A 285,636-nucleotide genomic window follows, 5' to 3' on the forward strand; every position below is an offset into this window, starting at 1 on the left:
CGCTGTGCAGAGAAAGCTGGGATAATTTGAGAGTCCTTCTGTGTTTCGGTGGGGTCTCCTGAAACATCCATAGACAGCGAGGCCCGTGCAAAGAAACAGGGAGCGATTCTTGAGAGAAGTTTCAGAGCTCTTTCTTCTCCAGCCACATGGGCGGGGCACTGCCAAAGAACTGAGCAATCACAGCACAACCAGGGCCCTCCTCGCAAAGGGCAACACAAAATAAGCAGTGCTGAACAGGATTAGGGCACATGTGAGCAGGGAGCAGGGAGACCCCGTGCCCAGGCCATGCCTCTACCCCAGGGTCCCCTCTCCCATGACCTCATGGCAGGGGGGAGGAACCCCAACACTTCCGTAGGTGTAGTCTCTCTCCTCCTCCTTGCAGCTGGCTCATGGGCCCACATTCAGGGCCCCCACCTCGGGAGAAAATTCTCCCAATGTGCTCTGATGTTGAAAGAGTCAAGAAGAGAAGAAGGGAAAAAAAACCCCCGAAGTCCCAGGAAAACAAAGTTCAACTCTCCATCTCCCCCCAGAGAAAAGGAGCTGAAAACTGGCTAAAAAGAAACAAAGTTGCTTCCCTCTGCTCTTGCTGCAAGCAGGATGCAGAGGAGTGTGTATGTGTGTCCTTGAACAAACGCTCTGAGAAGTTTGTCCGGTTTTTTTTCCTCTCCCCCCTCTCAGGCTCAGTTGAAAGGCACAGAAATGCACAAAGTTCACTTCTGGGCATAGAGCAGCAATAGGGGATACACATGATAAAGTCACCCCAAGACACAGGGACAGAGAATTCAGTGGAAAGACTCCGAGAATTCTGCTCCCAGAGATCATTCCTGCTCACACTGACCCTTGTAGAAAGGGGACATCGTTCCAGGCAGCCTGTACTGAGCATGTGGCTCCTGAGTGGGGTTTGTTGTTTAGGAAACCTGCTCCGGCTTTTCCATTCTTTCCTTGCAAACAGGAAAACTTCTCCTGGGGCTGTGTGCAGGCAGAGCCCTGAGGAGAGCAGGTGGCACATGGTGCGCTGGGCTGGGACAGCCAGCTGCAGAGCTCAAGGGAAGAAGCCCAAAGTGTCACAATGGCTCCTTGCCTTCCCATGCAACACCTGGGTCACAATGGTCTCCTTGATTCCATGAGGCCCCACTGTGTCACAATGGCTCCTTGGTTCCATCAGGTTCCGCAGTGTCACCATGGTCTCCTTTGATCCGCACTGTCATCATGGACAATTGGTTCCATGAGGCCCCGCAGTGTCACAATGGTCCCTTGCTTCCATAGCTTTTACGTTGTAACAATGGACTCCTTGCTTCTATGAGCTAGCCTGCTTTTTGCAGAGGTGTCTTTGGTTCCAACAAGGCCCCACTGTGTCTCAGTGCACCCTGGCTTCCATGTGGATCTGGAGTATCACAAAGGCTCCTTGGTTCCACCAGGTCCTGCTGTGTCACAATGGGTCCTGTGGTCCCTGAGGCCCTCCAAAGTCATCATGGATGCTTGCTTCCATGAGGTTCCATTATGTGCCAGTGGTCATCTTGGTTCCAGGAGTTTCCTTAGTGTCACAATGCTCTCCATGTTTCCATTAGGCCCTGCTTTGCCACAATGGTCCCCTTGTTTCCATGCGGCCTTGCTGTGTCACAATGGACGTACGGTTCCATGATGTTGCGTGGTGTCACCGTGCTCTTCTTGAATCCGCCATGTAACCATGGACCATTGGTTCCATGCAGCCGTGTCACAATGGGCTCCTTGATTCCATGATTCCCCACGGTGTCACAATGGAGCCTTGTTTCTAGGAGGTTCTGTACTGTCACAATTGCCTCATTGATGCCATCAGCCCCTGCAGTGTCACAATGGCTCCTTGGTTCCATGAGGAACACAAGAGCTTGGCATAAGCATTGAGCAACAGCTGCTGAACACACCTGGCAACATCTGCTTGCATCAAAAGAGGGCTTCAAGCTGACAATGGCACCAGCAGCTTCCATCTGCAACAGACACCCAGGAAAGGACAGGCTGTGCCGGTTTGGACAAATGTGGAGGAAAATATCCTCTTATAGAAGGCAGGTTACACCCAGCCCTCCCCCACCAGGTTTTTGGAAAAAAGAACTTTCCTGGGAAGAAAGTGAAAGAGATAAAACCTATTTTTTTAACAAACACACAGGAAAAGGATAACAATGCTAAATATTAAAACCTCTCGCTGTGCAGAGAAAGCTGGGATAATTTGAGAGTCCTTCTGTGTTTCGGTGGGGTCTCCTGAAACATCCATAGACAGCGAGGCCCGTGCAAAGAAACAGGGAGCGATTCTTGAGAGAAGTTTCAGAGCTCTTTCTTCTCCAGCCACATGGGCGGGGCACTGCCAAAGAACTGAGCAATCACAGCACAACCAGGGCCCTCCTCGCAAAGGGCAACACAAAATAAGCAGTGCTGAACAGGATTAGGGCACATGTGAGCAGGGAGCAGGGAGACCCCGTGCCCAGGCCATGCCTCTACCCCAGGGTCCCCTCTCCCATGACCTCATGGCAGGGGGGAGGAACCCCAACACTTCCGTAGGTGCAGTCTCTCTCCTCCTCCTTGCAGCTGGCTCATGGGCCCACATTCAGGGCCCCCACCTCGGGAGAAAATTCTCCCAATGTGCTCTGATGTTGAAAGAGTCAAGAAGAGAAGAAGGGAAAAAAAACCCCCGAAGTCCCAGGAAAACAAAGTTCAACTCTCCATCTCCCCCCAGAGAAAAGGAGCTGAAAACTGGCTAAAAAGAAACAAAGTTGCTTCCCTCTGCTCTTGCTGCAAGCAGGATGCAGAGGAGTGTGTATGTGTGTCCTTGAACAAACGCTCTGAGAAGTTTGTCCGGTTTTTTTTCCTCTCCCCCCTCTCAGGCTCAGTTGAAAGGCACAGAAATGCACAAAGTTCACTTCTGGGCATAGAGCAGCAATAGGGGATACACATGATAAAGTCACCCCAAGACACAGGGACAGAGAATTCAGTGGAAAGACTCCGAGAATTCTGCTCCCAGAGATCATTCCTGCTCACACTGACCCTTGTAGAAAGGGGACATCGTTCCAGGCAGCCTGTACTGAGCATGTGGCTCCTGAGTGGGGTTTGTTGTTTAGGAAACCTGCTCCGGCTTTTCCATTCTTTCCTTGCAAACAGGAAAACTTCTCCTGGGGCTGTGTGCAGGCAGAGCCCTGAGGAGAGCAGGTGGCACATGGTGCGCTGGGCTGGGACAGCCAGCTGCAGAGCTCAAGGGAAGAAGCCCAAAGTGTCACAATGGCTCCTTGCCTTCCCATGCAACACCTGGGTCACAATGGTCTCCTTGATTCCATGAGGCCCCACTGTGTCACAATGGCTCCTTGGTTCCATCAGGTTCCGCAGTGTCACCATGGTCTCCTTTGATCCGCACTGTCATCATGGACAATTGGTTCCATGAGGCCCCGCAGTGTCACAATGGTCCCTTGGTTGCATAGCTTTTACGTTGTAACAATGGACTCCTTGCTTCTATGAGCTAGCCTGCTTTTTGCAGAGGTGTCTTTGGTTCCAACAAGGCCCCACTGTGTCTCAGTGCACCCTGGCTTCCATGTGGATCTGGAGTATCACAAAGGCTCCTTGGTTCCACCAGGTCCTGCTGTGTCACAATGGGTCCTGTGGTCCCTGAGGCCCTCCAAAACCATCGTGGAGGCTTGCTTCCATGAGGTTCCATTATGTGCCAGTGGTCATCTTGGTTCCAGGAGTTTCCTTAGTGTCACAATGCTCTCCATGCTTCCATTAGGCCCTGCTTTGCCACAATGGTCCCCTTGTTTCCATGAGGCCCCGCTGTGTCACAATGGAACTATGGTTCCGTGATGTTGCGTGGTGTCACCGTGCTCTTCTTGAATCCACCGTGTAACCATGGACCATTGGTTCCGTGCAGCCGTGTCACAATGGGCTCCTTGATTCCATGATTCCCCACGGTGTCACAATGGAGCCTTGTTTCTAGGAGGTTCTTTACTGTCACAATTGCCTCATTGATGCCATCAGCCCCTGCAGTGTCACAATGGCTCCTTGGTTCCATGAGGAGCACAATAGCTTGGCATAAGCATTGAGCAACAGCTGCTGAACACACCTGGCAACATCTGCTTGCATCAAAAGAGGGCTTCAAGCTGACAATGGCACCAGCAGCTTCCATCTGCAACAGAGACCCAGGAAAGGACAGGCTGTGCCGGTTTGGACAAATGTGGAGGAAAATATCCTCTGATAGAAGGCAGGTTACACCCAGCCCTCCCCCACCAGGTTTTTGGAAAAAACAACTTTCCTGGGAAGAAAGTGAAAGAGATAAAACCTATTTTTTTAACAAACACACAGGAAAAGGATAACAATGCTAAATATTAAAACCTCTCGCTGTGCAGAGAAAGCTGGGATAATTTGAGAGTCCTTCTGTGTTTCGGTGGGGTCTCCTGAAACATCCATAGACAGCGAGGCCCGTGCAAAGAAACAGGGAGCGATTCTTGAGAGAAGTTTCAGAGCTCTTTCTTCTCCAGCCACATGGGCGGGGCACTGCCAAAGAACTGAGCAATCACAGCACAACCAGGGCCCTCCTCGCAAAGGGCAACACAAAATAAGCAGTGCTGAACAGGATTAGGGCACATGTGAGCAGGGAGCAGGGAGACCCCGTGCCCAGGCCATGCCTCTACCCCAGGGTCCCCTCTCCCATGACCTCATGGCAGGGGGGAGGAACCCCAACACTTCCGTAGGTGTAGTCTCTCTCCTCCTCCTTGCAGCTGGCTCATGGGCCCACATTCAGGGCCCCCACCTCGGGAGAAAATTCTCCCAATGTGCTCTGATGTTGAAAGAGTCAAGAAGAGAAGAAGGGAAAAAAAACCCCAAAGTCCCAGGAAAACAAAGTTCAACTCTCCATCTCCCCCCAGAGAAAAGGAGCTGAAAACTGGCTAAAAAGAAACAAAGTTGCTTCCCTCTGCTCTTGCTGCAAGCAGGATGCAGAGGAGTGTGTATGTGTGTCCTTGAACAAACGCTCTGAGAAGTTTGTCCGGTTTTTTTCCTCTCCCCCCTCTCAGGCTCAGTTGAAAGGCACAGAAATGCACAAAGTTCACTTCTGGGCATAGAGCAGCAATAGGGGATACACATGATAAAGTCACCCCAAGACACAGGGACAGAGAATTCAGTGGAAAGACTCCGAGAATTCTGCTCCCAGAGATCATTCATTCCTGCTCACACTGACCCTTGTAGAAAGGGGACATCGTTCCAGGCAGCCTGTACTGAGCATGTGGCTCCTGAGTGGGGTTTGTTGTTTAGGAAACCTGCTCCGGCTTTTCCATTCTTTCCTTGCAAACAGGAAAACTTCTCCTGGGGCTGTGTGCAGGCAGAGCCCTGAGGAGAGCAGGTGGCACATGGTGCGCTGGGCTGGGACAGCCAGCTGCAGAGCTCAAGGGAAGAAGCCCAAAGTGTCACAATGGCTCCTTGCCTTCCCATGCAACACCTGGGTCACAATGGTCTCCTTGATTCCATGAGGCCCCACTGTGTCACAATGGCTCCTTGGTTCCATCAGGTTCCGCAGTGTCACCATGGTCTCCTTTGATCCGCACTGTCATCATGGACAATTGGTTCCATGAGGCCCCGCAGTGTCACAATGGTCCCTTGCTTCCATAGCTTTGATGTTGTAACAATGGACTCCTTGCTTCTATGAGCTAGCCTGCTTTTTGCAGAGGTGTCTTTGGTTCCAACAAGGCCCCGCTGTGTCTCAGTGCACCCTGGCTTCCATGTGGATCTGGAGTATCACAAAGGCTCCTTGGTTCCACCAGGTCCTGCTGTGTCACAATGGGTCCTGTGGTCCCTGAGGCCCTCCAAAACCATCGTGGAGGCTTGCTTCCATGAGGTTCCACTATGTGCCAGTGGTCATCTTGGTTCCAGGAGTTTCCTTAGTGTCACAATGCCCTCCATGCTTCCATTAGGCCCTGCTTTGCCACAATGGTCCCCTTGTTTCCATGAGGCCCCGCTGTGTCACAATGGACCTATGGTTCCGTGATGTTGCGTGGTGTCACCGTGCTCTTCTTGAATCCGCCGTGTAACCATGGACCATTGGTTCCATGCAGCCGTGTCACAATGGGCTCCTTGATTCCATGATTCCCCACGGTGTCACAATGGAGCCTTGTTTCTAGGAGGTTCTGTACTGTCACAATTGCCTCCTTGATGCCATCAGCCCCTGCAGTGTCACAATGGCTCCTTGGTTCCATGAGGAACACAAGAGCTTGGCATAAGCATTGAGCAACAGCTGCTGAACACACCTGGCAACATCTGCTTGCATCAAAAGAGGGCTTCAAGCTGACAATGGCACCAGCAGCTTCCATCTGCAACAGACACCCAGGAAAGGACAGGCTGTGCCGGTTTGGACAAATGTGGAGGAAAATATCCTCTTATAGAAGGCAGGTTACACCCAGCCCTCCCCCACCAGGTTTTTGGAAAAAAGAACTTTCCTGGGAAGAAAGTGAAAGAGATAAAACCTATTTTTTTAACAAACACACAGGAAAAGGATAACAATGCTAAATATTAAAACCTCTCGCTGTGCAGAGAAAGCTGGGATAATTTGAGAGTCCTTCTGTGTTTCGGTGGGGTCTCCTGAAACATCCATAGACAGCGAGGCCCGTGCAAAGAAACAGGGAGCGATTCTTGAGAGAAGTTTCAGAGCTCTTTCTTCTCCAGCCACATGGGCGGGGCACTGCCAAAGAACTGAGCAATCACAGCACAACCAGGGCCCTCCTCGCAAAGGGCAACACAAAATAAGCAGTGCTGAACAGGATTAGGGCACATGTGAGCAGGGAGCAGGGAGACCCCGTGCCCAGGCCATGCCTCTACCCCAGGGTCCCCTCTCCCATGACCTCATGGCAGGGGGGAGGAACCCCAACACTTCCGTAGGTGTAGTCTCTCTCCTCCTCCTTGCAGCTGGCTCATGGGCCCACATTCAGGGCCCCCACCTCGGGAGAAAATTCTCCCAATGTGCTCTGATGTTGAAAGAGTCAAGAAGAGAAGAAGGGAAAAAAAACCCCCGAAGTCCCAGGAAAACAAAGTTCAACTCTCCATCTCCCCCCAGAGAAAAGGAGCTGAAAACTGGCTAAAAAGAAACAAAGTTGCTTCCCTCTGCTCTTGCTGCAAGCAGGATGCAGAGGAGTGTGTATGTGTGTCCTTGAACAAACGCTCTGAGAAGTTTGTCCGGTTTTTTTTCCTCTCCCCCCTCTCAGGCTCAGTTGAAAGGCACAGAAATGCACAAAGTTCACTTCTGGGCATAGAGCAGCAATAGGGGATACACATGATAAAGTCACCCCAAGACACAGGGACAGAGAATTCAGTGGAAAGACTCCGAGAATTCTGCTCCCAGAGATCATTCCTGCTCACACTGACCCTTGTAGAAAGGGGACATCGTTCCAGGCAGCCTGTACTGAGCATGTGGCTCCTGAGTGGGGTTTGTTGTTTAGGAAACCTGCTCCGGCTTTTCCATTCTTTCCTTGCAAACAGGAAAACTTCTCCTGGGGCTGTGTGCAGGCAGAGCCCTGAGGAGAGCAGGTGGCACATGGTGCGCTGGGCTGGGACAGCCAGCTGCAGAGCTCAAGGGAAGAAGCCCAAAGTGTCACAATGGCTCCTTGCCTTCCCATGCAACACCTGGGTCACAATGGTCTCCTTGATTCCATGAGGCCCCACTGTGTCACAATGGCTCCTTGGTTCCATCAGGTTCCGCAGTGTCACCATGGTCTCCTTTGATCCGCACTGTCATCATGGACAATTGGTTCCATGAGGCCCCGCAGTGTCACAATGGTCCCTTGCTTCCATAGCTTTTACGTTGTAACAATGGACTCCTTGCTTCTATGAGCTAGCCTGCTTTTTGCAGAGGTGTCTTTGGTTCCAACAAGGCCCCACTGTGTCTCAGTGCACCCTGGCTTCCATGTGGATCTGGAGTATCACAAAGGCTCCTTGGTTCCACCAGGTCCTGCTGTGTCACAATGGGTCCTGTGGTCCCTGAGGCCCTCCAAAGTCATCATGGATGCTTGCTTCCATGAGGTTCCATTATGTGCCAGTGGTCATCTTGGTTCCAGGAGTTTCCTTAGTGTCACAATGCTCTCCATGCTTCCATTAAGCCCTGCTTTGCCACAATGGTCCCCTTGTTTCCATGCGGCCTTGCTGTGTCACAATGGAACTATGGTTCCGTGATGTTGCGTGGTGTCACCGTGCTCTTCTTGAATCCGCCGTGTAACCATGGACCATTGGTTCCGTGCAGCCGTGTCACAATGGGCTCCTTGATTCCATGATTCCCCACGGTGTCACAATGGAGCCTTGTTTCTAGGAGGTTCTGTACTGTCACAATTGCCTCCTTGATGCCATCAGCCCCTGCAGTGTCACAATGGCTCCTTGGTTCCATGAGGAACACAATAGCTTGGCATAAGCATTGAGCAACAGCTGCTGAACACACCTGGCAACATCTGCTTGCATCAAAAGAGGGCTTCAAGCTGACAATGGCACCAGCAGCTTCCATCTGCAACAGACACCCAGGAAAGGACAGGCTGTGCCGGTTTGGACAAATGTGGAGGAAAATATCCTCTGATAGAAGGCAGGTTACACCCAGCCCTCCCCCACCAGGTTTTTGGAAAAAAGAACTTTCCTGGGAAGAAAGTGAAAGAGATAAAACCTATTTTTTTAACAAACACACAGGAAAAGGATAACAATGCTAAATATTAAAACCTCTCGCTGTGCAGAGAAAGCTGGGATAATTTGAGAGTCCTTCTGTGTTTCGGTGGGGTCTCCTGAAACATCCATAGACAGCGAGGCCCGTGCAAAGAAACAGGGAGCGATTCTTGAGAGAAGTTTCAGAGCTCTTTCTTCTCCAGCCACATGGGCGGGGCACTGCCAAAGAACTGAGCAGTCACGGCACAACCAGGGCCCTCCTCGCACAGGGCAACACAAAATAAGCAGTGCTGAACAGGATTAGGGCACATGTGAGCAGGGAGCAGGGAGACCCCGTGCCCAGGCCATGCCTCTACCCCAGGGTCCCCTCTCCCATGACCTCATGGCAGGGGGGAGGAACCCCAACACTTCCGTAGGTGTAGTCTCTCTCCTCCTCCTTGCAGCTGGCTCATGGGCCCACATTCAGGGCCCCCACCTCGGGAGAAAATTCTCCCAATGTGCTCTGATGTTGAAAGAGTCAAGAAGAGAAGAAGGGAAAAAAAACCCCCGAAGTCCCAGGAAAACAAAGTTCAACTCTCCATCTCCCCCCAGAGAAAAGGAGCTGAAAACTGGCTAAAAAGAAACAAAGTTGCTTCCCTCTGCTCTTGCTGCAAGCAGGATGCAGAGGAGTGTGTATGTGTGTCCTTGAACAAACGCTCTGAGAAGTTTGTCCGGTTTTTTTTCCTCTCCCCCCTCTCAGGCTCAGTTGAAAGGCACAGAAATGCACAAAGTTCACTTCTGGGCATAGAGCAGCAATAGGGGATACACATGATAAAGTCACCCCAAGACACAGGGACAGAGAATTCAGTGGAAAGACTCCGAGAATTCTGCTCCCAGAGATCATTCATTCCTGCTCACACTGACCCTTGTAGAAAGGGGACATCGTTCCAGGCAGCCTGTACTGAGCATGTGGCTCCTGAGTGGGGTTTGTTGTTTAGGAAACCTGCTCCGGCTTTTCCATTCTTTCCTTGCAAACAGGAAAACTTCTCCTGGGGCTGTGTGCAGGCAGAGCCCTGAGGAGAGCAGGTGGCACATGGTGCGCTGGGCTGGGACAGCCAGCTGCAGAGCTCAAGGGAAGAAGCCCAAAGTGTCACAATGGCTCCTTGCCTTCCCATGCAACACCTGGGTCACAATGGTCTCCTTGATTCCATGAGGCCCCACTGTGTCACAATGGCTCCTTGGTTCCATCAGGTTCCGCAGTGTCACCATGGTCTCCTTTGATCCGCACTGTCATCATGGACAATTGGTTCCATGAGGCCCCGCAGTGTCACAATGGTCCCTTGCTTCCATAGCTTTTACGTTGTAACAATGGACTCCTTGCTTCTATGAGCTAGCCTGCTTTTTGCAGAGGTGTCTTTGGTTCCAACAAGGCCCCACTGTGTCTCAGTGCACCCTGGCTTCCATGTGGATCTGGAGTATCACAAAGGCTCCTTGGTTCCACCAGGTCCTGCTGTGTCACAATGGGTCCTGTGGTCCCTGAGGCCCTCCAAAGTCATCATGGATGCTTGCTTCCATGAGGTTCCATTATGTGCCAGTGGTCATCTTGGTTCCAGGAGTTTCCTTAGTGTCACAATGCTCTCCATGCTTCCATTAGGCCCTGCTTTGCCACAATGGTCCCCTTGTTTCCATGAGGCCCCGCTGTGTCACAATGGAACTATGGTTCCGTGATGTTGCGTGGTGTCACCGTGCTCTTCTTGAATCCGCCGTGTAACCATGGACCATTGGTTCCATGCAGCCGTGTCACAATGGGCTCCTTGATTCCATGATTCCCCACGGTGTCACAATGGAGCCTTGTTTCTAGGAGGTTCTGTACTGTCACAATTGCCTCCTTGATGCCATCAGCCCCTGCAGTGTCACAATGGCTCCTTGGTTCCATGAGGAACACAATAGCTTGGCATAAGCATTGAGCAACAGCTGCTGAACACACCTGGCAACATCTGCTTGCATCAAAAGAGGGCTTCAAGCTGACAATGGCACCAGCAGCTTCCATCTGCAACAGACACCCAGGAAAGGACAGGCTGTGCCGGTTTGGACAAATGTGGAGGAAAATATCCTCTGATAGAAGGCAGGTTACACCCAGCCCTCCCCCACCAGGTTTTTGGAAAAAAGAACTTTCCTGGGAAGAAAGTGAAAGAGATAAAACCTATTTTTTTAACAAACACACAGGAAAAGGATAACAATGCTAAATATTAAAACCTCTCGCTGTGCAGAGAAAGCTGGGATAATTTGAGAGTCCTTCTGTGTTTCGGTGGGGTCTCCTGAAACATCCATAGACAGCGAGGCCCGTGCAAAGAAACAGGGAGCGATTCTTGAGAGAAGTTTCAGAGCTCTTTCTTCTCCAGCCACATGGGCGGGGCACTGCCAAAGAACTGAGCAATCACAGCACAACCAGGGCCCTCCTCGCAAAGGGCAACACAAAATAAGCAGTGCTGAACAGGATTAGGGCACATGTGAGCAGGGAGCAGGGAGACCCCGTGCCCAGGCCATGCCTCTACCCCAGGGTCCCCTCTCCCATGACCTCATGGCAGGGGGGAGGAACCCCAACACTTCCGTAGGTGCAGTCTCTCTCCTCCTCCTTGCAGCTGGCTCATGGGCCCACATTCAGGGCCCCCACCTCGGGAGAAAATTCTCCCAATGTGCTCTGATGTTGAAAGAGTCAAGAAGAGGAGAAGGGAAAAAAAACCCCCGAAGTCCCAGGAAAACAAAGTTCAACTCTCCATCTCCCCCCAGAGAAAAGGAGCTGAAAACTGGCTAAAAAGAAACAAAGTTGCTTCCCTCTGCTCTTGCTGCAAGCAGGATGCAGAGGAGTGTGTATGTGTGTCCTTGAACAAACGCTCTGAGAAGTTTGTCCGGTTTTTTTTCCTCTCCCCCCTCTCAGGCTCAGTTGAAAGGCACAGAAATGCACAAAGTTCACTTCTGGGCATAGAGCAGCAATAGGGGATACACATGATAAAGTCACCCCAAGACACAGGGACAGAGAATTCAGTGGAAAGACTCCGAGAATTCTGCTCCCAGAGATCATTCATTCCTGCTCACACTGACCCTTGTAGAAAGGGGACATCGTTCCAGGCAGCCTGTACTGAGCATGTGGCTCCTGAGTGGGGTTTGTTGTTTAGGAAACCTGCTCCGGCTTTTCCATTCTTTCCTTGCAAACAGGAAAACTTCTCCTGGGGCTGTGTGCAGGCAGAGCCCTGAGGAGAGCAGGTGGCACATGGTGCGCTGGGCTGGGACAGCCAGCTGCAGAGCTCAAGGGAAGAAGCCCAAAGTGTCACAATGGCTCCTTGCCTTCCCATGCAACACCTGGGTCACAATGGTCTCCTTGATTCCATGAGGCCCCACTGTGTCACAATGGCTCCTTGGTTCCATCAGGTTCCGCAGTGTCACCATGGTCTCCTTTGATCCGCACTGTCATCATGGACAATTGGTTCCATGAGGCCCCGCAGTGTCACAATGGTCCCTTGGTTGCATAGCTTTTACGTTGTAACAATGGACTCCTTGCTTCTATGAGCTAGCCTGCTTTTTGCAGAGGTGTCTTTGGTTCCAACAAGGCCCCACTGTGTCTCAGTGCACCCTGGCTTCCATGTGGATGTGGAGTATCACAAAGGCTCCTTGGTTCCACCAGGTCCTGCTGTGTCACAATGGGTCCTGTGGTCCCTGAGGCCCTCCAAAGTCATCATGGATGCTTGCTTCCATGAGGTTCCATTATGTGCCAGTGGTCATCTTGGTTCCAGGAGTTTCCTTAGTGTCACAATGCTCTCCATGTTTCCATTAGGCCCTGCTTTGCCACAATGGTCCCCTTGTTTCCATGCGGCCTTGCTGTGTCACAATGGACGTACGGTTCCATGATGTTGCGTGGTGTCACCGTGCTCTTCTTGAATCCGCCATGTAACCATGGACCATTGGTTCCATGCAGCCGTGTCACAATGGGCTCCTTGATTCCATGATTCCCCACGGTGTCACAATGGAGCCTTGTTTCTAGGAGGTTCTGTACTGTCACAATTGCCTCATTGATGCCATCAGCCCCTGCAGTGTCACAATGGCTCCTTGGTTCCATGAGGAACACAATAGCTTGGCATAAGCATTGAGCAACAGCTGCTGAACACACCTGGCAACATCTGCTTGCATCAAAAGAGGGCTTCAAGCTGACAATGGCACCAGCAGCTTCCATCTGCAACAGACACCCAGGAAAGGACAGGCTGTGCCGGTTTGGACAAATGTGGAGGAAAATATCCTCTTATAGAAGGCAGGTTACACCCAGCCCTCCCCCACCAGGTTTTTGGAAAAAAGAACTTTCCTGGGAAGAAAGTGAAAGAGATAAAACCTATTTTTTTAACAAACACACAGGAAAAGGATAACAATGCTAAATATTAAAACCTCTCGCTGTGCAGAGAAAGCTGGGATAATTTGAGAGTCCTTCTGTGTTTCGGTGGGGTCTCCTGAAACATCCATAGACAGCGAGGCCCGTGCAAAGAAACAGGGAGCGATTCTTGAGAGAAGTTTCAGAGCTCTTTCTTCTCCAGCCACATGGGCGGGGCACTGCCAAAGAACTGAGCAATCACAGCACAACCAGGGCCCTCCTCGCAAAGGGCAACACAAAATAAGCAGTGCTGAACAGGATTAGGGCACATGTGAGCAGGGAGCAGGGAGACCCCGTGCCCAGGCCATGCCTCTACCCCAGGGTCCCCTCTCCCATGACCTCATGGCAGGGGGGAGGAACCCCAACACTTCCGTAGGTGCAGTCTCTCTCCTCCTCCTTGCAGCTGGCTCATGGGCCCACATTCAGGGCCCCCACCTCGGGAGAAAATTCTCCCAATGTGCTCTGATGTTGAAAGAGTCAAGAAGAGAAGAAGGGAAAAAAAACCCCCGAAGTCCCAGGAAAACAAAGTTCAACTCTCCATCTCCCCCCAGAGAAAAGGAGCTGAAAACTGGCTAAAAAGAAACAAAGTTGCTTCCCTCTGCTCTTGCTGCAAGCAGGATGCAGAGGAGTGTGTATGTGTGTCCTTGAACAAACGCTCTGAGAAGTTTGTCCGGTTTTTTTTCCTCTCCCCCCTCTCAGGCTCAGTTGAAAGGCACAGAAATGCACAAAGTTCACTTCTGGGCATAGAGCAGCAATAGGGGATACACATGATAAAGTCACCCCAAGACACAGGGACAGAGAATTCAGTGGAAAGACTCCGAGAATTCTGCTCCCAGAGATCATTCCTGCTCACACTGACCCTTGTAGAAAGGGGACATCGTTCCAGGCAGCCTGTACTGAGCATGTGGCTCCTGAGTGGGGTTTGTTGTTTAGGAAACCTGCTCCGGCTTTTCCATTCTTTCCTTGCAAACAGGAAAACTTCTCCTGGGGCTGTGTGCAGGCAGAGCCCTGAGGAGAGCAGGTGGCACATGGTGCGCTGGGCTGGGACAGCCAGCTGCAGAGCTCAAGGGAAGAAGCCCAAAGTGTCACAATGGCTCCTTGCCTTCCCATGCAACACCTGGGTCACAATGGTCTCCTTGATTCCATGAGGCCCCACTGTGTCACAATGGCTCCTTGGTTCCATCAGGTTCCGCAGTGTCACCATGGTCTCCTTTGATCCGCACTGTCATCATGGACAATTGGTTCCATGAGGCCCCGCAGTGTCACAATGGTCCTTTGCTTCCATAGGTTTGATGTTGTAACAAAGGACTCCTTGCTTCTATGAGCTAGCCTGCTTTTTGCAGAGGTGTCTTTGGTTCCAACAAGGCCCCGCTGTGTCTCAGTGCACCCTGGCTTCCATGTGGATGTGGAGTATCACAAAGGCTCCTTGGTTCCACCAGGTCCTGCTGTGTCACAATGGGTCCTGTGGTCCCTGAGGCCCTCCAAAACCATCGTGGAGGCTTGCTTCCATGAGGTTCCATTATGTGCCAGTGGTCATCTTGGTTCCAGGAGTTTCCTTAGTGTCACAATGCTCTCCATGCTTCCATTAGGCCCTGCTTTGCCACAATGGTCCCCTTGTTTCCATGAGGCCCCGCTGTGTCACAATGGACCTATGGTTCCGTGATGTTGCGTGGTGTCACCGTGCTCTTCTTGAATCCGCCGTGTAACCATGGACCATTGGTTCCGTGCAGCCGTGTCACAATGGGCTCCTTGATTCCATGATTCCCCACGGTGTCACAATGGAGCCTTGTTTCTAGGAGGTTCTGTACTGTCACAATTGCCTCATTGATGCCATCAGCCCCTGCAGTGTCACAATGGCTCCTTGGTTCCATGAGGAACACAATAGCTTGGCATAAGCATTGAGCAACAGCTGCTGAACACACCTGGCAACATCTGCTTGCATCAAAAGAGTGCTTCAAGCTGACAATGGCACCAGCAGCTTCCATCTGCAACAGACACCCAGGAAAGGACAGGCTGTGCCGGTTTGGACAAATGTGGAGGAAAATATCCTCTGATAGAAGGCAGGTTACACCCAGCCCTCCCCCACCAGGTTTTTGGAAAAAAGAACTTTCCTGGGAAGAAAGTGAAAGAGATAAAACCTATTTTTTTAACAAACACACAGGAAAAGGATAACAATGCTAAATATTAAAACCTCTCGCTGTGCAGAGAAAGCTGGGATAATTTGAGAGTCCTTCTGTGTTTCGGTGGGGTCTCCTGAAACATCCATAGACAGCGAGGCCCGTGCAAAGAAACAGGGAGCGATTCTTGAGAGAAGTTTCAGAGCTCTTTCTTCTCCAGCCACATGGGCGGGGCACTGCCAAAGAACTGAGCAATCACAGCACAACCAGGGCCCTCCTCGCAAAGGGCAACACAAAATAAGCAGTGCTGAACAGGATTAGGGCACATGTGAGCAGGGAGCAGGGAGACCCCGTGCCCAGGCCATGCCTCTACCCCAGGGTCCCCTCTCCCATGACCTCATGGCAGGGGGGAGGAACCCCAACACTTCCGTAGGTGTAGTCTCTCTCCTCCTCCTTGCAGCTGGCTCATGGGCCCACATTCAGGGCCCCCACCTCGGGAGAAAATTCTCCCAATGTGCTCTGATGTTGAAAGAGTCAAGAAGAGAAGAAGGGAAAAAAAACCCCAAAGTCCCAGGAAAACAAAGTTCAACTCTCCATCTCCCCCCAGAGAAAAGGAGCTGAAAACTGGCTAAAAAGAAACAAAGTTGCTTCCCTCTGCTCTTGCTGCAAGCAGGATGCAGAGGAGTGTGTATGTGTGTCCTTGAACAAACGCTCTGAGAAGTTTGTCCGGTTTTTTTTCCTCTCCCCCCTCTCAGGCTCAGTTGAAAGGCACAGAAATGCACAAAGTTCACTTCTGGGCATAGAGCAGCAATAGGGGATACACATGATAAAGTCACCCCAAGACACAGGGACAGAGAATTCAGTGGAAAGACTCCGAGAATTCTGCTCCCAGAGATCATTCATTCCTGCTCACACTGACCCTTGTAGAAAGGGGACATCGTTCCAGGCAGCCTGTACTGAGCATGTGGCTCCTGAGTGGGGTTTGTTGTTTAGGAAACCTGCTCCGGCTTTTCCATTCTTTCCTTGCAAACAGGAAAACTTCTCCTGGGGCTGTGTGCAGGCAGAGCCCTGAGGAGAGCAGGTGGCACATGGTGCGCTGGGCTGGGACAGCCAGCTGCAGGGCTCAAGGGAAGAAGCCCAAAGTGTCACAATGGCTCCTTGCCTTCCCATGCAACACCTGGGTCACAATGGTCTCCTTGATTCCATGAGGCCCCACTGTGTCACAATGGCTCCTTGGTTCCATCAGGTTCCGCAGTGTCACCATGGTCTCCTTTGATCCGCACTGTCATCATGGACAATTGGTTCCATGAGGCCCCGCAGTGTCACAATGGTCCCTTGCTTCCATAGCTTTGATGTTGTAACAATGGACTCCTTGCTTCTATGAGCTAGCCTGCTTTTTGCAGAGGTGTCTTTGGTTCCAACAAGGCCCCGCTGTGTCTCAGTGCACCCTGGCTTCCATGTGGATCTGGAGTATCACAAAGGCTCCTTGGTTCCACCAGGTCCTGCTGTGTCACAATGGGTCCTGTGGTCCCTGAGGCCCTCCAAAACCATCGTGGAGGCTTGCTTCCATGAGGTTCCATTATGTGCCAGTGGTCATCTTGGTTCCAGGAGTTTCCTTAGTGTCACAATGCTCTCCATGCTTCCATTAGGCCCTGCTTTGCCACAATGGTCCCCTTGTTTCCATGAGGCCCCGCTGTGTCACAATGGACCTATGGTTCCGTGATGTTGCGTGGTGTCACCGTGCTCTTCTTGAATCCGCCGTGTAACCATGGACCATTGGTTCCGTGCAGCCGTGTCACAATGGGCTCCTTGATTCCATGATTCCCCACGGTGTCACAATGGAGCCTTGTTTCTAGGAGGTTCTGTACTGTCACAATTGCCTCATTGATGCCATCAGCCCCTGCAGTGTCACAATGGCTCCTTGGTTCCATGAGGAACACAATAGCTTGGCATAAGCATTGAGCAACAGCTGCTGAACACACCTGGCAACATCTGCTTGCATCAAAAGAGTGCTTCAAGCTGACAATGGCACCAGCAGCTTCCATCTGCAACAGACACCCAGGAAAGGACAGGCTGTGCCGGTTTGGACAAATGTGGAGGAAAATATCCTCTGATAGAAGGCAGGTTACACCCAGCCCTCCCCCACCAGGTTTTTGGAAAAAAGAACTTTCCTGGGAAGAAAGTGAAAGAGATAAAACCTATTTTTTTAACAAACACACAGGAAAAGGATAACAATGCTAAATATTAAAACCTCTCGCTGTGCAGAGAAAGCTGGGATAATTTGAGAGTCCTTCTGTGTTTCGGTGGGGTCTCCTGAAACATCCATAGACAGCGAGGCCCGTGCAAAGAAACAGGGAGCGATTCTTGAGAGAAGTTTCAGAGCTCTTTCTTCTCCAGCCACATGGGCGGGGCACTGCCAAAGAACTGAGCAATCACAGCACAACCAGGGCCCTCCTCGCAAAGGGCAACACAAAATAAGCAGTGCTGAACAGGATTAGGGCACATGTGAGCAGGGAGCAGGGAGACCCCGTGCCCAGGCCATGCCTCTACCCCAGGGTCCCCTCTCCCATGACCTCATGGCAGGGGGGAGGAACCCCAACACTTCCGTAGGTGTAGTCTCTCTCCTCCTCCTTGCAGCTGGCTCATGGGCCCACATTCAGGGCCCCCACCTCGGGAGAAAATTCTCCCAATGTGCTCTGATGTTGAAAGAGTCAAGAAGAGAAGAAGGGAAAAAAAACCCCAAAGTCCCAGGAAAACAAAGTTCAACTCTCCATCTCCCCCCAGAGAAAAGGAGCTGAAAACTGGCTAAAAAGAAACAAAGTTGCTTCCCTCTGCTCTTGCTGCAAGCAGGATGCAGAGGAGTGTGTATGTGTGTCCTTGAACAAACGCTCTGAGAAGTTTGTCCGGTTTTTTTTCCTCTCCCCCCTCTCAGGCTCAGTTGAAAGGCACAGAAATGCACAAAGTTCACTTCTGGGCATAGAGCAGCAATAGGGGATACACATGATAAAGTCACCCCAAGACACAGGGACAGAGAATTCAGTGGAAAGACTCCGAGAATTCTGCTCCCAGAGATCATTCATTCCTGCTCACACTGACCCTTGTAGAAAGGGGACATCGTTCCAGGCAGCCTGTACTGAGCATGTGGCTCCTGAGTGGGGTTTGTTGTTTAGGAAACCTGCTCCGGCTTTTCCATTCTTTCCTTGCAAACAGGAAAACTTCTCCTGGGGCTGTGTGCAGGCAGAGCCCTGAGGAGAGCAGGTGGCACATGGTGCGCTGGGCTGGGACAGCCAGCTGCAGAGCTCAAGGGAAGAAGCCCAAAGTGTCACAATGGCTCCTTGCCTTCCCATGCAACACCTGGGTCACAATGGTCTCCTTGATTCCATGAGGCCCCACTGTGTCACAATGGCTCCTTGGTTCCATCAGGTTCCGCAGTGTCACCATGGTCTCCTTTGATCCGCACTGTCATCATGGACAATTGGTTCCATGAGGCCCCGCAGTGTCACAATGGTCCCTTGCTTCCATAGCTTTGATGTTGTAACAATGGACTCCTTGCTTCTATGAGCTAGCCTGCTTTTTGCAGAGGTGTCTTTGGTTCCAACAAGGCCCCGCTGTGTCTCAGTGCACCCTGGCTTCCATGTGGATCTGGAGTATCACAAAGGCTCCTTGGTTCCACCAGGTCCTGCTGTGTCACAATGGGTCCTGTGGTCCCTGAGGCCCTCCAAAACCATCGTGGAGGCTTGCTTCCATGAGGTTCCACTATGTGCCAGTGGTCATCTTGGTTCCAGGAGTTTCCTTAGTGTCACAATGCCCTCCATGCTTCCATTAGGCCCTGCTTTGCCACAATGGTCCCCTTGTTTCCATGAGGCCCCGCTGTGTCACAATGGACCTATGGTTCCGTGATGTTGCGTGGTGTCACCGTGCTCTTCTTGAATCCGCCATGTAACCATGGACCATTGGTTCCATGCAGCCGTGTCACAATGGGCTCCTTGATTCCATGATTCCCCACGGTGTCACAATGGAGCCTTGTTTCTAGGAGGTTCTGTACTGTCACAATTGCCTCATTGATGCCATCAGCCCCTGCAGTGTCACAATGGCTCCTTGGTTCCATGAGGAACACAAGAGCTTGGCATAAGCATTGAGCAACAGCTGCTGAACACACCTGGCAACATCTGCTTGCATCAAAAGAGGGCTTCAAGCTGACAATGGCACCAGCAGCTTCCATCTGCAACAGACACCCAGGAAAGGACAGGCTGTGCCGGTTTGGACAAATGTGGAGGAAAATATCCTCTTATAGAAGGCAGGTTACACCCAGCCCTCCCCCACCAGGTTTTTGGAAAAAAGAACTTTCCTGGGAAGAAAGTGAAAGAGATAAAACCTATTTTTTTAACAAACACACAGGAAAAGGATAACAATGCTAAATATTAAAACCTCTCGCTGTGCAGAGAAAGCTGGGATAATTTGAGAGTCCTTCTGTGTTTCGGTGGGGTCTCCTGAAACATCCATAGACAGCGAGGCCCGTGCAAAGAAACAGGGAGCGATTCTTGAGAGAAGTTTCAGAGCTCTTTCTTCTCCAGCCACATGGGCGGGGCACTGCCAAAGAACTGAGCAATCACAGCACAACCAGGGCCCTCCTCGCAAAGGGCAACACAAAATAAGCAGTGCTGAACAGGATTAGGGCACATGTGAGCAGGGAGCAGGGAGACCCCGTGCCCAGGCCATGCCTCTACCCCAGGGTCCCCTCTCCCATGACCTCATGGCAGGGGGGAGGAACCCCAACACTTCCGTAGGTGTAGTCTCTCTCCTCCTCCTTGCAGCTGGCTCATGGGCCCACATTCAGGGCCCCCACCTCGGGAGAAAATTCTCCCAATGTGCTCTGATGTTGAAAGAGTCAAGAAGAGAAGAAGGGAAAAAAAACCCCAAAGTCCCAGGAAAACAAAGTTCAACTCTCCATCTCCCCCCAGAGAAAAGGAGCTGAAAACTGGCTAAAAAGAAACAAAGTTGCTTCCCTCTGCTCTTGCTGCAAGCAGGATGCAGAGGAGTGTGTATGTGTGTCCTTGAACAAACGCTCTGAGAAGTTTGTCCGGTTTTTTTTCCTCTCCCCCCTCTCAGGCTCAGTTGAAAGGCACAGAAATGCACAAAGTTCACTTCTGGGCATAGAGCAGCAATAGGGGATACACATGATAAAGTCACCCCAAGACACAGGGACAGAGAATTCAGTGGAAAGACTCCGAGAATTCTGCTCCCAGAGATCATTCATTCCTGCTCACACTGACCCTTGTAGAAAGGGGACATCGTTCCAGGCAGCCTGTACTGAGCATGTGGCTCCTGAGTGGGGTTTGTTGTTTAGGAAACCTGCTCCGGCTTTTCCATTCTTTCCTTGCAAACAGGAAAACTTCTCCTGGGGCTGTGTGCAGGCAGAGCCCTGAGGAGAGCAGGTGGCACATGGTGCGCTGGGCTGGGACAGCCAGCTGCAGAGCTCAAGGGAAGAAGCCCAAAGTGTCACAATGGCTCCTTGCCTTCCCATGCAACACCTGGGTCACAATGGTCTCCTTGATTCCATGAGGCCCCACTGTGTCACAATGGCTCCTTGGTTCCATCAGGTTCCGCAGTGTCACCATGGTCTCCTTTGATCCGCACTGTCATCATGGACAATTGGTTCCATGAGGCCCCGCAGTGTCACAATGGTCCCTTGCTTCCATAGCTTTGATGTTGTAACAATGGACTCCTTGCTTCTATGAGCTAGCCTGCTTTTTGCAGAGGTGTCTTTGGTTCCAACAAGGCCCCGCTGTGTCTCAGTGCACCCTGGCTTCCATGTGGATCTGGAGTATCACAAAGGCTCCTTGGTTCCACCAGGTCCTGCTGTGTCACAATGGGTCCTGTGGTCCCTGAGGCCCTCCAAAACCATCGTGGAGGCTTGCTTCCATGAGGTTCCACTATGTGCCAGTGGTCATCTTGGTTCCAGGAGTTTCCTTAGTGTCACAATGCCCTCCATGCTTCCATTAGGCCCTGCTTTGCCACAATGGTCCCCTTGTTTCCATGAGGCCCCGCTGTGTCACAATGGACCTATGGTTCCGTGATGTTGCGTGGTGTCACCGTGCTCTTCTTGAATCCGCCATGTAACCATGGACCATTGGTTCCATGCAGCCGTGTCACAATGGGCTCCTTGATTCCATGATTCCCCACGGTGTCACAATGGAGCCTTGTTTCTAGGAGGTTCTGTACTGTCACAATTGCCTCATTGATGCCATCAGCCCCTGCAGTGTCACAATGGCTCCTTGGTTCCATGAGGAACACAAGAGCTTGGCATAAGCATTGAGCAACAGCTGCTGAACACACCTGGCAACATCTGCTTGCATCAAAAGAGGGCTTCAAGCTGACAATGGCACCAGCAGCTTCCATCTGCAACAGACACCCAGGAAAGGACAGGCTGTGCCGGTTTGGACAAATGTGGAGGAAAATATCCTCTTATAGAAGGCAGGTTACACCCAGCCCTCCCCCACCAGGTTTTTGGAAAAAAGAACTTTCCTGGGAAGAAAGTGAAAGAGATAAAACCTATTTTTTTAACAAACACACAGGAAAAGGATAACAATGCTAAATATTAAAACCTCTCGCTGTGCAGAGAAAGCTGGGATAATTTGAGAGTCCTTCTGTGTTTCGGTGGGGTCTCCTGAAACATCCATAGACAGCGAGGCCCGTGCAAAGAAACAGGGAGCGATTCTTGAGAGAAGTTTCAGAGCTCTTTCTTCTCCAGCCACATGGGCGGGGCACTGCCAAAGAACTGAGCAATCACAGCACAACCAGGGCCCTCCTCGCAAAGGGCAACACAAAATAAGCAGTGCTGAACAGGATTAGGGCACATGTGAGCAGGGAGCAGGGAGACCCCGTGCCCAGGCCATGCCTCTACCCCAGGGTCCCCTCTCCCATGACCTCATGGCAGGGGGGAGGAACCCCAACACTTCCGTAGGTGCAGTCTCTCTCCTCCTCCTTGCAGCTGGCTCATGGGCCCACATTCAGGGCCCCCACCTCGGGAGAAAATTCTCCCAATGTGCTCTGATGTTGAAAGAGTCAAGAAGAGAAGAAGGGAAAAAAAACCCCCGAAGTCCCAGGAAAACAAAGTTCAACTCTCCATCTCCCCCCAGAGAAAAGGAGCTGAAAACTGGCTAAAAAGAAACAAAGTTGCTTCCCTCTGCTCTTGCTGCAAGCAGGATGCAGAGGAGTGTGTATGTGTGTCCTTGAACAAACGCTCTGAGAAGTTTGTCCGGTTTTTTTTCCTCTCCCCCCTCTCAGGCTCAGTTGAAAGGCACAGAAATGCACAAAGTTCACTTCTGGGCATAGAGCAGCAATAGGGGATACACATGATAAAGTCACCCCAAGACACAGGGACAGAGAATTCAGTGGAAAGACTCCGAGAATTCTGCTCCCAGAGATCATTCCTGCTCACACTGACCCTTGTAGAAAGGGGACATCGTTCCAGGCAGCCTGTACTGAGCATGTGGCTCCTGAGTGGGGTTTGTTGTTTAGGAAACCTGCTCCGGCTTTTCCATTCTTTCCTTGCAAACAGGAAAACTTCTCCTGGGGCTGTGTGCAGGCAGAGCCCTGAGGAGAGCAGGTGGCACATGGTGCGCTGGGCTGGGACAGCCAGCTGCAGAGCTCAAGGGAAGAAGCCCAAAGTGTCACAATGGCTCCTTGCCTTCCCATGCAACACCTGGGTCACAATGGTCTCCTTGATTCCATGAGGCCCCACTGTGTCACAATGGCTCCTTGGTTCCATCAGGTTCCGCAGTGTCACCATGGTCTCCTTTGATCCGCACTGTCATCATGGACAATTGGTTCCATGAGGCCCCGCAGTGTCACAATGGTCCCTTGCTTCCATAGCTTTTACGTTGTAACAATGGACTCCTTGCTTCTATGAGCTAGCCTGCTTTTTGCAGAGGTGTCTTTGGTTCCAACAAGGCCCCACTGTGTCTCAGTGCACCCTGGCTTCCATGTGGATCTGGAGTATCACAAAGGCTCCTTGGTTCCACCAGGTCCTGCTGTGTCACAATGGGTCCTGTGGTCCCTGAGGCCCTCCAAAACCATCGTGGAGGCTTGCTTCCATGAGGTTCCATTATGTGCCAGTGGTCATCTTGGTTCCAGGAGTTTCCTTAGTGTCACAATGCCCTCCATGCTTCCATTAGGCCCTGCTTTGCCACAATGGTCCCCTTGTTTCCATGAGGCCCCGCTGTGTCACAATGGACCTATGGTTCCGTGATGTTGCGTGGTGTCACCGTGCTCTTCTTGAATCCGCCGTGTAACCATGGACCATTGGTTCCGTGCAGCCGTGTCACAATGGGCTCCTTGATTCCATGATTCCCCACGGTGTCACAATGGAGCCTTGTTTCTAGGAGGTTCTGTACTGTCACAATTGCCTCATTGATGCCATCAGCCCCTGCAGTGTCACAATGGCTCCTTGGTTCCATGAGGAACACAAGAGCTTGGCATAAGCATTGAGCAACAGCTGCTGAACACACCTGGCAACATCTGCTTGCATCAAAAGAGTGCTTCAAGCTGACAATGGCACCAGCAGCTTCCATCTGCAACAGACACCCAGGAAAGGACAGGCTGTGCCGGTTTGGACAAATGTGGAGGAAAATATCCTCTGATAGAAGGCAGGTTACACCCAGCCCTCCCCCACCAGGTTTTTGGAAAAAACAACTTTCCTGGGAAGAAAGTGAAAGAGATAAAACCTATTTTTTTAACAAACACACAGGAAAAGGATAACAATGCTAAATATTAAAACCTCTCGCTGTGCAGAGAAAGCTGGGATAATTTGAGAGTCCTTCTGTGTTTCGGTGGGGTCTCCTGAAACATCCATAGACAGCGAGGCCCGTGCAAAGAAACAGGGAGCGATTCTTGAGAGAAGTTTCAGAGCTCTTTCTTCTCCAGCCACATGGGCGGGGCACTGCCAAAGAACTGAGCAATCACAGCACAACCAGGGCCCTCCTCGCAAAGGGCAACACAAAATAAGCAGTGCTGAACAGGATTAGGGCACATGTGAGCAGGGAGCAGGGAGACCCCGTGCCCAGGCCATGCCTCTACCCCAGGGTCCCCTCTCCCATGACCTCATGGCAGGGGGGAGGAACCCCAACACTTCCGTAGGTGTAGTCTCTCTCCTCCTCCTTGCAGCTGGCTCATGGGCCCACATTCAGGGCCCCCACCTCGGGAGAAAATTCTCCCAATGTGCTCTGATGTTGAAAGAGTCAAGAAGAGAAGAAGGGAAAAAAAACCCCAAAGTCCCAGGAAAACAAAGTTCAACTCTCCATCTCCCCCCAGAGAAAAGGAGCTGAAAACTGGCTAAAAAGAAACAAAGTTGCTTCCCTCTGCTCTTGCTGCAAGCAGGATGCAGAGGAGTGTGTATGTGTGTCCTTGAACAAACGCTCTGAGAAGTTTGTCCGGTTTTTTTTCCTCTCCCCCCTCTCAGGCTCAGTTGAAAGGCACAGAAATGCACAAAGTTCACTTCTGGGCATAGAGCAGCAATAGGGGATACACATGATAAAGTCACCCCAAGACACAGGGACAGAGAATTCAGTGGAAAGACTCCGAGAATTCTGCTCCCAGAGATCATTCATTCCTGCTCACACTGACCCTTGTAGAAAGGGGACATCGTTCCAGGCAGCCTGTACTGAGCATGTGGCTCCTGAGTGGGGTTTGTTGTTTAGGAAACCTGCTCCGGCTTTTCCATTCTTTCCTTGCAAACAGGAAAACTTCTCCTGGGGCTGTGTGCAGGCAGAGCCCTGAGGAGAGCAGGTGGCACATGGTGCGCTGGGCTGGGACAGCCAGCTGCAGAGCTCAAGGGAAGAAGCCCAAAGTGTCACAATGGCTCCTTGCCTTCCCATGCAACACCTGGGTCACAATGGTCTCCTTGATTCCATGAGGCCCCACTGTGTCACAATGGCTCCTTGGTTCCATCAGGTTCCGCAGTGTCACCATGGTCTCCTTTGATCCGCACTGTCATCATGGACAATTGGTTCCATGAGGCCCCGCAGTGTCACAATGGTCCCTTGCTTCCATAGCTTTGATGTTGTAACAATGGACTCCTTGCTTCTATGAGCTAGCCTGCTTTTTGCAGAGGTGTCTTTGGTTCCAACAAGGCCCCGCTGTGTCTCAGTGCACCCTGGCTTCCATGTGGATCTGGAGTATCACAAAGGCTCCTTGGTTCCACCAGGTCCTGCTGTGTCACAATGGGTCCTGTGGTCCCTGAGGCCCTCCAAAACCATCGTGGAGGCTTGCTTCCATGAGGTTCCACTATGTGCCAGTGGTCATCTTGGTTCCAGGAGTTTCCTTAGTGTCACAATGCCCTCCATGCTTCCATTAGGCCCTGCTTTGCCACAATGGTCCCCTTGTTTCCATGAGGCCCCGCTGTGTCACAATGGACCTATGGTTCCGTGATGTTGCGTGGTGTCACCGTGCTCTTCTTGAATCCGCCATGTAACCATGGACCATTGGTTCCATGCAGCCGTGTCACAATGGGCTCCTTGATTCCATGATTCCCCACGGTGTCACAATGGAGCCTTGTTTCTAGGAGGTTCTGTACTGTCACAATTGCCTCATTGATGCCATCAGCCCCTGCAGTGTCACAATGGCTCCTTGGTTCCATGAGGAACACAAGAGCTTGGCATAAGCATTGAGCAACAGCTGCTGAACACACCTGGCAACATCTGCTTGCATCAAAAGAGGGCTTCAAGCTGACAATGGCACCAGCAGCTTCCATCTGCAACAGACACCCAGGAAAGGACAGGCTGTGCCGGTTTGGACAAATGTGGAGGAAAATATCCTCTTATAGAAGGCAGGTTACACCCAGCCCTCCCCCACCAGGTTTTTGGAAAAAAGAACTTTCCTGGGAAGAAAGTGAAAGAGATAAAACCTATTTTTTTAACAAACACACAGGAAAAGGATAACAATGCTAAATATTAAAACCTCTCGCTGTGCAGAGAAAGCTGGGATAATTTGAGAGTCCTTCTGTGTTTCGGTGGGGTCTCCTGAAACATCCATAGACAGCGAGGCCCGTGCAAAGAAACAGGGAGCGATTCTTGAGAGAAGTTTCAGAGCTCTTTCTTCTCCAGCCACATGGGCGGGGCACTGCCAAAGAACTGAGCAATCACAGCACAACCAGGGCCCTCCTCGCAAAGGGCAACACAAAATAAGCAGTGCTGAACAGGATTAGGGCACATGTGAGCAGGGAGCAGGGAGACCCCGTGCCCAGGCCATGCCTCTACCCCAGGGTCCCCTCTCCCATGACCTCATGGCAGGGGGGAGGAACCCCAACACTTCCGTAGGTGCAGTCTCTCTCCTCCTCCTTGCAGCTGGCTCATGGGCCCACATTCAGGGCCCCCACCTCGGGAGAAAATTCTCCCAATGTGCTCTGATGTTGAAAGAGTCAAGAAGAGAAGAAGGGAAAAAAAACCCCCGAAGTCCCAGGAAAACAAAGTTCAACTCTCCATCTCCCCCCAGAGAAAAGGAGCTGAAAACTGGCTAAAAAGAAACAAAGTTGCTTCCCTCTGCTCTTGCTGCAAGCAGGATGCAGAGGAGTGTGTATGTGTGTCCTTGAACAAACGCTCTGAGAAGTTTGTCCGGTTTTTTTTCCTCTCCCCCCTCTCAGGCTCAGTTGAAAGGCACAGAAATGCACAAAGTTCACTTCTGGGCATAGAGCAGCAATAGGGGATACACATGATAAAGTCACCCCAAGACACAGGGACAGAGAATTCAGTGGAAAGACTCCGAGAATTCTGCTCCCAGAGATCATTCATTCCTGCTCACACTGACCCTTGTAGAAAGGGGACATCGTTCCAGGCAGCCTGTACTGAGCATGTGGCTCCTGAGTGGGGTTTGTTGTTTAGGAAACCTGCTCCGGCTTTTCCATTCTTTCCTTGCAAACAGGAAAACTTCTCCTGGGGCTGTGTGCAGGCAGAGCCCTGAGGAGAGCAGGTGGCACATGGTGCGCTGGGCTGGGACAGCCAGCTGCAGAGCTCAAGGGAAGAAGCCCAAAGTGTCACAATGGCTCCTTGCCTTCCCATGCAACACCTGGGTCACAATGGTCTCCTTGATTCCATGAGGCCCCACTGTGTCACAATGGCTCCTTGGTTCCATCAGGTTCCGCAGTGTCACCATGGTCTCCTTTGATCCGCACTGTCATCATGGACAATTGGTTCCATGAGGCCCCGCAGTGTCACAATGGTCCCTTGCTTCCATAGCTTTGATGTTGTAACAATGGACTCCTTGCTTCTATGAGCTAGCCTGCTTTTTGCAGAGGTGTCTTTGGTTCCAACAAGGCCCCGCTGTGTCTCAGTGCACCCTGGCTTCCATGTGGATCTGGAGTATCACAAAGGCTCCTTGGTTCCACCAGGTCCTGCTGTGTCACAATGGGTCCTGTGGTCCCTGAGGCCCTCCAAAACCATCGTGGAGGCTTGCTTCCATGAGGTTCCACTATGTGCCAGTGGTCATCTTGGTTCCAGGAGTTTCCTTAGTGTCACAATGCCCTCCATGCTTCCATTAGGCCCTGCTTTGCCACAATGGTCCCCTTGTTTCCATGAGGCCCCGCTGTGTCACAATGGACCTATGGTTCCGTGATGTTGCGTGGTGTCACCGTGCTCTTCTTGAATCCGCCATGTAACCATGGACCATTGGTTCCATGCAGCCGTGTCACAATGGGCTCCTTGATTCCATGATTCCCCACGGTGTCACAATGGAGCCTTGTTTCTAGGAGGTTCTGTACTGTCACAATTGCCTCATTGATGCCATCAGCCCCTGCAGTGTCACAATGGCTCCTTGGTTCCATGAGGAACACAAGAGCTTGGCATAAGCATTGAGCAACAGCTGCTGAACACACCTGGCAACATCTGCTTGCATCAAAAGAGGGCTTCAAGCTGACAATGGCACCAGCAGCTTCCATCTGCAACAGACACCCAGGAAAGGACAGGCTGTGCCGGTTTGGACAAATGTGGAGGAAAATATCCTCTTATAGAAGGCAGGTTACACCCAGCCCTCCCCCACCAGGTTTTTGGAAAAAAGAACTTTCCTGGGAAGAAAGTGAAAGAGATAAAACCTATTTTTTTAACAAACACACAGGAAAAGGATAACAATGCTAAATATTAAAACCTCTCGCTGTGCAGAGAAAGCTGGGATAATTTGAGAGTCCTTCTGTGTTTCGGTGGGGTCTCCTGAAACATCCATAGACAGCGAGGCCCGTGCAAAGAAACAGGGAGCGATTCTTGAGAGAAGTTTCAGAGCTCTTTCTTCTCCAGCCACATGGGCGGGGCACTGCCAAAGAACTGAGCAATCACAGCACAACCAGGGCCCTCCTCGCAAAGGGCAACACAAAATAAGCAGTGCTGAACAGGATTAGGGCACATGTGAGCAGGGAGCAGGGAGACCCCGTGCCCAGGCCATGCCTCTACCCCAGGGTCCCCTCTCCCATGACCTCATGGCAGGGGGGAGGAACCCCAACACTTCCGTAGGTGCAGTCTCTCTCCTCCTCCTTGCAGCTGGCTCATGGGCCCACATTCAGGGCCCCCACCTCGGGAGAAAATTCTCCCAATGTGCTCTGATGTTGAAAGAGTCAAGAAGAGAAGAAGGGAAAAAAAACCCCCGAAGTCCCAGGAAAACAAAGTTCAACTCTCCATCTCCCCCCAGAGAAAAGGAGCTGAAAACTGGCTAAAAAGAAACAAAGTTGCTTCCCTCTGCTCTTGCTGCAAGCAGGATGCAGAGGAGTGTGTATGTGTGTCCTTGAACAAACGCTCTGAGAAGTTTGTCCGGTTTTTTTTCCTCTCCCCCCTCTCAGGCTCAGTTGAAAGGCACAGAAATGCACAAAGTTCACTTCTGGGCATAGAGCAGCAATAGGGGATACACATGATAAAGTCACCCCAAGACACAGGGACAGAGAATTCAGTGGAAAGACTCCGAGAATTCTGCTCCCAGAGATCATTCCTGCTCACACTGACCCTTGTAGAAAGGGGACATCGTTCCAGGCAGCCTGTACTGAGCATGTGGCTCCTGAGTGGGGTTTGTTGTTTAGGAAACCTGCTCCGGCTTTTCCATTCTTTCCTTGCAAACAGGAAAACTTCTCCTGGGGCTGTGTGCAGGCAGAGCCCTGAGGAGAGCAGGTGGCACATGGTGCGCTGGGCTGGGACAGCCAGCTGCAGAGCTCAAGGGAAGAAGCCCAAAGTGTCACAATGGCTCCTTGCCTTCCCATGCAACACCTGGGTCACAATGGTCTCCTTGATTCCATGAGGCCCCACTGTGTCACAATGGCTCCTTGGTTCCATCAGGTTCCGCAGTGTCACCATGGTCTCCTTTGATCCGCACTGTCATCATGGACAATTGGTTCCATGAGGCCCCGCAGTGTCACAATGGTCCCTTGCTTCCATAGCTTTTACGTTGTAACAATGGACTCCTTGCTTCTATGAGCTAGCCTGCTTTTTGCAGAGGTGTCTTTGGTTCCAACAAGGCCCCACTGTGTCTCAGTGCACCCTGGCTTCCATGTGGATCTGGAGTATCACAAAGGCTCCTTGGTTCCACCAGGTCCTGCTGTGTCACAATGGGTCCTGTGGTCCCTGAGGCCCTCCAAAACCATCGTGGAGGCTTGCTTCCATGAGGTTCCATTATGTGCCAGTGGTCATCTTGGTTCCAGGAGTTTCCTTAGTGTCACAATGCCCTCCATGCTTCCATTAGGCCCTGCTTTGCCACAATGGTCCCCTTGTTTCCATGAGGCCCCGCTGTGTCACAATGGACCTATGGTTCCGTGATGTTGCGTGGTGTCACCGTGCTCTTCTTGAATCCGCCGTGTAACCATGGACCATTGGTTCCGTGCAGCCGTGTCACAATGGGCTCCTTGATTCCATGATTCCCCACGGTGTCACAATGGAGCCTTGTTTCTAGGAGGTTCTGTACTGTCACAATTGCCTCATTGATGCCATCAGCCCCTGCAGTGTCACAATGGCTCCTTGGTTCCATGAGGAACACAAGAGCTTGGCATAAGCATTGAGCAACAGCTGCTGAACACACCTGGCAACATCTGCTTGCATCAAAAGAGTGCTTCAAGCTGACAATGGCACCAGCAGCTTCCATCTGCAACAGACACCCAGGAAAGGACAGGCTGTGCCGGTTTGGACAAATGTGGAGGAAAATATCCTCTGATAGAAGGCAGGTTACACCCAGCCCTCCCCCACCAGGTTTTTGGAAAAAAGAACTTTCCTGGGAAGAAAGTGAAAGAGATAAAACCTATTTTTTTAACAAACACACAGGAAAAGGATAACAATGCTAAATATTAAAACCTCTCGCTGTGCAGAGAAAGCTGGGATAATTTGAGAGTCCTTCTGTGTTTCGGTGGGGTCTCCTGAAACATCCATAGACAGCGAGGCCCGTGCAAAGAAACAGGGAGCGATTCTTGAGAGAAGTTTCAGAGCTCTTTCTTCTCCAGCCACATGGGCGGGGCACTGCCAAAGAACTGAGCAATCACAGCACAACCAGGGCCCTCCTCGCAAAGGGCAACACAAAATAAGCAGTGCTGAACAGGATTAGGGCACATGTGAGCAGGGAGCAGGGAGACCCCGTGCCCAGGCCATGCCTCTACCCCAGGGTCCCCTCTCCCATGACCTCATGGCAGGGGGGAGGAACCCCAACACTTCCGTAGGTGCAGTCTCTCTCCTCCTCCTTGCAGCTGGCTCATGGGCCCACATTCAGGGCCCCCACCTCGGGAGAAAATTCTCCCAATGTGCTCTGATGTTGAAAGAGTCAAGAAGAGAAGAAGGGAAAAAAAACCCCCGAAGTCCCAGGAAAACAAAGTTCAACTCTCCATCTCCCCCCAGAGAAAAGGAGCTGAAAACTGGCTAAAAAGAAACAAAGTTGCTTCCCTCTGCTCTTGCTGCAAGCAGGATGCAGAGGAGTGTGTATGTGTGTCCTTGAACAAACGCTCTGAGAAGTTTGTCCGGTTTTTTTTCCTCTCCCCCCTCTCAGGCTCAGTTGAAAGGCACAGAAATGCACAAAGTTCACTTCTGGGCATAGAGCAGCAATAGGGGATACACATGATAAAGTCACCCCAAGACACAGGGACAGAGAATTCAGTGGAAAGACTCCGAGAATTCTGCTCCCAGAGATCATTCCTGCTCACACTGACCCTTGTAGAAAGGGGACATCGTTCCAGGCAGCCTGTACTGAGCATGTGGCTCCTGAGTGGGGTTTGTTGTTTAGGAAACCTGCTCCGGCTTTTCCATTCTTTCCTTGCAAACAGGAAAACTTCTCCTGGGGCTGTGTGCAGGCAGAGCCCTGAGGAGAGCAGGTGGCACATGGTGCGCTGGGCTGGGACAGCCAGCTGCAGAGCTCAAGGGAAGAAGCCCAAAGTGTCACAATGGCTCCTTGCCTTCCCATGCAACACCTGGGTCACAATGGTCTCCTTGATTCCATGAGGCCCCACTGTGTCACAATGGCTCCTTGGTTCCATCAGGTTCCGCAGTGTCACCATGGTCTCCTTTGATCCGCACTGTCATCATGGACAATTGGTTCCATGAGGCCCCGCAGTGTCACAATGGTCCCTTGCTTCCATAGCTTTGACGTTGTAACAATGGACTCCTTGCTTCTATGAGCTAGCCTGCTTTTTGCAGAGGTGTCTTTGGTTCCAACAAGGCCCCGCTGTGTCTCAGTGCACCCTGGCTTCCATGTGGATCTGGAGTATCACAAAGGCTCCTTGGTTCCACCAGGTCCTGCTGTGTCACAATGGGTCCTGTGGTCCCTGAGGCCCTCCAAAGTCATCGTGGATGCTTGCTTCCATGAGGTTCCATTATGTGCCAGTGGTCATCTTGGTTCCAGGAGTTTCCTTAGTGTCACAATGCTCTCCATGCTTCCATTAGGCCCTGCTTTGCCACAATGGTCCCCTTGTTTCCATGCGGCCTTGCTGTGTCACAATGGAACTATGGTTCCGTGATGTTGCGTGGTGTCACCGTGCTCTTCTTGAATCCGCCGTGTAACCATGGACCATTGGTTCCGTGCAGCCGTGTCACAATGGGCTCCTTGATTCCATGATTCCCCACGGTGTCACAATGGAGCCTTGTTTCTAGGAGGTTCTGTACTGTCACAATTGCCTCCTTGATGCCATCAGCCCCTGCAGTGTCACAATGGCTCCTTGGTTCCATGAGGAACACAATAGCTTGGCATAAGCATTGAGCAACAGCTGCTGAACACACCTGGCAACATCTGCTTGCATCAAAAGAGGGCTTCAAGCTGACAATGGCACCAGCAGCTTCCATCTGCAACAGACACCCAGGAAAGGACAGGCTGTGCCGGTTTGGACAAATGTGGAGGAAAATATCCTCTGATAGAAGGCAGGTTACACCCAGCCCTCCCCCACCAGGTTTTTGGAAAAAAGAACTTTCCTGGGAAGAAAGTGAAAGAGATAAAACCTATTTTTTTAACAAACACACAGGAAAAGGATAACAATGCTAAATATTAAAAGCTCTCGCTGTGCAGAGAAAGCTGGGATAATTTGAGAGTCCTTCTGTGTTTCGGTGGGGTCTCCTGAAACATCCATAGACAGCGAGGCCCGTGCAAAGAAACAGGGAGCGATTCTTGAGAGAAGTTTCAGAGCTCTTTCTTCTCCAGCCACATGGGCGGGGCACTGCCAAAGAACTGAGCAATCACAGCACAACCAGGGCCCTCCTCGCACAGGGCAACACAAAATAAGCAGTGCTGAACAGGATTAGGGCACATGTGAGCAGGGAGCAGGGAGACCCCGTGCCCAGGCCATGCCTCTACCCCAGGGTCCCCTCTCCCATGACCTCATGGCAGGGGGGAGGAACCCCAACACTTCCGTAGGTGTAGTCTCTCTCCTCCTCCTTGCAGCTGGCTCATGGGCCCACATTCAGGGCCCCCACCTCGGGAGAAAATTCTCCCAATGTGCTCTGATGTTGAAAGAGTCAAGAAGAGAAGAAGGGAAAAAAAACCCCCGAAGTCCCAGGAAAACAAAGTTCAACTCTCCATCTCCCCCCAGAGAAAAGGAGCTGAAAACTGGCTAAAAAGAAACAAAGTTGCTTCCCTCTGCTCTTGCTGCAAGCAGGATGCAGAGGAGTGTGTATGTGTGTCCTTGAACAAACGCTCTGAGAAGTTTGTCCGGTTTTTTTTCCTCTCCCCCCTCTCAGGCTCAGTTGAAAGGCACAGAAATGCACAAAGTTCACTTCTGGGCATAGAGCAGCAATAGGGGATACACATGATAAAGTCACCCCAAGACACAGGGACAGAGAATTCAGTGGAAAGACTCCGAGAATTCTGCTCCCAGAGATCATTCATTCCTGCTCACACTGACCCTTGTAGAAAGGGGACATCGTTCCAGGCAGCCTGTACTGAGCATGTGGCTCCTGAGTGGGGTTTGTTGTTTAGGAAACCTGCTCCGGCTTTTCCATTCTTTCCTTGCAAACAGGAAAACTTCTCCTGGGGCTGTGTGCAGGCAGAGCCCTGAGGAGAGCAGGTGGCACATGGTGCGCTGGGCTGGGACAGCCAGCTGCAGAGCTCAAGGGAAGAAGCCCAAAGTGTCACAATGGCTCCTTGCCTTCCCATGCAACACCTGGGTCACAATGGTCTCCTTGATTCCATGAGGCCCCACTGTGTCACAATGGCTCCTTGGTTCCATCAGGTTCCGCAGTGTCACCATGGTCTCCTTTGATCCGCACTGTCATCATGGACAATTGGTTCCATGAGGCCCCGCAGTGTCACAATGGTCCCTTGCTTCCATAGCTTTTACGTTGTAACAATGGACTCCTTGCTTCTATGAGCTAGCCTGCTTTTTGCAGAGGTGTCTTTGGTTCCAACAAGGCCCCACTGTGTCTCAGTGCACCCTGGCTTCCATGTGGATCTGGAGTATCACAAAGGCTCCTTGGTTCCACCAGGTCCTGCTGTGTCACAATGGGTCCTGTGGTCCCTGAGGCCCTCCAAAGTCATCATGGATGCTTGCTTCCATGAGGTTCCATTATGTGCCAGTGGTCATCTTGGTTCCAGGAGTTTCCTTAGTGTCACAATGCTCTCCATGCTTCCATTAGGCCCTGCTTTGCCACAATGGTCCCCTTGTTTCCATGAGGCCCCGCTGTGTCACAATGGAACTATGGTTCCGTGATGTTGCGTGGTGTCACCGTGCTCTTCTTGAATCCGCCGTGTAACCATGGACCATTGGTTCCATGCAGCCGTGTCACAATGGGCTCCTTGATTCCATGATTCCCCACGGTGTCACAATGGAGCCTTGTTTCTAGGAGGTTCTGTACTGTCACAATTGCCTCCTTGATGCCATCAGCCCCTGCAGTGTCACAATGGCTCCTTGGTTCCATGAGGAACACAAGAGCTTGGCATAAGCATTGAGCAACAGCTGCTGAACACACCTGGCAACATCTGCTTGCATCAAAAGAGGGCTTCAAGCTGACAATGGCACCAGCAGCTTCCATCTGCAACAGACACCCAGGAAAGGACAGGCTGTGCCGGTTTGGACAAATGTGGAGGAAAATATCCTCTTATAGAAGGCAGGTTACACCCAGCCCTCCCCCACCAGGTTTTTGGAAAAAACAACTTTCCTGGGAAGAAAGTGAAAGAGATAAAACCTATTTTTTTAACAAACACACAGGAAAAGGATAACAATGCTAAATATTAAAAGCTCTCGCTGTGCAGAGAAAGCTGGGATAATTTGAGAGTCCTTCTGTGTTTCGGTGGGGTCTCCTGAAACATCCATAGACAGCGAGGCCCGTGCAAAGAAACAGGGAGCGATTCTTGAGAGAAGTTTCAGAGCTCTTTCTTCTCCAGCCACATGGGCGGGGCACTGCCAAAGAACTGAGCAATCACAGCACAACCAGGGCCCTCCTCGCACAGGGCAACACAAAATAAGCAGTGCTGAACAGGATTAGGGCACATGTGAGCAGGGAGCAGGGAGACCCCGTGCCCAGGCCATGCCTCTACCCCAGGGTCCCCTCTCCCATGACCTCATGGCAGGGGGGAGGAACCCCAACACTTCCGTAGGTGCAGTCTCTCTCCTCCTCCTTGCAGCTGGCTCATGGGCCCACATTCAGGGCCCCCACCTCGGGAGAAAATTCTCCCAATGTGCTCTGATGTTGAAAGAGTCAAGAAGAGGAGAAGGGAAAAAAAAACCCCGAAGTCCCAGGAAAACAAAGTTCAACTCTCCATCTCCCCCCAGAGAAAAGGAGCTGAAAACTGGCTAAAAAGAAACAAAGTTGCTTCCCTCTGCTCTTGCTGCAAGCAGGATGCAGAGGAGTGTGTATGTGTGTCCTTGAACAAACGCTCTGAGAAGTTTGTCCGGTTTTTTTTCCTCTCCCCCCTCTCAGGCTCAGTTGAAAGGCACAGAAATGCACAAAGTTCACTTCTGGGCATAGAGCAGCAATAGGGGATACACATGATAAAGTCACCCCAAGACACAGGGACAGAGAATTCAGTGGAAAGACTCCGAGAATTCTGCTCCCAGAGATCATTCCTGCTCACACTGACCCTTGTAGAAAGGGGACATCGTTCCAGGCAGCCTGTACTGAGCATGTGGCTCCTGAGTGGGGTTTGTTGTTTAGGAAACCTGCTCCGGCTTTTCCATTCTTTCCTTGCAAACAGGAAAACTTCTCCTGGGGCTGTGTGCAGGCAGAGCCCTGAGGAGAGCAGGTGGCACATGGTGCGCTGGGCTGGGACAGCCAGCTGCAGAGCTCAAGGGAAGAAGCCCAAAGTGTCACAATGGCTCCTTGCCTTCCCATGCAACACCTGGGTCACAATGGTCTCCTTGATTCCATGAGGCCCCACTGTGTCACAATGGCTCCTTGGTTCCATCAGGTTCCGCAGTGTCACCATGGTCTCCTTTGATCCGCACTGTCATCATGGACAATTGGTTCCATGAGGCCCCGCAGTGTCACAATGGTCCCTTGCTTCCATAGCTTTTACGTTGTAACAATGGACTCCTTGCTTCTATGAGCTAGCCTGCTTTTTGCAGAGGTGTCTTTGGTTCCAACAAGGCCCCACTGTGTCTCAGTGCACCCTGGCTTCCATGTGGATCTGGAGTATCACAAAGGCTCCTTGGTTCCACCAGGTCCTGCTGTGTCACAATGGGTCCTGTGGTCCCTGAGGCCCTCCAAAGTCATCATGGATGCTTGCTTCCATGAGGTTCCATTATGTGCCAGTGGTCATCTTGGTTCCAGGAGTTTCCTTAGTGTCACAATGCTCTCCATGCTTCCATTAGGCCCTGCTTTGCCACAATGGTCCCCTTGTTTCCATGAGGCCCCGCTGTGTCACAATGGAACTATGGTTCCGTGATGTTGCGTGGTGTCACCGTGCTCTTCTTGAATCCGCCGTGTAACCATGGACCATTGGTTCCATGCAGCCGTGTCACAATGGGCTCCTTGATTCCATGATTCCCCACGGTGTCACAATGGAGCCTTGTTTCTAGGAGGTTCTGTACTGTCACAATTGCCTCCTTGATGCCATCAGCCCCTGCAGTGTCACAATGGCTCCTTGGTTCCATGAGGAACACAAGAGCTTGGCATAAGCATTGAGCAACAGCTGCTGAACACACCTGGCAACATCTGCTTGCATCAAAAGAGGGCTTCAAGCTGACAATGGCACCAGCAGCTTCCATCTGCAACAGACACCCAGGAAAGGACAGGCTGTGCCGGTTTGGACAAATGTGGAGGAAAATATCCTCTTATAGAAGGCAGGTTACACCCAGCCCTCCCCCACCAGGTTTTTGGAAAAAAGAACTTTCCTGGGAAGAAAGTGAAAGAGATAAAACCTATTTTTTTAACAAACACACAGGAAAAGGATAACAATGCTAAATATTAAAACCTCTCGCTGTGCAGAGAAAGCTGGGATAATTTGAGAGTCCTTCTGTGTTTCGGTGGGGTCTCCTGAAACATCCATAGACAGCGAGGCCCGTGCAAAGAAACAGGGAGCGATTCTTGAGAGAAGTTTCAGAGCTCTTTCTTCTCCAGCCACATGGGCGGGGCACTGCCAAAGAACTGAGCAATCACAGCACAACCAGGGCCCTCCTCGCAAAGGGCAACACAAAATAAGCAGTGCTGAACAGGATTAGGGCACATGTGAGCAGGGAGCAGGGAGACCCCGTGCCCAGGCCATGCCTCTACCCCAGGGTCCCCTCTCCCATGACCTCATGGCAGGGGGGAGGAACCCCAACACTTCCGTAGGTGTAGTCTCTCTCCTCCTCCTTGCAGCTGGCTCATGGGCCCACATTCAGGGCCCCCACCTCGGGAGAAAATTCTCCCAATGTGCTCTGATGTTGAAAGAGTCAAGAAGAGAAGAAGGGAAAAAAAACCCCCGAAGTCCCAGGAAAACAAAGTTCAACTCTCCATCTCCCCCCAGAGAAAAGGAGCTGAAAACTGGCTAAAAAGAAACAAAGTTGCTTCCCTCTGCTCTTGCTGCAAGCAGGATGCAGAGGAGTGTGTATGTGTGTCCTTGAACAAACGCTCTGAGAAGTTTGTCCGGTTTTTTTTCCTCTCCCCCCTCTCAGGCTCAGTTGAAAGGCACAGAAATGCACAAAGTTCACTTCTGGGCATAGAGCAGCAATAGGGGATACACATGATAAAGTCACCCCAAGACACAGGGACAGAGAATTCAGTGGAAAGACTCCGAGAATTCTGCTCCCAGAGATCATTCATTCCTGCTCACACTGACCCTTGTAGAAAGGGGACATCGTTCCAGGCAGCCTGTACTGAGCATGTGGCTCCTGAGTGGGGTTTGTTGTTTAGGAAACCTGCTCCGGCTTTTCCATTCTTTCCTTGCAAACAGGAAAACTTCTCCTGGGGCTGTGTGCAGGCAGAGCCCTGAGGAGAGCAGGTGGCACATGGTGCGCTGGGCTGGGACAGCCAGCTGCAGAGCTCAAGGGAAGAAGCCCAAAGTGTCACAATGGCTCCTTGCCTTCCCATGCAACACCTGGGTCACAATGGTCTCCTTGATTCCATGAGGCCCCACTGTGTCACAATGGCTCCTTGGTTCCATCAGGTTCCGCAGTGTCACCATGGTCTCCTTTGATCCGCACTGTCATCATGGACAATTGGTTCCATGAGGCCCCGCAGTGTCACAATGGTCCCTTGCTTCCATAGCTTTTACGTTGTAACAATGGACTCCTTGCTTCTATGAGCTAGCCTGCTTTTTGCAGAGGTGTCTTTGGTTCCAACAAGGCCCCGCTGTGTCTCAGTGCACCCTGGCTTCCATGTGGATCTGGAGTATCACAAAGGCTCCTTGGTTCCACCAGGTCCTGCTGTGTCACAATGGGTCCTGTGGTCCCTGAGGCCCTCCAAAACCATCGTGGAGGCTTGCTTCCATGAGGTTCCACTATGTGCCAGTGGTCATCTTGGTTCCAGGAGTTTCCTTAGTGTCACAATGCCCTCCATGCTTCCATTAGGCCCTGCTTTGCCACAATGGTCCCCTTGTTTCCATGAGGCCCCGCTGTGTCACAATGGACCTATGGTTCCGTGATGTTGCGTGGTGTCACCGTGCTCTTCTTGAATCCGCCATGTAACCATGGACCATTGGTTCCATGCAGCCGTGTCACAATGGGCTCCTTGATTCCATGATTCCCCACGGTGTCACAATGGAGCCTTGTTTCTAGGAGGTTCTGTACTGTCACAATTGCCTCATTGATGCCATCAGCCCCTGCAGTGTCACAATGGCTCCTTGGTTCCATGAGGAACACAAGAGCTTGGCATAAGCATTGAGCAACAGCTGCTGAACACACCTGGCAACATCTGCTTGCATCAAAAGAGGGCTTCAAGCTGACAATGGCACCAGCAGCTTCCATCTGCAACAGACACCCAGGAAAGGACAGGCTGTGCCGGTTTGGACAAATGTGGAGGAAAATATCCTCTTATAGAAGGCAGGTTACACCCAGCCCTCCCCCACCAGGTTTTTGGAAAAAAGAACTTTCCTGGGAAGAAAGTGAAAGAGATAAAACCTATTTTTTTAACAAACACACAGGAAAAGGATAACAATGCTAAATATTAAAACCTCTCGCTGTGCAGAGAAAGCTGGGATAATTTGAGAGTCCTTCTGTGTTTCGGTGGGGTCTCCTGAAACATCCATAGACAGCGAGGCCCGTGCAAAGAAACAGGGAGCGATTCTTGAGAGAAGTTTCAGAGCTCTTTCTTCTCCAGCCACATGGGCGGGGCACTGCCAAAGAACTGAGCAATCACAGCACAACCAGGGCCCTCCTCGCAAAGGGCAACACAAAATAAGCAGTGCTGAACAGGATTAGGGCACATGTGAGCAGGGAGCAGGGAGACCCCGTGCCCAGGCCATGCCTCTACCCCAGGGTCCCCTCTCCCATGACCTCATGGCAGGGGGGAGGAACCCCAACACTTCCGTAGGTGCAGTCTCTCTCCTCCTCCTTGCAGCTGGCTCATGGGCCCACATTCAGGGCCCCCACCTCGGGAGAAAATTCTCCCAATGTGCTCTGATGTTGAAAGAGTCAAGAAGAGGAGAAGGGAAAAAAAAACCCCGAAGTCCCAGGAAAACAAAGTTCAACTCTCCATCTCCCCCCAGAGAAAAGGAGCTGAAAACTGGCTAAAAAGAAACAAAGTTGCTTCCCTCTGCTCTTGCTGCAAGCAGGATGCAGAGGAGTGTGTATGTGTGTCCTTGAACAAACGCTCTGAGAAGTTTGTCCGGTTTTTTTTCCTCTCCCCCCTCTCAGGCTCAGTTGAAAGGCACAGAAATGCACAAAGTTCACTTCTGGGCATAGAGCAGCAATAGGGGATACACATGATAAAGTCACCCCAAGACACAGGGACAGAGAATTCAGTGGAAAGACTCCGAGAATTCTGCTCCCAGAGATCATTCCTGCTCACACTGACCCTTGTAGAAAGGGGACATCGTTCCAGGCAGCCTGTACTGAGCATGTGGCTCCTGAGTGGGGTTTGTTGTTTAGGAAACCTGCTCCGGCTTTTCCATTCTTTCCTTGCAAACAGGAAAACTTCTCCTGGGGCTGTGTGCAGGCAGAGCCCTGAGGAGAGCAGGTGGCACATGGTGCGCTGGGCTGGGACAGCCAGCTGCAGAGCTCAAGGGAAGAAGCCCAAAGTGTCACAATGGCTCCTTGCCTTCCCATGCAACACCTGGGTCACAATGGTCTCCTTGATTCCATGAGGCCCCACTGTGTCACAATGGCTCCTTGGTTCCATCAGGTTCCGCAGTGTCACCATGGTCTCCTTTGATCCGCACTGTCATCATGGACAATTGGTTCCATGAGGCCCCGCAGTGTCACAATGGTCCCTTGCTTCCATAGCTTTTACGTTGTAACAATGGACTCCTTGCTTCTATGAGCTAGCCTGCTTTTTGCAGAGGTGTCTTTGGTTCCAACAAGGCCCCACTGTGTCTCAGTGCACCCTGGCTTCCATGTGGATCTGGAGTATCACAAAGGCTCCTTGGTTCCACCAGGTCCTGCTGTGTCACAATGGGTCCTGTGGTCCCTGAGGCCCTCCAAAGTCATCATGGATGCTTGCTTCCATGAGGTTCCATTATGTGCCAGTGGTCATCTTGGTTCCAGGAGTTTCCTTAGTGTCACAATGCTCTCCATGCTTCCATTAGGCCCTGCTTTGCCACAATGGTCCCCTTGTTTCCATGAGGCCCCGCTGTGTCACAATGGACCTATGGTTCCGTGATGTTGCGTGGTGTCACCGTGCTCTTCTTGAATCCGCCGTGTAACCATGGACCATTGGTTCCATGCAGCCGTGTCACAATGGGCTCCTTGATTCCATGATTCCCCACGGTGTCACAATGGAGCCTTGTTTCTAGGAGGTTCTGTACTGTCACAATTGCCTCCTTGATGCCATCAGCCCCTGCAGTGTCACAATGGCTCCTTGGTTCCATGAGGAACACAAGAGCTTGGCATAAGCATTGAGCAACAGCTGCTGAACACACCTGGCAACATCTGCTTGCATCAAAAGAGGGCTTCAAGCTGACAATGGCACCAGCAGCTTCCATCTGCAACAGACACCCAGGAAAGGACAGGCTGTGCCGGTTTGGACAAATGTGGAGGAAAATATCCTCTTATAGAAGGCAGGTTACACCCAGCCCTCCCCCACCAGGTTTTTGGAAAAAAGAACTTTCCTGGGAAGAAAGTGAAAGAGATAAAACCTATTTTTTTAACAAACACACAGGAAAAGGATAACAATGCTAAATATTAAAACCTCTCGCTGTGCAGAGAAAGCTGGGATAATTTGAGAGTCCTTCTGTGTTTCGGTGGGGTCTCCTGAAACATCCATAGACAGCGAGGCCCGTGCAAAGAAACAGGGAGCGATTCTTGAGAGAAGTTTCAGAGCTCTTTCTTCTCCAGCCACATGGGCGGGGCACTGCCAAAGAACTGAGCAATCACAGCACAACCAGGGCCCTCCTCGCAAAGGGCAACACAAAATAAGCAGTGCTGAACAGGATTAGGGCACATGTGAGCAGGGAGCAGGGAGACCCCGTGCCCAGGCCATGCCTCTACCCCAGGGTCCCCTCTCCCATGACCTCATGGCAGGGGGGAGGAACCCCAACACTTCCGTAGGTGTAGTCTCTCTCCTCCTCCTTGCAGCTGGCTCATGGGCCCACATTCAGGGCCCCCACCTCGGGAGAAAATTCTCCCAATGTGCTCTGATGTTGAAAGAGTCAAGAAGAGAAGAAGGGAAAAAAAACCCCCGAAGTCCCAGGAAAACAAAGTTCAACTCTCCATCTCCCCCCAGAGAAAAGGAGCTGAAAACTGGCTAAAAAGAAACAAAGTTGCTTCCCTCTGCTCTTGCTGCAAGCAGGATGCAGAGGAGTGTGTATGTGTGTCCTTGAACAAACGCTCTGAGAAGTTTGTCCGGTTTTTTTTCCTCTCCCCCCTCTCAGGCTCAGTTGAAAGGCACAGAAATGCACAAAGTTCACTTCTGGGCATAGAGCAGCAATAGGGGATACACATGATAAAGTCACCCCAAGACACAGGGACAGAGAATTCAGTGGAAAGACTCCGAGAATTCTGCTCCCAGAGATCATTCATTCCTGCTCACACTGACCCTTGTAGAAAGGGGACATCGTTCCAGGCAGCCTGTACTGAGCATGTGGCTCCTGAGTGGGGTTTGTTGTTTAGGAAACCTGCTCCGGCTTTTCCATTCTTTCCTTGCAAACAGGAAAACTTCTCCTGGGGCTGTGTGCAGGCAGAGCCCTGAGGAGAGCAGGTGGCACATGGTGCGCTGGGCTGGGACAGCCAGCTGCAGAGCTCAAGGGAAGAAGCCCAAAGTGTCACAATGGCTCCTTGCCTTCCCATGCAACACCTGGGTCACAATGGTCTCCTTGATTCCATGAGGCCCCACTGTGTCACAATGGCTCCTTGGTTCCATCAGGTTCCGCAGTGTCACCATGGTCTCCTTTGATCCGCACTGTCATCATGGACAATTGGTTCCATGAGGCCCCGCAGTGTCACAATGGTCCCTTGCTTCCATAGCTTTTACGTTGTAACAATGGACTCCTTGCTTCTATGAGCTAGCCTGCTTTTTGCAGAGGTGTCTTTGGTTCCAACAAGGCCCCGCTGTGTCTCAGTGCACCCTGGCTTCCATGTGGATCTGGAGTATCACAAAGGCTCCTTGGTTCCACCAGGTCCTGCTGTGTCACAATGGGTCCTGTGGTCCCTGAGGCCCTCCAAAACCATCGTGGAGGCTTGCTTCCATGAGGTTCCACTATGTGCCAGTGGTCATCTTGGTTCCAGGAGTTTCCTTAGTGTCACAATGCCCTCCATGCTTCCATTAGGCCCTGCTTTGCCACAATGGTCCCCTTGTTTCCATGAGGCCCCGCTGTGTCACAATGGACCTATGGTTCCGTGATGTTGCGTGGTGTCACCGTGCTCTTCTTGAATCCGCCATGTAACCATGGACCATTGGTTCCATGCAGCCGTGTCACAATGGGCTCCTTGATTCCATGATTCCCCACGGTGTCACAATGGAGCCTTGTTTCTAGGAGGTTCTGTACTGTCACAATTGCCTCATTGATGCCATCAGCCCCTGCAGTGTCACAATGGCTCCTTGGTTCCATGAGGAACACAAGAGCTTGGCATAAGCATTGAGCAACAGCTGCTGAACACACCTGGCAACATCTGCTTGCATCAAAAGAGGGCTTCAAGCTGACAATGGCACCAGCAGCTTCCATCTGCAACAGACACCCAGGAAAGGACAGGCTGTGCCGGTTTGGACAAATGTGGAGGAAAATATCCTCTTATAGAAGGCAGGTTACACCCAGCCCTCCCCCACCAGGTTTTTGGAAAAAAGAACTTTCCTGGGAAGAAAGTGAAAGAGATAAAACCTATTTTTTTAACAAACACACAGGAAAAGGATAACAATGCTAAATATTAAAACCTCTCGCTGTGCAGAGAAAGCTGGGATAATTTGAGAGTCCTTCTGTGTTTCGGTGGGGTCTCCTGAAACATCCATAGACAGCGAGGCCCGTGCAAAGAAACAGGGAGCGATTCTTGAGAGAAGTTTCAGAGCTCTTTCTTCTCCAGCCACATGGGCGGGGCACTGCCAAAGAACTGAGCAATCACAGCACAACCAGGGCCCTCCTCGCAAAGGGCAACACAAAATAAGCAGTGCTGAACAGGATTAGGGCACATGTGAGCAGGGAGCAGGGAGACCCCGTGCCCAGGCCATGCCTCTACCCCAGGGTCCCCTCTCCCATGACCTCATGGCAGGGGGGAGGAACCCCAACACTTCCGTAGGTGCAGTCTCTCTCCTCCTCCTTGCAGCTGGCTCATGGGCCCACATTCAGGGCCCCCACCTCGGGAGAAAATTCTCCCAATGTGCTCTGATGTTGAAAGAGTCAAGAAGAGGAGAAGGGAAAAAAAAACCCCGAAGTCCCAGGAAAACAAAGTTCAACTCTCCATCTCCCCCCAGAGAAAAGGAGCTGAAAACTGGCTAAAAAGAAACAAAGTTGCTTCCCTCTGCTCTTGCTGCAAGCAGGATGCAGAGGAGTGTGTATGTGTGTCCTTGAACAAACGCTCTGAGAAGTTTGTCCGGTTTTTTTTCCTCTCCCCCCTCTCAGGCTCAGTTGAAAGGCACAGAAATGCACAAAGTTCACTTCTGGGCATAGAGCAGCAATAGGGGATACACATGATAAAGTCACCCCAAGACACAGGGACAGAGAATTCAGTGGAAAGACTCCGAGAATTCTGCTCCCAGAGATCATTCCTGCTCACACTGACCCTTGTAGAAAGGGGACATCGTTCCAGGCAGCCTGTACTGAGCATGTGGCTCCTGAGTGGGGTTTGTTGTTTAGGAAACCTGCTCCGGCTTTTCCATTCTTTCCTTGCAAACAGGAAAACTTCTCCTGGGGCTGTGTGCAGGCAGAGCCCTGAGGAGAGCAGGTGGCACATGGTGCGCTGGGCTGGGACAGCCAGCTGCAGAGCTCAAGGGAAGAAGCCCAAAGTGTCACAATGGCTCCTTGCCTTCCCATGCAACACCTGGGTCACAATGGTCTCCTTGATTCCATGAGGCCCCACTGTGTCACAATGGCTCCTTGGTTCCATCAGGTTCCGCAGTGTCACCATGGTCTCCTTTGATCCGCACTGTCATCATGGACAATTGGTTCCATGAGGCCCCGCAGTGTCACAATGGTCCCTTGCTTCCATAGCTTTTACGTTGTAACAATGGACTCCTTGCTTCTATGAGCTAGCCTGCTTTTTGCAGAGGTGTCTTTGGTTCCAACAAGGCCCCACTGTGTCTCAGTGCACCCTGGCTTCCATGTGGATCTGGAGTATCACAAAGGCTCCTTGGTTCCACCAGGTCCTGCTGTGTCACAATGGGTCCTGTGGTCCCTGAGGCCCTCCAAAGTCATCATGGATGCTTGCTTCCATGAGGTTCCATTATGTGCCAGTGGTCATCTTGGTTCCAGGAGTTTCCTTAGTGTCACAATGCTCTCCATGTTTCCATTAGGCCCTGCTTTGCCACAATGGTCCCCTTGTCTCCATGCGGCCTTGCTGTGTCACAATGGACGTACGGTTCCATGATGTTGCGTGGTGTCACCGTGCTCTTCTTGAATCCGCCATGTAACCATGGACCATTGGTTCCATGCAGCCGTGTCACAATGGGCTCCTTGATTCCATGATTCCCCACAGTGTCACAATGGAGCCTTGTTTCTAGGAGGTTCTGTACTGTCACAATTGCCTCATTGATGCCATCAGCCCCTGCAGTGTCACAATGGCTCCTTGGTTCCATGAGGAACACAATAGCTTGGCATAAGCATTGAGCAACAGCTGCTGAACACACCTGGCAACATCTGCTTGCATCAAAAGAGGGCTTCAAGCTGACAATGGCACCAGCAGCTTCCATCTGCAACAGAGACCCAGGAAAGGACAGGCTGTGCCGGTTTGGACAAATGTGGAGGAAAATATCCTCTTATAGAAGGCAGGTTACACCCAGCCCTCCCCCACCAGGTTTTTGGAAAAAAGAACTTTCCTGGGAAGAAAGTGAAAGAGATAAAACCTATTTTTTTAACAAACACACAGGAAAAGGATAACAATGCTAAATATTAAAACCTCTCGCTGTGCAGAGAAAGCTGGGATAATTTGAGAGTCCTTCTGTGTTTCGGTGGGGTCTCCTGAAACATCCATAGACAGCGAGGCCCGTGCAAAGAAACAGGGAGCGATTCTTGAGAGAAGTTTCAGAGCTCTTTCTTCTCCAGCCACATGGGCGGGGCACTGCCAAAGAACTGAGCAATCACAGCACAACCAGGGCCCTCCTCGCAAAGGGCAACACAAAATAAGCAGTGCTGAACAGGATTAGGGCACATGTGAGCAGGGAGCAGGGAGACCCCGTGCCCAGGCCATGCCTCTACCCCAGGGTCCCCTCTCCCATGACCTCATGGCAGGGGGGAGGAACCCCAACACTTCCGTAGGTGCAGTCTCTCTCCTCCTCCTTGCAGCTGGCTCATGGGCCCACATTCAGGGCCCCCACCTCGGGAGAAAATTCTCCCAATGTGCTCTGATGTTGAAAGAGTCAAGAAGAGAAGAAGGGAAAAAAAACCCCCGAAGTCCCAGGAAAACAAAGTTCAACTCTCCATCTCCCCCCAGAGAAAAGGAGCTGAAAACTGGCTAAAAAGAAACAAAGTTGCTTCCCTCTGCTCTTGCTGCAAGCAGGATGCAGAGGAGTGTGTATGTGTGTCCTTGAACAAACGCTCTGAGAAGTTTGTCCGGTTTTTTTTCCTCTCCCCCCTCTCAGGCTCAGTTGAAAGGCACAGAAATGCACAAAGTTCACTTCTGGGCATAGAGCAGCAATAGGGGATACACATGATAAAGTCACCCCAAGACACAGGGACAGAGAATTCAGTGGAAAGACTCCGAGAATTCTGCTCCCAGAGATCATTCCTGCTCACAGTGACCCTTGTAGAAAGGGGACATCGTTCCAGGCAGCCTGTACTGAGCATGTGGCTCCTGAGTGGGGTTTGTTGTTTAGGAAACCTGCTCCGGCTTTTCCATTCTTTCCTTGCAAACAGGAAAACTTCTCCTGGGGCTGTGTGCAGGCAGAGCCCTGAGGAGAGCAGGTGGCACATGGTGCGCTGGGCTGGGACAGCCAGCTGCAGAGCTCAAGGGAAGAAGCCCAAAGTGTCACAATGGCTCCTTGCCTTCCCATGCAACACCTGGGTCACAATGGTCTCCTTGATTCCATGAGGCCCCACTGTGTCACAATGGCTCCTTGGTTCCATCAGGTTCCGCAGTGTCACCATGGTCTCCTTTGATCCGCACTGTCATCATGGACAATTGGTTCCATGAGGCCCCGCAGTGTCACAATGGTCCCTTGGTTGCATAGCTTTTACGTTGTAACAATGGACTCCTTGCTTCTATGAGCTAGCCTGCTTTTTGCAGAGGTGTCTTTGGTTCCAACAAGGCCCCACTGTGTCTCAGTGCACCCTGGCTTCCATGTGGATCTGGAGTATCACAAAGGCTCCTTGGTTCCACCAGGTCCTGCTGTGTCACAATGGGTCCTGTGGTCCCTGAGGCCCTCCAAAGTCATCATGGATGCTTGCTTCCATGAGGTTCCATTATGTGCCAGTGGTCATCTTGGTTCCAGGAGTTTCCTTAGTGTCACAATGCTCTCCATGTTTCCATTAGGCCCTGCTTTGCCACAATGGTCCCCTTGTTTCCATGAGGCCCCGCTGTGTCACAATGGACCTATGGTTCCGTGATGTTGCGTGGTGTCACCGTGCTCTTCTTGAATCCGCCATGTAACCATGGACCATTGGTTCCATGCAGCCGTGTCACAATGGGCTCCTTGATTCCATGATTCCCCACGGTGTCACAATGGAGCCTTGTTTCTAGGAGGTTCTGTACTGTCACAATTGCCTCATTGATGCCATCAGCCCCTGCAGTGTCACAATGGCTCCTTAGTTCCATGAGGAACACAATAGCTTGGCATAAGCATTGAGCAACAGCTGCTGAACACACCTGGCAACATCTGCTTGCATCAAAAGAGTGCTTCAAGCTGACAATGGCACCAGCAGCTTCCATCTGCAACAGAGACCCAGGAAAGGACAGGCTGTGCCGGTTTGGACAAATGTGGAGGAAAATATCCTCTTATAGAAGGCAGGTTACACCCAGCCCTCCCCCACCAGGTTTTTGGAAAAAAGAACTTTCCTGGGAAGAAAGTGAAAGAGATAAAACCTATTTTTTTAACAAACACACAGGAAAAGGATAACAATGCTAAATATTAAAACCTCTCGCTGTGCAGAGAAAGCTGGGATAATTTGAGAGTCCTTCTGTGTTTCGGTGGGGTCTCCTGAAACATCCATAGACAGCGAGGCCCGTGCAAAGAAACAGGGAGCGATTCTTGAGAGAAGTTGCAGAGCTCTTTCTTCTCCAGCCACATGGGCGGGGCACTGCCAAAGAACTGAGCAATCACAGCACAACCAGGGCCCTCCTGGCACAGGGCAACACAAAATAAGCAGTGCTGAACAGGATTAGGGCACATGTGAGCAGGGAGCAGGGAGACCCCGTGCCCAGGCCATGCCTCTACCCCAGGGTCCCCTCTCCCATGACCTCATGGCAGGGGGGAGGAACCCCAACACTTCCGTAGGTGCAGTCTCTCTCCTCCTCCTTGCAGCTGGCTCATGGGCCCACATTCAGGGCCCCCACCTCGGGAGAAAATTCTCCCAATGTGCTCTGATGTTGAAAGAGTCAAGAAGAGAAGAAGGGAAAAAAAACCCCCGAAGTCCCAGGAAAACAAAGTTCAACTCTCCATCTCCCCCCAGAGAAAAGGAGCTGAAAACTGGCTAAAAAGAAACAAAGTTGCTTCCCTCTGCTCTTGCTGCAAGCAGGATGCAGAGGAGTGTGTATGTGTGTCCTTGAACAAACGCTCTGAGAAGTTTTTCTGGCTTTTTTTTCCTCTCCCCCCTCTCAGGCTCAGTTGAAAGGCACAGAAATGCACAAAGTTCACTTCTGGGCATAGAGCAGCAATAGGGGATACACATGATAAAGTCACCCCAAGACACAGGGACAGAGAATTCAGTGGAAAGACTCCGAGAATTCTGCTCCCAGAGATCATTCCTGCTCACACTGACCCTTGTAGAAAGGGGACATCGTTCCAGGCAGCCTGTACTGAGCATGTGGCTCCTGAGTGGGGTTTGTTGTTTAGGAAACCTTCTCCGGCTTTTCCATTCTTTCCTTGCAAACAGGAAAACTTCTCCTGGGGCTGTGTGCAGGCAGAGCCCTGAGGAGAGCAGGTGGCACATGGTGCGCTGGGCTGGGACAGCCAGCTGCAGAGCTCAAGGGAAGAAGCCCAAAGTGTCACAATGGCTCCTTGCCTTCCCATGCAACACCTGGGTCACAATGGTCTCCTTGATTCCATGAGGCCCCACTGTGTCACAATGGCTCCTTGGTTCCATCAGGTTCCGCAGTGTCACCATGGTCTCCTTTGATCCGCACTGTCATCATGGACAATTGGTTCCATGAGGCCCCGCAGTGTCACAATGGTCCCTTGCTTCCATAGGTTTGATGTTGTAACAAAGGACTCCTTGCTTCTATGAGCTAGCCTGCTTTTTGCAGAGGTGTCTTTGGTTCCAACAAGGCCGCGCTGTGTCTCAGTGCACCCTGGCTTCCATGTGGATCTGGAGTATCACAAAGGCTCCTTGGTTCCACCAGGTCCTGCTGTGTCACAATGGGTCCTGTGGTCCCTGAGGCCCTCCAAAACCATCGTGGAGGCTTGCTTCCATGAGGTTCCATTATGTGCCAGTGGTCATCTTGGTTCCAGGAGTTTCCTTAGTGTCACAATGCTCTCCATGCTTCCATTAGGCCCTGCTTTGCCACAATGGTCCCCTTGTTTCCATGAGGCCCCGCTGTGTCACAATGGACCTATGGTTCCGTGATGTTGCGTGGTGTCACCGTGCTCTTCTTGAATCCGCAGTGTAACCATGGACCATTGGTTCCGTGCAGCCGTGTCACAATGGGCTCCTTGATTCCATGATTCCCCACGGTGTCACAATGGAGCCTTGTTTCGAGGAGGTTCTTTACTGTCACAATTGCCTCATTGATGCCATCAGCCCCTGCAGTGTCACAATGGCTCCTTGGTTCCATGAGGAACACAAGAGCTTGGCATAAGCATTGAGCAACAGCTGCTGAACACACCTGGCAACATCTGCTTGCATCAAAAGAGTGCTTCAAGCTGACAATGGCACCAGCAGCTTCCATCTGCAACAGAGACCCAGGAAAGGACAGGCTGTGCCGGTTTGGACAAATGTGGAGGAAAATATCCTCTGATAGAAGGCAGGTTACACCCAGCCCTCCCCCACCAGGTTTTTGGAAAAAAGAACTTTCCTGGGAAGAAAGTGAAAGAGATAAAACCTATTTTTTTAACAAACACACAGGAAAAGGATAACAATGCTAAATATTAAAAGCTCTCGCTGTGCAGAGAAAGCTGGGATAATTTGAGAGTCCTTCTGTGTTTCGGTGGGGTCTCCTGAAACATCCATAGACAGCGAGGCCCGTGCAAAGAAACAGGGAGCGATTCTTGAGAGAAGTTTCAGAGCTCTTTCTTCTCCAGCCACATGGGCGGGGCACTGCCAAAGAACTGAGCAATCACAGCACAACCAGGGCCCTCCTCGCACAGGGCAACACAAAATAAGCAGTGCTGAACAGGATTAGGGCACATGTGAGCAGGGAGCAGGGAGACCCCGTGCCCAGGCCATGCCTCTACCCCAGGGTCCCCTCTCCCATGACCTCATGGCAGGGGGGAGGAACCCCAACACTTCCGTAGGTGTAGTCTCTCTCCTCCTCCTTGCAGCTGGCTCATGGGCCCACATTCAGGGCCCCCACCTCGGGAGAAAATTCTCCCAATGTGCTCTGATGTTGAAAGAGTCAAGAAGAGAAGAAGGGAAAAAAAACCCCCGAAGTCCCAGGAAAACAAAGTTCAACTCTCCATCTCCCCCCAGAGAAAAGGAGCTGAAAACTGGCTAAAAAGAAACAAAGTTGCTTCCCTCTGCTCTTGCTGCAAGCAGGATGCAGAGGAGTGTGTATGTGTGTCCTTGAACAAACGCTCTGAGAAGTTTGTCCGGTTTTTTTTCCTCTCCCCCCTCTCAGGCTCAGTTGAAAGGCACAGAAATGCACAAAGTTCACTTCTGGGCATAGAGCAGCAATAGGGGGATACACATGATAAAGTCACCCCAAGACACAGGGACAGAGAATTCAGTGGAAAGACTCCGAGAATTCTGCTCCCAGAGATCATTCATTCCTGCTCACACTGACCCTTGTAGAAAGGGGACATCGTTCCAGGCAGCCTGTACTGAGCATGTGGCTCCTGAGTGGGGTTTGTTGTTTAGGAAACCTGCTCCGGCTTTTCCATTCTTTCCTTGCAAACAGGAAAACTTCTCCTGGGGCTGTGTGCAGGCAGAGCCCTGAGGAGAGCAGGTGGCACATGGTGCGCTGGGCTGGGACAGCCAGCTGCAGAGCTCAAGGGAAGAAGCCCAAAGTGTCACAATGGCTCCTTGCCTTCCCATGCAACACCTGGGTCACAATGGTCTCCTTGATTCCATGAGGCCCCACTGTGTCACAATGGCTCCTTGGTTCCATCAGGTTCCGCAGTGTCACCATGGTCTCCTTTGATCCGCACTGTCATCATGGACAATTGGTTCCATGAGGCCCCGCAGTGTCACAATGGTCCCTTGCTTCCATAGCTTTGATGTTGTAACAATGGACTCCTTGCTTCTATGAGCTAGCCTGCTTTTTGCAGAGGTGTCTTTGGTTCCAACAAGGCCCCGCTGTGTCTCAGTGCACCCTGGCTTCCATGTGGATCTGGAGTATCACAAAGGCTCCTTGGTTCCACCAGGTCCTGCTGTGTCACAATGGGTCCTGTGGTCCCTAAGGCCCTCCAAAACCATCGTGGAGGCTTGCTTCCATGAGGTTCCACTATGTGCCAGTGGTCATCTTGGTTCCAGGAGTTTCCTTAGTGTCACAATGCCCTCCATGCTTCCATTAGGCCCTGCTTTGCCACAATGGTCCCCTTGTTTCCATGAGGCCCCGCTGTGTCACAATGGACCTATGGTTCCGTGATGTTGCGTGGTGTCACCGTGCTCTTCTTGAATCCGCCATGTAACCATGGACCATTGGTTCCATGCAGCCGTGTCACAATGGGCTCCTTGATTCCATGATTCCCCACGGTGTCACAATGGAGCCTTGTTTCTAGGAGGTTCTGTACTGTCACAATTGCCTCCTTGATGCCATCAGCCCCTGCAGTGTCACAATGGCTCCTTGGTTCCATGAGGAACACAATAGCTTGGCATAAGCATTGAGCAACAGCTGCTGAACACACCTGGCAACATCTGCTTGCATCAAAAGAGGGCTTCAAGCTGACAATGGCACCAGCAGCTTCCATCTGCAACAGACACCCAGGAAAGGACAGGCTGTGCCGGTTTGGACAAATGTGGAGGAAAATATCCTCTGATAGAAGGCAGGTTACACCCAGCCCTCCCCCACCAGGTTTTTGGAAAAAAGAACTTTCCTGGGAAGAAAGTGAAAGAGATAAAACCTATTTTTTTAACAAACACACAGGAAAAGGATAACAATGCTAAATATTAAAACCTCTCGCTGTGCAGAGAAAGCTGGGATAATTTGAGAGTCCTTCTGTGTTTCGGTGGGGTCTCCTGAAACATCCATAGACAGCGAGGCCCGTGCAAAGAAACAGGGAGCGATTCTTGAGAGAAGTTGCAGAGCTCTTTCTTCTCCAGCCACATGGGCGGGGCACTGCCAAAGAACTGAGCAATCACAGCACAACCAGGGCCCTCCTGGCACAGGGCAACACAAAATAAGCAGTGCTGAACAGGATTAGGGCACATGTGAGCAGGGAGCAGGGAGACCCCGTGCCCAGGCCATGCCTCTACCCCAGGGTCCCCTCTCCCATGACCTCATGGCAGGGGGGAGGAACCCCAACACTTCCGTAGGTGCAGTCTCTCTCCTCCTCCTTGCAGCTGGCTCATGGGCCCACATTCAGGGCCCCCACCTCGGGAGAAAATTCTCCCAATGTGCTCTGATGTTGAAAGAGTCAAGAAGAGAAGAAGGGAAAAAAAACCCCCGAAGTCCCAGGAAAACAAAGTTCAACTCTCCATCTCCCCCCAGAGAAAAGGAGCTGAAAACTGGCTAAAAAGAAACAAAGTTGCTTCCCTCTGCTCTTGCTGCAAGCAGGATGCAGAGGAGTGTGTATGTGTGTCCTTGAACAAACGCTCTGAGAAGTTTGTCCGGTTTTTTTTCCTCTCCCCCCTCTCAGGCTCAGTTGAAAGGCACAGAAATGCACAAAGTTCACTTCTGGGCATAGAGCAGCAATAGGGGATACACATGATAAAGTCACCCCAAGACACAGGGACAGAGAATTCAGTGGAAAGACTCCGAGAATTCTGCTCCCAGAGATCATTCCTGCTCACAGTGACCCTTGTAGAAAGGGGACATCGTTCCAGGCAGCCTGTACTGAGCATGTGGCTCCTGAGTGGGGTTTGTTGTTTAGGAAACCTGCTCCGGCTTTTCCATTCTTTCCTTGCAAACAGGAAAACTTCTCCTGGGGCTGTGTGCAGGCAGAGCCCTGAGGAGAGCAGGTGGCACATGGTGCGCTGGGCTGGGACAGCCAGCTGCAGAGCTCAAGGGAAGAAGCCCAAAGTGTCACAATGGCTCCTTGCCTTCCCATGCAACACCTGGGTCACAATGGTCTCCTTGATTCCATGAGGCCCCACTGTGTCACAATGGCTCCTTGGTTCCATCAGGTTCCGCAGTGTCACCATGGTCTCCTTTGATCCGCACTGTCATCATGGACAATTGGTTCCATGAGGCCCCGCAGTGTCACAATGGTCCCTTGGTTGCATAGCTTTTACGTTGTAACAATGGACTCCTTGCTTCTATGAGCTAGCCTGCTTTTTGCAGAGGTGTCTTTGGTTCCAACAAGGCCCCACTGTGTCTCAGTGCACCCTGGCTTCCATGTGGATCTGGAGTATCACAAAGGCTCCTTGGTTCCACCAGGTCCTGCTGTGTCACAATGGGTCCTGTGGTCCCTGAGGCCCTCCAAAGTCATCATGGATGCTTGCTTCCATGAGGTTCCATTATGTGCCAGTGGTCATCTTGGTTCCAGGAGTTTCCTTAGTGTCACAATGCTCTCCATGTTTCCATTAGGCCCTGCTTTGCCACAATGGTCCCCTTGTTTCCATGAGGCCCCGCTGTGTCACAATGGACCTATGGTTCCGTGATGTTGCGTGGTGTCACCGTGCTCTTCTTGAATCCGCCATGTAACCATGGACCATTGGTTCCATGCAGCCGTGTCACAATGGGCTCCTTGATTCCATGATTCCCCACGGTGTCACAATGGAGCCTTGTTTCTAGGAGGTTCTGTACTGTCACAATTGCCTCATTGATGCCATCAGCCCCTGCAGTGTCACAATGGCTCCTTGGTTCCATGAGGAACACAATAGCTTGGCATAAGCATTGAGCAACAGCTGCTGAACACACCTGGCAACATCTGCTTGCATCAAAAGAGTGCTTCAAGCTGACAATGGCACCAGCAGCTTCCATCTGCAACAGAGACCCAGGAAAGGACAGGCTGTGCCGGTTTGGACAAATGTGGAGGAAAATATCCTCTTATAGAAGGCAGGTTACACCCAGCCCTCCCCCACCAGGTTTTTGGAAAAAAGAACTTTCCTGGGAAGAAAGTGAAAGAGATAAAACCTATTTTTTTAACAAACACACAGGAAAAGGATAACAATGCTAAATATTAAAACCTCTCGCTGTGCAGAGAAAGCTGGGATAATTTGAGAGTCCTTCTGTGTTTCGGTGGGGTCTCCTGAAACATCCATAGACAGCGAGGCCCGTGCAAAGAAACAGGGAGCGATTCTTGAGAGAAGTTGCAGAGCTCTTTCTTCTCCAGCCACATGGGCGGGGCACTGCCAAAGAACTGAGCAATCACAGCACAACCAGGGCCCTCCTGGCACAGGGCAACACAAAATAAGCAGTGCTGAACAGGATTAGGGCACATGTGAGCAGGGAGCAGGGAGACCCCGTGCCCAGGCCATGCCTCTACCCCAGGGTCCCCTCTCCCATGACCTCATGGCAGGGGGGAGGAACCCCAACACTTCCGTAGGTGCAGTCTCTCTCCTCCTCCTTGCAGCTGGCTCATGGGCCCACATTCAGGGCCCCCACCTCGGGAGAAAATTCTCCCAATGTGCTCTGATGTTGAAAGAGTCAAGAAGAGAAGAAGGGAAAAAAAACCCCCGAAGTCCCAGGAAAACAAAGTTCAACTCTCCATCTCCCCCCAGAGAAAAGGAGCTGAAAACTGGCTAAAAAGAAACAAAGTTGCTTCCCTCTGCTCTTGCTGCAAGCAGGATGCAGAGGAGTGTGTATGTGTGTCCTTGAACAAACGCTCTGAGAAGTTTTTCTGGCTTTTTTTTCCTCTCCCCCCTCTCAGGCTCAGTTGAAAGGCACAGAAATGCACAAAGTTCACTTCTGGGCATAGAGCAGCAATAGGGGATACACATGATAAAGTCACCCCAAGACACAGGGACAGAGAATTCAGTGGAAAGACTCCGAGAATTCTGCTCCCAGAGATCATTCCTGCTCACACTGACCCTTGTAGAAAGGGGACATCGTTCCAGGCAGCCTGTACTGAGCATGTGGCTCCTGAGTGGGGTTTGTTGTTTAGGAAACCTTCTCCGGCTTTTCCATTCTTTCCTTGCAAACAGGAAAACTTCTCCTGGGGCTGTGTGCAGGCAGAGCCCTGAGGAGAGCAGGTGGCACATGGTGCGCTGGGCTGGGACAGCCAGCTGCAGAGCTCAAGGGAAGAAGCCCAAAGTGTCACAATGGCTCCTTGCCTTCCCATGCAACACCTGGGTCACAATGGTCTCCTTGATTCCATGAGGCCCCACTGTGTCACAATGGCTCCTTGGTTCCATCAGGTTCCGCAGTGTCACCATGGTCTCCTTTGATCCGCACTGTCATCATGGACAATTGGTTCCATGAGGCCCCGCAGTGTCACAATGGTCCCTTGCTTCCATAGGTTTGATGTTGTAACAAAGGACTCCTTGCTTCTATGAGCTAGCCTGCTTTTTGCAGAGGTGTCTTTGGTTCCAACAAGGCCGCGCTGTGTCTCAGTGCACCCTGGCTTCCATGTGGATCTGGAGTATCACAAAGGCTCCTTGGTTCCACCAGGTCCTGCTGTGTCACAATGGGTCCTGTGGTCCCTGAGGCCCTCCAAAACCATCGTGGAGGCTTGCTTCCATGAGGTTCCATTATGTGCCAGTGGTCATCTTGGTTCCAGGAGTTTCCTTAGTGTCACAATGCTCTCCATGCTTCCATTAGGCCCTGCTTTGCCACAATGGTCCCCTTGTTTCCATGAGGCCCCGCTGTGTCACAATGGACCTATGGTTCCGTGATGTTGCGTGGTGTCACCGTGCTCTTCTTGAATCCGCAGTGTAACCATGGACCATTGGTTCCGTGCAGCCGTGTCACAATGGGCTCCTTGATTCCATGATTCCCCACGGTGTCACAATGGAGCCTTGTTTCGAGGAGGTTCTTTACTGTCACAATTGCCTCATTGATGCCATCAGCCCCTGCAGTGTCACAATGGCTCCTTGGTTCCATGAGGAACACAATAGCTTGGCATAAGCATTGAGCAACAGCTGCTGAACACACCTGGCAACATCTGCTTGCATCAAAAGAGTGCTTCAAGCTGACAATGGCACCAGCAGCTTCCATCTGCAACAGAGACCCAGGAAAGGACAGGCTGTGCCGGTTTGGACAAATGTGGAGGAAAATATCCTCTGATAGAAGGCAGGTTACACCCAGCCCTCCCCCACCAGGTTTTTGGAAAAAAGAACTTTCCTGGGAAGAAAGTGAAAGAGATAAAACCTATTTTTTTAACAAACACACAGGAAAAGGATAACAATGCTAAATATTAAAACCTCTCGCTGTGCAGAGAAAGCTGGGATAATTTGAGAGTCCTTCTGTGTTTCGGTGGGGTCTCCTGAAACATCCATAGACAGCGAGGCCCGTGCAAAGAAACAGGGAGCGATTCTTGAGAGAAGTTTCAGAGCTCTTTCTTCTCCAGCCACATGGGCGGGGCACTGCCAAAGAACTGAGCAATCACAGCACAACCAGGGCCCTCCTCGCAAAGGGCAACACAAAATAAGCAGTGCTGAACAGGATTAGGGCACATGTGAGCAGGGAGCAGGGAGACCCCGTGCCCAGGCCATGCCTCTACCCCAGGGTCCCCTCTCCCATGACCTCATGGCAGGGGGGAGGAACCCCAACACTTCCGTAGGTGTAGTCTCTCTCCTCCTCCTTGCAGCTGGCTCATGGGCCCACATTCAGGGCCCCCACCTCGGGAGAAAATTCTCCCAATGTGCTCTGATGTTGAAAGAGTCAAGAAGAGAAGAAGGGAAAAAAAACCCCCGAAGTCCCAGGAAAACAAAGTTCAACTCTCCATCTCCCCCCAGAGAAAAGGAGCTGAAAACTGGCTAAAAAGAAACAAAGTTGCTTCCCTCTGCTCTTGCTGCAAGCAGGATGCAGAGGAGTGTGTATGTGTGTCCTTGAACAAACGCTCTGAGAAGTTTGTCCGGTTTTTTTTCCTCTCCCCCCTCTCAGGCTCAGTTGAAAGGCACAGAAATGCACAAAGTTCACTTCTGGGCATAGAGCAGCAATAGGGGATACACATGATAAAGTCACCCCAAGACACAGGGACAGAGAATTCAGTGGAAAGACTCCGAGAATTCTGCTCCCAGAGATCATTCATTCCTGCTCACACTGACCCTTGTAGAAAGGGGACATCGTTCCAGGCAGCCTGTACTGAGCATGTGGCTCCTGAGTGGGGTTTGTTGTTTAGGAAACCTGCTCCGACTTTTCCATTCTTTCCTTGCAAACAGGAAAACTTCTCCTGGGGCTGTGTGCAGGCAGAGCCCTGAGGAGAGCAGGTGGCACATGGTGCGCTGGGCTGGGACAGCCAGCTGCAGAGCTCAAGGGAAGAAGCCCAAAGTGTCACAATGGCTCCTTGCCTTTCCATGCAACACCTGGGTCACAATGGTCTCCTTGATTCCATGAGGCCCCACTGTGTCACAATGGCTCCTTGGTTCCATCAGGTTCCGCAGTGTCACCATGGTCTCCTTTGATCCGCACTGTCATCATGGACAATTGGTTCCATGAGGCCCCGCAGTGTCACAATGGTCCCTTGCTTCCATAGCTTTGATGTTGTAACAATGGACTCCTTGCTTCTATGAGCTAGCCTGCTTTTTGCAGAGGTGTCTTTGGTTCCAACAAGGCCCCGCTGTGTCTCAGTGCACCCTGGCTTCCATGTGGATCTGGAGTATCACAAAGGCTCCTTGGTTCCACCAGGTCCTGCTGTGTCACAATGGGTCCTGTGGTCCCTGAGGCCCTCCAAAACCATCGTGGAGGCTTGCTTCCATGAGGTTCCACTATGTGCCAGTGGTCATCTTGGTTCCAGGAGTTTCCTTAGTGTCACAATGCCCTCCATGCTTCCATTAGGCCCTGCTTTGCCACAATGGTCCCCTTGTTTCCATGAGGCCCCGCTGTGTCACAATGGACCTATGGTTCCGTGATGTTGCGTGGTGTCACCGTGCTCTTCTTGAATCCGCCATGTAACCATGGACCATTGGTTCCATGCAGCCGTGTCACAATGGGCTCCTTGATTCCATGATTCCCCACGGTGTCACAATGGAGCCTTGTTTCTAGGAGGTTCTGTACTGTCACAATTGCCTCCTTGATGCCATCAGCCCCTGCAGTGTCACAATGGCTCCTTGGTTCCATGAGGAACACAATAGCTTGGCATAAGCATTGAGCAACAGCTGCTGAACACACCTGGCAACATCTGCTTGCATCAAAAGAGTGCTTCAAGCTGACAATGGCACCAGCAGCTTCCATCTGCAACAGACACCCAGGAAAGGACAGGCTGTGCCGGTTTGGACAAATGTGGAGGAAAATATCCTCTGATAGAAGGCAGGTTACACCCAGCCCTCCCCCACCAGGTTTTTGGAAAAAAGAACTTTCCTGGGAAGAAAGTGAAAGAGATAAAACCTATTTTTTTAACAAACACACAGGAAAAGGATAACAATGCTAAATATTAAAACCTCTCGCTGTGCAGAGAAAGCTGGGATAATTTGAGAGTCCTTCTGTGTTTCGGTGGGGTCTCCTGAAACATCCATAGACAGCGAGGCCCGTGCAAAGAAACAGGGAGCGATTCTTGAGAGAAGTTGCAGAGCTCTTTCTTCTCCAGCCACATGGGCGGGGCACTGCCAAAGAACTGAGCAATCACAGCACAACCAGGGCCCTCCTCGCACAGGGCAACACAAAATAAGCAGTGCTGAACAGGATTAGGGCACATGTGAGCAGGGAGCAGGGAGACCCCGTGCCCAGGCCATGCCTCTACCCCAGGGTCCCCTCTCCCATGACCTCATGGCAGGGGGGAGGAACCCCAACACTTCCGTAGGTGCAGTCTCTCTCCTCCTCCTTGCAGCTGGCTCATGGGCCCACATTCAGGGCCCCCACCTCGGGAGAAAATTCTCCCAATGTGCTCTGATGTTGAAAGAGTCAAGAAGAGAAGAAGGGAAAAAAAACCCCCGAAGTCCCAGGAAAACAAAGTTCAACTCTCCATCTCCCCCCAGAGAAAAGGAGCTGAAAACTGGCTAAAAAGAAACAAAGTTGCTTCCCTCTGCTCTTGCTGCAAGCAGGATGCAGAGGAGTGTGTATGTGTGTCCTTGAACAAACGCTCTGAGAAGTTTGTCCGGTTTTTTTTCCTCTCCCCCCTCTCAGGCTCAGTTGAAAGGCACAGAAATGCACAAAGTTCACTTCTGGGCATAGAGCAGCAATAGGGGATACACATGATAAAGTCACCCCAAGACACAGGGACAGAGAATTCAGTGGAAAGACTCCGAGAATTCTGCTCCCAGAGATCATTCCTGCTCACAGTGACCCTTGTAGAAAGGGGACATCGTTCCAGGCAGCCTGTACTGAGCATGTGGCTCCTGAGTGGGGTTTGTTGTTTAGGAAACCTGCTCCGGCTTTTCCATTCTTTCCTTGCAAACAGGAAAACTTCTCCTGGGGCTGTGTGCAGGCAGAGCCCTGAGGAGAGCAGGTGGCACATGGTGCGCTGGGCTGGGACAGCCAGCTGCAGAGCTCAAGGGAAGAAGCCCAAAGTGTCACAATGGCTCCTTGCCTTCACATGCAACACCTGGGTCACAATGGTCTCCTTGATTCCATGAGGCCCCACTGTGTCACAATGGCTCCTTGGTTCCATCAGGTTCCGCAGTGTCACCATGGTCTCCTTTGATCCGCACTGTCATCATGGACAATTGGTTCCATGAGGCCCCGCAGTGTCACAATGGTCCCTTGGTTGCATAGCTTTTACGTTGTAACAATGGACTCCTTGCTTCTATGAGCTAGCCTGCTTTTTGCAGAGGTGTCTTTGGTTCCAACAAGGCCCCACTGTGTCTCAGTGCACCCTGGCTTCCATGTGGATCTGGAGTATCACAAAGGCTCCTTGGTTCCACCAGGTCCTGCTGTGTCACAATGGGTCCTGTGGTCCCTGAGGCCCTCCAAAGTCATCATGGATGCTTGCTTCCATGAGGTTCCATTATGTGCCAGTGGTCATCTTGGTTCCAGGAGTTTCCTTAGTGTCACAATGCTCTCCATGTTTCCATTAGGCCCTGCTTTGCCACAATGGTCCCCTTGTTTCCATGAGGCCCCGCTGTGTCACAATGGACCTATGGTTCCGTGATGTTGCGTGGTGTCACCGTGCTCTTCTTGAATCCGCCATGTAACCATGGACCATTGGTTCCATGCAGCCGTGTCACAATGGGCTCCTTGATTCCATGATTCCCCACGGTGTCACAATGGAGCCTTGTTTCTAGGAGGTTCTGTACTGTCACAATTGCCTCCTTGATGCCATCAGCCCCTGCAGTGTCACAATGGCTCCTTGGTTCCATGAGGAACACAATAGCTTGGCATAAGCATTGAGCAACAGCTGCTGAACACACCTGGCAACATCTGCTTGCATCAAAAGAGTGCTTCAAGCTGACAATGGCACCAGCAGCTTCCATCTGCAACAGAGACCCAGGAAAGGACAGGCTGTGCCGGTTTGGACAAATGTGGAGGAAAATATCCTCTTATAGAAGGCAGGTTACACCCAGCCCTCCCCCACCAGGTTTTTGGAAAAAAGAACTTTCCTGGGAAGAAAGTGAAAGAGATAAAACCTATTTTTTTAACAAACACACAGGAAAAGGATAACAATGCTAAATATTAAAACCTCTCGCTGTGCAGAGAAAGCTGGGATAATTTGAGAGTCCTTCTGTGTTTCGGTGGGGTCTCCTGAAACATCCATAGACAGCGAGGCCCGTGCAAAGAAACAGGGAGCGATTCTTGAGAGAAGTTTCAGAGCTCTTTCTTCTCCAGCCACATGGGCGGGGCACTGCCAAAGAACTGAGCAATCACAGCACAACCAGGGCCCTCCTGGCACAGGGCAACACAAAATAAGCAGTGCTGAACAGGATTAGGGCACATGTGAGCAGGGAGCAGGGAGACCCCGTGCCCAGGCCATGCCTCTACCCCAGGGTCCCCTCTCCCATGACCTCATGGCAGGGGGGAGGAACCCCAACACTTCCGTAGGTGCAGTCTCTCTCCTCCTCCTTGCAGCTGGCTCATGGGCCCACATTCAGGGCCCCCACCTCGGGAGAAAATTCTCCCAATGTGCTCTGATGTTGAAAGAGTCAAGAAGAGAAGAAGGGAAAAAAAACCCCCGAAGTCCCAGGAAAACAAAGTTCAACTCTCCATCTCCCCCCAGAGAAAAGGAGCTGAAAACTGGCTAAAAAGAAACAAAGTTGCTTCCCTCTGCTCTTGCTGCAAGCAGGATGCAGAGGAGTGTGTATGTGTGTCCTTGAACAAACGCTCTGAGAAGTTTTTCTGGCTTTTTTTTCCTCTCCCCCCTCTCAGGCTCAGTTGAAAGGCACAGAAATGCACAAAGTTCACTTCTGGGCATAGAGCAGCAATAGGGGATACACATGATAAAGTCACCCCAAGACACAGGGACAGAGAATTCAGTGGAAAGACTCCGAGAATTCTGCTCCCAGAGATCATTCCTGCTCACACTGACCCTTGTAGAAAGGGGACATCGTTCCAGGCAGCCTGTACTGAGCATGTGGCTCCTGAGTGGGGTTTGTTGTTTAGGAAACCTTCTCCGGCTTTTCCATTCTTTCCTTGCAAACAGGAAAACTTCTCCTGGGGCTGTGTGCAGGCAGAGCCCTGAGGAGAGCAGGTGGCACATGGTGCGCTGGGCTGGGACAGCCAGCTGCAGAGCTCAAGGGAAGAAGCCCAAAGTGTCACAATGGCTCCTTGCCTTCCCATGCAACACCTGGGTCACAATGGTCTCCTTGATTCCATGAGGCCCCACTGTGTCACAATGGCTCCTTGGTTCCATCAGGTTCCGCAGTGTCACCATGGTCTCCTTTGATCCGCACTGTCATCATGGACAATTGGTTCCATGAGGCCCCGCAGTGTCACAATGGTCCCTTGCTTCCATAGGTTTGATGTTGTAACAAAGGACTCCTTGCTTCTATGAGCTAGCCTGCTTTTTGCAGAGGTGTCTTTGGTTCCAACAAGGATGCGCTGTGTCTCAGTGCACCCTGGCTTCCATGTGGATCTGGAGTATCACAAAGGCTCCTTGGTTCCACCAGGTCCTGCTGTGTCACAATGGGTCCTGTGGTCCCTGAGGCCCTCCAAAACCATCGTGGAGGCTTGCTTCCATGAGGTTCCATTATGTGCCAGTGGTCATCTTGGTTCCAGGAGTTTCCTTAGTGTCACAATGCTCTCCATGCTTCCATTAGGCCCTGCTTTGCCACAATGGTCCCCTTGTTTCCATGAGGCCCCGCTGTGTCACAATGGACCTATGGTTCCGTGATGTTGCGTGGTGTCACCGTGCTCTTCTTGAATCCGCAGTGTAACCATGGACCATTCGTTCCGTGCAGCCGTGTCACAATGGGCTCCTTGATTCCATGATTCCCCACGGTGTCACAATGGAGCCTTGTTTCGAGGAGGTTCTTTACTGTCACAATTGCCTCATTGATGCCATCAGCCCCTGCAGTGTCACAATGGCTCCTTGGTTCCATGAGGAACACAATAGCTTGGCATAAGCATTGAGCAACAGCTGCTGAACACACCTGGCAACATCTGCTTGCATCAAAAGAGTGCTTCAAGCTGACAATGGCACCAGCAGCTTCCATCTGCAACAGAGACCCAGGAAAGGACAGGCTGTGCCGGTTTGGACAAATGTGGAGGAAAATATCCTCTGATAGAAGGCAGGTTACACCCAGCCCTCCCCCACCAGGTTTTTGGAAAAAACAACTTTCCTGGGAAGAAAGTGAAAGAGATAAAACCTATTTTTTTAACAAACACACAGGAAAAGGATAACAATGCTAAATATTAAAACCTCTCGCTGTGCAGAGAAAGCTGGGATAATTTGAGAGTCCTTCTGTGTTTCGGTGGGGTCTCCTGAAACATCCATAGACAGCGAGGCCCGTGCAAAGAAACAGGGAGCGATTCTTGAGAGAAGTTTCAGAGCTCTTTCTTCTCCAGCCACATGGGCGGGGCACTGCCAAAGAACTGAGCAATCACAGCACAACCAGGGCCCTCCTCGCACAGGGCAACACAAAATAAGCAGTGCTGAACAGGATTAGGGCACATGTGAGCAGGGAGCAGGGAGACCCCGTGCCCAGGCCATGCCTCTACCCCAGGGTCCCCTCTCCCATGACCTCATGGCAGGGGGGAGGAACCCCAACACTTCCGGAGGTGTAGTCTCTCTCCTCCTCCTTGCAGCTGGCTCATGGGCCCACATTCAGGGCCCCCACCTCGGGAGAAAATTCTCCCAATGTGCTCTGATGTTGAAAGAGTCAAGAAGAGAAGAAGGGAAAAAAAACCCCCGAAGTCCCAGGAAAACAAAGTTCAACTCTCCATCTCCCCCCAGAGAAAAGGAGCTGAAAACTGGCTAAAAAGAAACAAAGTTGCTTCCCTCTGCTCTTGCTGCAAGCAGGATGCAGAGGAGTGTGTATGTGTGTCCTTGAACAAACGCTCTGAGAAGTTTGTCCGGTTTTTTTTCCTCTCCCCCCTCTCAGGCTCAGTTGAAAGGCACAGAAATGCACAAAGTTCACTTCTGGGCATAGAGCAGCAATAGGGGATACACATGATAAAGTCACCCCAAGACACAGGGACAGAGAATTCAGTGGAAAGACTCCGAGAATTCTGCTCCCAGAGATCATTCATTCCTGCTCACACTGACCCTTGTAGAAAGGGGACATCGTTCCAGGCAGCCTGTACTGAGCATGTGGCTCCTGAGTGGGGTTTGTTGTTTAGGAAACCTGCTCCGGCTTTTCCATTCTTTCCTTGCAAACAGGAAAACTTCTCCTGGGGCTGTGTGCAGGCAGAGCCCTGAGGAGAGCAGGTGGCACATGGTGCGCTGGGCTGGGACAGCCAGCTGCAGAGCTCAAGGGAAGAAGCCCAAAGTGTCACAATGGCTCCTTGCCTTCCCATGCAACACCTGGGTCACAATGGTCTCCTTGATTCCATGAGGCCCCACTGTGTCACAATGGCTCCTTGGTTCCATCAGGTTCCGCAGTGTCACCATGGTCTCCTTTGATCCGCACTGTCATCATGGACAATTGGTTCCATGAGGCCCCGCAGTGTCACAATGGTCCCTTGCTTCCATAGCTTTGATGTTGTAACAAAGGACTCCTTGCTTCTATGAGCTAGCCTGCTTTTTGCAGAGGTGTCTTTGGTTCCAACAAGGCCCCGCTGTGTCTCAGTGCACCCTGGCTTCCATGTGGATCTGGAGTATCACAAAGGCTCCTTGGTTCCACCAGGTCCTGCTGTGTCACAATGGGTCCTGTGGTCCCTAAGGCCCTCCAAAACCATCGTGGAGGCTTGCTTCCATGAGGTTCCACTATGTGCCAGTGGTCATCTTGGTTCCAGGAGTTTCCTTAGTGTCACAATGCCCTCCATGCTTCCATTAGGCCCTGCTTTGCCACAATGGTCCCCTTGTTTCCATGAGGCCCCGCTGTGTCACAATGGACCTATGGTTCCGTGATGTTGCGTGGTGTCACCGTGCTCTTCTTGAATCCGCCATGTAACCATGGACCATTGGTTCCATGCAGCCGTGTCACAATGGGCTCCTTGATTCCATGATTCCCCACGGTGTCACAATGGAGCCTTGTTTCTAGGAGGTTCTGTACTGTCACAATTGCCTCCTTGATGCCATCAGCCCCTGCAGTGTCACAATGGCTCCTTGGTTCCATGAGGAACACAATAGCTTGGCATAAGCATTGAGCAACAGCTGCTGAACACACCTGGCAACATCTGCTTGCATCAAAAGAGGGCTTCAAGCTGACAATGGCACCAGCAGCTTCCATCTGCAACAGACACCCAGGAAAGGACAGGCTGTGCCGGTTTGGACAAATGTGGAGGAAAATATCCTCTGATAGAAGGCAGGTTACACCCAGCCCTCCCCCACCAGGTTTTTGGAAAAAAGAACTTTCCTGGGAAGAAAGTGAAAGAGATAAAACCTATTTTTTTAACAAACACACAGGAAAAGGATAACAATGCTAAATATTAAAACCTCTCGCTGTGCAGAGAAAGCTGGGATAATTTGAGAGTCCTTCTGTGTTTCGGTGGGGTCTCCTGAAACATCCATAGACAGCGAGGCCCGTGCAAAGAAACAGGGAGCGATTCTTGAGAGAAGTTTCAGAGCTCTTTCTTCTCCAGCCACATGGGCGGGGCACTGCCAAAGAACTGAGCAATCACAGCACAACCAGGGCCCTCCTCGCACAGGGCAACACAAAATAAGCAGTGCTGAACAGGATTAGGGCACATGTGAGCAGGGAGCAGGGAGACCCCGTGCCCAGGCCATGCCTCTACCCCAGGGTCCCCTCTCCCATGACCTCATGGCAGGGGGGAGGAACCCCAACACTTCCGTAGGTGTAGTCTCTCTCCTCCTCCTTGCAGCTGGCTCATGGGCCCACATTCAGGGCCCCCACCTCGGGAGAAAATTCTCCCAATGTGCTCTGATGTTGAAAGAGTCAAGAAGAGAAGAAGGGAAAAAAACCCCCGAAGTCCCAGGAAAACAAAGTTCAACTCTCCATCTCCCCCCAGAGAAAAGGAGCTGAAAACTGGCTAAAAAGAAACAAAGTTGCTTCCCTCTGCTCTTGCTGCAAGCAGGATGCAGAGGAGTGTGTATGTGTGTCCTTGAACAAACGCTCTGAGAAGTTTGTCCGGTTTTTTTTCCTCTCCCCCCTCTCAGGCTCAGTTGAAAGGCACAGAAATGCACAAAGTTCACTTCTGGGCATAGAGCAGCAATAGGGGATACACATGATAAAGTCACCCCAAGACACAGGGACAGAGAATTCAGTGGAAAGACTCCGAGAATTCTGCTCCCAGAGATCATTCATTCCTGCTCACACTGACCCTTGTAGAAAGGGGACATCGTTCCAGGCAGCCTGTACTGAGCATGTGGCTCCTGAGTAGGGTTTGTTGTTTAGGAAACCTGCTCCGGCTTTTCCATTCTTTCCTTGCAAACAGGAAAACTTCTCCTGGGGCTGTGTGCAGGCAGAGCCCTGAGGAGAGCAGGTGGCACATGGTGCGCTGGGCTGGGACAGCCAGCTGCAGAGCTCAAGGGAAGAAGCCCAAAGTGTCACAATGGCTCCTTGCCTTCCCATGCAACACCTGGGTCACAATGGTCTCCTTGATTCCATGAGGCCCCACTGTGTCACAATGGCTCCTTGGTTCCATCAGGTTCCGCAGTGTCACCATGGTCTCCTTTGATCCGCACTGTCATCATGGACAATTGGTTCCATGAGGCCCCGCAGTGTCACAATGGTCCCTTGCTTCCATAGCTTTGATGTTGTAACAATGGACTCCTTGCTTCTATGAGCTAGCCTGCTTTTTGCAGAGGTGTCTTTGGTTCCAACAAGGCCCCGCTGTGTCTCAGTGCACCCTGGCTTCCATGTGGATCTGGAGTATCACAAAGGCTCCTTGGTTCCACCAGGTCCTGCTGTGTCACAATGGGTCCTGTGGTCCCTGAGGCCCTCCAAAACCATCGTGGAGGCTTGCTTCCATGAGGTTCCACTATGTGCCAGTGGTCATCTTGGTTCCAGGAGTTTCCTTAGTGTCACAATGCTCTCCATGCTTCCATTAGGCCCTGCTTTGCCACAATGGTCCCCTTGTTTCCATGCGGCCTTGCTGTGTCACAATGGACGTACGGTTCCATGATGTTGCGTGGTGTCACCGTGCTCTTCTTGAATCCGCCATGTAACCATGGACCATTGGTTCCATGCAGCCGTGTCACAATGGGCTCCTTGATTCCATGATTCCCCACAGTGTCACAATGGAGCCTTGTTTCTAGGAGGTTCTGTACTGTCACAATTGCCTCATTGATGCCATCAGCCCCTGCAGTGTCACAATGGCTCCTTGGTTCCATGAGGAACACAATAGCTTGGCATAAGCATTGAGCAACAGCTGCTGAACACACCTGGCAACATCTGCTTGCATCAAAAGAGGGCTTCAAGCTGACAATGGCACCAGCAGCTTCCATCTGCAACAGAGACCCAGGAAAGGACAGGCTGTGCCGGTTTGGACAAATGTGGAGGAAAATATCCTCTGATAGAAGGCAGGTTACACCCAGCCCTCCCCCACCAGGTTTTTGGAAAAAAGAACTTTCCTGGGAAGAAAGTGAAAGAGATAAAACCTATTTTTTTAACAAACACACAGGAAAAGGATAACAATGCTAAATATTAAAACCTCTCGCTGTGCAGAGAAAGCTGGGATAATTTGAGAGTCCTTCTGTGTTTCGGTGGGGTCTCCTGAAACATCCATAGACAGCGAGGCCCGTGCAAAGAAACAGGGAGCGATTCTTGAGAGAAGTTTCAGAGCTCTTTCTTCTCCAGCCACATGGGCGGGGCACTGCCAAAGAACTGAGCAATCACAGCACAACCAGGGCCCTCCTCGCACAGGGCAACACAAAATAAGCAGTGCTGAACAGGATTAGGGCACATGTGAGCAGGGAGCAGGGAGACCCCGTGCCCAGGCCATGCCTCTACCCCAGGGTCCCCTCTCCCATGACCTCATGGCAGGGGGGAGGAACCCCAACACTTCCGTAGGTGTAGTCTCTCTCCTCCTCCTTGCAGCTGGCTCATGGGCCCACATTCAGGGCCCCCACCTCGGGAGAAAATTCTCCCAATGTGCTCTGATGTTGAAAGAGTCAAGAAGAGAAGAAGGGAAAAAAAACCCCCGAAGTCCCAGGAAAACAAAGTTCAACTCTCCATCTCCCCCCAGAGAAAAGGAGCTGAAAACTGGCTAAAAAGAAACAAAGTTGCTTCCCTCTGCTCTTGCTGCAAGCAGGATGCAGAGGAGTGTGTATGTGTGTCCTTGAACAAACGCTCTGAGAAGTTTGTCCGGTTTTTTTTCCTCTCCCCCCTCTCAGGCTCAGTTGAAAGGCACAGAAATGCACAAAGTTCACTTCTGGGCATAGAGCAGCAATAGGGGATACACATGATAAAGTCACCCCAAGACACAGGGACAGAGAATTCAGTGGAAAGACTCCGAGAATTCTGCTCCCAGAGATCATTCATTCCTGCTCACACTGACCCTTGTAGAAAGGGGACATCGTTCCAGGCAGCCTGTACTGAGCATGTGGCTCCTGAGTGGGGTTTGTTGTTTAGGAAACCTGCTCCGGCTTTTCCATTCTTTCCTTGCAAACAGGAAAACTTCTCCTGGGGCTGTGTGCAGGCAGAGCCCTGAGGAGAGCAGGTGGCACATGGTGCGCTGGGCTGGGACAGCCAGCTGCAGAGCTCAAGGGAAGAAGCCCAAAGTGTCACAATGGCTCCTTGCCTTCCCATGCAACACCTGGGTCACAATGGTCTCCTTGATTCCATGAGGCCCCACTGTGTCACAATGGCTCCTTGGTTCCATCAGGTTCCGCAGTGTCACCATGGTCTCCTTTGATCCGCACTGTCATCATGGACAATTGGTTCCATGAGGCCCCGCAGTGTCACAATGGTCCCTTGCTTCCATAGCTTTGATGTTGTAACAATGGACTCCTTGCTTCTATGAGCTAGCCTGCTTTTTGCAGAGGTGTCTTTGGTTCCAACAAGGCCCCGCTGTGTCTCAGTGCACCCTGGCTTCCATGTGGATCTGGAGTATCACAAAGGCTCCTTGGTTCCACCAGGTCCTGCTGTGTCACAATGGGTCCTGTGGTCCCTAAGGCCCTCCAAAACCATCGTGGAGGCTTGCTTCCATGAGGTTCCACTATGTGCCAGTGGTCATCTTGGTTCCAGGAGTTTCCTTAGTGTCACAATGCCCTCCATGCTTCCATTAGGCCCTGCTTTGCCACAATGGTCCCCTTGTTTCCATGAGGCCCCGCTGTGTCACAATGGACCTATGGTTCCGTGATGTTGCGTGGTGTCACCGTGCTCTTCTTGAATCCGCCATGTAACCATGGACCATTGGTTCCATGCAGCCGTGTCACAATGGGCTCCTTGATTCCATGATTCCCCACGGTGTCACAATGGAGCCTTGTTTCTAGGAGGTTCTGTACTGTCACAATTGCCTCCTTGATGCCATCAGCCCCTGCAGTGTCACAATGGCTCCTTGGTTCCATGAGGAACACAATAGCTTGGCATAAGCATTGAGCAACAGCTGCTGAACACACCTGGCAACATCTGCTTGCATCAAAAGAGGGCTTCAAGCTGACAATGGCACCAGCAGCTTCCATCTGCAACAGACACCCAGGAAAGGACAGGCTGTGCCGGTTTGGACAAATGTGGAGGAAAATATCCTCTGATAGAAGGCAGGTTACACCCAGCCCTCCCCCACCAGGTTTTTGGAAAAAAGAACTTTCCTGGGAAGAAAGTGAAAGAGATAAAACCTATTTTTTTAACAAACACACAGGAAAAGGATAACAATGCTAAATATTAAAAGCTCTCGCTGTGCAGAGAAAGCTGGGATAATTTGAGAGTCCTTCTGTGTTTCGGTGGGGTCTCCTGAAACATCCATAGACAGCGAGGCCCGTGCAAAGAAACAGGGAGCGATTCTTGAGAGAAGTTTCAGAGCTCTTTCTTCTCCAGCCACATGGGCGGGGCACTGCCAAAGAACTGAGCAATCACAGCACAACCAGGGCCCTCCTCGCACAGGGCAACACAAAATAAGCAGTGCTGAACAGGATTAGGGCACATGTGAGCAGGGAGCAGGGAGACCCCGTGCCCAGGCCATGCCTCTACCCCAGGGTCCCCTCTCCCATGACCTCATGGCAGGGGGGAGGAACCCCAACACTTCCGTAGGTGTAGTCTCTCTCCTCCTCCTTGCAGCTGGCTCATGGGCCCACATTCAGGGCCCCCACCTCGGGAGAAAATTCTCCCAATGTGCTCTGATGTTGAAAGAGTCAAGAAGAGAAGAAGGGAAAAAAACCCCCGAAGTCCCAGGAAAACAAAGTTCAACTCTCCATCTCCCCCCAGAGAAAAGGAGCTGAAAACTGGCTAAAAAGAAACAAAGTTGCTTCCCTCTGCTCTTGCTGCAAGCAGGATGCAGAGGAGTGTGTATGTGTGTCCTTGAACAAACGCTCTGAGAAGTTTGTCCGGTTTTTTTTCCTCTCCCCCCTCTCAGGCTCAGTTGAAAGGCACAGAAATGCACAAAGTTCACTTCTGGGCATAGAGCAGCAATAGGGGATACACATGATAAAGTCACCCCAAGACACAGGGACAGAGAATTCAGTGGAAAGACTCCGAGAATTCTGCTCCCAGAGATCATTCATTCCTGCTCACACTGACCCTTGTAGAAAGGGGACATCGTTCCAGGCAGCCTGTACTGAGCATGTGGCTCCTGAGTAGGGTTTGTTGTTTAGGAAACCTGCTCCGGCTTTTCCATTCTTTCCTTGCAAACAGGAAAACTTCTCCTGGGGCTGTGTGCAGGCAGAGCCCTGAGGAGAGCAGGTGGCACATGGTGCGCTGGGCTGGGACAGCCAGCTGCAGAGCTCAAGGGAAGAAGCCCAAAGTGTCACAATGGCTCCTTGCCTTCCCATGCAACACCTGGGTCACAATGGTCTCCTTGATTCCATGAGGCCCCACTGTGTCACAATGGCTCCTTGGTTCCATCAGGTTCCGCAGTGTCACCATGGTCTCCTTTGATCCGCACTGTCATCATGGACAATTGGTTCCATGAGGCCCCGCAGTGTCACAATGGTCCCTTGCTTCCATAGCTTTGATGTTGTAACAATGGACTCCTTGCTTCTATGAGCTAGCCTGCTTTTTGCAGAGGTGTCTTTGGTTCCAACAAGGCCCCGCTGTGTCTCAGTGCACCCTGGCTTCCATGTGGATGTGGAGTATCACAAAGGCTCCTTGGTTCCACCAGGTCCTGCTGTGTCACAATGGGTCCTGTGGTCCCTGAGGCCCTCCAAAACCATCGTGGAGGCTTGCTTCCATGAGGTTCCACTATGTGCCAGTGGTCATCTTGGTTCCAGGAGTTTCCTTAGTGTCACAATGCCCTCCATGCTTCCATTAGGCCCTGCTTTGCCACAATGGTCCCCTTGTTTCCATGCGGCCTTGCTGTGTCACAATGGACGTACGGTTCCATGATGTTGCGTGGTGTCACCGTGCTCTTCTTGAATCCGCCATGTAACCATGGACCATTGGTTCCATGCAGCCGTGTCACAATGGGCTCCTTGATTCCATGATTCCCCACAGTGTCACAATGGAGCCTTGTTTCTAGGAGGTTCTGTACTGTCACAATTGCCTCATTGATGCCATCAGCCCCTGCAGTGTCACAATGGCTCCTTGGTTCCATGAGGAACACAATAGCTTGGCATAAGCATTGAGCAACACCTGCTGAACACACCTGGCAACATCTGCTTGCATCAAAAGAGGGCTTCAAGCTGACAATGGCACCAGCAGCTTCCATCTGCAACAGAGACCCAGGAAAGGACAGGCTGTGCCGGTTTGGACAAATGTGGAGGAAAATATCCTCTTATAGAAGGCAGGTTACACCCAGCCCTCCCCCACCAGGTTTTTGGAAAAAAGAACTTTCCTGGGAAGAAAGTGAAAGAGATAAAACCTATTTTTTTAACAAACACACAGGAAAAGGATAACAATGCTAAATATTAAAACCTCTCGCTGTGCAGAGAAAGCTGGGATAATTTGAGAGTCCTTCTGTGTTTCGGTGGGGTCTCCTGAAACATCCATAGACAGCGAGGCCCGTGCAAAGAAACAGGGAGCGATTCTTGAGAGAAGTTTCAGAGCTCTTTCTTCTCCAGCCACATGGGCGGGGCACTGCCAAAGAACTGAGCAATCACAGCACAACCAGGGCCCTCCTCGCAAAGGGCAACACAAAATAAGCAGTGCTGAACAGGATTAGGGCACATGTGAGCAGGGAGCAGGGAGACCCCGTGCCCAGGCCATGCCTCTACCCCAGGGTCCCCTCTCCCATGACCTCATGGCAGGGGGGAGGAACCCCAACACTTCCGTAGGTGCAGTCTCTCTCCTCCTCCTTGCAGCTGGCTCATGGGCCCACATTCAGGGCCCCCACCTCGGGAGAAAATTCTCCCAATGTGCTCTGATGTTGAAAGAGTCAAGAAGAGAAGAAGGGAAAAAAAACCCCCGAAGTCCCAGGAAAACAAAGTTCAACTCTCCATCTCCCCCCAGAGAAAAGGAGCTGAAAACTGGCTAAAAAGAAACAAAGTTGCTTCCTCTGCTCTTGCTGCAAGCAGGATGCAGAGGAGTGTGTATGTGTGTCCTTGAACAAACGCTCTGAGAAGTTTGTCCGGTTTTTTTTCCTCTCCCCCCTCTCAGGCTCAGTTGAAAGGCACAGAAATGCACAAAGTTCACTTCTGGGCATAGAGCAGCAATAGGGGATACACATGATAAAGTCACCCCAAGACACAGGGACAGAGAATTCAGTGGAAAGACTCCGAGAATTCTGCTCCCAGAGATCATTCATTCCTGCTCACACTGACCCTTGTAGAAAGGGGACATCGTTCCAGGCAGCCTGTACTGAGCATGTGGCTCCTGAGTGGGGTTTGTTGTTTAGGAAACCTGCTCCGGCTTTTCCATTCTTTCCTTGCAAACAGGAAAACTTCTCCTGGGGCTGTGTGCAGGCAGAGCCCTGAGGAGAGCAGGTGGCACATGGTGCGCTGGGCTGGGACAGCCAGCTGCAGAGCTCAAGGGAAGAAGCCCAAAGTGTCACAATGGCTCCTTGCCTTCCCATGCAACACCTGGGTCACAATGGTCTCCTTGATTCCATGAGGCCCCACTGTGTCACAATGGCTCCTTGGTTCCATCAGGTTCCGCAGTGTCACCATGGTCTCCTTTGATCCGCACTGTCATCATGGACAATTGGTTCCATGAGGCCCCGCAGTGTCACAATGGTCCCTTGCTTCCATAGGTTTGATGTTGTAACAAAGGACTCCTTGCTTCTATGAGCTAGCCTGCTTTTTGCAGAGGTGTCTTTGGTTCCAACAAGGCCCCGCTGTGTCTCAGTGCACCCTGGCTTCCATGTGGATCTGGAGTATCACAAAGGCTCCTTGGTTCCACCAGGTCCTGCTGTGTCACAATGGGTCCTGTGGTCCCTGAGGCCCTCCAAAACCATCGTGGAGGCTTGCTTCCATGAGGTTCCATTATGTGCCAGTGGTCATCTTGGTTCCAGGAGTTTCCTTAGTGTCACAATGCTCTCCATGCTTCCATTAGGCCCTGCTTTGCCACAATGGTCCCCTTGTTTCCATGAGGCCCCGCTGTGTCACAATGGACCTATGGTTCCGTGATGTTGCGTGGTGTCACCGTGCTCTTCTTGAATCCGCCGTGTAACCATGGACCATTGGTTCCGTGCAGCCGTGTCACAATGGGCTCCTTGATTCCATGATTCCCCACGGTGTCACAATGGAGCCTTGTTTCTAGGAGGTTCTTTACTGTCACAATTGCCTCATTGATGCCATCAGCCCCTGCAGTGTCACAATGGCTCCTTGGTTCCATGAGGAACACAATAGCTTGGCATAAGCATTGAGCAACAGCTGCTGAACACACCTGGCAACATCTGCTTGCATCAAAAGAGTGCTTCAAGCTGACAATGGCACCAGCAGCTTCCATCTGCAACAGAGACCCAGGAAAGGACAGGCTGTGCCGGTTTGGACAAATGTGGAGGAAAATATCCTCTGATAGAAGGCAGGTTACACCCAGCCCTCCCCCACCAGGTTTTTGGAAAAAAGAACTTTCCTGGGAAGAAAGTGAAAGAGATAAAACCTATTTTTTTAACAAACACACAGGAAAAGGATAACAATGCTAAATATTAAAACCTCTCGCTGTGCAGAGAAAGCTGGGATAATTTGAGAGTCCTTCCGTGTTTCGGTGGGGTCTCCTGAAACATCCATAGACAGCGAGGCCCGTGCAAAGAAACAGGGAGCGATTCTTGAGAGAAGTTTCAGAGCTCTTTCTTCTCCAGCCACATGGGCGGGGCACTGCCAAAGAACTGAGCAATCACAGCACAACCAGGGCCCTCCTCGCACAGGGCAACACAAAATAAGCAGTGCTGAACAGGATTAGGGCACATGTGAGCAGGGAGCAGGGAGACCCCGTGCCCAGGCCATGCCTCTACCCCAGGGTCCCCTCTCCCATGACCTCATGGCAGGGGGGAGGAACCCCAACACTTCCGTAGGTGTAGTCTCTCTCCTCCTCCTTGCAGCTGGCTCATGGGCCCACATTCAGGGCCCCCACCTCGGGAGAAAATTCTCCCAATGTGCTCTGATGTTGAAAGAGTCAAGAAGAGAAGAAGGGAAAAAAAACCCCCGAAGTCCCAGGAAAACAAAGTTCAACTCTCCATCTCCCCCCAGAGAAAAGGAGCTGAAAACTGGCTAAAAAGAAACAAAGTTGCTTCCCTCTGCTCTTGCTGCAAGCAGGATGCTGAGGAGTGTGTATGTGTGTCCTTGAACAAACGCTCTGAGAAGTTTTTCTGGCTTTTTTTTCCTCTCCCCCCTCTCAGGCTCAGTTGAAAGGCACAGAAATGCACAAAGTTCACTTCTGGGCATAGAGCAGCAATAGGGGATACACATGATAAAGTCACCCCAAGACACAGGGACAGAGAATTCAGTGGAAAGACTCCGAGAATTCTGCTCCCAGAGATCATTCCTGCTCACACTGACCCTTGTAGAAAGGGGACATCGTTCCAGGCAGCCTGTACTGAGCATGTGGCTCCTGAGTGGGGTTTGTTGTTTAGGAAACCTTCTCCGGCTTTTCCATTCTTTCCTTGCAAACAGGAAAACTTCTCCTGGGGCTGTGTGCAGGCAGAGCCCTGAGGAGAGCAGGTGGCACATGGTGCGCTGGGCTGGGACAGCCAGCTGCAGAGCTCAAGGGAAGAAGCCCAAAGTGTCACAATGGCTCCTTGCCTTCCCATGCAACACCTGGGTCACAATGGTCTCCTTGATTCCATGAGGCCCCACTGTGTCACAATGGCTCCTTGGTTCCATCAGGTTCCGCAGTGTCACCATGGTCTCCTTTGATCCGCACTGTCATCATGGACAATTGGTTCCATGAGGCCCCGCAGTGTCACAATGGTCCCTTGCTTCCATAGCTTTGATGTTGTAACAATGGACTCCTTGCTTCTATGAGCTAGCCTGCTTTTTGCAGAGGTGTCTTTGGTTCCAACAAGGCCCCGCTGTGTCTCAGTGCACCCTGGCTTCCATGTGGATCTGGAGTATCACAAAGGCTCCTTGGTTCCACCAGGTCCTGCTGTGTCACAATGGGTCCTGTGGTCCCTGAGGCCCTCCAAAACCATCGTGGAGGCTTGCTTCCATGAGGTTCCACTATGTGCCAGTGGTCATCTTGGTTCCAGGAGTTTCCTTAGTGTCACAATGCCCTCCATGCTTCCATTAGGCCCTGCTTTGCCACAATGGTCCCCTTGTTTCCATGAGGCCCCGCTGTGTCACAATGGACCTATGGTTCCGTGATGTTGCGTGGTGTCACCGTGCTCTTCTTGAATCCGCCATGTAACCATGGACCATTGGTTCCATGCAGCCGTGTCACAATGGGCTCCTTGATTCCATGATTCCCCACGGTGTCACAATGGAGCCTTGTTTCTAGGAGGTTCTGTACTGTCACAATTGCCTCCTTGATGCCATCAGCCCCTGCAGTGTCACAATGGCTCCTTGGTTCCATGAGGAACACAATAGCTTGGCATAAGCATTGAGCAACAGCTGCTGAACACACCTGGCAACATCTGCTTGCATCAAAAGAGGGCTTCAAGCTGACAATGGCACCAGCAGCTTCCATCTGCAACAGACACCCAGGAAAGGACAGGCTGTGCCGGTTTGGACAAATGTGGAGGAAAATATCCTCTGATAGAAGGCAGGTTACACCCAGCCCTCCCCCACCAGGTTTTTGGAAAAAAGAACTTTCCTGGGAAGAAAGTGAAAGAGATAAAACCTATTTTTTTAACAAACACACAGGAAAAGGATAACAATGCTAAATATTAAAACCTCTCGCTGTGCAGAGAAAGCTGGGATAATTTGAGAGTCCTTCTGTGTTTCGGTGGGGTCTCCTGAAACATCCATAGACAGCGAGGCCCGTGCAAAGAAACAGGGAGCGATTCTTGAGAGAAGTTTCAGAGCTCTTTCTTCTCCAGCCACATGGGCGGGGCACTGCCAAAGAACTGAGCAATCACAGCACAACCAGGGCCCTCCTCGCACAGGGCAACACAAAATAAGCAGTGCTGAACAGGATTAGGGCACATGTGAGCAGGGAGCAGGGAGACCCCGTGCCCAGGCCATGCCTCTACCCCAGGGTCCCCTCTCCCATGACCTCATGGCAGGGGGGAGGAACCCCAACACTTCCGTAGGTGTAGTCTCTCTCCTCCTCCTTGCAGCTGGCTCATGGGCCCACATTCAGGGCCCCCACCTCGGGAGAAAATTCTCCCAATGTGCTCTGATGTTGAAAGAGTCAAGAAGAGAAGAAGGGAAAAAAACCCCCGAAGTCCCAGGAAAACAAAGTTCAACTCTCCATCTCCCCCCAGAGAAAAGGAGCTGAAAACTGGCTAAAAAGAAACAAAGTTGCTTCCCTCTGCTCTTGCTGCAAGCAGGATGCAGAGGAGTGTGTATGTGTGTCCTTGAACAAACGCTCTGAGAAGTTTGTCCGGTTTTTTTTCCTCTCCCCCCTCTCAGGCTCAGTTGAAAGGCACAGAAATGCACAAAGTTCACTTCTGGGCATAGAGCAGCAATAGGGGATACACATGATAAAGTCACCCCAAGACACAGGGACAGAGAATTCAGTGGAAAGACTCCGAGAATTCTGCTCCCAGAGATCATTCATTCCTGCTCACACTGACCCTTGTAGAAAGGGGACATCGTTCCAGGCAGCCTGTACTGAGCATGTGGCTCCTGAGTAGGGTTTGTTGTTTAGGAAACCTGCTCCGGCTTTTCCATTCTTTCCTTGCAAACAGGAAAACTTCTCCTGGGGCTGTGTGCAGGCAGAGCCCTGAGGAGAGCAGGTGGCACATGGTGCGCTGGGCTGGGACAGCCAGCTGCAGAGCTCAAGGGAAGAAGCCCAAAGTGTCACAATGGCTCCTTGCCTTCCCATGCAACACCTGGGTCACAATGGTCTCCTTGATTCCATGAGGCCCCACTGTGTCACAATGGCTCCTTGGTTCCATCAGGTTCCGCAGTGTCACCATGGTCTCCTTTGATCTGCACTGTCATCATGGACAATTGGTTCCATGAGGCCCCGCAGTGTCACAATGGTCCCTTGCTTCCATAGGTTTGATGTTGTAACAAAGGACTCCTTGCTTCTATGAGCTAGCCTGCTTTTTGCAGAGGTGTCTTTGGTTCCAACAAGGCCCCGCTGTGTCTCAGTGCACCCTGGCTTCCATGTGGATCTGGAGTATCACAAAGGCTCCTTGGTTCCACCAGGTCCTGCTGTGTCACAATGGGTCCTGTGGTCCCTGAGGCCCTCCAAAACCATCGTGGAGGCTTGCTTCCATGAGGTTCCACTATGTGCCAGTGGTCATCTTGGTTCCAGGAGTTTCCTTAGTGTCACAATGCCCTCCATGCTTCCATTAGGCCCTGCTTTGCCACAATGGTCCCCTTGTTTCCATGCGGCCTTGCTGTGTCACAATGGACGTACGGTTCCATGATGTTGCGTGGTGTCACCGTGCTCTTCTTGAATCCGCCATGTAACCATGGACCATTGGTTCCATGCAGCCGTGTCACAATGGGCTCCTTGATTCCATGATTCCCCACAGTGTCACAATGGAGCCTTGTTTCTAGGAGGTTCTGTACTGTCACAATTGCCTCATTGATGCCATCAGCCCCTGCAGTGTCACAATGGCTCCTTGGTTCCATGAGGAACACAATAGCTTGGCATAAGCATTGAGCAACAGCTGCTGAACACACCTGGCAACATCTGCTTGCATCAAAAGAGGGCTTCAAGCTGACAATGGCACCAGCAGCTTCCATCTGCAACAGAGACCCAGGAAAGGACAGGCTGTGCCGGTTTGGACAAATGTGGAGGAAAATATCCTCTGATAGAAGGCAGGTTACACCCAGCCCTCCCCCACCAGGTTTTTGGAAAAAAGAACTTTCCTGGGAAGAAAGTGAAAGAGATAAAACCTATTTTTTTAACAAACACACAGGAAAAGGATAACAATGCTAAATATTAAAACCTCTCGCTGTGCAGAGAAAGCTGGGATAATTTGAGAGTCCTTCCGTGTTTCGGTGGGGTCTCCTGAAACATCCATAGACAGCGAGGCCCGTGCAAAGAAACAGGGAGCGATTCTTGAGAGAAGTTTCAGAGCTCTTTCTTCTCCAGCCACATGGGCGGGGCACTGCCAAAGAACTGAGCAATCACAGCACAACCAGGGCCCTCCTCGCACAGGGCAACACAAAATAAGCAGTGCTGAACAGGATTAGGGCACATGTGAGCAGGGAGCAGGGAGACCCCGTGCCCAGGCCATGCCTCTACCCCAGGGTCCCCTCTCCCATGACCTCATGGCAGGGGGGAGGAACCCCAACACTTCCGTAGGTGTAGTCTCTCTCCTCCTCCTTGCAGCTGGCTCATGGGCCCACATTCAGGGCCCCCACCTCGGGAGAAAATTCTCCCAATGTGCTCTGATGTTGAAAGAGTCAAGAAGAGAAGAAGGGAAAAAAAACCCCCGAAGTCCCAGGAAAACAAAGTTCAACTCTCCATCTCCCCCCAGAGAAAAGGAGCTGAAAACTGGCTAAAAAGAAACAAAGTTGCTTCCCTCTGCTCTTGCTGCAAGCAGGATGCAGAGGAGTGTGTATGTGTGTCCTTGAACAAACGCTCTGAGAAGTTTGTCCGGTTTTTTTTCCTCTCCCCCCTCTCAGGCTCAGTTGAAAGGCACAGAAATGCACAAAGTTCACTTCTAGGCATAGAGCAGCAATAGGGGATACACATGATAAAGTCACCCCAAGACACAGGGACAGAGAATTCAGTGGAAAGACTCCGAGAATTCTGCTCCCAGAGATCATTCCTGCTCACAGTGACCCTTGTAGAAAGGGGACATCGTTCCAGGCAGCCTGTACTGAGCATGTGGCTCCTGAGTGGGGTTTGTTGTTTAGGAAACCTGCTCCGGCTTTTCCATTCTTTCCTTGCAAACAGGAAAACTTCTCCTGGGGCTGTGTGCAGGCAGAGCCCTGAGGAGAGCAGGTGGCACATGGTGCGCTGGGCTGGGACAGCCAGCTGCAGAGCTCAAGGGAAGAAGCCCAAAGTGTCACAATGGCTCCTTGCCTTCCCATGCAACACCTGGGTCACAATGGTCTCCTTGATTCCATGAGGCCCCACTGTGTCACAATGGCTCCTTGGTTCCATCAGGTTCCGCAGTGTCACCATGGTCTCCTTTGATCCGCACTGTCATCATGGACAATTGGTTCCATGAGGCCCCGCAGTGTCACAATGGTCCCTTGCTTCCATAGGTTTGATGTTGTAACAAAGGACTCCTTGCTTCTATGAGCTAGCCTGCTTTTTGCAGAGGTGTCTTTGGTTCCAACAAGGCCCCGCTGTGTCTCAGTGCACCCTGGCTTCCATGTGGATGTGGAGTATCACAAAGGCTCCTTGGTTCCACCAGGTCCTGCTGTGTCACAATGGGTCCTGTGGTCCCTGAGGCCCTCCAAAACCATCGTGGAGGCTTGCTTCCATGAGGTTCCATTATGTGCCAGTGGTCATCTTGGTTCCAGGAGTTTCCTTAGTGTCACAATGCTCTCCATGCTTCCATTAGGCCCTGCTTTGCCACAATGGTCCCCTTGTTTCCATGAGGCCCCGCTGTGTCACAATGGACCTATGGTTCCGTGATGTTGCGTGGTGTCACCGTGCTCTTCTTGAATCCGCCGTGTAACCATGGACCATTGGTTCCGTGCAGCCGTGTCACAATGGGCTCCTTGATTCCATGATTCCCCACGGTGTCACAATGGAGCCTTGTTTCTAGGAGGTTCTTTACTGTCACAATTGCCTCATTGATGCCATCAGCCCCTGCAGTGTCACAATGGCTCCTTGGTTCCATGAGGAACACAATAGCTTGGCATAAGCATTGAGCAACAGCTGCTGAACACACCTGGCAACATCTGCTTGCATCAAAAGAGTGCTTCAAGCTGACAATGGCACCAGCAGCTTCCATCTGCAACAGAGACCCAGGAAAGGACAGGCTGTGCCGGTTTGGACAAATGTGGAGGAAAATATCCTCTGATAGAAGGCAGGTTACACCCAGCCCTCCCCCACCAGGTTTTTGGAAAAAACAACTTTCCTGGGAAGAAAGTGAAAGAGATAAAACCTATTTTTTTAACAAACACACAGGAAAAGGATAACAATGCTAAATATTAAAACCTCTCGCTGTGCAGAGAAAGCTGGGATAATTTGAGAGTCCTTCCGTGTTTCGGTGGGGTCTCCTGAAACATCCATAGACAGCGAGGCCCGTGCAAAGAAACAGGGAGCCATTCTTGAGAGAAGTTTCAGAGCTCTTTCTTCTCCAGCCACATGGGCGGGGCACTGCCAAAGAACTGAGCAATCACAGCACAACCAGGGCCCTCCTCGCACAGGGCAACACAAAATAAGCAGTGCTGAACAGGATTAGGGCACATGTGAGCAGGGAGCAGGGAGACCCCGTGCCCAGGCCATGCCTCTACCCCAGGGTCCCCTCTCCCATGACCTCATGGCAGGGGGGAGGAACCCCAACACTTCCGTAGGTGTAGTCTCTCTCCTCCTCCTTGCAGCTGGCTCATGGGCCCACATTCAGGGCCCCCACCTCGGGAGAAAATTCTCCCAATGTGCTCTGATGTTGAAAGAGTCAAGAAGAGAAGAAGGGAAAAAAAACCCCCGAAGTCCCAGGAAAACAAAGTTCAACTCTCCATCTCCCCCCAGAGAAAAGGAGCTGAAAACTGGCTAAAAAGAAACAAAGTTGCTTCCCTCTGCTCTTGCTGCAAGCAGGATGCAGAGGAGTGTGTATGTGTGTCCTTGAACAAACGCTCTGAGAAGTTTGTCCGGTTTTTTTTCCTCTCCCCCCTCTCAGGCTCAGTTGAAAGGCACAGAAATGCACAAAGTTCACTTCTGGGCATAGAGCAGCAATAGGGGATACACATGATAAAGTCACCCCAAGACACAGGGACAGAGAATTCAGTGGAAAGACTCCGAGAATTCTGCTCCCAGAGATCATTCCTGCTCACAGTGACCCTTGTAGAAAGGGGACATCGTTCCAGGCAGCCTGTACTGAGCATGTGGCTCCTGAGTGGGGTTTGTTGTTTAGGAAACCTGCTCCGGCTTTTCCATTCTTTCCTTGCAAACAGGAAAACTTCTCCTGGGGCTGTGTGCAGGCAGAGCCCTGAGGAGAGCAGGTGGCACATGGTGCGCTGGGCTGGGACAGCCAGCTGCAGAGCTCAAGGGAAGAAGCCCAAAGTGTCACAATGGCTCCTTGCCTTCCCATGCAACACCTGGGTCACAATGGTCTCCTTGATTCCATGAGGCCCCACTGTGTCACAATGGCTCCTTGGTTCCATCAGGTTCCGCAGTGTCACCATGGTCTCCTTTGATCCGCACTGTCATCATGGACAATTGGTTCCATGAGGCCCCGCAGTGTCACAATGGTCCCTTGCTTCCATAGGTTTGATGTTGTAACAAAGGACTCCTTGCTTCTATGAGCTAGCCTGCTTTTTGCAGAGGTATCTTTGGTTCCAACAAGGCCCCGCTGTGTCTCAGTGCACCCTGGCTTCCATGTGGATCTGGAGTATCACAAAGGCTCCTTGGTTCCACCAGGTCCTGCTGTGTCACAATGGGTCCTGTGGTCCCTGAGGCCCTCCAAAACCATCGTGGAGGCTTGCTTCCATGAGGTTCCATTATGTGCCAGTGGTCATCTTGGTTCCAGGAGTTTCCTTAGTGTCACAATGCTCTCCATGCTTCCATTAGGCCCTGCTTTGCCACAATGGTCCCCTTGTTTCCATGAGGCCCCGCTGTGTCACAATGGACCTATGGTTCCGTGATGTTGCGTGGTGTCACCGTGCTCTTCTTGAATCCGCCGTGTAACCATGGACCATTGGTTCCGTGCAGCCGTGTCACAATGGGCTCCTTGATTCCATGATTCCCCACGGTGTCACAATGGAGCCTTGTTTCTAGGAGGTTCTTTACTGTCACAATTGCCTCATTGATGCCATCAGCCCCTGCAGTGTCACAATGGCTCCTTGGTTCCATGAGGAACACAATAGCTTGGCATAAGCATTGAGCAACAGCTGCTGAACACACCTGGCAACATCTGCTTGCATCAAAAGAGTGCTTCAAGCTGACAATGGCACCAGCAGCTTCCATCTGCAACAGAGACCCAGGAAAGGACAGGCTGTGCCGGTTTGGACAAATGTGGAGGAAAATATCCTCTGATAGAAGGCAGGTTACACCCAGCCCTCCCCCACCAGGTTTTTGGAAAAAAGAACTTTCCTGGGAAGAAAGTGAAAGAGATAAAACCTATTTTTTTAACAAACACACAGGAAAAGGATAACAATGCTAAATATTAAAACCTCTCGCTGTGCAGAGAAAGCTGGGATAATTTGAGAGTCCTTCCGTGTTTCGGTGGGGTCTCCTGAAACATCCATAGACAGCGAGGCCCGTGCAAAGAAACAGGGAGCGATTCTTGAGAGAAGTTTCAGAGCTCTTTCTTCTCCAGCCACATGGGCGGGGCACTGCCAAAGAACTGAGCAATCACAGCACAACCAGGGCCCTCCTGGCACAGGGCAACACAAAATAAGCAGTGCTGAACAGGATTAGGGCACATGTCAGCAGGGAGCAGGGAGACCCCGTGCCCAGGCCATGCCTCTACCCCAGGGTCCCCTCTCCCATGACCTCATGGCAGGGGGGAGGAACCCCAACACTTCCGTAGGTGTAGTCTCTCTCCTCCTCCTTGCAGCTGGCTCATGGGCCCACATTCAGGGCCCCCACCTCGGGAGAAAATTCTCCCAATGTGCTCTGATGTTGAAAGAGTCAAGAAGAGAAGAAGGGAAAAAAAACCCCCGAAGTCCCAGGAAAACAAAGTTCAACTCTCCATCTCCCCCCAGAGAAAAGGAGCTGAAAACTGGCTAAAAAGAAACAAAGTTGCTTCCCTCTGCTCTTGCTGCAAGCAGGATGCAGAGGAGTGTGTATGTGTGTCCTTGAACAAACGCTCTGAGAAGTTTGTCCGGTTTTTTTTCCTCTCCCCCCTCTCAGGCTCAGTTGAAAGGCACAGAAATGCACAAAGTTCACTTCTGGGCATAGAGCAGCAATAGGGGATACACATGATAAAGTCACCCCAAGACACAGGGACAGAGAATTCAGTGGAAAGACTCCGAGAATTCTGCTCCCAGAGATCATTCATTCCTGCTCACACTGACCCTTGTAGAAAGGGGACATCGTTCCAGGCAGCCTGTACTGAGCATGTGGCTCCTGAGTAGGGTTTGTTGTTTAGGAAACCTGCTCCGGCTTTTCCATTCTTTCCTTGCAAACAGGAAAACTTCTCCTGGGGCTGTGTGCAGGCAGAGCCCTGAGGAGAGCAGGTGGCACATGGTGCGCTGGGCTGGGACAGCCAGCTGCAGAGCTCAAGGGAAGAAGCCCAAAGTGTCACAATGGCTCCTTGCCTTCCCATGCAACACCTGGGTCACAATGGTCTCCTTGATTCCATGAGGCCCCACTGTGTCACAATGGCTCCTTGGTTCCATCAGGTTCCGCAGTGTCACCATGGTCTCCTTTGATCTGCACTGTCATCATGGACAATTGGTTCCATGAGGCCCCGCAGTGTCACAATGGTCCCTTGCTTCCATAGGTTTGATGTTGTAACAAAGGACTCCTTGCTTCTATGAGCTAGCCTGCTTTTTGCAGAGGTGTCTTTGGTTCCAACAAGGCCCCGCTGTGTCTCAGTGCACCCTGGCTTCCATGTGGATGTGGAGTATCACAAAGGCTCCTTGGTTCCACCAGGTCCTGCTGTGTCACAATGGGTCCTGTGGTCCCTGAGGCCCTCCAAAACCATCGTGGAGGCTTGCTTCCATGAGGTTCCACTATGTGCCAGTGGTCATCTTGGTTCCAGGAGTTTCCTTAGTGTCACAATGCCCTCCATGCTTCCATTAGGCCCTGCTTTGCCACAATGGTCCCCTTGTTTCCATGCGGCCTTGCTGTGTCACAATGGACGTACGGTTCCATGATGTTGCGTGGTGTCACCGTGCTCTTCTTGAATCCGCCATGTAACCATGGACCATTGGTTCCATGCAGCCGTGTCACAATGGGCTCCTTGATTCCATGATTCCCCACAGTGTCACAATGGAGCCTTGTTTCTAGGAGGTTCTGTACTGTCACAATTGCCTCATTGATGCCATCAGCCCCTGCAGTGTCACAATGGCTCCTTGGTTCCATGAGGAACACAATAGCTTGGCATAAGCATTGAGCAACAGCTGCTGAACACACCTGGCAACATCTGCTTGCATCAAAAGAGGGCTTCAAGCTGACAATGGCACCAGCAGCTTCCATCTGCAACAGAGACCCAGGAAAGGACAGGCTGTGCCGGTTTGGACAAATGTGGAGGAAAATATCCTCTGATAGAAGGCAGGTTACACCCAGCCCTCCCCCACCAGGTTTTTGGAAAAAAGAACTTTCCTGGGAAGAAAGTGAAAGAGATAAAACCTATTTTTTTAACAAACACACAGGAAAAGGATAACAATGCTAAATATTAAAACCTCTCGCTGTGCAGAGAAAGCTGGGATAATTTGAGAGTCCTTCCGTGTTTCGGTGGGGTCTCCTGAAACATCCATAGACAGCGAGGCCCGTGCAAAGAAACAGGGAGCGATTCTTGAGAGAAGTTTCAGAGCTCTTTCTTCTCCAGCCACATGGGCGGGGCACTGCCAAAGAACTGAGCAATCACAGCACAACCAGGGCCCTCCTCGCACAGGGCAACACAAAATAAGCAGTGCTGAACAGGATTAGGGCACATGTGAGCAGGGAGCAGGGAGACCCCGTGCCCAGGCCATGCCTCTACCCCAGGGTCCCCTCTCCCATGACCTCATGGCAGGGGGGAGGAACCCCAACACTTCCGTAGGTGTAGTCTCTCTCCTCCTCCTTGCAGCTGGCTCATGGGCCCACATTCAGGGCCCCCACCTCGGGAGAAAATTCTCCCAATGTGCTCTGATGTTGAAAGAGTCAAGAAGAGAAGAAGGGAAAAAAAACCCCCGAAGTCCCAGGAAAACAAAGTTCAACTCTCCATCTCCCCCCAGAGAAAAGGAGCTGAAAACTGGCTAAAAAGAAACAAAGTTGCTTCCCTCTGCTCTTGCTGCAAGCAGGATGCAGAGGAGTGTGTATGTGTGTCCTTGAACAAACGCTCTGAGAAGTTTGTCCGGTTTTTTTTCCTCTCCCCCCTCTCAGGCTCAGTTGAAAGGCACAGAAATGCACAAAGTTCACTTCTAGGCATAGAGCAGCAATAGGGGATACACATGATAAAGTCACCCCAAGACACAGGGACAGAGAATTCAGTGGAAAGACTCCGAGAATTCTGCTCCCAGAGATCATTCCTGCTCACAGTGACCCTTGTAGAAAGGGGACATCGTTCCAGGCAGCCTGTACTGAGCATGTGGCTCCTGAGTGGGGTTTGTTGTTTAGGAAACCTGCTCCGGCTTTTCCATTCTTTCCTTGCAAACAGGAAAACTTCTCCTGGGGCTGTGTGCAGGCAGAGCCCTGAGGAGAGCAGGTGGCACATGGTGCGCTGGGCTGGGACAGCCAGCTGCAGAGCTCAAGGGAAGAAGCCCAAAGTGTCACAATGGCTCCTTGCCTTCCCATGCAACACCTGGGTCACAATGGTCTCCTTGATTCCATGAGGCCCCACTGTGTCACAATGGCTCCTTGGTTCCATCAGGTTCCGCAGTGTCACCATGGTCTCCTTTGATCCGCACTGTCATCATGGACAATTGGTTCCATGAGGCCCCGCAGTGTCACAATGGTCCCTTGCTTCCATAGCTTTGATGTTGTAACAAAGGACTCCTTGCTTCTATGAGCTAGCCTGCTTTTTGCAGAGGTGTCTTTGGTTCCAACAAGGCCCCGCTGTGTCTCAGTGCACCCTGGCTTCCATGTGGATGTGGAGTATCACAAAGGCTCCTTGGTTCCACCAGGTCCTGCTGTGTCACAATGGGTCCTGTGGTCCCTGAGGCCCTCCAAAACCATCGTGGAGGCTTGCTTCCATGAGGTTCCATTATGTGCCAGTGGTCATCTTGGTTCCAGGAGTTTCCTTAGTGTCACAATGCTCTCCATGCTTCCATTAGGCCCTGCTTTGCCACAATGGTCCCCTTGTTTCCATGAGGCCCCGCTGTGTCACAATGGACCTATGGTTCCGTGATGTTGCGTGGTGTCACCGTGCTCTTCTTGAATCCGCCGTGTAACCATGGACCATTGGTTCCGTGCAGCCGTGTCACAATGGGCTCCTTGATTCCATGATTCCCCACGGTGTCACAATGGAGCCTTGTTTCTAGGAGGTTCTTTACTGTCACAATTGCCTCATTGATGCCATCAGCCCCTGCAGTGTCACAATGGCTCCTTGGTTCCATGAGGAACACAATAGCTTGGCATAAGCATTGAGCAACAGCTGCTGAACACACCTGGCAACATCTGCTTGCATCAAAAGAGTGCTTCAAGCTGACAATGGCACCAGCAGCTTCCATCTGCAACAGAGACCCAGGAAAGGACAGGCTGTGCCGGTTTGGACAAATGTGGAGGAAAATATCCTCTGATAGAAGGCAGGTTACACCCAGCCCTCCCCCACCAGGTTTTTGGAAAAAACAACTTTCCTGGGAAGAAAGTGAAAGAGATAAAACCTATTTTTTTAACAAACACACAGGAAAAGGATAACAATGCTAAATATTAAAACCTCTCGCTGTGCAGAGAAAGCTGGGATAATTTGAGAGTCCTTCCGTGTTTCGGTGGGGTCTCCTGAAACATCCATAGACAGCGAGGCCCGTGCAAAGAAACAGGGAGCCATTCTTGAGAGAAGTTTCAGAGCTCTTTCTTCTCCAGCCACATGGGCGGGGCACTGCCAAAGAACTGAGCAATCACAGCACAACCAGGGCCCTCCTCGCACAGGGCAACACAAAATAAGCAGTGCTGAACAGGATTAGGGCACATGTGAGCAGGGAGCAGGGAGACCCCGTGCCCAGGCCATGCCTCTACCCCAGGGTCCCCTCTCCCATGACCTCATGGCAGGGGGGAGGAACCCCAACACTTCCGTAGGTGTAGTCTCTCTCCTCCTCCTTGCAGCTGGCTCATGGGCCCACATTCAGGGCCCCCACCTCGGGAGAAAATTCTCCCAATGTGCTCTGATGTTGAAAGAGTCAAGAAGAGAAGAAGGGAAAAAAAACCCCCGAAGTCCCAGGAAAACAAAGTTCAACTCTCCATCTCCCCCCAGAGAAAAGGAGCTGAAAACTGGCTAAAAAGAAACAAAGTTGCTTCCCTCTGCTCTTGCTGCAAGCAGGATGCAGAGGAGTGTGTATGTGTGTCCTTGAACAAACGCTCTGAGAAGTTTGTCCGGTTTTTTTTCCTCTCCCCCCTCTCAGGCTCAGTTGAAAGGCACAGAAATGCACAAAGTTCACTTCTGGGCATAGAGCAGCAATAGGGGATACACATGATAAAGTCACCCCAAGACACAGGGACAGAGAATTCAGTGGAAAGACTCCGAGAATTCTGCTCCCAGAGATCATTCCTGCTCACAGTGACCCTTGTAGAAAGGGGACATCGTTCCAGGCAGCCTGTACTGAGCATGTGGCTCCTGAGTGGGGTTTGTTGTTTAGGAAACCTGCTCCGGCTTTTCCATTCTTTCCTTGCAAACAGGAAAACTTCTCCTGGGGCTGTGTGCAGGCAGAGCCCTGAGGAGAGCAGGTGGCACATGGTGCGCTGGGCTGGGACAGCCAGCTGCAGAGCTCAAGGGAAGAAGCCCAAAGTGTCACAATGGCTCCTTGCCTTCCCATGCAACACCTGGGTCACAATGGTCTCCTTGATTCCATGAGGCCCCACTGTGTCACAATGGCTCCTTGGTTCCATCAGGTTCCGCAGTGTCACCATGGTCTCCTTTGATCCGCACTGTCATCATGGACAATTGGTTCCATGAGGCCCCGCAGTGTCACAATGGTCCCTTGCTTCCATAGGTTTGATGTTGTAACAAAGGACTCCTTGCTTCTATGAGCTAGCCTGCTTTTTGCAGAGGTATCTTTGGTTCCAACAAGGCCCCGCTGTGTCTCAGTGCACCCTGGCTTCCATGTGGATCTGGAGTATCACAAAGGCTCCTTGGTTCCACCAGGTCCTGCTGTGTCACAATGGGTCCTGTGGTCCCTGAGGCCCTCCAAAACCATCGTGGAGGCTTGCTTCCATGAGGTTCCATTATGTGCCAGTGGTCATCTTGGTTCCAGGAGTTTCCTTAGTGTCACAATGCTCTCCATGCTTCCATTAGGCCCTGCTTTGCCACAATGGTCCCCTTGTTTCCATGAGGCCCCGCTGTGTCACAATGGACCTATGGTTCCGTGATGTTGCGTGGTGTCACCGTGCTCTTCTTGAATCCGCCGTGTAACCATGGACCATTGGTTCCGTGCAGCCGTGTCACAATGGGCTCCTTGATTCCATGATTCCCCACGGTGTCACAATGGAGCCTTGTTTCTAGGAGGTTCTTTACTGTCACAATTGCCTCATTGATGCCATCAGCCCCTGCAGTGTCACAATGGCTCCTTGGTTCCATGAGGAACACAATAGCTTGGCATAAGCATTGAGCAACAGCTGCTGAACACACCTGGCAACATCTGCTTGCATCAAAAGAGTGCTTCAAGCTGACAATGGCACCAGCAGCTTCCATCTGCAACAGAGACCCAGGAAAGGACAGGCTGTGCCGGTTTGGACAAATGTGGAGGAAAATATCCTCTGATAGAAGGCAGGTTACACCCAGCCCTCCCCCACCAGGTTTTTGGAAAAAAGAACTTTCCTGGGAAGAAAGTGAAAGAGATAAAACCTATTTTTTTAACAAACACACAGGAAAAGGATAACAATGCTAAATATTAAAACCTCTCGCTGTGCAGAGAAAGCTGGGATAATTTGAGAGTCCTTCCGTGTTTCGGTGGGGTCTCCTGAAACATCCATAGACAGCGAGGCCCGTGCAAAGAAACAGGGAGCGATTCTTGAGAGAAGTTTCAGAGCTCTTTCTTCTCCAGCCACATGGGCGGGGCACTGCCAAAGAACTGAGCAATCACAGCACAACCAGGGCCCTCCTGGCACAGGGCAACACAAAATAAGCAGTGCTGAACAGGATTAGGGCACATGTCAGCAGGGAGCAGGGAGACCCCGTGCCCAGGCCATGCCTCTACCCCAGGGTCCCCTCTCCCATGACCTCATGGCAGGGGGGAGGAACCCCAACACTTCCGTAGGTGTAGTCTCTCTCCTCCTCCTTGCAGCTGGCTCATGGGCCCACATTCAGGGCCCCCACCTCGGGAGAAAATTCTCCCAATGTGCTCTGATGTTGAAAGAGTCAAGAAGAGAAGAAGGGAAAAAAAACCCCCGAAGTCCCAGGAAAACAAAGTTCAACTCTCCATCTCCCCCCAGAGAAAAGGAGCTGAAAACTGGCTAAAAAGAAACAAAGTTGCTTCCCTCTGCTCTTGCTGCAAGCAGGATGCAGAGGAGTGTGTATGTGTGTCCTTGAACAAACGCTCTGAGAAGTTTGTCCGGTTTTTTTTCCTCTCCCCCCTCTCAGGCTCAGTTGAAAGGCACAGAAATGCACAAAGTTCACTTCTGGGCATAGAGCAGCAATAGGGGATACACATGATAAAGTCACCCCAAGACACAGGGAGAGAGAATTCAGTGGAAAGACTCCGAGAATTCTGCTCCCAGAGATCATTCCTGCTCACACTGACCCTTGTAGAAAGGGGACATCGTTCCAGGCAGCCTGTACTGAGCATGTGGCTCCTGAGTGGGGTTTGTTGTTTAGGAAACCTGCTCCGGCTTTTCCATTCTTTCCTTGCAAACAGGAAAACTTCTCCTGGGGCTGTGTGCAGGCAGAGCCCTGAGGAGAGCAGGTGGCACATGGTGCGCTGGGCTGGGACAGCCAGCTGCAGAGCTCAAGGGAAGAAGCCCAAAGTGTCACAATGGCTCCTTGCCTTCCCATGCAACACCTGGGTCACAATGGTCTCCTTGATTCCATGAGGCCCCACTGTGTCACAATGGCTCCTTGGTTCCATCAGGTTCCGCAGTGTCACCATGGTCTCCTTTGATCCGCACTGTCATCATGGACAATTGGTTCCATGAGGCCCCGCAGTGTCACAATGGTCCCTTGCTTCCATAGCTTTGATGTTGTAACAAAGGACTCCTTGCTTCTATGAGCTAGCCTGCTTTTTGCAGAGGTGTCTTTGGTTCCAACAAGGCCCCGCTGTGTCTCAGTGCACCCTGGCTTCCATGTGGATGTGGAGTATCACAAAGGCTCCTTGGTTCCACCAGGTCCTGCTGTGTCACAATGGGTCCTGTGGTCCCTGAGGCCCTCCAAAACCGTCGTGGAGGCTTGCTTCCATGAGGTTCCATTATGTGCCAGTGGTCATCTTGGTTCCAGGAGTTTCCTTAGTGTCACAATGCTCTCCATGCTTCCATTAGGCCCTGCTTTGCCACAATGGTCCCCTTGTTTCCATGAGGCCCCGCTGTGTCACAATGGACCTATGGTTCCGTGATGTTGCGTGGTGTCACCGTGCTCTTCTTGAATCCGCAGTGTAACCATGGACCATTGGTTCCGTGCAGCCGTGTCACAATGGGCTCCTTGATTCCATGATTCCCCACGGTGTCACAATGGAGCCTTGTTTCGAGGAGGTTCTTTACTGTCACAATTGCCTCATTGATGCCATCAGCCCCTGCAGTGTCACAATGGCTCCTTGGTTCCATGAGGAACACAATAGCTTGGCATAAGCATTGAGCAACAGCTGCTGAACACACCTGGCAACATCTGCTTGCATCAAAAGAGTGCTTCAAGCTGACAATGGCACCAGCAGCTTCCATCTGCAACAGAGACCCAGGAAAGGACAGGCTGTGCCGGTTTGGACAAATGTGGAGGAAAATATCCTCTTATAGAAGGCAGGTTACACCCAGCCCTCCCCCACCAGGTTTTTGGAAAAAAGAACTTTCCTGGGAAGAAAGTGAAAGAGATAAAACCTATTTTTTTAACAAACACACAGGAAAAGGATAACAATGCTAAATATTAAAACCTCTCGCTGTGCAGAGAAAGCTGGGATAATTTGAGAGTCCTTCTGTGTTTCGGTGGGGTCTCCTGAAACATCCATAGACAGCGAGGCCCGTGCAAAGAAACAGGGAGCGATTCTTGAGAGAAGTTTCAGAGCTCTTTCTTCTCCAGCCACATGGGCGGGGCACTGCCAAAGAACTGAGCAATCACAGCACAACCAGGGCCCTCCTCGCACAGGGCAACACAAAATAAGCAGTGCTGAACAGGATTAGGGCACATGTGAGCAGGGAGCAGGGAGACCCCGTGCCCAGGCCATGCCTCTACCCCAGGGTCCCCTCTCCCATGACCTCATGGCAGGGGGGAGGAACCCCAACACTTCCGTAGGTGTAGTCTCTCTCCTCCTCCTTGCAGCTGGCTCATGGGCCCACATTCAGGGCCCCCACCTCGGGAGAAAATTCTCCCAATGTGCTCTGATGTTGAAAGAGTCAAGAAGAGAAGAAGGGAAAAAAAACCCCCGAAGTCCCAGGAAAACAAAGTTCAACTCTCCATCTCCCCCCAGAGAAAAGGAGCTGAAAACTGGCTAAAAAGAAACAAAGTTGCTTCCCTCTGCTCTTGCTGCAAGCAGGATGCAGAGGAGTGTGTATGTGTGTCCTTGAACAAACGCTCTGAGAAGTTTGTCCGGTTTTTTTTCCTCTCCCCCCTCTCAGGCTCAGTTGAAAGGCACAGAAATGCACAAAGTTCACTTCTGGGCATAGAGCAGCAATAGGGGATACACATGATAAAGTCACCCCAAGACACAGGGACAGAGAATTCAGTGGAAAGACTCCGAGAATTCTGCTCCCAGAGATCATTCATTCCTGCTCACACTGACCCTTGTAGAAAGGGGACATCGTTCCAGGCAGCCTGTACTGAGCATGTGGCTCCTGAGTGGGGTTTGTTGTTTAGGAAACCTGCTCCGGCTTTTCCATTCTTTCCTTGCAAACAGGAAAACTTCTCCTGGGGCTGTGTGCAGGCAGAGCCCTGAGGAGAGCAGGTGGCACATGGTGCGCTGGGCTGGGACAGCCAGCTGCAGAGCTCAAGGGAAGAAGCCCAAAGTGTCACAATGGCTCCTTGCCTTCCCATGCAACACCTGGGTCACAATGGTCTCCTTGATTCCATGAGGCCCCACTGTGTCACAATGGCTCCTTGGTTCCATCAGGTTCCGCAGTGTCACCATGGTCTCCTTTGATCCGCACTGTCATCATGGACAATTGGTTCCATGAGGCCCCGCAGTGTCACAATGGTCCCTTGCTTCCATAGCTTTGATGTTGTAACAATGGACTCCTTGCTTCTATGAGCTAGCCTGCTTTTTGCAGAGGTGTCTTTGGTTCCAACAAGGCCCCGCTGTGTCTCAGTGCACCCTGGCTTCCATGTGGATCTGGAGTATCACAAAGGCTCCTTGGTTCCACCAGGTCCTGCTGTGTCACAATGGGTCCTGTGGTCCCTGAGGCCCTCCAAAACCATCGTGGAGGCTTGCTTCCATGAGGTTCCACTATGTGCCAGTGGTCATCTTGGTTCCAGGAGCTTCCTTAGTGTCACAATGCCCTCCATGCTTCCATTAGGCCCTGCTTTGCCACAATGGTCCCCTTGTTTCCATGAGGCCCCGCTGTGTCACAATGGACCTATGGTTCCGTGATGTTGCGTGGTGTCACCGTGCTCTTCTTGAATCCGCCGTGTAACCATGGACCATTGGTTCCATGCAGCCGTGTCACAATAGGCTCCTTGATTCCATGATTCCCCACGGTGTCACAATGGAGCCTTGTTTCTAGGAGGTTCTGTACTGTCACAATTGCCTCCTTGATGCCATCAGCCCCTGCAGTGTCACAATGGCTCCTTGGTTCCATGAGGAACACAATAGCTTGGCATAAGCATTGAGCAACAGCTGCTGAACACACCTGGCAACATCTGCTTGCATCAAAAGAGGGCTTCAAGCTGACAATGGCACCAGCAGCTTCCATCTGCAACAGACACCCAGGAAAGGACAGGCTGTGCCGGTTTGGACAAATGTGGAGGAAAATATCCTCTGATAGAAGGCAGGTTACACCCAGCCCTCCCCCACCAGGTTTTTGGAAAAAAGAACTTTCCTGGGAAGAAAGTGAAAGAGATAAAACCTATTTTTTTAACAAACACACAGGAAAAGGATAACAATGCTAAATATTAAAACCTCTCGCTGTGCAGAGAAAGCTGGGATAATTTGAGAGTCCTTCTGTGTTTCGGTGGGGTCTCCTGAAACATCCATAGACAGCGAGGCCCGTGCAAAGAAACAGGGAGCCATTCTTGAGAGAAGTTTCAGAGCTCTTTCTTCTCCAGCCACATGGGCGGGGCACTGCCAAAGAACTGAGCAATCACAGCACAACCAGGGCCCTCCTCGCACAGGGCAACACAAAATAAGCAGTGCTGAACAGGATTAGGGCACATGTGAGCAGGGAGCAGGGAGACCCCGTGCCCAGGCCATGCCTCTACCCCAGGGTCCCCTCTCCCATGACCTCATGGCAGGGGGGAGGAACCCCAACACTTCCGTAGGTGTAGTCTCTCTCCTCCTCCTTGCAGCTGGCTCATGGGCCCACATTCAGGGCCCCCACCTCGGGAGAAAATTCTCCCAATGTGCTCTGATGTTGAAAGAGTCAAGAAGAGAAGAAGGGAAAAAAACCCCCGAAGTCCCAGGAAAACAAAGTTCAACTCTCCATCTCCCCCCAGAGAAAAGGAGCTGAAAACTGGCTAAAAAGAAACAAAGTTGCTTCCCTCTGCTCTTGCTGCAAGCAGGATGCAGAGGAGTGTGTATGTGTGTCCTTGAACAAACGCTCTGAGAAGTTTGTCCGGTTTTTTTTCCTCTCCCCCCTCTCAGGCTCAGTTGAAAGGCACAGAAATGCACAAAGTTCACTTCTGGGCATAGAGCAGCAATAGGGGATGCACATGATAAAGTCACCCCAAGACACAGGGACAGAGAATTCAGTGGAAAGACTCCGAGAATTCTGCTCCCAGAGATCATTCATTCCTGCTCACACTGACCCTTGTAGAAAGGGGACATCGTTCCAGGCAGCCTGTACTGAGCATGTGGCTCCTGAGTAGGGTTTGTTGTTTAGGAAACCTGCTCCGGCTTTTCCATTCTTTCCTTGCAAACAGGAAAACTTCTCCTGGGGCTGTGTGCAGGCAGAGCCCTGAGGAGAGCAGGTGGCACATGGTGCGCTGGGCTGGGACAGCCAGCTGCAGAGCTCAAGGGAAGAAGCCCAAAGTGTCACAATGGCTCCTTGCCTTCCCATGCAACACCTGGGTCACAATGGTCTCCTTGATTCCATGAGGCCCCACTGTGTCACAATGGCTCCTTGGTTCCATCAGGTTCCGCAGTGTCACCATGGTCTCCTTTGATCCGCACTGTCATCATGGACAATTGGTTCCATGAGGCCCCGCAGTGTCACAATGGTCCCTTGCTTCCATAGCTTTGATGTTGTAACAATGGACTCCTTGCTTCTATGAGCTAGCCTGCTTTTTGCAGAGGTGTCTTTGGTTCCAACAAGGCCCCGCTGTGTCTCAGTGCACCCTGGCTTCCATGTGGATGTGGAGTATCACAAAGGCTCCTTGGTTCCACCAGGTCCTGCTGTGTCACAATGGGTCCTGTGGTCCCTGAGGCCCTCCAAAACCGTCGTGGAGGCTTGCTTCCATGAGGTTCCACTATGTGCCAGTGGTCATCTTGGTTCCAGGAGTTTCCTTAGTGTCACAATGCCCTCCATGCTTCCATTAGGCCCTGCTTTGCCACAATGGTCCCCTTGTTTCCATGAGGCCCCGCTGTGTCACAATGGACCTATGGTTCCGTGATGTTGCGTGGTGTCACCGTGCTCTTCTTGAATCCGCCATGTAACCATGGACCATTGGTTCCATGCAGCCGTGTCACAATGGGCTCCTTGATTCCATGATTCCCCATGGTGTCACAATGGAGCCTTGTTTCTAGGAGGTTCTGTACTGTCACAATTGCCTCCTTGATGCCATCAGCCCCTGCAGTGTCACAATGGCTCCTTGGTTCCATGAGGAACACAATAGCTTGGCATAAGCATTGAGCAACAGCTGCTGAACACACCTGGCAACATCTGCTTGCATCAAAAGAGGGCTTCAAGCTGACAATGGCACCAGCAGCTTCCATCTGCAACAGACACCCAGGGAAAGGACAGGCTGTGCCGGTTTGGACAAATGTGGAGGAAAATATCCTCTGATAGAAGGCAGGTTACACCCAGCCCTCCCCCACCAGCTTCGGGAAAAAAGAATTTTCCTGGGAAGAAAGTGAAAGAGATAAAAACTACTTTTTTAACAAACACACAGGAAAAGGATAACAATGCTAAATATTAAAACCTCTCGCTGTGCAGAGAAAGCTGGGATAATTTGAGAGTCCTTCCGTGTTTCGGTGGGGTCTCCTGAAACATCCATAGACAGCGAGGCCCGTGCAAAGAAACAGGGAGCCATTCTTGAGAGAAGTTTCAGAGCTCTTTCTTCTCCAGCCACATGGGCGGGGCACTGCCAAAGAACTGAGCAATCACAGCACAACCAGGGCCCTCCTCGCACAGGGCAACACAAAATAAGCAGTGCTGAACAGGATTAGGGCACATGTGAGCAGGGAGCAGGGAGACCCCGTGCCCAGGCCATGCCTCTACCCCAGGGTCCCCTCTCCCATGACCTCATGGCAGGGGGGAGGAACCCCAACACTTCCGTAGGTGCAGTCTCTCTCCTCCTCCTTGCAGCTGGCTCATGGGCCCACATTCAGGGCCCCCACCTCGGGAGAAAATTCTCCCAATGTGCTCTGATGTTGAAAGAGTCAAGAAGAGAAGAAGGGAAAAAAAACCCCCGAAGTCCCAGGAAAACAAAGTTCAACTCTCCATCTCCCCCCAGAGAAAAGGAGCTGAAAACTGGCTAAAAAGAAACAAAGTTGCTTCCCTCTGCTCTTGCTGCAAGCAGGATGCAGAGGAGTGTGTATGTGTGTCCTTGAACAAACGCTCTGAGAAGTTTGTCCGGTTTTTTTTCCTCTCCCCCCTCTCAGGCTCAGTTGAAAGGCACAGAAATGCACAAAGTTCACTTCTGGGCATAGAGCAGCAATAGGGGATACACATGATAAAGTCACCCCAAGACACAGGGACAGAGAATTCAGTGGAAAGACTCCGAGAATTCTGCTCCCAGAGATCATTCCTGCTCACACTGACCCTTGTAGAAAGGGGACATCGTTCCAGGCAGCCTGTACTGAGCATGTGGCTCCTGAGTGGGGTTTGTTGTTTAGGAAACCTGCTCCGGCTTTTCCATTCTTTCCTTGCAAACAGGAAAACTTCTCCTGGGGCTGTGTGCAGGCAGAGCCCTGAGGAGAGCAGGTGGCACATGGTGCGCTGGGCTGGGACAGCCAGCTGCAGAGCTCAAGGGAAGAAGCCCAAAGTGTCACAATGGCTCCTTGCCTTCCCATGCAACACCTGGGTCACAATGGTCTCCTTGATTCCATGAGGCCCCACTGTGTCACAATGGCTCCTTGGTTCCATCAGGTTCCGCAGTGTCACCATGGTCTCCTTTGATCCGCACTGTCATCATGGACAATTGGTTCCATGAGGCCCCGCAGTGTCACAATGGTCCCTTGCTTCCATAGGTTTGATGTTGTAACAAAGGACTCCTTGCTTCTATGAGCTAGCCTGCTTTTTGCAGAGGTGTCTTTGGTTCCAACAAGGCCCCGCTGTGTCTCAGTGCACCCTGGCTTCCATGTGGATGTGGAGTATCACAAAGGCTCCTTGGTTCCACCAGGTCCTGCTGTGTCACAATGGGTCCTGTGGTCCCTGAGGCCCTCCAAAACCATCGTGGAGGCTTGCTTCCATGAGGTTCCATTATGTGCCAGTGGTCATCTTGGTTCCAGGAGTTTCCTTAGTGTCACAATGCTCTCCATGCTTCCATTAGGCCCTGCTTTGCCACAATGGTCCCCTTGTTTCCATGAGGCCCCGCTGTGTCACAATGGACCTATGGTTCCGTGATGTTGCGTGGTGTCACCGTGCTCTTCTTGAATCCGCCGTGTAACCATGGACCATTGGTTCCGTGCAGCCGTGTCACAATGGGCTCCTTGATTCCATGATTCCCCACGGTGTCACAATGGAGCCTTGTTTCTAGGAGGTTCTTTACTGTCACAATTGCCTCATTGATGCCATCAGCCCCTGCAGTGTCACAATGGCTCCTTGGTTCCATGAGGAACACAATAGCTTGGCATAAGCATTGAGCAACAGCTGCTGAACACACCTGGCAACATCTGCTTGCATCAAAAGAGGGCTTCAAGCTGACAATGGCACCAGCAGCTTCCATCTGCAACAGACACCCAGGGAAAGGACAGGCTGTGCCGGTTTGGACAAATGTGGAGGAAAATATCCTCTGATAGAAGGCAGGTTACACCCAGCCCTCCCCCACCAGCTTCGGGAAAAAAGAATTTTCCTGGGAAGAAAGTGAAAGAGATAAAAACTACTTTTTTAACAAACACACAGGAAAAGGATAACAATGCTAAATATTAAAACCTCTCGCTGTGCAGAGAAAGCTGGGATAATTTGAGAGTCCTTCCGTGTTTCGGTGGGGTCTCCTGAAACATCCATAGACAGCGAGGCCCGTGCAAAGAAACAGGGAGCGATTCTTGAGAGAAGTTTCAGAGCTCTTTCTTCTCCAGCCACATGGGCGGGGCACTGCCAAAGAACTGAGCAATCACAGCACAACCAGGGCCCTCCTCGCACAGGGCAACACAAAATAAGCAGTGCTGAACAGGATTAGGGCACATGTGAGCAGGGAGCAGGGAGACCCCGTGCCCAGGCCATGCCTCTACCCCAGGGTCCCCTCTCCCATGACCTCATGGCAGGGGGGAGGAACCCCAACACTTCCGTAGGTGTAGTCTCTCTCCTCCTCCTTGCAGCTGGCTCATGGGCCCACATTCAGGGCCCCCACCTCGGGAGAAAATTCTCCCAATGTGCTCTGATGTTGAAAGAGTCAAGAAGATAAGAAGGGAAAAAAAAACCCCGAAGTCCCAGGCAAACAAAGTTCAACTCTCCATCTCCCCCCAGAGAAAAGGAGCTGAAAACTGGCTAAAAAGAAACAAAGTTGCTTCCCTCTGCTCTTGCTGCAAGCAGGATGCAGAGGAGTGTGTATGTGTGTCCTTGAACAAACGCTCTGAGAAGTTTGTCCGGTTTTTTTTCCTCTCCCCCCTCTCAGGCTCAGTTGAAAGGCACAGAAATGCACAAAGTTCACTTCTGGGCATAGAGCAGCAATAGGGGATACACATGATAAAGTCACCCCAAGACACAGGGAGAGAGAATTCAGTGGAAAGACTCCGAGAATTCTGCTCCCAGAGATCATTCATTCCTGCTCACACTGACCCTTGTAGAAAGGGGACATCGTTCCAGGCAGCCTGTACTGAGCATGTGGCTCCTGAGTGGGGTTTGTTGTTTAGGAAACCTGCTCCGGCTTTTCCATTCTTTCCTTGCAAACAGGAAAACTTCTCCTGGGGCTGTGTGCAGGCAGAGCCCTGAGGAGAGCAGGTGGCACATGGTGCGCTGGGCTGGGACAGCCAGCTGCAGAGCTCAAGGGAAGAAGCCCAAAGTGTCACAATGGCTCCTTGCCTTCCCATGCAACACCTGGGTCACAATGGTCTCCTTGATTCCATGAGGCCCCACTGTGTCACAATGGCTCCTTGGTTCCATCAGGTTCCGCAGTGTCACCATGGTCTCCTTTGATCCGCACTGTCATCATGGACAATTGGTTCCATGAGGCCCCGCAGTGTCACAATGGTCCCTTGCTTCCATAGCTTTGATGTTGTAAGAAAGGACTCCTTGCTTCTATGAGCTAGCCTGCTTTTTGCAGAGGTGTCTTTGGTTCCAACAAGGCCCCGCTGTGTCTCAGTGCACCCTGGCTTCCATGTGGATCTGGAGTATCACAAAGGCTCCTTGGTTCCACCAGGTCCTGCTGTGTCACAATGGGTCCTGTGGTCCCTGAGGCCCTCCAAAACCATCGTGGAGGCTTGCTTCCATGAGGTTCCATTATGTGCCAGTGGTCATCTTGGTTCCAGGAGTTTCCTTAGTGTCACAATGCCCTCCATGCTTCCATTAGGCCCTGCTTTGCCACAATGGTCCCCTTGTTTCCATGAGGCCCCGCTGTGTCACAATGGACCTATGGTTCCGTGATGTTGCGTGGTGTCACCGTGCTCTTCTTGAATCCGCCGTGTAACCATGGACCATTGGTTCCATGCAGCCGTGTCACAATGGGCTCCTTGATTCCATGATTCCCCACGGTGTCACAATGGAGCCTTGTTTCTAGGAGGTTCTGTACTGTCACAATTGCCTCCTTGATGCCATCAGCCCCTGCAGTGTCACAATGGCTCCTTGGTTCCATGAGGAACACAATAGCTTGGCATAAGCATTGAGCAACAGCTGCTGAACACACCTGGCAACATCTGCTTGCATCAAAAGAGGGCTTCAAGCTGACAATGGCACCAGCAGCTTCCATCTGCAACAGACACCCAGGGAAAGGACAGGCTGTGCCGGTTTGGACAAATGTGGAGGAAAATATCCTCTGATAGAAGGCAGGTTACACCCAGCCCTCCCCCACCAGCTTCGGGAAAAAAGAATTTTCCTGGGAAGAAAGTGAAAGAGATAAAAACTACTTTTTTAACAAACACACAGGAAAAGGATAACAATGCTAAATATTAAAACCTCTCGCTGTGCAGAGAAAGCTGGTATAATTTGAGAGTCCTTCTGTGTTTCGGTGGGGTCTCCTGAAACATCCATAGACAGCGAGGCCCGTGCAAAGAAACAGGGAGCGATTCTTGAGAGAAGTTTCAGAGCTCTTTCTTCTCCAGCCACATGGGCGGGGCACTGCCAAAGAACTGAGCAATCACAGCACAACCAGGGCCCTCCTCGCACAGGGCAACACAAAATAAGCAGTGCTGAACAGGATTAGGGCACATGTGAGCAGGGAGCAGGGAGACCCCGTGCCCAGGCCATGCCTCTACCCCAGGGTCCCCTCTCCCATGACCTCATGGCAGGGGGGAGGAACCCCAACACTTCCGTAGGTGTAGTCTCTCTCCTCCTCCTTGCAGCTGGCTCATGGGCCCACATTCAGGGCCCCCACCTCGTGAGGAAATTCTCCCAATGTGCTCTGATGTTGAAAGAGTCAAGAAGAGAAGAAGGGAAAAAAAAACCCCGAAGTCCCAGGCAAACAAAGTTCAACTCTCCATCTCCCTCCAGAGAAAAGGAGCTGAAAACTGGCTAAAAAGAAACAAAGTTGCTTCCTCTGCTCTTGCTGCAAGCAGGATGCAGAGGAGTGTGTATGTGTGTCCTTGAACAAACGCTCTGAGAAGTTTGTCTGGCTTTTTTTTCCTCTCCCCCCTCTCAGGCTCAGTTGAAAGGCACAGAAATGCACAAAGTTCACTTCTGGGCATAGAGCAGCAATAGGGGGATACACATGATAAAGTCACCCCAAGACACAGGGAGAGAGAATTCAGTGGAAAGACTCCGAGAATTCTGCTCCCAGAGATCATTCATTCCTGCTCACACTGACCCTTGTAGAAAGGGGACATCGTTCCAGGCAGCCTGTACTGAGCATGTGGCTCCTGAGTGGGGTTTGTTGTTTAGGAAACCTGCTCCGGCTTTTCCATTCTTTCCTTGCAAACAGGAAAACTTCTCCTGGGGCTGTGTGCAGGCAGAGCCCTGAGGAGAGCAGGTGGCACATGGTGCGCTGGGCTGGGACAGCCAGCTGCAGAGCTCAAGGGAAGAAGCCCAAAGTGTCACAATGGCTCCTTGCCTTCCCATGCAACACCTGGGTCACAATGGTCTCCTTGATTCCATGAGGCCCCACTGTGTCACAATGGCTCCTTGGTTCCATCAGGTTCCGCAGTGTCACCATGGTCTCCTTTGATCCGCACTGTCATCATGGACAATTGGTTCCATGAGGCGCGCAGTGTCACAATGGTCCCTTGGTTGCATAGCTTTTACGTTGTAACAAAGGACTCCTTGCTTCTATGAGCTAGCCTGCTTTTTGCAGAGGTGTCTTTGGTTCCAACAAGGCCCCGCTGTGTCTCAGTGCACCCTGGCTTCCATGTGGATCTGGAGTATCACAAAGGCTCCTTGGTTCCACCAGGTCCTGCTGTGTCACAATGGGTCCTGTGGTCCCTGACGCCGTCCAAAGTCATTGTGGAGGCTTGCTTCCATGAGGTTCCATTATGTGCCAGTGGTCATCTTGGTTCCAGGAGTTTCCTTAGTGTCACAATGCTCTCCATGCTTCCATTAGGCCCTGCTTTGCCACAATGGTCCCCTTGTTTCCATGAGGCCCCGCTGTGTCACAATGGACCTATGGTTCCGTGATGTTGCGTGGTGTCACCGTGCTCTTCTTGAATCCGCCGTGTAACCATGGACCATTGGTTCCATGCAGCCGTGTCACAATGGGCTCCTTGATTCCATGATTCCCCACGGTGTCACAATGGAGCCTTGTTTCTAGGAGGTTCTGTACTGTCACAATTGCCTCCTTGATGCCATCAGCCCCTGCAGTGTCACAATGGCTCCTTGGTTCCATGAGGAACACAAGAGCTTGGCATAAGCATTGAGCAACAGCTGCTGAACACACCTGGCAACATCTGCTTGCATCAAAAGAGGGCTTCAAGCTGACAATGGCACCAGCAGCTTCCATCTGCAACAGAGACCCAGGAAAGGACAGGCTGTGCCGGTTTGGACAAATTTGGAGGAAAATATCCTCTGATAGAAGGCAGGTTACACCCAGCCCTCCCCCACCAGGTTTTTGGAAAAAAGAACTTTCCTGGGAAGAAAGTGAAAGAGATAAAAACTATTTTTTTAACAAACACACAGGAAAAGGATAACAATGCTAAATATTAAAACCTCTCGCTGTGCAGAGAAAGCTGGGATAATTTGAGAGTCCTTCTGTGTTTCGGTGGGGTCTCCTGAAACATCCATAGACAGCGAGGCCCGTGCAAAGAAACAGGGAGCGATTCTTGAGAGAAGTTTCAGAGCTCTTTCTTCTCCAGCCACATGGGCGGGGCACTGCCAAAGAACTGAGCAATCACAGCACAACCAGGGCCCTCCTGGCACAGGGCAACACAAAATAAGCAGTGCTGAACAGGATTAGGGCACATGTGAGCAGGGAGCAGGGAGACCCCGTGCCCAGGCCATGCCTCTACCCCAGGGTCCCCTCTCCCATGACCTCATGGCAGGGGGGAGGAACCCCAACACTTCCGTAGGTGCAGTCTCTCTCCTCCTCCTTGCAGCTGGCTCATGGGCCCACATTCAGGGCCCCCACCTCGGGAGAAAATTCTCCCAATGTGCTCTGATGTTGAAAGAGTCAAGAAGAGAAGAAGGGAAAAAAAACCCCCGAAGTCCCAGGAAAACAAAGTTCAACTCTCCATCTCCCCCCAGAGAAAAGGAGCTGAAAACTGGCTAAAAAGAAACAAAGTTGCTTCCCTCTGCTCTTGCTGCAAGCAGGATGCAGAGGAGTGTGTATGTGTGTCCTTGAACAAACGCTCTGAGAGGTTTGTCCGGTTTTTTTTCCTCTCCCCCCTCTCAGGCTCAGTTGAAAGGCACAGAAACGCACAAAGTTCACTTCTGGGCATAGAGCAGCAATAGGGGATACACATGATAAAGTCACCCCAAGACACAGGGACAGAGAATTCAGTGGAAAGACTCCGAGAATTCTGCTCCCAGAGATCATTCATTCCTGCTCACACTGACCCTTGTAGAAAGGGGACATCGTTCCAGGCAGCCTGTACTGAGCATGTGGCTCCTGAGTGGGGTTTGTTGTTTAGGAAACCTGCTCCGGCTTTTCCATTCTTTCCTTGCAAACAGGAAAACTTCTCCTGGGGCTGTGTGCAGGCAGAGCCCTGAGGAGAGCAGGTGGCACATGGTGCGCTGGGCTGGGACAGCCAGCTGCAGAGCTCAAGGGAAGAAGCCCAAAGTGTCACAATGGCTCCTTGCCTTTCCATGCAACACCTGGGTCACAATGGTCTCCTTGATTCCATGAGGCCCCACTGTGTCACAATGGCTCCTTGGTTCCATCAGGTTCCGCAGTGTCACCATGGTCTCCTTTGATCCGCACTGTCATCATGGACAATTGGTTCCATGAGGCCCCGCAGTGTCACAATGGTCCCTTGCTTCCATAGCTTTTACGTTGTAACAATGGACTCCTTGCTTCTATGAGCTAGCCTGCTTTTTGCAGAGGTGTCTTTGGTTCCAACAAGGCCCCACTGTGTCTCAGTGCACCCTGGCTTCCATGCGGATGTGGAGTATCACAAAGGCTCCTTGGTTCCACCAGGTCCTGCTGTGTCACAATGGGTCCTGTGGTCCCTGACGCCGTCCAAAGTCATTGTGGAGGCTTGCTTCCATGAGGTTCCATTATGTGCCAGTGGTCATCTTGGTTCCAGGAGTTTCCTTAGTGTCACAATGCTCTCCATGCTTCCATTAGGCCCTGCTTTGCCACAATGGTCCCCTTGTTTCCATGAGGCCCCGCTGTGTCACAATGGACCTATGGTTCCGTGATGTTGCGTGGTGTCACCGTGCTCTTCTTGAATCCGCCATGTAACCATGGACCATTGGTTCCATGCAGCCGTGTCACAATGGGCTCCTTGATTCCATGATTCCCCACGGTGTCACAATGGAGCCTTGTTTCTAGGAGGTTCTTTACTGTCACAATTGCCTCATTGATGCCATCAGCCCCTGCAGTGTCACAATGGCTCCTTGGTTCCATGAGGAACACAAGAGCTTGGCATAAGCATTGAGCAACAGCTGCTGAACACACCTGGCAACATCTGCTTGCATCAAAAGAGTGCTTCAAGCTGACAATGGCACCAGCAGCTTCCATCTGCAACAGAGACCCAGGAAAGGACAGGCTGTGCCGGTTTGGACAAATGTGGAGGAAAATATCCTCTGATAGAAGGCAGGTTACACCCAGCCCTCCCCCACCAGCTTCGGGAAAAAAGAATTTTCCTGGGAAGAAAGTGAAAGAGATAAAAACTACTTTTTTAACAAACACACCGGAAAAGGATAACAATGCTAAATATTAAAAGCTCTCACTGTGCAGAGAAAGCTGGTATAATTTGAGAGTCCTTCTGTGTTTCGGTGGGGTCTCCTGAAACATCCATAGACAGCGAGGCCCGTGCAAAGAAACAGGGAGCAATTCTTGAGAGAAGTTTCAGAGCTCTTTCTTCTCCAGCCACATGGGCGGGGCACTGCCAAAGAACTGAGCAATCACAGCACAACCAGGGCCCTCCTCGCACAGGGCAACACAAAATAAGCAGTGCTGAACAGGATTAGGGCACATGTGAGCAGGGAGCAGGGAGACCCCGTGCCCAGGCCATGCCTCTACCCCAGGGTCCCCTCTCCCATGACCTCATGGCAGGGGGGAGGAACCCCAACACTTCCATTGGTGTAGTCTCTCTCCTCCTCCTTGCAGCTGGCTCATGGGCCCACATTCAGGGCCCCCACCTCGTGAGGAAATTCTCCCAATGTGCTCTGATGTTGAAAGAGTCAAGAAGAGAAGAAGGGAAAAAAAAACCCCGAAGTCCCAGGCAAACAAAGTTCAACTCTCCATCTCCCTCCAGAGAAAAGGAGCTGAAAACTGGCTAAAAAGAAACAAAGTTGCTTCCTCTGCTCTTGCTGCAAGCAGGATGCAGAGGAGTGTGTATGTGTGTCCTTGAACAAACGCTCTGAGAAGTTTGTCTGGCTTTTTTTTCCTCTCCCCCCTCTCAGGCTCAGTTGAAAGGCACAGAAATGCACAAAGTTCACTTCTGGGCATAGAGCAGCAATAGGGGGATACACATGATAAAGTCACCCCAAGACACAGGGAGAGAGAATTCAGTGGAAAGACTCCGAGAATTCTGCTCCCAGAGATCATTCATTCCTGCTCACACTGACCCTTGTAGAAAGGGGACATCGTTCCAGGCAGCCTGTACTGAGCATGTGGCTCCTGAGTGGGGTTTGTTGTTTAGGAAACCTGCTCCGGCTTTTCCATTCTTTCCTTGCAAACAGGAAAACTTCTCCTGGGGCTGTGTGCAGGCAGAGCCCTGAGGAGAGCAGGTGGCACATGGTGCGCTGGGCTGGGACAGCCAGCTGCAGAGCTCAAGGGAAGAAGCCCAAAGTGTCACAATGGCTCCTTGCCTTCCCATGCAACACCTGGGTCACAATGGTCTCCTTGATTCCATGAGGCCCCACTGTGTCACAATGGCTCCTTGGTTCCATCAGGTTCCGCAGTGTCACCATGGTCTCTTTTGATCCGCACTGTCATCATGGACAATTGGTTCCATGAGGCCCCGCAGTGTCACAATGGTCCCTTGCTTCCATAGGTTTGATGTTGTAACAAAGGACTCCTTGCTTCTATGAGCTAGCCTGCTTTTTGCAGAGGTGTCTTTGGTTCCAACAAGGCCCCGCTGTGTCTCAGTGCACCCTGGCTTCCATGTGGATCTGGAGTATCACAAAGGCTCCTTGGTTCCACCAGGTCCTGCTGTGTCACAATGGGTCCTGTGGTCCCTGAGGCCCTCCAAAACCATCGTGGAGGCTTGCTTCCATGAGGTTCCATTATGTGCCAGTGGTCATCTTGGTTCCAGGAGTTTCCTTAGTGTCACAATGCTCTCCATGCTTCCATTAGGCCCTGCTTTGCCACAATGGTCCCCTTGTTTCCATGAGGCCCCGCTGTGTCACAATGGACCTATGGTTCCATGATGTTGCGTGGTGTCACCGTGCTCTTCTTGAATCCGCCGTGTAACCATGGACCATTGGTTCCGTGCAACCGTGTCACAATGGGCTCCTTGATTCCATGATTCCCCACGGTGTCACAATGGAGCCTTGTTTCTAGGAGGTTCTTTACTGTCACAATTGCCTCATTGATGCCATCAGCCCCTGCAGTGTCACAATGGCTCCTTGGTTCCATGAGGAACACAAGAGCTTGGCATAAGCATTGAGCAACAGCTGCTGAACACACCTGGCAACATCTGCTTGCATCAAAAGAGTGCTTCAAGCTGACAATGGCACCAGCAGCTTCCATCTGCAACAGAGACCCAGGAAAGGACAGGCTGTGCCGGTTTGGACAAATGTGGAGGAAAATATCCTCTGATAGAAGGCAGGTTACACCCAGCCCTCCCCCACCAGCTTCGGGAAAAAAGAATTTTCCTGGGAAGAAAGTGAAAGAGATAAAAACTACTTTTTTAACAAACACACCGGAAAAGGATAACAATGCTAAATATTAAAAGCTCTCGCTGTGCAGAGAAAGCTGGGATAATTTGAGAGTCCTTCTGTGTTTCGGTGGGGTCTCCTGAAACATCCATAGACAGCGAGGCCCGTGCAAAGAAACAGGGAGCGATTCTTGAGAGAAGTTTCAGAGCTCTTTCTTCTCCAGCCACATGGGCGGGGCACTGCCAAAGAACTGAGCAATCACGGCACAACCAGGGCCCTCCTCACACAGGGCAACACAAAATAAGCAGTGCTGAACAGGGTTAGGGCACATGTGAGCAGGGAGCAGGGAGACCCCCCGTGCCCAGGCCATGCCTCTACCCCAGGGTCCCCTCTCCCATGACCTCATGGCAGGAGGGAGGAACCCCAACACTTCCGTAGGTGTAGTCTCTCTCCTCCTCCTTGCAGCTGGCTCATGGGCCCACATTCAGGGCCCCAACCTCGGGAGAAAATTCTCCCAATGTGGTCTGATGTTGAAAGAGTCAAGAAGAGGAGAAGGGAAAAAAACCCCCAAAGTCCCAGGAAAACAAAGTTCAACTCTCCATCTCCCCCCAGAGAAAAGGAGCTGAAAACTGGCTAAAAAGAAACAAAGTTGCTTCCCTCTGCTCTTGCTGCAAGCAGGATGCAGAGGAGTGTGTATGTGTGTCCTTGAACAAACGCTCTGAGAGGTTTGTCCGGTTTTTTTTCCTCTCCCCCCTCTCAGGCTCAGTTGAAAGGCACAGAAACGCACAAAGTTCACTTCTGGGCATAGAGCAGCAATAGGGGATACACATGATAAAGTCACCCCAAGACACAGGGACAGAGAATTCAGTGGAAAGACTCCGAGAATTCTGCTCCCAGAGATCATTCATTCCTGCTCACACTGACCCTTGTAGAAAGGGGACATCGTTCCAGGCAGCCTGTACTGAGCATGTGGCTCCTGAGTGGGGTTTGTTGTTTAGGAAACCTGCTCCGGCTTTTCCATTCTTTCCTTGCAAACAGGAAAACTTCTCCTGGGGCTGTGTGCAGGCAGAGCCCTGAGGAGAGCAGGTGGCACATGGTGCGCTGGGCTGGGACAGCCAGCTGCAGAGCTCAAGGGAAGAAGCCCAAAGTGTCACAATGGCTCCTTGCCTTTCCATGCAACACCTGGGTCACAATGGTCTCCTTGATTCCATGAGGCCCCACTGTGTCACAATGGCTCCTTGGTTCCATCAGGTTCCGCAGTGTCACCATGGTCTCCTTTGATCCGCACTGTCATCATGGACAATTGGTTCCATGAGGCCCCGCAGTGTCACAATGGTCCCTTGCTTCCATAGCTTTTACGTTGTAACAATGGACTCCTTGCTTCTATGAGCTAGCCTGCTTTTTGCAGAGGTGTCTTTGGTTCCAACAAGGCCCCACTGTGTCTCAGTGCACCCTGGCTTCCATGCGGATGTGGAGTATCACAAAGGCTCCTTGGTTCCACCAGGTCCTGCTGTGTCACAATGGGTCCTGTGGTCCCTGACGCCGTCCAAAGTCATTGTGGAGGCTTGCTTCCATGAGGTTCCATTATGTGCCAGTGGTCATCTTGGTTCCAGGAGTTTCCTTAGTGTCACAATGCTCTCCATGCTTCCATTAGGCCCTGCTTTGCCACAATGGTCCCCTTGTTTCCATGAGGCCCCGCTGTGTCACAATGGACCTATGGTTCCGTGATGTTGCGTGGTGTCACCGTGCTCTTCTTGAATCCGCCATGTAACCATGGACCATTGGTTCCATGCAGCCGTGTCACAATGGGCTCCTTGATTCCATGATTCCCCACGGTGTCACAATGGAGCCTTGTTTCTAGGAGGTTCTTTACTGTCACAATTGCCTCATTGATGCCATCAGCCCCTGCAGTGTCACAATGGCTCCTTGGTTCCATGAGGAACACAAGAGCTTGGCATAAGCATTGAGCAACAGCTGCTGAACACACCTGGCAACATCTGCTTGCATCAAAAGAGTGCTTCAAGCTGACAATGGCACCAGCAGCTTCCATCTGCAACAGAGACCCAGGAAAGGACAGGCTGTGCCGGTTTGGACAAATGTGGAGGAAAATATCCTCTGATAGAAGGCAGGTTACACCCAGCCCTCCCCCACCAGCTTCGGGAAAAAAGAATTTTCCTGGGAAGAAAGTGAAAGAGATAAAAACTACTTTTTTAACAAACACACCGGAAAAGGATAACAATGCTAAATATTAAAAGCTCTCGCTGTGCAGAGAAAGCTGGGATAATTTGAGAGTCCTTCTGTGTTTCGGTGGGGTCTCCTGAAACATCCATAGACAGCGAGGCCCGTGCAAAGAAACAGGGAGCCATTCTTGAGAGAAGTTTCAGAGCTCTTTCTTCTCCAGCCACATGGGCGGGGCACTGCCAAAGAACTGAGCAATCACGGCACAACCAGGGCCCTCCTCACACAGGGCAACACAAAATAAGCAGTGCTGAACAGGGTTAGGGCACATGTGAGCAGGGAGCAGGGAGACCCCCCGTGCCCAGGCCATGCCTCTACCCCAGGGTCCCCTCTCCCATGACCGCATGGCAGGAGGGAGGAACCCCAACACTTCCGTAGGTGTAGTCTCTCTCCTCCTCCTTGCAGCTGGCTCATGGGCCCACATTCAGGGCCCCAACCTCGGGAGAAAATTCTCCCAATGTGGTCTGATGTTGAAAGAGTCAAGAAGAGGAGAAGGGAAAAAAAACCCCCAAAGTCCCAGGAAAACAAAGTTCAACTCTCCATCTCCCCCCAGAGAAAAAGAGCTGAAAACTGGCTAAAAAGAAACAAGGTTGCTTCCTCCACTCTTGCTGCAAGCAGGATGCAGAGGAGTGTGTATGTGTGTCCTTGAACAAACGCTCTGAGAAGTTTGTCCGGTTTTTTTTCCTCTCCCCCCTCTCAGGCTCAGTTGAAAGGCACAGAAACGCACAAAGTTCACTTCTGGGCATAGAGCAGCAATAGGGGATACACACAATAAAGTCACCCCAAGACACAGGGACAGAGAATTCAGTGGAAAGACTCCGAGAATTCTGCTCCCAGAGATCATTCATTCCTGCTCACACTGACCCTTGTAGAAAGGGGACATCGTTCCAGGCAGCCTGTACTGAGCATGTGGCTCCTGAGTGGGGTTTGTTGTTTAGGAAACCTGCTCCGGCTTTTCCATTCTTTCCTTGCAAACAGGAAAACTTCTCCTGGGGCTGTGTGCAGGCAGAGCCCTGAGGAGAGCAGGTGGCACATGGTGCGCTGGGCTGGGACAGCCAGCTGCAGAGCTCAAGGGAAGAAGCCCAAAGTGTCACAATGGCTCCTTGCCTTCCCATGCAACACCTGGGTCACAATGGTCTCCTTGATTCCATGAGGCCCCACTGTGTCACAATGGCTCCTTGGTTCCATCAGGTTCCGCAGTGTCACCATGGTCTCCTTTGATCCGCACTGTCATCATGGACAATTGGTTCCATGAGGCCCCGCAGTGTCACAATGGTCCCTTGCTTCCATAGGTTTGATGTTGTAACAAAGGACTCCTTGCTTCTATGAGCTAGCCTGCTTTTTGCAGAGGTGTCTTTGGTTCCAACAAGGCCCCACTGTGTCTCAGTGCACCCTGGCTTCCATGCGGATGTGGAGTATCACAAAGGCTCCTTGGTTCCACCAGGTCCTGCTGTGTCACAATGGGTCCTGTGGTCCCTGAGGCCCTCCAAAGTCATCGTGGAGGCTTGCTTCCATGAGGTTCCATTATGTGCCAGTGGTCATCTTGGTTCCAGGAGTTTCCTTAGTGTCACAATGCTCTCCAGGCTTCCATTAGGCCCTGCTTTGCCACAATGGTCCCCTTGTTTCCATGAGGCCCCGCTGTGTCACAATGGACCTATGGTTCCGTGATGTTGCGTGGTGTCACCGTGCTCTTCTTGAATCCGCCGTGTAACCATGGACCATTGGTTCCATGCAGCCGTGTCACAATGGGCTCCTTGATTCCATGATTCCCCACGGTGTCACAATGGAGCCTTGTTTCTAGGAGGTTCTGTACTGTCACAATTGCCTCCTTGATGCCATCAGCCCCTGCAGTGTCACAATGGCTCCTTGGTTCCATGAGGAACACAATAGCTTGGCATAAGCATTGAGCAACAGCTGCTGAACACACCTGGCAACATCTGCTTGCATCAAAAGAGGGCTTCAAGCTGACAATGGCACCAGCAGCTTCCATCTGCAACAGACACCCAGGGAAAGGACAGGCTGTGCCGGTTTGGACAAATGTGGAGGAAAATATCCTCTGATAGAAGGCAGGTTACACCCAGCCCTCCCCCACCAGCTTCGGGAAAAAAGAATTTTCCTGGGAAGAAAGTGAAAGAGATAAAAACTACTTTTTTAACAAACACACAGGAAAAGGATAACAATGCTAAATATTAAAACCTCTCGCTGTGCAGAGAAAGCTGGTATAATTTGAGAGTCCTTCTGTGTTTCGGTGGGGTCTCCTGAAACATCCATAGACAGCGAGGCCCGTGCAAAGAAACAGGGAGCAATTCTTGAGAGAAGTTTCAGAGCTCTTTCTTCTCCAGCCACATGGGCGGGGCACTGCCAAAGAACTGAGCAATCACAGCACAACCAGGGCCCTCCTCGCACAGGGCAACACAAAATAAGCAGTGCTGAACAGGATTAGGGCACATGTGAGCAGGGAGCAGGGAGACCCCGTGCCCAGGCCATGCCTCTACCCCAGGGTCCCCTCTCCCATGACCTCATGGCAGGGCGGAGGAACCCCAACACTTCCATTGGTGTAGTCTCTCTCCTCCTCCTTGCAGCTGGCTCATGGGCCCACATTCAGGGCCCCCACCTCGTGAGGAAATTCTCCCAATGTGCTCTGATGTTGAAAGAGTCAAGAAGAGAAGAAGGGAAAAAAAAACCCCGAAGTCCCAGGCAAACAAAGTTCAACTCTCCATCTCCCTCCAGAGAAAAGGAGCTGAAAACTGGCTAAAAAGAAACAAAGTTGCTTCCTCTGCTCTTGCTGCAAGCAGGATGCAGAGGAGTGTGTATGTGTGTCCTTGAACAAACGCTCTGAGAAGTTTGTCTGGCTTTTTTTTCCTCTCCCCCCTCTCAGGCTCAGTTGAAAGGCACAGAAATGCACAAAGTTCACTTCTGGGCATAGAGCAGCAATAGGGGGATACACATGATAAAGTCACCCCAAGACACAGGGAGAGAGAATTCAGTGGAAAGACTCCGAGAATTCTGCTCCCAGAGATCATTCATTCCTGCTCACACTGACCCTTGTAGAAAGGGGACATCGTTCCAGGCAGCCTGTACTGAGCATGTGGCTCCTGAGTGGGGTTTGTTGTTTAGGAAACCTGCTCCGGCTTTTCCATTCTTTCCTTGCAAACAGGAAAACTTCTCCTGGGGCTGTGTGCAGGCAGAGCCCTGAGGAGAGCAGGTGGCACATGGTGCGCTGGGCTGGGACAGCCAGCTGCAGAGCTCAAGGGAAGAAGCCCAAAGTGTCACAATGGCTCCTTGCCTTCCCATGCAACACCTGGGTCACAATGGTCTCCTTGATTCCATGAGGCCCCACTGTGTCACAATGGCTCCTTGGTTCCATCAGGTTCCGCAGTGTCACCATGGTCTCTTTTGATCCGCACTGTCATCATGGACAATTGGTTCCATGAGGCCCCGCAGTGTCACAATGGTCCCTTGCTTCCATAGGTTTGATGTTGTAACAAAGGACTCCTTGCTTCTATGAGCTAGCCTGCTTTTTGCAGAGGTGTCTTTGGTTCCAACAAGGCCCCGCTGTGTCTCAGTGCACCCTGGCTTCCATGTGGATCTGGAGTATCACAAAGGCTCCTTGGTTCCACCAGGTCCTGCTGTGTCACAATGGGTCCTGTGGTCCCTGAGGCCCTCCAAAACCATCGTGGAGGCTTGCTTCCATGAGGTTCCATTATGTGCCAGTGGTCATCTTGGTTCCAGGAGTTTCCTTAGTGTCACAATGCTCTCCATGCTTCCATTAGGCCCTGCTTTGCCACAATGGTCCCCTTGTTTCCATGAGGCCCCGCTGTGTCACAATGGACCTATGGTTCCATGATGTTGCGTGGTGTCACCGTGCTCTTCTTGAATCCGCCGTGTAACCATGGACCATTGGTTCCGTGCAACCGTGTCACAATGGGCTCCTTGATTCCATGATTCCCCACGGTGTCACAATGGAGCCTTGTTTCTAGGAGGTTCTTTACTGTCACAATTGCCTCATTGATGCCATCAGCCCCTGCAGTGTCACAATGGCTCCTTGGTTCCATGAGGAACACAAGAGCTTGGCATAAGCATTGAGCAACAGCTGCTGAACACACCTGGCAACATCTGCTTGCATCAAAAGAGTGCTTCAAGCTGACAATGGCACCAGCAGCTTCCATCTGCAACAGAGACCCAGGAAAGGACAGGCTGTGCCGGTTTGGACAAATGTGGAGGAAAATATCCTCTGATAGAAGGCAGGTTACACCCAGCCCTCCCCCACCAGCTTCGGGAAAAAAGAATTTTCCTGGGAAGAAAGTGAAAGAGATAAAAACTACTTTTTTAACAAACACACCGGAAAAGGATAACAATGCTAAATATTAAAAGCTCTCGCTGTGCAGAGAAAGCTGGGATAATTTGAGAGTCCTTCTGTGTTTCGGTGGGGTCTCCTGAAACATCCATAGACAGCGAGGCCCGTGCAAAGAAACAGGGAGCGATTCTTGAGAGAAGTTTCAGAGCTCTTTCTTCTCCAGCCACATGGGCGGGGCACTGCCAAAGAACTGAGCAATCACGGCACAACCAGGGCCCTCCTCACACAGGGCAACACAAAATAAGCAGTGCTGAACAGGGTTAGGGCACATGTGAGCAGGGAGCAGGGAGACCCCCCGTGCCCAGGCCATGCCTCTACCCCAGGGTCCCCTCTCCCATGACCGCATGGCAGGAGGGAGGAACCCCAACACTTCCGTAGGTGTAGTCTCTCTCCTCCTCCTTGCAGCTGGCTCATGGGCCCACATTCAGGGCCCCAACCTCGGGAGAAAATTCTCCCAATGTGGTCTGATGTTGAAAGAGTCAAGAAGAGGAGAAGGGAAAAAAACCCCCAAAGTCCCAGGAAAACAAAGTTCAACTCTCCATCTCCCCCCAGAGAAAAAGAGCTGAAAACTGGCTAAAAAGAAACAAGGTTGCTTCCTCCACTCTTGCTGCAAGCAGGATGCAGAGGAGTGTGTATGTGTGTCCTTGAACAAACGCTCTGAGAAGTTTGTCCGGTTTTTTTTCCTCTCCCCCCTCTCAGGCTCAGTTGAAAGGCACAGAAACGCACAAAGTTCACTTCTGGGCATAGAGCAGCAATAGGGGATACACACAATAAAGTCACCCCAAGACACAGGGACAGAGAATTCAGTGGAAAGACTCCGAGAATTCTGCTCCCAGAGATCATTCATTCCTGCTCACACTGACCCTTGTAGAAAGGGGACATCGTTCCAGGCAGCCTGTACTGAGCATGTGGCTCCTGAGTGGGGTTTGTTGTTTAGGAAACCTGCTCCGGCTTTTCCATTCTTTCCTTGCAAACAGGAAAACTTCTCCTGGGGCTGTGTGCAGGCAGAGCCCTGAGGAGAGCAGGTGGCACATGGTGCGCTGGGCTGGGACAGCCAGCTGCAGAGCTCAAGGGAAGAAGCCCAAAGTGTCACAATGGCTCCTTGCCTTCCCATGCAACACCTGGGTCACAATGGTCTCCTTGATTCCATGAGGCCCCACTGTGTCACAATGGCTCCTTGGTTCCATCAGGTTCCGCAGTGTCACCATGGTCTCCTTTGATCCGCACTGTCATCATGGACAATTGGTTCCATGAGGCCCCGCAGTGTCACAATGGTCCCTTGCTTCCATAGCTTTTACGTTGTAACAATGGACTCCTTGCTTCTATGAGCTAGCCTGCTTTTTGCAGAGGTGTCTTTGGTTCCAACAAGGCCCCACTGTGTCTCAGTGCACCCTGGCTTCCATGCGGATGTGGAGTATCACAAAGGCTCCTTGGTTCCACCAGGTCCTGCTGTGTCACAATGGGTCCTGTGGTCCCTGAGGCCCTCCAAAGTCATCGTGGAGGCTTGCTTCCATGAGGTTCCATTATGTGCCAGTGGTCATCTTGGTTCCAGGAGTTTCCTTAGTGTCACAATGCCCTCCATGCTTCCATTAGGCCCTGCTTTGCCACAATGGTCCCCTTGTTTCCATGAGGCCCCGCTGTGTCACAATGGACCTATGGTTCCGTGATGTTGCGTGGTGTCACCGTGCTCTTCTTGAATCCGCCGTGTAACCATGGACCATTGGTTCCATGCAGCCGTGTCACAATGGGCTCCTTGATTCCATGATTCCCCACGGTGTCACAATGGAGCCTTGTTTCTAGGAGGTTCTGTACTGTCACAATTGCCTCCTTGATGCCATCAGCCCCTGCAGTGTCACAATGGCTCCTTGGTTCCATGAGGAACACAATAGCTTGGCATAAGCATTGAGCAACAGCTGCTGAACACACCTGGCAACATCTGCTTGCATCAAAAGAGGGCTTCAAGCTGACAATGGCACCAGCAGCTTCCATCTGCAACAGACACCCAGGGAAAGGACAGGCTGTGCCGGTTTGGACAAATGTGGAGGAAAATATCCTCTGATAGAAGGCAGGTTACACCCAGCCCTCCCCCACCAGCTTCGGGAAAAAAGAATTTTCCTGGGAAGAAAGTGAAAGAGATAAAAACTACTTTTTTAACAAACACACAGGAAAAGGATAACAATGCTAAATATTAAAACCTCTCGCTGTGCAGAGAAAGCTGGTATAATTTGAGAGTCCTTCTGTGTTTCGGTGGGGTCTCCTGAAACATCCATAGACAGCGAGGCCCGTGCAAAGAAACAGGGAGCCATTCTTGAGAGAAGTTTCAGAGCTCTTTCTTCTCCAGCCACATGGGCGGGGCACTGCCAAAGAACTGAGCAATCACAGCACAACCAGGGCCCTCCTGGCACAGGGCAACACAAAATAAGCAGTGCTGAACAGGATTAGGGCACATGTGAGCAGGGAGCAGGGAGACCCCGTGCCCAGGCCATGCCTCTACCCCAGGGTCCCCTCTCCCATGACCTCATGGCAGGGGGGAGGAACCCCAACACTTCCGTAGGTGTAGTCTCTCTCCTCCTCCTTGCAGCTGGCTCATGGGCCCACATTCAGGGCCCCCACCTCGTGAGGAAATTCTCCCAATGTGCTCTGATGTTGAAAGAGTCAAGAAGAGAAGAAGGGAAAAAAAAACCCCGAAGTCCCAGGCAAACAAAGTTCAACTCTCCATCTCCCTCCAGAGAAAAGGAGCTGAAAACTGGCTAAAAAGAAACAAAGTTGCTTCCTCTGCTCTTGCTGCAAGCAGGATGCAGAGGAGTGTGTATGTGTGTCCTTGAACAAACGCTCTGAGAAGTTTGTCTGGCTTTTTTTTCCTCTCCCCCCTCTCAGGCTCAGTTGAAAGGCACAGAAATGCACAAAGTTCACTTCTGGGCATAGAGCAGCAATAGGGGGATACACATGATAAAGTCACCCCAAGACACAGGGAGAGAGAATTCAGTGGAAAGACTCCGAGAATTCTGCTCCCAGAGATCATTCATTCCTGCTCACACTGACCCTTGTAGAAAGGGGACATCGTTCCAGGCAGCCTGTACTGAGCATGTGGCTCCTGAGTGGGGTTTGTTGTTTAGGAAACCTGCTCCGGCTTTTCCATTCTTTCCTTGCAAACAGGAAAACTTCTCCTGGGGCTGTGTGCAGGCAGAGCCCTGAGGAGAGCAGGTGGCACATGGTGCGCTGGGCTGGGACAGCCAGCTGCAGAGCTCAAGGGAAGAAGCCCAAAGTGTCACAATGGCTCCTTGCCTTCCCATGCAACACCTGGGTCACAATGGTCTCCTTGATTCCATGAGGCCCCACTGTGTCACAATGGCTCCTTGGTTCCATCAGGTTCCGCAGTGTCACCATGGTCTCTTTTGATCCGCACTGTCATCATGGACAATTGGTTCCATGAGGCCCCGCAGTGTCACAATGGTCCCTTGCTTCCATAGGTTTGATGTTGTAACAAAGGACTCCTTGCTTCTATGAGCTAGCCTGCTTTTTGCAGAGGTGTCTTTGGTTCCAACAAGGCCCCGCTGTGTCTCAGTGCACCCTGGCTTCCATGTGGATCTGGAGTATCACAAAGGCTCCTTGGTTCCACCAGGTCCTGCTGTGTCACAATGGGTCCTGTGGTCCCTGACGCCGTCCAAAGTCATTGTGGAGGCTTGCTTCCATGAGGTTCCATTATGTGCCAGTGGTCATCTTGGTTCCAGGAGTTTCCTTAGTGTCACAATGCTCTCCATGCTTCCATTAGGCCCTGCTTTGCCACAATGGTCCCCTTGTTTCCATGCGGCCCCGCTGTGTCACAATGGACCTATGGTTCCATGATGTTGCGTGGTGTCACCGTGCTCTTCTTGAATCCGCCGTGTAACCATGGACCATTGGTTCCATGCGGCCTGGCCGTGTCACAATGGGCTCCGTGATTCCATGATTCCCCATGGTGTCACAATGGAGCCTTGTTTCTAGGAGGTTCTGTACTGTCACAATTGCCTCCTTGATGCCATCAGCCCCTGCAGTGTCACAATGGCTCCTTGGTTCCATGAGGAACACAATAGCTTGGCATAAGCATTGAGCAACAGCTGCTGAACACACCTGGCAACATCTGCTTGCATCAAAAGAGGGCTTCAAGCTGACAATGGCACCAGCAGCTTCCATCTGCAACAGACACCCAGGGAAAGGACAGGCTGTGCCGGTTTGGACAAATGTGGAGGAAAATATCCTCTGATAGAAGGCAGGTTACACCCAGCCCTCCCCCACCAGCTTCGGGAAAAAAGAATTTTCCTGGGAAGAAAGTGAAAGAGATAAAAACTACTTTTTTAACAAACACACAGGAAAAGGATAACAATGCTAAATATTAAAAGCTCTCGCTGTGCAGAGAAAGCTGGGATAATTTGAGAGTCCTTCTGTGTTTCGGTGGGGTCTCCTGAAACATCCATAGACAGCGAGGCCGGTGCAAAGAAACAGGGAGCGATTCTTGAGAGAAGTTTCAGAGCTCTTTCTTCTCCAGCCACATGGGCGGGGCACTGCCAAAGAACTGAGCAATCACGGCACAACCAGGGCCCTCCTCACACAGGGCAACACAAAATAAGCAGTGCTGAACAGGGTTAGGGCACATGTGAGCAGGGAGCAGGGAGACCCCCCGTGCCCAGGCCATGCCTCTACCCCAGGGTCCCCTCTCCCATGACCGCATGGCAGGAGGGAGGAACCCCAACACTTCCGTAGGTGTAGTCTCTCTCCTCCTCCTTGCAGCTGGCTCATGGGCCCACATTCAGGGCCCCAACCTCGGGAGAAAATTCTCCCAATGTGGTCTGATGTTGAAAGAGTCAAGAAGAGGAGAAGGGAAAAAAACCCCCAAAGTCCCAGGAAAACAAAGTTCAACTCTCCATCTCCCCCCAGAGAAAAAGAGCTGAAAACTGGCTAAAAAGAAACAAGGTTGCTTCCTCCACTCTTGCTGCAAGCAGGATGCAGAGGAGTGTGTATGTGTGTCCTTGAACAAACGCTCTGAGAAGTTTGTCCGGTTTTTTTTCCTCTCCCCCCTCTCAGGCTCAGTTGAAAGGCACAGAAACGCACAAAGTTCACTTCTGGGCATAGAGCAGCAATAGGGGATACACACAATAAAGTCACCCCAAGACACAGGGACAGAGAATTCAGTGGAAAGACTCCGAGAATTCTGCTCCCAGAGATCATTCATTCCTGCTCACACTGACCCTTGTAGAAAGGGGACATCGTTCCAGGCAGCCTGTACTGAGCATGTGGCTCCTGAGTGGGGTTTGTTGTTTAGGAAACCTGCTCCGGCTTTTCCATTCTTTCCTTGCAAACAGGAAAACTTCTCCTGGGGCTGTGTGCAGGCAGAGCCCTGAGGAGAGCAGGTGGCACATGGTGCGCTGGGCTGGGACAGCCAGCTGCAGAGCTCAAGGGAAGAAGCCCAAAGTGTCACAATGGCTCCTTGCCTTCACATGCAACACCTGGGTCACAATGGTCTCCTTGATTCCATGAGGCCCCACTGTGTCACAATGGCTCCTTGGTTCCATCAGGTTCCGCAGTGTCACCATGGTCTCCTTTGATCCGCACTGTCATCATGGACAATTGGTTCCATGAGGCCCCGCAGTGTCACAATGGTCCCTTGCTTCCATAGCTTTTACGTTGTAACAATGGACTCCTTGCTTCTATGAGCTAGCCTGCTTTTTGCAGAGGTGTCTTTGGTTCCAACAAGGCCCCACTGTGTCTCAGTGCACCCTGGCTTCCATGCGGATCTGGAGTATCACAAAGGCTCCTTGGTTCCACCAGGTCCTGCTGTGTCACAATGGGTCCTGTGGTCCCTGAGGCCCTCCAAAGTCATTGTGGAGGCTTGCTTCCATGAGGTTCCATTATGTGCCAGTGGTCATCTGGGTTCCAGGAGTTTCCTTAGTGTCACAATGCTCTCCATGTTTCCATGATTCCCCACAATGTCACAATGCTCTCCAGGCTTCCATTAGGCCCTGCTTTGCCACAATGGTCCCCTTGTTTCCATGCGGCCCCGCTGTGTCACAATGGACCTATGGTTCCATGATGTTGCGTGGTGTCACCGTGCTCTTCTTGAATCCGCCGTGTAACCATGGACCATTGGTTCCATGCGGCCTGGCCGTGTCACAATGGGCTCCGTGATTCCATGATTCCCCATGGTGTCACAATGGAGCCTTGTTTCTAGGAGGTTCTGTACTGTCACAATTGCCTCCTTGATGCCATCAGCCCCTGCAGTGTCACAATGGCTCCTTGGTTCCATGAGGAACACAATAGCTTGGCATAAGCATTGAGCAACAGCTGCTGAACACACCTGGCAACATCTGCTTGCATCAAAAGAGGGCTTCAAGCTGACAATGGCACCAGCAGCTTCCATCTGCAACAGAGACCCAGGGAAAGGACAGGCTGTGCCGGTTTGGACAAATGTGGAGGAAAATATCCTCTGATAGAAGGCAGGTTACACCCAGCCCTCCCGCACCAGGTTTTTGGAAAAAAGAATTTTCTGGGAAGAAAGTGAAAGAGATAAAAACTACTTTTTTAACAAACACACAGGAAAAGGATAACAATGCTAAATATTAAAAGCTCTCGCTGTGCAGAGAAAGCTGGTATAATTTGAGAGTCCTTCTGTGTTTCGGTGGGGTCTCCTGAAACATCCATAGACAGCGAGGCCCGTGCAAAGAAACAGGGAGCGATTCTTGAGAGAAGTTTCAGAGCTCTTTCTTCTCCAGCCACATGGGCGGGGCACTGCCAAAGAACTGAGCAATCACGGCACAACCAGGGCCCTCCTGGCACAGGGCAACACAAAATAAGCAGTGCTGAACAGGATTAGGGCACATGTGAGCAGGGAGCAGGGAGACCCCGTGCCCAGGCCATGCCTCTACCCCAGGGTCCCCTCTCCCATGACCTCATGGCAGGGGGGAGGAACCCCAACACTTCCGTAGGTGTAGTCTCTCTCCTCCTCCTTGCAGCTGGCTCATGGGCCCACATTCAGGGCCCCCACCTCGTGAGGAAATTCTCCCAATGTGCTCTGATGTTGAAAGAGTCAAGAAGAGAAGAAGGGAAAAAAAAACCCCGAAGTCCCAGGCAAACAAAGTTCAACTCTCCATCTCCCTCCAGAGAAAAGGAGCTGAAAACTGGCTAAAAAGAAACAAAGTTGCTTCCTCTGCTCTTGCTGCAAGCAGGATGCAAAGGAGTGTGTATGTGTCCTTGAACAAACGCTCTGAGAAGTTTGTCTGGCTTTTTTTTCCTCTCCCCCCTCTCAGGCTCAGTTGAAAGGCACAGAAATGCACAAAGTTCACTTCTGGGCATAGAGCAGCAATAGGGGGATACACATGATAAAGTCACCCCAAGACACAGGGAGAGAGAATTCAGTGGAAAGACTCCGAGAATTCTGCTCCCAGAGATCATTCATTCCTGCTCACACTGACCCTTGTAGAAAGGGGACATCGTTCCAGGCAGCCTGTACTGAGCATGTGGCTCCTGAGTGGGGTTTGTTGTTTAGGAAACCTGCTCCGGCTTTTCCATTCTTTCCTTGCAAACAGGAAAACTTCTCCTGGGGCTGTGTGCAGGCAGAGCCCTGAGGAGAGCAGGTGGCACATGGTGCGCTGGGCTGGGACAGCCAGCTGCAGAGCTCAAGGGAAGAAGCCCAAAGTGTCACAATGGCTCCTTGCCTTCACATGCAACACCTGGGTCACAATGGTCTCCTTGATTCCATGAGGCCCCACTGTGTCACAATGGCTCCTTGGTTCCATCAGGTTCCGCAGTGTCACCATGGTCTCCTTTGATCCGCACTGTCATCATGGACAATTGGTTCCATGAGGCCCCGCAGTGTCACAATGGTCCCTTGCTTCCATAGCTTTGATGTTGTAAGAAAGGACTCCTTGCTTCTATGAGCTAGCCTGCTTTTTGCAGAGGTGTCTTTGGTTCCAACAAGGCCCCGCTGTGTCTCAGTGCACCCTGGCTTCCATGTGGATCTGGAGTATCACAAAGGCTCCTTGGTTCCACCAGGTCCTGCTGTGTCACAATGGGTCCTGTGGTCCCTGAGGCCCTCCAAAACCATCGTGGAGGCTTGCTTCCATGAGGTTCCATTATGTGCCAGTGGTCATCTTGGTTCCAGGAGTTTCCTTAGTGTCACAATGCCCTCCATGCTTCCATTAGGCCCTGCTTTGCCACAATGGTCCCCTTGTTTCCATGAGGCCCCGCTGTGTCACAATGGACCTATGGTTCCGTGATGTTGCGTGGTGTCACCGTGCTCTTCTTGAATCCGCCGTGTAACCATGGACCATTGGTTCCATGCAGCCGTGTCACAATGGGCTCCTTGATTCCATGATTCCCCACGGTGTCACAATGGAGCCTTGTTTCTAGGAGGTTCTGTACTGTCACAATTGCCTCCTTGATGCCATCAGCCCCTGCAGTGTCACAATGGCTCCTTGGTTCCATGAGGAACACAATAGCTTGGCATAAGCATTGAGCAACAGCTGCTGAACACACCTGGCAACATCTGCTTGCATCAAAAGAGGGCTTCAAGCTGACAATGGCACCAGCAGCTTCCATCTGCAACAGACACCCAGGGAAAGGACAGGCTGTGCCGGTTTGGACAAATGTGGAGGAAAATATCCTCTGATAGAAGGCAGGTTACACCCAGCCCTCCCCCACCAGCTTCGGGAAAAAAGAATTTTCCTGGGAAGAAAGTGAAAGAGATAAAAACTACTTTTTTAACAAACACACAGGAAAAGGATAACAATGCTAAATATTAAAACCTCTCGCTGTGCAGAGAAAGCTGGTATAATTTGAGAGTCCTTCTGTGTTTCGGTGGGGTCTCCTGAAACATCCATAGACAGCGAGGCCCGTGCAAAGAAACAGGGAGCAATTCTTGAGAGAAGTTTCAGAGCTCTTTCTTCTCCAGCCACATGGGCGGGGCACTGCCAAAGAACTGAGCAATCACAGCACAACCAGGGCCCTCCTGGCACAGGGCAACACAAAATAAGCAGTGCTGAACAGGATTAGGGCACATGTGAGCAGGGAGCAGGGAGACCCCGTGCCCAGGCCATGCCTCTACCCCAGGGTCCCCTCTCCCATGACCTCATGGCAGGGGGGAGGAACCCCAACACTTCCGTAGGTGTAGTCTCTCTCCTCCTCCTTGCAGCTGGCTCATGGGCCCACATTCAGGGCCCCCACCTCGTGAGGAAATTCTCCCAATGTGCTCTGATGTTGAAAGAGTCAAGAAGAGAAGAAGGGAAAAAAAAACCCCGAAGTCCCAGGCAAACAAAGTTCAACTCTCCATCTCCCTCCAGAGAAAAGGAGCTGAAAACTGGCTAAAAAGAAACAAAGTTGCTTCCTCTGCTCTTGCTGCAAGCAGGATGCAGAGGAGTGTGTATGTGTGTCCTTGAACAAACGCTCTGAGAAGTTTGTCTGGCTTTTTTTTCCTCTCCCCCCTCTCAGGCTCAGTTGAAAGGCACAGAAATGCACAAAGTTCACTTCTGGGCATAGAGCAGCAATAGGGGGATACACATGATAAAGTCACCCCAAGACACAGGGAGAGAGAATTCAGTGGAAAGACTCCGAGAATTCTGCTCCCAGAGATCATTCATTCCTGCTCACACTGACCCTTGTAGAAAGGGGACATCGTTCCAGGCAGCCTGTACTGAGCATGTGGCTCCTGAGTGGGGTTTGTTGTTTAGGAAACCTGCTCCGGCTTTTCCATTCTTTCCTTGCAAACAGGAAAACTTCTCCTGGGGCTGTGTGCAGGCAGAGCCCTGAGGAGAGCAGGTGGCACATGGTGCGCTGGGCTGGGACAGCCAGCTGCAGAGCTCAAGGGAAGAAGCCCAAAGTGTCACAATGGCTCCTTGCCTTCCCATGCAACACCTGGGTCACAATGGTCTCCTTGATTCCATGAGGCCCCACTGTGTCACAATGGCTCCTTGGTTCCATCAGGTTCCGCAGTGTCACCATGGTCTCTTTTGATCCGCACTGTCATCATGGACAATTGGTTCCATGAGGCCCCGCAGTGTCACAATGGTCCCTTGCTTCCATAGGTTTGATGTTGTAACAAAGGACTCCTTGCTTCTATGAGCTAGCCTGCTTTTTGCAGAGGTGTCTTTGGTTCCAACAAGGCCCCGCTGTGTCTCAGTGCACCCTGGCTTCCATGTGGATGTGGAGTATCACAAAGGCTCCTTGGTTCCACCAGGTCCTGCTGTGTCACAATGGGTCCTGTGGTCCCTGACGCCGTCCAAAGTCATTGTGGAGGCTTGCTTCCATGAGGTTCCATTATGTGCCAGTGGTCATCTTGGTTCCAGGAGTTTCCTTAGTGTCACAATGCTCTCCATGCTTCCATTAGGCCCTGCTTTGCCACAATGGTCCCCTTGTTTCCATGAGGCCCCGCTGTGTCACAATGGACCTATGGTTCCGTGATGTTGCGTGGTGTCACCGTGCTCTTCTTGAATCCGCCGTGTAACCATGGACCATTGGTTCCATGCAGCCGTGTCACAATGGGCTCCTTGATTCCATGATTCCCCACGGTGTCACAATGGAGCCTTGTTTCGAGGAGGTTCTTTACTGTCACAATTGCCTCATTGATGCCATCAGCCCCTGCAGTGTCACAATGGCTCCTTGGTTCCATGAGGAACACAAGAGCTTGGCATAAGCATTGAGCAACAGCTGCTGAACACACCTGGCAACATCTGCTTGCATCAAAAGAGTGCTTCAAGCTGACAATGGCACCAGCAGCTTCCATCTGCAACAGAGACCCAGGAAAGGACAGGCTGTGCCGGTTTGGACAAATGTGGAGGAAAATATCCTCTGATAGAAGGCAGGTTACACCCAGCCCTCCCCCACCAGGTTTTTGGAATAAACAACTTTCCTGGGAAGAAAGTGAAAGAGATAAAAACTATTTTTTTAACAAACACACAGGAAAAGGATAACAATGCTAAATATTAAAAGCTCTCGCTGTGCAGAGAAAGCTGGGATAATTTGAGAGTCCTTCTGTGTTTCGGTGGGGTCTCCTGAAACATCCATAGACAGCGAGGCCCGTGCAAAGAAACAGGGAGCGATTCTTGAGAGAAGTTTCAGAGCTCTTTCTTCTCCAGCCACATGGGCGGGGCACTGCCAAAGAACTGAGCAATCACGGCACAACCAGGGCCCTCCTCACACAGGGCAACACAAAATAAGCAGTGCTGAACAGGGTTAGGGCACATGTGAGCAGGGAGCAGGGAGACCCCCCGTGCCCAGGCCATGCCTCTACCCCAGGGTCCCCTCTCCCATGACCGCATGGCAGGAGGGAGGAACCCCAACACTTCCGTAGGTGTAGTCTCTCTCCTCCTCCTTGCAGCTGGCTCATGGGCCCACATTCAGGGCCCCAACCTCGGGAGAAAATTCTCCCAATGTGGTCTGATGTTGAAAGAGTCAAGAAGAGGAGAAGGGAAAAAAAACCCCCAAAGTCCCAGGAAAACAAAGTTCAACTCTCCATCTCCCCCCAGAGAAAAAGAGCTGAAAACTGGCTAAAAAGAAACAAGGTTGCTTCCTCCACTCTTGCTGCAAGCAGGATGCAGAGGAGTGTGTATGTGTGTCCTTGAACAAACGCTCTGAGAAGTTTGTCCGGTTTTTTTTCCTCTCCCCCCTCTCAGGCTCAGTTGAAAGGCACAGAAACGCACAAAGTTCACTTCTGGGCATAGAGCAGCAATAGGGGATACACACAATAAAGTCACCCCAAGACACAGGGACAGAGAATTCAGTGGAAAGACTCCGAGAATTCTGCTCCCAGAGATCATTCATTCCTGCTCACACTGACCCTTGTAGAAAGGGGACATCGTTCCAGGCAGCCTGTACTGAGCATGTGGCTCCTGAGTGGGGTTTGTTGTTTAGGAAACCTGCTCCGGCTTTTCCATTCTTTCCTTGCAAACAGGAAAACTTCTCCTGGGGCTGTGTGCAGGCAGAGCCCTGAGGAGAGCAGGTGGCACATGGTGCGCTGGGCTGGGACAGCCAGCTGCAGAGCTCAAGGGAAGAAGCCCAAAGTGTCACAATGGCTCCTTGCCTTCACATGCAACACCTGGGTCACAATGGTCTCCTTGATTCCATGAGGCCCCACTGTGTCACAATGGCTCCTTGGTTCCATCAGGTTCCGCAGTGTCACCATGGTCTCCTTTGATCCGCACTGTCATCATGGACAATTGGTTCCATGAGGCCCCGCAGTGTCACAATGGTCCCTTGCTTCCATAGCTTTTACGTTGTAACAATGGACTCCTTGCTTCTATGAGCTAGCCTGCTTTTTGCAGAGGTGTCTTTGGTTCCAACAAGGCCCCACTGTGTCTCAGTGCACCCTGGCTTCCATGCGGATCTGGAGTATCACAAAGGCTCCTTGGTTCCACCAGGTCCTGCTGTGTCACAATGGGTCCTGTGGTCCCTGAGGCCCTCCAAAGTCATTGTGGAGGCTTGCTTCCATGAGGTTCCATTATGTGCCAGTGGTCATCTGGGTTCCAGGAGTTTCCTTAGTGTCACAATGCTCTCCATGTTTCCATGATTCCCCACAATGTCACAATGCTCTCCAGGCTTCCATTAGGCCCTGCTTTGCCACAATGGTCCCCTTGTTTCCATGCGGCCCCGCTGTGTCACAATGGACCTATGGTTCCATGATGTTGCGTGGTGTCACCGTGCTCTTCTTGAATCCGCCGTGTAACCATGGACCATTGGTTCCATGCGGCCTGGCCGTGTCACAATGGGCTCCGTGATTCCATGATTCCCCATGGTGTCACAATGGAGCCTTGTTTCTAGGAGGTTCTGTACTGTCACAATTGCCTCCTTGATGCCATCAGCCCCTGCAGTGTCACAATGGCTCCTTGGTTCCATGAGGAACACAATAGCTTGGCATAAGCATTGAGCAACAGCTGCTGAACACACCTGGCAACATCTGCTTGCATCAAAAGAGGGCTTCAAGCTGACAATGGCACCAGCAGCTTCCATCTGCAACAGAGACCCAGGGAAAGGACAGGCTGTGCCGGTTTGGACAAATGTGGAGGAAAATATCCTCTGATAGAAGGCAGGTTACACCCAGCCCTCCCGCACCAGGTTTTTGGAAAAAAGAATTTTCTGGGAAGAAAGTGAAAGAGATAAAAACTACTTTTTTAACAAACACACAGGAAAAGGATAACAATGCTAAATATTAAAAGCTCTCGCTGTGCAGAGAAAGCTGGTATAATTTGAGAGTCCTTCTGTGTTTCGGTGGGGTCTCCTGAAACATCCATAGACAGCGAGGCCCGTGCAAAGAAACAGGGAGCCATTCTTGAGAGAAGTTTCAGAGCTCTTTCTTCTCCAGCCACATGGGCGGGGCACTGCCAAAGAACTGAGCAATCACGGCACAACCAGGGCCCTCCTGGCACAGGGCAACACAAAATAAGCAGTGCTGAACAGGATTAGGGCACATGTGAGCAGGGAGCAGGGAGACCCCGTGCCCAGGCCATGCCTCTACCCCAGGGTCCCCTCTCCCATGACCTCATGGCAGGGGGGAGGAACCCCAACACTTCCGTAGGTGTAGTCTCTCTCCTCCTCCTTGCAGCTGGCTCATGGGCCCACATTCAGGGCCCCCACCTCGTGAGGAAATTCTCCCAATGTGCTCTGATGTTGAAAGAGTCAAGAAGAGAAGAAGGGAAAAAAAAACCCCGAAGTCCCAGGCAAACAAAGTTCAACTCTCCATCTCCCTCCAGAGAAAAGGAGCTGAAAACTGGCTAAAAAGAAACAAAGTTGCTTCCTCTGCTCTTGCTGCAAGCAGGATGCAAAGGAGTGTGTATGTGTCCTTGAACAAACGCTCTGAGAAGTTTGTCTGGCTTTTTTTTCCTCTCCCCCCTCTCAGGCTCAGTTGAAAGGCACAGAAATGCACAAAGTTCACTTCTGGGCATAGAGCAGCAATAGGGGGATACACATGATAAAGTCACCCCAAGACACAGGGAGAGAGAATTCAGTGGAAAGACTCCGAGAATTCTGCTCCCAGAGATCATTCATTCCTGCTCACACTGACCCTTGTAGAAAGGGGACATCGTTCCAGGCAGCCTGTACTGAGCATGTGGCTCCTGAGTGGGGTTTGTTGTTTAGGAAACCTGCTCCGGCTTTTCCATTCTTTCCTTGCAAACAGGAAAACTTCTCCTGGGGCTGTGTGCAGGCAGAGCCCTGAGGAGAGCAGGTGGCACATGGTGCGCTGGGCTGGGACAGCCAGCTGCAGAGCTCAAGGGAAGAAGCCCAAAGTGTCACAATGGCTCCTTGCCTTCACATGCAACACCTGGGTCACAATGGTCTCCTTGATTCCATGAGGCCCCACTGTGTCACAATGGCTCCTTGGTTCCATCAGGTTCCGCAGTGTCACCATGGTCTCCTTTGATCCGCACTGTCATCATGGACAATTGGTTCCATGAGGCCCCGCAGTGTCACAATGGTCCCTTGCTTCCATAGCTTTGATGTTGTAAGAAAGGACTCCTTGCTTCTATGAGCTAGCCTGCTTTTTGCAGAGGTGTCTTTGGTTCCAACAAGGCCCCGCTGTGTCTCAGTGCACCCTGGCTTCCATGTGGATCTGGAGTATCACAAAGGCTCCTTGGTTCCACCAGGTCCTGCTGTGTCACAATGGGTCCTGTGGTCCCTGAGGCCCTCCAAAACCATCGTGGAGGCTTGCTTCCATGAGGTTCCATTATGTGCCAGTGGTCATCTTGGTTCCAGGAGTTTCCTTAGTGTCACAATGCCCTCCATGCTTCCATTAGGCCCTGCTTTGCCACAATGGTCCCCTTGTTTCCATGAGGCCCCGCTGTGTCACAATGGACCTATGGTTCCGTGATGTTGCGTGGTGTCACCGTGCTCTTCTTGAATCCGCCGTGTAACCATGGACCATTGGTTCCATGCAGCCGTGTCACAATGGGCTCCTTGATTCCATGATTCCCCACGGTGTCACAATGGAGCCTTGTTTCTAGGAGGTTCTGTACTGTCACAATTGCCTCCTTGATGCCATCAGCCCCTGCAGTGTCACAATGGCTCCTTGGTTCCATGAGGAACACAATAGCTTGGCATAAGCATTGAGCAACAGCTGCTGAACACACCTGGCAACATCTGCTTGCATCAAAAGAGGGCTTCAAGCTGACAATGGCACCAGCAGCTTCCATCTGCAACAGACACCCAGGGAAAGGACAGGCTGTGCCGGTTTGGACAAATGTGGAGGAAAATATCCTCTGATAGAAGGCAGGTTACACCCAGCCCTCCCCCACCAGCTTCGGGAAAAAAGAATTTTCCTGGGAAGAAAGTGAAAGAGATAAAAACTACTTTTTTAACAAACACACAGGAAAAGGATAACAATGCTAAATATTAAAACCTCTCGCTGTGCAGAGAAAGCTGGTATAATTTGAGAGTCCTTCTGTGTTTCGGTGGGGTCTCCTGAAACATCCATAGACAGCGAGGCCCGTGCAAAGAAACAGGGAGCAATTCTTGAGAGAAGTTTCAGAGCTCTTTCTTCTCCAGCCACATGGGCGGGGCACTGCCAAAGAACTGAGCAATCACAGCACAACCAGGGCCCTCCTGGCACAGGGCAACACAAAATAAGCAGTGCTGAACAGGATTAGGGCACATGTGAGCAGGGAGCAGGGAGACCCCGTGCCCAGGCCATGCCTCTACCCCAGGGTCCCCTCTCCCATGACCTCATGGCAGGGGGGAGGAACCCCAACACTTCCGTAGGTGTAGTCTCTCTCCTCCTCCTTGCAGCTGGCTCATGGGCCCACATTCAGGGCCCCCACCTCGTGAGGAAATTCTCCCAATGTGCTCTGATGTTGAAAGAGTCAAGAAGAGAAGAAGGGAAAAAAAAACCCCGAAGTCCCAGGCAAACAAAGTTCAACTCTCCATCTCCCTCCAGAGAAAAGGAGCTGAAAACTGGCTAAAAAGAAACAAAGTTGCTTCCTCTGCTCTTGCTGCAAGCAGGATGCAGAGGAGTGTGTATGTGTGTCCTTGAACAAACGCTCTGAGAAGTTTGTCTGGCTTTTTTTTCCTCTCCCCCCTCTCAGGCTCAGTTGAAAGGCACAGAAATGCACAAAGTTCACTTCTGGGCATAGAGCAGCAATAGGGGGATACACATGATAAAGTCACCCCAAGACACAGGGAGAGAGAATTCAGTGGAAAGACTCCGAGAATTCTGCTCCCAGAGATCATTCATTCCTGCTCACACTGACCCTTGTAGAAAGGGGACATCGTTCCAGGCAGCCTGTACTGAGCATGTGGCTCCTGAGTGGGGTTTGTTGTTTAGGAAACCTGCTCCGGCTTTTCCATTCTTTCCTTGCAAACAGGAAAACTTCTCCTGGGGCTGTGTGCAGGCAGAGCCCTGAGGAGAGCAGGTGGCACATGGTGCGCTGGGCTGGGACAGCCAGCTGCAGAGCTCAAGGGAAGAAGCCCAAAGTGTCACAATGGCTCCTTGCCTTCCCATGCAACACCTGGGTCACAATGGTCTCCTTGATTCCATGAGGCCCCACTGTGTCACAATGGCTCCTTGGTTCCATCAGGTTCCGCAGTGTCACCATGGTCTCTTTTGATCCGCACTGTCATCATGGACAATTGGTTCCATGAGGCCCCGCAGTGTCACAATGGTCCCTTGCTTCCATAGGTTTGATGTTGTAACAAAGGACTCCTTGCTTCTATGAGCTAGCCTGCTTTTTGCAGAGGTGTCTTTGGTTCCAACAAGGCCCCGCTGTGTCTCAGTGCACCCTGGCTTCCATGTGGATGTGGAGTATCACAAAGGCTCCTTGGTTCCACCAGGTCCTGCTGTGTCACAATGGGTCCTGTGGTCCCTGACGCCGTCCAAAGTCATTGTGGAGGCTTGCTTCCATGAGGTTCCATTATGTGCCAGTGGTCATCTTGGTTCCAGGAGTTTCCTTAGTGTCACAATGCTCTCCATGCTTCCATTAGGCCCTGCTTTGCCACAATGGTCCCCTTGTTTCCATGAGGCCCCGCTGTGTCACAATGGACCTATGGTTCCGTGATGTTGCGTGGTGTCACCGTGCTCTTCTTGAATCCGCCGTGTAACCATGGACCATTGGTTCCATGCAGCCGTGTCACAATGGGCTCCTTGATTCCATGATTCCCCACGGTGTCACAATGGAGCCTTGTTTCGAGGAGGTTCTTTACTGTCACAATTGCCTCATTGATGCCATCAGCCCCTGCAGTGTCACAATGGCTCCTTGGTTCCATGAGGAACACAAGAGCTTGGCATAAGCATTGAGCAACAGCTGCTGAACACACCTGGCAACATCTGCTTGCATCAAAAGAGTGCTTCAAGCTGACAATGGCACCAGCAGCTTCCATCTGCAACAGAGACCCAGGAAAGGACAGGCTGTGCCGGTTTGGACAAATGTGGAGGAAAATATCCTCTGATAGAAGGCAGGTTACACCCAGCCCTCCCCCACCAGGTTTTTGGAAAAAACAACTTTCCTGGGAAGAAAGTGAAAGAGATAAAAACTATTTTTTTAACAAACACACAGGAAAAGGATAACAATGCTAAATATTAAAAGCTCTCGCTGTGCAGAGAAAGCTGGGATAATTTGAGAGTCCTTCTGTGTTTCGGTGGGGTCTCCTGAAACATCCATAGACAGCGAGGCCCGTGCAAAGAAACAGGGAGCGATTCTTGAGAGAAGTTTCAGAGCTCTTTCTTCTCCAGCCACATGGGCGGGGCACTGCCAAAGAACTGAGCAATCACGGCACAACCAGGGCCCTCCTCACACAGGGCAACACAAAATAAGCAGTGCTGAACAGGGTTAGGGCACATGTGAGCAGGGAGCAGGGAGACCCCCCGTGCCCAGGCCATGCCTCTACCCCAGGGTCCCCTCTCCCATGACCGCATGGCAGGAGGGAGGAACCCCAACACTTCCGTAGGTGTAGTCTCTCTCCTCCTCCTTGCAGCTGGCTCATGGGCCCACATTCAGGGCCCCAACCTCGGGAGAAAATTCTCCCAATGTGGTCTGATGTTGAAAGAGTCAAGAAGAGGAGAAGGGAAAAAAAACCCCCAAAGTCCCAGGAAAACAAAGTTCAACTCTCCATCTCCCCCCAGAGAAAAAGAGCTGAAAACTGGCTAAAAAGAAACAAAGTTGCTTCCTCCACTCTTGCTGCAAGCAGGATGCAGAGGAGTGTCTATGTGTGTCCTTGAACAAACGCTCTGAGAAGTTTGTCCGGTTTTTTTTCCTCTCCCCCCTCTCAGGCTCAGTTGAAAGGCACAGAAATGCACAAAGTTCACTTCTGGGCATAGAGCAGCAATAGGGGATACACACAATAAAGTCACCCCAAGACACAGGGACAGAGAATTCAGTGGAAAGACTCCGAGAATTCTGCTCCCAGAGATCATTCATTCCTGCTCACACTGACCCTTGTAGAAAGGGGACATCGTTCCAGGCAGCCTGTACTGAGCATGTGGCTCCTGAGTAGGGTTTGTTGTTTAGGAAACCTGCTCCGGCTTTTCCATTCTTTCCTTGCAAACAGGAAAACTTCTCCTGGGGCTGTGTGCAGGCAGAGCCCTGAGGAGAGCAGGTGGCACATGGTGCGCTGGGCTGGGACAGCCAGCTGCAGAGCTCAAGGGAAGAAGCCCAAAGTGTCACAATGGCTCCTTGCCTTCCCATGCAACACCTGGGTCACAATGGTCTCCTTGATTCCATGAGGCCCCACTGTGTCACAATGGCTCCTTGGTTCCATCAGGTTCCGCAGTGTCACCATGGTCTCCTTTGATCCGCACTGTCATCATGGACAATTGGTTCCATGAGGCCCCGCAGTGTCACAATGGTCCCTTGCTTCCATAGCTTTTACGTTGTAACAATGGACTCCTTGCTTCTATGAGCTAGCCTGCTTTTTGCAGAGGTGTCTTTGGTTCCAACAAGGCCCCGCTGTGTCTCAGTGCACCCTGGCTTCCATGTGGATGTGGAGTATCACAAAGGCTCCTTGGTTCCACCAGGTCCTGCTGTGTCACAATGGGTCCTGTGGTCCCTGAGGCCCTCCAAAACCATCGTGGAGGCTTGCTTCCATGAGGTTCCATTATGTGCCAGTGGTCATCTTGGTTCCAGGAGTTTCCTTAGTGTCACAATGCTCTCCATGTTTCCATGATTCCCCACAATGTCACAATGCTCTCCAGGCTTCCATTAGGCCCTGCTTTGCCACAATGGTCCCCTTGTTTCCATGCGGCCCCGCTGTGTCACAATGGACCTATGGTTCCATGATGTTGCGTGGTGTCACCGTGCTCTTCTTGAATCCGCCGTGTAACCATGGACCATTGGTTCCATGCGGCCTGGCCGTGTCACAATGGGCTCCGTGATTCCATGATTCCCCATGGTGTCACAATGGAGCCTTGTTTCTAGGAGGTTCTGTACTGTCACAATTGCCTCCTTGATGCCATCAGCCCCTGCAGTGTCACAATGGCTCCTTGGTTCCATGAGGAACACAATAGCTTGGCATAAGCATTGAGCAACAGCTGCTGAACACACCTGGCAACATCTGCTTGCATCAAAAGAGGGCTTCAAGCTGACAATGGCACCAGCAGCTTCCATCTGCAACAGAGACCCAGGGAAAGGACAGGCTGTGCCGGTTTGGACAAATGTGGAGGAAAATATCCTCTGATAGAAGGCAGGTTACACCCAGCCCTCCCCCACCAGGTTTTTGGAAAAAAGAATTTTCTGGGAAGAAAGTGAAAGAGATAAAAACTACTTTTTTAACAAACACACAGGAAAAGGATAACAATGCTAAATATTAAAAGCTCTCGCTGTGCAGAGAAAGCTGGGATAATTTGAGAGTCCTTCTGTGTTTCGGTGGGGTCTCCTGAAACATCCATAGACAGCGAGGCCCGTGCAAAGAAACAGGGAGCCATTCTTGAGAGAAGTTTCAGAGCTCTTTCTTCTCCAGCCACATGGGCGGGGCACTGCCAAAGAACTGAGCAATCACGGCACAACCAGGGCCCTCCTGGCACAGGGCAACACAAAATAAGCAGTGCTGAACAGGATTAGGGCACATGTGAGCAGGGAGCAGGGAGACCCCGTGCCCAGGCCATGCCTCTACCCCAGGGTCCCCTCTCCCATGACCTTATGGCGGGGGGAGGAACCCCAACACTTCCGTAGGTGTAGTCTCTCTCCTCCTCCTTGCAGCTGGCTCATGGGCCCACATTCAGGGCCCCCACCTCGGGAGAAAATTCTCCCAATGTGCTCTGATGTTGAAAGAGTCAAGAAGAGAAGAAGGGAAAAAAAAACCCCGAAGTCCCAGGCAAACAAAGTTCAACTCTCCATCTCCCTCCAGAGAAAAGGAGCTGAAAACTGGCTAAAAAGAAACAAAGTTGCTTCCTCTGCTCTTGCTGCAAGCAGGATGCAAAGGAGTGTGTATGTGTCCTTGAACAAACGCTCTGAGAAGTTTGTCTGGCTTTTTTTTCCTCTCCCCCCTCTCAGGCTCAGTTGAAAGGCACAGAAATGCACAAAGTTCACTTCTGGGCATAGAGCAGCAATAGGGGGATACACATGATAAAGTCACCCCAAGACACAGGGAGAGAGAATTCAGTGGAAAGACTCCGAGAATTCTGCTCCCAGAGATCATTCATTCCTGCTCACACTGACCCTTGTAGAAAGGGGACATCGTTCCAGGCAGCCTGTACTGAGCATGTGGCTCCTGAGTGGGGTTTGTTGTTTAGGAAACCTGCTCCGGCTTTTCCATTCTTTCCTTGCAAACAGGAAAACTTCTCCTGGGGCTGTGTGCAGGCAGAGCCCTGAGGAGAGCAGGTGGCACATGGTGCGCTGGGCTGGGACAGCCAGCTGCAGAGCTCAAGGGAAGAAGCCCAAAGTGTCACAATGGCTCCTTGCCTTCCCATGCAACACCTGGGTCACAATGGTCTCCTTGATTCCATGAGGCCCCACTGTGTCACAATGGCTCCTTGGTTCCATCAGGTTCCGCAGTGTCACCATGGTCTCCTTTGATCCGCACTGTCATCATGGACAATTGGTTCCATGAGGCCCCGCAGTGTCACAATGGTCCCTTGCTTCCATAGCTTTGATGTTGTAAGAAAGGACTCCTTGCTTCTATGAGCTAGCCTGCTTTTTGCAGAGGTGTCTTTGGTTCCAACAAGGCCCCGCTGTGTCTCAGTGCACCCTGGCTTCCATGTGGATCTGGAGTATCACAAAGGCTCCTTGGTTCCACCAGGTCCTGCTGTGTCACAATGGGTCCTGTGGTCCCTGAGGCCCTCCAAAACCATCGTGGAGGCTTGCTTCCATGAGGTTCCATTATGTGCCAGTGGTCATCTTGGTTCCAGGAGTTTCCTTAGTGTCACAATGCCCTCCATGCTTCCATTAGGCCCTGCTTTGCCACAATGGTCCCCTTGTTTCCATGCGGCCCCGCTGTGTCACAATGGACCTATGGTTCCGTGATGTTGCGTGGTGTCACCGTGCTCTTCTTGAATCCGCCGTGTAACCATGGACCATTGGTTCCATGCAGCCGTGTCACAATGGGCTCCTTGATTCCATGATTCCCCACGGTGTCACAATGGAGCCTTGTTTCTAGGAGGTTCTGTACTGTCACAATTGCCTCCTTGATGCCATCAGCCCCTGCAGTGTCACAATGGCTCCTTGGTTCCATGAGGAACACAATAGCTTGGCATAAGCATTGAGCAACAGCTGCTGAACACACCTGGCAACATCTGCTTGCATCAAAAGAGGGCTTCAAGCTGACAATGGCACCAGCAGCTTCCATCTGCAACAGACACCCAGGGAAAGGACAGGCTGTGCCGGTTTGGACAAATGTGGAGGAAAATATCCTCTGATAGAAGGCAGGTTACACCCAGCCCTCCCCCACCAGCTTCGGGAAAAAAGAATTTTCCTGGGAAGAAAGTGAAAGAGATAAAAACTACTTTTTTAACAAACACACAGGAAAAGGATAACAATGCTAAATATTAAAACCTCTCGCTGTGCAGAGAAAGCTGGTATAATTTGAGAGTCCTTCTGTGTTTCGGTGGGGTCTCCTGAAACATCCATAGACAGCGAGGCCCGTGCAAAGAAACAGGGAGCAATTCTTGAGAGAAGTTTCAGAGCTCTTTCTTCTCCAGCCACATGGGCGGGGCACTGCCAAAGAACTGAGCAATCACAGCACAACCAGGGCCCTCCTCGCACAGGGCAACACAAAATAAGCAGTGCTGAACAGGATTAGGGCACATGTGAGCAGGGAGCAGGGAGACCCCGTGCCCAGGCCATGCCTCTACCCCAGGGTCCCCTCTCCCATGACCTCATGGCAGGGGGGAGGAACCCCAACACTTCCGTAGGTGTAGTCTCTCTCCTCCTCCTTGCAGCTGGCTCATGGGCCCACATTCAGGGCCCCCACCTCGTGAGGAAATTCTCCCAATGTGCTCTGATGTTGAAAGAGTCAAGAAGAGAAGAAGGGAAAAAAAAACCCCGAAGTCCCAGGCAAACAAAGTTCAACTCTCCATCTCCCTCCAGAGAAAAGGAGCTGAAAACTGGCTAAAAAGAAACAAAGTTGCTTCCTCTGCTCTTGCTGCAAGCAGGATGCAGAGGAGTGTGTATGTGTGTCCTTGAACAAACGCTCTGAGAAGTTTGTCTGGCTTTTTTTTCCTCTCCCCCCTCTCAGGCTCAGTTGAAAGGCACAGAAATGCACAACGTTCACTTCTGGGCATAGAGCAGCAATAGGGGGATACACATGATAAAGTCACCCCAAGACACAGGGAGAGAGAATTCAGTGGAAAGACTCCGAGAATTCTGCTCCCAGAGATCATTCATTCCTGCTCACACTGACCCTTGTAGAAAGGGGACATCGTTCCAGGCAGCCTGTACTGAGCATGTGGCTCCTGAGTGGGGTTTGTTGTTTAGGAAACCTGCTCCGGCTTTTCCATTCTTTCCTTGCAAACAGGAAAACTTCTCCTGGGGCTGTGTGCAGGCAGAGCCCTGAGGAGAGCAGGTGGCACATGGTGCGCTGGGCTGGGACAGCCAGCTGCAGAGCTCAAGGGAAGAAGCCCAAAGTGTCACAATGGCTCCTTGCCTTCCCATGCAACACCTGGGTCACAATGGTCTCCTTGATTCCATGAGGCCCCACTGTGTCACAATGGCTCCTTGGTTCCATCAGGTTCCGCAGTGTCACCATGGTCTCTTTTGATCCGCACTGTCATCATGGACAATTGGTTCCATGAGGCCCCGCAGTGTCACAATGGTCCCTTGCTTCCATAGGTTTGATGTTGTAACAAAGGACTCCTTGCTTCTATGAGCTAGCCTGCTTTTTGCAGAGGTGTCTTTGGTTCCAACAAGGCCCCGCTGTGTCTCAGTGCACCCTGGCTTCCATGTGGATCTGGAGTATCACAAAGGCTCCTTGGTTCCACCAGGTCCTGCTGTGTCACAATGGGTCCTGTGGTCCCTGACGCCGTCCAAAGTCATTGTGGAGGCTTGCTTCCATGAGGTTCCATTATGTGCCAGTGGTCATCTTGGTTCCAGGAGTTTCCTTAGTGTCACAATGCTCTCCATGCTTCCATTAGGCCCTGCTTTGCCACAATGGTCCCCTTGTTTCCATGAGGCCCCGCTGTGTCACAATGGACCTATGGTTCCGTGATGTTGCGTGGTGTCACCGTGCTCTTCTTGAATCCGCCGTGTAACCATGGACCATTGGTTCCGTGCAGCCGTGTCACAATGGGCTCCTTGATTCCATGATTCCCCACGGTGTCACAATGGAGCCTTGTTTCTAGGAGGTTCTTTACTGTCACAATTGCCTCATTGATGCCATCAGCCCCTGCAGTGTCACAATGGCTCCTTGGTTCCATGAGGAACACAAGAGCTTGGCATAAGCATTGAGCAACAGCTGCTGAACACACCTGGCAACATCTGCTTGCATCAAAAGAGTGCTTCAAGCTGACAATGGCACCAGCAGCTTCCATCTGCAACAGAGACCCAGGAAAGGACAGGCTGTGCCGGTTTGGACAAATGTGGAGGAAAATATCCTCTGATAGAAGGCAGGTTACACCCAGCCCTCCCCCACCAGGTTTTTGGAAAAAACAACTTTCCTGGGAAGAAAGTGAAAGAGATAAAAACTATTTTTTTAACAAACACACAGGAAAAGGATAACAATGCTAAATATTAAAAGCTCTCGCTGTGCAGAGAAAGCTGGGATAATTTTAGAGTCCTTCTGTGTTTCGGTGGGGTCTCCTGAAACATCCATAGACAGCGAGGCCCGTGCAAAGAAACAGGGAGCGATTCTTGAGAGAAGTTTCAGAGCTCTTTCTTCTCCAGCCACATGGGCGGGGCACTGCCAAAGAACTGAGCAATCACGGCACAACCAGGGCCCTCCTCACACAGGGCAACACAAAATAAGCAGTGCTGAACAGGATTAGGGCACATGTGAGCAGGGAGCAGGGAGACCCCCCGTGCCCAGGCCATGCCTCTACCCCAGGGTCCCCTCTCCCATGACCGCATGGCAGGAGGGATGAACCCCAACACTTCCGTAGGTGTAGTCTCTCTCCTCCTCCTTGCAGCTGGCTCATGGGCCCACATTCAGGGCCCCAACCTCGGGAGAAAATTCTCCCAATGTGGTCTGATGTTGAAAGAGTCAAGAAGAGGAGAAGGGAAAAAAAACCCCCAAAGTCCCAGGAAAACAAAGTTCAACTCTCCATCTCCCTCCAGAGAAAAGGAGCTGAAAACTGGCTAAAAAGAAACAAAGTTGCTTCCTCCACTCTTGCTGCAAGCAGGATGCAGAGGAGTGTGTATGTGTGTCCTTGAACAAACGCTCTGAGAAGTTTGTCCGGTTTTTTTTCCTCTCCCCCCTCTCAGGCTCAGTTGAAAGGCACAGAAATGCACAAAGTTCACTTCTGGGCATAGAGCAGCAATAGGGGATACACACAATAAAGTCACCCCAAGACACAGGGACAGAGAATTCAGTGGAAAGACTCCGAGAATTCTGCTCCCAGAGATCATTCATTCCTGCTCACACTGACCCTTGTAGAAAGGGGACATCGTTCCAGGCAGCCTGTACTGAGCATGTGGCTCCTGAGTAGGGTTTGTTGTTTAGGAAACCTGCTCCGGCTTTTCCATTCTTTCCTTGCAAACAGGAAAACTTCTCCTGGGGCTGTGTGCAGGCAGAGCCCTGAGGAGAGCAGGTGGCACATGGTGCGCTGGGCTGGGACAGCCAGCTGCAGGGCTCAAGGGAAGAAGCCCAAAGTGTCACAATGGCTCCTTGCCTTCCCATGCAACACCTGGGTCACAATGGTCTCCTTGATTCCATGAGGCCCCACTGTGTCACAATGGCTCCTTGGTTCCATCAGGTTCCGCAGTGTCACCATGGTCTCCTTTGATCCGCACTGTCATCATGGACAATTGGTTCCATGAGGCCCCGCAGTGTCACAATGGTCCCTTGCTTCCATAGCTTTTACGTTGTAACAATGGACTCCTTGCTTCTATGAGCTAGCCTGCTTTTTGCAGAGGTGTCTTTGGTTCCAACAAGGCCCCGCTGTGTCTCAGTGCACCCTGGCTTCCATGTGGATCTGGAGTATCACAAAGGCTCCTTGGTTCCACCAGGTCCTGCTGTGTCACAATGGGTCCTGTGGTCCCTGAGGCCCTCCAAAACCATCGTGGAGGCTTGCTTCCATGAGGTTCCATTATGTGCCAGTGGTCATCTTGGTTCCAGGAGTTTCCTTAGTGTCACAATGCTCTCCATGTTTCCATGATTCCCCACAATGTCACAATGCTCTCCAGGCTTCCATTAGGCCCTGCTTTGCCACAATGGTCCCCTTGTTTCCATGCGGCCCCGCTGTGTCACAATGGACGTACGGTTCCATGATGTTGCGTGGTGTCACCGTGCTCTTCTTGAATCCGCCGTGTAACCATGGACCATTGGTTCCATGCGGCCTGGCCGTGTCACAATGGGCTCCGTGATTCCATGATTCCCCATGGTGTCACAATGGAGCCTTGTTTCTAGGAGGTTCTGTACTGTCACAATTGCCTCCTTGATGCCATCAGCCCCTGCAGTGTCACAATGGCTCCTTGGTTCCATGAGGAACACAATAGCTTGGCATAAGCATTGAGCAACAGCTGCTGAACACACCTGGCAACATCTGCTTGCATCAAAAGAGGGCTTCAAGCTGACAATGGCACCAGCAGCTTCCATCTGCAACAGAGACCCAGGGAAAGGACAGGCTGTGCCGGTTTGGACAAATGTGGAGGAAAATATCCTCTGATAGAAGGCAGGTTACACCCAGCCCTCCCCCACCAGGTTTTTGGAAAAAAGAATTTTCTGGGAAGAAAGTGAAAGAGATAAAAACTACTTTTTTAACAAACACACAGGAAAAGGATAACAATGCTAAATATTAAAAGCTCTCGCTGTGCAGAGAAAGCTGGGATAATTTGAGAGTCCTTCTGTGTTTCGGTGGGGTCTCCTGAAACATCCATAGACAGCGAGGCCCGTGCAAAGAAACAGGGAGCCATTCTTGAGAGAAGTTTCAGAGCTCTTTCTTCTCCAGCCACATGGGCGGGGCACTGCCAAAGAACTGAGCAATCACGGCACAACCAGGGCCCTCCTGGCACAGGGCAACACAAAATAAGCAGTGCTGAACAGGATTAGGGCACATGTGAGCAGGGAGCAGGGAGACCCCGTGCCCAGGCCATGCCTCTACCCCAGGGTCCCCTCTCCCATGACCTCATGGCAGGGGGGAGGAACCCCAACACTTCCATAAGTGTAGTCTCTCTCCTCCTCCTTGCAGCTGGCTCATGGGCCCACATTCAGGGCCCCCACCTCGGGAGAAAATTCTCCCAATGTGCTCTGATGTTGAAAGAGTCAAGAAGAGAAGAAGGGAAAAAAACCCCCGAAGTCCCAGGAAAACAAAGTTCAACTCTCCATCTCCCCCCAGAGAAAAGGAGCTGAAAACTGGCTAAAAAGAAACAAAGTTGCTTCCTCTGCTCTTGCTGCAAGCAGGATGCAGAGGAGTGTGTATGTGTGTCCTTGAACAAACGCTCTGAGAAGTTTGTCTGGCTTTTTTTTCCTCTCCCCCCTCTCAGGCTCAGTTGAAAGGCACAGAAATGCACAACGTTCACTTCTGGGCATAGAGCAGCAATAGGGGATACACATGATAAAGTCACCCCAAGACACAGGGAGAGAGAATTCAGTGGAAAGACTCCGAGAATTCTGCTCCCAGAGATCATTCATTCCTGCTCACACTGACCCTTGTAGAAAGGGGACATCGTTCCAGGCAGCCTGTACTGAGCATGTGGCTCCTGAGTGGGGTTTGTTGTTTAGGAAACCTGCTCCGGCTTTTCCATTCTTTCCTTGCAAACAGGAAAACTTCTCCTGGGGCTGTGTGCAGGCAGAGCCCTGAGGAGAGCAGGTGGCACATGGTGCGCTGGGCTGGGACAGCCAGCTGCAGAGCTCAAGGGAAGAAGCCCAAAGTGTCACAATGGCTCCTTGCCTTCACATGCAACACCTGGGTCACAATGGTCTCCTTGATTCCATGAGGCCCCACTGTGTCACAATGGCTCCTTGGTTCCATCAGGTTCCGCAGTGTCACCATGGTCTCCTTTGATCCGCACTGTCATCATGGACAATTGGTTCCATGAGGCCCCGCAGTGTCACAATGGTCCCTTGCTTCCATAGCTTTGATGTTGTAACAAAGGACTCCTTGCTTCTATGAGCTAGCCTGCTTTTTGCAGAGGTGTCTTTGGTTCCAACAAGGCCCCGCTGTGTCTCAGTGCACCCTGGCTTCCATGTGGATCTGGAGTATCACAAAGGCTCCTTGGTTCCACCAGGTCCTGCTGTGTCACAATGGGTCCTGTGGTCCCTGAGGCCCTCCAAAACCATCGTGGAGGCTTGCTTCCATGAGGTTCCATTATGTGCCAGTGGTCATCTTGGTTCCAGGAGTTTCCTTAGTGTCACAATGCCCTCCATGCTTCCATTAGGCCCTGCTTTGCCACAATGGTCCCCTTGTTTCCATGAGGCCCCGCTGTGTCACAATGGACCTATGGTTCCGTGATGTTGCGTGGTGTCACCGTGCTCTTCTTGAATCCGCCGTGTAACCATGGACCATTGGTTCCATGCAGCCGTGTCACAATGGGCTCCTTGATTCCATGATTCCCCACGGTGTCACAATGGAGCCTTGTTTCTAGGAGGTTCTGTACTGTCACAATTGCCTCCTTGATGCCATCAGCCCCTGCAGTGTCACAATGGCTCCTTGGTTCCATGAGGAACACAATAGCTTGGCATAAGCATTGAGCAACAGCTGCTGAACACACCTGGCAACATCTGCTTGCATCAAAAGAGGGCTTCAAGCTGACAATGGCACCAGCAGCTTCCATCTGCAACAGACACCCAGGGAAAGGACAGGCTGTGCCGGTTTGGACAAATGTGGAGGAAAATATCCTCTGATAGAAGGCAGGTTACACCCAGCCCTCCCCCACCAGCTTCGGGAAAAAAGAATTTTCCTGGGAAGAAAGTGAAAGAGATAAAAACTACTTTTTTAACAAACACACAGGAAAAGGATAACAATGCTAAATATTAAAACCTCTCGCTGTGCAGAGAAAGCTGGTATAATTTGAGAGTCCTTCTGTGTTTCGGTGGGGTCTCCTGAAACATCCATAGACAGCGAGGCCCGTGCAAAGAAACAGGGAGCAATTCTTGAGAGAAGTTTCAGAGCTCTTTCTTCTCCAGCCACATGGGCGGGGCACTGCCAAAGAACTGAGCAATCACAGCACAACCAGGGCCCTCCTGGCACAGGGCAACACAAAATAAGCAGTGCTGAACAGGATTAGGGCACATGTGAGCAGGGAGCAGGGAGACCCCGTGCCCAGGCCATGCCTCTACCCCAGGGTCCCCTCTCCCATGACCTCATGGCAGGGGGGAGGAACCCCAACACTTCCGTAGGTGTAGTCTCTCTCCTCCTCCTTGCAGCTGGCTCATGGGCCCACATTCAGGGCCCCCACCTCGTGAGGAAATTCTCCCAATGTGCTCTGATGTTGAAAGAGTCAAGAAGAGAAGAAGGGAAAAAAAAACCCCGAAGTCCCAGGCAAACAAAGTTCAACTCTCCATCTCCCTCCAGAGAAAAGGAGCTGAAAACTGGCTAAAAAGAAACAAAGTTGCTTCCTCTGCTCTTGCTGCAAGCAGGATGCAGAGGAGTGTGTATGTGTGTCCTTGAACAAACGCTCTGAGAAGTTTGTCTGGCTTTTTTTTCCTCTCCCCCCTCTCAGGCTCAGTTGAAAGGCACAGAAATGCACAACGTTCACTTCTGGGCATAGAGCAGCAATAGGGGGATACACATGATAAAGTCACCCCAAGACACAGGGAGAGAGAATTCAGTGGAAAGACTCCGAGAATTCTGCTCCCAGAGATCATTCATTCCTGCTCACACTGACCCTTGTAGAAAGGGGACATCGTTCCAGGCAGCCTGTACTGAGCATGTGGCTCCTGAGTGGGGTTTGTTGTTTAGGAAACCTGCTCCGGCTTTTCCATTCTTTCCTTGCAAACAGGAAAACTTCTCCTGGGGCTGTGTGCAGGCAGAGCCCTGAGGAGAGCAGGTGGCACATGGTGCGCTGGGCTGGGACAGCCAGCTGCAGAGCTCAAGGGAAGAAGCCCAAAGTGTCACAATGGCTCCTTGCCTTCCCATGCAACACCTGGGTCACAATGGTCTCCTTGATTCCATGAGGCCCCACTGTGTCACAATGGCTCCTTGGTTCCATCGGGTTCCGCAGTGTCACCATGGTCTCTTTTGATCCGCACTGTCATCATGGACAATTGGTTCCATGAGGCCCCGCAGTGTCACAATGGTCCCTTGCTTCCATAGGTTTGATGTTGTAACAAAGGACTCCTTGCTTCTATGAGCTAGCCTGCTTTTTGCAGAGGTGTCTTTGGTTCCAACAAGGCCCCGCTGTGTCTCAGTGCACCCTGGCTTCCATGTGGATCTGGAGTATCACAAAGGCTCCTTGGTTCCACCAGGTCCTGCTGTGTCACAATGGGTCCTGTGGTCCCTGACGCCGTCCAAAGTCATTGTGGAGGCTTGCTTCCATGAGGTTCCATTATGTGCCAGTGGTCATCTTGGTTCCAGGAGTTTCCTTAGTGTCACAATGCTCTCCATGCTTCCATTAGGCCCTGCTTTGCCACAATGGTCCCCTTGTTTCCATGAGGCCCCGCTGTGTCACAATGGACCTATGGTTCCGTGATGTTGCGTGGTGTCACCGTGCTCTTCTTGAATCCGCCGTGTAACCATGGACCATTGGTTCCGTGCAGCCGTGTCACAATGGGCTCCTTGATTCCATGATTCCCCACGGTGTCACAATGGAGCCTTGTTTCTAGGAGGTTCTTTACTGTCACAATTGCCTCATTGATGCCATCAGCCCCTGCAGTGTCACAATGGCTCCTTGGTTCCATGAGGAACACAAGAGCTTGGCATAAGCATTGAGCAACAGCTGCTGAACACACCTGGCAACATCTGCTTGCATCAAAAGAGTGCTTCAAGCTGACAATGGCACCAGCAGCTTCCATCTGCAACAGAGACCCAGGAAAGGACAGGCTGTGCCGGTTTGGACAAATGTGGAGGAAAATATCCTCTGATAGAAGGCAGGTTACACCCAGCCCTCCCCCACCAGGTTTTTGGAAAAAACGACTTTCCTGGGAAGAAAGTGAAAGAGATAAAAACTACTTTTTTAACAAACACACAGGAAAAGGATAACAATGCTAAATATTAAAAGCTCTCGCTGTGCAGAGAAAGCTGGGATAATTTGAGAGTCCTTCTGTGTTTCGGTGGGGTCTCCTGAAACATCCATAGACAGCGAGGCCCGTGCAAAGAAACAGGGAGCGATTCTTGAGAGAAGTTTCAGAGCTCTTTCTTCTCCAGCCACATGGGCGGGGCACTGCCAAAGAACTGAGCAATCACGGCACAACCAGGGCCCTCCTCACACAGGGCAACACAAAATAAGCAGTGCTGAACAGGGTTAGGGCACATGTGAGCAGGGAGCAGGGAGACCCCCCGTGCCCAGGCCATGCCTCTACCCCAGGGTCCCCTCTCCCATGACCGCATGGCAGGAGGGAGGAACCCCAACACTTCCGTAGGTGTAGTCTCTCTCCTCCTCCTTGCAGCTGGCTCATGGGCCCACATTCAGGGCCCCAACCTCGGGAGAAAATTCTCCCAATGTGGTCTGATGTTGAAAGAGTCAAGAAGAGGAGAAGGGAAAAAAAACCCCCAAAGTCCCAGGAAAACAAAGTTCAACTCTCCATCTCCCCCCAGAGAAAAAGAGCTGAAAACTGGCTAAAAAGAAACAAAGTTGCTTCCTCCACTCTTGCTGCAAGCAGGATGCAGAGGAGTGTGTATGTGTGTCCTTGAACAAACGCTCTGAGAAGTTTGTCCGGTTTTTTTTCCTCTCCCCCCTCTCAGGCTCAGTTGAAAGGCACAGAAATGCACAAAGTTCACTTCTGGGCATAGAGCAGCAATAGGGGATACACACAATAAAGTCACCCCAAGACACAGGGACAGAGAATTCAGTGGAAAGACTCCGAGAATTCTGCTCCCAGAGATCATTCATTCCTGCTCACACTGACCCTTGTAGAAAGGGGACATCGTTCCAGGCAGCCTGTACTGAGCATGTGGCTCCTGAGTAGGGTTTGTTGTTTAGGAAACCTGCTCCGGCTTTTCCATTCTTTCCTTGCAAACAGGAAAACTTCTCCTGGGGCTGTGTGCAGACAGAGCCCTGAGGAGAGCAGGTGGCACATGGTGCGCTGGGCTGGGACAGCCAGCTGCAGAGCTCAAGGGAAGAAGCCCAAAGTGTCACAATGGCTCCTTGCCTTCCCATGCAACACCTGGGTCACAATGGTCTCCTTGATTCCATGAGGCCCCACTGTGTCACAATGGCTCCTTGGTTCCATCAGGTTCCGCAGTGTCACCATGGTCTCCTTTGATCCGCACTGTCATCATGGACAATTGGTTCCATGAGGCCCCGCAGTGTCACAATGGTCCCTTGCTTCCATAGCTTTTACGTTGTAACAATGGACTCCTTGCTTCTATGAGCTAGCCTGCTTTTTGCAGAGGTGTCTTTGGTTCCAACAAGGCCCCGCTGTGTCTCAGTGCACCCTGGCTTCCATGTGGATCTGGAGTATCACAAAGGCTCCTTGGTTCCACCAGGTCCTGCTGTGTCACAATGGGTCCTGTGGTCCCTGAGGCCCTCCAAAACCATCGTGGAGGCTTGCTTCCATGAGGTTCCATTATGTGCCAGTGGTCATCTTGGTTCCAGGAGTTTCCTTAGTGTCACAATGCTCTCCATGTTTCCATGATTCCCCACAATGTCACAATGCTCTCCAGGCTTCCATTAGGCCCTGCTTTGCCACAATGGTCCCCTTGTTTCCATGCGGCCCCGCTGTGTCACAATGGACGTACGGTTCCATGATGTTGCGTGGTGTCACCGTGCTCTTCTTGAATCCGCCGTGTAACCATGGACCATTGGTTCCATGCGGCCTGGCCGTGTCACAATGGGCTCCGTGATTCCATGATTCCCCATGGTGTCACAATGGAGCCTTGTTTCTAGGAGGTTCTGTACTGTCACAATTGCCTCCTTGATGCCATCAGCCCCTGCAGTGTCACAATGGCTCCTTGGTTCCATGAGGAACACAATAGCTTGGCATAAGCATTGAGCAACAGCTGCTGAACACACCTGGCAACATCTGCTTGCATCAAAAGAGGGCTTCAAGCTGACAATGGCACCAGCAGCTTCCATCTGCAACAGAGACCCAGGGAAAGGACAGGCTGTGCCGGTTTGGACAAATGTGGAGGAAAATATCCTCTGATAGAAGGCAGGTTACACCCAGCCCTCCCCCACCAGGTTTTTGGAAAAAAGAATTTTCTGGGAAGAAAGTGAAAGAGATAAAAACTACTTTCTTAACAAACACACAGGAAAAGGATAACAATGCTAAATATTAAAAGCTCTCGCTGTGCAGAGAAAGCTGGGATAATTTGAGAGTCCTTCTGTGTTTCGGTGGGGTCTCCTGAAACATCCATAGACAGCGAGGCCCGTGCAAAGAAACAGGGAGCCATTCTTGAGAGAAGTTTCAGAGCTCTTTCTTCTCCAGCCACATGGGCGGGGCACTGCCAAAGAACTGAGCAATCACGGCACAACCAGGGCCCTCCTGGCACAGGGCAACACAAAATAAGCAGTGCTGAACAGGATTAGGGCACATGTGAGCAGGGAGCAGGGAGACCCCGTGCCCAGGCCATGCCTCTACCCCAGGGTCCCCTCTCCCATGACCTCATGGCAGGGGGGAGGAACCCCAACACTTCCGTAGGTGTAGTCTCTCTCCTCCTCCTTGCAGCTGGCTCATGGGCCCACATTCAGGGCCCCCACCTCGTGAGGAAATTCTCCCAATGTGCTCTGATGTTGAAAGAGTCAAGAAGAGAAGAAGGGAAAAAAAAACCCCGAAGTCCCAGGCAAACAAAGTTCAACTCTCCATCTCCCTCCAGAGAAAAGGAGCTGAAAACTGGCTAAAAAGAAACAAAGTTGCTTCCTCTGCTCTTGCTGCAAGCAGGATGCAAAGGAGTGTGTATGTGTCCTTGAACAAACGCTCTGAGAAGTTTGTCTGGCTTTTTTTTCCTCTCCCCCCTCTCAGGCTCAGTTGAAAGGCACAGAAATGCACAAAGTTCACTTCTGGGCATAGAGCAGCAATAGGGGGATACACATGATAAAGTCACCCCAAGACACAGGGACAGAGAATTCAGTGGAAAGACTCCGAGAATTCTGCTCCCAGAGATCATTCATTCCTGCTCACACTGACCCTTGTAGAAAGGGGACATCGTTCCAGGCAGCCTGTACTGAGCATGTGGCTCCTGAGTGGGGTTTGTTGTTTAGGAAACCTGCTCCGGCTTTTCCATTCTTTCCTTGCAAACAGGAAAACTTCTCCTGGGGCTGTGTGCAGGCAGAGCCCTGAGGAGAGCAGGTGGCACATGGTGCGCTGGGCTGGGACAGCCAGCTGCAGAGCTCAAGGGAAGAAGCCCAAAGTGTCACAATGGCTCCTTGCCTTCCCATGCAACACCTGGGTCACAATGGTCTCCTTGATTCCATGAGGCCCCACTGTGTCACAATGGCTCCTTGGTTCCATCAGGTTCCGCAGTGTCACCATGGTCTCCTTTGATCCGCACTGTCATCATGGACAATTGGTTCCATGAGGCCCCGCAGTGTCACAATGGTCCCTTGCTTCCATAGCTTTGATGTTGTAAGAAAGGACTCCTTGCTTCTATGAGCTAGCCTGCTTTTTGCAGAGGTGTCTTTGGTTCCAACAAGGCCCCGCTGTGTCTCAGTGCACCCTGGCTTCCATGTGGATCTGGAGTATCACAAAGGCTCCTTGGTTCCACCAGGTCCTGCTGTGTCACAATGGGTCCTGTGGTCCCTGAGGCCCTCCAAAACCATCGTGGAGGCTTGCTTCCATGAGGTTCCATTATGTGCCAGTGGTCATCTTGGTTCCAGGAGTTTCCTTAGTGTCACAATGCCCTCCATGCTTCCATTAGGCCCTGCTTTGCCACAATGGTCCCCTTGTTTCCATGAGGCCCCGCTGTGTCACAATGGACCTATGGTTCCGTGATGTTGCGTGGTGTCACCGTGCTCTTCTTGAATCCGCCGTGTAACCATGGACCATTGGTTCCATGCAGCCGTGTCACAATGGGCTCCTTGATTCCATGATTCCCCACGGTGTCACAATGGAGCCTTGTTTCTAGGAGGTTCTGTACTGTCACAATTGCCTCCTTGATGCCATCAGCCCCTGCAGTGTCACAATGGCTCCTTGGTTCCATGAGGAACACAATAGCTTGGCATAAGCATTGAGCAACAGCTGCTGAACACACCTGGCAACATCTGCTTGCATCAAAAGAGGGCTTCAAGCTGACAATGGCACCAGCAGCTTCCATCTGCAACAGACACCCAGGGAAAGGACAGGCTGTGCCGGTTTGGACAAATGTGGAGGAAAATATCCTCTGATAGAAGGCAGGTTACACCCAGCCCTCCCCCACCAGCTTCGGGAAAAAAGAATTTTCCTGGGAAGAAAGTGAAAGAGATAAAAACTACTTTTTTAACAAACACACAGGAAAAGGATAACAATGCTAAATATTAAAACCTCTCGCTGTGCAGAGAAAGCTGGTATAATTTGAGAGTCCTTCTGTGTTTCGGTGGGGTCTCCTGAAACATCCATAGACAGCGAGGCCGGTGCAAAGAAACAGGGAGCGATTCTTGAGAGAAGTTTCAGAGCTCTTTCTTCTCCAGCCACATGGGCGGGGCACTGCCAAAGAACTGAGCAATCACGGCACAACCAGGGCCCTCCTCACACAGGGCAACACAAAATAAGCAGTGCTGAACAGGGTTAGGGCACATGTGAGCAGGGAGCAGGGAGACCCCCCGTGCCCAGGCCATGCCTTTACCCCAGGGTCCCCTCTCCCATGACCGCATGGCAGGGGGGAGGAACCCCAACACTTCCGTAGGTGTAGTCTCTCTCCTCCTCCTTGCAGCTGGCTCATGGGCCCACATTCAGGGCCCCAACCTCGGGAGAAAATTCTCCCAATGTGGTCTGATGTTGAAAGAGTCAAGAAGAGGAGAAGGGAAAAAAACCCCCAAAGTCCCAGGAAAACAAAGTTCAACTCTCCATCTCCCCCCAGAGAAAAAGAGCTGAAAACTGGCTAAAAAGAAACAAGGTTGCTTCCTCCACTCTTGCTGCAAGCAGGATGCAGAGGAGTGTGTATGTGTGTCCTTGAACAAACGCTCTGAGAAGTTTGTCCGGTTTTTTTTCCTCTCCCCCCTCTCAGGCTCAGTTGAAAGGCACAGAAACGCACAAAGTTCACTTCTGGGCATAGAGCAGCAATAGGGGATACACACAATAAAGTCACCCCAAGACACAGGGACAGAGAATTCAGTGGAAAGACTCCGAGAATTCTGCTCCCAGAGATCATTCATTCCTGCTCACACTGACCCTTGTAGAAAGGGGACATCGTTCCAGGCAGCCTGTACTGAGCATGTGGCTCCTGAGTGGGGTTTGTTGTTTAGGAAACCTGCTCCGGCTTTTCCATTCTTTCCTTGCAAACAGGAAAACTTCTCCTGGGGCTGTGTGCAGGCAGAGCCCTGAGGAGAGCAGGTGGCACATGGTGCGCTGGGCTGGGACAGCCAGCTGCAGAGCTCAAGGGAAGAAGCCCAAAGTGTCACAATGGCTCCTTGCCTTCACATGCAACACCTGGGTCACAATGGTCTCCTTGATTCCATGAGGCCCCACTGTGTCACAATGGCTCCTTGGTTCCATCAGGTTCCGCAGTGTCACCATGGTCTCCTTTGATCCGCACTGTCATCATGGACAATTGGTTCCATGAGGCCCCGCAGTGTCACAATGGTCCCTTGCTTCCATAGCTTTTACGTTGTAACAATGGACTCCTTGCTTCTATGAGCTAGCCTGCTTTTTGCAGAGGTGTCTTTGGTTCCAACAAGGCCCCACTGTGTCTCAGTGCACCCTGGCTTCCATGCGGATGTGGAGTATCACAAAGGCTCCTTGGTTCCACCAGGTCCTGCTGTGTCACAATGGGTCCTGTGGTCCCTGAGGCCCTCCAAAGTCATTGTGGAGGCTTGCTTCCATGAGGTTCCATTATGTGCCAGTGGTCATCTGGGTTCCAGGAGTTTCCTTAGTGTCACAATGCTCTCCATGTTTCCATGATTCCCCACAATGTCACAATGCTCTCCAGGCTTCCATTAGGCCCTGCTTTGCCACAATGGTCCCCTTGTTTCCATGCGGCCCCGCTGTGTCACAATGGACCTATGGTTCCATGATGTTGCGTGGTGTCACCGTGCTCTTCTTGAATCCGCCGTGTAACCATGGACCATTGGTTCCATGCGGCCTGGCCGTGTCACAATGGGCTCCGTGATTCCATGATTCCCCATGGTGTCACAATGGAGCCTTGTTTCTAGGAGGTTCTGTACTGTCACAATTGCCTCCTTGATGCCATCAGCCCCTGCAGTGTCACAATGGCTCCTTGGTTCCATGAGGAACACAATAGCTTGGCATAAGCATTGAGCAACAGCTGCTGAACACACCTGGCAACATCTGCTTGCATCAAAAGAGGGCTTCAAGCTGACAATGGCACCAGCAGCTTCCATCTGCAACAGACACCCAGGGAAAGGACAGGCTGTGCCGGTTTGGACAAATGTGGAGGAAAATATCCTCTGATAGAAGGCAGGTTACACCCAGCCCTCCCCCACCAGCTTCGGGAAAAAAGAATTTTCCTGGGAAGAAAGTGAAAGAGATAAAAACTACTTTTTTAACAAACACACAGGAAAAGGATAACAATGCTAAATATTAAAAGCTCTCGCTGTGCAGAGAAAGCTGGGATAATTTGAGAGTCCTTCTGTGTTTCGGTGGGGTCTCCTGAAACATCCATAGACAGCGAGGCCGGTGCAAAGAAACAGGGAGCGATTCTTGAGAGAAGTTTCAGAGCTCTTTCTTCTCCAGCCACATGGGCGGGGCACTGCCAAAGAACTGAGCAATCACGGCACAACCAGGGCCCTCCTCACACAGGGCAACACAAAATAAGCAGTGCTGAACAGGGTTAGGGCACATGTGAGCAGGGAGCAGGGAGACCCCCCGTGCCCAGGCCATGCCTCTACCCCAGGGTCCCCTCTCCCATGACCGCATGGCAGGAGGGAGGAACCCCAACACTTCCGTAGGTGTAGTCTCTCTCCTCCTCCTTGCAGCTGGCTCATGGGCCCACATTCAGGGCCCCAACCTCGGGAGAAAATTCTCCCAATGTGGTCTGATGTTGAAAGAGTCAAGAAGAGGAGAAGGGAAAAAAACCCCCAAAGTCCCAGGAAAAAAAAGTTCAACTCTCCATCTCCCCCCAGAGAAAAAGAGCTGAAAACTGGCTAAAAAGAAACAAGGTTGCTTCCTCCACTCTTGCTGCAAGCAGGATGCAGAGGAGTGTGTATGTGTGTCCTTGAACAAACGCTCTGAGAAGTTTGTCCGGTTTTTTTTCCTCTCCCCCCTCTCAGGCTCAGTTGAAAGGCACAGAAACGCACAAAGTTCACTTCTGGGCATAGAGCAGCAATAGGGGATACACACAATAAAGTCACCCCAAGACACAGGGAGAGAGAATTCAGTGGAAAGACTCCGAGAATTCTGCTCCCAGAGATCATTCATTCCTGCTCACACTGACCCTTGTAGAAAGGGGACATCGTTCCAGGCAGCCTGTACTGAGCATGTGGCTCCTGAGTGGGGTTTGTTGTTTAGGAAACCTGCTCCGGCTTTTCCATTCTTTCCTTGCAAACAGGAAAACTTCTCCTGGGGCTGTGTGCAGGCAGAGCCCTGAGGAGAGCAGGTGGCACATGGTGCGCTGGGCTGGGACAGCCAGCTGCAGAGCTCAAGGGAAGAAGCCCAAAGTGTCACAATGGCTCCTTGCCTTCACATGCAACACCTGGGTCACAATGGTCTCCTTGATTCCATGAGGCCCCACTGTGTCACAATGGCTCCTTGGTTCCATCAGGTTCCGCAGTGTCACCATGGTCTCCTTTGATCCGCACTGTCATCATGGACAATTGGTTCCATGAGGCCCCGCAGTGTCACAATGGTCCCTTGCTTCCATAGCTTTTACGTTGTAACAATGGACTCCTTGCTTCTATGAGCTAGCCTGCTTTTTGCAGAGGTGTCTTTGGTTCCAACAAGGCCCCACTGTGTCTCAGTGCACCCTGGCTTCCATGCGGATCTGGAGTATCACAAAGGCTCCTTGGTTCCACCAGGTCCTGCTGTGTCACAATGGGTCCTGTGGTCCCTGAGGCCCTCCAAAGTCATTGTGGAGGCTTGCTTCCATGAGGTTCCATTATGTGCCAGTGGTCATCTGGGTTCCAGGAGTTTCCTTAGTGTCACAATGCTCTCCATGTTTCCATGATTCCCCACAATGTCACAATGCTCTCCAGGCTTCCATTAGGCCCTGCTTTGCCACAATGGTCCCCTTGTTTCCATGCGGCCCCGCTGTGTCACAATGGACCTATGGTTCCATGATGTTGCGTGGTGTCACCGTGCTCTTCTTGAATCCGCCGTGTAACCATGGACCATTGGTTCCATGCGGCCTGGCCGTGTCACAATGGGCTCCGTGATTCCATGATTCCCCATGGTGTCACAATGGAGCCTTGTTTCTAGGAGGTTCTGTACTGTCACAATTGCCTCCTTGATGCCATCAGCCCCTGCAGTGTCACAATGGCTCCTTGGTTCCATGAGGAACACAATAGCTTGGCATAAGCATTGAGCAACAGCTGCTGAACACACCTGGCAACATCTGCTTGCATCAAAAGAGGGCTTCAAGCTGACAATGGCACCAGCAGCTTCCATCTGCAACAGAGACCCAGGGAAAGGACAGGCTGTGCCGGTTTGGACAAATGTGGAGGAAAATATCCTCTGATAGAAGGCAGGTTACACCCAGCCCTCCCGCACCAGGTTTTTGGAAAAAAGAATTTTCTGGGAAGAAAGTGAAAGAGATAAAAACTACTTTTTTAACAAACACACAGGAAAAGGATAACAATGCTAAATATTAAAAGCTCTCGCTGTGCAGAGAAAGCTGGTATAATTTGAGAGTCCTTCTGTGTTTCGGTGGGGTCTCCTGAAACATCCATAGACAGCGAGGCCCGTGCAAAGAAACAGGGAGCCATTCTTGAGAGAAGTTTCAGAGCTCTTTCTTCTCCAGCCACATGGGCGGGGCACTGCCAAAGAACTGAGCAATCACGGCACAACCAGGGCCCTCCTGGCACAGGGCAACACAAAATAAGCAGTGCTGAACAGGATTAGGGCACATGTCAGCAGGGAGCAGGGAGACCCCGTGCCCAGGCCATGCCTCTACCCCAGGGTCCCCTCTCCCATGACCTCATGGCAGGGGGGAGGAACCCCAACACTTCCGTAGGTGTAGTCTCTCTCCTCCTCCTTGCAGCTGGCTCATGGGCCCACATTCAGGGCCCCCACCTCGTGAGGAAATTCTCCCAATGTGCTCTGATGTTGAAAGAGTCAAGAAGAGAAGAAGGGAAAAAAAAAACCCCGAAGTCCCAGGCAAACAAAGTTCAACTCTCCATCTCCCTCCAGAGAAAAGGAGCTGAAAACTGGCTAAAAAGAAACAAAGTTGCTTCCTCTGCTCTTGCTGCAAGCAGGATGCAAAGGAGTGTGTATGTGTCCTTGAACAAACGCTCTGAGAAGTTTGTCTGGCTTTTTTTTCCTCTCCCCCCTCTCAGGCTCAGTTGAAAGGCACAGAAATGCACAAAGTTCACTTCTGGGCATAGAGCAGCAATAGGGGGATACACATGATAAAGTCACCCCAAGACACAGGGAGAGAGAATTCAGTGGAAAGACTCCGAGAATTCTGCTCCCAGAGATCATTCATTCCTGCTCACACTGACCCTTGTAGAAAGGGGACATCGTTCCAGGCAGCCTGTACTGAGCATGTGGCTCCTGAGTGGGGTTTGTTGTTTAGGAAACCTGCTCCGGCTTTTCCATTCTTTCCTTGCAAACAGGAAAACTTCTCCTGGGGCTGTGTGCAGGCAGAGCCCTGAGGAGAGCAGGTGGCACATGGTGCGCTGGGCTGGGACAGCCAGCTGCAGAGCTCAAGGGAAGAAGCCCAAAGTGTCACAATGGCTCCTTGCCTTCACATGCAACACCTGGGTCACAATGGTCTCCTTGATTCCATGAGGCCCCACTGTGTCACAATGGCTCCTTGGTTCCATCAGGTTCCGCAGTGTCACCATGGTCTCCTTTGATCCGCACTGTCATCATGGACAATTGGTTCCATGAGGCCCCGCAGTGTCACAATGGTCCCTTGCTTCCATAGCTTTGATGTTGTAAGAAAGGACTCCTTGCTTCTATGAGCTAGCCTGCTTTTTGCAGAGGTGTCTTTGGTTCCAACAAGGCCCCGCTGTGTCTCAGTGCACCCTGGCTTCCATGTGGATCTGGAGTATCACAAAGGCTCCTTGGTTCCACCAGGTCCTGCTGTGTCACAATGGGTCCTGTGGTCCCTGAGGCCCTCCAAAACCATCGTGGAGGCTTGCTTCCATGAGGTTCCATTATGTGCCAGTGGTCATCTTGGTTCCAGGAGTTTCCTTAGTGTCACAATGCCCTCCATGCTTCCATTAGGCCCTGCTTTGCCACAATGGTCCCCTTGTTTCCATGAGGCCCCGCTGTGTCACAATGGACCTATGGTTCCGTGATGTTGCGTGGTGTCACCGTGCTCTTCTTGAATCCGCCGTGTAACCATGGACCATTGGTTCCATGCAGCCGTGTCACAATGGGCTCCTTGATTCCATGATTCCCCACGGTGTCACAATGGAGCCTTGTTTCTAGGAGGTTCTGTACTGTCACAATTGCCTCCTTGATGCCATCAGCCCCTGCAGTGTCACAATGGCTCCTTGGTTCCATGAGGAACACAATAGCTTGGCATAAGCATTGAGCAACAGCTGCTGAACACACCTGGCAACATCTGCTTGCATCAAAAGAGGGCTTCAAGCTGACAATGGCACCAGCAGCTTCCATCTGCAACAGACACCCAGGGAAAGGACAGGCTGTGCCGGTTTGGACAAATGTGGAGGAAAATATCCTCTGATAGAAGGCAGGTTACACCCAGCCCTCCCCCACCAGCTTCGGGAAAAAAGAATTTTCCTGGGAAGAAAGTGAAAGAGATAAAAACTACTTTTTTAACAAACACACAGGAAAAGGATAACAATGCTAAATATTAAAACCTCTCGCTGTGCAGAGAAAGCTGGTATAATTTGAGAGTCCTTCTGTGTTTCGGTGGGGTCTCCTGAAACATCCATAGACAGCGAGGCCCGTGCAAAGAAACAGGGAGCAATTCTTGAGAGAAGTTTCAGAGCTCTTTCTTCTCCAGCCACATGGGCGGGGCACTGCCAAAGAACTGAGCAATCACAGCACAACCAGGGCCCTCCTGGCACAGGGCAACACAAAATAAGCAGTGCTGAACAGGATTAGGGCACATGTGAGCAGGGAGCAGGGAGACCCCGTGCCCAGGCCATGCCTCTACCCCAGGGTCCCCTCTCCCATGACCTCATGGCAGGGGGGAGGAACCCCAACACTTCCGTAGGTGTAGTCTCTCTCCTCCTCCTTGCAGCTGGCTCATGGGCCCACATTCAGGGCCCCCACCTCGTGAGGAAATTCTCCCAATGTGCTCTGATGTTGAAAGAGTCAAGAAGAGAAGAAGGGAAAAAAAAACCCCGAAGTCCCAGGCAAACAAAGTTCAACTCTCCATCTCCCTCCAGAGAAAAGGAGCTGAAAACTGGCTAAAAAGAAACAAAGTTGCTTCCTCTGCTCTTGCTGCAAGCAGGATGCAGAGGAGTGTGTATGTGTGTCCTTGAACAAACGCTCTGAGAAGTTTGTCTGGCTTTTTTTTCCTCTCCCCCCTCTCAGGCTCAGTTGAAAGGCACAGAAACGCACAAAGTTCACTTCTGGGCATAGAGCAGCAATAGGGGGATACACATGATAAAGTCACCCCAAGACACAGGGAGAGAGAATTCAGTGGAAAGACTCCGAGAATTCTGCTCCCAGAGATCATTCATTCCTGCTCACACTGACCCTTGTAGAAAGGGGACATCGTTCCAGGCAGCCTGTACTGAGCATGTGGCTCCTGAGTGGGGTTTGTTGTTTAGGAAACCTGCTCCGGCTTTTCCATTCTTTCCTTGCAAACAGGAAAACTTCTCCTGGGGCTGTGTGCAGGCAGAGCCCTGAGGAGAGCAGGTGGCACATGGTGCGCTGGGCTGGGACAGCCAGCTGCAGAGCTCAAGGGAAGAAGCCCAAAGTGTCACAATGGCTCCTTGCCTTCCCATGCAACACCTGGGTCACAATGGTCTCCTTGATTCCATGAGGCCCCACTGTGTCACAATGGCTCCTTGGTTCCATCAGGTTCCGCAGTGTCACCATGGTCTCTTTTGATCCGCACTGTCATCATGGACAATTGGTTCCATGAGGCCCCGCAGTGTCACAATGGTCCCTTGCTTCCATAGGTTTGATGTTGTAACAAAGGACTCCTTGCTTCTATGAGCTAGCCTGCTTTTTGCAGAGGTGTCTTTGGTTCCAACAAGGCCCCGCTGTGTCTCAGTGCACCCTGGCTTCCATGTGGATGTGGAGTATCACAAAGGCTCCTTGGTTCCACCAGGTCCTGCTGTGTCACAATGGGTCCTGTGGTCCCTGACGCCGTCCAAAGTCATTGTGGAGGCTTGCTTCCATGAGGTTCCATTATGTGCCAGTGGTCATCTTGGTTCCAGGAGTTTCCTTAGTGTCACAATGCTCTCCATGCTTCCATTAGGCCCTGCTTTGCCACAATGGTCCCCTTGTTTCCATGAGGCCCCGCTGTGTCACAATGGACCTATGGTTCCGTGATGTTGCGTGGTGTCACCGTGCTCTTCTTGAATCCGCCGTGTAACCATGGACCATTGGTTCCATGCAGCCGTGTCACAATGGGCTCCTTGATTCCATGATTCCCCACGGTGTCACAATGGAGCCTTGTTTCGAGGAGGTTCTTTACTGTCACAATTGCCTCATTGATGCCATCAGCCCCTGCAGTGTCACAATGGCTCCTTGGTTCCATGAGGAACACAAGAGCTTGGCATAAGCATTGAGCAACAGCTGCTGAACACACCTGGCAACATCTGCTTGCATCAAAAGAGTGCTTCAAGCTGACAATGGCACCAGCAGCTTCCATCTGCAACAGAGACCCAGGAAAGGACAGGCTGTGCCGGTTTGGACAAATGTGGAGGAAAATATCCTCTGATAGAAGGCAGGTTACACCCAGCCCTCCCCCACCAGGTTTTTGGAAAAAACAACTTTCCTGGGAAGAAAGTGAAAGAGATAAAAACTATTTTTTTAACAAACACACAGGAAAAGGATAACAATGCTAAATATTAAAAGCTCTCGCTGTGCAGAGAAAGCTGGGATAATTTTAGAGTCCTTCTGTGTTTCGGTGGGGTCTCCTGAAACATCCATAGACAGCGAGGCCCGTGCAAAGAAACAGGGAGCGATTCTTGAGAGAAGTTTCAGAGCTCTTTCTTCTCCAGCCACATGGGCGGGGCACTGCCAAAGAACTGAGCAATCACGGCACAACCAGGGCCCTCCTCACACAGGGCAACACAAAATAAGCAGTGCTGAACAGGGTTAGGGCACATGTGAGCAGGGAGCAGGGAGACCCCCCGTGCCCAGGCCATGCCTCTACCCCAGGGTCCCCTCTCCCATGACCGCATGGCAGGAGGGAGGAACCCCAACACTTCCGTAGGTGTAGTCTCTCTCCTCCTCCTTGCAGCTGGCTCATGGGCCCACATTCAGGGCCCCAACCTCGGGAGAAAATTCTCCCAATGTGGTCTGATGTTGAAAGAGTCAAGAAGAGGAGAAGGGAAAAAAAACCCCCAAAGTCCCAGGAAAACAAAGTTCAACTCTCCATCTCCCCCCAGAGAAAAAGAGCTGAAAACTGGCTAAAAAGAAACAAAGTTGCTTCCTCCACTCTTGCTGCAAGCAGGATGCAGAGGAGTGTGTATGTGTGTCCTTGAACAAACGCTCTGAGAAGTTTGTCCGGTTTTTTTTCCTCTCCCCCCTCTCAGGCTCAGTTGAAAGGCACAGAAATGCACAAAGTTCACTTCTGGGCATAGAGCAGCAATAGGGGATACACACAATAAAGTCACCCCAAGACACAGGGACAGAGAATTCAGTGGAAAGACTCCGAGAATTCTGCTCCCAGAGATCATTCATTCCTGCTCACACTGACCCTTGTAGAAAGGGGACATCGTTCCAGGCAGCCTGTACTGAGCATGTGGCTCCTGAGTAGGGTTTGTTGTTTAGGAAACCTGCTCCGGCTTTTCCATTCTTTCCTTGCAAACAGGAAAACTTCTCCTGGGGCTGTGTGCAGGCAGAGCCCTGAGGAGAGCAGGTGGCACATGGTGCGCTGGGCTGGGACAGCCAGCTGCAGAGCTCAAGGGAAGAAGCCCAAAGTGTCACAATGGCTCCTTGCCTTCCCATGCAACACCTGGGTCACAATGGTCTCCTTGATTCCATGAGGCCCCACTGTGTCACAATGGCTCCTTGGTTCCATCAGGTTCCGCAGTGTCACCATGGTCTCCTTTGATCCGCACTGTCATCATGGACAATTGGTTCCATGAGGCCCCGCAGTGTCACAATGGTCCCTTGCTTCCATAGCTTTTACGTTGTAACAATGGACTCCTTGCTTCTATGAGCTAGCCTGCTTTTTGCAGAGGTGTCTTTGGTTCCAACAAGGCCCCGCTGTGTCTCAGTGCACCCTGGCTTCCATGTGGATGTGGAGTATCACAAAGGCTCCTTGGTTCCACCAGGTCCTGCTGTGTCACAATGGGTCCTGTGGTCCCTGAGGCCCTCCAAAACCATCGTGGAGGCTTGCTTCCATGAGGTTCCATTATGTGCCAGTGGTCATCTTGGTTCCAGGAGTTTCCTTAGTGTCACAATGCTCTCCATGTTTCCATGATTCCCCACAATGTCACAATGCTCTCCAGGCTTCCATTAGGCCCTGCTTTGCCACAATGGTCCCCTTGTTTCCATGCGGCCCCGCTGTGTCACAATGGACCTATGGTTCCATGATGTTGCGTGGTGTCACCGTGCTCTTCTTGAATCCGCCGTGTAACCATGGACCATTGGTTCCATGCGGCCTGGCCGTGTCACAATGGGCTCCGTGATTCCATGATTCCCCACGGTGTCACAATGGAGCCTTGTTTCTAGGAGGTTCTGTACTGTCACAATTGCCTCCTTGATGCCATCAGCCCCTGCAGTGTCACAATGGCTCCTTGGTTCCATGAGGAACACAATAGCTTGGCATAAGCATTGAGCAACAGCTGCTGAACACACCTGGCAACATCTGCTTGCATCAAAAGAGGGCTTCAAGCTGACAATGGCACCAGCAGCTTCCATCTGCAACAGAGACCCAGGGAAAGGACAGGCTGTGCCGGTTTGGACAAATGTGGAGGAAAATATCCTCTGATAGAAGGCAGGTTACACCCAGCCCTCCCCCACCAGGTTTTTGGAAAAAAGAATTTTCTGGGAAGAAAGTGAAAGAGATAAAAACTACTTTTTTAACAAACACACAGGAAAAGGATAACAATGCTAAATATTAAAAGCTCTCGCTGTGCAGAGAAAGCTGGGATAATTTGAGAGTCCTTCTGTGTTTCGGTGGGGTCTCCTGAAACATCCATAGACAGCGAGGCCCGTGCAAAGAAACAGGGAGCCATTCTTGAGAGAAGTTTCAGAGCTCTTTCTTCTCCAGCCACATGGGCGGGGCACTGCCAAAGAACTGAGCAATCACGGCACAACCAGGGCCCTCCTGGCACAGGGCAACACAAAATAAGCAGTGCTGAACAGGATTAGGGCACATGTGAGCAGGGAGCAGGGAGACCCCGTGCCCAGGCCATGCCTCTACCCCAGGGTCCCCTCTCCCATGACCTTATGGCGGGGGGAGGAACCCCAACACTTCCGTAGGTGTAGTCTCTCTCCTCCTCCTTGCAGCTGGCTCATGGGCCCACATTCAGGGCCCCCACCTCGGGAGAAAATTCTCCCAATGTGCTCTGATGTTGAAAGAGTCAAGAAGAGAAGAAGGGAAAAAAAAACCCCGAAGTCCCAGGCAAACAAAGTTCAACTCTCCATCTCCCTCCAGAGAAAAGGAGCTGAAAACTGGCTAAAAAGAAACAAAGTTGCTTCCTCTGCTCTTGCTGCAAGCAGGATGCAAAGGAGTGTGTATGTGTCCTTGAACAAACGCTCTGAGAAGTTTGTCTGGCTTTTTTTTCCTCTCCCCCCTCTCAGGCTCAGTTGAAAGGCACAGAAATGCACAAAGTTCACTTCTGGGCATAGAGCAGCAATAGGGGGATACACATGATAAAGTCACCCCAAGACACAGGGAGAGAGAATTCAGTGGAAAGACTCCGAGAATTCTGCTCCCAGAGATCATTCATTCCTGCTCACACTGACCCTTGTAGAAAGGGGACATCGTTCCAGGCAGCCTGTACTGAGCATGTGGCTCCTGAGTGGGGTTTGTTGTTTAGGAAACCTGCTCCGGCTTTTCCATTCTTTCCTTGCAAACAGGAAAACTTCTCCTGGGGCTGTGTGCAGGCAGAGCCCTGAGGAGAGCAGGTGGCACATGGTGCGCTGGGCTGGGACAGCCAGCTGCAGAGCTCAAGGGAAGAAGCCCAAAGTGTCACAATGGCTCCTTGCCTTCCCATGCAACACCTGGGTCACAATGGTCTCCTTGATTCCATGAGGCCCCACTGTGTCACAATGGCTCCTTGGTTCCATCAGGTTCCGCAGTGTCACCATGGTCTCCTTTGATCCGCACTGTCATCATGGACAATTGGTTCCATGAGGCCCCGCAGTGTCACAATGGTCCCTTGCTTCCATAGCTTTTACGTTGTAAGAAAGGACTCCTTGCTTCTATGAGCTAGCCTGCTTTTTGCAGAGGTGTCTTTGGTTCCAACAAGGCCCCGCTGTGTCTCAGTGCACCCTGGCTTCCATGCGGATCTGGAGTATCACAAAGGCTCCTTGGTTCCACCAGGTCCTGCTGTGTCACAATGGGTCCTGTGGTCCCTGAGGCCCTCCAAAACCATCGTGGAGGCTTGCTTCCATGAGGTTCCATTATGTGCCAGTGGTCATCTTGGTTCCAGGAGTTTCCTTAGTGTCACAATGCCCTCCATGCTTCCATTAGGCCCTGCTTTGCCACAATGGTCCCCTTGTTTCCATGAGGCCCCGCTGTGTCACAATGGACCTATGGTTCCGTGATGTTGCGTGGTGTCACCGTGCTCTTCTTGAATCCGCCGTGTAACCATGGACCATTGGTTCCATGCAGCCGTGTCACAATGGGCTCCTTGATTCCATGATTCCCCACGGTGTCACAATGGAGCCTTGTTTCTAGGAGGTTCTGTACTGTCACAATTGCCTCCTTGATGCCATCAGCCCCTGCAGTGTCACAATGGCTCCTTGGTTCCATGAGGAACACAATAGCTTGGCATAAGCATTGAGCAACAGCTGCTGAACACACCTGGCAACATCTGCTTGCATCAAAAGAGGGCTTCAAGCTGACAATGGCACCAGCAGCTTCCATCTGCAACAGACACCCAGGGAAAGGACAGGCTGTGCCGGTTTGGACAAATGTGGAGGAAAATATCCTCTGATAGAAGGCAGGTTACACCCAGCCCTCCCCCACCAGCTTCGGGAAAAAAGAATTTTCCTGGGAAGAAAGTGAAAGAGATAAAAACTACTTTTTTAACAAACACACAGGAAAAGGATAACAATGCTAAATATTAAAACCTCTCGCTGTGCAGAGAAAGCTGGTATAATTTGAGAGTCCTTCTGTGTTTCGGTGGGGTCTCCTGAAACATCCATAGACAGCGAGGCCCGTGCAAAGAAACAGGGAGCAATTCTTGAGAGAAGTTTCAGAGCTCTTTCTTCTCCAGCCACATGGGCGGGGCACTGCCAAAGAACTGAGCAATCACAGCACAACCAGGGCCCTCCTCGCACAGGGCAACACAAAATAAGCAGTGCTGAACAGGATTAGGGCACATGTGAGCAGGGAGCAGGGAGACCCCGTGCCCAGGCCATGCCTCTACCCCAGGGTCCCCTCTCCCATGACCTCATGGCAGGGGGGAGGAACCCCAACACTTCCGTAGGTGTAGTCTCTCTCCTCCTCCTTGCAGCTGGCTCATGGGCCCACATTCAGGGCCCCCACCTCGTGAGGAAATTCTCCCAATGTGCTCTGATGTTGAAAGAGTCAAGAAGAGAAGAAGGGAAAAAAAAACCCCGAAGTCCCAGGCAAACAAAGTTCAACTCTCCATCTCCCTCCAGAGAAAAGGAGCTGAAAACTGGCTAAAAAGAAACAAAGTTGCTTCCTCTGCTCTTGCTGCAAGCAGGATGCAGAGGAGTGTGTATGTGTGTCCTTGAACAAACGCTCTGAGAAGTTTGTCTGGCTTTTTTTTCCTCTCCCCCCTCTCAGGCTCAGTTGAAAGGCACAGAAATGCACAACGTTCACTTCTGGGCATAGAGCAGCAATAGGGGGATACACATGATAAAGTCACCCCAAGACACAGGGAGAGAGAATTCAGTGGAAAGACTCCGAGAATTCTGCTCCCAGAGATCATTCATTCCTGCTCACACTGACCCTTGTAGAAAGGGGACATCGTTCCAGGCAGCCTGTACTGAGCATGTGGCTCCTGAGTGGGGTTTGTTGTTTAGGAAACCTGCTCCGGCTTTTCCATTCTTTCCTTGCAAACAGGAAAACTTCTCCTGGGGCTGTGTGCAGGCAGAGCCCTGAGGAGAGCAGGTGGCACATGGTGCGCTGGGCTGGGACAGCCAGCTGCAGAGCTCAAGGGAAGAAGCCCAAAGTGTCACAATGGCTCCTTGCCTTCCCATGCAACACCTGGGTCACAATGGTCTCCTTGATTCCATGAGGCCCCACTGTGTCACAATGGCTCCTTGGTTCCATCAGGTTCCGCAGTGTCACCATGGTCTCTTTTGATCCGCACTGTCATCATGGACAATTGGTTCCATGAGGCCCCGCAGTGTCACAATGGTCCCTTGCTTCCATAGGTTTGATGTTGTAACAAAGGACTCCTTGCTTCTATGAGCTAGCCTGCTTTTTGCAGAGGTGTCTTTGGTTCCAACAAGGCCCCGCTGTGTCTCAGTGCACCCTGGCTTCCATGTGGATCTGGAGTATCACAAAGGCTCCTTGGTTCCACCAGGTCCTGCTGTGTCACAATGGGTCCTGTGGTCCCTGAGGCCCTCCAAAGTCATTGTGGAGGCTTGCTTCCATGAGGTTCCATTATGTGCCAGTGGTCATCTTGGTTCCAGGAGTTTCCTTAGTGTCACAATGCTCTCCATGCTTCCATTAGGCCCTGCTTTGCCACAATGGTCCCCTTGTTTCCATGAGGCCCCGCTGTGTCACAATGGACCTATGGTTCCGTGATGTTGCGTGGTGTCACCGTGCTCTTCTTGAATCCGCCGTGTAACCATGGACCATTGGTTCCGTGCAGCCGTGTCACAATGGGCTCCTTGATTCCATGATTCCCCACGGTGTCACAATGGAGCCTTGTTTCTAGGAGGTTCTTTACTGTCACAATTGCCTCATTGATGCCATCAGCCCCTGCAGTGTCACAATGGCTCCTTGGTTCCATGAGGAACACAAGAGCTTGGCATAAGCATTGAGCAACAGCTGCTGAACACACCTGGCAACATCTGCTTGCATCAAAAGAGTGCTTCAAGCTGACAATGGCACCAGCAGCTTCCATCTGCAACAGAGACCCAGGAAAGGACAGGCTGTGCCGGTTTGGACAAATGTGGAGGAAAATATCCTCTGATAGAAGGCAGGTTACACCCAGCCCTCCCCCACCAGGTTTTTGGAAAAAACAACTTTCCTGGGAAGAAAGTGAAAGAGATAAAAACTATTTTTTTAACAAACACACAGGAAAAGGATAACAATGCTAAATATTAAAAGCTCTCGCTGTGCAGAGAAAGCTGGGATAATTTTAGAGTCCTTCTGTGTTTCGGTGGGGTCTCCTGAAACATCCATAGACAGCGAGGCCCGTGCAAAGAAACAGGGAGCGATTCTTGAGAGAAGTTTCAGAGCTCTTTCTTCTCCAGCCACATGGGCGGGGCACTGCCAAAGAACTGAGCAATCACGGCACAACCAGGGCCCTCCTCACACAGGGCAACACAAAATAAGCAGTGCTGAACAGGATTAGGGCACATGTGAGCAGGGAGCAGGGAGACCCCCCGTGCCCAGGCCATGCCTCTACCCCAGGGTCCCCTCTCCCATGACCGCATGGCAGGAGGGATGAACCCCAACACTTCCGTAGGTGTAGTCTCTCTCCTCCTCCTTGCAGCTGGCTCATGGGCCCACATTCAGGGCCCCAACCTCGGGAGAAAATTCTCCCAATGTGGTCTGATGTTGAAAGAGTCAAGAAGAGGAGAAGGGAAAAAAAACCCCCAAAGTCCCAGGAAAACAAAGTTCAACTCTCCATCTCCCCCCAGAGAAAAAGAGCTGAAAACTGGCTAAAAAGAAACAAAGTTGCTTCCTCCACTCTTGCTGCAAGCAGGATGCAGAGGAGTGTGTATGTGTGTCCTTGAACAAACGCTCTGAGAAGTTTGTCCGGTTTTTTTTCCTCTCCCCCCTCTCAGGCTCAGTTGAAAGGCACAGAAATGCACAAAGTTCACTTCTGGGCATAGAGCAGCAATAGGGGATACACACAATAAAGTCACCCCAAGACACAGGGACAGAGAATTCAGTGGAAAGACTCCGAGAATTCTGCTCCCAGAGATCATTCATTCCTGCTCACACTGACCCTTGTAGAAAGGGGACATCGTTCCAGGCAGCCTGTACTGAGCATGTGGCTCCTGAGTAGGGTTTGTTGTTTAGGAAACCTGCTCCGGCTTTTCCATTCTTTCCTTGCAAACAGGAAAACTTCTCCTGGGGCTGTGTGCAGGCAGAGCCCTGAGGAGAGCAGGTGGCACATGGTGCGCTGGGCTGGGACAGCCAGCTGCAGAGCTCAAGGGAAGAAGCCCAAAGTGTCACAATGGCTCCTTGCCTTCCCATGCAACACCTGGGTCACAATGGTCTCCTTGATTCCATGAGGCCCCACTGTGTCACAATGGCTCCTTGGTTCCATCAGGTTCCGCAGTGTCACCATGGTCTCCTTTGATCCGCACTGTCATCATGGACAATTGGTTCCATGAGGCCCCGCAGTGTCACAATGGTCCCTTGCTTCCATAGCTTTTACGTTGTAACAATGGACTCCTTGCTTCTATGAGCTAGCCTGCTTTTTGCAGAGGTGTCTTTGGTTCCAACAAGGCCCCGCTGTGTCTCAGTGCACCCTGGCTTCCATGTGGATGTGGAGTATCACAAAGGCTCCTTGGTTCCACCAGGTCCTGCTGTGTCACAATGGGTCCTGTGGTCCCTGAGGCCCTCCAAAACCATCGTGGAGGCTTGCTTCCATGAGGTTCCATTATGTGCCAGTGGTCATCTTGGTTCCAGGAGTTTCCTTAGTGTCACAATGCTCTCCATGTTTCCATGATTCCCCACAATGTCACAATGCTCTCCAGGCTTCCATTAGGCCCTGCTTTGCCACAATGGTCCCCTTGTTTCCATGCGGCCCCGCTGTGTCACAATGGACGTACGGTTCCATGATGTTGCGTGGTGTCACCGTGCTCTTCTTGAATCCGCCGTGTAACCATGGACCATTGGTTCCATGCGGCCTGGCCGTGTCACAATGGGCTCCGTGATTCCATGATTCCCCATGGTGTCACAATGGAGCCTTGTTTCTAGGAGGTTCTGTACTGTCACAATTGCCTCCTTGATGCCATCAGCCCCTGCAGTGTCACAATGGCTCCTTGGTTCCATGAGGAACACAATAGCTTGGCATAAGCATTGAGCAACAGCTGCTGAACACACCTGGCAACATCTGCTTGCATCAAAAGAGGGCTTCAAGCTGACAATGGCACCAGCAGCTTCCATCTGCAACAGAGACCCAGGGAAAGGACAGGCTGTGCCGGTTTGGACAAATGTGGAGGAAAATATCCTCTGATAGAAGGCAGGTTACACCCAGCCCTCCCCCACCAGGTTTTTGGAAAAAAGAATTTTCTGGGAAGAAAGTGAAAGAGATAAAAACTACTTTTTTAACAAACACACAGGAAAAGGATAACAATGCTAAATATTAAAAGCTCTCGCTGTGCAGAGAAAGCTGGGATAATTTGAGAGTCCTTCTGTGTTTCGGTGGGGTCTCCTGAAACATCCATAGACAGCGAGGCCCGTGCAAAGAAACAGGGAGCCATTCTTGAGAGAAGTTTCAGAGCTCTTTCTTCTCCAGCCACATGGGCGGGGCACTGCCAAAGAACTGAGCAATCACGGCACAACCAGGGCCCTCCTGGCACAGGGCAACACAAAATAAGCAGTGCTGAACAGGATTAGGGCACATGTGAGCAGGGAGCAGGGAGACCCCGTGCCCAGGCCATGCCTCTACCCCAGGGTCCCCTCTCCCATGACCTCATGGCAGGGGGGAGGAACCCCAACACTTCCATAAGTGTAGTCTCTCTCCTCCTCCTTGCAGCTGGCTCATGGGCCCACATTCAGGGCCCCCACCTCGGGAGAAAATTCTCCCAATGTGCTCTGATGTTGAAAGAGTCAAGAAGAGAAGAAGGGAAAAAAACCCCCGAAGTCCCAGGAAAACAAAGTTCAACTCTCCATCTCCCCCCAGAGAAAAGGAGCTGAAAACTGGCTAAAAAGAAACAAAGTTGCTTCCTCTGCTCTTGCTGCAAGCAGGATGCAGAGGAGTGTGTATGTGTGTCCTTGAACAAACGCTCTGAGAAGTTTGTCTGGCTTTTTTTTCCTCTCCCCCCTCTCAGGCTCAGTTGAAAGGCACAGAAATGCACAACGTTCACTTCTGGGCATAGAGCAGCAATAGGGGATACACATGATAAAGTCACCCCAAGACACAGGGACAGAGAATTCAGTGGAAAGACTCCGAGAATTCTGCTCCCAGAGATCATTCATTCCTGCTCACACTGACCCTTGTAGAAAGGGGACATCGTTCCAGGCAGCCTGTACTGAGCATGTGGCTCCTGAGTGGGGTTTGTTGTTTAGGAAACCTGCTCCGGCTTTTCCATTCTTTCCTTGCAAACAGGAAAACTTCTCCTGGGGCTGTGTGCAGGCAGAGCCCTGAGGAGAGCAGGTGGCACATGGTGCGCTGGGCTGGGACAGCCAGCTGCAGAGCTCAAGGGAAGAAGCCCAAAGTGTCACAATGGCTCCTTGCCTTCACATGCAACACCTGGGTCACAATGGTCTCCTTGATTCCATGAGGCCCCACTGTGTCACAATGGCTCCTTGGTTCCATCAGGTTCCGCAGTGTCACCATGGTCTCCTTTGATCCGCACTGTCATCATGGACAATTGGTTCCATGAGGCCCCGCAGTGTCACAATGGTCCCTTGCTTCCATAGCTTTGATGTTGTAACAAAGGACTCCTTGCTTCTATGAGCTAGCCTGCTTTTTGCAGAGGTGTCTTTGGTTCCAACAAGGCCCCGCTGTGTCTCAGTGCACCCTGGCTTCCATGTGGATCTGGAGTATCACAAAGGCTCCTTGGTTCCACCAGGTCCTGCTGTGTCACAATGGGTCCTGTGGTCCCTGAGGCCCTCCAAAACCATCGTGGAGGCTTGCTTCCATGAGGTTCCATTATGTGCCAGTGGTCATCTTGGTTCCAGGAGTTTCCTTAGTGTCACAATGCCCTCCATGCTTCCATTAGGCCCTGCTTTGCCACAATGGTCCCCTTGTTTCCATGAGGCCCCGCTGTGTCACAATGGACCTATGGTTCCGTGATGTTGCGTGGTGTCACCGTGCTCTTCTTGAATCCGCCGTGTAACCATGGACCATTGGTTCCATGCAGCCGTGTCACAATGGGCTCCTTGATTCCATGATTCCCCACGGTGTCACAATGGAGCCTTGTTTCTAGGAGGTTCTGTACTGTCACAATTGCCTCCTTGATGCCATCAGCCCCTGCAGTGTCACAATGGCTCCTTGGTTCCATGAGGAACACAATAGCTTGGCATAAGCATTGAGCAACAGCTGCTGAACACACCTGGCAACATCTGCTTGCATCAAAAGAGGGCTTCAAGCTGACAATGGCACCAGCAGCTTCCATCTGCAACAGACACCCAGGGAAAGGACAGGCTGTGCCGGTTTGGACAAATGTGGAGGAAAATATCCTCTGATAGAAGGCAGGTTACACCCAGCCCTCCCCCACCAGCTTCGGGAAAAAAGAATTTTCCTGGGAAGAAAGTGAAAGAGATAAAAACTACTTTTTTAACAAACACACAGGAAAAGGATAACAATGCTAAATATTAAAACCTCTCGCTGTGCAGAGAAAGCTGGTATAATTTGAGAGTCCTTCTGTGTTTCGGTGGGGTCTCCTGAAACATCCATAGACAGCGAGGCCCGTGCAAAGAAACAGGGAGCAATTCTTGAGAGAAGTTTCAGAGCTCTTTCTTCTCCAGCCACATGGGCGGGGCACTGCCAAAGAACTGAGCAATCACAGCACAACCAGGGCCCTCCTCGCACAGGGCAACACAAAATAAGCAGTGCTGAACAGGATTAGGGCACATGTGAGCAGGGAGCAGGGAGACCCCGTGCCCAGGCCATGCCTCTACCCCAGGGTCCCCTCTCCCATGACCTCATGGCAGGGGGGAGGAACCCCAACACTTCCGTAGGTGTAGTCTCTCTCCTCCTCCTTGCAGCTGGCTCATGGGCCCACATTCAGGGCCCCCACCTCGTGAGGAAATTCTCCCAATGTGCTCTGATGTTGAAAGAGTCAAGAAGAGAAGAAGGGAAAAAAAAACCCCGAAGTCCCAGGCAAACAAAGTTCAACTCTCCATCTCCCTCCAGAGAAAAGGAGCTGAAAACTGGCTAAAAAGAAACAAAGTTGCTTCCTCTGCTCTTGCTGCAAGCAGGATGCAGAGGAGTGTGTATGTGTGTCCTTGAACAAACGCTCTGAGAAGTTTGTCTGGCTTTTTTTTCCTCTCCCCTCTCTCAGGCTCAGTTGAAAGGCACAGAAATGCACAACGTTCACTTCTGGGCATAGAGCAGCAATAGGGGGATACACATGATAAAGTCACCCCAAGACACAGGGAGAGAGAATTCAGTGGAAAGACTCCGAGAATTCTGCTCCCAGAGATCATTCATTCCTGCTCACACTGACCCTTGTAGAAAGGGGACATCGTTCCAGGCAGCCTGTACTGAGCATGTGGCTCCTGAGTGGGGTTTGTTGTTTAGGAAACCTGCTCCGGCTTTTCCATTCTTTCCTTGCAAACAGGAAAACTTCTCCTGGGGCTGTGTGCAGGCAGAGCCCTGAGGAGAGCAGGTGGCACATGGTGCGCTGGGCTGGGACAGCCAGCTGCAGAGCTCAAGGGAAGAAGCCCAAAGTGTCACAATGGCTCCTTGCCTTCCCATGCAACACCTGGGTCACAATGGTCTCCTTGATTCCATGAGGCCCCACTGTGTCACAATGGCTCCTTGGTTCCATCGGGTTCCGCAGTGTCACCATGGTCTCTTTTGATCCGCACTGTCATCATGGACAATTGGTTCCATGAGGCCCCGCAGTGTCACAATGGTCCCTTGCTTCCATAGGTTTGATGTTGTAACAAAGGACTCCTTGCTTCTATGAGCTAGCCTGCTTTTTGCAGAGGTGTCTTTGGTTCCAACAAGGCCCCGCTGTGTCTCAGTGCACCCTGGCTTCCATGTGGATCTGGAGTATCACAAAGGCTCCTTGGTTCCACCAGGTCCTGCTGTGTCACAATGGGTCCTGTGGTCCCTGACGCCGTCCAAAGTCATTGTGGAGGCTTGCTTCCATGAGGTTCCATTATGTGCCAGTGGTCATCTTGGTTCCAGGAGTTTCCTTAGTGTCACAATGCTCTCCATGCTTCCATTAGGCCCTGCTTTGCCACAATGGTCCCCTTGTTTCCATGAGGCCCCGCTGTGTCACAATGGACCTATGGTTCCGTGATGTTGCGTGGTGTCACCGTGCTCTTCTTGAATCCGCCGTGTAACCATGGACCATTGGTTCCGTGCAGCCGTGTCACAATGGGCTCCTTGATTCCATGATTCCCCACGGTGTCACAATGGAGCCTTGTTTCTAGGAGGTTCTTTACTGTCACAATTGCCTCATTGATGCCATCAGCCCCTGCAGTGTCACAATGGCTCCTTGGTTCCATGAGGAACACAAGAGCTTGGCATAAGCATTGAGCAACAGCTGCTGAACACACCTGGCAACATCTGCTTGCATCAAAAGAGTGCTTCAAGCTGACAATGGCACCAGCAGCTTCCATCTGCAACAGAGACCCAGGAAAGGACAGGCTGTGCCGGTTTGGACAAATGTGGAGGAAAATATCCTCTGATAGAAGGCAGGTTACACCCAGCCCTCCCCCACCAGGTTTTTGGAAAAAACGACTTTCCTGGGAAGAAAGTGAAAGAGATAAAAACTACTTTTTTAACAAACACACAGGAAAAGGATAACAATGCTAAATATTAAAAGCTCTCGCTGTGCAGAGAAAGCTGGGATAATTTTAGAGTCCTTCTGTGTTTCGGTGGGGTCTCCTGAAACATCCATAGACAGCGAGGCCCGTGCAAAGAAACAGGGAGCGATTCTTGAGAGAAGTTTCAGAGCTCTTTCTTCTCCAGCCACATGGGCGGGGCACTGCCAAAGAACTGAGCAATCACGGCACAACCAGGGCCCTCCTCACACAGGGCAACACAAAATAAGCAGTGCTGAACAGGGTTAGGGCACATGTGAGCAGGGAGCAGGGAGACCCCCCGTGCCCAGGCCATGCCTCTACCCCAGGGTCCCCTCTCCCATGACCGCATGGCAGGAGGGAGGAACCCCAACACTTCCGTAGGTGTAGTCTCTCTCCTCCTCCTTGCAGCTGGCTCATGGGCCCACATTCAGGGCCCCAACCTCGGGAGAAAATTCTCCCAATGTGGTCTGATGTTGAAAGAGTCAAGAAGAGGAGAAGGGAAAAAAAACCCCCAAAGTCCCAGGAAAACAAAGTTCAACTCTCCATCTCCCCCCAGAGAAAAAGAGCTGAAAACTGGCTAAAAAGAAACAAAGTTGCTTCCTCCACTCTTGCTGCAAGCAGGATGCAGAGGAGTGTGTATGTGTGTCCTTGAACAAACGCTCTGAGAAGTTTGTCCGGTTTTTTTTCCTCTCCCCCCTCTCAGGCTCAGTTGAAAGGCACAGAAATGCACAAAGTTCACTTCTGGGCATAGAGCAGCAATAGGGGATACACACAATAAAGTCACCCCAAGACACAGGGACAGAGAATTCAGTGGAAAGACTCCGAGAATTCTGCTCCCAGAGATCATTCATTCCTGCTCACACTGACCCTTGTAGAAAGGGGACATCGTTCCAGGCAGCCTGTACTGAGCATGTGGCTCCTGAGTAGGGTTTGTTGTTTAGGAAACCTGCTCCGGCTTTTCCATTCTTTCCTTGCAAACAGGAAAACTTCTCCTGGGGCTGTGTGCAGACAGAGCCCTGAGGAGAGCAGGTGGCACATGGTGCGCTGGGCTGGGACAGCCAGCTGCAGAGCTCAAGGGAAGAAGCCCAAAGTGTCACAATGGCTCCTTGCCTTCCCATGCAACACCTGGGTCACAATGGTCTCCTTGATTCCATGAGGCCCCACTGTGTCACAATGGCTCCTTGGTTCCATCAGGTTCCGCAGTGTCACCATGGTCTCCTTTGATCCGCACTGTCATCATGGACAATTGGTTCCATGAGGCCCCGCAGTGTCACAATGGTCCCTTGCTTCCATAGCTTTTACGTTGTAACAATGGACTCCTTGCTTCTATGAGCTAGCCTGCTTTTTGCAGAGGTGTCTTTGGTTCCAACAAGGCCCCGCTGTGTCTCAGTGCACCCTGGCTTCCATGTGGATCTGGAGTATCACAAAGGCTCCTTGGTTCCACCAGGTCCTGCTGTGTCACAATGGGTCCTGTGGTCCCTGAGGCCCTCCAAAACCATCGTGGAGGCTTGCTTCCATGAGGTTCCATTATGTGCCAGTGGTCATCTTGGTTCCAGGAGTTTCCTTAGTGTCACAATGCTCTCCATGTTTCCATGATTCCCCACAATGTCACAATGCTCTCCAGGCTTCCATTAGGCCCTGCTTTGCCACAATGGTCCCCTTGTTTCCATGCGGCCCCGCTGTGTCACAATGGACGTACGGTTCCATGATGTTGCGTGGTGTCACCGTGCTCTTCTTGAATCCGCCGTGTAACCATGGACCATTGGTTCCATGCGGCCTGGCCGTGTCACAATGGGCTCCGTGATTCCATGATTCCCCATGGTGTCACAATGGAGCCTTGTTTCTAGGAGGTTCTGTACTGTCACAATTGCCTCCTTGATGCCATCAGCCCCTGCAGTGTCACAATGGCTCCTTGGTTCCATGAGGAACACAATAGCTTGGCATAAGCATTGAGCAACAGCTGCTGAACACACCTGGCAACATCTGTTTGCATCAAAAGAGGGCTTCAAGCTGACAATGGCACCAGCAGCTTCCATCTGCAACAGAGACCCAGGGAAAGGACAGGCTGTGCCGGTTTGGACAAATGTGGAGGAAAATATCCTCTGATAGAAGGCAGGTTACACCCAGCCCTCCCCCACCAGGTTTTTGGAAAAAAGAATTTTCTGGGAAGAAAGTGAAAGAGATAAAAACTACTTTCTTAACAAACACACAGGAAAAGGATAACAATGCTAAATATTAAAAGCTCTCGCTGTGCAGAGAAAGCTGGGATAATTTGAGAGTCCTTCTGTGTTTCGGTGGGGTCTCCTGAAACATCCATAGACAGCGAGGCCCGTGCAAAGAAACAGGGAGCCATTCTTGAGAGAAGTTTCAGAGCTCTTTCTTCTCCAGCCACATGGGCGGGGCACTGCCAAAGAACTGAGCAATCACGGCACAACCAGGGCCCTCCTGGCACAGGGCAACACAAAATAAGCAGTGCTGAACAGGATTAGGGCACATGTGAGCAGGGAGCAGGGAGACCCCGTGCCCAGGCCATGCCTCTACCCCAGGGTCCCCTCTCCCATGACCTCATGGCAGGGGGGAGGAACCCCAACACTTCCGTAGGTGTAGTCTCTCTCCTCCTCCTTGCAGCTGGCTCATGGGCCCACATTCAGGGCCCCCACCTCGTGAGGAAATTCTCCCAATGTGCTCTGATGTTGAAAGAGTCAAGAAGAGAAGAAGGGAAAAAAAAACCCCGAAGTCCCAGGCAAACAAAGTTCAACTCTCCATCTCCCTCCAGAGAAAAGGAGCTGAAAACTGGCTAAAAAGAAACAAAGTTGCTTCCTCTGCTCTTGCTGCAAGCAGGATGCAAAGGAGTGTGTATGTGTCCTTGAACAAACGCTCTGAGAAGTTTGTCTGGCTTTTTTTTCCTCTCCCCCCTCTCAGGCTCAGTTGAAAGGCACAGAAATGCACAAAGTTCACTTCTGGGCATAGAGCAGCAATAGGGGGATACACATGATAAAGTCACCCCAAGACACAGGGACAGAGAATTCAGTGGAAAGACTCCGAGAATTCTGCTCCCAGAGATCATTCATTCCTGCTCACACTGACCCTTGTAGAAAGGGGACATCGTTCCAGGCAGCCTGTACTGAGCATGTGGCTCCTGAGTGGGGTTTGTTGTTTAGGAAACCTGCTCCGGCTTTTCCATTCTTTCCTTGCAAACAGGAAAACTTCTCCTGGGGCTGTGTGCAGGCAGAGCCCTGAGGAGAGCAGGTGGCACATGGTGCGCTGGGCTGGGACAGCCAGCTGCAGAGCTCAAGGGAAGAAGCCCAAAGTGTCACAATGGCTCCTTGCCTTCACATGCAACACCTGGGTCACAATGGTCTCCTTGATTCCATGAGGCCCCACTGTGTCACAATGGCTCCTTGGTTCCATCAGGTTCCGCAGTGTCACCATGGTCTCCTTTGATCCGCACTGTCATCATGGACAATTGGTTCCATGAGGCCCCGCAGTGTCACAATGGTCCCTTGCTTCCATAGCTTTGATGTTGTAAGAAAGGACTCCTTGCTTCTATGAGCTAGCCTGCTTTTTGCAGAGGTGTCTTTGGTTCCAACAAGGCCCCGCTGTGTCTCAGTGCACCCTGGCTTCCATGTGGATCTGGAGTATCACAAAGGCTCCTTGGTTCCACCAGGTCCTGCTGTGTCACAATGGGTCCTGTGGTCCCTGAGGCCCTCCAAAACCATCGTGGAGGCTTGCTTCCATGAGGTTCCATTATGTGCCAGTGGTCATCTTGGTTCCAGGAGTTTCCTTAGTGTCACAATGCCCTCCATGCTTCCATTAGGCCCTGCTTTGCCACAATGGTCCCCTTGTTTCCATGAGGCCCCGCTGTGTCACAATGGACCTATGGTTCCGTGATGTTGCGTGGTGTCACCGTGCTCTTCTTGAATCCGCCGTGTAACCATGGACCATTGGTTCCATGCAGCCGTGTCACAATGGGCTCCTTGATTCCATGATTCCCCACGGTGTCACAATGGAGCCTTGTTTCTAGGAGGTTCTGTACTGTCACAATTGCCTCCTTGATGCCATCAGCCCCTGCAGTGTCACAATGGCTCCTTGGTTCCATGAGGAACACAATAGCTTGGCATAAGCATTGAGCAACAGCTGCTGAACACACCTGGCAACATCTGCTTGCATCAAAAGAGGGCTTCAAGCTGACAATGGCACCAGCAGCTTCCATCTGCAACAGACACCCAGGGAAAGGACAGGCTGTGCCGGTTTGGACAAATGTGGAGGAAAATATCCTCTGATAGAAGGCAGGTTACACCCAGCCCTCCCCCACCAGCTTCGGGAAAAAAGAACTTTCCTGGGAAGAAAGTGAAAGAGATAAAAACTACTTTTTTAACAAACACACAGGAAAAGGATAACAATGCTAAATATTAAAAGCTCTCGCTGTGCAGAGAAAGCTGGGATAATTTTAGAGTCCTTCTGTGTTTCGGTGGGGTCTCCTGAAACATCCATAGACAGCGAGGCCCGTGCAAAGAAACAGGGAGCGATTCTTGAGAGAAGTTTCAGAGCTCTTTCTTCTCCAGCCACATGGGCGGGGCACTGCCAAAGAACTGAGCAATCACAGCACAACCAGGGCCCTCCTGGCACAGGGCAACACAAAATAAGCAGTGCTGAACAGGATTAGGGCACATGTGAGCAGGGAGCAGGGAGACCCCGTGCCCAGGCCATGCCTCTACCCCAGGGTCCCCTCTCCCATGACCTCATGGCAGGGGGGAGGAACCCCAACACTTCCGTAGGTGTAGTCTCTCTCCTCCTCCTTGCAGCTGGCTCATGGGCCCACATTCAGGGCCCCCACCTCGTGAGGAAATTCTCCCAATGTGCTCTGATGTTGAAAGAGTCAAGAAGAGAAGAAGGGAAAAAAAAACCCCGAAGTCCCAGGCAAACAAAGTTCAACTCTCCATCTCCCTCCAGAGAAAAGGAGCTGAAAACTGGCTAAAAAGAAACAAAGTTGCTTCCTCTGCTCTTGCTGCAAGCAGGATGCAGAGGAGTGTGTATGTGTGTCCTTGAACAAACGCTCTGAGAAGTTTGTCTGGCTTTTTTTTCCTCTCCCCCCTCTCAGGCTCAGTTGAAAGGCACAGAAATGCACAAAGTTCACTTCTGGGCATAGAGCAGCAATAGGGGGATACACATGATAAAGTCACCCCAAGACACAGGGAGAGAGAATTCAGTGGAAAGACTCCGAGAATTCTGCTCCCAGAGATCATTCATTCCTGCTCACACTGACCCTTGTAGAAAGGGGACATCGTTCCAGGCAGCCTGTACTGAGCATGTGGCTCCTGAGTGGGGTTTGTTGTTTAGGAAACCTGCTCCGGCTTTTCCATTCTTTCCTTGCAAACAGGAAAACTTCTCCTGGGGCTGTGTGCAGGCAGAGCCCTGAGGAGAGCAGGTGGCACATGGTGCGCTGGGCTGGGACAGCCAGCTGCAGAGCTCAAGGGAAGAAGCCCAAAGTGTCACAATGGCTCCTTGCCTTCCCATGCAACACCTGGGTCACAATGGTCTCCTTGATTCCATGAGGCCCCACTGTGTCACAATGGCTCCTTGGTTCCATCAGGTTCCGCAGTGTCACCATGGTCTCTTTTGATCCGCACTGTCATCATGGACAATTGGTTCCATGAGGCCCCGCAGTGTCACAATGGTCCCTTGCTTCCATAGGTTTGATGTTGTAAGAAAGGACTCCTTGCTTCTATGAGCTAGCCTGCTTTTTGCAGAGGTGTCTTTGGTTCCAACAAGGCCCCGCTGTGTCTCAGTGCACCCTGGCTTCCATGTGGATCTGGAGTATCACAAAGGCTCCTTGGTTCCACCAGGTCCTGCTGTGTCACAATGGGTCCTGTGGTCCCTGAGGCCCTCCAAAACCATCGTGGAGGCTTGCTTCCATGAGGTTCCATTACGTGCCAGTGGTCATCTTGGTTCCAGGAGTTTCCTTAGTGTCACAATGCCCTCCATGCTTCCATTAGGCCCTGCTTTGCCACAATGGTCCCCTTGTTTCCATGAGGCCCCGCTGTGTCACAATGGACCTATGGTTCCGTGATGTTGCGTGGTGTCACCGTGCTCTTCTTGAATCCGCCGTGTAACCATGGACCATTGGTTCCATGCAGCCGTGTCACAATGGGCTCCTTGATTCCATGATTCCCCACGGTGTCACAATGGAGCCTTGTTTCTAGGAGGTTCTGTACTGTCACAATTGCCTCCTTGATGCCATCAGCCCCTGCAGTGTCACAATGGCTCCTTGGTTCCATGAGGAACACAATAGCTTGGCATAAGCATTGAGCAACAGCTGCTGAACACACCTGGCAACATCTGCTTGCATCAAAAGAGTGCTTCAAGCTGACAATGGCACCAGCAGCTTCCATCTGCAACAGACACCCAGGGAAAGGACAGGCTGTGCCGGTTTGGACAAATGTGGAGGAAAATATCCTCTGATAGAAGGCAGGTTACACCCAGCCCTCCCCCACCAGCTTCGGGAAAAAAGAATTTTCCTGGGAAGAAAGTGAAAGAGATAAAAACTACTTTTTTAACAAACACACAGGAAAAGGATAACAATGCTAAATATTAAAAGCTCTCGCTGTGCAGAGAAAGCTGGGATAATTTGAGAGTCCTTCTGTGTTTCGGTGGGGTCTCCTGAAACATCCATAGACAGCGAGGCCCGTGCAAAGAAACAGGGAGCCATTCTTGAGAGAAGTTTCAGAGCTCTTTCTTCTCCAGCCACATGGGCGGGGCACTGCCAAAGAACTGAGCAATCACGGCACAACCAGGGCCCTCCTCACACAGGGCAACACAAAATAAGCAGTGCTGAACAGGGTTAGGGCACATGTGAGCAGGGAGCAGGGAGACCCCCCGTGCCCAGGCCATGCCTCTACCCCAGGGTCCCCTCTCCCATGACCGCATGGCAGGAGGGAGGAACCCCAACACTTCCGTAGGTGTAGTCTCTCTCCTCCTCCTTGCAGCTGGCTCATGGGCCCACATTCAGGGCCCCCACCTCGTGAGGAAATTCTCCCAATGTGCTCTGATGTTGAAAGAGTCAAGAAGAGAAGAAGGGAAAAAAAAACCCCGAAGTCCCAGGCAAACAAAGTTCAACTCTCCATCTCCCTCCAGAGAAAAGGAGCTGAAAACTGGCTAAAAAGAAACAAAGTTGCTTCCTCTGCTCTTGCTGCAAGCAGGATGCAGAGGAGTGTGTATGTGTGTCCTTGAACAAACGCTCTGAGAAGTTTGTCTGGCTTTTTTTTCCTCTCCCCCCTCTCAGGCTCAGTTGAAAGGCACAGAAATGCACAAAGTTCACTTCTGGGCATAGAGCAGCAATAGGGGGATACACATGATAAAGTCACCCCAAGACACAGGGAGAGAGAATTCAGTGGAAAGACTCCGAGAATTCTGCTCCCAGAGATCATTCATTCCTGCTCACACTGACCCTTGTAGAAAGGGGACATCGTTCCAGGCAGCCTGTACTGAGCATGTGGCTCCTGAGTGGGGTTTGTTGTTTAGGAAACCTGCTCCGGCTTTTCCATTCTTTCCTTGCAAACAGGAAAACTTCTCCTGGGGCTGTGTGCAGGCAGAGCCCTGAGGAGAGCAGGTGGCACATGGTGCGCTGGGCTGGGACAGCCAGCTGCAGAGCTCAAGGGAAGAAGCCCAAAGTGTCACAATGGCTCCTTGCCTTCCCATGCAACACCTGGGTCACAATGGTCTCCTTGATTCCATGAGGCCCCACTGTGTCACAATGGCTCCTTGGTTCCATCAGGTTCCGCAGTGTCACCATGGTCTCTTTTGATCCGCACTGTCATCATGGACAATTGGTTCCATGAGGCCCCGCAGTGTCACAATGGTCCCTTGCTTCCATAGGTTTGATGTTGTAACAAAGGACTCCTTGCTTCTATGAGCTAGCCTGCTTTTTGCAGAGGTGTCTTTGGTTCCAACAAGGCCCCGCTGTGTCTCAGTGCACCCTGGCTTCCATGTGGATCTGGAGTATCACAAAGGCTCCTTGGTTCCACCAGGTCCTGCTGTGTCACAATGGGTCCTGTGGTCCCTGACGCCGTCCAAAGTCATTGTGGAGGCTTGCTTCCATGAGGTTCCATTATGTGCCAGTGGTCATCTTGGTTCCAGGAGTTTCCTCAGTGTCACAATGCTCTCCATGCTTCCATTAGGCCCTGCTTTGCCACAATGGTCCCCTTGTTTCCATGAGGCCCCGCTGTGTCACAATGGACCTATGGTTCCGTGATGTTGCGTGGTGTCACCGTGCTCTTCTTGAATCCGCCGTGTAACCATGGACCATTGGTTCCGTGCAGCCGTGTCACAATGGGCTCCTTGATTCCATGATTCCCCACGGTGTCACAATGGAGCCTTGTTTCTAGGAGGTTCTGTACTGTCACAATTGCCTCATTGATGCCATCAGCCCCTGCAGTGTCACAATGGCTCCTTGGTTCCATGAGGAACACAAGAGCTTGGCATAAGCATTGAGCAACAGCTGCTGAACACACCTGGCAACATCTGCTTGCATCAAAAGAGTGCTTCAAGCTGACAATGGCACCAGCAGCTTCCATCTGCAACAGAGACCCAGGAAAGGACAGGCTGTGCCGGTTTGGACAAATGTGGAGGAAAATATCCTCTGATAGAAGGCAGGTTACACCCAGCCCTCCCCCACCAGGTTTTTGGAAAAAAGAATTTTCTGGGAAGAAAGTGAAAGAGATAAAAACTACTTTTTTAACAAACACACAGGAAAAGGATAACAATGCTAAATATTAAAAGCTCTCGCTGTGCAGAGAAAGCTGGGATAATTTGAGAGTCCTTCTGTGTTTCGGTGGGGTCTCCTGAAACATCCATAGACAGCGAGGCCCGTGCAAAGAAACAGGGAGCGATTCTTGAGAGAAGTTTCAGAGCTCTTTCTTCTCCAGCCACATGGGCGGGGCACTGCCAAAGAACTGAGCAATCACGGCACAACCAGGGCCCTCCTCACACAGGGCAACACAAAATAAGCAGTGCTGAACAGGGTTAGGGCACATGTGAGCAGGGAGCAGGGAGACCCCCCGTGCCCAGGCCATGCCTCTACCCCAGGGTCCCCTCTCCCATGACCTCATGGCAGGGGGGAGGAACCCCAACACTTCCGTAGGTGTAGTCTCTCTCCTCCTCCTTGCAGCTGGCTCATGGGCCCACATTCAGGGCCCCCACCTCGTGAGGAAATTCTCCCAATGTGCTCTGATGTTGAAAGAGTCAAGAAGAGAAGAAGGGAAAAAAAAACCCCGAAGTCCCAGGCAAACAAAGTTCAACTCTCCATCTCCCTCCAGAGAAAAGGAGCTGAAAACTGGCTAAAAAGAAACAAAGTTGCTTCCTCTGCTCTTGCTGCAAGCAGGATGCAGAGGAGTGTGTATGTGTGTCCTTGAACAAACGCTCTGAGAAGTTTGTCTGGCTTTTTTTTCCTCTCCCCCCTCTCAGGCTCAGTTGAAAGGCACAGAAATGCACAAAGTTCACTTCTGGGCATAGAGCAGCAATAGGGGGATACACATGATAAAGTCACCCCAAGACACAGGGAGAGAGAATTCAGTGGAAAGACTCCGAGAATTCTGCTCCCAGAGATCATTCATTCCTGCTCACACTGACCCTTGTAGAAAGGGGACATCGTTCCAGGCAGCCTGTACTGAGCATGTGGCTCCTGAGTGGGGTTTGTTGTTTAGGAAACCTGCTCCGGCTTTTCCATTCTTTCCTTGCAAACAGGAAAACTTCTCCTGGGGCTGTGTGCAGGCAGAGCCCTGAGGAGAGCAGGTGGCACATGGTGCGCTGGGCTGGGACAGCCAGCTGCAGAGCTCAAGGGAAGAAGCCCAAAGTGTCACAATGGCTCCTTGCCTTCCCATGCAACACCTGGGTCACAATGGTCTCCTTGATTCCATGAGGCCCCACTGTGTCACAATGGCTCCTTGGTTCCATCAGGTTCCGCAGTGTCACCATGGTCTCTTTTGATCCGCACTGTCATCATGGACAATTGGTTCCATGAGGCCCCGCAGTGTCACAATGGTCCCTTGCTTCCATAGGTTTGATGTTGTAAGAAAGGACTCCTTGCTTCTATGAGCTAGCCTGCTTTTTGCAGAGGTGTCTTTGGTTCCAACAAGGCCCCGCTGTGTCTCAGTGCACCCTGGCTTCCATGTGGATCTGGAGTATCACAAAGGCTCCTTGGTTCCACCAGGTCCTGCTGTGTCACAATGGGTCCTGTGGTCCCTGAGGCCCTCCAAAACCATCGTGGAGGCTTGCTTCCATGAGGTTCCATTACGTGCCAGTGGTCATCTTGGTTCCAGGAGTTTCCTTAGTGTCACAATGCCCTCCATGCTTCCATTAGGCCCTGCTTTGCCACAATGGTCCCCTTGTTTCCATGAGGCCCCGCTGTGTCACAATGGACCTATGGTTCCGTGATGTTGCGTGGTGTCACCGTGCTCTTCTTGAATCCGCCGTGTAACCATGGACCATTGGTTCCATGCAGCCGTGTCACAATGGGCTCCTTGATTCCATGATTCCCCACGGTGTCACAATGGAGCCTTGTTTCTAGGAGGTTCTGTACTGTCACAATTGCCTCCTTGATGCCATCAGCCCCTGCAGTGTCACAATGGCTCCTTGGTTCCATGAGGAACACAATAGCTTGGCATAAGCATTGAGCAACAGCTGCTGAACACACCTGGCAACATCTGCTTGCATCAAAAGAGTGCTTCAAGCTGACAATGGCACCAGCAGCTTCCATCTGCAACAGACACCCAGGGAAAGGACAGGCTGTGCCGGTTTGGACAAATGTGGAGGAAAATATCCTCTGATAGAAGGCAGGTTACACCCAGCCCTCCCCCACCAGCTTCGGGAAAAAAGAATTTTCCTGGGAAGAAAGTGAAAGAGATAAAAACTACTTTTTTAACAAACACACAGGAAAAGGATAACAATGCTAAATATTAAAAGCTCTCGCTGTGCAGAGAAAGCTGGGATAATTTGAGAGTCCTTCTGTGTTTCGGTGGGGTCTCCTGAAACATCCATAGACAGCGAGGCCCGTGCAAAGAAACAGGGAGCCATTCTTGAGAGAAGTTTCAGAGCTCTTTCTTCTCCAGCCACATGGGCGGGGCACTGCCAAAGAACTGAGCAATCACGGCACAACCAGGGCCCTCCTCACACAGGGCAACACAAAATAAGCAGTGCTGAACAGGGTTAGGGCACATGTGAGCAGGGAGCAGGGAGACCCCCCGTGCCCAGGCCATGCCTCTACCCCAGGGTCCCCTCTCCCATGACCGCATGGCAGGAGGGAGGAACCCCAACACTTCCGTAGGTGTAGTCTCTCTCCTCCTCCTTGCAGCTGGCTCATGGGCCCACATTCAGGGCCCCCACCTCGTGAGGAAATTCTCCCAATGTGCTCTGATGTTGAAAGAGTCAAGAAGAGAAGAAGGGAAAAAAAAACCCCGAAGTCCCAGGCAAACAAAGTTCAACTCTCCATCTCCCTCCAGAGAAAAGGAGCTGAAAACTGGCTAAAAAGAAACAAAGTTGCTTCCTCTGCTCTTGCTGCAAGCAGGATGCAGAGGAGTGTGTATGTGTGTCCTTGAACAAACGCTCTGAGAAGTTTGTCTGGCTTTTTTTTCCTCTCCCCCCTCTCAGGCTCAGTTGAAAGGCACAGAAATGCACAAAGTTCACTTCTGGGCATAGAGCAGCAATAGGGGGATACACATGATAAAGTCACCCCAAGACACAGGGAGAGAGAATTCAGTGGAAAGACTCCGAGAATTCTGCTCCCAGAGATCATTCATTCCTGCTCACACTGACCCTTGTAGAAAGGGGACATCGTTCCAGGCAGCCTGTACTGAGCATGTGGCTCCTGAGTGGGGTTTGTTGTTTAGGAAACCTGCTCCGGCTTTTCCATTCTTTCCTTGCAAACAGGAAAACTTCTCCTGGGGCTGTGTGCAGGCAGAGCCCTGAGGAGAGCAGGTGGCACATGGTGCGCTGGGCTGGGACAGCCAGCTGCAGAGCTCAAGGGAAGAAGCCCAAAGTGTCACAATGGCTCCTTGCCTTCCCATGCAACACCTGGGTCACAATGGTCTCCTTGATTCCATGAGGCCCCACTGTGTCACAATGGCTCCTTGGTTCCATCAGGTTCCGCAGTGTCACCATGGTCTCTTTTGATCCGCACTGTCATCATGGACAATTGGTTCCATGAGGCCCCGCAGTGTCACAATGGTCCCTTGCTTCCATAGGTTTGATGTTGTAACAAAGGACTCCTTGCTTCTATGAGCTAGCCTGCTTTTTGCAGAGGTGTCTTTGGTTCCAACAAGGCCCCGCTGTGTCTCAGTGCACCCTGGCTTCCATGTGGATCTGGAGTATCACAAAGGCTCCTTGGTTCCACCAGGTCCTGCTGTGTCACAATGGGTCCTGTGGTCCCTGACGCCGTCCAAAGTCATTGTGGAGGCTTGCTTCCATGAGGTTCCATTATGTGCCAGTGGTCATCTTGGTTCCAGGAGTTTCCTCAGTGTCACAATGCTCTCCATGCTTCCATTAGGCCCTGCTTTGCCACAATGGTCCCCTTGTTTCCATGAGGCCCCGCTGTGTCACAATGGACCTATGGTTCCGTGATGTTGCGTGGTGTCACCGTGCTCTTCTTGAATCCGCCGTGTAACCATGGACCATTGGTTCCGTGCAGCCGTGTCACAATGGGCTCCTTGATTCCATGATTCCCCACGGTGTCACAATGGAGCCTTGTTTCTAGGAGGTTCTTTACTGTCACAATTGCCTCATTGATGCCATCAGCCCCTGCAGTGTCACAATGGCTCCTTGGTTCCATGAGGAACACAAGAGCTTGGCATAAGCATTGAGCAACAGCTGCTGAACACACCTGGCAACATCTGCTTGCATCAAAAGAGTGCTTCAAGCTGACAATGGCACCAGCAGCTTCCATCTGCAACAGAGACCCAGGAAAGGACAGGCTGTGCCGGTTTGGACAAATGTGGAGGAAAATATCCTCTGATAGAAGGCAGGTTACACCCAGCCCTCCCCCACCAGGTTTTTGGAAAAAAGAATTTTCTGGGAAGAAAGTGAAAGAGATAAAAACTACTTTTTTAACAAACACACAGGAAAAGGATAACAATGCTAAATATTAAAAGCTCTCGCTGTGCAGAGAAAGCTGGGATAATTTGAGAGTCCTTCTGTGTTTCGGTGGGGTCTCCTGAAACATCCATAGACAGCGAGGCCCGTGCAAAGAAACAGGGAGCGATTCTTGAGAGAAGTTTCAGAGCTCTTTCTTCTCCAGCCACATGGGCGGGGCACTGCCAAAGAACTGAGCAATCACGGCACAACCAGGGCCCTCCTCACACAGGGCAACACAAAATAAGCAGTGCTGAACAGGGTTAGGGCACATGTGAGCAGGGAGCAGGGAGACCCCCCGTGCCCAGGCCATGCCTCTACCCCAGGGTCCCCTCTCCCATGACCGCATGGCAGGAGGGAGGAACCCCAACACTTCCGTAGGTGTAGTCTCTCTCCTCCTCCTTGCAGCTGGCTCATGGGCCCACATTCAGGGCCCCAACCTCGGGAGAAAATTCTCCCAATGTGGTCTGATGTTGAAAGAGTCAAGAAGAGGAGAAGGGAAAAAAAACCCCCAAAGTCCCAGGAAAACAAAGTTCAACTCTCCATCTCCCCCCAGAGAAAAAGAGCTGAAAACTGGCTAAAAAGAAACAAGGTTGCTTCCTCCACTCTTGCTGCAAGCAGGATGCAGAGGAGTGTGTATGTGTGTCCTTGAACAAACGCTCTGAGAAGTTTGTCCGGTTTTTTTTCCTCTCCCCCCTCTCAGGCTCAGTTGAAAGGCACAGAAATGCACAAAGTTCACTTCTGGGCATAGAGCAGCAATAGGGGATACACACAATAAAGTCACCCCAAGACACAGGGACAGAGAATTCAGTGGAAAGACTCCGAGAATTCTGCTCCCAGAGATCATTCATTCCTGCTCACACTGACCCTTGTAGAAAGGGGACATCGTTCCAGGCAGCCTGTACTGAGCATGTGGCTCCTGAGTAGGGTTTGTTGTTTAGGAAACCTGCTCCGGCTTTTCCATTCTTTCCTTGCAAACAGGAAAACTTCTCCTGGGGCTGTGTGCAGGCAGAGCCCTGAGGAGAGCAGGTGGCACATGGTGCGCTGGGCTGGGACAGCCAGCTGCAGAGCTCAAGGGAAGAAGCCCAAAGTGTCACAATGGCTCCTTGCCTTCCCATGCAACACCTGGGTCACAATGGTCTCCTTGATTCCATGAGGCCCCACTGTGTCACAATGGCTCCTTGGTTCCATCAGGTTCCGCAGTGTCACCATGGTCTCCTTTGATCCGCACTGTCATCATGGACAATTGGTTCCATGAGGCCCCGCAGTGTCACAATGGTCCCTTGCTTCCATAGCTTTTACGTTGTAACAATGGACTCCTTGCTTCTATGAGCTAGCCTGCTTTTTGCAGAGGTGTCTTTGGTTCCAACAAGGCCCCGCTGTGTCTCAGTGCACCCTGGCTTCCATGTGGATCTGGAGTATCACAAAGGCTCCTTGGTTCCACCAGGTCCTGCTGTGTCACAATGGGTCCTGTGGTCCCTGAGGCCCTCCAAAACCATCGTGGAGGCTTGCTTCCATGAGGTTCCATTATGTGCCAGTGGTCATCTTGGTTCCAGGAGTTTCCTTAGTGTCACAATGCTCTCCATGTTTCCATGATTCCCCACAATGTCACAATGCTCTCCAGGCTTCCATTAGGCCCTGCTTTGCCACAATGGTCCCCTTGTTTCCATGCGGCCCCGCTGTGTCACAATGGACGTACGGTTCCATGATGTTGCGTGGTGTCACCGTGCTCTTCTTGAATCCGCCGTGTAACCATGGACCATTGGTTCCATGCGGCCTGGCCGTGTCACAATGGGCTCCGTGATTCCATGATTCCCCATGGTGTCACAATGGAGCCTTGTTTCTAGGAGGTTCTGTACTGTCACAATTGCCTCCTTGATGCCATCAGCCCCTGCAGTGTCACAATGGCTCCTTGGTTCCATGAGGAACACAATAGCTTGGCATAAGCATTGAGCAACAGCTGCTGAACACACCTGGCAACATCTGCTTGCATCAAAAGAGGGCTTCAAGCTGACAATGGCACCAGCAGCTTCCATCTGCAACAGAGACCCAGGGAAAGGACAGGCTGTGCCGGTTTGGACAAATGTGGAGGAAAATATCCTCTGATAGAAGGCAGGTTACACCCAGCCCTCCCCCACCAGGTTTTTGGAAAAAAGAATTTTCTGGGAAGAAAGTGAAAGAGATAAAAACTACTTTCTTAACAAACACACAGGAAAAGGATAACAATGCTAAATATTAAAAGCTCTCGCTGTGCAGAGAAAGCTGGGATAATTTGAGAGTCCTTCTGTGTTTCGGTGGGGTCTCCTGAAACATCCATAGACAGCGAGGCCCGTGCAAAGAAACAGGGAGCCATTCTTGAGAGAAGTTTCAGAGCTCTTTCTTCTCCAGCCACATGGGCGGGGCACTGCCAAAGAACTGAGCAATCACGGCACAACCAGGGCCCTCCTGGCACAGGGCAACACAAAATAAGCAGTGCTGAACAGGATTAGGGCACATGTGAGCAGGGAGCAGGGAGACCCCGTGCCCAGGCCATGCCTCTACCCCAGGGTCCCCTCTCCCATGACCTCATGGCAGGGGGGAGGAACCCCAACACTTCCGTAGGTGTAGTCTCTCTCCTCCTCCTTGCAGCTGGCTCATGGGCCCACATTCAGGGCCCCCACCTCGTGAGGAAATTCTCCCAATGTGCTCTGATGTTGAAAGAGTCAAGAAGAGAAGAAGGGAAAAAAAAACCCCGAAGTCCCAGGCAAACAAAGTTCAACTCTCCATCTCCCTCCAGAGAAAAGGAGCTGAAAACTGGCTAAAAAGAAACAAAGTTGCTTCCTCTGCTCTTGCTGCAAGCAGGATGCAAAGGAGTGTGTATGTGTCCTTGAACAAACGCTCTGAGAAGTTTGTCTGGCTTTTTTTTCCTCTCCCCCCTCTCAGGCTCAGTTGAAAGGCACAGAAATGCACAAAGTTCACTTCTGGGCATAGAGCAGCAATAGGGGGATACACATGATAAAGTCACCCCAAGACACAGGGACAGAGAATTCAGTGGAAAGACTCCGAGAATTCTGCTCCCAGAGATCATTCATTCCTGCTCACACTGACCCTTGTAGAAAGGGGACATCGTTCCAGGCAGCCTGTACTGAGCATGTGGCTCCTGAGTGGGGTTTGTTGTTTAGGAAACCTGCTCCGGCTTTTCCATTCTTTCCTTGCAAACAGGAAAACTTCTCCTGGGGCTGTGTGCAGGCAGAGCCCTGAGGAGAGCAGGTGGCACATGGTGCGCTGGGCTGGGACAGCCAGCTGCAGAGCTCAAGGGAAGAAGCCCAAAGTGTCACAATGGCTCCTTGCCTTCACATGCAACACCTGGGTCACAATGGTCTCCTTGATTCCATGAGGCCCCACTGTGTCACAATGGCTCCTTGGTTCCATCAGGTTCCGCAGTGTCACCATGGTCTCCTTTGATCCGCACTGTCATCATGGACAATTGGTTCCATGAGGCCCCGCAGTGTCACAATGGTCCCTTGCTTCCATAGCTTTGATGTTGTAAGAAAGGACTCCTTGCTTCTATGAGCTAGCCTGCTTTTTGCAGAGGTGTCTTTGGTTCCAACAAGGCCCCGCTGTGTCTCAGTGCACCCTGGCTTCCATGTGGATCTGGAGTATCACAAAGGCTCCTTGGTTCCACCAGGTCCTGCTGTGTCACAATGGGTCCTGTGGTCCCTGAGGCCCTCCAAAACCATCGTGGAGGCTTGCTTCCATGAGGTTCCATTATGTGCCAGTGGTCATCTTGGTTCCAGGAGTTTCCTTAGTGTCACAATGCCCTCCATGCTTCCATTAGGCCCTGCTTTGCCACAATGGTCCCCTTGTTTCCATGAGGCCCCGCTGTGTCACAATGGACCTATGGTTCCGTGATGTTGCGTGGTGTCACCGTGCTCTTCTTGAATCCGCCGTGTAACCATGGACCATTGGTTCCATGCAGCCGTGTCACAATGGGCTCCTTGATTCCATGATTCCCCACGGTGTCACAATGGAGCCTTGTTTCTAGGAGGTTCTGTACTGTCACAATTGCCTCCTTGATGCCATCAGCCCCTGCAGTGTCACAATGGCTCCTTGGTTCCATGAGGAACACAATAGCTTGGCATAAGCATTGAGCAACAGCTGCTGAACACACCTGGCAACATCTGCTTGCATCAAAAGAGGGCTTCAAGCTGACAATGGCACCAGCAGCTTCCATCTGCAACAGACACCCAGGGAAAGGACAGGCTGTGCCGGTTTGGACAAATGTGGAGGAAAATATCCTCTGATAGAAGGCAGGTTACACCCAGCCCTCCCCCACCAGCTTCGGGAAAAAAGAACTTTCCTGGGAAGAAAGTGAAAGAGATAAAAACTACTTTTTTAACAAACACACAGGAAAAGGATAACAATGCTAAATATTAAAAGCTCTCGCTGTGCAGAGAAAGCTGGGATAATTTTAGAGTCCTTCTGTGTTTCGGTGGGGTCTCCTGAAACATCCATAGACAGCGAGGCCCGTGCAAAGAAACAGGGAGCAATTCTTGAGAGAAGTTTCAGAGCTCTTTCTTCTCCAGCCACATGGGCGGGGCACTGCCAAAGAACTGAGCAATCACAGCACAACCAGGGCCCTCCTGGCACAGGGCAACACAAAATAAGCAGTGCTGAACAGGATTAGGGCACATGTGAGCAGGGAGCAGGGAGACCCCGTGCCCAGGCCATGCCTCTACCCCAGGGTCCCCTCTCCCATGACCTCATGGCAGGGGGGAGGAACCCCAACACTTCCGTAGGTGTAGTCTCTCTCCTCCTCCTTGCAGCTGGCTCATGGGCCCACATTCAGGGCCCCCACCTCGTGAGGAAATTCTCCCAATGTGCTCTGATGTTGAAAGAGTCAAGAAGAGAAGAAGGGAAAAAAAAACCCCGAAGTCCCAGGCAAACAAAGTTCAACTCTCCATCTCCCTCCAGAGAAAAGGAGCTGAAAACTGGCTAAAAAGAAACAAAGTTGCTTCCTCTGCTCTTGCTGCAAGCAGGATGCAGAGGAGTGTGTATGTGTGTCCTTGAACAAACGCTCTGAGAAGTTTGTCTGGCTTTTTTTTCCTCTCCCCCCTCTCAGGCTCAGTTGAAAGGCACAGAAATGCACAAAGTTCACTTCTGGGCATAGAGCAGCAATAGGGGGATACACATGATAAAGTCACCCCAAGACACAGGGAGAGAGAATTCAGTGGAAAGACTCCGAGAATTCTGCTCCCAGAGATCATTCATTCCTGCTCACACTGACCCTTGTAGAAAGGGGACATCGTTCCAGGCAGCCTGTACTGAGCATGTGGCTCCTGAGTGGGGTTTGTTGTTTAGGAAACCTGCTCCGGCTTTTCCATTCTTTCCTTGCAAACAGGAAAACTTCTCCTGGGGCTGTGTGCAGGCAGAGCCCTGAGGAGAGCAGGTGGCACATGGTGCGCTGGGCTGGGACAGCCAGCTGCAGAGCTCAAGGGAAGAAGCCCAAAGTGTCACAATGGCTCCTTGCCTTCACATGCAACACCTGGGTCACAATGGTCTCCTTGATTCCATGAGGCCCCACTGTGTCACAATGGCTCCTTGGTTCCATCAGGTTCCGCAGTGTCACCATGGTCTCTTTTGATCCGCACTGTCATCATGGACAATTGGTTCCATGAGGCCCCGCAGTGTCACAATGGTCCCTTGCTTCCATAGCTTTTACGTTGTAAGAAAGGACTCCTTGCTTCTATGAGCTAGCCTGCTTTTTGCAGAGGTGTCTTTGGTTCCAACAAGGCCCCGCTGTGTCTCAGTGCACCCTGGCTTCCATGTGGATCTGGAGTATCACAAAGGCTCCTTGGTTCCACCAGGTCCTGCTGTGTCACAATGGGTCCTGTGGTCCCTGAGGCCCTCCAAAACCATCGTGGAGGCTTGCTTCCATGAGGTTCCATTACGTGCCAGTGGTCATCTTGGTTCCAGGAGTTTCCTTAGTGTCACAATGCCCTCCATGCTTCCATTAGGCCCTGCTTTGCCACAATGGTCCCCTTGTTTCCATGAGGCCCCGCTGTGTCACAATGGACCTATGGTTCCGTGATGTTGCGTGGTGTCACCGTGCTCTTCTTGAATCCGCCGTGTAACCATGGACCATTGGTTCCATGCAGCCGTGTCACAATGGGCTCCTTGATTCCATGATTCCCCACGGTGTCACAATGGAGCCTTGTTTCTAGGAGGTTCTGTACTGTCACAATTGCCTCCTTGATGCCATCAGCCCCTGCAGTGTCACAATGGCTCCTTGGTTCCATGAGGAACACAATAGCTTGGCATAAGCATTGAGCAACAGCTGCTGAACACACCTGGCAACATCTGCTTGCATCAAAAGAGTGCTTCAAGCTGACAATGGCACCAGCAGCTTCCATCTGCAACAGACACCCAGGGAAAGGACAGGCTGTGCCGGTTTGGACAAATGTGGAGGAAAATATCCTCTGATAGAAGGCAGGTTACACCCAGCCCTCCCCCACCAGCTTCGGGAAAAAAGAATTTTCCTGGGAAGAAAGTGAAAGAGATAAAAACTACTTTTTTAACAAACACACAGGAAAAGGATAACAATGCTAAATATTAAAAGCTCTCGCTGTGCAGAGAAAGCTGGGATAATTTGAGAGTCCTTCTGTGTTTCGGTGGGGTCTCCTGAAACATCCATAGACAGCGAGGCCCGTGCAAAGAAACAGGGAGCCATTCTTGAGAGAAGTTTCAGAGCTCTTTCTTCTCCAGCCACATGGGCGGGGCACTGCCAAAGAACTGAGCAATCACGGCACAACCAGGGCCCTCCTCACACAGGGCAACACAAAATAAGCAGTGCTGAACAGGGTTAGGGCACATGTGAGCAGGGAGCAGGGAGACCCCCCGTGCCCAGGCCATGCCTCTACCCCAGGGTCCCCTCTCCCATGACCGCATGGCAGGAGGGAGGAACCCCAACACTTCCGTAGGTGTAGTCTCTCTCCTCCTCCTTGCAGCTGGCTCATGGGCCCACATTCAGGGCCCCCACCTCGTGAGGAAATTCTCCCAATGTGCTCTGATGTTGAAAGAGTCAAGAAGAGAAGAAGGGAAAAAAAAACCCCGAAGTCCCAGGCAAACAAAGTTCAACTCTCCATCTCCCTCCAGAGAAAAGGAGCTGAAAACTGGCTAAAAAGAAACAAAGTTGCTTCCTCTGCTCTTGCTGCAAGCAGGATGCAGAGGAGTGTGTATGTGTGTCCTTGAACAAACGCTCTGAGAAGTTTGTCTGGCTTTTTTTTCCTCTCCCCCCTCTCAGGCTCAGTTGAAAGGCACAGAAATGCACAAAGTTCACTTCTGGGCATAGAGCAGCAATAGGGGGATACACATGATAAAGTCACCCCAAGACACAGGGAGAGAGAATTCAGTGGAAAGACTCCGAGAATTCTGCTCCCAGAGATCATTCATTCCTGCTCACACTGACCCTTGTAGAAAGGGGACATCGTTCCAGGCAGCCTGTACTGAGCATGTGGCTCCTGAGTGGGGTTTGTTGTTTAGGAAACCTGCTCCGGCTTTTCCATTCTTTCCTTGCAAACAGGAAAACTTCTCCTGGGGCTGTGTGCAGGCAGAGCCCTGAGGAGAGCAGGTGGCACATGGTGCGCTGGGCTGGGACAGCCAGCTGCAGAGCTCAAGGGAAGAAGCCCAAAGTGTCACAATGGCTCCTTGCCTTCCCATGCAACACCTGGGTCACAATGGTCTCCTTGATTCCATGAGGCCCCACTGTGTCACAATGGCTCCTTGGTTCCATCAGGTTCCGCAGTGTCACCATGGTCTCTTTTGATCCGCACTGTCATCATGGACAATTGGTTCCATGAGGCCCCGCAGTGTCACAATGGTCCCTTGCTTCCATAGGTTTGATGTTGTAAGAAAGGACTCCTTGCTTCTATGAGCTAGCCTGCTTTTTGCAGAGGTGTCTTTGGTTCCAACAAGGCCCCGCTGTGTCTCAGTGCACCCTGGCTTCCATGTGGATCTGGAGTATCACAAAGGCTCCTTGGTTCCACCAGGTCCTGCTGTGTCACAATGGGTCCTGTGGTCCCTGAGGCCCTCCAAAACCATCGTGGAGGCTTGCTTCCATGAGGTTCCATTACGTGCCAGTGGTCATCTTGGTTCCAGGAGTTTCCTTAGTGTCACAATGCCCTCCATGCTTCCATTAGGCCCTGCTTTGCCACAATGGTCCCCTTGTTTCCATGAGGCCCCGCTGTGTCACAATGGACCTATGGTTCCGTGATGTTGCGTGGTGTCACCGTGCTCTTCTTGAATCCGCCGTGTAACCATGGACCATTGGTTCCATGCAGCCGTGTCACAATGGGCTCCTTGATTCCATGATTCCCCACGGTGTCACAATGGAGCCTTGTTTCTAGGAGGTTCTGTACTGTCACAATTGCCTCCTTGATGCCATCAGCCCCTGCAGTGTCACAATGGCTCCTTGGTTCCATGAGGAACACAATAGCTTGGCATAAGCATTGAGCAACAGCTGCTGAACACACCTGGCAACATCTGCTTGCATCAAAAGAGTGCTTCAAGCTGACAATGGCACCAGCAGCTTCCATCTGCAACAGAGACCCAGGGAAAGGACAGGCTGTGCCGGTTTGGACAAATGTGGAGGAAAATATCCTCTGATAGAAGGCAGGTTACACCCAGCCCTCCCCCACCAGCTTCGGGAAAAAAGAATTTTCCTGGGAAGAAAGTGAAAGAGATAAAAACTACTTTTTTAACAAACACACAGGAAAAGGATAACAATGCTAAATATTAAAAGCTCTCGCTGTGCAGAGAAAGCTGGGATAATTTGAGAGTCCTTCTGTGTTTCGGTGGGGTCTCCTGAAACATCCATAGACAGCGAGGCCCGTGCAAAGAAACAGGGAGCCATTCTTGAGAGAAGTTTCAGAGCTCTTTCTTCTCCAGCCACATGGGCGGGGCACTGCCAAAGAACTGAGCAATCACGGCACAACCAGGGCCCTCCTCACACAGGGCAACACAAAATAAGCAGTGCTGAACAGGGTTAGGGCACATGTGAGCAGGGAGCAGGGAGACCCCCCGTGCCCAGGCCATGCCTCTACCCCAGGGTCCCCTCTCCCATGACCGCATGGCAGGAGGGAGGAACCCCAACACTTCCGTAGGTGTAGTCTCTCTCCTCCTCCTTGCAGCTGGCTCATGGGCCCACATTCAGGGCCCCCACCTCGTGAGGAAATTCTCCCAATGTGCTCTGATGTTGAAAGAGTCAAGAAGAGAAGAAGGGAAAAAAAAACCCCGAAGTCCCAGGCAAACAAAGTTCAACTCTCCATCTCCCTCCAGAGAAAAGGAGCTGAAAACTGGCTAAAAAGAAACAAAGTTGCTTCCTCTGCTCTTTCTGCAAGCAGGATGCAGAGGAGTGTGTATGTGTGTCCTTGAACAAACGCTCTGAGAAGTTTGTCTGGCTTTTTTTTCCTCTCCCCCCTCTCAGGCTCAGTTGAAAGGCACAGAAATGCACAAAGTTCACTTCTGGGCATAGAGCAGCAATAGGGGGATACACATGATAAAGTCACCCCAAGACACAGGGAGAGAGAATTCAGTGGAAAGACTCCGAGAATTCTGCTCCCAGAGATCATTCATTCCTGCTCACACTGACCCTTGTAGAAAGGGGACATCGTTCCAGGCAGCCTGTACTGAGCATGTGGCTCCTGAGTGGGGTTTGTTGTTTAGGAAACCTGCTCCGGCTTTTCCATTCTTTCCTTGCAAACAGGAAAACTTCTCCTGGGGCTGTGTGCAGGCAGAGCCCTGAGGAGAGCAGGTGGCACATGGTGCGCTGGGCTGGGACAGCCAGCTGCAGAGCTCAAGGGAAGAAGCCCAAAGTGTCACAATGGCTCCTTGCCTTCCCATGCAACACCTGGGTCACAATGGTCTCCTTGATTCCATGAGGCCCCACTGTGTCACAATGGCTCCTTGGTTCCATCAGGTTCCGCAGTGTCACCATGGTCTCTTTTGATCCGCACTGTCATCATGGACAATTGGTTCCATGAGGCCCCGCAGTGTCACAATGGTCCCTTGCTTCCATAGGTTTGATGTTGTAACAAAGGACTCCTTGCTTCTATGAGCTAGCCTGCTTTTTGCAGAGGTGTCTTTGGTTCCAACAAGGCCCCGCTGTGTCTCAGTGCACCCTGGCTTCCATGTGGATCTGGAGTATCACAAAGGCTCCTTGGTTCCACCAGGTCCTGCTGTGTCACAATGGGTCCTGTGGTCCCTGAGGCCCTCCAAAACCATCGTGGAGGCTTGCTTCCATGAGGTTCCATTATGTGCCAGTGGTCATCTTGGTTCCAGGAGTTTCCTTAGTGTCACAATGCTCTCCATGCTTCCATTAGGCCCTGCTTTGCCACAATGGTCCCCTTGTTTCCATGAGGCCCCGCTGTGTCACAATGGACCTATGGTTCCGTGATGTTGCGTGGTGTCACCGTGCTCTTCTTGAATCCGCCGTGTAACCATGGACCATTGGTTCCATGCAGCCGTGTCACAATGGGCTCCTTGATTCCATGATTCCCCACGGTGTCACAATGGAGCCTTGTTTCTAGGAGGTTCTGTACTGTCACAATTGCCTCCTTGATGCCATCAGCCCCTGCAGTGTCACAATGGCTCCTTGGTTCCATGAGGAACACAAGAGCTTGGCATAAGCATTGAGCAACAGCTGCTGAACACACCTGGCAACATCTGCTTGCATCAAAAGAGGGCTTCAAGCTGACAATGGCACCAGCAGCTTCCATCTGCAACAGAGACCCAGGGAAAGGACAGGCTATGCCGGTTTGGACAAATGTGGAGGAAAATATCCTCTGATAGAAGGCAGGTTACACCCAGCCCTCCCCCACCAGGTTTTTGGAAAAAAGAACTTTCCTGGGAAGAAAGTGAAAGAGATAAAAACTACTTTTTTAACAAACACACAGGAAAAGGATAACAATGCTAAATATTAAAAGCTCTCGCTGTGCAGAGAAAGCTGGGATAATTTGAGAGTCCTTCCGTGTTTCGGTGGGGTCTCCTGAAACATCCATAGACAGCGAGGCCCGTGCAAAGAAACAGGGAGCGATTCTTGAGAGAAGTTTCAGAGCTCTTTCTTCTCCAGCCACATGGGCGGGGCACTGCCAAAGAACTGAGCAATCACGGCACAACCAGGGCCCTCCTGGCACAGGGCAACACAAAATAAGCAGTGCTGAACAGGATTAGGGCACATGTGAGCAGGGAGCAGGGAGACCCCGTGCCCAGGCCATGCCTCTACCCCAGGGTCCCCTCTCCCATGACCTCATGGCAGGGGGGAGGAACCCCAACACTTCCGTAGGTGTAGTCTCTCTCCTCCTCCTTGCAGCTGGCTCATGGGCCCACATTCAGGGCCCCCACCTCGGGAGAAAATTCTCCCAATGTGCTCTGATGTTGAAAGAGTCAAGAAGAGAAGAAGGGAAAAAAACCCCCGAAGTCCCAGGAAAACAAAGTTCAACTCTCCATCTCCCCCCAGAGAAAAGGAGCTGAAAACTGGCTAAAAAGAAACAAAGTTGCTTCCTCTGCTCTTGCTGCAAGCAGGATGCAGAGGAGTGTGTATGTGTGTCCTTGAACAAACGCTCTGAGAAGTTTGTCTGGCTTTTTTTTCCTCTCCCCCCTCTCAGGCTCAGTTGAAAGGCACAGAAATGCACAAAGTTCACTTCTGGGCATAGAGCAGCAATAGGGGATACACATGATAAAGTCACCCCAAGACACAGGGACAGAGAATTCAGTGGAAAGACTCCGAGAATTCTGCTCCCAGAGATCATTCATTCCTGCTCACACTGACCCTTGTAGAAAGGGGACATCGTTCCAGGCAGCCTGTACTGAGCATGTGGCTCCTGAGTGGGGTTTGTTGTTTGGGAAACCTGCTCCGGCTTTTCCATTCTTTCCTTGCAAACAGGAAAACTTCTCCTGGGGCTGTGTGCAGGCAGAGCCCTGAGGAGAGCAGGTGGCACATGGTGCGCTGGGCTGGGACAGCCAGCTGCAGAGCTCAAGGGAAGAAGCCCAAAGTGTCACAATGGCTCCTTGCCTTCCCATGCAACACCTGGGTCACAATGGTCTCTTTGATTCCATGAGGCCCCACTGTGTCACAATGGCTCCTTGGTTCCATCAGGTTCCGCAGTGTCACCATGGTCTCCTTTGATCCGCACTGTCATCATGGACAATTGGTTCCATGAGGCCCCGCAGTGTCACAATGGTCCCTTGCTTCCATAGCTTTGATGTTGTAAGAAAGGACTCCTTGCTTCTATGAGCTAGCCTGCTTTTTGCAGAGGTGTCTTTGGTTCCAACAAGGCCCCGCTGTGTCTCAGTGCACCCTGGCTTCCATGTGGATCTGGAGTATCACAAAGGCTCCTTGGTTCCACCAGGTCCTGCTGTGTCACAATGGGTCCTGTGGTCCCTGAGGCCCTCCAAAACCATCGTGGAGGCTTGCTTCCATGAGGTTCCATTATGTGCCAGTGGTCATCTTGGTTCCAGGAGTTTCCTTAGTGTCACAATGCCCTCCATGCTTCCATTAGGCCCTGCTTTGCCACAATGGTCCCCTTGTTTCCATGAGGCCCCGCTGTGTCACAATGGACCTATGGTTCCGTGATGTTGCGTGGTGTCACCGTGCTCTTCTTGAATCCGCCGTGTAACCATGGACCATTGGTTCCATGCAGCCGTGTCACAATGGGCTCCTTGATTCCATGATTCCCCACGGTGTCACAATGGAGCCTTGTTTCTAGGAGGTTCTGTACTGTCACAATTGCCTCCTTGATGCCATCAGCCCCTGCAGTGTCACAATGGCTCCTTGGTTCCATGAGGAACACAATAGCTTGGCATAAGCATTGAGCAACAGCTGCTGAACACACCTGGCAACATCTGCTTGCATCAAAAGAGGGCTTCAAGCTGACAATGGCACCAGCAGCTTCCATCTGCAACAGAGACCCAGGAAAGGACAGGCTGTGCCGGTTTGGACAAATGTGGAGGAAAATATCCTCTGATAGAAGGCAGGTTACACCCAGCCCTCCCCCACCAGCTTCGGGAAAAAAGAACTTTCCTGGGAAGAAAGTGAAAGAGATAAAAACTATTTTTTTAACAAACACACAGGAAAAGGATAACAATGCTAAATATTAAAACCTCTCGCTGTGCAGAGAAAGCTGGGATAATTTGAGAGTCCTTCTGTGTTTCGGTGGGGTCTCCTGAAACATCCATAGACAGCGAGGCCCGTGCAAAGAAACAGGGAGCCATTCTTGAGAGAAGTTTCAGAGCTCTTTCTTCTCCAGCCACATGGGCGGGGCACTGCCAAAGAACTGAGCAATCACGGAACAACCAGGGCCCTCCTCGCACAAGGCAACACAAAATAAGCAGTGCTGAACAGGATTAGGGCACATGTGAGCAGGGAGCAGGGAGACCCCGTGCCCAGGCCATGCCTCTACCCCAGGGTCCCCTCTCCCATGACCGCATGGCAGGGGGGAGGAACCCCAACACTTCCGTAGGTGTAGTCTCTCTCCTCCTCCTTGCAGCTGGCTCATGGGCCCACATTCAGGGCCCCCACCTCGGGAGAAAATTCTCCCAATGTGCTCTGATGTTGAAAGAGTCAAGAAGAGAAGAAGGGAAAAAAACCCCCAAAGTCCCAGGAAAACAAAGTTCAACTCTCCATCTCCCCCCAGAGAAAAGGAGCTGAAAACTGGCTAAAAAGAAACCAAGTTGCTTCCTCTGCTCTTGCTGCAAGCAGGATGCAGAGGAGTGTGTATGTGTGTCCTTGAACAAACGCTCTGAGAAGTTTGTCCGGTTTTTTTTCCTCTCCCCCCTCTCAGGCTCAGTTGAAAGGCACAGAAATGCACAAAGTTCACTTCTGGGCATAGAGCAGCAATAGGGGATACACATGATAAAGTCACCCCAAGACACAGGGACAGAAAATTCAGTGGAAAGACTCCGAGAATTCTGCTCCCAGAGATCATTCATTCCTGCTCACACTGACCCTTGTAGAAAGGGGACATCGTTCCAGGCAGCCTGTACTGAGCATGTGGCTCCTGAGTGGGGTTTGTTGTTTAGGAAACCTGCTCAGGCTTTTCCATTCTTTCCTTGCAAACAGGAAAACTTCTCCTGGGGCTGTGTGCAGGCAGAGCCCTGAGGAGAGCAGGTGGCACATGGTGCGCTGGGCTGGGACAGCCAGCTGCAGAGCTCAAGGGAAGAAGCCCAAAGTGTCACAATGGCTCCTTGCCTTCACATGCAACACCTGGGTCACAATGGTCTCCTTGATTCCATGAGGCCCCACTGTGTCACAATGGCTCCTTGGTTCCATCAGGTTCCGCAGTGTCACCATGGTCTCCTTTGATCCGCACTGTCATCATGGACAATTGGTTCCATGAGGCCCCGCAGTGTCACAATGGTCCCTTGCTTCCATAGCTTTTACGTTGTAACAATGGACTCCTTGCTTCTATGAGCTAGCCTGCTTTTTGCAGAGGTGTCTTTGGTTCCAACAAGGCCCCGCTGTGTCTCAGTGCACCCTGGCTTCCATGTGGATCTGGAGTATCACAAAGGCTCCTTGGTTCCACCAGGTCCTGCTGTGTCACAATGGGTCCTGTGGTCCCTGAGGCCCTCCAAAGTCATTGTGGAGGCTTGCTTCCATGAGGTTCCATTATGTGCCAGTGGTCATCTTGGTTCCAGGAGTTTCCTTAGTGTCACAATGCTCTCCAGGCTTCCATTAGGCCCTGCTTTGCCACAATGGTCCCCTTGTTTCCCTGAGGCCCCGCTGTGTCACAATGGACCTATGGTTCCATGATGTTGCGTGGTGTCACCGTGCTCTTCTTGAATCCGCAGTGTAACCATGGACCATTGGTTCCATGCGGCCTGGCTGTGTCACAATGGGCTCCTTGATTCCATGATTCCCCACGGTGTCACAATGGAGCCTTGTTTCTAGGAGGTTCTGTACTGTCACAATTGCCTCCTTGATGCCATCAGCCCCTGCAGTGTCACAATGGCTCCTTGGTTCCATGAGGAACACAATAGCTTGGCATAAGCATTGAGCAACAGCTGCTGAACACACCTGGCAACATCTGCTTGCATCAAAAGAGGGCTTCAAGCTGACAATGGCACCAGCAGCTTCCATCTGCAACAGAGACCCAGGAAAGGACAGGCTGTGCCGGTTTGGACAAATGTGGAGGAAAATATCCTCTGATAGAAGGCAGGTTACACCCAGCCCTCCCCCACCAGGTTTTTTGAAAAAAGAACTTTCCTGGGAAGAAAGTGAAAGAGATAAAAACTATTTTTTTAACAAACACACAGGAAAAGGATAGCAATGCTAAATATTAAAAGCTCTCGCTGTGCAGAGAAAGCTGGGATAATTTGAGAGTCCTTCCGTGTTTCGGTGGGGTCTCCTGAAACATCCATAGACAGCGAGGCCCGTGCAAAGAAACAGGGAGCGATTCTTGAGAGAAGTTTCAGAGCTCTTTCTTCTCCAGCCACATGGGTGGGGCACTGCCAAAGAACTGAGCAATCACAGCACAACCAGGGCCCTCCTCGCACAAGGCAACACAAAATAAGCAGTGCTGAACAGGGTTAGGGCACATGTGAGCAGGGAGCAGGGAGACCCCCGTGCCCAGGCCATGCCTCTACCCCAGGGTCCCCTCTCCCATGACCTCATGGCAGGGGGGAGGAACCCCAACACTTCCGTAGGTGTAGTCTCTCTCCTCCTCCTTGCAGCTGGCTCATGGGCCCACATTCAGGGCCCCCACCTCGGGAGAAAATTCTCCCAATGTGCTCTGATGTTGAAAGAGTCAAGAAGAGAAGAAGGGGAAAAAAACCCCCGAAGTCCCAGGAAAACAAAGTTCAACTCTCCATCTCCCCCCAGAGAAAAGGAGCTGAAAACTGGCTAAAAAGAAACAAAGTTGCTTCCTCTGCTCTTGCTGCAAGCAGGATGCAGAGGAGTGTGTATGTGTGTCCTTGAACAAACGCTCTGAGAAGTTTGTCCGGTTTTTTTTTTCCTCTCCCCCCTCTCAGGCTCAGTTGAAAGGCACAGAAATGCACAACGTTCACTTCTGGGCATAGAGCAGCGATAGGGGATACACACGATAAAGTCACCCCAAGACACAGGGACAGAGAATTCAGTGGAAAGACTCCGAGAATTCTGCTCCCAGAGATCATTCATTCCTGCTCACACTGACCCTTGTAGAAAGGGGACATCGTTCCAGGCAGCCTGTACTGAGCATGTGGCTCCTGAGTGGGGTTTGTTGTTTAGGAAACCTGCTCAGGCTTTTCCATTCTTTCCTTGCAAACAGGAAAACTTCTCCTGGGGCTGTGTGCAGGCAGAGCCCTGAGGAGAGCAGGTGGCACATGGTGCGCTGGGCTGGGACAGCCAGCTGCAGAGCTCAAGGGAAGAAGCCCAAAGTGTCACAATGGCTCCTTGCCTTCCCATGCAACACCTGGGTCACAATGGTCTCCTTGATTCCATGAGGCCCCACTGTGTCACAATGGCTCCTGGGTTCCATCAGGTTCCGCAGTGTCACCATGGTCTCCTTTGATCCGCATTGTCATCATGGACAATTGGTTCCATGAGGCCCCGCAGTGTCACAATGGTCCCTTGGTTCCATAGCTTTTACGTTGTAACAATGGACTCCTTGCTTCTATGAGCTAGCCTGCTTTTTGCAGAGGTGTCTTTGGTTCCAACAAGGCCCCGCTGTGTCTCAGTGCACCCTGGCTTCCATGTGGATCTGGAGTATCACAAAGGCTCCTTGGTTCCACCAGGTCCTGCTGTGTCACAATGGGTCCTGTGGTCCCTGAGGCCCTCCAAAACCATCGTGGAGGCTTGCTTCCATGAGGTTCCATTATGTGCCAGTGGTCATCTTGGTTCCAGGAGTTTCCTTAGTGTCACAATGCCCTCCATGCTTCCATTAGGCCCTGCTTTGCCACAATGGTCCCCTTGTTTCCATGAGGCCCCGCTGTGTCACAATGGACCTATGGTTCCGTGATGTTGCGTGGTGTCACCGTGCTCTTCTTGAATCCGCCGTGTAACCATGGACCATTGGTTCCATGCAGCCGTGTCACAATGGGCTCCTTGATTCCATGATTCCCCACGGTGTCACAATGGAGCCTTGTTTCTAGGAGGTTCTGTACTGTCACAATTGCCTCCTTGATGCCATCAGCCCCTGCAGTGTCACAATGGCTCCTTGGTTCCATGAGGAACACAATAGCTTGGCATAAGCATTGAGCAACAGCTGCTGAACACACCTGGCAACATCTGCTTGCATCAAAAGAGGGCTTCAAGCTGACAATGGCACCAGCAGCTTCCATCTGCAACAGACACCCAGGAAAGGACAGGCTGTGCCGGTTTGGACAAATGTGGAGGAAAATATCCTCTGATAGAAGGCAGGTTACACCCAGCCCTCCCCCACCAGGTTTTTGGAAAAAAGAACTTTCCTGGGAAGAAAGTGAAAGAGATAAAAACTATTTTTTTAACAAACACACAGGAAAAGGATAGCAATGCTAAATATTAAAAGCTCTCGCTGTGCAGAGAAAGCTGGGATAATTTGAGAGTCCTTCCGTGTTTCGGTTGGGTCTCCTGAAACATCCATAGACAGCGAGGCCCGTGCAAAGAAACAGGGAGCGATTCTTGAGAGAAGTTTCAGAGCTCTTTCTTCTCCAGCCACATGGGTGGGGCACTGCCAAAGAACTGAGCAATCACAGCACAACCAGGGCCCTCCTCGCACAGGGCAACACAAAATAAGCAGTGCTGAACAGGGTTAGGGCACATGTGAGCAGGGAGCAGGGAGACCCCCGTGCCCAGGCCATGCCTCTACCCCAGGGTCCCCTCTCCCATGACCTCATGGCAGGGGGGAGGAACCCCAACACTTCCGTAGGTGTAGTCTCTCTCCTCCTCCTTGCAGCTGGCTCATGGGCCCACATTCAGGGCCCCCACCTCGGGAGAAAATTCTCCCAATGTGCTCTGATGTTGAAAGAGTCAAGAAGAGAAGAAGGGAAAAAAAACCCCCGAAGTCCCAGGAAAACAAAGTTCAACTCTCCATCTCCCCCCAGAGAAAAGGAGCTGAAAACTGGCTAAAAAGAAACAAAGTTGCTTCCTCTGCTCTTGCTGCAAGCAGGATGCAGAGGAGTGTGTATGTGTGTCCTTGAACAAACGCTCTGAGAAGTTTGTCCGGTTTTTTTCCTCTCCCCCCTCTCAGGCTCAGTTGAAAGGCACAGAAACGCACAAAGTTCACTTCTGGGCATAGAGCAGCAATAGGGGATACACATGATAAAGTCACCCCAAGACACAGGGAGAGAGAATTCAGTGGAAAGACTCCGAGAATTCGGCTCCCAGAGATCATTCATTCCTGCTCACACTGACCCTTGTAGAAAGGGGACATCGTTCCAGGCAGCCTGTACTGAGCATGTGGCTCCTGAGTGGGGTTTGTTGTTTAGGAAACCTGCTCCGGCTTTTCCATTCTTTCCTTCCAAACAGGAAAACTTCTCCTGGGGCTGTGTGCAGGCAGAGCCCTGAGGAGAGCAGGTGGCACATGGTGCGCTGGGCTGGGACAGCCAGCTGCAGAGCTCAAGGGAAGAAGCCCAAAGTGTCACAATGGCTCCTTGCCTTCCCATGCAACACCTGGGTCACAATGGTCTCCTTGATTCCATGAGGCCCCACTGTGTCACAATGGCTCCTTGGTTCCATCAGGTTCCGCAGTGTCACCATGGTCTCCTTTGATCCGCATTGTCATCATGGACAATTGGTTCCATGAGGCCCCGCAGTGTCACAATGGTCCCTTGCTTCCATAGCTTTGATGTTGTAAGAAAGGACTCCTTGCTTCTATGAGCTAGCCTGCTTTTTGCAGAGGTGTCTTTGGTTCCAACAAGGCCCCGCTGTGTCTCAGTGCACCCTGGCTTCCATGTGGATTTGGAGTATCACAAAGGCTCCTTGGTTCCACCAGGTCCTGCTATGTCACAATGGGTCCTGTGGTCCCTGAGGCCCTCCAAAACCATCGTGGAGGCTTGCTTCCATGAGGTTCCATTATGTGCCAGTGGTCATCTTGGTTCCAGGAGTTTCCTTAGTGTCACAATGCCCTCCATGCTTCCATTAGGCCCTGCTTTGCCACAATGGTCCCCTTGTTTCCATGAGGCCCCGCTGTGTCACAATGGACCTATGGTTCCGTGATGTTGCGTGGTGTCACCGTGCTCTTCTTGAATCCGCCGTGTAACCATGGACCATTGGTTCCGTGCAGCCGTGTCACAATGGGCTCCTTGATTCCATGATTCCCCACGGTGTCACAATGGAGCCTTGTTTCTAGGAGGTTCTGTACTGTCACAATTGCCTCCTTGATGCCATCAGCCCCTGCAGTGTCACAATGGCTCCTTGGTTCCATGAGGAACACAATAGCTTGGCATAAGCATTGAGCAACAGCTGCTGAACACACCTGGCAACATCTGCTTGCATCAAAAGAGGGCTTCAAGCTGACAATGGCACCAGCAGCTTCCATCTGCAACAGAGACCCAGGAAAGGACAGGCTGTGCCGGTTTGGACAAATGTGGAGGAAAATATCCTCTGATAGAAGGCAGGTTACACCCAGCCCTCCCCCACCAGGTTTTTGGAAAAAAGAACTTTCCTGAGAAGAAAGTGAAAGAGATAAAAACTATTTTTTTAACAAACACACAGGAAAAGGATAACAATGCTAAATATTAAAAGCTCTCGCTGTGCAGAGAAAGCTGGGATAATTTGAGAGTCCTTCCGTGTTTCGGTGGGGTCTCCTGAAACATCCATAGACAGCGAGGCCCGTGCAAAGAAACAGGGAGCGATTCTTGAGAGAAGTTTCAGAGCTCTTTCTTCTCCAGCCACATGGGCGGGGCACTGCCAAAGAACTGAGCAATCACGGCACAACCAGGGCCCTCCTCGCACAGGGCAACACAAAATAAGCAGCGCTGAACAGGGTTAGGGCACATGTGAGCAGGGAGCAGGGAGACCCCCGTGCCCAGGCCATGCCTCTACCCCAGGGTCCCCTCTCCCATGACCTCATGGCAGGGGGGAGGAACCCCAACACTTCCGTAGGTGTAGCCTCTCTCCTCCTCCTTGCAGCTGGCTCATGGGCCCACATTCAGGGCCCCCACCTCGGGAGAAAATTCTCCCAATGTGCTCTGATGTTGAAAGAGTCAAGAAGAGAAGAAGGGAAAAAAAACCCCCGAAGTCCCAGGAAAACAAAGTTCAACTCTCCATCTCCCTCCAGAGAAAAGGAGCTGAAAACTGGCTAAAAAGAAACAAAGTTGCTTCCCTCTGCTCTTGCTGCAAGCAGGATGCAGAGGAGTGTGTATGTGTGTCCTTGAACAAACGCTCTGAGAAGTTTGTCCGGTTTTTTTTCCTCTCCCCCCTCTCAGGCTCAGTTGAAAGGCACAGAAATGCACAAAGTTCACTTCTGGGCATAGAGCAGCAATAGGGGATACACATGATAAAGTCACCCCAAGACAAAGGAACAGAGAATTCAGTGGAAAGACTCCGAGAATTCTGCTCCCAGAGATCATTCCTGCTCACACTGACCCTTGTAGAAAGGGGACATCGTTCCAGGCAGCCTGTACTGAGCATGTGGCTCCTGAGTGGGGTTTGTTGTTTAGGAAACCTGCTCAGGCTTTTCCATTCTTTCCTTGCAAACAGGAAAACTTCTCCTGGGGCTGTGTGCAGGCAGAGCCCTGAGGAGAGCAGGTGGCACATGGTGCGCTGGGCTGGGACAGCCAGCTGCAGAACTCAAGGGAAGAAGCCCAAAGTGGCACAATGGCTCCTTGCCTTCCCATGCAACACCTGGGTCACAATGGTCTCCTTGATTCCATGAGGCCCCACTGTGTCACAATGGCTCCTTGGTTCCATCAGGTTCCGCAGTGTCACCATGGTCTCCTTTGATCCGCACTGTCATCATGGACAATTGGTTCCATGAGGCCCCGCAGTGTCACAATGGTCCCTTGGTTGCATAGCTTTTACGTTGTAACAATGGACTCCTTGCTTCTATGAGCTAGCCTGCTTTTTGCAGAGGTGTCTTTGGTTCCAACAAGGCCCCGCTGTGTCTCAGTGCACCCTGGCTTCCATGTGGATCTGGAGTATCACAAAGGCTCCTTGGTTCCACCAGGTCCTGCTGTGTCACAATGGGTCCTGTGGTCCCTGAGGCCCTCCAAAGTCATTGTGGAGGCTTGCTTCCATGAGGTTCCATTATGTGCCAGTGGTCATCTTGGTTCCAGGAGTTTCCTTAGTGTCACAATGCTCTCCAGGCTTCCATTAGGCCCTGCTTTGCCACAATGGTCCCCTTGTTTCCATGAGGCCCCGCTGTGTCACAATGGACCTATGGTTCCATGATGTTGCGTGGTGTCACCGTGCTCTTCTTGAATCCGCAGTGTAACCATGGACCATTGGTTCCATGCGGCCTGGCTGTGTCACAATGGGCTCCTTGATTCCATGATTCCCCACGGTGTCACAATGGAGCCTTGTTTCTAGGAGGTTCTGTACTGTCACAATTGCCTCCTTGATGCCATCAGCCCCTGCAGTGTCACAATGGCTCCTTGGTTCCATGAGGAACACAATAGCTTGGCATAAGCATTGAGCAACAGCTGCTGAACACACCTGGCAACATCTGCTTGCATCAAAAGAGGGCTTCAAGCTGACAATGGCACCAGCAGCTTCCATCTGCAACAGACACCCAGGGAAAGGACAGGCTGTGCCGGTTTGGACAAATGTGGAGGAAAATATCCTCTGATAGAAGGCAGGTTACACCCAGCCCTCCCCCACCAGGTTTTTGGAAAAAAGAACTTTCCTGGGAAGAAAGTGAAAGAGATAAAAACTATTTTTTTAACAAACACACAGGAAAAGGATAGCAATGCTAAATATTAAAAGCTCTCGCTGTGCAGAGAAAGCTGGGATAATTTGAGAGTCCTTCTGTGTTTCGGTGGGGTCTCCTGAAACATCCATAGACAGCGAGGCCCGTGCAAAGAAACAGGGAGCAATTCTTGAGAGAAGTTTCAGACCTCTTTCTTCTCCAGCCACATGGGCGGGGCACTGCCAAAGAACTGAGCAATCACAGCACAACCAGGGCCCTCCTCGCACAGGGCAACACAAAATAAGCAGTGCTGAACAGGGTTAGGGCACATGTGAGCAGGGAGCAGGGAGACCCCCGTGCCCAGGCCATGCCTCTACCCCAGGGTCCCCTCTCCCATGACCTCATGGCAGGGGGGAGGAACCCCAACACTTCCGTAGGTGTAGCCTCTCTCCTCCTCCTTGCAGCTGGCTCATGGGCCCACATTCAGGGCCCCCACCTCGGGAGAAAATTCTCCCAATGTGCTCTGATGTTGAAAGAGTCAAGAAGAGAAGAAGGGAAAAAAAACCCCCGAAGTCCCAGGAAAACAAAGTTCAACTCTCCATCTCCCCCCAGAGAAAAGGAGCTGAAAACTGGCTAAAAAGAAACAAAGTTGCTTCCCTCTGCTCTTGCTGCAAGCAGGATGCAGAGGAGTGTGTATGTGTGTCCTTGAACAAACGCTCTGAGAAGTTTGTCCGGTTTTTTTTCCTCTCCCCCCTCTCAGGCTCAGTTGAAAGGCACAGAAATGCACAAAGTTCACTTCTGGGCATAGAGCAGCAATAGGGGATACACATGATAAAGTCACCCCAAGACAAAGGAACAGAGAATTCAGTGGAAAGACTCCGAGAATTCTGCTCCCAGAGATCATTCATTCCTGCTCACACTGACCCTTGTAGAAAGGGGACATCGTTCCAGGCAGCCTGTACTGAGCATGTGGCTCCTGAGTGGGGTTTGTTGTTTAGGAAACCTGCTCAGGCTTTTCCATTCTTTCCTTGCAAACAGGAAAACTTCTCCTGGGGCTGTGTGCAGGCAGAGCCCTGAGGAGAGCAGGTGGCACATGGTGCGCTGGGCTGGGACAGCCAGCTGCAGAGCTCAAGGGAAGAAGCCCAAAGTGGCACAATGGCTCCTTGCCTTCCCATGCAACACCTGGGTCACAATGGTCTCCTTGATTCCATGAGGCCCCACTGTGTCACAATGGCTCCTTGGTTCCATCAGGTTCCGCAGTGTCACCATGGTCTCCTTTGATCCGCACTGTCATCATGGACAATTGGTTCCATGAGGCCCCGCAGTGTCACAATGGTCCCTTGGTTGCATAGCTTTTACGTTGTAACAATGGACTCCTTGCTTCTATGAGCTAGCCTGCTTTTTGCAGAGGTGTCTTTGGTTCCAACAAGGCCCCGCTGTGTCTCAGTGCACCCTGGCTTCCATGTGGATCTGGAGTATCACAAAGGCTCCTTGGTTCCACCAGGTCCTGCTGTGTCACAATGGGTCCTGTGGTCCCTGAGGCCCTCCAAAGTCATTGTGGAGGCTTGCTTCCATGAGGTTCCATTATGTGCCAGTGGTCATCTTGGTTCCAGGAGTTTCCTTAGTGTCACAATGCTCTCCAGGCTTCCATTAGGCCCTGCTTTGCCACAATGGTCCCCTTGTTTCCATGAGGCCCCGCTGTGTCACAATGGACCTATGGTTCCATGATGTTGCGTGGTGTCACCGTGCTCTTCTTGAATCCGCCGTGTAACCATGGACCATTGGTTCCGTGCAGCCGTGTCACAATGGGCTCCTTGATTCCATGATTCCCCACGGTGTCACAATGGAGCCTTGTTTCTAGGAGGTTCTGTACTGTCACAATTGCCTCCTTGATGCCATCAGCCCCTGCAGTGTCACAATGGCTCCTTGGTTCCATGAGGAACACAATAGCTTGGCATAAGCATTGAGCAACAGCTGCTGAACACACCTGGCAACATCTGCTTGCATCAAAAGAGGGCTTCAAGCTGACAATGGCACCAGCAGCTTCCATCTGCAACAGAGACCCAGGAAAGGACAGGCTGTGCCGGTTTGGACAAATGTGGAGGAAAATATCCTCTGATAGAAGGCAGGTTACACCCAGCCCTCCCCCACCAGGTTTTTGGAAAAAAGAACTTTCCTGAGAAGAAAGTGAAAGAGATAAAAACTATTTTTTTAACAAACACACAGGAAAAGGATAACAATGCTAAATATTAAAAGCTCTCGCTGTGCAGAGAAAGCTGGGATAATTTGAGAGTCCTTCCGTGTTTCGGTGGGGTCTCCTGAAACATCCATAGACAGCGAGGCCCGTGCAAAGAAACAGGGAGCGATTCTTGAGAGAAGTTTCAGAGCTCTTTCTTCTCCAGCCACATGGGCGGGGCACTGCCAAAGAACTGAGCAATCACGGCACAACCAGGGCCCTCCTCGCACAGGGCAACACAAAATAAGCAGCGCTGAACAGGGTTAGGGCACATGTGAGCAGGGAGCAGGGAGACCCCCGTGCCCAGGCCATGCCTCTACCCCAGGGTCCCCTCTCCCATGACCTCATGGCAGGGGGGAGGAACCCCAACACTTCCGTAGGTGTAGCCTCTCTCCTCCTCCTTGCAGCTGGCTCATGGGCCCACATTCAGGGCCCCCACCTCGGGAGAAAATTCTCCCAATGTGCTCTGATGTTGAAAGAGTCAAGAAGAGAAGAAGGGAAAAAAAACCCCCGAAGTCCCAGGAAAACAAAGTTCAACTCTCCATCTCCCTCCAGAGAAAAGGAGCTGAAAACTGGCTAAAAAGAAACAAAGTTGCTTCCCTCTGCTCTTGCTGCAAGCAGGATGCAGAGGAGTGTGTATGTGTGTCCTTGAACAAACGCTCTGAGAAGTTTGTCCGGTTTTTTTTCCTCTCCCCCCTCTCAGGCTCAGTTGAAAGGCACAGAAATGCACAAAGTTCACTTCTGGGCATAGAGCAGCAATAGGGGATACACATGATAAAGTCACCCCAAGACAAAGGAACAGAGAATTCAGTGGAAAGACTCCGAGAATTCTGCTCCCAGAGATCATTCCTGCTCACACTGACCCTTGTAGAAAGGGGACATCGTTCCAGGCAGCCTGTACTGAGCATGTGGCTCCTGAGTGGGGTTTGTTGTTTAGGAAACCTGCTCAGGCTTTTCCATTCTTTCCTTGCAAACAGGAAAACTTCTCCTGGGGCTGTGTGCAGGCAGAGCCCTGAGGAGAGCAGGTGGCACATGGTGCGCTGGGCTGGGACAGCCAGCTGCAGAACTCAAGGGAAGAAGCCCAAAGTGTCACAATGGCTCCTTGCCTTCCCATGCAACACCTGGGTCACAATGGTCTCCTTGATTCCATGAGGCCCCACTGTGTCACAATGGCTCCTTGGTTCCATCAGGTTCCGCAGTGTCACCATGGTCTCCTTTGATCCGCACTGTCATCATGGACAATTGGTTCCATGAGGCCCCGCAGTGTCACAATGGTCCCTTGGTTGCATAGCTTTTACGTTGTAACAATGGACTCCTTGCTTCTATGAGCTAGCCTGCTTTTTGCAGAGGTGTCTTTGGTTCCAACAAGGCCCCGCTGTGTCTCAGTGCACCCTGGCTTCCATGTGGATCTGGAGTATCACAAAGGCTCCTTGGTTCCACCAGGTCCTGCTGTGTCACAATGGGTCCTGTGGTCCCTGAGGCCCTCCAAAGTCATTGTGGAGGCTTGCTTCCATGAGGTTCCATTATGTGCCAGTGGTCATCTTGGTTCCAGGAGTTTCCTTAGTGTCACAATGCTCTCCAGGCTTCCATTAGGCCCTGCTTTGCCACAATGGTCCCCTTGTTTCCATGAGGCCCCGCTGTGTCACAATGGACCTATGGTTCCATGATGTTGCGTGGTGTCACCGTGCTCTTCTTGAATCCGCAGTGTAACCATGGACCATTGGTTCCATGCGGCCTGGCTGTGTCACAATGGGCTCCTTGATTCCATGATTCCCCACGGTGTCACAATGGAGCCTTGTTTCTAGGAGGTTCTGTACTGTCACAATTGCCTCCTTGATGCCATCAGCCCCTGCAGTGTCACAATGGCTCCTTGGTTCCATGAGGAACACAATAGCTTGGCATAAGCATTGAGCAACAGCTGCTGAACACACCTGGCAACATCTGCTTGCATCAAAAGAGGGCTTCAAGCTGACAATGGCACCAGCAGCTTCCATCTGCAACAGACACCCAGGGAAAGGACAGGCTGTGCCGGTTTGGACAAATGTGGAGGAAAATATCCTCTGATAGAAGGCAGGTTACACCCAGCCCTCCCCCACCAGGTTTTTGGAAAAAAGAACTTTCCTGGGAAGAAAGTGAAAGAGATAAAAACTATTTTTTTAACAAACACACAGGAAAAGGATAGCAATGCTAAATATTAAAAGCTCTCGCTGTGCAGAGAAAGCTGGGATAATTTGAGAGTCCTTCTGTGTTTCGGTGGGGTCTCCTGAAACATCCATAGACAGCGAGGCCCGTGCAAAGAAACAGGGAGCAATTCTTGAGAGAAGTTTCAGACCTCTTTCTTCTCCAGCCACATGGGCGGGGCACTGCCAAAGAACTGAGCAATCACAGCACAACCAGGGCCCTCCTCGCACAGGGCAACACAAAATAAGCAGTGCTGAACAGGGTTAGGGCACATGTGAGCAGGGAGCAGGGAGACCCCCGTGCCCAGGCCATGCCTCTACCCCAGGGTCCCCTCTCCCATGACCTCATGGCAGGGGGGAGGAACCCCAACACTTCCGTAGGTGTAGCCTCTCTCCTCCTCCTTGCAGCTGGCTCATGGGCCCACATTCAGGGCCCCCACCTCGGGAGAAAATTCTCCCAATGTGCTCTGATGTTGAAAGAGTCAAGAAGAGAAGAAGGGAAAAAAAACCCCCGAAGTCCCAGGAAAACAAAGTTCAACTCTCCATCTCCCCCCAGAGAAAAGGAGCTGAAAACTGGCTAAAAAGAAACAAAGTTGCTTCCCTCTGCTCTTGCTGCAAGCAGGATGCAGAGGAGTGTGTATGTGTGTCCTTGAACAAACGCTCTGAGAAGTTTGTCCGGTTTTTTTTCCTCTCCCCCCTCTCAGGCTCAGTTGAAAGGCACAGAAATGCACAAAGTTCACTTCTGGGCATAGAGCAGCAATAGGGGATACACATGATAAAGTCACCCCAAGACAAAGGAACAGAGAATTCAGTGGAAAGACTCCGAGAATTCTGCTCCCAGAGATCATTCATTCCTGCTCACACTGACCCTTGTAGAAAGGGGACATCGTTCCAGGCAGCCTGTACTGAGCATGTGGCTCCTGAGTGGGGTTTGTTGTTTAGGAAACCTGCTCAGGCTTTTCCATTCTTTCCTTGCAAACAGGAAAACTTCTCCTGGGGCTGTGTGCAGGCAGAGCCCTGAGGAGAGCAGGTGGCACATGGTGCGCTGGGCTGGGACAGCCAGCTGCAGAGCTCAAGGGAAGAAGCCCAAAGTGGCACAATGGCTCCTTGCCTTCCCATGCAACACCTGGGTCACAATGGTCTCCTTGATTCCATGAGGCCCCACTGTGTCACAATGGCTCCTTGGTTCCATCAGGTTCCGCAGTGTCACCATGGTCTCCTTTGATCCGCACTGTCATCATGGACAATTGGTTCCATGAGGCCCCGCAGTGTCACAATGGTCCCTTGGTTGCATAGCTTTTACGTTGTAACAATGGACTCCTTGCTTCTATGAGCTAGCCTGCTTTTTGCAGAGGTGTCTTTGGTTCCAACAAGGCCCCGCTGTGTCTCAGTGCACCCTGGCTTCCATGTGGATCTGGAGTATCACAAAGGCTCCTTGGTTCCACCAGGTCCTGCTGTGTCACAATGGGTCCTGTGGTCCCTGAGGCCCTCCAAAGTCATTGTGGAGGCTTGCTTCCATGAGGTTCCATTATGTGCCAGTGGTCATCTTGGTTCCAGGAGTTTCCTTAGTGTCACAATGCTCTCCAGGCTTCCATTAGGCCCTGCTTTGCCACAATGGTCCCCTTGTTTCCATGAGGCCCCGCTGTGTCACAATGGACCTATGGTTCCATGATGTTGCGTGGTGTCACCGTGCTCTTCTTGAATCCGCAGTGTAACCATGGACCATTGGTTCCATGCGGCCTGGCTGTGTCACAATGGGCTCCTTGATTCCATGATTCCCCACGGTGTCACAATGGAGCCTTGTTTCTAGGAGGTTCTGTACTGTCACAATTGCCTCCTTGATGCCATCAGCCCCTGCAGTGTCACAATGGCTCCTTGGTTCCATGAGGAACACAATAGCTTGGCATAAGCATTGAGCAACAGCTGCTGAACACACCTGGCAACATCTGCTTGCATCAAAAGAGTGCTTCAAGCTGACAATGGCACCAGCAGCTTCCATCTGCAACAGAGACCCAGGAAAGGACAGGCTGTGCCGGTTTGGACAAATGTGGAGGAAAATATCCTCTGATAGAAGGCAGGTTACACCCAGCCCTCCCCCACCAGGTTTTTGGAAAAAAGAACTTTCCTGGGAAGAAAGTGAAAGAGATAAAAACTATTTTTTTAACAAACACACAGGAAAAGGATAGCAATGCTAAATATTAAAAGCTCTCGCTGTGCAGAGAAAGCTGGGATAATTTGAGAGTCCTTCCGTGTTTCGGTGGGGTCTCCTGAAACATCCATAGACAGCGAGGCCCGTGCAAAGAAACAGGGAGCGATTCTTGAGAGAAGTTTCAGAGCTCTTTCTTCTCCAGCCACATGGGCGGGGCACTGCCAAAGAACTGAGCAATCACAGCACAACCAGGGCCCTCCTCGCACAGGGCAACACAAAATAAGCAGTGCTGAACAGGGTTAGGGCACATGTGAGCAGGGAGCAGGGAGACCCCCGTGCCCAGGCCATGCCTCTACCCCAGGGTCCCCTCTCCCATGACCTCATGGCAGGGGGGAGGAACCCCAACACTTCCGTAGGTGTAGCCTCTCTCCTCCTCCTTGCAGCTGGCTCATGGGCCCACATTCAGGGCCCCCACCTCGGGAGAAAATTCTCCCAATGTGCTCTGATGTTGAAAGAGTCAAGAAGAGAAGAAGGGAAAAAAAAACCCCGAAGTCCCAGGAAAACAAAGTTCAACTCTCCATCTCCCCCCAGAGAAAAGGAGCTGAAAACTGGCTAAAAAGAAACAAAGTTGCTTCCCTCTGCTCTTGCTGCAAGCAGGATGCAGAGGAGTGTGTATGTGTGTCCTTGAACAAACGCTCTGAGAAGTTTGTCCGGTTTTTTTTCCTCTCCCCCCTCTCAGGCTCAGTTGAAAGGCACAGAAATGCACAAAGTTCACTTCTGGGCATAGAGCAGCAATAGGGGATACACATGATAAAGTCACCCCAAGACAAAGGAACAGAGAATTCAGTGGAAAGACTCCGAGAATTCTGCTCCCAGAGATCATTCATTCCTGCTCACACTGACCCTTGTAGAAAGGGGACATCGTTCCAGGCAGCCTGTACTGAGCATGTGGCTCCTGAGTGGGGTTTGTTGTTTAGGAAACCTGCTCCGGCTTTTCCATTCTTTCCTTGCAAACAGGAAAACTTCTCCTGGGGCTGTGTGCAGGCAGAGCCCTGAGGAGAGCAGGTGGCACATGGTGCGCTGGGCTGGGACAGCCAGCTGCAGAGCTCAAGGGAAGAAGCCCAAAGTGGCACAATGGCTCCTTGCCTTCCCATGCAACACCTGGGTCACAATGGTCTCCTTGATTCCATGAGGCCCCACTGTGTCACAATGGCTCCTTGGTTCCATCAGGTTCCGCAGTGTCACCATGGTCTCCTTTGATCCGCACTGTCATCATGGACAATTGGTTCCATGAGGCCCCGCAGTGTCACAATGGTCCCTTGGTTGCATAGCTTTTACGTTGTAACAATGGACTCCTTGCTTCTATGAGCTAGCCTGCTTTTTGCAGAGGTGTCTTTGGTTCCAACAAGGCCCCGCTGTGTCTCAGTGCACCCTGGCTTCCATGTGGATCTGGAGTATCACAAAGGCTCCTTGGTTCCACCAGGTCCTGCTGTGTCACAATGGGTCCTGTGGTCCCTGAGGCCCTCCAAAGTCATTGTGGAGGCTTGCTTCCATGAGGTTCCATTATGTGCCAGTGGTCATCTTGGTTCCAGGAGTTTCCTTAGTGTCACAATGCTCTCCAGGCTTCCATTAGGCCCTGCTTTGCCACAATGGTCCCCTTGTTTCCATGAGGCCCCGCTGTGTCACAATGGACCTATGGTTCCATGATGTTGCGTGGTGTCACCGTGCTCTTCTTGAATCCGCAGTGTAACCATGGACCATTGGTTCCATGCGGCCTGGCTGTGTCACAATGGGCTCCTTGATTCCATGATTCCCCACGGTGTCACAATGGAGCCTTGTTTCTAGGAGGTTCTGTACTGTCACAATTGCCTCCTTGATGCCATCAGCCCCTGCAGTGTCACAATGGCTCCTTGGTTCCATGAGGAACACAATAGCTTGGCATAAGCATTGAGCAACAGCTGCTGAACACACCTGGCAACATCTGCTTGCATCAAAAGAGTGCTTCAAGCTGACAATGGCACCAGCAGCTTCCATCTGCAACAGAGACCCAGGAAAGGACAGGCTGTGCCGGTTTGGACAAATGTGGAGGAAAATATCCTCTGATAGAAGGCAGGTTACACCCAGCCCTCCTCCACCAGGTTTTTGGAAAAAAGAACTTTCCTGGGAAGAAAGTGAAAGAGATAAAAACTATTTTTTTAACAAACACACAGGAAAAGGATAGCAATGCTAAATATTAAAAGCTCTCGCTGTGCAGAGAAAGCTGGGATAATTTGAGAGTCCTTCCGTGTTTCGGTGGGGTCTCCTGAAACATCCATAGACAGCGAGGCCCGTGCAAAGAAACAGGGAGCGATTCTTGAGAGAAGTTTCAGAGCTCTTTCTTCTCCAGCCACATGGGCGGGGCACTGCCAAAGAACTGAGCAATCACAGCACAACCAGGGCCCTCCTCGCACAGGGCAACACAAAATAAGCAGTGCTGAACAGGGTTAGGGCACATGTGAGCAGGGAGCAGGGAGACCCCCGTGCCCAGGCCATGCCTCTACCCCAGGGTCCCCTCTCCCATGACCTCATGGCAGGGGGGAGGAACCCCAACACTTCCGTAGGTGTAGTCTCTCTCCTCCTCCTTGCAGCTGGCTCATGGGCCCACATTCAGGGCCCCCACCTCGGGAGAAAATTCTCCCAATGTGCTCTGATGTTGAAAGAGTCAAGAAGAGAAGAAGGGAAAAAAAACCCCCGAAGTCCCAGGAAAACAAAGTTCAACTCTCCATCTCCCCCCAGAGAAAAGGAGCTGAAAACTGGCTAAAAAGAAACAAAGTTGCTTCCCTCTGCTCTTGCTGCAAGCAGGATGCAGAGGAGTGTGTATGTGTGTCCTTGAACAAACGCTCTGAGAAGTTTGTCCGGTTTTTTTTCCTCTCCCCCCTCTCAGGCTCAGTTGAAAGGCACAGAAATGCACAAAGTTCACTTCTGGGCATAGAGCAGCAATAGGGGATACACATGATAAAGTCACCCCAAGACAAAGGAACAGAGAATTCAGTGGAAAGACTCCGAGAATTCTGCTCCCAGAGATCATTCATTCCTGCTCACACTGACCCTTGTAGAAAGGGGACATCGTTCCAGGCAGCCTGTACTGAGCATGTGGCTCCTGAGTGGGGTTTGTTGTTTAGGAAACCTGCTCCGGCTTTTCCATTCTTTCCTTGCAAACAGGAAAACTTCTCCTGGGGCTGTGTGCAGGCAGAGCCCTGAGGAGAGCAGGTGGCACATGGTGCGCTGGGCTGGGACAGCCAGCTGCAGAGCTCAAGGGAAGAAGCCCAAAGTGTCACAATGGCTCCTTGCCTTCCCATGCAACACCTGGGTCACAATGGTCTCCTTGATTCCATGAGGCCCCACTGTGTCACAATGGCTCCTTGGTTCCATCAGGTTCCGCAGTGTCACCATGGTCTCCTTTGATCCGCACTGTCATCATGGACAATTGGTTCCATGAGGCCCCGCAGTGTCACAATGGTCCCTTGCTTCCATAGCTTTTACGTTGTAACAATGGACTCCTTGCTTCTATGAGCTAGCCTGCTTTTTGCAGAGGTGTCTTTGGTTCCAACAAGGCCCCACTGTGTCTCAGTGCACCCTGGCTTCCATGCGGATGTGGAGTATCACAAAGGCTCCTTGGTTCCACCAGGTCCTGCTGTGTCACAATGGGTCCTGTGGTCCCTGAGGCCCTCCAAAGTCATTGTGGAGGCTTGCTTCCATGAGGTTCCATTATGTGCCAGTGGTCATCTTGGTTCCAGGAGTTTCCTTAGTGTCACAATGCTCTCCATGTTTCCATGATTCCCCACAATGCCACAATGCTCTCCAGGCTTCCATTAGGCCCTGCTTTGCCACAATGGTCCCCTTGTTTCCATGCGGCCTTGCTGTGTCACAATGGACGTACGGTTCCATGATGTTGCGTGGTGTCACCGTGCTCTTCTTGAATCCGCCGTGTAACCATGGACCATTGGTTCCATGCGGCCTGGCCGTGTCACAATGGGCTCCGTGATTCCATGATTCCCCATGGTGTCACAATGGAGCCTTGTTTCTAGGAGGTTCTGTACTGTCACAATTGCCTCCTTGATGCCATCAGCCCCTGCAGTGTCACAATGGCTCCTTGGTTCCATGAGGAACACAATAGCTTGGCATAAGCATTGAGCAACAGCTGCTGAACACACCTGGCAACATCTGCTTGCATCAAAAGAGGGCTTCAAGCTGACAATGGCACCAGCAGCTTCCATCTGCAACAGAGACCCAGGGAAAGGACAGGCTGTGCCGGTTTGGACAAATGTGGAGGAAAATATCCTCTGATAGAAGGCAGGTTACACCCAGCCCTCCCCCACCAGGTTTTTGGAAAAAAGAATTTTCTGGGAAGAAAGTGAAAGAGATAAAAACTACTTTTTTAACAAACACACAGGAAAAGGATAACAATGCTAAATATTAAAAGCTCTCGCTGTGCAGAGAAAGCTGGGATAATTTGAGAGTCCTTCTGTGTTTCGGTGGGGTCTCCTGAAACATCCATAGACAGCGAGGCCCGTGCAAAGAAACAGGGAGCGATTCTTGAGAGAAGTTTCAGAGCTCTTTCTTCTCCAGCCACATGGGCGGGGCACTGCCAAAGAACTGAGCAATCACAGCACAACCAGGGCCCTCCTCGCACAGGGCAACACAAAATAAGCAGTGCTGAACAGGGTTAGGGCACATGTGAGCAGGGAGCAGGGAGACCCCCGTGCCCAGGCCATGCCTCTACCCCAGGGTCCCCTCTCCCATGACCTCATGGCAGGGGGGAGGAACCCCAACACTTCCGTAGGTGTAGTCTCTCTCCTCCTCCTTGCAGCTGGCTCATGGGCCCACATTCAGGGCCCCCACCTCGGGAGAAAATTCTCCCAATGTGCTCTGATGTTGAAAGAGTCAAGAAGAGAAGAAGGGAAAAAAAACCCCCGAAGTCCCAGGAAAACAAAGTTCAACTCTCCATCTCCCCCCAGAGAAAAGGAGCTGAAAACTGGCTAAAAAGAAACAAAGTTGCTTCCTCTGCTCTTGCTGCAAGCAGGATGCAGAGGAGTGTGTATGTGTGTCCTTGAACAAACGCTCTGAGAAGTTTGTCCGGTTTTTTTCCTCTCCCCCCTCTCAGGCTCAGTTGAAAGGCACAGAAACGCACAAAGTTCACTTCTGGGCATAGAGCAGCAATAGGGGATACACATGATAAAGTCACCCCAAGACACAGGGAGAGAGAATTCAGTGGAAAGACTCCGAGAATTCGGCTCCCAGAGATCATTCATTCCTGCTCACACTGACCCTTGTAGAAAGGGGACATCGTTCCAGGCAGCCTGTACTGAGCATGTGGCTCCTGAGTGGGGTTTGTTGTTTAGGAAACCTGCTCCGGCTTTTCCATTCTTTCCTTCCAAACAGGAAAACTTCTCCTGGGGCTGTGTGCAGGCAGAGCCCTGAGGAGAGCAGGTGGCACATGGTGCGCTGGGCTGGGACAGCCAGCTGCAGAGCTCAAGGGAAGAAGCCCAAAGTGTCACAATGGCTCCTTGCCTTCCCATGCAACACCTGGGTCACAATGGTCTCCTTGATTCCATGAGGCCCCACTGTGTCACAATGGCTCCTTGGTTCCATCAGGTTCCGCAGTGTCACCATGGTCTCCTTTGATCCGCATTGTCATCATGGACAATTGGTTCCATGAGGCCCCGCAGTGTCACAATGGTCCCTTGCTTCCATAGCTTTGATGTTGTAAGAAAGGACTCCTTGCTTCTATGAGCTAGCCTGCTTTTTGCAGAGGTGTCTTTGGTTCCAACAAGGCCCCGCTGTGTCTCAGTGCACCCTGGCTTCCATGTGGATTTGGAGTATCACAAAGGCTCCTTGGTTCCACCAGGTCCTGCTATGTCACAATGGGTCCTGTGGTCCCTGAGGCCCTCCAAAACCATCGTGGAGGCTTGCTTCCATGAGGTTCCATTATGTGCCAGTGGTCATCTTGGTTCCAGGAGTTTCCTTAGTGTCACAATGCCCTCCATGCTTCCATTAGGCCCTGCTTTGCCACAATGGTCCCCTTGTTTCCATGAGGCCCCGCTGTGTCACAATGGACCTATGGTTCCGTGATGTTGCGTGGTGTCACCGTGCTCTTCTTGAATCCGCCGTGTAACCATGGACCATTGGTTCCGTGCAGCCGTGTCACAATGGGCTCCTTGATTCCATGATTCCCCACGGTGTCACAATGGAGCCTTGTTTCTAGGAGGTTCTGTACTGTCACAATTGCCTCCTTGATGCCATCAGCCCCTGCAGTGTCACAATGGCTCCTTGGTTCCATGAGGAACACAATAGCTTGGCATAAGCATTGAGCAACAGCTGCTGAACACACCTGGCAACATCTGCTTGCATCAAAAGAGGGCTTCAAGCTGACAATGGCACCAGCAGCTTCCATCTGCAACAGAGACCCAGGAAAGGACAGGCTGTGCCGGTTTGGACAAATGTGGAGGAAAATATCCTCTGATAGAAGGCAGGTTACACCCAGCCCTCCCCCACCAGGTTTTTGGAAAAAAGAACTTTCCTGAGAAGAAAGTGAAAGAGATAAAAACTATTTTTTTAACAAACACACAGGAAAAGGATAACAATGCTAAATATTAAAAGCTCTCGCTGTGCAGAGAAAGCTGGGATAATTTGAGAGTCCTTCCGTGTTTCGGTGGGGTCTCCTGAAACATCCATAGACAGCGAGGCCCGTGCAAAGAAACAGGGAGCGATTCTTGAGAGAAGTTTCAGAGCTCTTTCTTCTCCAGCCACATGGGCGGGGCACTGCCAAAGAACTGAGCAATCACGGCACAACCAGGGCCCTCCTCGCACAGGGCAACACAAAATAAGCAGCGCTGAACAGGGTTAGGGCACATGTGAGCAGGGAGCAGGGAGACCCCCGTGCCCAGGCCATGCCTCTACCCCAGGGTCCCCTCTCCCATGACCTCATGGCAGGGGGGAGGAACCCCAACACTTCCGTAGGTGTAGCCTCTCTCCTCCTCCTTGCAGCTGGCTCATGGGCCCACATTCAGGGCCCCCACCTCGGGAGAAAATTCTCCCAATGTGCTCTGATGTTGAAAGAGTCAAGAAGAGAAGAAGGGAAAAAAAACCCCCGAAGTCCCAGGAAAACAAAGTTCAACTCTCCATCTCCCTCCAGAGAAAAGGAGCTGAAAACTGGCTAAAAAGAAACAAAGTTGCTTCCCTCTGCTCTTGCTGCAAGCAGGATGCAGAGGAGTGTGTATGTGTGTCCTTGAACAAACGCTCTGAGAAGTTTGTCCGGTTTTTTTTCCTCTCCCCCCTCTCAGGCTCAGTTGAAAGGCACAGAAATGCACAAAGTTCACTTCTGGGCATAGAGCAGCAATAGGGGATACACATGATAAAGTCACCCCAAGACAAAGGAACAGAGAATTCAGTGGAAAGACTCCGAGAATTCTGCTCCCAGAGATCATTCCTGCTCACACTGACCCTTGTAGAAAGGGGACATCGTTCCAGGCAGCCTGTACTGAGCATGTGGCTCCTGAGTGGGGTTTGTTGTTTAGGAAACCTGCTCAGGCTTTTCCATTCTTTCCTTGCAAACAGGAAAACTTCTCCTGGGGCTGTGTGCAGGCAGAGCCCTGAGGAGAGCAGGTGGCACATGGTGCGCTGGGCTGGGACAGCCAGCTGCAGAACTCAAGGGAAGAAGCCCAAAGTGGCACAATGGCTCCTTGCCTTCCCATGCAACACCTGGGTCACAATGGTCTCCTTGATTCCATGAGGCCCCACTGTGTCACAATGGCTCCTTGGTTCCATCAGGTTCCGCAGTGTCACCATGGTCTCCTTTGATCCGCACTGTCATCATGGACAATTGGTTCCATGAGGCCCCGCAGTGTCACAATGGTCCCTTGGTTGCATAGCTTTTACGTTGTAACAATGGACTCCTTGCTTCTATGAGCTAGCCTGCTTTTTGCAGAGGTGTCTTTGGTTCCAACAAGGCCCCGCTGTGTCTCAGTGCACCCTGGCTTCCATGTGGATCTGGAGTATCACAAAGGCTCCTTGGTTCCACCAGGTCCTGCTGTGTCACAATGGGTCCTGTGGTCCCTGAGGCCCTCCAAAGTCATTGTGGAGGCTTGCTTCCATGAGGTTCCATTATGTGCCAGTGGTCATCTTGGTTCCAGGAGTTTCCTTAGTGTCACAATGCTCTCCAGGCTTCCATTAGGCCCTGCTTTGCCACAATGGTCCCCTTGTTTCCATGAGGCCCCGCTGTGTCACAATGGACCTATGGTTCCATGATGTTGCGTGGTGTCACCGTGCTCTTCTTGAATCCGCAGTGTAACCATGGACCATTGGTTCCATGCGGCCTGGCTGTGTCACAATGGGCTCCTTGATTCCATGATTCCCCACGGTGTCACAATGGAGCCTTGTTTCTAGGAGGTTCTGTACTGTCACAATTGCCTCCTTGATGCCATCAGCCCCTGCAGTGTCACAATGGCTCCTTGGTTCCATGAGGAACACAATAGCTTGGCATAAGCATTGAGCAACAGCTGCTGAACACACCTGGCAACATCTGCTTGCATCAAAAGAGGGCTTCAAGCTGACAATGGCACCAGCAGCTTCCATCTGCAACAGACACCCAGGGAAAGGACAGGCTGTGCCGGTTTGGACAAATGTGGAGGAAAATATCCTCTGATAGAAGGCAGGTTACACCCAGCCCTCCCCCACCAGGTTTTTGGAAAAAAGAACTTTCCTGGGAAGAAAGTGAAAGAGATAAAAACTATTTTTTTAACAAACACACAGGAAAAGGATAGCAATGCTAAATATTAAAAGCTCTCGCTGTGCAGAGAAAGCTGGGATAATTTGAGAGTCCTTCTGTGTTTCGGTGGGGTCTCCTGAAACATCCATAGACAGCGAGGCCCGTGCAAAGAAACAGGGAGCAATTCTTGAGAGAAGTTTCAGACCTCTTTCTTCTCCAGCCACATGGGCGGGGCACTGCCAAAGAACTGAGCAATCACAGCACAACCAGGGCCCTCCTCGCACAGGGCAACACAAAATAAGCAGTGCTGAACAGGGTTAGGGCACATGTGAGCAGGGAGCAGGGAGACCCCCGTGCCCAGGCCATGCCTCTACCCCAGGGTCCCCTCTCCCATGACCTCATGGCAGGGGGGAGGAACCCCAACACTTCCGTAGGTGTAGCCTCTCTCCTCCTCCTTGCAGCTGGCTCATGGGCCCACATTCAGGGCCCCCACCTCGGGAGAAAATTCTCCCAATGTGCTCTGATGTTGAAAGAGTCAAGAAGAGAAGAAGGGAAAAAAAACCCCCGAAGTCCCAGGAAAACAAAGTTCAACTCTCCATCTCCCCCCAGAGAAAAGGAGCTGAAAACTGGCTAAAAAGAAACAAAGTTGCTTCCCTCTGCTCTTGCTGCAAGCAGGATGCAGAGGAGTGTGTATGTGTGTCCTTGAACAAACGCTCTGAGAAGTTTGTCCGGTTTTTTTTCCTCTCCCCCCTCTCAGGCTCAGTTGAAAGGCACAGAAATGCACAAAGTTCACTTCTGGGCATAGAGCAGCAATAGGGGATACACATGATAAAGTCACCCCAAGACAAAGGAACAGAGAATTCAGTGGAAAGACTCCGAGAATTCTGCTCCCAGAGATCATTCATTCCTGCTCACACTGACCCTTGTAGAAAGGGGACATCGTTCCAGGCAGCCTGTACTGAGCATGTGGCTCCTGAGTGGGGTTTGTTGTTTAGGAAACCTGCTCAGGCTTTTCCATTCTTTCCTTGCAAACAGGAAAACTTCTCCTGGGGCTGTGTGCAGGCAGAGCCCTGAGGAGAGCAGGTGGCACATGGTGCGCTGGGCTGGGACAGCCAGCTGCAGAGCTCAAGGGAAGAAGCCCAAAGTGGCACAATGGCTCCTTGCCTTCCCATGCAACACCTGGGTCACAATGGTCTCCTTGATTCCATGAGGCCCCACTGTGTCACAATGGCTCCTTGGTTCCATCAGGTTCCGCAGTGTCACCATGGTCTCCTTTGATCCGCACTGTCATCATGGACAATTGGTTCCATGAGGCCCCGCAGTGTCACAATGGTCCCTTGGTTGCATAGCTTTTACGTTGTAACAATGGACTCCTTGCTTCTATGAGCTAGCCTGCTTTTTGCAGAGGTGTCTTTGGTTCCAACAAGGCCCCGCTGTGTCTCAGTGCACCCTGGCTTCCATGTGGATCTGGAGTATCACAAAGGCTCCTTGGTTCCACCAGGTCCTGCTGTGTCACAATGGGTCCTGTGGTCCCTGAGGCCCTCCAAAGTCATTGTGGAGGCTTGCTTCCATGAGGTTCCATTATGTGCCAGTGGTCATCTTGGTTCCAGGAGTTTCCTTAGTGTCACAATGCTCTCCAGGCTTCCATTAGGCCCTGCTTTGCCACAATGGTCCCCTTGTTTCCATGAGGCCCCGCTGTGTCACAATGGACCTATGGTTCCATGATGTTGCGTGGTGTCACCGTGCTCTTCTTGAATCCGCCGTGTAACCATGGACCATTGGTTCCGTGCAGCCGTGTCACAATGGGCTCCTTGATTCCATGATTCCCCACGGTGTCACAATGGAGCCTTGTTTCTAGGAGGTTCTGTACTGTCACAATTGCCTCCTTGATGCCATCAGCCCCTGCAGTGTCACAATGGCTCCTTGGTTCCATGAGGAACACAATAGCTTGGCATAAGCATTGAGCAACAGCTGCTGAACACACCTGGCAACATCTGCTTGCATCAAAAGAGGGCTTCAAGCTGACAATGGCACCAGCAGCTTCCATCTGCAACAGAGACCCAGGAAAGGACAGGCTGTGCCGGTTTGGACAAATGTGGAGGAAAATATCCTCTGATAGAAGGCAGGTTACACCCAGCCCTCCCCCACCAGGTTTTTGGAAAAAAGAACTTTCCTGAGAAGAAAGTGAAAGAGATAAAAACTATTTTTTTAACAAACACACAGGAAAAGGATAACAATGCTAAATATTAAAAGCTCTCGCTGTGCAGAGAAAGCTGGGATAATTTGAGAGTCCTTCCGTGTTTCGGTGGGGTCTCCTGAAACATCCATAGACAGCGAGGCCCGTGCAAAGAAACAGGGAGCGATTCTTGAGAGAAGTTTCAGAGCTCTTTCTTCTCCAGCCACATGGGCGGGGCACTGCCAAAGAACTGAGCAATCACGGCACAACCAGGGCCCTCCTCGCACAGGGCAACACAAAATAAGCAGCGCTGAACAGGGTTAGGGCACATGTGAGCAGGGAGCAGGGAGACCCCCGTGCCCAGGCCATGCCTCTACCCCAGGGTCCCCTCTCCCATGACCTCATGGCAGGGGGGAGGAACCCCAACACTTCCGTAGGTGTAGCCTCTCTCCTCCTCCTTGCAGCTGGCTCATGGGCCCACATTCAGGGCCCCCACCTCGGGAGAAAATTCTCCCAATGTGCTCTGATGTTGAAAGAGTCAAGAAGAGAAGAAGGGAAAAAAAACCCCCGAAGTCCCAGGAAAACAAAGTTCAACTCTCCATCTCCCTCCAGAGAAAAGGAGCTGAAAACTGGCTAAAAAGAAACAAAGTTGCTTCCCTCTGCTCTTGCTGCAAGCAGGATGCAGAGGAGTGTGTATGTGTGTCCTTGAACAAACGCTCTGAGAAGTTTGTCCGGTTTTTTTTCCTCTCCCCCCTCTCAGGCTCAGTTGAAAGGCACAGAAATGCACAAAGTTCACTTCTGGGCATAGAGCAGCAATAGGGGATACACATGATAAAGTCACCCCAAGACAAAGGAACAGAGAATTCAGTGGAAAGACTCCGAGAATTCTGCTCCCAGAGATCATTCCTGCTCACACTGACCCTTGTAGAAAGGGGACATCGTTCCAGGCAGCCTGTACTGAGCATGTGGCTCCTGAGTGGGGTTTGTTGTTTAGGAAACCTGCTCAGGCTTTTCCATTCTTTCCTTGCAAACAGGAAAACTTCTCCTGGGGCTGTGTGCAGGCAGAGCCCTGAGGAGAGCAGGTGGCACATGGTGCGCTGGGCTGGGACAGCCAGCTGCAGAACTCAAGGGAAGAAGCCCAAAGTGGCACAATGGCTCCTTGCCTTCCCATGCAACACCTGGGTCACAATGGTCTCCTTGATTCCATGAGGCCCCACTGTGTCACAATGGCTCCTTGGTTCCATCAGGTTCCGCAGTGTCACCATGGTCTCCTTTGATCCGCACTGTCATCATGGACAATTGGTTCCATGAGGCCCCGCAGTGTCACAATGGTCCCTTGGTTGCATAGCTTTTACGTTGTAACAATGGACTCCTTGCTTCTATGAGCTAGCCTGCTTTTTGCAGAGGTGTCTTTGGTTCCAACAAGGCCCCGCTGTGTCTCAGTGCACCCTGGCTTCCATGTGGATCTGGAGTATCACAAAGGCTCCTTGGTTCCACCAGGTCCTGCTGTGTCACAATGGGTCCTGTGGTCCCTGAGGCCCTCCAAAGTCATTGTGGAGGCTTGCTTCCATGAGGTTCCATTATGTGCCAGTGGTCATCTTGGTTCCAGGAGTTTCCTTAGTGTCACAATGCTCTCCAGGCTTCCATTAGGCCCTGCTTTGCCACAATGGTCCCCTTGTTTCCATGAGGCCCCGCTGTGTCACAATGGACCTATGGTTCCATGATGTTGCGTGGTGTCACCGTGCTCTTCTTGAATCCGCAGTGTAACCATGGACCATTGGTTCCATGCGGCCTGGCTGTGTCACAATGGGCTCCTTGATTCCATGATTCCCCACGGTGTCACAATGGAGCCTTGTTTCTAGGAGGTTCTGTACTGTCACAATTGCCTCCTTGATGCCATCAGCCCCTGCAGTGTCACAATGGCTCCTTGGTTCCATGAGGAACACAATAGCTTGGCATAAGCATTGAGCAACAGCTGCTGAACACACCTGGCAACATCTGCTTGCATCAAAAGAGGGCTTCAAGCTGACAATGGCACCAGCAGCTTCCATCTGCAACAGACACCCAGGGAAAGGACAGGCTGTGCCGGTTTGGACAAATGTGGAGGAAAATATCCTCTGATAGAAGGCAGGTTACACCCAGCCCTCCCCCACCAGGTTTTTGGAAAAAAGAACTTTCCTGGGAAGAAAGTGAAAGAGATAAAAACTATTTTTTTAACAAACACACAGGAAAAGGATAGCAATGCTAAATATTAAAAGCTCTCGCTGTGCAGAGAAAGCTGGGATAATTTGAGAGTCCTTCTGTGTTTCGGTGGGGTCTCCTGAAACATCCATAGACAGCGAGGCCCGTGCAAAGAAACAGGGAGCAATTCTTGAGAGAAGTTTCAGACCTCTTTCTTCTCCAGCCACATGGGCGGGGCACTGCCAAAGAACTGAGCAATCACAGCACAACCAGGGCCCTCCTCGCACAGGGCAACACAAAATAAGCAGTGCTGAACAGGGTTAGGGCACATGTGAGCAGGGAGCAGGGAGACCCCCGTGCCCAGGCCATGCCTCTACCCCAGGGTCCCCTCTCCCATGACCTCATGGCAGGGGGGAGGAACCCCAACACTTCCGTAGGTGTAGCCTCTCTCCTCCTCCTTGCAGCTGGCTCATGGGCCCACATTCAGGGCCCCCACCTCGGGAGAAAATTCTCCCAATGTGCTCTGATGTTGAAAGAGTCAAGAAGAGAAGAAGGGAAAAAAAACCCCCGAAGTCCCAGGAAAACAAAGTTCAACTCTCCATCTCCCCCCAGAGAAAAGGAGCTGAAAACTGGCTAAAAAGAAACAAAGTTGCTTCCCTCTGCTCTTGCTGCAAGCAGGATGCAGAGGAGTGTGTATGTGTGTCCTTGAACAAACGCTCTGAGAAGTTTGTCCGGTTTTTTTTCCTCTCCCCCCTCTCAGGCTCAGTTGAAAGGCACAGAAATGCACAAAGTTCACTTCTGGGCATAGAGCAGCAATAGGGGATACACATGATAAAGTCACCCCAAGACAAAGGAACAGAGAATTCAGTGGAAAGACTCCGAGAATTCTGCTCCCAGAGATCATTCATTCCTGCTCACACTGACCCTTGTAGAAAGGGGACATCGTTCCAGGCAGCCTGTACTGAGCATGTGGCTCCTGAGTGGGGTTTGTTGTTTAGGAAACCTGCTCAGGCTTTTCCATTCTTTCCTTGCAAACAGGAAAACTTCTCCTGGGGCTGTGTGCAGGCAGAGCCCTGAGGAGAGCAGGTGGCACATGGTGCGCTGGGCTGGGACAGCCAGCTGCAGAGCTCAAGGGAAGAAGCCCAAAGTGGCACAATGGCTCCTTGCCTTCCCATGCAACACCTGGGTCACAATGGTCTCCTTGATTCCATGAGGCCCCACTGTGTCACAATGGCTCCTTGGTTCCATCAGGTTCCGCAGTGTCACCATGGTCTCCTTTGATCCGCACTGTCATCATGGACAATTGGTTCCATGAGGCCCCGCAGTGTCACAATGGTCCCTTGGTTGCATAGCTTTTACGTTGTAACAATGGACTCCTTGCTTCTATGAGCTAGCCTGCTTTTTGCAGAGGTGTCTTTGGTTCCAACAAGGCCCCGCTGTGTCTCAGTGCACCCTGGCTTCCATGTGGATCTGGAGTATCACAAAGGCTCCTTGGTTCCACCAGGTCCTGCTGTGTCACAATGGGTCCTGTGGTCCCTGAGGCCCTCCAAAGTCATTGTGGAGGCTTGCTTCCATGAGGTTCCATTATGTGCCAGTGGTCATCTTGGTTCCAGGAGTTTCCTTAGTGTCACAATGCTCTCCAGGCTTCCATTAGGCCCTGCTTTGCCACAATGGTCCCCTTGTTTCCATGAGGCCCCGCTGTGTCACAATGGACCTATGGTTCCATGATGTTGCGTGGTGTCACCGTGCTCTTCTTGAATCCGCAGTGTAACCATGGACCATTGGTTCCATGCGGCCTGGCTGTGTCACAATGGGCTCCTTGATTCCATGATTCCCCACGGTGTCACAATGGAGCCTTGTTTCTAGGAGGTTCTGTACTGTCACAATTGCCTCCTTGATGCCATCAGCCCCTGCAGTGTCACAATGGCTCCTTGGTTCCATGAGGAACACAATAGCTTGGCATAAGCATTGAGCAACAGCTGCTGAACACACCTGGCAACATCTGCTTGCATCAAAAGAGTGCTTCAAGCTGACAATGGCACCAGCAGCTTCCATCTGCAACAGAGACCCAGGAAAGGACAGGCTGTGCCGGTTTGGACAAATGTGGAGGAAAATATCCTCTGATAGAAGGCAGGTTACACCCAGCCCTCCCCCACCAGGTTTTTGGAAAAAAGAACTTTCCTGGGAAGAAAGTGAAAGAGATAAAAACTATTTTTTTAACAAACACACAGGAAAAGGATAGCAATGCTAAATATTAAAAGCTCTCGCTGTGCAGAGAAAGCTGGGATAATTTGAGAGTCCTTCCGTGTTTCGGTGGGGTATCCTGAAACATCCATAGACAGCGAGGCCCGTGCAAAGAAACAGGGAGCGATTCTTGAGAGAAGTTTCAGAGCTCTTTCTTCTCCAGCCACATGGGCGGGGCACTGCCAAAGAACTGAGCAATCACAGCACAACCAGGGCCCTCCTCGCACAGGGCAACACAAAATAAGCAGTGCTGAACAGGGTTAGGGCACATGTGAGCAGGGAGCAGGGAGACCCCCGTGCCCAGGCCATGCCTCTACCCCAGGGTCCCCTCTCCCATGACCTCATGGCAGGGGGGAGGAACCCCAACACTTCCGTAGGTGTAGCCTCTCTCCTCCTCCTTGCAGCTGGCTCATGGGCCCACATTCAGGGCCCCCACCTCGGGAGAAAATTCTCCCAATGTGCTCTGATGTTGAAAGAGTCAAGAAGAGAAGAAGGGAAAAAAAACCCCCGAAGTCCCAGGAAAACAAAGTTCAACTCTCCATCTCCCCCCAGAGAAAAGGAGCTGAAAACTGGCTAAAAAGAAACAAAGTTGCTTCCCTCTGCTCTTGCTGCAAGCAGGATGCAGAGGAGTGTGTATGTGTGTCCTTGAACAAACGCTCTGAGAAGTTTGTCCGGTTTTTTTTCCTCTCCCCCCTCTCAGGCTCAGTTGAAAGGCACAGAAATGCACAAAGTTCACTTCTGGGCATAGAGCAGCAATAGGGGATACACATGATAAAGTCACCCCAAGACAAAGGAACAGAGAATTCAGTGGAAAGACTCCGAGAATTCTGCTCCCAGAGATCATTCATTCCTGCTCACACTGACCCTTGTAGAAAGGGGACATCGTTCCAGGCAGCCTGTACTGAGCATGTGGCTCCTGAGTGGGGTTTGTTGTTTAGGAAACCTGCTCCGGCTTTTCCATTCTTTCCTTGCAAACAGGAAAACTTCTCCTGGGGCTGTGTGCAGGCAGAGCCCTGAGGAGAGCAGGTGGCACATGGTGCGCTGGGCTGGGACAGCCAGCTGCAGAGCTCAAGGGAAGAAGCCCAAAGTGGCACAATGGCTCCTTGCCTTCCCATGCAACACCTGGGTCACAATGGTCTCCTTGATTCCATGAGGCCCCACTGTGTCACAATGGCTCCTTGGTTCCATCAGGTTCCGCAGTGTCACCATGGTCTCCTTTGATCCGCACTGTCATCATGGACAATTGGTTCCATGAGGCCCCGCAGTGTCACAATGGTCCCTTGGTTGCATAGCTTTTACGTTGTAACAATGGACTCCTTGCTTCTATGAGCTAGCCTGCTTTTTGCAGAGGTGTCTTTGGTTCCAACAAGGCCCCGCTGTGTCTCAGTGCACCCTGGCTTCCATGTGGATCTGGAGTATCACAAAGGCTCCTTGGTTCCACCAGGTCCTGCTGTGTCACAATGGGTCCTGTGGTCCCTGAGGCCCTCCAAAGTCATTGTGGAGGCTTGCTTCCATGAGGTTCCATTATGTGCCAGTGGTCATCTTGGTTCCAGGAGTTTCCTTAGTGTCACAATGCTCTCCAGGCTTCCATTAGGCCCTGCTTTGCCACAATGGTCCCCTTGTTTCCATGAGGCCCCGCTGTGTCACAATGGACCTATGGTTCCATGATGTTGCGTGGTGTCACCGTGCTCTTCTTGAATCCGCAGTGTAACCATGGACCATTGGTTCCATGCGGCCTGGCTGTGTCACAATGGGCTCCTTGATTCCATGATTCCCCACGGTGTCACAATGGAGCCTTGTTTCTAGGAGGTTCTGTACTGTCACAATTGCCTCCTTGATGCCATCAGCCCCTGCAGTGTCACAATGGCTCCTTGGTTCCATGAGGAACACAATAGCTTGGCATAAGCATTGAGCAACAGCTGCTGAACACACCTGGCAACATCTGCTTGCATCAAAAGAGTGCTTCAAGCTGACAATGGCACCAGCAGCTTCCATCTGCAACAGAGACCCAGGAAAGGACAGGCTGTGCCGGTTTGGACAAATGTGGAGGAAAATATCCTCTGATAGAAGGCAGGTTACACCCAGCCCTCCCCCACCAGGTTTTTGGAAAAAAGAACTTTCCTGGGAAGAAAGTGAAAGAGATAAAAACTATTTTTTTAACAAACACACAGGAAAAGGATAGCAATGCTAAATATTAAAAGCTCTCGCTGTGCAGAGAAAGCTGGGATAATTTGAGAGTCCTTCCGTGTTTCGGTGGGGTCTCCTGAAACATCCATAGACAGCGAGGCCCGTGCAAAGAAACAGGGAGCGATTCTTGAGAGAAGTTTCAGAGCTCTTTCTTCTCCAGCCACATGGGCGGGGCACTGCCAAAGAACTGAGCAATCACAGCACAACCAGGGCCCTCCTCGCACAGGGCAACACAAAATAAGCAGTGCTGAACAGGGTTAGGGCACATGTGAGCAGGGAGCAGGGAGACCCCCGTGCCCAGGCCATGCCTCTACCCCAGGGTCCCCTCTCCCATGACCTCATGGCAGGGGGGAGGAACCCCAACACTTCCGTAGGTGTAGTCTCTCTCCTCCTCCTTGCAGCTGGCTCATGGGCCCACATTCAGGGCCCCCACCTCGGGAGAAAATTCTCCCAATGTGCTCTGATGTTGAAAGAGTCAAGAAGAGAAGAAGGGAAAAAAAACCCCCGAAGTCCCAGGAAAACAAAGTTCAACTCTCCATCTCCCCCCAGAGAAAAGGAGCTGAAAACTGGCTAAAAAGAAACAAAGTTGCTTCCCTCTGCTCTTGCTGCAAGCAGGATGCAGAGGAGTGTGTATGTGTGTCCTTGAACAAACGCTCTGAGAAGTTTGTCCGGTTTTTTTTCCTCTCCCCCCTCTCAGGCTCAGTTGAAAGGCACAGAAATGCACAAAGTTCACTTCTGGGCATAGAGCAGCAATAGGGGATACACATGATAAAGTCACCCCAAGACAAAGGAACAGAGAATTCAGTGGAAAGACTCCGAGAATTCTGCTCCCAGAGATCATTCATTCCTGCTCACACTGACCCTTGTAGAAAGGGGACATCGTTCCAGGCAGCCTGTACTGAGCATGTGGCTCCTGAGTGGGGTTTGTTGTTTAGGAAACCTGCTCCGGCTTTTCCATTCTTTCCTTGCAAACAGGAAAACTTCTCCTGGGGCTGTGTGCAGGCAGAGCCCTGAGGAGAGCAGGTGGCACATGGTGCGCTGGGCTGGGACAGCCAGCTGCAGAGCTCAAGGGAAGAAGCCCAAAGTGTCACAATGGCTCCTTGCCTTCCCATGCAACACCTGGGTCACAATGGTCTCCTTGATTCCATGAGGCCCCACTGTGTCACAATGGCTCCTTGGTTCCATCAGGTTCCGCAGTGTCACCATGGTCTCCTTTGATCCGCACTGTCATCATGGACAATTGGTTCCATGAGGCCCCGCAGTGTCACAATGGTCCCTTGCTTCCATAGCTTTTACGTTGTAACAATGGACTCCTTGCTTCTATGAGCTAGCCTGCTTTTTGCAGAGGTGTCTTTGGTTCCAACAAGGCCCCACTGTGTCTCAGTGCACCCTGGCTTCCATGCGGATGTGGAGTATCACAAAGGCTCCTTGGTTCCACCAGGTCCTGCTGTGTCACAATGGGTCCTGTGGTCCCTGAGGCCCTCCAAAGTCATTGTGGAGGCTTGCTTCCATGAGGTTCCATTATGTGCCAGTGGTCATCTTGGTTCCAGGAGTTTCCTTAGTGTCACAATGCTCTCCATGTTTCCATGATTCCCCACAATGCCACAATGCTCTCCAGGCTTCCATTAGGCCCTGCTTTGCCACAATGGTCCCCTTGTTTCCATGCGGCCTTGCTGTGTCACAATGGACGTACGGTTCCATGATGTTGCGTGGTGTCACCGTGCTCTTCTTGAATCCGCCGTGTAACCATGGACCATTGGTTCCATGCGGCCTGGCCGTGTCACAATGGGCTCCGTGATTCCATGATTCCCCATGGTGTCACAATGGAGCCTTGTTTCTAGGAGGTTCTGTACTGTCACAATTGCCTCCTTGATGCCATCAGCCCCTGCAGTGTCACAATGGCTCCTTGGTTCCATGAGGAACACAATAGCTTGGCATAAGCATTGAGCAACAGCTGCTGAACACACCTGGCAACATCTGCTTGCATCAAAAGAGGGCTTCAAGCTGACAATGGCACCAGCAGCTTCCATCTGCAACAGAGACCCAGGGAAAGGACAGGCTGTGCCGGTTTGGACAAATGTGGAGGAAAATATCCTCTGATAGAAGGCAGGTTACACCCAGCCCTCCCCCACCAGGTTTTTGGAAAAAAGAATTTTCTGGGAAGAAAGTGAAAGAGATAAAAACTACTTTTTTAACAAACACACAGGAAAAGGATAACAATGCTAAATATTAAAAGCTCTCGCTGTGCAGAGAAAGCTGGGATAATTTGAGAGTCCTTCTGTGTTTCGGTGGGGTCTCCTGAAACATCCATAGACAGCGAGGCCCGTGCAAAGAAACAGGGAGCGATTCTTGAGAGAAGTTTCAGAGCTCTTTCTTCTCCAGCCACATGGGCGGGGCACTGCCAAAGAACTGAGCAATCACGGCACAACCAGGGCCCTCCTGGCACAGGGCAACACAAAATAAGCAGTGCTGAACAGGATTAGGGCACATGTGAGCAGGGAGCAGGGAGACCCCGTGCCCAGGCCATGCCTCTACCCCAGGGTCCCCTCTCCCATGACCTCATGGCAGGGGGGAGGAACCCCAACACTTCCGTAGGTGTAGTCTCTCTCCTCCTCCTTGCAGCTGGCTCATGGGCCCACATTCAGGGCCCCCACCTCGGGAGAAAATTCTCCCAATGTGCTCTGATGTTGAAAGAGTCAAGAAGAGAAGAAGGGAAAAAAAACCCCCGAAGTCCCAGGCAAACAAAGTTCAACTCTCCATCTCCCTCCAGAGAAAAGGAGCTGAAAACTGGCTAAAAAGAAACAAAGTTGCTTCCTCTGCTCTTGCTGCAAGCAGGATGCAAAGGAGTGTGTATGTGTCCTTGAACAAACGCTCTGAGAAGTTTGTCTGGCTTTTTTTTCCTCTCCCCCCTCTCAGGCTCAGTTGAAAGGCACAGAAATGCACAAAGTTCACTTCTGGGCATAGAGCAGCAATAGGGGGATACACATGATAAAGTCACCCCAAGACAAAGGAACAGAGAATTCAGTGGAAAGACTCCGAGAATTCTGCTCCCAGAGATCATTCATTCCTGCTCACACTGACCCTTGTAGAAAGGGGACATCGTTCCAGGCAGCCTGTACTGAGCATGTGGCTCCTGAGTGGGGTTTGTTGTTTAGGAAACCTGCTCCGGCTTTTCCATTCTTTCCTTGCAAACAGGAAAACTTCTCCTGGGGCTGTGTGCAGGCAGAGCCCTGAGGAGAGCAGGTGGCACATGGTGCGCTGGGCTGGGACAGCCAGCTGCAGAGCTCAAGGGAAGAAGCCCAAAGTGTCACAATGGCTCCTTGCCTTCCCATGCAACACCTGGGTCACAATGGTCTCCTTGATTCCATGAGGCCCCACTGTGTCACAATGGCTCCTTGGTTCCATCAGGTTCCGCAGTGTCACCATGGTCTCCTTTGATCCGCACTGTCATCATGGACAATTGGTTCCATGAGGCCCCGCAGTGTCACAATGGTCCCTTGCTTCCATAGCTTTGATGTTGTAAGAAAGGACTCCTTGCTTCTATGAGCTAGCCTGCTTTTTGCAGAGGTGTCTTTGGTTCCAACAAGGCCCCGCTGTGTCTCAGTGCACCCTGGCTTCCATGTGGATCTGGAGTATCACAAAGGCTCCTTGGTTCCACCAGGTCCTGCTGTGTCACAATGGGTCCTGTGGTCCCTGAGGCCCTCCAAAACCATCGTGGAGGCTTGCTTCCATGAGGTTCCATTATGTGCCAGTGGTCATCTTGGTTCCAGGAGTTTCCTTAGTGTCACAATGCCCTCCATGCTTCCATTAGGCCCTGCTTTGCCACAATGGTCCCCTTGTTTCCATGAGGCCCCGCTGTGTCACAATGGACCTATGGTTCCGTGATGTTGCGTGGTGTCACCGTGCTCTTCTTGAATCCGCCGTGTAACCATGGACCATTGGTTCCATGCAGCCGTGTCACAATGGGCTCCTTGATTCCATGATTCCCCACGGTGTCACAATGGAGCCTTGTTTCTAGGAGGTTCTGTACTGTCACAATTGCCTCCTTGATGCCATCAGCCCCTGCAGTGTCACAATGGCTCCTTGGTTCCATGAGGAACACAATAGCTTGGCATAAGCATTGAGCAACAGCTGCTGAACACACCTGGCAACATCTGCTTGCATCAAAAGAGGGCTTCAAGCTGACAATGGCACCAGCAGCTTCCATCTGCAACAGAGACCCAGGAAAGGACAGGCTGTGCCGGTTTGGACAAATGTGGAGGAAAATATCCTCTGATAGAAGGCAGGTTACACCCAGCCCTCCCCCACCAGCTTCGGGAAAAAAGAACTTTCCTGGGAAGAAAGTGAAAGAGATAAAAACTATTTTTTTAACAAACACACAGGAAAAGGATAACAATGCTAAATATTAAAACCTCTCGCTGTGCAGAGAAAGCTGGGATAATTTGAGAGTCCTTCCGTGTTTCGGTGGGGTCTCCTGAAACATCCATAGACAGCGAGGCCCGTGCAAAGAAACAGGGAGCCATTCTTGAGAGAAGTTTCAGAGCTCTTTCTTCTCCAGCCACATGGGCGGGGCACTGCCAAAGAACTGAGCAATCACGGAACAACCAGGGCCCTCCTCGCACAAGGCAACACAAAATAAGCAGTGCTGAACAGGATTAGGGCACATGTGAGCAGGGAGCAGGGAGACCCCGTGCCCAGGCCATGCCTCTACCCCAGGGTCCCCTCTCCCATGACCGCATGGCAGGGGGGAGGAACCCCAACACTTCCGTAGGTGTAGTCTCTCTCCTCCTCCTTGCAGCTGGCTCATGGGCCCACATTCAGGGCCCCCACCTCGGGAGAAAATTCTCCCAATGTGCTCTGATGTTGAAAGAGTCAAGAAGAGAAGAAGGGAAAAAAACCCCCAAAGTCCCAGGAAAACAAAGTTCAACTCTCCATCTCCCCCCAGAGAAAAGGAGCTGAAAACTGGCTAAAAAGAAACCAAGTTGCTTCCTCTGCTCTTGCTGCAAGCAGGATGCAGAGGAGTGTGTATGTGTGTCCTTGAACAAACGCTCTGAGAAGTTTGTCCGGTTTTTTTTCCTCTCCCCCCTCTCAGGCTCAGTTGAAAGGCACAGAAATGCACAAAGTTCACTTCTGGGCATAGAGCAGCAATAGGGGATACACATGATAAAGTCACCCCAAGACACAGGGACAGAAAATTCAGTGGAAAGACTCCGAGAATTCTGCTCCCAGAGATCATTCATTCCTGCTCACACTGACCCTTGTAGAAAGGGGACATCGTTCCAGGCAGCCTGTACTGAGCATGTGGCTCCTGAGTGGGGTTTGTTGTTTAGGAAACCTGCTCAGGCTTTTCCATTCTTTCCTTGCAAACAGGAAAACTTCTCCTGGGGCTGTGTGCAGGCAGAGCCCTGAGGAGAGCAGGTGGCACATGGTGCGCTGGGCTGGGACAGCCAGCTGCAGAGCTCAAGGGAAGAAGCCCAAAGTGTCACAATGGCTCCTTGCCTTCACATGCAACACCTGGGTCACAATGGTCTCCTTGATTCCATGAGGCCCCACTGTGTCACAATGGCTCCTTGGTTCCATCAGGTTCCGCAGTGTCACCATGGTCTCCTTTGATCCGCACTGTCATCATGGACAATTGGTTCCATGAGGCCCCGCAGTGTCACAATGGTCCCTTGCTTCCATAGCTTTTACGTTGTAACAATGGACTCCTTGCTTCTATGAGCTAGCCTGCTTTTTGCAGAGGTGTCTTTGGTTCCAACAAGGCCCCGCTGTGTCTCAGTGCACCCTGGCTTCCATGTGGATCTGGAGTATCACAAAGGCTCCTTGGTTCCACCAGGTCCTGCTGTGTCACAATGGGTCCTGTGGTCCCTGAGGCCCTCCAAAGTCATTGTGGAGGCTTGCTTCCATGAGGTTCCATTATGTGCCAGTGGTCATCTTGGTTCCAGGAGTTTCCTTAGTGTCACAATGCTCTCCAGGCTTCCATTAGGCCCTGCTTTGCCACAATGGTCCCCTTGTTTCCCTGAGGCCCCGCTGTGTCACAATGGACCTATGGTTCCATGATGTTGCGTGGTGTCACCGTGCTCTTCTTGAATCCGCAGTGTAACCATGGACCATTGGTTCCATGCGGCCTGGCTGTGTCACAATGGGCTCCTTGATTCCATGATTCCCCACGGTGTCACAATGGAGCCTTGTTTCTAGGAGGTTCTGTACTGTCACAATTGCCTCCTTGATGCCATCAGCCCCTGCAGTGTCACAATGGCTCCTTGGTTCCATGAGGAACACAATAGCTTGGCATAAGCATTGAGCAACAGCTGCTGAACACACCTGGCAACATCTGCTTGCATCAAAAGAGGGCTTCAAGCTGACAATGGCACCAGCAGCTTCCATCTGCAACAGAGACCCAGGAAAGGACAGGCTGTGCCGGTTTGGACAAATGTGGAGGAAAATATCCTCTGATAGAAGGCAGGTTACACCCAGCCCTCCCCCACCAGGTTTTTTGAAAAAAGAACTTTCCTGGGAAGAAAGTGAAAGAGATAAAAACTATTTTTTTAACAAACACACAGGAAAAGGATAGCAATGCTAAATATTAAAAGCTCTCGCTGTGCAGAGAAAGCTGGGATAATTTGAGAGTCCTTCCGTGTTTCGGTGGGGTCTCCTGAAACATCCATAGACAGCGAGGCCCGTGCAAAGAAACAGGGAGCGATTCTTGAGAGAAGTTTCAGAGCTCTTTCTTCTCCAGCCACATGGGTGGGGCACTGCCAAAGAACTGAGCAATCACAGCACAACCAGGGCCCTCCTCGCACAAGGCAACACAAAATAAGCAGTGCTGAACAGGGTTAGGGCACATGTGAGCAGGGAGCAGGGAGACCCCCGTGCCCAGGCCATGCCTCTACCCCAGGGTCCCCTCTCCCATGACCTCATGGCAGGGGGGAGGAACCCCAACACTTCCGTAGGTGTAGTCTCTCTCCTCCTCCTTGCAGCTGGCTCATGGGCCCACATTCAGGGCCCCCACCTCGGGAGAAAATTCTCCCAATGTGCTCTGATGTTGAAAGAGTCAAGAAGAGAAGAAGGGGAAAAAAACCCCCGAAGTCCCAGGAAAACAAAGTTCAACTCTCCATCTCCCCCCAGAGAAAAGGAGCTGAAAACTGGCTAAAAAGAAACAAAGTTGCTTCCTCTGCTCTTGCTGCAAGCAGGATGCAGAGGAGTGTGTATGTGTGTCCTTGAACAAACGCTCTGAGAAGTTTGTCCGGTTTTTTTTTTCCTCTCCCCCCTCTCAGGCTCAGTTGAAAGGCACAGAAATGCACAACGTTCACTTCTGGGCATAGAGCAGCGATAGGGGATACACACGATAAAGTCACCCCAAGACACAGGGACAGAGAATTCAGTGGAAAGACTCCGAGAATTCTGCTCCCAGAGATCATTCATTCCTGCTCACACTGACCCTTGTAGAAAGGGGACATCGTTCCAGGCAGCCTGTACTGAGCATGTGGCTCCTGAGTGGGGTTTGTTGTTTAGGAAACCTGCTCAGGCTTTTCCATTCTTTCCTTGCAAACAGGAAAACTTCTCCTGGGGCTGTGTGCAGGCAGAGCCCTGAGGAGAGCAGGTGGCACATGGTGCGCTGGGCTGGGACAGCCAGCTGCAGAGCTCAAGGGAAGAAGCCCAAAGTGTCACAATGGCTCCTTGCCTTCCCATGCAACACCTGGGTCACAATGGTCTCCTTGATTCCATGAGGCCCCACTGTGTCACAATGGCTCCTGGGTTCCATCAGGTTCCGCAGTGTCACCATGGTCTCCTTTGATCCGCATTGTCATCATGGACAATTGGTTCCATGAGGCCCCGCAGTGTCACAATGGTCCCTTGGTTCCATAGCTTTTACGTTGTAACAATGGACTCCTTGCTTCTATGAGCTAGCCTGCTTTTTGCAGAGGTGTCTTTGGTTCCAACAAGGCCCCGCTGTGTCTCAGTGCACCCTGGCTTCCATGTGGATCTGGAGTATCACAAAGGCTCCTTGGTTCCACCAGGTCCTGCTGTGTCACAATGGGTCCTGTGGTCCCTGAGGCCCTCCAAAACCATCGTGGAGGCTTGCTTCCATGAGGTTCCATTATGTGCCAGTGGTCATCTTGGTTCCAGGAGTTTCCTTAGTGTCACAATGCCCTCCATGCTTCCATTAGGCCCTGCTTTGCCACAATGGTCCCCTTGTTTCCATGAGGCCCCGCTGTGTCACAATGGACCTATGGTTCCGTGATGTTGCGTGGTGTCACCGTGCTCTTCTTGAATCCGCCGTGTAACCATGGACCATTGGTTCCATGCAGCCGTGTCACAATGGGCTCCTTGATTCCATGATTCCCCACGGTGTCACAATGGAGCCTTGTTTCTAGGAGGTTCTGTACTGTCACAATTGCCTCCTTGATGCCATCAGCCCCTGCAGTGTCACAATGGCTCCTTGGTTCCATGAGGAACACAATAGCTTGGCATAAGCATTGAGCAACAGCTGCTGAACACACCTGGCAACATCTGCTTGCATCAAAAGAGGGCTTCAAGCTGACAATGGCACCAGCAGCTTCCATCTGCAACAGACACCCAGGAAAGGACAGGCTGTGCCGGTTTGGACAAATGTGGAGGAAAATATCCTCTGATAGAAGGCAGGTTACACCCAGCCCTCCCCCACCAGGTTTTTGGAAAAAAGAACTTTCCTGGGAAGAAAGTGAAAGAGATAAAAACTATTTTTTTAACAAACACACAGGAAAAGGATAGCAATGCTAAATATTAAAAGCTCTCGCTGTGCAGAGAAAGCTGGGATAATTTGAGAGTCCTTCCGTGTTTCGGTTGGGTCTCCTGAAACATCCATAGACAGCGAGGCCCGTGCAAAGAAACAGGGAGCGATTCTTGAGAGAAGTTTCAGAGCTCTTTCTTCTCCAGCCACATGGGTGGGGCACTGCCAAAGAACTGAGCAATCACAGCACAACCAGGGCCCTCCTCGCACAGGGCAACACAAAATAAGCAGTGCTGAACAGGGTTAGGGCACATGTGAGCAGGGAGCAGGGAGACCCCCGTGCCCAGGCCATGCCTCTACCCCAGGGTCCCCTCTCCCATGACCTCATGGCAGGGGGGAGGAACCCCAACACTTCCGTAGGTGTAGTCTCTCTCCTCCTCCTTGCAGCTGGCTCATGGGCCCACATTCAGGGCCCCCACCTCGGGAGAAAATTCTCCCAATGTGCTCTGATGTTGAAAGAGTCAAGAAGAGAAGAAGGGAAAAAAAACCCCCGAAGTCCCAGGAAAACAAAGTTCAACTCTCCATCTCCCCCCAGAGAAAAGGAGCTGAAAACTGGCTAAAAAGAAACAAAGTTGCTTCCTCTGCTCTTGCTGCAAGCAGGATGCAGAGGAGTGTGTATGTGTGTCCTTGAACAAACGCTCTGAGAAGTTTGTCCGGTTTTTTTCCTCTCCCCCCTCTCAGGCTCAGTTGAAAGGCACAGAAACGCACAAAGTTCACTTCTGGGCATAGAGCAGCAATAGGGGATACACATGATAAAGTCACCCCAAGACACAGGGAGAGAGAATTCAGTGGAAAGACTCCGAGAATTCGGCTCCCAGAGATCATTCATTCCTGCTCACACTGACCCTTGTAGAAAGGGGACATCGTTCCAGGCAGCCTGTACTGAGCATGTGGCTCCTGAGTGGGGTTTGTTGTTTAGGAAACCTGCTCCGGCTTTTCCATTCTTTCCTTCCAAACAGGAAAACTTCTCCTGGGGCTGTGTGCAGGCAGAGCCCTGAGGAGAGCAGGTGGCACATGGTGCGCTGGGCTGGGACAGCCAGCTGCAGAGCTCAAGGGAAGAAGCCCAAAGTGTCACAATGGCTCCTTGCCTTCCCATGCAACACCTGGGTCACAATGGTCTCCTTGATTCCATGAGGCCCCACTGTGTCACAATGGCTCCTTGGTTCCATCAGGTTCCGCAGTGTCACCATGGTCTCCTTTGATCCGCATTGTCATCATGGACAATTGGTTCCATGAGGCCCCGCAGTGTCACAATGGTCCCTTGCTTCCATAGCTTTGATGTTGTAAGAAAGGACTCCTTGCTTCTATGAGCTAGCCTGCTTTTTGCAGAGGTGTCTTTGGTTCCAACAAGGCCCCGCTGTGTCTCAGTGCACCCTGGCTTCCATGTGGATTTGGAGTATCACAAAGGCTCCTTGGTTCCACCAGGTCCTGCTATGTCACAATGGGTCCTGTGGTCCCTGAGGCCCTCCAAAACCATCGTGGAGGCTTGCTTCCATGAGGTTCCATTATGTGCCAGTGGTCATCTTGGTTCCAGGAGTTTCCTTAGTGTCACAATGCCCTCCATGCTTCCATTAGGCCCTGCTTTGCCACAATGGTCCCCTTGTTTCCATGAGGCCCCGCTGTGTCACAATGGACCTATGGTTCCGTGATGTTGCGTGGTGTCACCGTGCTCTTCTTGAATCCGCCGTGTAACCATGGACCATTGGTTCCGTGCAGCCGTGTCACAATGGGCTCCTTGATTCCATGATTCCCCACGGTGTCACAATGGAGCCTTGTTTCTAGGAGGTTCTGTACTGTCACAATTGCCTCCTTGATGCCATCAGCCCCTGCAGTGTCACAATGGCTCCTTGGTTCCATGAGGAACACAATAGCTTGGCATAAGCATTGAGCAACAGCTGCTGAACACACCTGGCAACATCTGCTTGCATCAAAAGAGGGCTTCAAGCTGACAATGGCACCAGCAGCTTCCATCTGCAACAGAGACCCAGGAAAGGACAGGCTGTGCCGGTTTGGACAAATGTGGAGGAAAATATCCTCTGATAGAAGGCAGGTTACACCCAGCCCTCCCCCACCAGGTTTTTGGAAAAAAGAACTTTCCTGAGAAGAAAGTGAAAGAGATAAAAACTATTTTTTTAACAAACACACAGGAAAAGGATAGCAATGCTAAATATTAAAAGCTCTCGCTGTGCAGAGAAAGCTGGGATAATTTGAGAGTCCTTCCGTGTTTCGGTGGGGTCTCCTGAAACATCCATAGACAGCGAGGCCCGTGCAAAGAAACAGGGAGCGATTCTTGAGAGAAGTTTCAGAGCTCTTTCTTCTCCAGCCACATGGGCGGGGCACTGCCAAAGAACTGAGCAATCACGGCACAACCAGGGCCCTCCTCGCACAGGGCAACACAAAATAAGCAGCGCTGAACAGGGTTAGGGCACATGTGAGCAGGGAGCAGGGAGACCCCCGTGCCCAGGCCATGCCTCTACCCCAGGGTCCCCTCTCCCATGACCTCATGGCAGGGGGGAGGAACCCCAACACTTCCGTAGGTGTAGCCTCTCTCCTCCTCCTTGCAGCTGGCTCATGGGCCCACATTCAGGGCCCCCACCTCGGGAGAAAATTCTCCCAATGTGCTCTGATGTTGAAAGAGTCAAGAAGAGAAGAAGGGAAAAAAAACCCCCGAAGTCCCAGGAAAACAAAGTTCAACTCTCCATCTCCCTCCAGAGAAAAGGAGCTGAAAACTGGCTAAAAAGAAACAAAGTTGCTTCCCTCTGCTCTTGCTGCAAGCAGGATGCAGAGGAGTGTGTATGTGTGTCCTTGAACAAACGCTCTGAGAAGTTTGTCCGGTTTTTTTTCCTCTCCCCCCTCTCAGGCTCAGTTGAAAGGCACAGAAATGCACAAAGTTCACTTCTGGGCATAGAGCAGCAATAGGGGATACACATGATAAAGTCACCCCAAGACAAAGGAACAGAGAATTCAGTGGAAAGACTCCGAGAATTCTGCTCCCAGAGATCATTCCTGCTCACACTGACCCTTGTAGAAAGGGGACATCGTTCCAGGCAGCCTGTACTGAGCATGTGGCTCCTGAGTGGGGTTTGTTGTTTAGGAAACCTGCTCAGGCTTTTCCATTCTTTCCTTGCAAACAGGAAAACTTCTCCTGGGGCTGTGTGCAGGCAGAGCCCTGAGGAGAGCAGGTGGCACATGGTGCGCTGGGCTGGGACAGCCAGCTGCAGAACTCAAGGGAAGAAGCCCAAAGTGGCACAATGGCTCCTTGCCTTCCCATGCAACACCTGGGTCACAATGGTCTCCTTGATTCCATGAGGCCCCACTGTGTCACAATGGCTCCTTGGTTCCATCAGGTTCCGCAGTGTCACCATGGTCTCCTTTGATCCGCACTGTCATCATGGACAATTGGTTCCATGAGGCCCCGCAGTGTCACAATGGTCCCTTGGTTGCATAGCTTTTACGTTGTAACAATGGACTCCTTGCTTCTATGAGCTAGCCTGCTTTTTGCAGAGGTGTCTTTGGTTCCAACAAGGCCCCGCTGTGTCTCAGTGCACCCTGGCTTCCATGTGGATCTGGAGTATCACAAAGGCTCCTTGGTTCCACCAGGTCCTGCTGTGTCACAATGGGTCCTGTGGTCCCTGAGGCCCTCCAAAGTCATTGTGGAGGCTTGCTTCCATGAGGTTCCATTATGTGCCAGTGGTCATCTTGGTTCCAGGAGTTTCCTTAGTGTCACAATGCTCTCCAGGCTTCCATTAGGCCCTGCTTTGCCACAATGGTCCCCTTGTTTCCATGAGGCCCCGCTGTGTCACAATGGACCTATGGTTCCATGATGTTGCGTGGTGTCACCGTGCTCTTCTTGAATCCGCAGTGTAACCATGGACCATTGGTTCCATGCGGCCTGGCTGTGTCACAATGGGCTCCTTGATTCCATGATTCCCCACGGTGTCACAATGGAGCCTTGTTTCTAGGAGGTTCTGTACTGTCACAATTGCCTCCTTGATGCCATCAGCCCCTGCAGTGTCACAATGGCTCCTTGGTTCCATGAGGAACACAATAGCTTGGCATAAGCATTGAGCAACAGCTGCTGAACACACCTGGCAACATCTGCTTGCATCAAAAGAGGGCTTCAAGCTGACAATGGCACCAGCAGCTTCCATCTGCAACAGACACCCAGGGAAAGGACAGGCTGTGCCGGTTTGGACAAATGTGGAGGAAAATATCCTCTGATAGAAGGCAGGTTACACCCAGCCCTCCCCCACCAGGTTTTTGGAAAAAAGAACTTTCCTGGGAAGAAAGTGAAAGAGATAAAAACTATTTTTTTAACAAACACACAGGAAAAGGATAGCAATGCTAAATATTAAAAGCTCTCGCTGTGCAGAGAAAGCTGGGATAATTTGAGAGTCCTTCTGTGTTTCGGTGGGGTCTCCTGAAACATCCATAGACAGCGAGGCCCGTGCAAAGAAACAGGGAGCAATTCTTGAGAGAAGTTTCAGAGCTCTTTCTTCTCCAGCCACATGGGCGGGGCACTGCCAAAGAACTGAGCAATCACAGCACAACCAGGGCCCTCCTCGCACAGGGCAACACAAAATAAGCAGTGCTGAACAGGGTTAGGGCACATGTGAGCAGGGAGCAGGGAGACCCCCGTGCCCAGGCCATGCCTCTACCCCAGGGTCCCCTCTCCCATGACCTCATGGCAGGGGGGAGGAACCCCAACACTTCCGTAGGTGTAGCCTCTCTCCTCCTCCTTGCAGCTGGCTCATGGGCCCACATTCAGGGCCCCCACCTCGGGAGAAAATTCTCCCAATGTGCTCTGATGTTGAAAGAGTCAAGAAGAGAAGAAGGGAAAAAAAACCCCCGAAGTCCCAGGAAAACAAAGTTCAACTCTCCATCTCCCCCCAGAGAAAAGGAGCTGAAAACTGGCTAAAAAGAAACAAAGTTGCTTCCCTCTGCTCTTGCTGCAAGCAGGATGCAGAGGAGTGTGTATGTGTGTCCTTGAACAAACGCTCTGAGAAGTTTGTCCGGTTTTTTTTCCTCTCCCCCCTCTCAGGCTCAGTTGAAAGGCACAGAAATGCACAAAGTTCACTTCTGGGCATAGAGCAGCAATAGGGGATACACATGATAAAGTCACCCCAAGACAAAGGAACAGAGAATTCAGTGGAAAGACTCCGAGAATTCTGCTCCCAGAGATCATTCATTCCTGCTCACACTGACCCTTGTAGAAAGGGGACATCGTTCCAGGCAGCCTGTACTGAGCATGTGGCTCCTGAGTGGGGTTTGTTGTTTAGGAAACCTGCTCAGGCTTTTCCATTCTTTCCTTGCAAACAGGAAAACTTCTCCTGGGGCTGTGTGCAGGCAGAGCCCTGAGGAGAGCAGGTGGCACATGGTGCGCTGGGCTGGGACAGCCAGCTGCAGAGCTCAAGGGAAGAAGCCCAAAGTGGCACAATGGCTCCTTGCCTTCCCATGCAACACCTGGGTCACAATGGTCTCCTTGATTCCATGAGGCCCCACTGTGTCACAATGGCTCCTTGGTTCCATCAGGTTCCGCAGTGTCACCATGGTCTCCTTTGATCCGCACTGTCATCATGGACAATTGGTTCCATGAGGCCCCGCAGTGTCACAATGGTCCCTTGGTTGCATAGCTTTTACGTTGTAACAATGGACTCCTTGCTTCTATGAGCTAGCCTGCTTTTTGCAGAGGTGTCTTTGGTTCCAACAAGGCCCCGCTGTGTCTCAGTGCACCCTGGCTTCCATGTGGATCTGGAGTATCACAAAGGCTCCTTGGTTCCACCAGGTCCTGCTGTGTCACAATGGGTCCTGTGGTCCCTGAGGCCCTCCAAAGTCATTGTGGAGGCTTGCTTCCATGAGGTTCCATTATGTGCCAGTGGTCATCTTGGTTCCAGGAGTTTCCTTAGTGTCACAATGCTCTCCAGGCTTCCATTAGGCCCTGCTTTGCCACAATGGTCCCCTTGTTTCCATGAGGCCCCGCTGTGTCACAATGGACCTATGGTTCCATGATGTTGCGTGGTGTCACCGTGCTCTTCTTGAATCCGCAGTGTAACCATGGACCATTGGTTCCATGCGGCCTGGCTGTGTCACAATGGGCTCCTTGATTCCATGATTCCCCACGGTGTCACAATGGAGCCTTGTTTCTAGGAGGTTCTGTACTGTCACAATTGCCTCCTTGATGCCATCAGCCCCTGCAGTGTCACAATGGCTCCTTGGTTCCATGAGGAACACAATAGCTTGGCATAAGCATTGAGCAACAGCTGCTGAACACACCTGGCAACATCTGCTTGCATCAAAAGAGTGCTTCAAGCTGACAATGGCACCAGCAGCTTCCATCTGCAACAGAGACCCAGGAAAGGACAGGCTGTGCCGGTTTGGACAAATGTGGAGGAAAATATCCTCTGATAGAAGGCAGGTTACACCCAGCCCTCCCCCACCAGGTTTTTGGAAAAAAGAACTTTCCTGGGAAGAAAGTGAAAGAGATAAAAACTATTTTTTTAACAAACACACAGGAAAAGGATAGCAATGCTAAATATTAAAAGCTCTCGCTGTGCAGAGAAAGCTGGGATAATTTGAGAGTCCTTCCGTGTTTCGGTGGGGTCTCCTGAAACATCCATAGACAGCGAGGCCCGTGCAAAGAAACAGGGAGCGATTCTTGAGAGAAGTTTCAGAGCTCTTTCTTCTCCAGCCACATGGGCGGGGCACTGCCAAAGAACTGAGCAATCACAGCACAACCAGGGCCCTCCTCGCACAGGGCAACACAAAATAAGCAGTGCTGAACAGGGTTAGGGCACATGTGAGCAGGGAGCAGGGAGACCCCCGTGCCCAGGCCATGCCTCTACCCCAGGGTCCCCTCTCCCATGACCTCATGGCAGGGGGGAGGAACCCCAACACTTCCGTAGGTGTAGTCTCTCTCCTCCTCCTTGCAGCTGGCTCATGGGCCCACATTCAGGGCCCCCACCTCGGGAGAAAATTCTCCCAATGTGCTCTGATGTTGAAAGAGTCAAGAAGAGAAGAAGGGAAAAAAAACCCCCGAAGTCCCAGGAAAACAAAGTTCAACTCTCCATCTCCCCCCAGAGAAAAGGAGCTGAAAACTGGCTAAAAAGAAACAAAGTTGCTTCCCTCTGCTCTTGCTGCAAGCAGGATGCAGAGGAGTGTGTATGTGTGTCCTTGAACAAACGCTCTGAGAAGTTTGTCCGGTTTTTTTTCCTCTCCCCCCTCTCAGGCTCAGTTGAAAGGCACAGAAATGCACAAAGTTCACTTCTGGGCATAGAGCAGCAATAGGGGATACACATGATAAAGTCACCCCAAGACAAAGGAACAGAGAATTCAGTGGAAAGACTCCGAGAATTCTGCTCCCAGAGATCATTCATTCCTGCTCACACTGACCCTTGTAGAAAGGGGACATCGTTCCAGGCAGCCTGTACTGAGCATGTGGCTCCTGAGTGGGGTTTGTTGTTTAGGAAACCTGCTCCGGCTTTTCCATTCTTTCCTTGCAAACAGGAAAACTTCTCCTGGGGCTGTGTGCAGGCAGAGCCCTGAGGAGAGCAGGTGGCACATGGTGCGCTGGGCTGGGACAGCCAGCTGCAGAGCTCAAGGGAAGAAGCCCAAAGTGTCACAATGGCTCCTTGCCTTCCCATGCAACACCTGGGTCACAATGGTCTCCTTGATTCCATGAGGCCCCACTGTGTCACAATGGCTCCTTGGTTCCATCAGGTTCCGCAGTGTCACCATGGTCTCCTTTGATCCGCACTGTCATCATGGACAATTGGTTCCATGAGGCCCCGCAGTGTCACAATGGTCCCTTGCTTCCATAGCTTTTACGTTGTAACAATGGACTCCTTGCTTCTATGAGCTAGCCTGCTTTTTGCAGAGGTGTCTTTGGTTCCAACAAGGCCCCACTGTGTCTCAGTGCACCCTGGCTTCCATGCGGATGTGGAGTATCACAAAGGCTCCTTGGTTCCACCAGGTCCTGCTGTGTCACAATGGGTCCTGTGGTCCCTGAGGCCCTCCAAAGTCATTGTGGAGGCTTGCTTCCATGAGGTTCCATTATGTGCCAGTGGTCATCTTGGTTCCAGGAGTTTCCTTAGTGTCACAATGCTCTCCATGTTTCCATGATTCCCCACAATGCCACAATGCTCTCCAGGCTTCCATTAGGCCCTGCTTTGCCACAATGGTCCCCTTGTTTCCATGCGGCCTTGCTGTGTCACAATGGACGTACGGTTCCATGATGTTGCGTGGTGTCACCGTGCTCTTCTTGAATCCGCCGTGTAACCATGGACCATTGGTTCCATGCGGCCTGGCCGTGTCACAATGGGCTCCGTGATTCCATGATTCCCCATGGTGTCACAATGGAGCCTTGTTTCTAGGAGGTTCTGTACTGTCACAATTGCCTCCTTGATGCCATCAGCCCCTGCAGTGTCACAATGGCTCCTTGGTTCCATGAGGAACACAATAGCTTGGCATAAGCATTGAGCAACAGCTGCTGAACACACCTGGCAACATCTGCTTGCATCAAAAGAGGGCTTCAAGCTGACAATGGCACCAGCAGCTTCCATCTGCAACAGAGACCCAGGGAAAGGACAGGCTGTGCCGGTTTGGACAAATGTGGAGGAAAATATCCTCTGATAGAAGGCAGGTTACACCCAGCCCTCCCCCACCAGGTTTTTGGAAAAAAGAATTTTCTGGGAAGAAAGTGAAAGAGATAAAAACTACTTTTTTAACAAACACACAGGAAAAGGATAACAATGCTAAATATTAAAAGCTCTCGCTGTGCAGAGAAAGCTGGGATAATTTGAGAGTCCTTCTGTGTTTCGGTGGGGTCTCCTGAAACATCCATAGACAGCGAGGCCCGTGCAAAGAAACAGGGAGCGATTCTTGAGAGAAGTTTCAGAGCTCTTTCTTCTCCAGCCACATGGGCGGGGCACTGCCAAAGAACTGAGCAATCACGGCACAACCAGGGCCCTCCTGGCACAGGGCAACACAAAATAAGCAGTGCTGAACAGGATTAGGGCACATGTGAGCAGGGAGCAGGGAGACCCCGTGCCCAGGCCATGCCTCTACCCCAGGGTCCCCTCTCCCATGACCTCATGGCAGGGGGGAGGAACCCCAACACTTCCGTAGGTGTAGTCTCTCTCCTCCTCCTTGCAGCTGGCTCATGGGCCCACATTCAGGGCCCCCACCTCGGGAGAAAATTCTCCCAATGTGCTCTGATGTTGAAAGAGTCAAGAAGAGAAGAAGGGAAAAAAAAACCCCGAAGTCCCAGGCAAACAAAGTTCAACTCTCCATCTCCCTCCAGAGAAAAGGAGCTGAAAACTGGCTAAAAAGAAACAAAGTTGCTTCCTCTGCTCTTGCTGCAAGCAGGATGCAAAGGAGTGTGTATGTGTCCTTGAACAAACGCTCTGAGAAGTTTGTCTGGCTTTTTTTTCCTCTCCCCCCTCTCAGGCTCAGTTGAAAGGCACAGAAATGCACAAAGTTCACTTCTGGGCATAGAGCAGCAATAGGGGGATACACATGATAAAGTCACCCCAAGACAAAGGAACAGAGAATTCAGTGGAAAGACTCCGAGAATTCTGCTCCCAGAGATCATTCATTCCTGCTCACACTGACCCTTGTAGAAAGGGGACATCGTTCCAGGCAGCCTGTACTGAGCATGTGGCTCCTGAGTGGGGTTTGTTGTTTAGGAAACCTGCTCCGGCTTTTCCATTCTTTCCTTGCAAACAGGAAAACTTCTCCTGGGGCTGTGTGCAGGCAGAGCCCTGAGGAGAGCAGGTGGCACATGGTGCGCTGGGCTGGGACAGCCAGCTGCAGAGCTCAAGGGAAGAAGCCCAAAGTGTCACAATGGCTCCTTGCCTTCCCATGCAACACCTGGGTCACAATGGTCTCCTTGATTCCATGAGGCCCCACTGTGTCACAATGGCTCCTTGGTTCCATCAGGTTCCGCAGTGTCACCATGGTCTCCTTTGATCCGCACTGTCATCATGGACAATTGGTTCCATGAGGCCCCGCAGTGTCACAATGGTCCCTTGCTTCCATAGCTTTGATGTTGTAAGAAAGGACTCCTTGCTTCTATGAGCTAGCCTGCTTTTTGCAGAGGTGTCTTTGGTTCCAACAAGGCCCCGCTGTGTCTCAGTGCACCCTGGCTTCCATGTGGATCTGGAGTATCACAAAGGCTCCTTGGTTCCACCAGGTCCTGCTGTGTCACAATGGGTCCTGTGGTCCCTGAGGCCCTCCAAAACCATCGTGGAGGCTTGCTTCCATGAGGTTCCATTATGTGCCAGTGGTCATCTTGGTTCCAGGAGTTTCCTTAGTGTCACAATGCCCTCCATGCTTCCATTAGGCCCTGCTTTGCCACAATGGTCCCCTTGTTTCCATGAGGCCCCGCTGTGTCACAATGGACCTATGGTTCCGTGATGTTGCGTGGTGTCACCGTGCTCTTCTTGAATCCGCCGTGTAACCATGGACCATTGGTTCCATGCAGCCGTGTCACAATGGGCTCCTTGATTCCATGATTCCCCACGGTGTCACAATGGAGCCTTGTTTCTAGGAGGTTCTGTACTGTCACAATTGCCTCCTTGATGCCATCAGCCCCTGCAGTGTCACAATGGCTCCTTGGTTCCATGAGGAACACAATAGCTTGGCATAAGCATTGAGCAACAGCTGCTGAACACACCTGGCAACATCTGCTTGCATCAAAAGAGGGCTTCAAGCTGACAATGGCACCAGCAGCTTCCATCTGCAACAGAGACCCAGGAAAGGACAGGCTGTGCCGGTTTGGACAAATGTGGAGGAAAATATCCTCTGATAGAAGGCAGGTTACACCCAGCCCTCCCCCACCAGCTTCGGGAAAAAAGAACTTTCCTGGGAAGAAAGTGAAAGAGATAAAAACTATTTTTTTAACAAACACACAGGAAAAGGATAACAATGCTAAATATTAAAACCTCTCGCTGTGCAGAGAAAGCTGGGATAATTTGAGAGTCCTTCCGTGTTTCGGTGGGGTCTCCTGAAACATCCATAGACAGCGAGGCCCGTGCAAAGAAACAGGGAGCCATTCTTGAGAGAAGTTTCAGAGCTCTTTCTTCTCCAGCCACATGGGCGGGGCACTGCCAAAGAACTGAGCAATCACGGAACAACCAGGGCCCTCCTCGCACAAGGCAACACAAAATAAGCAGTGCTGAACAGGATTAGGGCACATGTGAGCAGGGAGCAGGGAGACCCCGTGCCCAGGCCATGCCTCTACCCCAGGGTCCCCTCTCCCATGACCGCATGGCAGGGGGGAGGAACCCCAACACTTCCGTAGGTGTAGTCTCTCTCCTCCTCCTTGCAGCTGGCTCATGGGCCCACATTCAGGGCCCCCACCTCGGGAGAAAATTCTCCCAATGTGCTCTGATGTTGAAAGAGTCAAGAAGAGAAGAAGGGAAAAAAACCCCCAAAGTCCCAGGAAAACAAAGTTCAACTCTCCATCTCCCCCCAGAGAAAAGGAGCTGAAAACTGGCTAAAAAGAAACCAAGTTGCTTCCTCTGCTCTTGCTGCAAGCAGGATGCAGAGGAGTGTGTATGTGTGTCCTTGAACAAACGCTCTGAGAAGTTTGTCCGGTTTTTTTTCCTCTCCCCCCTCTCAGGCTCAGTTGAAAGGCACAGAAATGCACAAAGTTCACTTCTGGGCATAGAGCAGCAATAGGGGATACACATGATAAAGTCACCCCAAGACACAGGGACAGAAAATTCAGTGGAAAGACTCCGAGAATTCTGCTCCCAGAGATCATTCATTCCTGCTCACACTGACCCTTGTAGAAAGGGGACATCGTTCCAGGCAGCCTGTACTGAGCATGTGGCTCCTGAGTGGGGTTTGTTGTTTAGGAAACCTGCTCAGGCTTTTCCATTCTTTCCTTGCAAACAGGAAAACTTCTCCTGGGGCTGTGTGCAGGCAGAGCCCTGAGGAGAGCAGGTGGCACATGGTGCGCTGGGCTGGGACAGCCAGCTGCAGAGCTCAAGGGAAGAAGCCCAAAGTGTCACAATGGCTCCTTGCCTTCACATGCAACACCTGGGTCACAATGGTCTCCTTGATTCCATGAGGCCCCACTGTGTCACAATGGCTCCTTGGTTCCATCAGGTTCCGCAGTGTCACCATGGTCTCCTTTGATCCGCACTGTCATCATGGACAATTGGTTCCATGAGGCCCCGCAGTGTCACAATGGTCCCTTGCTTCCATAGCTTTTACGTTGTAACAATGGACTCCTTGCTTCTATGAGCTAGCCTGCTTTTTGCAGAGGTGTCTTTGGTTCCAACAAGGCCCCGCTGTGTCTCAGTGCACCCTGGCTTCCATGTGGATCTGGAGTATCACAAAGGCTCCTTGGTTCCACCAGGTCCTGCTGTGTCACAATGGGTCCTGTGGTCCCTGAGGCCCTCCAAAGTCATTGTGGAGGCTTGCTTCCATGAGGTTCCATTATGTGCCAGTGGTCATCTTGGTTCCAGGAGTTTCCTTAGTGTCACAATGCTCTCCAGGCTTCCATTAGGCCCTGCTTTGCCACAATGGTCCCCTTGTTTCCCTGAGGCCCCGCTGTGTCACAATGGACCTATGGTTCCATGATGTTGCGTGGTGTCACCGTGCTCTTCTTGAATCCGCAGTGTAACCATGGACCATTGGTTCCATGCGGCCTGGCTGTGTCACAATGGGCTCCTTGATTCCATGATTCCCCACGGTGTCACAATGGAGCCTTGTTTCTAGGAGGTTCTGTACTGTCACAATTGCCTCCTTGATGCCATCAGCCCCTGCAGTGTCACAATGGCTCCTTGGTTCCATGAGGAACACAATAGCTTGGCATAAGCATTGAGCAACAGCTGCTGAACACACCTGGCAACATCTGCTTGCATCAAAAGAGGGCTTCAAGCTGACAATGGCACCAGCAGCTTCCATCTGCAACAGAGACCCAGGAAAGGACAGGCTGTGCCGGTTTGGACAAATGTGGAGGAAAATATCCTCTGATAGAAGGCAGGTTACACCCAGCCCTCCCCCACCAGGTTTTTTGAAAAAAGAACTTTCCTGGGAAGAAAGTGAAAGAGATAAAAACTATTTTTTTAACAAACACACAGGAAAAGGATAGCAATGCTAAATATTAAAAGCTCTCGCTGTGCAGAGAAAGCTGGGATAATTTGAGAGTCCTTCCGTGTTTCGGTGGGGTCTCCTGAAACATCCATAGACAGCGAGGCCCGTGCAAAGAAACAGGGAGCGATTCTTGAGAGAAGTTTCAGAGCTCTTTCTTCTCCAGCCACATGGGTGGGGCACTGCCAAAGAACTGAGCAATCACAGCACAACCAGGGCCCTCCTCGCACAAGGCAACACAAAATAAGCAGTGCTGAACAGGGTTAGGGCACATGTGAGCAGGGAGCAGGGAGACCCCCGTGCCCAGGCCATGCCTCTACCCCAGGGTCCCCTCTCCCATGACCTCATGGCAGGGGGGAGGAACCCCAACACTTCCGTAGGTGTAGTCTCTCTCCTCCTCCTTGCAGCTGGCTCATGGGCCCACATTCAGGGCCCCCACCTCGGGAGAAAATTCTCCCAATGTGCTCTGATGTTGAAAGAGTCAAGAAGAGAAGAAGGGGAAAAAAACCCCCGAAGTCCCAGGAAAACAAAGTTCAACTCTCCATCTCCCCCCAGAGAAAAGGAGCTGAAAACTGGCTAAAAAGAAACAAAGTTGCTTCCTCTGCTCTTGCTGCAAGCAGGATGCAGAGGAGTGTGTATGTGTGTCCTTGAACAAACGCTCTGAGAAGTTTGTCCGGTTTTTTTTTTCCTCTCCCCCCTCTCAGGCTCAGTTGAAAGGCACAGAAATGCACAACGTTCACTTCTGGGCATAGAGCAGCGATAGGGGATACACACGATAAAGTCACCCCAAGACACAGGGACAGAGAATTCAGTGGAAAGACTCCGAGAATTCTGCTCCCAGAGATCATTCATTCCTGCTCACACTGACCCTTGTAGAAAGGGGACATCGTTCCAGGCAGCCTGTACTGAGCATGTGGCTCCTGAGTGGGGTTTGTTGTTTAGGAAACCTGCTCAGGCTTTTCCATTCTTTCCTTGCAAACAGGAAAACTTCTCCTGGGGCTGTGTGCAGGCAGAGCCCTGAGGAGAGCAGGTGGCACATGGTGCGCTGGGCTGGGACAGCCAGCTGCAGAGCTCAAGGGAAGAAGCCCAAAGTGTCACAATGGCTCCTTGCCTTCCCATGCAACACCTGGGTCACAATGGTCTCCTTGATTCCATGAGGCCCCACTGTGTCACAATGGCTCCTGGGTTCCATCAGGTTCCGCAGTGTCACCATGGTCTCCTTTGATCCGCATTGTCATCATGGACAATTGGTTCCATGAGGCCCCGCAGTGTCACAATGGTCCCTTGGTTCCATAGCTTTTACGTTGTAACAATGGACTCCTTGCTTCTATGAGCTAGCCTGCTTTTTGCAGAGGTGTCTTTGGTTCCAACAAGGCCCCGCTGTGTCTCAGTGCACCCTGGCTTCCATGTGGATCTGGAGTATCACAAAGGCTCCTTGGTTCCACCAGGTCCTGCTGTGTCACAATGGGTCCTGTGGTCCCTGAGGCCCTCCAAAACCATCGTGGAGGCTTGCTTCCATGAGGTTCCATTATGTGCCAGTGGTCATCTTGGTTCCAGGAGTTTCCTTAGTGTCACAATGCCCTCCATGCTTCCATTAGGCCCTGCTTTGCCACAATGGTCCCCTTGTTTCCATGAGGCCCCGCTGTGTCACAATGGACCTATGGTTCCGTGATGTTGCGTGGTGTCACCGTGCTCTTCTTGAATCCGCCGTGTAACCATGGACCATTGGTTCCATGCAGCCGTGTCACAATGGGCTCCTTGATTCCATGATTCCCCACGGTGTCACAATGGAGCCTTGTTTCTAGGAGGTTCTGTACTGTCACAATTGCCTCCTTGATGCCATCAGCCCCTGCAGTGTCACAATGGCTCCTTGGTTCCATGAGGAACACAATAGCTTGGCATAAGCATTGAGCAACAGCTGCTGAACACACCTGGCAACATCTGCTTGCATCAAAAGAGGGCTTCAAGCTGACAATGGCACCAGCAGCTTCCATCTGCAACAGACACCCAGGAAAGGACAGGCTGTGCCGGTTTGGACAAATGTGGAGGAAAATATCCTCTGATAGAAGGCAGGTTACACCCAGCCCTCCCCCACCAGGTTTTTGGAAAAAAGAACTTTCCTGGGAAGAAAGTGAAAGAGATAAAAACTATTTTTTTAACAAACACACAGGAAAAGGATAGCAATGCTAAATATTAAAAGCTCTCGCTGTGCAGAGAAAGCTGGGATAATTTGAGAGTCCTTCCGTGTTTCGGTTGGGTCTCCTGAAACATCCATAGACAGCGAGGCCCGTGCAAAGAAACAGGGAGCGATTCTTGAGAGAAGTTTCAGAGCTCTTTCTTCTCCAGCCACATGGGTGGGGCACTGCCAAAGAACTGAGCAATCACAGCACAACCAGGGCCCTCCTCGCACAGGGCAACACAAAATAAGCAGTGCTGAACAGGGTTAGGGCACATGTGAGCAGGGAGCAGGGAGACCCCCGTGCCCAGGCCATGCCTCTACCCCAGGGTCCCCTCTCCCATGACCTCATGGCAGGGGGGAGGAACCCCAACACTTCCGTAGGTGTAGTCTCTCTCCTCCTCCTTGCAGCTGGCTCATGGGCCCACATTCAGGGCCCCCACCTCGGGAGAAAATTCTCCCAATGTGCTCTGATGTTGAAAGAGTCAAGAAGAGAAGAAGGGAAAAAAAACCCCCGAAGTCCCAGGAAAACAAAGTTCAACTCTCCATCTCCCCCCAGAGAAAAGGAGCTGAAAACTGGCTAAAAAGAAACAAAGTTGCTTCCTCTGCTCTTGCTGCAAGCAGGATGCAGAGGAGTGTGTATGTGTGTCCTTGAACAAACGCTCTGAGAAGTTTGTCCGGTTTTTTTCCTCTCCCCCCTCTCAGGCTCAGTTGAAAGGCACAGAAACGCACAAAGTTCACTTCTGGGCATAGAGCAGCAATAGGGGATACACATGATAAAGTCACCCCAAGACACAGGGAGAGAGAATTCAGTGGAAAGACTCCGAGAATTCGGCTCCCAGAGATCATTCATTCCTGCTCACACTGACCCTTGTAGAAAGGGGACATCGTTCCAGGCAGCCTGTACTGAGCATGTGGCTCCTGAGTGGGGTTTGTTGTTTAGGAAACCTGCTCCGGCTTTTCCATTCTTTCCTTCCAAACAGGAAAACTTCTCCTGGGGCTGTGTGCAGGCAGAGCCCTGAGGAGAGCAGGTGGCACATGGTGCGCTGGGCTGGGACAGCCAGCTGCAGAGCTCAAGGGAAGAAGCCCAAAGTGTCACAATGGCTCCTTGCCTTCCCATGCAACACCTGGGTCACAATGGTCTCCTTGATTCCATGAGGCCCCACTGTGTCACAATGGCTCCTTGGTTCCATCAGGTTCCGCAGTGTCACCATGGTCTCCTTTGATCCGCATTGTCATCATGGACAATTGGTTCCATGAGGCCCCGCAGTGTCACAATGGTCCCTTGCTTCCATAGCTTTGATGTTGTAAGAAAGGACTCCTTGCTTCTATGAGCTAGCCTGCTTTTTGCAGAGGTGTCTTTGGTTCCAACAAGGCCCCGCTGTGTCTCAGTGCACCCTGGCTTCCATGTGGATTTGGAGTATCACAAAGGCTCCTTGGTTCCACCAGGTCCTGCTATGTCACAATGGGTCCTGTGGTCCCTGAGGCCCTCCAAAACCATCGTGGAGGCTTGCTTCCATGAGGTTCCATTATGTGCCAGTGGTCATCTTGGTTCCAGGAGTTTCCTTAGTGTCACAATGCCCTCCATGCTTCCATTAGGCCCTGCTTTGCCACAATGGTCCCCTTGTTTCCATGAGGCCCCGCTGTGTCACAATGGACCTATGGTTCCGTGATGTTGCGTGGTGTCACCGTGCTCTTCTTGAATCCGCCGTGTAACCATGGACCATTGGTTCCGTGCAGCCGTGTCACAATGGGCTCCTTGATTCCATGATTCCCCACGGTGTCACAATGGAGCCTTGTTTCTAGGAGGTTCTGTACTGTCACAATTGCCTCCTTGATGCCATCAGCCCCTGCAGTGTCACAATGGCTCCTTGGTTCCATGAGGAACACAATAGCTTGGCATAAGCATTGAGCAACAGCTGCTGAACACACCTGGCAACATCTGCTTGCATCAAAAGAGGGCTTCAAGCTGACAATGGCACCAGCAGCTTCCATCTGCAACAGAGACCCAGGAAAGGACAGGCTGTGCCGGTTTGGACAAATGTGGAGGAAAATATCCTCTGATAGAAGGCAGGTTACACCCAGCCCTCCCCCACCAGGTTTTTGGAAAAAAGAACTTTCCTGAGAAGAAAGTGAAAGAGATAAAAACTATTTTTTTAACAAACACACAGGAAAAGGATAACAATGCTAAATATTAAAAGCTCTCGCTGTGCAGAGAAAGCTGGGATAATTTGAGAGTCCTTCCGTGTTTCGGTGGGGTCTCCTGAAACATCCATAGACAGCGAGGCCCGTGCAAAGAAACAGGGAGCGATTCTTGAGAGAAGTTTCAGAGCTCTTTCTTCTCCAGCCACATGGGCGGGGCACTGCCAAAGAACTGAGCAATCACGGCACAACCAGGGCCCTCCTCGCACAGGGCAACACAAAATAAGCAGCGCTGAACAGGGTTAGGGCACATGTGAGCAGGGAGCAGGGAGACCCCCGTGCCCAGGCCATGCCTCTACCCCAGGGTCCCCTCTCCCATGACCTCATGGCAGGGGGGAGGAACCCCAACACTTCCGTAGGTGTAGCCTCTCTCCTCCTCCTTGCAGCTGGCTCATGGGCCCACATTCAGGGCCCCCACCTCGGGAGAAAATTCTCCCAATGTGCTCTGATGTTGAAAGAGTCAAGAAGAGAAGAAGGGAAAAAAAACCCCCGAAGTCCCAGGAAAACAAAGTTCAACTCTCCATCTCCCTCCAGAGAAAAGGAGCTGAAAACTGGCTAAAAAGAAACAAAGTTGCTTCCCTCTGCTCTTGCTGCAAGCAGGATGCAGAGGAGTGTGTATGTGTGTCCTTGAACAAACGCTCTGAGAAGTTTGTCCGGTTTTTTTTCCTCTCCCCCCTCTCAGGCTCAGTTGAAAGGCACAGAAATGCACAAAGTTCACTTCTGGGCATAGAGCAGCAATAGGGGATACACATGATAAAGTCACCCCAAGACAAAGGAACAGAGAATTCAGTGGAAAGACTCCGAGAATTCTGCTCCCAGAGATCATTCCTGCTCACACTGACCCTTGTAGAAAGGGGACATCGTTCCAGGCAGCCTGTACTGAGCATGTGGCTCCTGAGTGGGGTTTGTTGTTTAGGAAACCTGCTCAGGCTTTTCCATTCTTTCCTTGCAAACAGGAAAACTTCTCCTGGGGCTGTGTGCAGGCAGAGCCCTGAGGAGAGCAGGTGGCACATGGTGCGCTGGGCTGGGACAGCCAGCTGCAGAACTCAAGGGAAGAAGCCCAAAGTGGCACAATGGCTCCTTGCCTTCCCATGCAACACCTGGGTCACAATGGTCTCCTTGATTCCATGAGGCCCCACTGTGTCACAATGGCTCCTTGGTTCCATCAGGTTCCGCAGTGTCACCATGGTCTCCTTTGATCCGCACTGTCATCATGGACAATTGGTTCCATGAGGCCCCGCAGTGTCACAATGGTCCCTTGGTTGCATAGCTTTTACGTTGTAACAATGGACTCCTTGCTTCTATGAGCTAGCCTGCTTTTTGCAGAGGTGTCTTTGGTTCCAACAAGGCCCCGCTGTGTCTCAGTGCACCCTGGCTTCCATGTGGATCTGGAGTATCACAAAGGCTCCTTGGTTCCACCAGGTCCTGCTGTGTCACAATGGGTCCTGTGGTCCCTGAGGCCCTCCAAAGTCATTGTGGAGGCTTGCTTCCATGAGGTTCCATTATGTGCCAGTGGTCATCTTGGTTCCAGGAGTTTCCTTAGTGTCACAATGCTCTCCAGGCTTCCATTAGGCCCTGCTTTGCCACAATGGTCCCCTTGTTTCCATGAGGCCCCGCTGTGTCACAATGGACCTATGGTTCCATGATGTTGCGTGGTGTCACCGTGCTCTTCTTGAATCCGCAGTGTAACCATGGACCATTGGTTCCATGCGGCCTGGCTGTGTCACAATGGGCTCCTTGATTCCATGATTCCCCACGGTGTCACAATGGAGCCTTGTTTCTAGGAGGTTCTGTACTGTCACAATTGCCTCCTTGATGCCATCAGCCCCTGCAGTGTCACAATGGCTCCTTGGTTCCATGAGGAACACAATAGCTTGGCATAAGCATTGAGCAACAGCTGCTGAACACACCTGGCAACATCTGCTTGCATCAAAAGAGGGCTTCAAGCTGACAATGGCACCAGCAGCTTCCATCTGCAACAGACACCCAGGGAAAGGACAGGCTGTGCCGGTTTGGACAAATGTGGAGGAAAATATCCTCTGATAGAAGGCAGGTTACACCCAGCCCTCCCCCACCAGGTTTTTGGAAAAAAGAACTTTCCTGGGAAGAAAGTGAAAGAGATAAAAACTATTTTTTTAACAAACACACAGGAAAAGGATAGCAATGCTAAATATTAAAAGCTCTCGCTGTGCAGAGAAAGCTGGGATAATTTGAGAGTCCTTCTGTGTTTCGGTGGGGTCTCCTGAAACATCCATAGACAGCGAGGCCCGTGCAAAGAAACAGGGAGCAATTCTTGAGAGAAGTTTCAGAGCTCTTTCTTCTCCAGCCACATGGGCGGGGCACTGCCAAAGAACTGAGCAATCACAGCACAACCAGGGCCCTCCTCGCACAGGGCAACACAAAATAAGCAGTGCTGAACAGGGTTAGGGCACATGTGAGCAGGGAGCAGGGAGACCCCCGTGCCCAGGCCATGCCTCTACCCCAGGGTCCCCTCTCCCATGACCTCATGGCAGGGGGGAGGAACCCCAACACTTCCGTAGGTGTAGCCTCTCTCCTCCTCCTTGCAGCTGGCTCATGGGCCCACATTCAGGGCCCCCACCTCGGGAGAAAATTCTCCCAATGTGCTCTGATGTTGAAAGAGTCAAGAAGAGAAGAAGGGAAAAAAAACCCCCGAAGTCCCAGGAAAACAAAGTTCAACTCTCCATCTCCCCCCAGAGAAAAGGAGCTGAAAACTGGCTAAAAAGAAACAAAGTTGCTTCCCTCTGCTCTTGCTGCAAGCAGGATGCAGAGGAGTGTGTATGTGTGTCCTTGAACAAACGCTCTGAGAAGTTTGTCCGGTTTTTTTTCCTCTCCCCCCTCTCAGGCTCAGTTGAAAGGCACAGAAATGCACAAAGTTCACTTCTGGGCATAGAGCAGCAATAGGGGATACACATGATAAAGTCACCCCAAGACAAAGGAACAGAGAATTCAGTGGAAAGACTCCGAGAATTCTGCTCCCAGAGATCATTCATTCCTGCTCACACTGACCCTTGTAGAAAGGGGACATCGTTCCAGGCAGCCTGTACTGAGCATGTGGCTCCTGAGTGGGGTTTGTTGTTTAGGAAACCTGCTCAGGCTTTTCCATTCTTTCCTTGCAAACAGGAAAACTTCTCCTGGGGCTGTGTGCAGGCAGAGCCCTGAGGAGAGCAGGTGGCACATGGTGCGCTGGGCTGGGACAGCCAGCTGCAGAGCTCAAGGGAAGAAGCCCAAAGTGGCACAATGGCTCCTTGCCTTCCCATGCAACACCTGGGTCACAATGGTCTCCTTGATTCCATGAGGCCCCACTGTGTCACAATGGCTCCTTGGTTCCATCAGGTTCCGCAGTGTCACCATGGTCTCCTTTGATCCGCACTGTCATCATGGACAATTGGTTCCATGAGGCCCCGCAGTGTCACAATGGTCCCTTGGTTGCATAGCTTTTACGTTGTAACAATGGACTCCTTGCTTCTATGAGCTAGCCTGCTTTTTGCAGAGGTGTCTTTGGTTCCAACAAGGCCCCGCTGTGTCTCAGTGCACCCTGGCTTCCATGTGGATCTGGAGTATCACAAAGGCTCCTTGGTTCCACCAGGTCCTGCTGTGTCACAATGGGTCCTGTGGTCCCTGAGGCCCTCCAAAGTCATTGTGGAGGCTTGCTTCCATGAGGTTCCATTATGTGCCAGTGGTCATCTTGGTTCCAGGAGTTTCCTTAGTGTCACAATGCTCTCCAGGCTTCCATTAGGCCCTGCTTTGCCACAATGGTCCCCTTGTTTCCATGAGGCCCCGCTGTGTCACAATGGACCTATGGTTCCATGATGTTGCGTGGTGTCACCGTGCTCTTCTTGAATCCGCAGTGTAACCATGGACCATTGGTTCCATGCGGCCTGGCTGTGTCACAATGGGCTCCTTGATTCCATGATTCCCCACGGTGTCACAATGGAGCCTTGTTTCTAGGAGGTTCTGTACTGTCACAATTGCCTCCTTGATGCCATCAGCCCCTGCAGTGTCACAATGGCTCCTTGGTTCCATGAGGAACACAATAGCTTGGCATAAGCATTGAGCAACAGCTGCTGAACACACCTGGCAACATCTGCTTGCATCAAAAGAGTGCTTCAAGCTGACAATGGCACCAGCAGCTTCCATCTGCAACAGAGACCCAGGAAAGGACAGGCTGTGCCGGTTTGGACAAATGTGGAGGAAAATATCCTCTGATAGAAGGCAGGTTACACCCAGCCCTCCCCCACCAGGTTTTTGGAAAAAAGAACTTTCCTGGGAAGAAAGTGAAAGAGATAAAAACTATTTTTTTAACAAACACACAGGAAAAGGATAGCAATGCTAAATATTAAAAGCTCTCGCTGTGCAGAGAAAGCTGGGATAATTTGAGAGTCCTTCCGTGTTTCGGTGGGGTCTCCTGAAACATCCATAGACAGCGAGGCCCGTGCAAAGAAACAGGGAGCGATTCTTGAGAGAAGTTTCAGAGCTCTTTCTTCTCCAGCCACATGGGCGGGGCACTGCCAAAGAACTGAGCAATCACAGCACAACCAGGGCCCTCCTCGCACAGGGCAACACAAAATAAGCAGTGCTGAACAGGGTTAGGGCACATGTGAGCAGGGAGCAGGGAGACCCCCGTGCCCAGGCCATGCCTCTACCCCAGGGTCCCCTCTCCCATGACCTCATGGCAGGGGGGAGGAACCCCAACACTTCCGTAGGTGTAGCCTCTCTCCTCCTCCTTGCAGCTGGCTCATGGGCCCACATTCAGGGCCCCCACCTCGGGAGAAAATTCTCCCAATGTGCTCTGATGTTGAAAGAGTCAAGAAGAGAAGAAGGGAAAAAAAACCCCCGAAGTCCCAGGAAAACAAAGTTCAACTCTCCATCTCCCCCCAGAGAAAAGGAGCTGAAAACTGGCTAAAAAGAAACAAAGTTGCTTCCCTCTGCTCTTGCTGCAAGCAGGATGCAGAGGAGTGTGTATGTGTGTCCTTGAACAAACGCTCTGAGAAGTTTGTCCGGTTTTTTTTCCTCTCCCCCCTCTCAGGCTCAGTTGAAAGGCACAGAAATGCACAAAGTTCACTTCTGGGCATAGAGCAGCAATAGGGGATACACATGATAAAGTCACCCCAAGACAAAGGAACAGAGAATTCAGTGGAAAGACTCCGAGAATTCTGCTCCCAGAGATCATTCATTCCTGCTCACACTGACCCTTGTAGAAAGGGGACATCGTTCCAGGCAGCCTGTACTGAGCATGTGGCTCCTGAGTGGGGTTTGTTGTTTAGGAAACCTGCTCAGGCTTTTCCATTCTTTCCTTGCAAACAGGAAAACTTCTCCTGGGGCTGTGTGCAGGCAGAGCCCTGAGGAGAGCAGGTGGCACATGGTGCGCTGGGCTGGGACAGCCAGCTGCAGAGCTCAAGGGAAGAAGCCCAAAGTGGCACAATGGCTCCTTGCCTTCCCATGCAACACCTGGGTCACAATGGTCTCCTTGATTCCATGAGGCCCCACTGTGTCACAATGGCTCCTTGGTTCCATCAGGTTCCGCAGTGTCACCATGGTCTCCTTTGATCCGCACTGTCATCATGGACAATTGGTTCCATGAGGCCCCGCAGTGTCACAATGGTCCCTTGGTTGCATAGCTTTTACGTTGTAACAATGGACTCCTTGCTTCTATGAGCTAGCCTGCTTTTTGCAGAGGTGTCTTTGGTTCCAACAAGGCCCCGCTGTGTCTCAGTGCACCCTGGCTTCCATGTGGATCTGGAGTATCACAAAGGCTCCTTGGTTCCACCAGGTCCTGCTGTGTCACAATGGGTCCTGTGGTCCCTGAGGCCCTCCAAAGTCATTGTGGAGGCTTGCTTCCATGAGGTTCCATTATGTGCCAGTGGTCATCTTGGTTCCAGGAGTTTCCTTAGTGTCACAATGCTCTCCAGGCTTCCATTAGGCCCTGCTTTGCCACAATGGTCCCCTTGTTTCCATGAGGCCCCGCTGTGTCACAATGGACCTATGGTTCCATGATGTTGCGTGGTGTCACCGTGCTCTTCTTGAATCCGCAGTGTAACCATGGACCATTGGTTCCATGCGGCCTGGCTGTGTCACAATGGGCTCCTTGATTCCATGATTCCCCACGGTGTCACAATGGAGCCTTGTTTCTAGGAGGTTCTGTACTGTCACAATTGCCTCCTTGATGCCATCAGCCCCTGCAGTGTCACAATGGCTCCTTGGTTCCATGAGGAACACAATAGCTTGGCATAAGCATTGAGCAACAGCTGCTGAACACACCTGGCAACATCTGCTTGCATCAAAAGAGTGCTTCAAGCTGACAATGGCACCAGCAGCTTCCATCTGCAACAGAGACCCAGGAAAGGACAGGCTGTGCCGGTTTGGACAAATGTGGAGGAAAATATCCTCTGATAGAAGGCAGGTTACACCCAGCCCTCCCCCACCAGGTTTTTGGAAAAAAGAACTTTCCTGGGAAGAAAGTGAAAGAGATAAAAACTATTTTTTTAACAAACACACAGGAAAAGGATAGCAATGCTAAATATTAAAAGCTCTCGCTGTGCAGAGAAAGCTGGGATAATTTGAGAGTCCTTCCGTGTTTCGGTGGGGTCTCCTGAAACATCCATAGACAGCGAGGCCCGTGCAAAGAAACAGGGAGCGATTCTTGAGAGAAGTTTCAGAGCTCTTTCTTCTCCAGCCACATGGGCGGGGCACTGCCAAAGAACTGAGCAATCACAGCACAACCAGGGCCCTCCTCGCACAGGGCAACACAAAATAAGCAGTGCTGAACAGGGTTAGGGCACATGTGAGCAGGGAGCAGGGAGACCCCCGTGCCCAGGCCATGCCTCTACCCCAGGGTCCCCTCTCCCATGACCTCATGGCAGGGGGGAGGAACCCCAACACTTCCGTAGGTGTAGTCTCTCTCCTCCTCCTTGCAGCTGGCTCATGGGCCCACATTCAGGGCCCCCACCTCGGGAGAAAATTCTCCCAATGTGCTCTGATGTTGAAAGAGTCAAGAAGAGAAGAAGGGAAAAAAAACCCCCGAAGTCCCAGGAAAACAAAGTTCAACTCTCCATCTCCCCCCAGAGAAAAGGAGCTGAAAACTGGCTAAAAAGAAACAAAGTTGCTTCCCTCTGCTCTTGCTGCAAGCAGGATGCAGAGGAGTGTGTATGTGTGTCCTTGAACAAACGCTCTGAGAAGTTTGTCCGGTTTTTTTTCCTCTCCCCCCTCTCAGGCTCAGTTGAAAGGCACAGAAATGCACAAAGTTCACTTCTGGGCATAGAGCAGCAATAGGGGATACACATGATAAAGTCACCCCAAGACAAAGGAACAGAGAATTCAGTGGAAAGACTCCGAGAATTCTGCTCCCAGAGATCATTCATTCCTGCTCACACTGACCCTTGTAGAAAGGGGACATCGTTCCAGGCAGCCTGTACTGAGCATGTGGCTCCTGAGTGGGGTTTGTTGTTTAGGAAACCTGCTCCGGCTTTTCCATTCTTTCCTTGCAAACAGGAAAACTTCTCCTGGGGCTGTGTGCAGGCAGAGCCCTGAGGAGAGCAGGTGGCACATGGTGCGCTGGGCTGGGACAGCCAGCTGCAGAGCTCAAGGGAAGAAGCCCAAAGTGTCACAATGGCTCCTTGCCTTCCCATGCAACACCTGGGTCACAATGGTCTCCTTGATTCCATGAGGCCCCACTGTGTCACAATGGCTCCTTGGTTCCATCAGGTTCCGCAGTGTCACCATGGTCTCCTTTGATCCGCACTGTCATCATGGACAATTGGTTCCATGAGGCCCCGCAGTGTCACAATGGTCCCTTGCTTCCATAGCTTTTACGTTGTAACAATGGACTCCTTGCTTCTATGAGCTAGCCTGCTTTTTGCAGAGGTGTCTTTGGTTCCAACAAGGCCCCACTGTGTCTCAGTGCACCCTGGCTTCCATGCGGATGTGGAGTATCACAAAGGCTCCTTGGTTCCACCAGGTCCTGCTGTGTCACAATGGGTCCTGTGGTCCCTGAGGCCCTCCAAAGTCATTGTGGAGGCTTGCTTCCATGAGGTTCCATTATGTGCCAGTGGTCATCTTGGTTCCAGGAGTTTCCTTAGTGTCACAATGCTCTCCATGTTTCCATGATTCCCCACAATGCCACAATGCTCTCCAGGCTTCCATTAGGCCCTGCTTTGCCACAATGGTCCCCTTGTTTCCATGCGGCCTTGCTGTGTCACAATGGACGTACGGTTCCATGATGTTGCGTGGTGTCACCGTGCTCTTCTTGAATCCGCCGTGTAACCATGGACCATTGGTTCCATGCGGCCTGGCCGTGTCACAATGGGCTCCGTGATTCCATGATTCCCCATGGTGTCACAATGGAGCCTTGTTTCTAGGAGGTTCTGTACTGTCACAATTGCCTCCTTGATGCCATCAGCCCCTGCAGTGTCACAATGGCTCCTTGGTTCCATGAGGAACACAATAGCTTGGCATAAGCATTGAGCAACAGCTGCTGAACACACCTGGCAACATCTGCTTGCATCAAAAGAGGGCTTCAAGCTGACAATGGCACCAGCAGCTTCCATCTGCAACAGAGACCCAGGGAAAGGACAGGCTGTGCCGGTTTGGACAAATGTGGAGGAAAATATCCTCTGATAGAAGGCAGGTTACACCCAGCCCTCCCCCACCAGGTTTTTGGAAAAAAGAATTTTCTGGGAAGAAAGTGAAAGAGATAAAAACTACTTTTTTAACAAACACACAGGAAAAGGATAACAATGCTAAATATTAAAAGCTCTCGCTGTGCAGAGAAAGCTGGGATAATTTGAGAGTCCTTCTGTGTTTCGGTGGGGTCTCCTGAAACATCCATAGACAGCGAGGCCCGTGCAAAGAAACAGGGAGCGATTCTTGAGAGAAGTTTCAGAGCTCTTTCTTCTCCAGCCACATGGGCGGGGCACTGCCAAAGAACTGAGCAATCACGGCACAACCAGGGCCCTCCTGGCACAGGGCAACACAAAATAAGCAGTGCTGAACAGGATTAGGGCACATGTGAGCAGGGAGCAGGGAGACCCCGTGCCCAGGCCATGCCTCTACCCCAGGGTCCCCTCTCCCATGACCTCATGGCAGGGGGGAGGAACCCCAACACTTCCGTAGGTGTAGTCTCTCTCCTCCTCCTTGCAGCTGGCTCATGGGCCCACATTCAGGGCCCCCACCTCGGGAGAAAATTCTCCCAATGTGCTCTGATGTTGAAAGAGTCAAGAAGAGAAGAAGGGAAAAAAAAACCCCGAAGTCCCAGGCAAACAAAGTTCAACTCTCCATCTCCCTCCAGAGAAAAGGAGCTGAAAACTGGCTAAAAAGAAACAAAGTTGCTTCCTCTGCTCTTGCTGCAAGCAGGATGCAAAGGAGTGTGTATGTGTCCTTGAACAAACGCTCTGAGAAGTTTGTCTGGCTTTTTTTTCCTCTCCCCCCTCTCAGGCTCAGTTGAAAGGCACAGAAATGCACAAAGTTCACTTCTGGGCATAGAGCAGCAATAGGGGGATACACATGATAAAGTCACCCCAAGACAAAGGAACAGAGAATTCAGTGGAAAGACTCCGAGAATTCTGCTCCCAGAGATCATTCATTCCTGCTCACACTGACCCTTGTAGAAAGGGGACATCGTTCCAGGCAGCCTGTACTGAGCATGTGGCTCCTGAGTGGGGTTTGTTGTTTAGGAAACCTGCTCCGGCTTTTCCATTCTTTCCTTGCAAACAGGAAAACTTCTCCTGGGGCTGTGTGCAGGCAGAGCCCTGAGGAGAGCAGGTGGCACATGGTGCGCTGGGCTGGGACAGCCAGCTGCAGAGCTCAAGGGAAGAAGCCCAAAGTGTCACAATGGCTCCTTGCCTTCCCATGCAACACCTGGGTCACAATGGTCTCCTTGATTCCATGAGGCCCCACTGTGTCACAATGGCTCCTTGGTTCCATCAGGTTCCGCAGTGTCACCATGGTCTCCTTTGATCCGCACTGTCATCATGGACAATTGGTTCCATGAGGCCCCGCAGTGTCACAATGGTCCCTTGCTTCCATAGCTTTGATGTTGTAAGAAAGGACTCCTTGCTTCTATGAGCTAGCCTGCTTTTTGCAGAGGTGTCTTTGGTTCCAACAAGGCCCCGCTGTGTCTCAGTGCACCCTGGCTTCCATGTGGATCTGGAGTATCACAAAGGCTCCTTGGTTCCACCAGGTCCTGCTGTGTCACAATGGGTCCTGTGGTCCCTGAGGCCCTCCAAAACCATCGTGGAGGCTTGCTTCCATGAGGTTCCATTATGTGCCAGTGGTCATCTTGGTTCCAGGAGTTTCCTTAGTGTCACAATGCCCTCCATGCTTCCATTAGGCCCTGCTTTGCCACAATGGTCCCCTTGTTTCCATGAGGCCCCGCTGTGTCACAATGGACCTATGGTTCCGTGATGTTGCGTGGTGTCACCGTGCTCTTCTTGAATCCGCCGTGTAACCATGGACCATTGGTTCCATGCAGCCGTGTCACAATGGGCTCCTTGATTCCATGATTCCCCACGGTGTCACAATGGAGCCTTGTTTCTAGGAGGTTCTGTACTGTCACAATTGCCTCCTTGATGCCATCAGCCCCTGCAGTGTCACAATGGCTCCTTGGTTCCATGAGGAACACAAGAGCTTGGCATAAGCATTGAGCAACAGCTGCTGAACACACCTGGCAACATCTGCTTGCATCAAAAGAGGGCTTCAAGCTGACAATGGCACCAGCAGCTTCCATCTGCAACAGACACCCAGGGAAAGGACAGGCTGTGCCGGTTTGGACAAATGTGGAGGAAAATATCCTCTGATAGAAGGCAGGTTACACCCAGCCCTCCCCCACCAGCTTCGGGAAAAAAGAATTTTCCTGGGAAGAAAGTGAAAGAGATAAAAACTACTTTTTTAACAAACACACAGGAAAAGGATAACAATGCTAAATATTAAAAGCTCTCGCTGTGCAGAGAAAGCTGGGATAATTTGAGAGTCCTTCCGTGTTTCGGTGGGGTCTCCTGAAACATCCATAGACAGCGAGGCCCGTGCAAAGAAACAGGGAGCGATTCTTGAGAGAAGTTTCAGAGCTCTTTCTTCTCCAGCCACATGGGCGGGGCACTGCCAAAGAACTGAGCAATCACGGCACAACCAGGGCCCTCCTGGCACAGGGCAACACAAAATAAGCAGTGCTGAACAGGATTAGGGCACATGTGAGCAGGGAGCAGGGAGACCCCGTGCCCAGGCCATGCCTCTACCCCAGGGTCCCCTCTCCCATGACCTCATGGCAGGGGGGAGGAACCCCAACACTTCCGTAGGTGTAGTCTCTCTCCTCCTCCTTGCAGCTGGCTCATGGGCCCACATTCAGGGCCCCCACCTCGGGAGAAAATTCTCCCAATGTGCTCTGATGTTGAAAGAGTCAAGAAGAGAAGAAGGGAAAAAAAAACCCCGAAGTCCCAGGAAAACAAAGTTCAACTCTCCATCTCCCTCCAGAGAAAAGGAGCTGAAAACTGGCTAAAAAGAAACCAAGTTGCTTCCTCTGCTCTTGCTGCAAGCAGGATGCAGAGGAGTGTGTATGTGTGTCCTTGAACAAACGCTCTGAGAAGTTTGTCTGGCTTTTTTTTCCTCTCCCCCCTCTCAGGCTCAGTTGAAAGGCACAGAAATGCACAAAGTTCACTTCTGGGCATAGAGCAGCAATAGGGGGATACACATGATAAAGTCACCCCAAGACACAGGGAGAGAGAATTCAGTGGAAAGACTCCGAGAATTCTGCTCCCAGAGATCATTCATTCCTGCTCACACTGACCCTTGTAGAAAGGGGACATCGTTCCAGGCAGCCTGTACTGAGCATGTGGCTCCTGAGTGGGGTTTGTTGTTTAGGAAACCTGCTCCGGCTTTTCCATTCTTTCCTTGCAAACAGGAAAACTTCTCCTGGGGCTGTGTGCAGGCAGAGCCCTGAGGAGAGCAGGTGGCACATGGTGCGCTGGGCTGGGACAGCCAGCTGCAGAGCTCAAGGGAAGAAGCCCAAAGTGTCACAATGGCTCCTTGCCTTCCCATGCAACACCTGGGTCACAATGGTCTCCTTGATTCCATGAGGCCCCACTGTGTCACAATGGCTCCTTGGTTCCATCAGGTTCCGCAGTGTCACCATGGTCTCTTTTGATCCGCACTGTCATCATGGACAATTGGTTCCATGAGGCCCCGCAGTGTCACAATGGTCCCTTGCTTCCATAGCTTTGATGTTGTAAGAAAGGACTCCTTGCTTCTATGAGCTAGCCTGCTTTTTGCAGAGGTGTCTTTGGTTCCAACAAGGCCCCGCTGTGTCTCAGTGCACCCTGGCTTCCATGTGGATTTGGAGTATCACAAAGGCTCCTTGGTTCCACCAGGTCCTGCTATGTCACAATGGGTCCTGTGGTCCCTGAGGCCCTCCAAAACCATCGTGGAGGCTTGCTTCCATGAGGTTCCATTATGTGCCAGTGGTCATCTTGGTTCCAGGAGTTTCCTTAGTGTCACAATGCCCTCCATGCTTCCATTAGGCCCTGCTTTGCCACAATGGTCCCCTTGTTTCCATGAGGCCCCGCTGTGTCACAATGGACCTATGGTTCCGTGATGTTGCGTGGTGTCACCGTGCTCTTCTTGAATCCGCCGTGTAACCATGGACCATTGGTTCCATGCAGCCGTGTCACAATGGGCTCCTTGATTCCATGATTCCCCACGGTGTCACAATGGAGCCTTGTTTCTAGGAGGTTCTGTACTGTCACAATTGCCTCCTTGATGCCATCAGCCCCTGCAGTGTCACAATGGCTCCTTGGTTCCATGAGGAACACAATAGCTTGGCATAAGCATTGAGCAACAGCTGCTGAACACACCTGGCAACATCTGCTTGCATCAAAAGAGGGCTTCAAGCTGACAATGGCACCAGCAGCTTCCATCTGCAACAGACACCCAGGAAAGGACAGGCTGTGCCGGTTTGGACAAATGTGGAGGAAAATATCCTCTGATAGAAGGCAGGTTACACCCAGCCCTCCCCCACCAGGTTTTTGGAAAAAAGAACTTTCCTGGGAAGAAAGTGAAAGAGATAAAAACTATTTTTTTAACAAACACACAGGAAAAGGATAGCAATGCTAAATATTAAAAGCTCTCGCTGTGCAGAGAAAGCTGGGATAATTTGAGAGTCCTTCCGTGTTTCGGTGGGGTCTCCTGAAACATCCATAGACAGCGAGGCCCGTGCAAAGAAACAGGGAGCGATTCTTGAGAGAAGTTTCAGAGCTCTTTCTTCTCCAGCCACATGGGCGGGGCACTGCCAAAGAACTGAGCAATCACAGCACAACCAGGGCCCTCCTCGCACAAGGCAACACAAAATAAGCAGTGCTGAACAGGGTTAGGGCACATGTGAGCAGGGAGCAGGGAGACCCCCGTGCCCACGCCATGCCTCTACCCCAGGGTCCCCTCTCCCATGACCTCATGGCAGGGGGGAGGAACCCCAACACTTCCGTAGGTGTAGTCTCTCTCCTCCTCCTTGCAGCTGGCTCATGGGCCCACATTCAGGGCCCCCACCTCGGGAGAAAATTCTCCCAATGTGCTCTGATGTTGAAAGAGTCAAGAAGAGAAGAAGGGGAAAAAAACCCCCGAAGTCCCAGGAAAACAAAGTTCAACTCTCCATCTCCCCCCAGAGAAAAGGAGCTGAAAACTGGCTAAAAAGAAACAAAGTTGCTTCCTCTGCTCTTGCTGCAAGCAGGATGCAGAGGAGTGTGTATGTGTGTCCTTGAACAAACGCTCTGAGAAGTTTGTCCGGTTTTTTTTTCCCTCTCCCCCCTCTCAGGCTCAGTTGAAAGGCACAGAAATGCACAAAGTTCACTTCTGGGCATAGAGCAGCGATAGGGGATACACACGATAAAGTCACCCCAAGACACAGGGACAGAGAATTCAGTGGAAAGACTCCGAGAATTCTGCTCCCAGAGATCATTCATTCCTGCTCACACTGACCCTTGTAGAAAGGGGACATCGTTCCAGGCAGCCTGTACTGAGCATGTGGCTCCTGAGTGGGGTTTGTTGTTTAGGAAACCTGCTCAGGCTTTTCCATTCTTTCCTTGCAAACAGGAAAACTTCTCCTGGGGCTGTGTGCAGGCAGAGCCCTGAGGAGAGCAGGTGGCACATGGTGCGCTGGGCTGGGACAGCCAGCTGCAGAGCTCAAGGGAAGAAGCCCAAAGTGTCACAATGGCTCCTTGCCTTCCCATGCAACACCTGGGTCACAATGGTCTCCTTGATTCCATGAGGCCCCACTGTGTCACAATGGCTCCTTGGTTCCATCAGGTTCCGCAGTGTCACCATGGTCTCCTTTGATCCGCATTGTCATCATGGACAATTGGTTCCATGAGGCCCCGCAGTGTCACAATGGTCCCTTGGTTCCATAGCTTTTACGTTGTAACAATGGACTCCTTGCTTCTATGAGCTAGCCTGCTTTTTGCAGAGGTGTCTTTGGTTCCAACAAGGCCCCGCTGTGTCTCAGTGCACCCTGGCTTCCATGTGGATGTGGAGTATCACAAAGGCTCCTTGGTTCCACCAGGTCCTGCTGTGTCACAATGGGTCCTGTGGTCCCTGAGGCCCTCCAAAGTCATTGTGGAGGCTTGCTTCCATGAGGTTCCATTATGTGCCAGTGGTCATCTTGGTTCCAGGAGTTTCCTTAGTGTCACAATGCTCTCCATGCTTCCATTAGGCCCTGCTTTGCCACAATGGTCCCCTTGTTTCCATCAGGCCCCGCTGTGTCACAATGGACCTATGGTTCCATGATGTTGCGTGGTGTCACCGTGCTCTTCTTGAATCCGCAGTGTAACCATGGACCATTGGTTCCATGCAGCCGTGTCACAATGGGCTCCTTGATTCCATGATTCCCCACGGTGTCACAATGGAGCCTTGTTTCTAGGAGGTTCTGTACTGTCACAATTGCCTCCTTGATGCCATCAGCCCCTGCAGTGTCACAATGGCTCCTTGGTTCCATGAGGAACACAATAGCTTGGCATAAGCATTGAGCAACAGCTGCTGAACACACCTGGCAACATCTGCTTGCATCAAAAGAGGGCTTCAAGCTGACAATGGCACCAGCAGCTTCCATCTGCAACAGAGACCCAGGAAAGGACAGGCTGTGCCGGTTTGGACAAATGTGGAGGAAAATATCCTCTGATAGAAGGCAGGTTACACCCAGCCCTCCCCCACCAGGTTTTTGGAAAAAAGAACTTTCCTGGGAAGAAAGTGAAAGAGATAAAAACTATTTTTTTAACAAACACACAGGAAAAGGATAGCAATGCTAAATATTAAAAGCTCTCGCTGTGCAGAGAAAGCTGGGATAATTTGAGAGTCCTTCCGTGTTTCGGTTGGGTCTCCTGAAACATCCATAGACAGCGAGGCCCGTGCAAAGAAACAGGGAGCGATTCTTGAGAGAAGTTTCAGAGCTCTTTCTTCTCCAGCCACATGGGTGGGGCACTGCCAAAGAACTGAGCAATCACAGCACAACCAGGGCCCTCCTCGCACAGGGCAACACAAAATAAGCAGTGCTGAACAGGGTTAGGGCACATGTGAGCAGGGAGCAGGGAGACCCCCGTGCCCAGGCCATGCCTCTACCCCAGGGTCCCCTCTCCCATGACCTCATGGCAGGGGGGAGGAACCCCAACACTTCCGTAGGTGTAGTCTCTCTCCTCCTCCTTGCAGCTGGCTCATGGGCCCACATTCAGGGCCCCCACCTCGGGAGAAAATTCTCCCAATGTGCTCTGATGTTGAAAGAGTCAAGAAGAGAAGAAGGGAAAAAAAACCCCCGAAGTCCCAGGAAAACAAAGTTCAACTCTCCATCTCCCCCCAGAGAAAAGGAGCTGAAAACTGGCTAAAAAGAAACCAAGTTGCTTCCTCTGCTCTTGCTGCAAGCAGGATGCAGAGGAGTGTGTATGTGTGTCCTTGAACAAACGCTCTGAGAAGTTTGTCCGGTTTTTTTCCTCTCCCCCCTCTCAGGCTCAGTTGAAAGGCACAGAAACGCACAAAGTTCACTTCTGGGCATAGAGCAGCAATAGGGGATACACATGATAAAGTCACCCCAAGACACAGGGAGAGAGAATTCAGTGGAAAGACTCCGAGAATTCGGCTCCCAGAGATCATTCATTCCTGCTCACACTGACCCTTGTAGAAAGGGGACATCGTTCCAGGCAGCCTGTACTGAGCATGTGGCTCCTGAGTGGGGTTTGTTGTTTAGGAAACCTGCTCCGGCTTTTCCATTCTTTCCTTCCAAACAGGAAAACTTCTCCTGGGGCTGTGTGCAGGCAGAGCCCTGAGGAGAGCAGGTGGCACATGGTGCGCTGGGCTGGGACAGCCAGCTGCAGAGCTCAAGGGAAGAAGCCCAAAGTGTCACAATGGCTCCTTGCCTTCCCATGCAACACCTGGGTCACAATGGTCTCCTTGATTCCATGAGGCCCCACTGTGTCACAATGGCTCCTTGGTTCCATCAGGTTCCGCAGTGTCACCATGGTCTCCTTTGATCCGCATTGTCATCATGGACAATTGGTTCCATGAGGCCCCGCAGTGTCACAATGGTCCCTTGCTTCCATAGCTTTGATGTTGTAAGAAAGGACTCCTTGCTTCTATGAGCTAGCCTGCTTTTTGCAGAGGTGTCTTTGGTTCCAACAAGGCCCCGCTGTGTCTCAGTGCACCCTGGCTTCCATGTGGATTTGGAGTATCACAAAGGCTCCTTGGTTCCACCAGGTCCTGCTATGTCACAATGGGTCCTGTGGTCCCTGAGGCCCTCCAAAACCATCGTGGAGGCTTGCTTCCATGAGGTTCCATTATGTGCCAGTGGTCATCTTGGTTCCAGGAGTTTCCTTAGTGTCACAATGCCCTCCATGCTTCCATTAGGCCCTGCTTTGCCACAATGGTCCCCTTGTTTCCATGAGGCCCCGCTGTGTCACAATGGACCTATGGTTCCGTGATGTTGCGTGGTGTCACCGTGCTCTTCTTGAATCCGCCGTGTAACCATGGACCATTGGTTCCGTGCAGCCGTGTCACAATGGGCTCCTTGATTCCATGATTCCCCACGGTGTCACAATGGAGCCTTGTTTCTAGGAGGTTCTGTACTGTCACAATTGCCTCCTTGATGCCATCAGCCCCTGCAGTGTCACAATGGCTCCTTGGTTCCATGAGGAACACAATAGCTTGGCATAAGCATTGAGCAACAGCTGCTGAACACACCTGGCAACATCTGCTTGCATCAAAAGAGGGCTTCAAGCTGACAATGGCACCAGCAGCTTCCATCTGCAACAGAGACCCAGGAAAGGACAGGCTGTGCCGGTTTGGACAAATGTGGAGGAAAATATCCTCTGATAGAAGGCAGGTTACACCCAGCCCTCCCCCACCAGGTTTTTGGAAAAAAGAACTTTCCTGAGAAGAAAGTGAAAGAGATAAAAACTATTTTTTTAACAAACACACAGGAAAAGGATAACAATGCTAAATATTAAAAGCTCTCGCTGTGCAGAGAAAGCTGGGATAATTTGAGAGTCCTTCCGTGTTTCGGTGGGGTCTCCTGAAACATCCATAGACAGCGAGGCCCGTGCAAAGAAACAGGGAGCGATTCTTGAGAGAAGTTTCAGAGCTCTTTCTTCTCCAGCCACATGGGCGGGGCACTGCCAAAGAACTGAGCAATCACGGCACAACCAGGGCCCTCCTCGCACAGGGCAACACAAAATAAGCAGCGCTGAACAGGGTTAGGGCACATGTGAGCAGGGAGCAGGGAGACCCCCGTGCCCAGGCCATGCCTCTACCCCAGGGTCCCCTCTCCCATGACCTCATGGCAGGGGGGAGGAACCCCAACACTTCCGTAGGTGTAGCCTCTCTCCTCCTCCTTGCAGCTGGCTCATGGGCCCACATTCAGGGCCCCCACCTCGGGAGAAAATTCTCCCAATGTGCTCTGATGTTGAAAGAGTCAAGAAGAGAAGAAGGGAAAAAAAACCCCCGAAGTCCCAGGAAAACAAAGTTCAACTCTCCATCTCCCTCCAGAGAAAAGGAGCTGAAAACTGGCTAAAAAGAAACAAAGTTGCTTCCCTCTGCTCTTGCTGCAAGCAGGATGCAGAGGAGTGTGTATGTGTGTCCTTGAACAAACGCTCTGAGAAGTTTGTCCGGTTTTTTTTCCTCTCCCCCCTCTCAGGCTCAGTTGAAAGGCACAGAAATGCACAAAGTTCACTTCTGGGCATAGAGCAGCAATAGGGGATACACATGATAAAGTCACCCCAAGACAAAGGAACAGAGAATTCAGTGGAAAGACTCCGAGAATTCTGCTCCCAGAGATCATTCCTGCTCACACTGACCCTTGTAGAAAGGGGACATCGTTCCAGGCAGCCTGTACTGAGCATGTGGCTCCTGAGTGGGGTTTGTTGTTTAGGAAACCTGCTCAGGCTTTTCCATTCTTTCCTTGCAAACAGGAAAACTTCTCCTGGGGCTGTGTGCAGGCAGAGCCCTGAGGAGAGCAGGTGGCACATGGTGCGCTGGGCTGGGACAGCCAGCTGCAGAACTCAAGGGAAGAAGCCCAAAGTGGCACAATGGCTCCTTGCCTTCCCATGCAACACCTGGGTCACAATGGTCTCCTTGATTCCATGAGGCCCCACTGTGTCACAATGGCTCCTTGGTTCCATCAGGTTCCGCAGTGTCACCATGGTCTCCTTTGATCCGCACTGTCATCATGGACAATTGGTTCCATGAGGCCCCGCAGTGTCACAATGGTCCCTTGGTTGCATAGCTTTTACGTTGTAACAATGGACTCCTTGCTTCTATGAGCTAGCCTGCTTTTTGCAGAGGTGTCTTTGGTTCCAACAAGGCCCCGCTGTGTCTCAGTGCACCCTGGCTTCCATGTGGATCTGGAGTATCACAAAGGCTCCTTGGTTCCACCAGGTCCTGCTGTGTCACAATGGGTCCTGTGGTCCCTGAGGCCCTCCAAAGTCATTGTGGAGGCTTGCTTCCATGAGGTTCCATTATGTGCCAGTGGTCATCTTGGTTCCAGGAGTTTCCTTAGTGTCACAATGCTCTCCAGGCTTCCATTAGGCCCTGCTTTGCCACAATGGTCCCCTTGTTTCCATGAGGCCCCGCTGTGTCACAATGGACCTATGGTTCCATGATGTTGCGTGGTGTCACCGTGCTCTTCTTGAATCCGCAGTGTAACCATGGACCATTGGTTCCATGCGGCCTGGCTGTGTCACAATGGGCTCCTTGATTCCATGATTCCCCACGGTGTCACAATGGAGCCTTGTTTCTAGGAGGTTCTGTACTGTCACAATTGCCTCCTTGATGCCATCAGCCCCTGCAGTGTCACAATGGCTCCTTGGTTCCATGAGGAACACAATAGCTTGGCATAAGCATTGAGCAACAGCTGCTGAACACACCTGGCAACATCTGCTTGCATCAAAAGAGGGCTTCAAGCTGACAATGGCACCAGCAGCTTCCATCTGCAACAGACACCCAGGAAAGGACAGGCTGTGCCGGTTTGGACAAATGTGGAGGAAAATATCCTCTGATAGAAGGCAGGTTACACCCAGCCCTCCCCCACCAGGTTTTTGGAAAAAAGAACTTTCCTGGGAAGAAAGTGAAAGAGATAAAAACTATTTTTTTAACAAACACACAGGAAAAGGATAGCAATGCTAAATATTAAAAGCTCTCGCTGTGCAGAGAAAGCTGGGATAATTTGAGAGTCCTTCTGTGTTTCGGTGGGGTCTCCTGAAACATCCATAGACAGCGAGGCCCGTGCAAAGAAACAGGGAGCAATTCTTGAGAGAAGTTTCAGAGCTCTTTCTTCTCCAGCCACATGGGCGGGGCACTGCCAAAGAACTGAGCAATCACAGCACAACCAGGGCCCTCCTCGCACAGGGCAACACAAAATAAGCAGTGCTGAACAGGGTTAGGGCACATGTGAGCAGGGAGCAGGGAGACCCCCGTGCCCAGGCCATGCCTCTACCCCAGGGTCCCCTCTCCCATGACCTCATGGCAGGGGGGAGGAACCCCAACACTTCCGTAGGTGTAGCCTCTCTCCTCCTCCTTGCAGCTGGCTCATGGGCCCACATTCAGGGCCCCCACCTCGGGAGAAAATTCTCCCAATGTGCTCTGATGTTGAAAGAGTCAAGAAGAGAAGAAGGGAAAAAAAACCCCCGAAGTCCCAGGAAAACAAAGTTCAACTCTCCATCTCCCTCCAGAGAAAAGGAGCTGAAAACTGGCTAAAAAGAAACAAAGTTGCTTCCCTCTGCTCTTGCTGCAAGCAGGATGCAGAGGAGTGTGTATGTGTGTCCTTGAACAAACGCTCTGAGAAGTTTGTCCGGTTTTTTTTCCTCTCCCCCCTCTCAGGCTCAGTTGAAAGGCACAGAAATGCACAAAGTTCACTTCTGGGCATAGAGCAGCAATAGGGGGATACACATGATAAAGTCACCCCAAGACACAGGGAGAGAGAATTCAGTGGAAAGACTCCGAGAATTCTGCTCCCAGAGATCATTCATTCCTGCTCACACTGACCCTTGTAGAAAGGGGACATCGTTCCAGGCAGCCTGTACTGAGCATGTGGCTCCTGAGTGGGGTTTGTTGTTTAGGAAACCTGCTCCGGCTTTTCCATTCTTTCCTTGCAAACAGGAAAACTTCTCCTGGGGCTGTGTGCAGGCAGAGCCCTGAGGAGAGCAGGTGGCACATGGTGCGCTGGGCTGGGACAGCCAGCTGCAGAGCTCAAGGGAAGAAGCCCAAAGTGTCACAATGGCTCCTTGCCTTCCCATGCAACACCTGGGTCACAATGGTCTCCTTGATTCCATGAGGCCCCACTGTGTCACAATGGCTCCTTGGTTCCATCAGGTTCCGCAGTGTCACCATGGTCTCTTTTGATCCGCACTGTCATCATGGACAATTGGTTCCATGAGGCCCCGCAGTGTCACAATGGTCCCTTGCTTCCATAGCTTTGATGTTGTAAGAAAGGACTCCTTGCTTCTATGAGCTAGCCTGCTTTTTGCAGAGGTGTCTTTGGTTCCAACAAGGCCCCGCTGTGTCTCAGTGCACCCTGGCTTCCATGTGGATTTGGAGTATCACAAAGGCTCCTTGGTTCCACCAGGTCCTGCTATGTCACAATGGGTCCTGTGGTCCCTGAGGCCCTCCAAAACCATCGTGGAGGCTTGCTTCCATGAGGTTCCATTATGTGCCAGTGGTCATCTTGGTTCCAGGAGTTTCCTTAGTGTCACAATGCCCTCCATGCTTCCATTAGGCCCTGCTTTGCCACAATGGTCCCCTTGTTTCCATGAGGCCCCGCTGTGTCACAATGGACCTATGGTTCCGTGATGTTGCGTGGTGTCACCGTGCTCTTCTTGAATCCGCCGTGTAACCATGGACCATTGGTTCCATGCAGCCGTGTCACAATGGGCTCCTTGATTCCATGATTCCCCACGGTGTCACAATGGAGCCTTGTTTCTAGGAGGTTCTGTACTGTCACAATTGCCTCCTTGATGCCATCAGCCCCTGCAGTGTCACAATGGCTCCTTGGTTCCATGAGGAACACAATAGCTTGGCATAAGCATTGAGCAACAGCTGCTGAACACACCTGGCAACATCTGGTTGCATCAAAAGAGGGCTTCAAGCTGACAATGGCACCAGCAGCTTCCATCTGCAACAGACACCCAGGAAAGGACAGGCTGTGCCGGTTTGGACAAATGTGGAGGAAAATATCCTCTGATAGAAGGCAGGTTACACCCAGCCCTCCCCCACCAGGTTTTTGGAAAAAAGAACTTTCCTGGGAAGAAAGTGAAAGAGATAAAAACTATTTTTTTAACAAACACACAGGAAAAGGATAGCAATGCTAAATATTAAAAGCTCTCGCTGTGCAGAGAAAGCTGGGATAATTTGAGAGTCCTTCCGTGTTTCGGTGGGGTCTCCTGAAACATCCATAGACAGCGAGGCCCGTGCAAAGAAACAGGGAGCGATTCTTGAGAGAAGTTTCAGAGCTCTTTCTTCTCCAGCCACATGGGCGGGGCACTGCCAAAGAACTGAGCAATCACAGCACAACCAGGGCCCTCCTCGCACAAGGCAACACAAAATAAGCAGTGCTGAACAGGGTTAGGGCACATGTGAGCAGGGAGCAGGGAGACCCCCGTGCCCACGCCATGCCTCTACCCCAGGGTCCCCTCTCCCATGACCTCATGGCAGGGGGGAGGAACCCCAACACTTCCGTAGGTGTAGTCTCTCTCCTCCTCCTTGCAGCTGGCTCATGGGCCCACATTCAGGGCCCCCACCTCGGGAGAAAATTCTCCCAATGTGCTCTGATGTTGAAAGAGTCAAGAAGAGAAGAAGGGAAAAAAACCCCCGAAGTCCCAGGAAAACAAAGTTCAACTCTCCATCTCCCCCCAGAGAAAAGGAGCTGAAAACTGGCTAAAAAGAAACAAAGTTGCTTCCTCTGCTCTTGCTGCAAGCAGGATGCAGAGGAGTGTGTATGTGTGTCCTTGAACAAACGCTCTGAGAAGTTTGTCCGGTTTTTTTTTCCCTCTCCCCCCTCTCAGGCTCAGTTGAAAGGCACAGAAATGCACAAAGTTCACTTCTGGGCATAGAGCAGCGATAGGGGATACACACGATAAAGTCACCCCAAGACACAGGGACAGAGAATTCAGTGGAAAGACTCCGAGAATTCTGCTCCCAGAGATCATTCATTCCTGCTCACACTGACCCTTGTAGAAAGGGGACATCGTTCCAGGCAGCCTGTACTGAGCATGTGGCTCCTGAGTGGGGTTTGTTGTTTAGGAAACCTGCTCAGGCTTTTCCATTCTTTCCTTGCAAACAGGAAAACTTCTCCTGGGGCTGTGTGCAGGCAGAGCCCTGAGGAGAGCAGGTGGCACATGGTGCGCTGGGCTGGGACAGCCAGCTGCAGAGCTCAAGGGAAGAAGCCCAAAGTGTCACAATGGCTCCTTGCCTTCCCATGCAACACCTGGGTCACAATGGTCTCCTTGATTCCATGAGGCCCCACTGTGTCACAATGGCTCCTTGGTTCCATCAGGTTCCGCAGTGTCACCATGGTCTCCTTTGATCCGCACTGTCATCATGGACAATTGGTTCCATGAGGCCCCGCAGTGTCACAATGGTCCCTTGGTTCCATAGCTTTTACGTTGTAACAATGGACTCCTTGCTTCTATGAGCTAGCCTGCTTTTTGCAGAGGTGTCTTTGGTTCCAACAAGGCCCCGCTGTGTCTCAGTGCACCCTGGCTTCCATGTGGATGTGGAGTATCACAAAGGCTCCTTGGTTCCACCAGGTCCTGCTGTGTCACAATGGGTCCTGTGGTCCCTGAGGCCCTCCAAAGTCATTGTGGAGGCTTGCTTCCATGAGGTTCCATTATGTGCCAGTGGTCATCTTGGTTCCAGGAGTTTCCTTAGTGTCACAATGCTCTCCATGCTTCCATTAGGCCCTGCTTTGCCACAATGGTCCCCTTGTTTCCATCAGGCCCCGCTGTGTCACAATGGACCTATGGTTCCATGATGTTGCGTGGTGTCACCGTGCTCTTCTTGAATCCGCAGTGTAACCATGGACCATTGGTTCCATGCAGCCGTGTCACAATGGGCTCCTTGATTCCATGATTCCCCACGGTGTCACAATGGAGCCTTGTTTCTAGGAGGTTCTGTACTGTCACAATTGCCTCCTTGATGCCATCAGCCCCTGCAGTGTCACAATGGCTCCTTGGTTCCATGAGGAACACAATAGCTTGGCATAAGCATTGAGCAACAGCTGCTGAACACACCTGGCAACATCTGCTTGCATCAAAAGAGGGCTTCAAGCTGACAATGGCACCAGCAGCTTCCATCTGCAACAGAGACCCAGGAAAGGACAGGCTGTGCCGGTTTGGACAAATGTGGAGGAAAATATCCTCTGATAGAAGGCAGGTTACACCCAGCCCTCCCCCACCAGGTTTTTGGAAAAAAGAACTTTCCTGGGAAGAAAGTGAAAGAGATAAAAACTATTTTTTTAACAAACACACAGGAAAAGGATAGCAATGCTAAATATTAAAAGCTCTCGCTGTGCAGAGAAAGCTGGGATAATTTGAGAGTCCTTCCGTGTTTCGGTTGGGTCTCCTGAAACATCCATAGACAGCGAGGCCCGTGCAAAGAAACAGGGAGCGATTCTTGAGAGAAGTTTCAGAGCTCTTTCTTCTCCAGCCACATGGGTGGGGCACTGCCAAAGAACTGAGCAATCACAGCACAACCAGGGCCCTCCTCGCACAGGGCAACACAAAATAAGCAGTGCTGAACAGGGTTAGGGCACATGTGAGCAGGGAGCAGGGAGACCCCCGTGCCCAGGCCATGCCTCTACCCCAGGGTCCCCTCTCCCATGACCTCATGGCAGGGGGGAGGAACCCCAACACTTCCGTAGGTGTAGTCTCTCTCCTCCTCCTTGCAGCTGGCTCATGGGCCCACATTCAGGGCCCCCACCTCGGGAGAAAATTCTCCCAATGTGCTCTGATGTTGAAAGAGTCAAGAAGAGAAGAAGGGAAAAAAAACCCCCGAAGTCCCAGGAAAACAAAGTTCAACTCTCCATCTCCCCCCAGAGAAAAGGAGCTGAAAACTGGCTAAAAAGAAACCAAGTTGCTTCCTCTGCTCTTGCTGCAAGCAGGATGCAGAGGAGTGTGTATGTGTGTCCTTGAACAAACGCTCTGAGAAGTTTGTCCGGTTTTTTTCCTCTCCCCCCTCTCAGGCTCAGTTGAAAGGCACAGAAACGCACAAAGTTCACTTCTGGGCATAGAGCAGCAATAGGGGATACACATGATAAAGTCACCCCAAGACACAGGGAGAGAGAATTCAGTGGAAAGACTCCGAGAATTCGGCTCCCAGAGATCATTCATTCCTGCTCACACTGACCCTTGTAGAAAGGGGACATCGTTCCAGGCAGCCTGTACTGAGCATGTGGCTCCTGAGTGGGGTTTGTTGTTTAGGAAACCTGCTCCGGCTTTTCCATTCTTTCCTTCCAAACAGGAAAACTTCTCCTGGGGCTGTGTGCAGGCAGAGCCCTGAGGAGAGCAGGTGGCACATGGTGCGCTGGGCTGGGACAGCCAGCTGCAGAGCTCAAGGGAAGAAGCCCAAAGTGTCACAATGGCTCCTTGCCTTCCCATGCAACACCTGGGTCACAATGGTCTCCTTGATTCCATGAGGCCCCACTGTGTCACAATGGCTCCTTGGTTCCATCAGGTTCCGCAGTGTCACCATGGTCTCCTTTGATCCGCATTGTCATCATGGACAATTGGTTCCATGAGGCCCCGCAGTGTCACAATGGTCCCTTGCTTCCATAGCTTTGATGTTGTAAGAAAGGACTCCTTGCTTCTATGAGCTAGCCTGCTTTTTGCAGAGGTGTCTTTGGTTCCAACAAGGCCCCGCTGTGTCTCAGTGCACCCTGGCTTCCATGTGGATTTGGAGTATCACAAAGGCTCCTTGGTTCCACCAGGTCCTGCTATGTCACAATGGGTCCTGTGGTCCCTGAGGCCCTCCAAAACCATCGTGGAGGCTTGCTTCCATGAGGTTCCATTATGTGCCAGTGGTCATCTTGGTTCCAGGAGTTTCCTTAGTGTCACAATGCCCTCCATGCTTCCATTAGGCCCTGCTTTGCCACAATGGTCCCCTTGTTTCCATGAGGCCCCGCTGTGTCACAATGGACCTATGGTTCCGTGATGTTGCGTGGTGTCACCGTGCTCTTCTTGAATCCGCCGTGTAACCATGGACCATTGGTTCCGTGCAGCCGTGTCACAATGGGCTCCTTGATTCCATGATTCCCCACGGTGTCACAATGGAGCCTTGTTTCTAGGAGGTTCTGTACTGTCACAATTGCCTCCTTGATGCCATCAGCCCCTGCAGTGTCACAATGGCTCCTTGGTTCCATGAGGAACACAATAGCTTGGCATAAGCATTGAGCAACAGCTGCTGAACACACCTGGCAACATCTGCTTGCATCAAAAGAGGGCTTCAAGCTGACAATGGCACCAGCAGCTTCCATCTGCAACAGAGACCCAGGAAAGGACAGGCTGTGCCGGTTTGGACAAATGTGGAGGAAAATATCCTCTGATAGAAGGCAGGTTACACCCAGCCCTCCCCCACCAGGTTTTTGGAAAAAAGAACTTTCCTGAGAAGAAAGTGAAAGAGATAAAAACTATTTTTTTAACAAACACACAGGAAAAGGATAACAATGCTAAATATTAAAAGCTCTCGCTGTGCAGAGAAAGCTGGGATAATTTGAGAGTCCTTCCGTGTTTCGGTGGGGTCTCCTGAAACATCCATAGACAGCGAGGCCCGTGCAAAGAAACAGGGAGCGATTCTTGAGAGAAGTTTCAGAGCTCTTTCTTCTCCAGCCACATGGGCGGGGCACTGCCAAAGAACTGAGCAATCACGGCACAACCAGGGCCCTCCTCGCACAGGGCAACACAAAATAAGCAGCGCTGAACAGGGTTAGGGCACATGTGAGCAGGGAGCAGGGAGACCCCCGTGCCCAGGCCATGCCTCTACCCCAGGGTCCCCTCTCCCATGACCTCATGGCAGGGGGGAGGAACCCCAACACTTCCGTAGGTGTAGCCTCTCTCCTCCTCCTTGCAGCTGGCTCATGGGCCCACATTCAGGGCCCCCACCTCGGGAGAAAATTCTCCCAATGTGCTCTGATGTTGAAAGAGTCAAGAAGAGAAGAAGGGAAAAAAAACCCCCGAAGTCCCAGGAAAACAAAGTTCAACTCTCCATCTCCCTCCAGAGAAAAGGAGCTGAAAACTGGCTAAAAAGAAACAAAGTTGCTTCCCTCTGCTCTTGCTGCAAGCAGGATGCAGAGGAGTGTGTATGTGTGTCCTTGAACAAACGCTCTGAGAAGTTTGTCCGGTTTTTTTTCCTCTCCCCCCTCTCAGGCTCAGTTGAAAGGCACAGAAATGCACAAAGTTCACTTCTGGGCATAGAGCAGCAATAGGGGATACACATGATAAAGTCACCCCAAGACAAAGGAACAGAGAATTCAGTGGAAAGACTCCGAGAATTCTGCTCCCAGAGATCATTCCTGCTCACACTGACCCTTGTAGAAAGGGGACATCGTTCCAGGCAGCCTGTACTGAGCATGTGGCTCCTGAGTGGGGTTTGTTGTTTAGGAAACCTGCTCAGGCTTTTCCATTCTTTCCTTGCAAACAGGAAAACTTCTCCTGGGGCTGTGTGCAGGCAGAGCCCTGAGGAGAGCAGGTGGCACATGGTGCGCTGGGCTGGGACAGCCAGCTGCAGAACTCAAGGGAAGAAGCCCAAAGTGGCACAATGGCTCCTTGCCTTCCCATGCAACACCTGGGTCACAATGGTCTCCTTGATTCCATGAGGCCCCACTGTGTCACAATGGCTCCTTGGTTCCATCAGGTTCCGCAGTGTCACCATGGTCTCCTTTGATCCGCACTGTCATCATGGACAATTGGTTCCATGAGGCCCCGCAGTGTCACAATGGTCCCTTGGTTGCATAGCTTTTACGTTGTAACAATGGACTCCTTGCTTCTATGAGCTAGCCTGCTTTTTGCAGAGGTGTCTTTGGTTCCAACAAGGCCCCGCTGTGTCTCAGTGCACCCTGGCTTCCATGTGGATCTGGAGTATCACAAAGGCTCCTTGGTTCCACCAGGTCCTGCTGTGTCACAATGGGTCCTGTGGTCCCTGAGGCCCTCCAAAGTCATTGTGGAGGCTTGCTTCCATGAGGTTCCATTATGTGCCAGTGGTCATCTTGGTTCCAGGAGTTTCCTTAGTGTCACAATGCTCTCCAGGCTTCCATTAGGCCCTGCTTTGCCACAATGGTCCCCTTGTTTCCATGAGGCCCCGCTGTGTCACAATGGACCTATGGTTCCATGATGTTGCGTGGTGTCACCGTGCTCTTCTTGAATCCGCAGTGTAACCATGGACCATTGGTTCCATGCGGCCTGGCTGTGTCACAATGGGCTCCTTGATTCCATGATTCCCCACGGTGTCACAATGGAGCCTTGTTTCTAGGAGGTTCTGTACTGTCACAATTGCCTCCTTGATGCCATCAGCCCCTGCAGTGTCACAATGGCTCCTTGGTTCCATGAGGAACACAATAGCTTGGCATAAGCATTGAGCAACAGCTGCTGAACACACCTGGCAACATCTGCTTGCATCAAAAGAGGGCTTCAAGCTGACAATGGCACCAGCAGCTTCCATCTGCAACAGAGACCCAGGAAAGGACAGGCTGTGCCGGTTTGGACAAATGTGGAGGAAAATATCCTCTGATAGAAGGCAGGTTACACCCAGCCCTCCCCCACCAGGTTTTTGGAAAAAAGAACTTTCCTGGGAAGAAAGTGAAAGAGATAAAAACTATTTTTTTAACAAACACACAGGAAAAGGATAGCAATGCTAAATATTAAAAGCTCTCGCTGTGCAGAGAAAGCTGGGATAATTTGAGAGTCCTTCTGTGTTTCGGTGGGGTCTCCTGAAACATCCATAGACAGCGAGGCCCGTGCAAAGAAACAGGGAGCAATTCTTGAGAGAAGTTTCAGAGCTCTTTCTTCTCCAGCCACATGGGCGGGGCACTGCCAAAGAACTGAGCAATCACAGCACAACCAGGGCCCTCCTCGCACAGGGCAACACAAAATAAGCAGTGCTGAACAGGGTTAGGGCACATGTGAGCAGGGAGCAGGGAGACCCCCGTGCCCAGGCCATGCCTCTACCCCAGGGTCCCCTCTCCCATGACCTCATGGCAGGGGGGAGGAACCCCAACACTTCCGTAGGTGTAGCCTCTCTCCTCCTCCTTGCAGCTGGCTCATGGGCCCACATTCAGGGCCCCCACCTCGGGAGAAAATTCTCCCAATGTGCTCTGATGTTGAAAGAGTCAAGAAGAGAAGAAGGGAAAAAAAACCCCCGAAGTCCCAGGAAAACAAAGTTCAACTCTCCATCTCCCCCCAGAGAAAAGGAGCTGAAAACTGGCTAAAAAGAAACAAAGTTGCTTCCCTCTGCTCTTGCTGCAAGCAGGATGCAGAGGAGTGTGTATGTGTGTCCTTGAACAAACGCTCTGAGAAGTTTGTCCGGTTTTTTTTCCTCTCCCCCCTCTCAGGCTCAGTTGAAAGGCACAGAAATGCACAAAGTTCACTTCTGGGCATAGAGCAGCAATAGGGGATACACATGATAAAGTCACCCCAAGACAAAGGAACAGAGAATTCAGTGGAAAGACTCCGAGAATTCTGCTCCCAGAGATCATTCATTCCTGCTCACACTGACCCTTGTAGAAAGGGGACATCGTTCCAGGCAGCCTGTACTGAGCATGTGGCTCCTGAGTGGGGTTTGTTGTTTAGGAAACCTGCTCAGGCTTTTCCATTCTTTCCTTGCAAACAGGAAAACTTCTCCTGGGGCTGTGTGCAGGCAGAGCCCTGAGGAGAGCAGGTGGCACATGGTGCGCTGGGCTGGGACAGCCAGCTGCAGAACTCAAGGGAAGAAGCCCAAAGTGGCACAATGGCTCCTTGCCTTCCCATGCAACACCTGGGTCACAATGGTCTCCTTGATTCCATGAGGCCCCACTGTGTCACAATGGCTCCTTGGTTCCATCAGGTTCCGCAGTGTCACCATGGTCTCCTTTGATCCGCACTGTCATCATGGACAATTGGTTCCATGAGGCCCCGCAGTGTCACAATGGTCCCTTGGTTGCATAGCTTTTACGTTGTAACAATGGACTCCTTGCTTCTATGAGCTAGCCTGCTTTTTGCAGAGGTGTCTTTGGTTCCAACAAGGCCCCGCTGTGTCTCAGTGCACCCTGGCTTCCATGTGGATCTGGAGTATCACAAAGGCTCCTTGGTTCCACCAGGTCCTGCTGTGTCACAATGGGTCCTGTGGTCCCTGAGGCCCTCCAAAGTCATTGTGGAGGCTTGCTTCCATGAGGTTCCATTATGTGCCAGTGGTCATCTTGGTTCCAGGAGTTTCCTTAGTGTCACAATGCTCTCCAGGCTTCCATTAGGCCCTGCTTTGCCACAATGGTCCCCTTGTTTCCATGAGGCCCCGCTGTGTCACAATGGACCTATGGTTCCATGATGTTGCGTGGTGTCACCGTGCTCTTCTTGAATCCGCAGTGTAACCATGGACCATTGGTTCCATGCGGCCTGGCTGTGTCACAATGGGCTCCTTGATTCCATGATTCCCCACGGTGTCACAATGGAGCCTTGTTTCTAGGAGGTTCTGTACTGTCACAATTGCCTCCTTGATGCCATCAGCCCCTGCAGTGTCACAATG

The sequence above is a fragment of the Aphelocoma coerulescens genome, unplaced genomic scaffold (genome assembly GCF_041296385.1).
Source record: "Aphelocoma coerulescens isolate FSJ_1873_10779 unplaced genomic scaffold, UR_Acoe_1.0 HiC_scaffold_65, whole genome shotgun sequence".
Taxonomy (NCBI): domain Eukaryota; kingdom Metazoa; phylum Chordata; class Aves; order Passeriformes; family Corvidae; genus Aphelocoma; species Aphelocoma coerulescens.